Source organism: Phyllostomus hastatus, unplaced genomic scaffold (assembly GCF_019186645.2).
Source record: "Phyllostomus hastatus isolate PE091 unplaced genomic scaffold, TTU_PhHast_1.1 phas_contig_477, whole genome shotgun sequence".
NCBI lineage: Eukaryota > Metazoa > Chordata > Mammalia > Chiroptera > Phyllostomidae > Phyllostomus > Phyllostomus hastatus.
In genome coordinates, this window is record NW_025333889.1 from 5,673,410 (window position 1) to 5,939,343 (window position 265,934).

The 265,934-nt window shown below is 43.8% G+C and overlaps 3 protein-coding genes and 2 long non-coding RNA genes across 8 annotated transcripts; 1 reads left to right on the plus strand and 4 right to left on the minus strand.

The window, feature by feature from the left end:
* Positions 1 to 14,832: 14,832 nt before the first annotated feature.
* On the minus strand, positions 14,833 to 19,473 carry LOC123823231. The gene is made up of 3 exons (XR_006786500.1): positions 19,092 to 19,473; positions 15,899 to 15,964; positions 14,833 to 15,077 (listed from the first exon to the last, which is right to left on the minus strand). It is a non-coding gene; the product is annotated as an uncharacterized LOC123823231 (long non-coding RNA).
* On the plus strand, positions 16,546 to 31,257 carry LOC123823232. The gene is made up of 3 exons (XR_006786501.1): positions 16,546 to 16,827; positions 20,010 to 20,124; positions 29,272 to 31,257. It is a non-coding gene; the product is annotated as an uncharacterized LOC123823232 (long non-coding RNA).
* A 21,839-nt stretch (positions 31,258 to 53,096) lies between these two features.
* SP100 (SP100 nuclear antigen) lies at positions 53,097 to 130,603 on the minus strand. Its single transcript, XM_045845655.1, has 29 exons — positions 129,904 to 130,603; positions 100,343 to 100,505; positions 99,989 to 100,157; positions 98,269 to 98,352; positions 96,872 to 96,934; positions 93,799 to 93,945; positions 93,081 to 93,164; positions 90,312 to 90,458; positions 89,406 to 89,489; positions 88,286 to 88,387; positions 87,545 to 87,604; positions 86,648 to 86,701; positions 85,838 to 85,930; positions 84,651 to 84,704; positions 83,962 to 84,045; positions 79,989 to 80,102; positions 78,698 to 78,751; positions 74,210 to 74,254; positions 70,737 to 70,808; positions 67,394 to 67,441; positions 65,351 to 65,455; positions 63,189 to 63,331; positions 60,419 to 60,457; positions 59,365 to 59,406; positions 56,865 to 56,980; positions 55,100 to 55,211; positions 54,754 to 54,825; positions 54,160 to 54,303; positions 53,097 to 53,384 (listed from the first exon to the last, which is right to left on the minus strand). Exons 1-29 carry the CDS (start codon positions 129,933 to 129,935, stop codon positions 53,262 to 53,264), a joined length of 2,649 nt encoding a protein of 882 aa, XP_045701611.1. The 5' UTR covers positions 129,936 to 130,603; the 3' UTR covers positions 53,097 to 53,261.
* A 10,587-nt stretch (positions 130,604 to 141,190) lies between these two features.
* LOC123823229 (nuclear body protein SP140-like protein) lies at positions 141,191 to 199,873 on the minus strand. The gene is made up of 17 exons (XM_045845715.1): positions 199,777 to 199,873; positions 184,226 to 184,385; positions 182,921 to 183,089; positions 180,583 to 180,666; positions 179,317 to 179,379; positions 177,823 to 177,966; positions 176,821 to 176,967; positions 176,048 to 176,131; positions 163,474 to 163,527; positions 152,606 to 152,710; positions 150,650 to 150,792; positions 149,448 to 149,495; positions 143,957 to 144,072; positions 143,161 to 143,269; positions 142,774 to 142,854; positions 142,425 to 142,556; positions 141,191 to 141,639 (listed from the first exon to the last, which is right to left on the minus strand). Exons 2-17 carry the CDS (start codon positions 184,382 to 184,384, stop codon positions 141,562 to 141,564), a joined length of 1,716 nt encoding a protein of 571 aa, XP_045701671.1. The 5' UTR covers position 184,385; positions 199,777 to 199,873; the 3' UTR covers positions 141,191 to 141,561.
* Positions 199,874 to 213,873: 14,000 nt separating this feature from the next.
* Positions 213,874 to 253,510, minus strand: LOC123823206 (nuclear autoantigen Sp-100-like). Of its 4 annotated transcripts, none has more exons than XR_006786492.1 (17): positions 253,397 to 253,510; positions 246,644 to 246,794; positions 245,376 to 245,544; positions 243,552 to 243,635; positions 242,254 to 242,316; positions 241,455 to 241,598; positions 240,420 to 240,566; positions 239,656 to 239,739; positions 237,542 to 237,595; positions 229,149 to 229,253; positions 224,108 to 224,250; positions 222,904 to 222,951; positions 217,338 to 217,453; positions 216,528 to 216,636; positions 216,218 to 216,221; positions 215,800 to 215,931; positions 213,874 to 215,072 (listed from the first exon to the last, which is right to left on the minus strand). XR_006786492.1 is itself a non-coding variant. In XM_045845676.1 (17 exons), the coding sequence occupies exons 1-17, from the start codon at positions 253,426 to 253,428 to the stop codon at positions 214,995 to 214,997; spliced, it is 1,734 nt and encodes a 577-aa protein (XP_045701632.1). In that variant the 5' UTR covers positions 253,429 to 253,510; the 3' UTR covers positions 213,874 to 214,994. The 4 variants fall into 4 exon arrangements, 2 of the variants coding, with proteins under 2 accessions (XP_045701632.1, XP_045701630.1); XM_045845676.1 differs by having other exon boundaries at positions 216,144 to 216,221; positions 237,545 to 237,595; XM_045845674.1 differs by having other exon boundaries at positions 216,144 to 216,221.
* Between the last annotated feature and the right edge of the window lie 12,424 nt (positions 253,511 to 265,934).

Sequence of the window (265,934 nt, forward strand, 5' to 3'; positions counted from 1 at the left end):
CGATGTTTCCTTCCCACGTCGAGGTTTCTCTCCCTCTTGTTCCCCCTCCCTTCCTCTCTCTCCAAAAACAAATACATGCAATATTTGTTTTAAATAAGCTGATGTAGGGAGCCAGGAGCTGCTGGGAAAATCTGCCGAATGAATGCCCTCTCGCGTCAGATCTTCCTGCTCTTCGCCGTCCAACGAGCCGCCCCTCTGATCGCCGCCGAGCCAGCTCCGCGCCCGAGCCTGCGGGAGCTCTGTCCCTGTGGAACCCGCGCCCTCCGTCTCCAGGGGTGAGCTTGCGGTTGCCGAGCCCACGCGCCCGCTGGCTCAGTTCCCTCGGTGTGATTCAGTGGACACCTGGTGTCCACCCGCTGCGCACGGGTGTTCCGAAGGCGACCGATACCCCCGCACAGACTCGGTGTCTCCCCTCCTGGGGTTCACAGCCCCGGGGTGGGGGGGACAGATGTCATCACAGAAGTTTGTAAATAAGCACACAGCGACAAGTGGGATAAGCAGTTCTCAGGAAGAGCTGCAGCAGAGAAAGGCCACGCATTCTGTGTGCTTCCCTGCATTTCCCACGCCCCCTTCCAGGGTCGGCTGGCGCCATGCGGTTAATGTTGGCCAAGGACCTCGCGGGGACGTGATGTGGGTCACCTCCAGGGGAAGACTGGAAGAGCTGCTGCGTCTCTCTCAACCCCTGGTGCTGCTTCGATGACCCTGGGCACCGTGCAGATGGCGGGGCTGTGGGAGGGAGGAGGGCTACCCAGCCCACTCTGAACTCCACAGTCGGGGCCGATGAACCTGCTGGGCTTGCCCACGGAGGCCTCGGGCTTGACTTGGGGGCTGTTGGTAATTCCCTTAGCTAATACGGAATCACTTCTGATGAGGGAAAACAGGGCAAGAACTGAGCAGGCGAAGGGCCGGGAAAGGCAGCCTCATCCTTAGAGTGAGGTGTAGGCCGGGGCCCAAAGGAGGGGTGGGAGTCAAGGTGGAGAACAGTGCTGGGTGGAGCCGTCTGGATGGACTGACAGCTTGTGCAAAGGCCCTGTGGTTAGAGGGTGTGTGATGGAGTGGACAATGGGCCAAGGGACAGAAGCAGCTCAGTCACCTGCCACCTGGCTGATCGGAGACAAAGCCTGATGTCCAGGCCACACGCTGCCAAGCCCTCTGGGTTGCCATGGGCTGCAGGAGGGGTCACCTAGGCTTGAAATTTGGTCAACTTTGCCCTCCCACCTCCTCGGCCCCTCCCAGCCGGCTGGTAGCCACCAGGGCAGTGTCTTGCCCATGGTCAGCTCCTCTGCGTTGCCCTGTCTACTGTGCTCATAGGACCAGAGGGCCCTGGGGAGAGATCGGGGCAGGAGTCCTGGGAAGCTCTCACCTAGCATCGCTGGGGACGGAACCAGAATGCAGGGAGAGGAGCCTGAGGGTAGCTGGGCAAGAGGCTCAGCAGCGAGGGGACCGGAGTGAGGACACCAGTGTGGGGAAGAGGCTTGGGGGTGGGGGGCACCGAGGGCCGTGGGGCCCCCTCTCATGAGATGCTGCCGGGCCACACCTGCCTCTTGTGAACAGGTGCTGTAATGCAGCAGGCTGGGCTGTCCAGCTCACGTCTCCGGGGTGCCCCAGGGGCCCCAAGGGGGTGGGGGTGGGGCTGGGCAGCCCCTGGTCCCACTCACACTGGTGCTGTGGTCCCCCCATGCTCCACCTTGTCTGACCGAGGCTGTGTCTGTCATCTCTCCGTCACAGCTCTCCCTGTCACACGCCTGCTCAAAACCCTGCTGACAGCCCCGCTTTGAGCACAGAGGAAACTCGGGTCTGGAGTCCCAGGGCCCCTGAGCTCTGGTCTCTGACCACCTTCCCATCTTGTGCCTTCCTAGCCCTGCCCTCAGCTGGACGGAGCGACTGTCCTGCCCCTCGGTGCCTGAGTCTCAGCCCCTTGGAGCAGTTCTAGATTGCTCTCCTGCACGGAGGACCCGTCGTGGCAGATCTGGTCTCTGCCTCATTGGGGTTCAGTTCCTCTTGCTTCCCTGACTCCGGCTCCAGGCAGCAGTGAGCCCGAGCTCAGGGGTTAAGTCGATCACCGCAGCCCCGTCCTTGGCTCTCTCGCAGCCAGGAGAGGCCACCAGTCCCAGTTCCCTCGAGGAGAAGGAGTGGGGCTCTGCTTCGTGGGGCTGACAGCCTGTTTTCTAGAGACACCAGGGACCTACATGTCTGGTGACACTTCCCTCCTCGCGTGGAGCTTGGTGGCTGGAGCAGGGGCGGCTATCTTTGTACCCTGAGGACATGGACGACAGTGGCCGTCCTTGCTTCAGAGGGCTGTTGAACTCTCACCAGCACCTGTCCCCTGCTGGACTTCCTGTGACGCACGCCCCTTGCTCCTGAGAGCCACCGTGGTCGCTCTCTGTTGCTTGCAGCCGAGTGTCCTTCCGACCTGACCCACCTGCCCAGGAGCCTGGCCTCGGATTTCTTGGCCGTCCTCCACTCCAGGGACTCGTACCTCTTCTCCGCTTCCACGCCGTCTCCCGTTCCCGCCTTAGACCTCGTTGTCCCCTTGAACTCTCCCCTGCCTGAAATATCTGACGGAACCGCGGGCTTTCTGACCCAGACTCGGACTTCCCCCCGGGCGGGCGGACTGGGCAAGGCTGCTGTTCGTTTATAATTGGAGGGTCCGTCTGGACTCTCTTTGGGAAGGGCCAGGATCCGCAGGTCAGCTCTCGCCACCACTTCTTTCCGCTGTTCGCCCTGGGCTGGCCGCGGCTGTAGCCCCTGTGGCCCTGCTGTCCTTGGGTCATCTCACGCAGCCCTGCCCGCCCTCTCTGGTCTCCGGGAGGGGGCACCCCTCCTCGGGGGGAGTCAGCCCCTCCCAAGGGCGCTCGATTCCGTTCCTTCTGGTGCCTCCATGCCTTGCTCTACCTACCCACCCCTGTCTCCCTCTGGTGTCTTCGCCCTCTCCCCTGTACCCTGCTCCTGGGCACATGCCCCAGGTCCCCCCTTCACTCCCCCAAGCCTGTCTTCTCCCCCTGCTGTTCTCTCTCCTTCCCTTTGTCCTGAGCTTGGTAAAAGGGCCACCCTCCCTGGGCAACTCTACCCCCCACCACTCCCCACCCCACCCCACAGCCTTCTGTCCCCACTGCTCCACTGTGATGCGTAAGAAGGCTCTGTGGCTCCCAGCTTACCAGGTAAACTGGGCACATGCCAGTCCTTATCCTTCTGGGCCGCTGTGTTGGCCTTTCATAGCGACCAGCTGCACTCTCCTTCTTCTTCAGACTTCCCACTCCCCTGGCTCCCCAGGCAGCTGCCCCCCTGGGGCTGCTTTCACCCACCAGCCGACTCTCCTGGGACTCCTTGATGGAGACTCGGGCTCTCGAGGTCCCAGTCTTGCTCCCTGGGCCTCGATGCTCAGCACAGCGCTCTTCTCTGTCACCCTCTGTCCCATGTGTCAGCCACGTCAGCATTTCTATCCCCTCTATGCTGCCCATGCTCTGATACATACCGTCAGCCCTGACACCGCGTCTGAGGTAGAGAACGTTTTCTATTTACCTATGGATTGCATCTTGGCTGCTCCACGAGCATCGCCAGGCCGGAACAGCCACCGAGTCCAAGTTCGTCAGGATGACACATGTGCCCTCGGGTCTCGGCTCCTGCTGCTCCCTCAGTCTCCCTCCCTGTCTAGTCATCCCAGCCTGGCGGGACTTCCCGGGGCAGGCCACGGAGCCTCCCACCTCTCCGTCCTGTGATGCGTGCAGCCTGGAATTCCCTTCCGCTCCTTGCTCCTCAGCCGCGTCTTACTCATCTGCAGAGCTGCCCGTGGGCATCTTCCCTCGCTGCCAGGAAGCCTGGCCTGTCCGCTCCCGTCCTCAGGCAGAGCCGCACGCCCCCGCCCCAGGTGCGCTTCTCCCCCTGCGTGCTTCTCACTCCACACATTGTCTCGGACGGCCAGACCCAGCCAGTGTCTGTCTGCCTGTCTGTCTGTCTCTCTACTCCGTCTCTCCATCCCCATGTCACACCGCCTCCGCCCTCTGCCCTCTGCCCTTTGCACTCTTGCTCCACCCGCCCTTGACAGCCAGGGGGGGGGCTTGCTTTGCACGGGCCTCTGACTCCAGATCCTCGCCATCTCCCTGCAGTGGTGCCCACGAGCCACCTCCAAGCAGGAGCAGCACCGTTGGGACTCTGGGACTCGCTTCCGCGTCCCCAGGAGAAAGGGATCGGGCCACCCTGGACCAGAGACGATCCCTGAGCAAATTGGGGTGGGGGTAGGAGAGGGATCTCCCAGGACACAGCGCGCCTCTCTGAACTCTGGCCCGGAAGGAGATGATACCCACCTCCGGTACCACTGATATAAAAAAGTACATCTTGAAAAGAAACTTCTAGAGAAACAGCACTAAAGCTAGTCCCTCTTTCCCATGCCCGGAGTCAGCCTCTGTGAGTGGAGTATGGTTCTTAGAGGCTAGCCAGGCAGGGCTGTCTTGCCATGCATCCTGACCACTAATGCTGCACTGAGATTCACATGTCCACCAAAAATCAGAATCTCCTGTTCATTTCCCCTTCTTTAAGGGCTGGCAGAAGCAGTATCGGCTCGATCCCCACTCGGACTGGGTTCAAGAAGGCCTAAGCAGGCAGGGGTTGCTTGGGCAGTCCTGGCATCCTGTGGAAGTTCCCCCTTGGCTTTCTCGGGCCCTCACTCCTGGGAGACCAGTTGGGTGACCTGGGGAGGGGGAGGCGGGTGTTCGGACACCCAAGTGGTCTCTGGGCTCTCAAGGCCGTGCATGTGGCCGCACTGGTGGAGAGCATCACTCAGTGGGGCACCAGCCAGTCCTGGGGTCCAGAGAGAAACGACCCAATGCTAGTCTTTCGGGAGCATGGGGCCACAGAGACACACACGTAAATGACCTCCCCATGCCTCATAGCCTTTGCTGCTTTGTTTACCTTCATAGAACTGCAAATCTGACGTGCCATGTAGTGTATTTAATTTGTTTTGTCTCCCTTCCACACTTCACCTCTAGAAGGCAGATTTCATAAGGGCAGGGACTTTCTTTCATTTGCTTCTTTCTTTTGTTCCTTGCTGCATCCCCAGGACCTAGGGCAGGTGCACAGTAGGTACTTGGGTGCTGGTGGAAGGGATGGATGAAATCCTAGGAGTGAGGGCTGTGCAGGGCGCTGGAGAAACCTAGTCCATGCTAGAGATTCGGAGACGGCTTTCTGCAGCCAGCGAGCCTAAGCTGTGTGTCTGAGCCTCAGCAGCCAGCTGACCCCAGGTAGGAAGAGGAAAGACTCGAAAGGAAGGACCAGCCTGCTGTGCCCTTGGACTGGCTGCCCTCGGTGCAGAAAGGCTCTGGGTCCCAGGCAGGCAAGTGCTCATTGGGTGAAAGTAGGCCTGAAGTCCCAGGGGTCCCTGTGCTGGGGACTCGGTGTAGGGCCAAGAGGGGGACCATGGTGCGTGCTGGCCTCTCCCAGGATCTGGACAGCCAACCCCTTCTGTAGTCCCTTGCACAAGACCAGGGAGGTGGGGACACATTGGGACAGGTGAGAGGTTTAGGATCTTGGTCAGCAGAGGGGCGGGAAGGGGCCAGGCCCTGGCGACGAGCACCCCAACTGGCGCAGGATCCCGAATGTCAGGGGGACGGTGAATGGGTGGAGACTTCCATCGGACTCCGCACGCTGGCTGTTGTCACTGCTGGGAAAGGGCCCTGCGCAGAAGAAGGTCTCCTTGTTCTCAGTGGGGCCCCACCCTGGGCCTCCCGAGGTCCGAATGCTCACTTTACAGTCTCTTGCTCAGCTGTCGTCTCTGAAAGCCACTCTGGGAGAAGCTGGGTCAGTCCCCAGGCTGAGCCCCACACCCTAAGCTTTCCTGTTGAACCTGGACCCTGAGTCCAGTCACTACCTGTTCTCATGGGTGAGTTTCCCTCCGAGGCCCTTCCTGCCACCGGTCCTCATTTGCGACAGTCTCCTTTCATTAGGGAGGCTCTTAGGATGCTGAAGGTCAAAGGCCCAGGGCCGGGTGTGGGTTGCTTTTGTTCTGGGAGGCTCCTTGACCCCATTCAAATGCACCCACCTGTCCCCAGGTCAGCTCAGTAGAACTGGTGGACAGGGCAGTGACCTTGAACACGGTGGCCGCTGCATCCCAGGAGACCAATGCAGCAACACACCACTGACTCACCCCTCCCCGCTCCCGCCGGGGCAGAAGTCCCCCCTGAGGTCGGCCTGGAGCTGCACTTGGGTCCAGCCACAGTGTTGGGCTTACAACCTCCGCCCGCCTTCCACATACCCCCACCTTTCCCCCAGAGGCTCCCAGTCTAGATTCGCAGCTCCTTCCAAGTCCAGCGCGTGATCGCAGGAACTAAGTGTGACTCAGGCAGAGCTCCGATGTGGGGGGGGGGGCCCTCGCCTCACCAAGATCCCCCTCAGGATGGTGCAGATGTGCCTGCATCTCAGGCGGGCACAGACAGCTTCTCTCCAGAGTCCTGGGTAGGGAGTAGGGGTGAGGTAAGGGGGGTTAGGAGGAGAAAGGGTCCCTCTACTTCCGTCTGCTCGTGCGCGTATCCTACTCACCTCCCGCTAACTGGGATGCCCCTGGACTGCTGTGCACCCCCCTCCCCTGTCCCCGCCTCTGCTCACCGTCTCCTGGACTGGAGGGGCCAGCTCTCACCTTGCCCCCAGAAGGATGGGGGAGAGGACCTTTTGTTAAAAGTTAACTTGGGAGGCAGAGAAGGAGTCATTTAGAATATCTGTTTCAAGGTAATAGTCTGACTTGCAAGGCTATTTTTTTTTCTCTATAGAAGTTGAATAGCCACTAGCTTTTTTTTTTTCCTCTTAATTTAACTTCTGTAATAAATCCTAAAACATCCCCGGGCAGGCCAATGGAGCTCACACTAAGGCGGACACTCAAGGTCTCCTTGTGGACTCTTTCTACGTATGCATCCCTCATGCACGAAGTTCTTGCTCTAAAAAAAAAGTTGGGTTTGGCTGCTGGAGGAAGAGCGGAACTCTCGTCTTTGTTCCCTTCCTCGCAGTTCTGGACAGCGGGCGAGTCAGCCGGGGAAGGACTCCGCAGGGGGCAGCCCTGGGTTCTCTTATCTCGAGTTCCGCCCTCCCGTTCCAGTTCTGGTCTCCTAGGACCCCACGCAGCTGTCCTACATGCTGCAGAAGGATGCGGGGCCTTCGCCGCGGGTCGTCTGCGGTGGGAAACTGTTCTCCGGGGAGGCGATGCCGGGGTCCCAGACGCAACCCCAACGAACAGCGGGGAACGCACTCGCCGCCATTGTCAAGGGCACACGGATCGGTGGGTCTCCATCCTCCGCGGCACGTGGCCACCTGGACCTTTGCTCTCGAGAGGCAGAGACAGGAGGCACGTCTCCACACGCCTGCTGTGTTCGCCGCGTGTTTCTGGAGCTCCCACGGGGTGACATCCAAGAGGGGACCAGGGAGTCCCTCGCTCCGTGGGCCGACGCCCCGAGAAGGAGCAAGCGAAGCTGGCACCTGCAGTAGAACCACCGCAATGCAGGCCGGGCGCTCCTCCCGCCGCCCTCCCCGTTGTGCATGGGACCCCACGCAGCCCCCCTGGCCCGGCTCAGGCTTGTAATTGTGAAAAAGCTGGGACTTGGTTCTTGAGGGGCCCTTTCAGGTCCTGCCTCTGTTTGACTGACTAGTTGTGCTACTTTTGTTCATCTCTCTGAGCCTTGAAGTCCTTACCTACAAACCGAGGAGTACACTAGTACTTCTGCCACGGTGTTTGGTGAAGGGTGGATGCGATGGTGTTTCGAGGGGCTGAGCTCAACACCCACCACCGCAGGAGTCAGGGACCAACTGGCTGTGAGCTCTGAGCTGCAGGGCAAAGAGGAAGAAGGTCTAGGGCTCTGGTCGAGAAATAAGACTAACCCACAGGGAGAAAATAGAGGACAAAGGAAGAGCCAAACTGAGATCCTGCTCACAAATATATCAGGGATTTACATAAGAAAAGCTGGGAGGACTCCGAGCAGCTGTAGCTGGTGACCCGTGGGACCAGAGAGACCGCCTGTGGTGAAGTAAAGGCTGTTCTTGGGAGGCCAAGTGAGGGCAGATTCACGCCGAGCCCCGCACAGGCCCAGGTGACGGGCTCCGAAGACTTCCTATGGCCCCACGGCGGATGGCACTAGGATCTGTGAAGCACCTACTATGTGCCGAGCGTACATTTCCAGAATAGCTCCAGCTTCACAAGACACCGTTTTGGGGAAGTATAAATATACGACCCGGAGACTTACTGTTAAATATATTCCTGGAGGCTTCCTGGGGAGCTGTTTGGCAGAGCTGAAAAGCCCTCTTGTTCCTCTGCGATGAGAACCCGATTTAGAAGTTTTTCAGAACAAATCTAGGCTTGGTTTGGTACGGCTGTCCTCTACACTCCGTCCCTCCCTTATTTTTCCAGTCTTGCAAATCTTCTTTATTTAGAAAAATATATAAGCTACAGCTTTTTTTAAATAAAAAAATTTAAATACCCACCCAAACTGGTGTGTAGGAGAAGAGATCGTCCTTGGAGACGCAGCCGAAGCCTTTAGCGCTGACGTGTCATGACGTCCAGGCTCACTACCAGGTGTCTGTCTCACATGCCAGGAGACAGAGGAGAAGGCCAGACGCGGGGACCACGGTGGGATCTAGACGGAGGGTCTGTGGGTGGCGGGTGTCGTGTTCTCTTCATTTTTCTCCCTGTTTGGAGGGGGTCACATGGAAAGGCGAGGAAGACTCCTTGAACTACAAGAGAAAAAAAATGGGGTGAGAAGAGCCTTCCGTTCCTCTCGGGTGGGTTTTGGCCCCGGCCTGGGCGCTGCCCTCTTCCCGCCGGGACTCGGAGCGTTCTCCTTGCCACCCTTCCGAGTTCTTCACAACGGGCCTTCCTCTGCTAACCTCTGGTGTCTGCTCCGGCCGTGGGGCTGCCTCCCGGCCTCTGGCTGGCTTTGTCCTCAGCCTGCTGGACTTTCTGAGGACCCCCAGACCCTGCCCTGACTGCCATGGCAACAGAGAAGCAGCCCCCAGAGGAGGCTGAGAGGGGTTGGAGGGCCTCTTACCTTTAAGGTTTCTAGATACGGGTTCTTTCAGGGACAGGTTGCAGAAGCCTCGAGAACGCCTGAGTCAGCACCTGGCAGCCCCAAGTCTTGGGTGGGGAGCTGGGGAGCTAGGGCAGAGGACAGGGTCCCTGTCCTTGGTGGTCGTTGCTGGGGGCGGGGGGCAGATGTTGAGCAGGCAGGTCTTGTAGAGGAGCTATGGTTGCCCTGGACTTACTGAGAGATTTATGCCTCGTTGATGGCGTTTCAGGGGCGACTTGGCCCTTTTGACCTTACCGGCTAACTTTAGCCCAAACCTCTCTGTAGCATGGGATGGCAGCGGGTAATGAAGTGCTCACTCATTCATTCACTCGTTCATCCATTCCACCCATACTGCCCGCCCGCTAATTTGGGGCCCTGCGGTGGGGACACAGAGGTCCATTGTGCCTTCAGTTGCCCCAGACGCTGAGGGGTGGCGCTGAGACAGAGGAAGGTGCTCTCTCAGCGCAGAGGGGCGGGGACGCCGTGAGCGAAGGCGCCATCAGATCAGGGCACCTTCTCCGGGTGGAGGAAGATTAGCGGGCCTTGGTCAAGCTGGGGAAACCTAAAATTAGCCCTACCAGCTGGGCCTGGGCTGTGCGGGGCTCCTCCTTTCCCCACTGGCCTCCTCAGGTTTCGGAAAGCATGAGAGTGTGCAGGGACAGCACGCCTTGCCCAGGTCACAGCAGGCAGAGCAGGGCACCCGGGGCCAGGCCAGGCAGGGGCGCAGCCCCCTGGCTGAACGTGGTCTCCCGTGGGGGTGCTCTCCAAGGCTGCAGGGCCTGGCAAGAGGGAAGGGGGTGTCCCTGCCTTTCCCCTCTCCTTGACACTGCTTCCTCTTTCACTTTCCCATTCCCCTTCCAGCTACGCAGGCCCTGGTGTGTGGCCAGGGGCAGGCCGGAGCGCCGTCTGGGCCAGCAAACCAGAGACTGCACAGGGCAAGCCCAACCAGGGGGCAGAGGCCTAGACAGGCAGCTCTCTGGGGCCCTAGCGGAGGAGCCAGGACACCTCATCCTCACCCACTGCGCCCTGTGCCAACCTCCTGTCTGACCTTGCCTGAAATTCCCTCCATTAGTCACTACCGACAAAGAGCGGGTGCTGCTGTGTGAGAGGCTAATCTTGCCTTAGAAGGTGCTGGAGCTGATCTGGGCAGATAAGCGGCAGTGTGTGGCATGGCTTGAGTGGGGGTGGGGGTGGGGGTGAAGGTCCGGGCTGGTGGTGGTGGCAGAAGTGGGGGCTGGGTAGCTGCTGGGCAACCTTTTCGGTGTCTGCACCGCTTTCCCAGGCAGCGCCCCTCCCCACACTGGACACCCACCACGTGATTCCTGCCCCCACCCTCGTTCATTTGTTGAAGTCCCAACCTACAGTACCTTGGAATGTGACTGTGTTTGGAGATCAATTACCTTTTAAAAGGTAATTGTGTTACAAACGAGGCTGGGCTCTAACCCAGTGTGACTGGTGTCTTCATAAGGAGAGGATATGGGGGGGGCGGGGGACACAGACACACACAGAGGGACGACCCCCTGAAGACACCGGGAGAAGACACCATCTGCAAGCACCAAGGAGAGGGGCCGACTTGACCTTGGACTTGGAGCTTGCAGGACTGCGGTGCTTGTGTCGGTGGCCCTGGCCCACGATCACAGTCCCTCTCCCCAGGGTGCCCTGCCTGGCGCCCTGTGTCTTCTCATCTCCCTCCGGTCTGGGGCCTTTTCTCCTGGGGGACCGACTCCAGTTGTCACTGGGCTCTCCAATTTGCCACCCCTGGCCGCAAAGGCTCCTCATCTGCAGCTCCGACGGAAACTTCTGGAGAACGAAGTGCTACGAAGCATCGGCAGGAGGGGCCGGGAAGGCTTCCTAAGAAGGTGTGTGAGGAGAGCGAACCTCTCACACTCTCTCATGAGTGCCCGGCCCTGAGCTAACAGAGGCGACAGCCATTCTTTAGATCCGTCCACACCGTGCACCTCCCCTGCGCCCTACCCTGCACAGCACCACCATCTATGGAAATGTCAACATGGGGTTCCTCCTTTTGCACACCTGCCTTCACCCCCTTTGCAGAGCAGCCCCAGGCTTTGTGTGACCTGGCCTAGGGACCGGGTGGCGTCTGGCACGGCCTGCCTACCAAGACCTCAGTGGGCGGTGCGCTGGCCCCAGGCAGGCTACAGTCACATTCCCTTGAGGCCACACGGGGTGGGCCCACACTTGAAATTGGGGAGATTTTACATACAATTAGAATTTCCGACCTCTCTCAAACTGTTGAAAGAGAGGGCCTCCATGTAGGCTGCCAGCCACCCCAGTTTGCCTGGCATTCTCCCCGTTGCGGCCCTTTCTGCACTGCCAGGCTCCGGAACCTCAAGGCTGTAGGTCTGCATTGTGGCGCCTTGCTGGGGCGCCCCCGCTCCCACCCCGCACAGCCGCCCGACCCCTTTCTTCCTTTGGGTTTGAGTTTCAGACACTGGGCCGTGCCCCCGGGGCACTTACGTTCTTACCTGCAGTGAGTCCCCCAGGAGTTAAGCCAGCTGCTCATCAGCTCACCCCAGGGGCCCTGGGAGGACAGCAGGGAGGCTGGGGGCAGCCCAGGCCCTGGCCCAGCCCTCGGGTGCATAGTGTTGGGGGCCTCTGAGCAGCAGGGACCTCCGTATCCCACAACAGTCAGAAGGGGTGGCCAGAGCTGGTGTGGGGGCCCCAGGTGGGGTGCCTGGGCTGGCACCAGGTATCCATGCTTGCCAAAGACTCCTCCACCCTGAAGGGACACTGAGCATGGGAGATGGACGGACAGCCAAGGAGCCAGGGGTGACCTTGATGTACAAAAGCCACAGGTGTCACCGAACCACCTGGGTTCTCGTGAGAGGAAGTGGAGGCCCCAGTGCAGATGGAGATGCAAATCCGGGCCGGCCCCTCAAAACAGGGTCAGCCTCAAAATTCACTGGAGGGAAGGGCCATAGTGAGCGTGTGTTATTTACCCCCATCGCACAGATAAGGAAACTGAGGGTTGGAGCAGCTCAGTCCCCAAGCCGGCCCCTATGGGAGGCAGCAGAGCCAAAGCCCCACAGCCCGGGCCACCAGCGTGGCTGCTTCCACGAGCTCGCCCAGCCCTCCCCAACCAGGGCCCTGTGGGCCCCGCGGGGGCCTGTCAGCCCCACTCTCCCTGTCTCCTCCACCCTCCTCATCCTCAGCCTGTGCTTTAGGTTGAAGTTCTCACTCTGATTCTCTCTGTTTCCCAAGGTGATTCTATAAAAGAAAGTCTGAGGGTGTGCCCAGTCATTAGTGCAGAGGCTAGTAAGACCATGACCCCAGGGCCCATTCCCGAGGCCCCATATCCATCCATCATCCATCCATCCACCCACCCACCCACCCATCCTGTTTATTCACTCAGCCCGAACTGGTTGAATGCTGGTTCTGGGCGCTGGGGGTATAGCAGTGAGAAAAAGTAAATCTGGCCCCTCCCTCCAGGAGCTTGTAACAGTTTCTGTCAGTGAGCCTCTCTGTGGAGAAGAGAAAGCAGGCTGGGGGTAGTGTCTGTGCACACAGGAGGTCAGAGACAGCCTCTCGGGTTGGTGTTCCCGAGGCCTGGGTGGGGGCGGGGAGGCAGTCGCCTGGCGCTCTGGGGCAGGTTCAGAGGTGAAAGTGCGGCAAATGCACAGGCCCCAAGGCCGGAGCACGTGCCCAGGTGGGGCTGGTGTGGCCCTGAAGTGCACCGGAGTCAGGTGGCAGCCGCGCAGCCAGGAGGGGCCTTCGGCTTCCGTTTGGTAAAGAGGGACGGCTGAGGAAGATGACAGGGAGGGTGTGAGGGGGACGCGGGAGAGGAACAGGCGGGGAGGAGGCCTCCTGGGCTGTGGTGCGACCCACCTGCAGGGTGTCCATGCGGCAGGCGGACCGAGGTGGGGTGAGCTGGGAGGGGCAGGTCCCCCTGAGGTGGGACGCAGAGTTTGCTCTGGGATGTGCTAAACCAGGACACCCATTGGGCATGCAGGTGGAAGCTTCGAGGGGCGGGGAGACACCCCCCACCTCCAGTTCCCGTCTCTGGGCTCATCCCGTCATGCTGCTGTGACGGGGTGGGGTGGGGGGCAGGCGTTTTGTCCCCCTGTTCTGTTTTTGCTTTAACTCTCACATTCACTCGCTCTAGCTCACTGGCTTTGAGCACTCGTAGGATGCTCCAGGTCCCCCGTGTCAACCCTGAGGTGGGGGGTCAGGGTAGGGGGCGGCAGGACCTGAGGCACAGTTGTTCTTAGCACACAGCCAGTGCCCAGGTCCACTTCTCTTCTTCGGCAGAGGGTGTGTGTGTGGGGGGGCACCAAGAAGCAGCGACGAGGGGCAGCTGCCCTCCCCTGCCCCCAAGGTACCCTGCTCAGAGGGCCAGAGAGACTCAAGGCCAAGTGGGTGAGATAGAGAGGAGCAGCAGTCTCTATGGAAACAGAGGCCCCATGGCGCTAGTGCACAGAGGCCCCGTGTGTGTGAGTGAGGCAGGAAACAAATCCACCCACTGCCGGCTGGCCTGCCCCAGGCAGGCCCCCCAGGCCCAGGCTCTGCCTCTTTGTGCTGTGGACCCATGTGCCAGTGTTGGGGCCCTTGCTGCTGCTGGTGGGAGGCTGGGGCGCCTGACTCTGACCTCAGCACTGGCCTCGCTGGGGGTCTGAGCTTCACCCGCTGTTGCTCTACTGAGCTCTGCTGAGAGCAGTGTGCTAGGCACCTTCCCAATGTCTACTTTCCCCTTCATCCTATTAGCAGGGCCCACTTCTGGGGGCAGGGCAATGTGCCCAGCTAAAATACTTCCTAGGATCCTTTGTAGCTCATGTGGCCAAGTTGATCCAGTTCTGCCCCATGAAACACGAGAGGAAGTCCGTGGGTAGACATTGAAAAAGGAACTGAGTCAACTGGCATGTTCATCAGCCCTTTATCTCTGATCGCTGACCTCACCCTTTCCTCTCTCTCCCTTCCCAGAAGACAGTGGGGATGCCTGGAGGTGCAGCAGCCACCTTTCAACCACGAGGATAAAAGGCAGATGCAGAGGGTGCTGGAAGAGGAAGGTGGAAGGAGTCTGGATCTTGGCTGACACCCATAAGCAGAAGCACCAGCCCTTGACTGCCTACACTAAACTTACTTCACTGCATGAGACAGAAAAAATGTCTTCTTTGATTAAGCCCTCATGACTCTAGTTTGCAGTCGAACACAGTCCTAACTGATACACAGCCCATCCTACACAAACTCTGGTAGCTCGTTCTCAGATCTCCGCACCTGCCCCAGCCGGCCTTGGAGCAGCCCCGCCCGTGGACAGCCGTGCCTGCACTGGGACCTCACCACACTTGTCTGAGTGATGATGGCCCAGAGGACTGCAGGGTGTGGAAGCCCAGGCTCAGAGAGGGTGAGTGACCTGCCCCACACCACACAGCCGGTAAACAGCAGAGTCCATTGTCAAAGTCAGATCTCCTGTCTCAGAGGCATCATTTCTCCTCTGACGCTACAGTGGGTGGGGGTTGGCAGAGATGTGGGGGTTCACAACCCTAAGAATCCGATGCGGTTCCCTAGGAATAATACCAATAAATAATAAACCACCTTGATGAAGGCTTTGTCAGATGTGGCCTCGATGTGGCCCACTCTGACCGCCCTATTCAAAATTTCTACCCCTACCTCCAGACTCCCCTTATTTTTCTGTTTTTTTTTTTTGTTTTTGTTTCTCCCATAGAACTGATCACCTTCTAGCACACGGTATAATTATGTCATTGCATGACATGTCTGTCACCCTTGTCTCCACCCCTAGAGTAAGCCCCACACGGACAAGGGTCTTGGTCTCCTCTGTTTATTAACACATGCTAAGAGACTAGGTTACACTGCTGGCGTAGGGAAGGCATTTGTTGAACTCAACTAAATAAGGATGTTTTCTGAGCTCCAGCGGTGATGGGCTGAACGGTGTACTCCCCAAACTGGAATGTTGAAGCTCTAAGTCCCAGCGCCTCAGTACCGCACTTGCAGCTAAGGCTGTTACAGAGGTGATCGCGTTGAAATGAGGTCATTGGGACGGGCCCTAACCTGTTCCGACTGGTGTCTCTATAAGAAGAGATTAGGACACAGACACACACAGAGAGAAGACCACGTGAGGGATGTGTGAAGATACACGTGTGAAGATAAGGGGAGAGAGGCCTCGGAAGAAGTCCACCCTGCTAACACCTTGAGTTCAGACTTCCTGCCCCCAGGACCATGAGACAAAAAAATTTCTGTCGTTGCAGCCACCCATGCCATGGTCCTTTGTGATGACAGCCCTAGCAGATGAAGGCAGCAACTACGCCTGGCTCCGTGGGGAGGGTTTGGTATGGGCTGTCTCGTTTGATCTTAACCACAGGGCTAAGTTACATCTCAGGTGCGGAAACGGAGGCCCAGGAAGCAATGAGGGGGGGCCTGGGAAGGCTGTGTCCTGCGGTGCTAGGCCTCCTGGGGCTGGGGGCTGGGGAGCTTCCGCGGCTGACCCGCCGGAGACGCCGCCTCTTTATCTGGAGCTGCACGGGCAATCGGGGCTGTCCCCGACCCTGCCCACGCACACCCCACCCCCACCTGGTCCTGTGCTGGACTCCTTGCACCCACCCTGCTCCACCAGCAGCTTTGTGCAAGCCCGGGGATGTGAGGCACTGCTCGGCATTCCCCAAAGCCATGTCTCCGTGGCGCAGTCTCAGACGTGGAGGCCAGCGGAGGGAGGAGGAGTCAGACAGCTCTGGGCAGGAAGGATTTCTCCAGTGTCCCTCAGAGCAGTTAGTGCTCGCGCCTTGACCTGGGACCTGCCCGGAGAGACAGATTCTCCGAGACGAGGTGTGAGGAGCCCGCTGGTTCTCCAGCCAGCACTCGCAGTCAGGACAACAGCAGAGACTCATACTTACTGAGATCCCACCGGGTGCCGGGCCTTGTCCCAAGGGCATTATACCCAGCTCCTCCTCTGGGCAGCCCTGCGGGATGGACACTGATATTATCACCATTTTACAGATGGGGAAACTGAGGCTTAGAGAGCTCAAGTGATTTGACCATTTGGCCCCATGCTGGTCCTCTTCACCATTAACAGACCCCGACTGCATACCCTGCCTCCTGGTACCTAGAGTTGGGCTGTCGTTGGGCTGTAGTTGGCTATAGTTGGTTGGGCATGTTCCCCACGCCCCTTGTGCTGGGAGGGAAGGAGGAAGGAAGCTGCCAACCAGCGTGACAAAGATCTGAACTCCTGAATACGTGGTCAGTTCCCTCCCCTGTTCGTTCTCCCTCCCCCACCGGCCGCCTCTCTCCAGGAGCTGAGACTGCCCCCTCTGTCTGAGCTTCTCCCCTTCAAGGCCCCTCCCTGTTCCCCTCAGCCAGGTTCATGGGGGTGGGTGCTCCCTGCCCCCAGTTCTTTGCTGCTGGGAGCTGGTTATGAAACACCCTGCTGGGGCCCCAGCCGAGGAGGGAGAGGAAACTTCTTGGGGCTGGAATGGTCCAGGCCCTTCCTGGAGGAACACGGGCCTGGACACAGTCCGACGCATGGCCTGTGGGCTCTGGGTGGCCAATTGCCTGAGCTCTGCTCTGGGGACCACTTCCCTCTGGCCACCAGGGCCCCCACTTCCTTTCCTCATGAGCGCCAGCGTGGGGCTGTTTCCCCTTTGTGCTGCAAAAACCCCCGAGGAGGCACCGTGGGACCAGCCCCCTGGCTCTGGGAGTCTGGCTGGGAGCCTCTTCCTTCCCCTGCCGGCCTCACAGCCCCAAGGCCCTCTGCAGGACAGAATCCAGATGAAGATGAGCCAGCAGGCCCTTCTCCACGCTCTCCCCAGGCCCACCTCTCCCCTGTGTGAGTGTGGCCAATCCAGGCAGGGGCGGCATGCCCCCCATGTCTGATGTGTCCTCTGTGTGTGTGTGGGCGGTGGGGGTGCAGGTATGTGCGTGAGGGGGAGGGTACACGTGCCCTGAGCACCACCTGCGCCTGTCAGTGAGTCCGCCCCCCTGTCATAGTCCCCAGGTGGCCGGCAGGAAGGTGGTTGGCATAGGAAGAGGCCAGTGATGTCAGTAGGCCGGGCCGCGGAGGCAGGTGGGCCGGGGGGCCTTGGTGGGATGCCAGAGGGCAGGAGGAGGCTGCCCAGGGCCACGCCCACTCACGGGGGGGGGCGGGGAGGAAGTAAGTGGCAGGCCCCCAGCTCCAGAGCCCGCCAACCACAACCAGGCCAAGGCCTCTGGCTGCACACCCGTGGGTCCTCTCGCGCTGTGGCCCGCGGGGCCTGGGCTTGGCACCGGCTGCTGGAGGACGGTTACGTGGAGGGGGTGTCCCTGGTACGGCTCTCCTGGCAGAGCTCTCGCCTCCCACCCACACTTATCCTACTTTGTGGGCTGCTTTCTGGGCTGTTCTGAGGAAAAATTCGTGTGACTGCCTTCCCTGCTGTTCCTCCCCCCACCCCCGCCGACCCGCAGCCCCTCCAAACCCCTATCTGCACTTATCAGACACCCGACACCTTGTTTCCCATTTTCTGAATGACTCTGCAGTTCCAGAAACTGGAGCCTGCTGTGTTCTGAGAAGGTGCTTTCTGTCGCCCCTGGGAGGTGGGTGACACAGACCTCGTGACTGCGGGACACCTCTGGCAACCTGTAGCTGGGAGGGGCAGAATGAGAGGACCCCAGGCCTGAAGTAGATTGGCTCTGCAGGTTGGGGTTACTGACTCCGTGAGGTGCTTTGAGAAAGCTGGGTGGGCAGGGGGTGCACGGGGGCAAGGGGGTGGGGTGGGGGGAGTGGGAAGAGTCTGGGAGGGGAGCCTGAGTGTTGTCCTGCCCCGGGTGGGGGGAGGGGTAGAAGAGAGACGGGGAAACCAGCGGTGGGTGGGCGGGCCCCCAGGGAGGGCAGCAGAGGCCTGGCTGTGGGTGTGGGGGACACACGGGGCCAGGCAGAGCCGGTCTCAGTGGGAGCTGGAGACCGGGGCAGGTTTCCAAGGTGTGGCTGTGGTCCCCGGGACCGTGGCCAAGGCTCTCGGGGGCACACCTGTGACAGCCTCTGAAAGGCCTGCCCTGTGCAGCTGCTGTTTGCGCCACGTCCAGGCTGCTGAGGGATCACTGGAGCTCTGGGAGGAAGCAGGTGACCCGAGTCTCTCCCTGCCAGGCAGGTGTGCAGGTCAGGTGTGCAGGTCACAGAAGGGTCAGAGAGAGGAGGAGGCACTTCTTCTGGAAGAGGTTGAAGGGGACATTGCTTTTCCCGGGGGGCCCCAAGGCTGGGATGGGAACTACACTTAGAGGGGGACTGGTGGCCCCAGAAAGGGTCTTTGTGGGGCATCTATTCCTGTCACCACAGGGCTGTGGCAGAGAACTGTGCTTTGGGCACAAAGGCCACTGAGAGGACACCTGCCCCAGTGTGGGGAACAGAGGCTGCCACTCCCCCACTGCTCCCTTTTGGGGACCCCTGCCCAGCAGAAGGCTGGCTTCTTCCCTTCACGGAGCGGCTCCTTCCAGAGGCCCCACCAGAGCCTGCCGTGGCCAGGAGGGGAAGGTGCGCCAGGCACAGCCCTGTTTCCTCCCCAACAAGAAGCAGAAAGGCCTTTGCGCCCACAGAAGCCACGACAGAGAGTGGGCCCTGGAGTCCTTGGCGCGGGCGGCCCCGAGCTGGGCTGTGTGAGCCACTGACAAGGCGACCGGCAGGGCGGGGGCGGGGCAGAGTGAACATGACAACAGCCAGTAGTAATTAGGGACCAGTAACTGCACTCTGGTCACCGAGGGCATGAAGCAGGACGCTGGGAGGAGTTGGCTCTGTCCTGGCACCGGGCTGGCGCTCGGGCTGTGGGAGCTGCCATCACCATGGAAGTGCGCCTGTCGCAGGCTGCGGAAGGGGCTCTGAGGGCTGAGTGTCAGCCTATTTTGGAGCCGAACTAGATGGCTTTTTGTGCCCTTTCTGCTCCCATCCCTTCCTTAACCCCCTGGGCAGGGCTGGTGCCCAGTGGGCCCAGCCCTCTGTAGCCCCTTGTCCAGAGCGGGGACCCTGGGTGAGGGCCAGGCAGGTCCACTGCCTAGCACCCTCTGCCCCACGAATGCCACCGTGCTGGCCCCGCCCAGCCACAGGGGATTCAGATGGATTCTCACCTTGTCTGTCTGGGTGTTTCCACCAGGGGAGAAACCAGGGGATTACAGTCCGGGACACGAGTTTCTTGGAAACTTGGGGGCTGCCCTGGTGAGAGGCCAGTCACTGCTCGGTGGGGGATCCCAGGGTCGTTGCAGTTACTCAGTGGTGCCCCGGGCACTTTGGAGAGCCTTCCAGATTCCTTACCGATTCCTGGGCAAACAGGCCTTTCCCCTGTGCTGCGCTTGTTGGCTCCCGCTCCCACCGGTCCACCTCTCGGACCTCAGGGTCCAGGCCCCTGGGAGTCTCCACCTGAGGGCCCTGGACTTTGCTTTCTTGGAACCCCTCACCTTTGCACCTGCTCTTTCTCCCTGGAACACCTTTCGGCCTCAAACCTTTTTTTTTTCCTCCTAACTCCTACTCTGCCTGAGTTTTTTCAATGTTTATGTTACTCACTATCTTCTAGTTTCCTTTTCCCTCCCTCCCTCCCTCCTTGCCTTCCTTCCTCCCTCCTTTCTATCCTCCCTCCCTCCCTCTCTCTGGAAATGTTTATTGTGTTTGCTGCACAGGGTCACACCCTGGGGATACCTTCTGTGACTCCCGACCTGGGGAGTCGGCCTGTCATTGTGAGTATCTGTCGGTTTCTCTGTGTTTTATCTTCAGTACCCAGCAGTTCCTGAATTATATTAGGTACTTAATAAAGATTAATGAACATATCTTTAATTGGTAGAGCAGCAAATTCTATTTCAAAGCTAGATTCATGTGTGCGAATCAGAAAAGAGTTTAATAATTCTACAACTCAGCCTCTGTCTCCAGCCCCCTTTCTGCCTCATGGCAGACCCTTCAGCAATTGCAGGAGGTCCACCGTCACTGGGACCTCCCCCCACCACAGCCCAGTGCATGTTTGGCTCATTCTGTTTTCCTCCTCCTCCCTTCTCTAGAAGCATCCACGTTGATGTGCTCCTCTGAAGGGTCCAGACACTGGAGGGAGAGGCGGGTCCTCGGGGGGACGGACCTCAACCTTTGCTGCGATGCATGCTGAGCGCGTCAGAGAAGGTAGAAGGGGACAACCACTGAGTGTATATGTGGGGGGGCTGGTGGCTTCGGTCACATCAAAGAGTCACTTCCCCCTTGCAAAAGGCAAACCTCAAGATCCTATCTAGAGAACCAGGGCCTTACAGGAGAAACGGTGGTGGTGAGTATGCGGTCATGTATCTGCCCACCCCCCACCTCCTTCCTCAAAAGCAGGGAAGGGCCGGAAGAGAGGGCACGCTTGGCTTGGATAAGACACCCCTTTACTGGAAGAGCGCAGCAAAGTCTTTGAATATGCAAAGCAGGTCAGTGGTAGGAAGTAAAGCACGGAATTGCTCTGCATAATAAAGTGGGGGAAATATTTTTGGAGGTGGGGGTGGATCAGAGCATCAGCAAAGGGGGTGAGGGGTGAGTCTGGAGTGACTGCTGGCTGAATGGCCAAGGAACTCTTTAAGAACAGGGACGCCTACTTTGTCACTGTGGTGGGGTGGGCCATCGGTCTTCTCAAACTCTCAGCAAAGGAGGCGGCTCCCAAATTGGAGTGTTCACCCTGGAAATGGGAGGGAAGTTCTTCTATTCTCAAGTTCACCCACCTTGTCCTTAGGGAGGCCCTGGGGGAGGTGGTCACACTGTCCCTGGGTCTTCCATCCTGGTGTGACCAAAGGCAACCAGTGGCCCCAGTGGGGCAGACAGTTCTGGGAGAGGGGTCACGTGGACAAACCTGGGGTGTGGAGGGGGTCTACTCTCCACCCTCCTCTGCGATTTTTATGTATGCCAACCGTCTGTGAGAGAAAAATTGTTCCCAGGCTGGTCTGGGACAGAACTATTTTTGTGTGATGCAATCAACGACTTCCTTCTCAGGAGGGACCAGCATTCTTGACAAAACGCATAGACACGTTTCTGATGAGCTTTGATGGGATTACGACCAGCGGGGAACCAGTGTCGGGCCCACCCAGCCGCCCCGTACAAAAGAGCGGCGGACGTGTGTGTGTTCATGTGGGGAGCTGTGGAAATGCCTCCTTCCCTGCTCCTCCCACAAAGAGAGGACAAAAATGCTCTAAAGTAACAGCCAGATACATGGTGGAGGGAGTCCACTTGAGTCTAAGCTGGGCCTCCGACGGAAGCGGACTCATCGTGGCCTGCAAGGTCAGACGGGCCTTAGGAGGGGGCTGGGCGCCAGGCACGTGGCCCTTGGTCCCCTGGTTCCCACACCGGATGGCTCCCCTGTGCCCCTCGAAGGCCGTGCAGCTCCAATAAGGTTTGGAAGAGGAGAGCTCAGCTGGCAAGTCAGGCATTGCTGTTGCCACCGTTTGATTTCGAGAATCTGCCTCGGGCCAGAAAAGCCTGGGAGGCAGTTAGGGCAGAAAAGCTCAGGAGGCAGTTCCTGCACGCCGGGCGCGCTAACACAGGCCTTCTTTTCAACAGCACTTTTTTCAACCACCCACCGTCAAAACGCACGCACCTCACCCTCCGCGTTTTCTCTAATTACGAGGGCTCCTTTGAAGCCCTGAGAAGGGCCTGGCTTCCTTCCTCCCTGCCACAGCTTCCTGACTGTCCTTGGGGGCCTCCTCCCCAGACTGCCCCACATTTAAACCGGCGTGGGTGCTCTGTTTTCAGCAAAGCCGGGGCCACTGGAGTTGGTGGTAGGAGAAAAGAGTTAAGTCACCTTTCCAGCCCGTGGCTGTCCCTGCCCAGCCTCTCCCTGCCCCCAGCACAGGCACTGCGACGCCTGCCTCTCTGCTGATTATGAGAGAGCTCATGGCTGTTAGATCTGCTTGAATGAGCTCTTTTGTCCCCGAGAGTTTTCCCATGTCAAACATTTAGTCCGCTGTGTTATGGGTCAGTGAGCGGGGAGATAAGTCTGCATTCTGAAATGACCTTGTGGACACGTGACATCCACCCGAAAGGCAACCGGACCGCATCTGTCCCACGGCCCCAACTTGCAAGACCCTCTCTTGAAGAAAAAAAAATCATTACTTCATGTTTTTACATCCTAAAGAAATACATTTTCTTTGTAAAAACTCAAATACTATGGAAACATAATACTTTGGAAGATGCAAGTGTCTCGTACATCTGCAACAGGCCCCCTCCCCCAGTGCCAGGGGCTACTGTTAATACGGTGCTTTGGGGGGGATAGCGCTCAGATTTTTTCTCTGCGCTACTAACACAGGTGACATTATTGTCATCACTCTTATCGCTGTTACCATAAATATTGTTTGCAACTTGCTTTTCAAACAAAGCATATCTTGCACTGGTTTCAGTATTAGGATCTCATTTTTTAAGCAATTGTACAGTGTTCGTTGTGTATGAGGTCTGTCCGGAAGGTATCCATCCATGTAATATGAAAAACGGGGACATTTACTGAAGAATGTACAAGACACAAGAAACACTGTACACAGGACAATGATGCCTCAGTCCCCTTCAAAGTAGGCACCTTGGGACCTCACACAGCTCACCTTCCTAATCACCATCAGCTGCCCCATCATATTTTCTTGAATCTCATTGATGGTCTGGAATCTCTTCCCTTTCAAAGGTGATTTTCGGTTTGGAAAAAGCCAGAAGTCACAGGGTGCCAAATCTGGGTTGTAGTGGGGCTGAGTCACCTGAGTGATTATAGGTTTTGCCAAAACACTCTGCATGAGACGTGATGCATGAGCAGGGGCACGTTGTCGTGATGAAGATGCCAACCACCAGTTGCCTGCAGCTGCGGCCTTCTGAATCATCCGAACAGTTATCACGGAGGAATGTTCAAGCTTAACACAAAATTTGATGCAGATTCGTCGCTCTACTCGCTCGGTCATTTTGAACGTGACAGTCACACAGTGCACATGCTCACTCCATGGTGTCTATGGCCCCCACCGACTAGTACAGTGAAGTCGTCATTGTTCACCCATGTGCATTCCAGTCCACTCTCCCTGGCTGCCAGGTCACATCGATGTCGCACAAACCATTCTCATTATATTAACAATGGCTGGACCTCCTCCAGACAGACCTAGTATATGAATAATCGTTTAGTAATGAACTTCCTGTTTGTAGATACTTGGAATTCAGCTCCTTTCAACACTTTTTTTCCTTTATATAAATAATACTGCAATGCATATCCTTACACATATGCTTTTGTGTACGTGTGAGTGTTGCTGTGAGTGCAGAAACAGAGATGCCGGGTCGGGGATACAGACACTTACCATTTGGCAGGCATTGCCAAACCGACTGAACCAAGCACCGTTACGCTTCAGCCTGTGGATTTCTTAAAGGCAGAAAAGGCCACTGGGCACAAGAAGTGGCTGTTCATCTTGACTATACCCAGGAGGGTGTTTCCCAGCCTGCCTACAAGACTCAAGGCACCTTCGCAACACAAGGACGAACCGAGGAGAAGACAGAGGCCATAGACTGTTGGTCTGGAAAGCACAGGAGTCACCAGTTGGGGGAGTTCCAGGAAAGGAGGGGCCCGAATGACACGCGCATTGATGAAATGTCTGTCTACTGTCCCACCGTCTTTTGGAAACAGCATATCCCCCTGGGAGAACACTCTTCCCTCTCCCCAACTCCAACTGTTGGGTTCTAGTGGGAGCCACCTACCTATGATACCCTTTCCCTGCGTAGGCAAGGGCCAGTAAACACAGCCTCCAGCTGATCAGAAGCCTTCCCCAGCACTTTCTGAAGGGAAGTGAGGGGAGAGAGGTTTCGTTCCAGATGAGAAGGTTGGAAATGGGTGCGTCCAGAGCGGGCCAGGGCTGTGATTTCTGTACTAAGGGTTTCTGAGAAACCCTTTTGGAGACACTACAGCTGACTTCTAAGTAGACACAGAGACAAAAGGCAAGGACAGCCCAGCCCCAGTGGTGCCTGAGGCCTGATTCTTGCCATTCCCAAGGCCCAAGGGCCTTCCCATACTTCCCATACATGGTCCCTTCCCATACTTTTGATATGGGCCAGAAGGTGAGTTTTGCCTCTTTTTGACCTTTGCAGAGAAGGAATCATACAATTTGTATTCGTTTGTTGTAGTTTCTTCAATGCAACACTATATTAGATTCATCCATGTTGCAGACAGCAATCGATTTTCCCTTTCATGTCACTGTAGTATCCCAATGATTCTGAATATGTACCCATGAGCAGAATTGTTGGGTCATGTGGTAACTCTGTGTGAACGTTTTGAGGAACTGCCAAACTGTTTCCCACAGCGATTGCACCATTAAAGTTCCCACCAGCAGAGTGTGCGGGTTCCAGTTTCTCCACATCCACACCAGTACTTGCTCTTGTCTGCCTTTAGGACCACAGTCACCCTAGGGGGCACCAAATGGCATTCCATGGTGGATTCGCTTTGCTTTTCCCTGACGGCTGATACGGTCGAGCATCTTTTCATGTGCTTGTTGGCCATTCGTAGTTCTTCTCTGGAGAAAAGTCTATTTCCCATTTTGAACTGGGCTGTCTTTCATGGATGAGTTGTCAGCGTTCTTCAAATATTTTGGATATTAGACCTTCATCGCAGGAATGACTTGCAGATGTTTTCTGCCAGTCTAGGGTTCAGCTGGGTTTTCAGAAGGTCACTGGTTGCTGTCTGGGTAGCAGATGGTGGGCGTGGGGAGCGCTGGCACCGCGAGAACAGAGAGGCAAACCCAGCCGCCCAGACAGGAGGGGATGGTGGTCGAAACCAATGTGGGCTCTCAAGGGTATAAGGCAGAGCCTTGTGTTGGCTCCCAAATCTCTGTCTGGTTTGGGCCTTAGCATTGCCTTTGGCTGTTTCTGGGCCGGACCTGTTTGTCTGCCCAGGTTTGCTCACCCCTGCCTTGTTTCAGTTTATGTCCATCTCCCGTTTCCCCTTCCATTTTCTTATAGATTAATTTCATCTTACAGAATTGTAGGCAGTTTTGTGCATCCCCCCACTTCTCCTTTGTACGGATCCCCAAAGCATGGGACGATAAAGAGGTGGTAGACAGGGAGACGGGTGAACAGACTCCTGGCTTCCGTGGACTCACAGAAGCTAGCTCCCAGCCCTCCTCATGCCTGCCTTTCCCCAGCTCTCTGGCTCTGATTTCTGGTCCGCTTCCTGGATCTCCAGTTGCCCATGATGCACTGGGAGCCAGGTGAGTGACTCAGAAGGATGTAATAGGGAGCTTCGGGGGCCAGGGCCTAGATCCCTGGAAACACAGACACTCCATTCTTGTTTAGCCTGTGGGGCTGCACCTTCTGAATCTGCTTGTCGCTGAGCTTTCGAGCCACGGGTGCCCCACTCTCCCCTCTGGGAGTTAAGAGTCAGGGCTACCAAGCCTGCTGGATACAAAGTCTGTATATAGAATACACTGAATTTTTGTGCACTGGAAACGAATTAATATAAATAAAAACTCAGAGTAGTATCATGTAGAACAACCAGGGTTGGGGGTAGGGCGAGGCAAAAGAGGAGTCCAGCGTGCAACACTTAAGAAAGCACCCATTCACTCTGCGCTTCTCTTAACTCACTCTAGTCCTGGCTATGAGAAGCTATCAGAAAATATCAAATAGCAAGGAATACGTCTGATAAAAGATGTTAAGATTTCTACAGTGAAAACACTGGACATAGTTACTGGGAAAATTTAAAGAAAGCCCAAACAAGTGATAATCTCTACATGATTTACGGGTTGAAAGACTACATATTGTTATGAACTAAATGTCATTTCTTCTTAAGTTAACCTATACATCCAGGGCAACTCCAGTGAAGACTCCAGTGGGTCATTTTGTGGTAACTGAGAAGAGGATCCTGAAATCTGTATGGAGGTGCAAGTGATTTAGAATCGTCAAGGCGATTCTGGAGCAGAACGAAGCGGGAGGACTTGTACCTCCTGATTTCTAGATTTACTCTAAAGCTGCGGTGAGAAAGACAGCCTGGCAGCAGCAGAAGAATAGACAAGTGGACAGATGGAACAGACAAAAGCGTCAAGAAACTGTCCTCAAGTCAGTCAGGAACAATCCCCCCCACCCCCATAAAGGATGTAGGTCAATTGAGCATTCGTATGGAAAGATTAACCTTGACCCCTACTTCACACAGTATACGTTAATTAGCTTGAGACAAATCATTCCAAACGTGAAAGTTAAGTCACTAAGCATGATGGGAGGGAATATCTTGGCTTTAGTGGTGGCCCTGTGACTGCATGAATGTGTTAGAAGCTGGTCTACTTTGTGACAATCCATCCAGCTATATATTTGTTTTATGCCCTTTAATATAAAAGTTATACTTCACAACAAAATTTATCTAAAAAGCATAACAGCCCTGACTGGTGGCTCAGTGTGTTTGGCATTGGCCCGCAGAGCTAAAGGTCGCCGGTTTGATTCCGGGTCAGGGCATGTGCCTGGGCTTCAGGTTCAGTCCCTGGTCAGGGCACGTGCAGGAGGCAACCGATCGATGCTTCTCTCTCACATGGCTGTTTCTCTTCCTCTCTTCCTCCCTCTATTCCCCTTTCTCTGTAAATAAATCATAATAATTAATGCAAAACAAAAGTGTCAGAACTGTACATGAAAATGATTGAATTTTACTGTATGTAAATTACACTTTCACCAGAAAATATAAAAACAAACTAATAAGGCTATTGGGCTGTTGGGAGCTAGCTACCCTGACACGGATCAGCTACCGACCCCCCTCTACGAACGGTGCCCCACACAACCTGTGCCCCACTGTGCAATGCATTCCAGCCCAAGGGCACCACGGGAGGAAGTGGAAAGTTCAGTAGGCAGGAAGAAGCCAGAAGAGTCGTGATGGGTATCAGACTCTATTTAGATTTAGTTTCAAGATGTGATGAGCACACAGAAGGGGACGGAAAGCCCCGCTGCCTCCAGTCCCCAGGTTTCGGGCAGAAAACTGGTGTGACTAAAAACCAGAATGCCAGTGCGATTCCTGTATTGAATGGACATGCAGGAAGGAACCGACGTTTCTCCTAATGCCAGTTCCAACCTGCTCTGTGAAATCCACTGATCTCTTCCTGCTGTTTTGGTTTGGGTCTCCCCAGAAACAGACCCTGAGACATGAATGTGAGCACAAGCAATTTGTATGGAGGCAATTCCAGTTCACACAGGTAGGGGGTGAGGAAGTGAGATGGGGAATGTGAGCCAATATCCCAAGAGACCCCAAACACTAGTTCGAAAGAACCTAGGCACGCCTGTGTTCATTGCCGCATTATTTACAACAGCCACGCTGTGGAAGCAGCCCAAGTGCCTTTCCATCGACGAGTGGATAAAAAATCTGGGCTACATATACAGAGTGGAATACTACTCGGCCATAATGAAAGAACGAAACCTTACCATCTACAACAGCACAGACAGCCCTCGAGGGTATTATGCTCAGTGAAACAGTCAGTCAGAGAAAGACGAACACCATATGATTGCACTTATATGTGGAATCTAAAGAACAAACCAAACCAAGCAGAGGGACTCACAGACACAGAGAACAGACCGACAGTTGCCAGCGGAGGGGGGCTGTGGATGGACGGGGGAAAAACGTGAAGGGGTGGGAAGTACACATTGGCAGCCACAGGACAGTGACAAAGATGTACAGGACAGCACGGGAACACAGTAAAACCGTGACAACTGTGTTTGGGGCCGGGTGGCTACTTGAAAGCAGGGACCACTCTGCAAAGTACCTGGTCTTCTCACCACTATCCTGCACACCTGAATTCCATATAGAATAATACTGAATGTAAATTGGAATGGAAAAATTAAAAACAAAACATATGTTAAGAAGAAAAGTGAGTTTTCAGGCAGCACAGAGCCACCCGCATGGGCAGCCAGGACGCTGTGGTACTTGCCCCACACACGGCCTTCTGTGACTCGGGCATGGAGGGCTGCTTCCCCGCACTGGAGCTCGGCAGCACGTTCCTTTGCCTTGCTCGAGGCTGGGCGCCCTCCCTGGCCTGATAAAAGCCTTAGCCAGAGTCGCAGGTACCCTCAAAACAGGCCTCCGCAGGGCCTCAGTGCTGAGGGCATGGGCGCTGCAGCGTGGGCTGAACCGGCCTCGGCTTCGGTTGCGGGAGGGCTGGGCATTTCGGGCTCCTGCAGTCACAAGAAAAAGACTCCTTTTAGCAACCAGAAAAAGTCTCATCGGCCCCAATACGTGATACGCTGTTGCACTGAAATCCTCTCCCCGTCTGCCACTGGGGCCTGCCCTAGACTGGGGACCAGCGGGAGAACCGTCTGATTGATTTTCTTTCCGTTTCAGTCTTTTTCCTCCTTTACTGCTGGCTCTCTTGGGTCTCCGCAGGGCTAGACTGGTCAGGGGAGGGGAGGGAATAAGGGGCAGGAAAGGCTTTGCTTGACCGATTGCATTCTAATTTGGGCCCGGTGTTCTCTGCACGGGGCAGAAGCTCAGTTGCTGCGTTCTTTTCCCTGGGAACCAGTTCGGAGCGGCTTCTCAGGGGTTCTGCCATTGCTGGGTTTCTGGCGCCTACAGCCGCCTTGAAGCGGGCAATGACTCCCCCTGCTGGCCAACCGGTGACCAGCACAGGGCTCCCCTTTCTGCATTGATCCCTTCCCCTGCGGGACTTCCACGCGGTTCTCTGGGGCAGAGCCTCCCTCAAGAAGATCTGTCCGGCTCCCTTGAGCAAGCCCGCTTCTGGCCAAAGGGAGATGCATATCCGTTCTTGTCCCACGCGACTCTGGAAGTCGGCCATTCCCACTATAGGCATATCGTTTCCTGAGGTTCCCAGGTTCCTACAACCCACAGCCTACAGGTTCTCTGGCTGTGGTAGCAGCCCCGAGTCCTTCATGTCTAGTCTCCAAGGGATTCTCTTCAAGCCCCTCTCAGGGGCTCGAGATGGTGCAGACTGCCTTGCGACACCAGCTTGCCAGCCAGGAAGCTTTGGGTCATCCGTGCTGCTCTGGCCCTCCGGAAGTGTTGTAGGAAAGACGTGAGCCACGTGAGGCTGCATGGACTCACGGAGAGGTGAAAGTCACAGAGACAGAACGGGGACAAAGTGGGGGCGCTGTGGGCTCACCGAAAAGCCAGAGAAAGGGGGGCCTTGGAGACAGGTTTCAGGGGGTGAGCCTGGGACGAGCTGCCGCTGCCCACCGCTCCCCTGGTTGCAAGTTTTGTGGGGACATTTGGAGTTTAGGAGACAGGGACCAAAAGTACGTGTGCCGGAGGAAAAGTAGAAATTTTAGGGGAGGTGCTAGGGGAGGACCTCAATAACGTGTATTCATCAGCTTTTCCAGGTGTGCCCTCCAGTATGCTGATCCATCAAAATGAGCGGACAGAGGGGTCAGGGCCATTCACAGAACGCCACCAAAGAGGGACCGGGACCAAGGCGGGTCTGCCTCTGCACGGTCTGGAGTGTGTAAACCACGTGGTCCTAGGTGCCCTTGGTTAGGGAACCGAAGACGTTGTGTTTTATTATCAGACTGTAAATTGCTGGACCCGTTTGTTCGGCTGTCTCAGTTTCCCCATTCCACTTGCCATGGAATTCTCCTAGCTTCTTACTGTTCTGCTTCATGTCCACTGTTCCTGTGCATCTAGGTTAATGCACCTTCTAAATACCAGAAGTAGCCAGCCCTCAAGAGAGTGCATAATCTTATGAACTATCCAACCCCCGCCTTGCTTTCTCCCATCTTGAGGTACGTTCCCTCCTTAATGTCAAAGGCAGAAAAGAAGCTGCAAACGGTTACTCTCCAGAGCATCTGAGGCATTGCTCCCTGGCACATGAGTCAGTTTGGCTCAGGTAAATGCCTATAGACATTCTCTCCGGGTTGGGACACTCCTTACACCGACAGCAGCATCCGAGAGGCTGAGGACCCTGTGCTCCCACTGCCTTTGCCCTGTGCTGTGATTCTCCACGGCCGTGCTGGCCACACGGCTCAGACCTGCGAAGTGCACAAGGTACTTAATGCCCTTGGCATTGAGAGGTCATGTCTGACATTCTTTTTTAATGGTAGATTACCTTTTTTTTAACCCAAAGTATAAAGACAGAATCATATTTCAGAAGTCTCACTGCTGTGTGAGCTGGCAAGGACATGGCTTGAAGCCTCTAAAGGTGGTGGCAGCAGAGAACAGCAGTGGTGGTGGGGGAGCAACAGGCGCAAGGGAGAAGGCGGCGGAGAAGCGAATAAGGACCGTGCAGTGGCACTGATGGGGCAACTACTGGGCGCTCAGCAGAGGGAAGTCCAATGGGGGCCACAGGGACAAGCTGAGGTTAAAGGGAGGCAAGGAAGAGCTGGGACAGAGCGAATGATCCTGGGGAGGAAGAGACAGGGGTCTGTGCTGGCTAGTTCCCAGCCCCCGGGAGCTGGCTGGGCTGCAAGCTGGAGGACTGGGATATAATCTGACCAGATACGCCCCCACGGACAACCCAAGCAGGGCGGATGTGGGTGAGCTCAGGGCGCTGTCACCACCTCCTTGCTCCAACAGACTCGCCCTGTCGGGCCAGTTCGGAAGCACCTGGCAGTTTCTCCGAGTTCCCAGCAGGATGGGGCCCCAGAGGCCCACTCCCTCGGGAGCAGGCCATTTGCTGGCATTTTCTCCCTCCCCTGTCCCAACGTGTGTCCTAGACCACCTCTCAGATCAATGCCCTGTCCCCAAGTCCTTGCCTCACTCCTGAGTAGGGGATGCAAAACCTTACCACCTCAGGGGTCACACTGGGGCTCTTTAGCAACAGGTTAACTAGACAGGAACGCAGGTTGTTAACTCATGCAGTGCATGGCATGGGGGAGCAGCCTCAGCGACAGGGGACGTGCAGCTGGTGGCTTAGAATCCTGGCTTCTCAGCACCTTCAACAAAGAACAAAATTCTGCAGAGAATAGACAGGCCCAAGGAGAGCAGTTTCCAGCTCCTGAAGGGGGCGTACCTTCTGAGGGAAGGTAAATAGAAGGCGGCTGGAGACCGACGGAAGGAGGTTTGTTTGCAGATTCCTCCGGTGCAGTTACGAGCCTGGGCTGATATGAGTCTGTCTCCAGTACAAGAAGAATTTATGTCCTGTCTTTAGGCAGACAAGGGGAGGGCAGACAGAACTTCTCCCGTGTCTGCTGCCGCTTAATGACCTTCGCTCAGAATCGTTGTTGTGCCGAAGAGGTGTAGGCGTTCAGGATGAGTCACCTAAATTATGCCTCCGTGACATGTGGGTAATTCTGAGTTCAAGACGACGGAGACCCTGTGGGCTCAAGACCCTCCTCCCTCCAATCCCCTTAACTACCGAGAAGAATTTAAATTAGGGGCCTCGCCCATAATTATAGTTATTATCAGAAATGACTTTTTAGGACCTATTAGGGCAGGGCCTACTACTAACTGCTAAATGTTTGCTCTTCTTATGGCTCTGCAGTGTCCTTCCTTCCTGCCCTCTGAGGTCCCAAGGCAACGGCCCTCCCCTGTGTCAGATGTCACCCAGGCCTTGTGGGTGGAGAAGGGGTTCCGTGGAAGGTCACCTCGCACGGTGGTCTGATTGTACATTCCTGCCTGGGCAGGTCCTGGTTGGTAGTCATGCCCCGGGCACAGTCCTTCTTTAGTAGAAACGTTTATCTTCGCCTTGATTTCAAACACAGCCACCACCCCTTCCTGCACACGGTCATTCCTGGAAGCATTCACTTCAGTCCGTCGAGGTCTCGATCCCAGGTGCATCCTCTCTTTGGTTCAGATACGTTGTTTATAATGTTCTACAGGTTTGGGCATCCTTACATCGACATTCATGTTCTCCTTCTGTCTCAGAACCTCTCCTGTGTGTGGGGTCTCTGTCTCATGCATGTGATTAAACTTGCTGATTTTCTCTTGCTACTCTGTCTCATGCAGATTTAATTTAGCAGACCGGCTGAAGGAACCTAGGATGGCAGAGGGCGGTTTCTTCCTCCCCCACAGTCGGGGCCGTGAGCAGGACCCCTCACCAGCGGAGCCCTGCTCCCCGGAAGCTGCTCCCTAGAAGGACCCTGGGACCACTCACTTGAGCCGGCAAAGATGGGCATTTTTTAACAAAAAATGTTATTTATTCATTTTTAGAGAGAGGGGACCAGAGGGAGGGAGAGAAACATCAATCGGTTGCCTCTCACATGCCTCCAACTGGAGACCTGGCCCGCAACCTGGGCCTGTGCGTGACGGGGAATGAACCAGCGGCCTTTCGGTTCGCAGAACCACGCCCAGTCCCCTGAGCTGCACCAGTCAGGGCACGATGGGCATTTCCGAAGAGTCAGACTCTCACATCTCCACCTGCAGAGTGCACTCGAGGCAGAGTGGGGAGAGTCCTTTTTAAAAAAGTTTGGATTATGTGGGTGAAAGGGGGGCTCTGTAAAGAAGCTGATGGAAAGTCCAGGGGCAGAGAGTGGTCTCCCAGGGTGATCTGATCATAGATGTCTATCTGGATAGGTCAGGGTGGGTAGTGGTGCCCCAGGCACATCACTTTTCAGCAAAAGGTTTGTCTTTGCCTTAAACAAGCCCTGTCCATTGTTCTTGCGCATCTAGGTTAACGTGCATTGCAAATGCGCCAGTAATCCTCTTTTTGAAGCTTCAGGAGATCATGACTAATTTCAAAGCTGGCTTTTTTCTAATCGTTGGTGCAGAAGGTGAAGTTAGAAGTATCAAAGGATCCTCCTTTCAGCCATCTTAGTGCAAATGGGAGGCTGCCTGTCTCAGCACTTGTCGCCCCGAGGCACAACTTCCCGTGATGTTCTTTAGGTCTCTAGGCTCTGCACAAACTTCCAGGGAAAACCAGCCTGTGTGTGCACGTCTCCGGGCGACCCAAAGGCAGTGGACATCCCAGTAGGACCGCTTCATGCCCTAGAGGAAAGTTTTCCTCCAGAGACCCCTCAAAGATTCTCAGTCATCTAAAAGTGCCCGAGCAAGGGCCGGGGGAGCTCACCGATGCCACCGGAACCACGACGGTCTCCAAGGCACGGCCCCCCTGCCCTTCTCACAGACCTCCCCCCCTCCCCCCGCACCCCACCCGTGGGACGCCCACTGGCTTCTCAGGATTGGTCCCAGGACCTCACAGCACGGCTCCCAGAGCCCGTCTCCACCGCTCGGGACCGGGGATCTGCAGCCTCTGTCGTCACCGCGTCGGCTGTTCTGGGTCCTTTTTTCTTTCGGAGCCAAACAGATTCATTCTGTCTCTCGTTCAACCAGCAAGGATTTGTTCAGACTTTCAGTCGGCAATCCAAGCAAACTGAAACGAAAAGTAGCCATCCATTTTTCTTGTCCTTTCCTCAGGGATTTTCTTATCCAGGGTGAGGTGGGGAGCCGGTGCGGCACGCTGGGCCCAGGCTGGTACCTGGGACCAGGTGCAGGCCCAGGTCTGGGTCTGGGTTCACAAGGTGGTCCTGGGTGGGTGGACGCCACCCAGTAAATGTTGGTGGTTTTGTTTTCCTCTGTCTGTCTGGTACCTCTCCTTTTGTCTTGTTATGTCCTGACAGCTTGGTCTTTATGATCAAAACCCACAGATGTTCCTAATAGAGGCTGTAGTTAAGTGAGTTAGAGTTGATGAAATTAAGATAAAGGCCTATTTTAATAGGCTTTTCCCAAAGTGATTACCTTTCTTCGGCCTGATTACATTTGGAATAGACATTGTGTCTCACTGGGGGACGGTCCCTTGACTAATATTGCAAACAAGACAACCTGAATCCACCCTTCAAGTAATGTTAGTTAGATATGCTAGATAAAAAACTGAGTCACTTCATTGAAAGATAAAGGGCACCTAAGACAGAAGACTCTGAAACTGACCTTCCCCTTCCAGGTGATTGTCCTGTGATGTCTCTCACTCCTTGGTCCCAGGCCAACCGAAGGGCGAAGGGCGACAGGATTTCTTAAACCCAAGGAGAATTCTGCCTCCTCCCCAAAGGAAATAAGACCACATATCCAGAGCGTAAGAAGCAAATTAGGGACTGTGTAGTTAGACAGGTAGGTCAGCCCGAGATAGCATCGAGTTACAACCCAGGTTTCAGAGCAGTGGTTCCAATCTCACAAATCTTATCAAACCAGAAACGAAGCTCTGGAAGCAGTTCAAAGCCCTTCTCCCATCGTTATCATCTCCAATTCCTAATACTAGAAAAAAAAGAAGAAGAAGAAGATAAGGATTACTTTGAAAGTACAAATTGCTTCTCTGGCTCCAAGGACAAATACAAATCTTAATCGTCTCTTCACAAATATTCATATGAAAAGGCCTTAACCATCTGAGTGGATAACCTTCCACTCCGGGTAAAGAGCCACTTTACCTGTCTCATGGCAGCATTTTTGAAGTGAAGGCCAGGAGATCTGTTTGTGTCTGTATGTTCATGTGTGGGGGGTATTTTCTACCCCCAGATGACAAAGCCATTTGTTAAAAAGCTCTACTCAATTGACTTAAACAAATGCATGTAAAAAATTCTCAAAACTATGGCAGAAACTAACCTAAATGCTTTTCAGGACCATGTGATCTGGGAAAATGTTTGATATTAAAGCTGGTTTGAGAATGGTTTGGTTAAATTGGAATGTCTTTAGAGTTATGAAAATGAAATACAATGCCTTTATTCTACCTGATTTTATTGGTGAAATAAATTCTTGTTATCTGCGTTGCAAAATCTGTGAGCAGAAAAAAAATACCTCCAGATAATAACTGACTTTTACTGTCTTGTGAAATTTTTGAAAATTTTAGAAAGTAATCTAAATATAATTGTTAAGAACTAATGAATTAAGTAGATATAAGTGGGATAAGAGTTTTTTAGGCAGACTCTTCAGCAAATTACATTTTATGATATTGTTGCAGAACAGACGGGGGGTGAATGATATACTATTACCAAAAGGACCCCTCCTTTTCCTCTGGGGGTTCCCCACCCCTGTACTAGGCTCACTTTGCCTGCTGCCAGAGGAAACATGTCTCTCAATGCCAGAGATTGGTGAAAAGGAAAGGAATTATTTATTTAAAAGTTATACAGACTTAGAGTAATGTCTTCATTAAAATACTAGAGTTTTTTAGAATACGCACAAATGCACACAGTCCTTCCTTCTCCCCTCTGCCCAGTCCGGGGTACCGTATCTCAGGGAAAGAAGTAGAAGTCTGTGATTCAGGCTCCCGGCACCATCAGCTGTGTCTGCCACGATCTCCAGTTAATCCAAAGCCATGTGGCACCTTCTCATGGCCCACCAGCAAGAGTCCTTTCACACCTTTTCTTCCAGGCAAAGTCTCTCCTGCTGCCTAAGCCATGTGGCAAAAGGGAACACCCTGGAGCTGTGTGGTCTTAACTCTCGCCCAAGCTGCGTGGCGATTCCCATCATGGCTGCCGCACCTAGGTTTAAATCCCCACGCCAATTTTCCTCTGCAGCCCCATTTCTGACTCCTCCCACAATCAGTGACACCCGCCAGCATCCCTGTATTCTTCCAGCTTCACTGGGCTGCCATAGTAAGTCCGGGCAGGCGTGGCCCCATGGCATGGAGCCAACCATCTCCAAGTTCTCACATAGGTGTGATAACCAGGGGGCGTTGCCTCCCAGCTACATCCTGGGTGGAAGTCACTCCCATCCCCCTGGCTCAAAGCATGGCCACAGCTACTTAACATATCCATGAAACCAGTTAAAGGCTATAGATATGTTAAGTGACCATGCCAGAGGTTAGCTGCAAAGCTGTTGCTGTGCAAAACAGCTCTCAATGGCCTTGCTCCTTGTGTCCCATCCCCCAGCTCAGACTAGTGGGGGTGAGGGCATCATATATATATATTTAATATTTCCTAGACACCTTGAGTTCTGGACCCCATTACAAATCCCTATTTGGGGGCCCCCCCTCGGTTGCTTCCTGTTACAATATGCATACTTAAAAACAGTTTCCCAAATCTTTTGCCAATCTGAAAATTTAAAGTTTTGCTAAGTTAAATTAAATTGTAGACATTTATTAAATACCTGGATCTTTTCTAATAAGAAGAAATGAAATATTAATTATTAAATGCAAGTTTATTTACTTTTGTTTCTCTAATGCAGAAAAACTAAAAAGATAAATTTGGATCTATTGGCAACCATATTTTATACCATGCTGAGAAACTGTCTATGAAAAAGCATTTGCTTGTAGCAATTATAACTAGTACTTATAAATTTGGTAAGGTAAAAGACAGTTCATAATTGTTTACTTCTTAGTTCTTACTAGAATGTAAGGTTTTTAAAGGTTAAAAACTCTAATATATTCTACTGAGAATAATAAAAGGGGACAACTGTCTGTAAGGAGAGGTGGGTGTGTTTTTAGCTAAGACGAGGTAAGAGGAATGAAGATGCATTTTTGCTAAGGAAAGTGAGAGCGATTTTGTTTCAACCAGAACTTCCGGTTCCAAAGGGCAGACCAAGGGCGCACAGAGGGGGAGAGAACATTTTTACCTCTGGCGATCGAGCTGACTGCCAATGAATTGTTACTATAAGGGATTAATCTCTAGTATCAATGGTGTGCTTGTGTAAAGCTAAAACTCGATTTTCTTTTATCTGCTAAAAGGTTTTTCTTTTCTAGTGATCTGCTGAGAAAGCTATGATTTGGTGTTTTGGCAAAATACTTCTTGTGCGTGTTTTATATTGTCTTAATCAGGTCCTTGATTACTTAAGAAAACTGAATCTCCTTAATAGTAAGAACTAGGTTTTGCTAACAATTATGTGTTTGCCTTTGCAATCTTTTATTGTTACTCTGGTAAAATCAATAATTAAGTATTTTATAGTGACCTGGCCCTATTTAATCAAATGTCCAAACCTTTTGAGATATTTTGACAAACTTCCACAATATTCAAATTATGAATAGAGTCTTTTCTTGACCTGGAAGTAACTCTGGAACACCTCAAAATATTTTGTTTTCTCTCCTTACAAAAGAGAAATCCAAAACTAACTAGGCTTATGAGGTGTGTTCAATTGCATGGGAGAACCGTCAAATCCCTGGAGGCTGTCTGGAGCTGACACACTTCTAGGGGGTGCACAGGGTGGGGCAAAAGTGGTCTTGCAGTTTTTCCTACGGGAAACGATACAACAACTAGTAACTGATGACACAAGAATGGGCTGGGAATTTTGTGTGCTCCGGACTGTGAATCCACTTCTGCCCCACCCTGTCCTGTGCGGGTAAACAACGGCTGCAAATTACATTAATAGCTGGGGCAGAGGGAAACCCAAGATGGCCATTTGTTTCTTCCCAGCTCCCTGACAATCCCCCCTCCTTTTTTTTTGCACCCCTCCATCCACCAGAGCGCATTTAAGCTAGAATCCGTTCAGCCGCCGCTTACTGTGGGTTATCAGCACGCTCTGGTTGCTGCAGGCCTGCTTTCTGGATGGGTGGGAGCCTTCCTCGGCCACGAGGCGGGTGCCTCACGGAGACACAGAAACTGGCGGAGGATGTGTTTCCCGCGTGGGGTGTGCCTCCCACCATCCCAGTGGTCGGGGCGCCCCTCGCACGGACCAAGTCACAGGAGCCCCGATGAGTGGCGGCCCTGCCAACTTCTGGGGACTGTCACCCACGAGGTCGAGAGAAGTAATGAAAGAAAGCTGGGTTAGAGGCAGAGGAGAGAGTTCTCAGGCCCCGAGCCTGGGAGCAGCTGCCCATCTGCCCTGCTGCCCAGGGCTCCCGCTGGCAGTGTTAGTGCTATGCTCCTTTCTTTTCTTCCCCATCAGCTGCTTCTTTAGAAACTCAGTGTGTTCCTCCAACTCAACTCTTCTCAGGTCCCTCAGACTAAGCTTGGAGACCATATTCCATAGCCAAACGCTCATTAATGCATTCCCTTACCCCAAAGGATATCTCTCCATTCCGTGTCTAGCGTCTTGGAGCATTGCGGCACACCAGGAGAAACGCTGCGTGCTTTCTTTTTACAATGGGCCGGGTTAAATTTGCGGGCAGCGTTGCTATTCTGGCCCCTGCCTCCTCACGCCTCCCCAACAACCTTACACGTCTTAGAAGGCAAAAACGACTCCGGTGAAGTTATTTTCTCCTTCACTGTAACACAGGCGTTTTCTCACAGGAAGAAAAAGTTGCCCACGGGCAGAGGAAGATGATCGCAAAGCCATCCCTGCGGATCAGACTGAAATGATTCTCCAGTTTTGACTACATGTCTGTGTCTCTGGTCGACAGGGCTGTCTTAGAAATTACCCCGAGCCTTCCCTAACTCAAGATTTCAGAATGACAACAAAAGAATTAATGGACACAGCGAGGCTGAGCAGGGCTCTGGGAATCGCTGCATCTGTGGTCCCACGTGGATTTCTCCTCGGTTCCGTTCGGGTCAGCGGGTTCTCTGTGCATCCTACCTGATTACCATCCTGCTGGTTCGGCCCGGTGTAGTAGCTGCTTCCTTCCACTGGGGGCTCCAGTACTCAGTGGCAGGAAAGTCTCAGCCTCTGTGCCCGCAGGGGCTCCAAAGGGGCGGGGAGATGAAGACTGCTTTGCTCCCGTGTGCTCTGCGAAAACACCTGTTATTTATAAATTTGAAAATGATTTCTCCCTATTTACTCCTTTTTTGAAAACCGTAACATAAATGTTCACCTCTCCACGGACTGCTTTGGTCCCCTTTGGGGTCCGCTGGGCAGCGAGGGCCTCGTGACACACAGGTGAGGAAGGTACAACCTAGTGACACTGAACATGGGGTGGGGAGGTGGGACGTGGTGCTCCACGGTCGACACTCTTCAAAAAGCCATTTGGAAAGGGTGCTGATAAAACTCGTTTGACAGTCACGGTGCTTGCCCAAGAAAAACATGCACGGTGCATAAAGAGTTCTCAGTGTTCGTGCACGGCAGGAACATAGTAAGGATTCCTTGGTTCCTTGGGATTTCACACTTGAGGATTTGCACCATGAAGTTTTTTGTTGACGGGGCTGCTTTCTCCTCACAAGGCAGGGGGCGCTGGCACTGTTGCGTCTGCTCCCGATGCCTGCTCGCCCTTGGGGGGCGCTCTATGCAGGCGTTATTTCCTGGGGCCACAGCCGTCAGGCCGTCTTGGTTCTGGTTGTCGGCCCGACAACGGCCAGCCGCCTCGTTCTCTGTACGGGACCCTGGCGACCACACAAAGTTCGGGTTCTGTCTGCCAGCTGCACGGTTCGCAGAGACAGCTCCCACGGGCAGGGAGGGCCTTCGTTCCGTGCCCTCTGGTGGGGAGCCACTCCAGCACGCGTCTCTTCCAGGGCAACGGTCAGCCACTGGGCATTCACTCAGGCTAGAAAATAAGCCTGCGGGGTGGTGCCCTCCCCACGGCGGTGGCCACTTACAACAGCCCACCTCAGGTCTCCCCTTAGAGGGCTGCTGTCTGCTGTGGGCACGCTCCCCTTAACGCCCAGCTCGCCCTTCTCTGTTCAAGCCACCCTTCTGGAAGCGCTCGCAGAGTGGAGAATCTGCAGGGCAAGCCAGTGGACGCCAGCAGGCCCTGTGCTCTCGGGAGGCTGTCCGGGCGGGTGTCCAGGTGCCAGCTCACTGCTCTGCAAGATCGGATACCCGCTGCCCCGCTGCGGGAGTCCGCTCAGGGGAGCTCACCTCCGCAGAGCACGCCAGCCTGTGGGGACATCCGGAGGGCAGGATGCCGTGTAGTGGGGGGGTGGGGGGCACCTAGGCCCAATGACGGTCTCAGGCACTCAGGAAGACGGACAGCTCAGAAAGGGGGTAGAAAGAGTCAAGGACACAGGGCTTCCCTCACAATTTGAACGGAAACTCCTCTGTCTAGGTCGTAACTCCCTTCTGGGGCATGCGAACTGCCAAACGGGAAAACCATCTCATGTGCCAATCGTTTATGTTACTTCATCCTTATTTAGAAGGAAAAATTGTACTTCAATCTTGATTTGGAACTATTTGGTTAGAGGGTTGAGAAGTGAGTTCTATTTCCCGCCCCTGCCCCCCCCCCAACCCCTAGACACACAACAGGATGAACTCGGAGGGGAAAAGATGCAAAACACCTCGACAGCGGACTGTGCAATAGCAACATCCGGCCACTGGAGGGCAGTGTAGACCATCGTAACCCGGAGAGAAGACGGCGTTACCTGGAGAAGCAGACGTTAAAATGCAAATTTAAAATGAAGTTTCACCTGCTAAAATTAGAATACAAAATCACGGGGTAGTCGCGGCTTTTCTTTCATTCTGCTCTGTGTGCTCCTAATGAGAACGGGCCCCTACCGAAGGTGGTTGGAGCCGGTTCCTTGGAGGACCACCTGCCATCAGGTCGCTGATGGTGTGGTCTGCGGGGGTGGGGGGGGGTGGGGGGCGAGCAAGAGGCGGGGGATGGGGGTGGACGGCCCTCGAAGGGGCTCGGGGCAGTGGCTATTTACCCACTGGGTCAAAAACATGTTCATACTTTCGTAACGCATATGCCTTTTAGAGAGAGTCCTGGCTTAGGCCGGCCCACGAGGCTGGAAAGTGGCTGGGCGCCCGGCCAACTGACACGGTGCCAGCCGCTGACTTCCAGTAAGGGCGCTTGTGCAAGAAGGAGGGGGCCCTCCCGGTTTCCCGGCCCCTGTTTACCGGGTCAGCCGCCCTCGGGCCTGACCTTTGTAAAGTCCCCCTGTTCCAGCGGCTCAGCCAGCGTCCTGGGAAGGGACTGGGCCGCGTCGCGATTCCTTCCCGTAAAGGAAAAGCGAGGAGCCAGGGACGCGAGTTTCTCTTCCTTCTCAATCTCTTCCCTTGGGTTTTCTGCGGACACCCGTTCCGTGTAGCAGCCAAGCCCCGTTCTCGCCGGGTGCGGCCGGGTCGAGGCAGCGGGGAAGCGGAACCCGGGGAGCCTGGCTTCAAAGCGGGCAGCCAGGGCTCTTGGCCCCCGCGTCTTTGCGCTCGGCAAAGGAAGAAGAAGCGCAGATGTGGCCCTGAGAAGCTTCCGATGTTTGTCACCACCCCAGGTTCCCACACGCTCTCACTCTCCACGAAGCTGAGAATTCCCCACCCCCGCCCCCACCATTTACCCTTCTGTTCCCAATTATGCTCAGCTCTCCAGAAAGCATTACGGGACAGCTCAGTTGGAATAATGAACAAAGATCTGCAAATAAAGAGCCCCTCCCATGATTGTTTTAAAAATCGTGGTAGAATATATATACCAGTATCATTTTAGTCGTTTGTAAGTGGACGATTCAGTGGTGTTAAATAGAGTCGTGAGGCTATGTAAACCTCACCACTATTAACAAACCTTTTTTGGCATTTCCAATATAGACTTCGTACCCATTCAACAATAGCTCCCAGTTCACTCCAATCCCCACCTGCCCTCCTCTGCTCCCCCAGCCCCCAAGACCTTGGTAATCTATACTGCACTTTCTGTTTCTATGAATTTGCCTATTCTAAGGACGTCATATAAGTGGAATCACACATTTGTCCTGTGTCTTGCTTATTTCATTTAGCAAAATGTTTGCTAGGTTCATCCATGTCATGGCATATATTAAAATTTTATTCCTTTCATGGGTGAATAATGTTCCATTGTATGAATACACATTTTTTTATGCATTCATGTGCATAAACAAAAATCACTGAAAAAATCTATAATGTAAGAACAGTGGATTACCTCTCCCCTTGGTAACCTAGCCCCATGTTAATTTATGTTTAACATCCTGGATTAAAACTTTCATGCTTAAGCCCTGGCTGGCGTAGCTCTGTGGATTGAGCGTGGGCTGGGAACCAAAGTGTCGCAGGTTCGATTCCCAGCCAGGGTACATGCCTGGGTTGCAGGCCACAGCCCCCAGCAACCACACATTGATGTTCCTCTCTCTCTCTCTCTCTATCTCCCTCCCTTCCCTCTCTAAAAATAAATAAATAAAATCTTTTAAAAAAATTTCATGCTTTATGCTTTTCCTGGGAAGCTTCTTTTAAATTGGGTAAACATCCTGCAAGGTTGAGAGTGACAGGACACGAAGACATCACTAAGGACACTTGTGCCCTAACGGAAGCCCTTCTCATCTGTGGGGCACCCTGGAGTGTGTGTGGCAGGACTGGAGGGTAACCGTGATGGGGCTGGACTGAAACTGATACGCTTTGCAAATGCACAGCAACTTACGCAGGGTAACCAAATTACATAAAATTAAAATAATTAAAAGAATTGGGACAGTATTCCATGATAACACCCACGCATCTCAAATGAAATGCCCAGGGAAGATTGTGCCATTATAAATCAGATTTCGGCCTGGTTGCCGTCTCCGCCAGAGTGTTTAAATTTTATTAGGTGGTTCTGGAGCCTCGGGATTCAGGTAGATTGGATTAGTGGGTCCTCCTGCGGGCACAGAGGAGGAAGCCGTCCCTTCAGCGTGGGGCTGTGCTTTGTGCTGTTTGCAACGAGGGCAGGACCACCTCGCTGCCTCCTGAAGCCTTATGGGGACTGTTCACACCTGGGGTTGCTGTGCGGTCCGCAGAGTTACTCTGAGATCCATTCAGGACGAGAGTGCACAAGTCAAGAGGAAGGGCCCATTGTGATTTTAGGCAGTTGGTCAAGTATTTTAGAAGTTCTAAAATGGTACGTGAAAAATGGTCATCTACACTGAGAAAGTGGAATAGGTGTTCTATGCAATTACTTCCTTGATGTCTGTTTAACTTCTAAAACTATCACTTTATATAATTTTTCCCATTGCACTTTTTAAGAGGAATCTCAGGAAGCCCGTGGAAACTTGGCTCCTATAGGGAGAGTGGTGTATCACCTTCTCTGCCACCTTGAGAAGACCTCTGATAGGTCGCTTCTACATACCCTGTGCAGTGGGACTCATCTGAAGGAGAATCCTGATTTGATCGAGGTTCAGGGAAACTTTGAAAATGGTAGTTGATTTTCTGCCCTTCCTTGTGGGGCCCAAGTCTACTTTTAATACATTGGTTCCCTCAGTCACTCCTTTCCCAAGCATTTGGGGAAGGTTTACCGGGTCCCGAGGCCTGCGCCAGGCAGTGTGAACACTGACATGCTCTCTGATTTCGTCACTAAAATGATCTGCCAAATGACTACGGCGCCAGGGCCTCATTTGTGTTTACTTATGCCCTTTTCCCCTCTGGGAATATCTAGCCCCTTTTTGAAGAAAACCCTTCCATTCTTGCCTAAGGTTTGTACAGTTTGTAGACACATTCCATTTACAGAATTTATGTCGAGACGGATTTCATTCCTCTCTGATCATCTTGTTGGGTGATTAACTACTTCTGTAACTTTTCTGCTTGCTCCACCATCGTTAAAACCCTATAAGCTCATTACCCGAGGAACCTCAGTGGTTGTTGTTTTGTTTTGTCTTTGTTTTTCTCTTCACTGTCCCAGGGAAAGGGACAAGCCACACCACACTAAGTCAGGAGCCACTGAGATTCGGTGACCCCAGGGCCAGAAGTTCTCCCACTCAGGGGCATGGATTCACGGGGGTCTTACATGTGTAATTATGAGGTGGTGTCCCTGATCTCTTACCTGCAGCCTCTAATAAATTGTCCTCTTTTTGGTGATATAAGTCAAACCTGGGAAAGTGACAGAGAAGAGACGTACAAAATGCCCAGCACCCAGCCACGTTGTGAACAAGGTGATTATGACAAGGCACATACTTGGTTTCTGCTTAGTGAGAGGACAAGTAGGCCAAGGAACCCAGAGGAGACCGTGGTGCTGGGGAAGGGACACCAGAGGAACATGGGGGCAGGGAGACGAGCGTCGCTTTGAATCAATTCCAAAGTGACCTGACTCTGTATGGAGTTCAAGGGTAGTAGCAAGAGGTGGCAGAGAGACTCTGACCAGTAACCTGGGGGATGGAATAAGAATCTGAGTGCGAATCAGGAGTTTCCATGGGAGACCATCAGCGAGAGTCTGCGATGGGCTAAGAACTCTGGGCCCAAGCTTAGCATCAAAGAGGAGACACCTGATGATGGAAGAGAGGACTGGTTTAAATGTGGGGTGTGTTATTTAAGAGCAGGAATATCCAAGAAGAAAGACAGTCATATAGAAAAAGGAGAGGAGGTGGCAGACATGTGGGGCGAGGGGTGTGGGTGCTTTAAGAGAGAGAGGAAGAAGGAGGGGACATACGAGGGCAGAAAAGGGTCAAAAACACAACACAAACACTATTACGAAAAGAACACTTGACCGAACATCTGGCAGCTGTGGGCTGCGTGTTCACAGCTGCGTTTAGAGGTCAGTGTCCCTGATGTGCCCATTATGCAGAAAAGAAAACCGACCTCTGGCGAGACCACGTGTGGCCTGGGGTCAAAGGAGCAGGACGAACCCAGACATTCTGCACCCAGAGCCTGTGTCCCTTTTTCTTTTTTAAATGGAGGTAAAATTTACGTAACATAAAATTAGCTGTTTAAAAATAGACATTATTGTGCAACCATAACCTTTATCTAGTTCCAAAACAGTCTGAGCCCCTGGAAAGGAAATCCCACCTCCTCAGAGCCATCACTTCCCATTCCCCTCTTCCCAGAAGACTCTGATACAACTAAAAAGTGTATCTTTTAGTTTCTGTGGGTTGAGTGGGGATGGAACAGGAGTGGGGCCTGGCATGCAGGCTGGGGGAGGTGCAGGGAAGAGAGCGGGGAAGGAAAACAGATGTTAAAGACTGAGCTACAGAGGATCCTAGAAAGCAGAGAGACAGAAACATGGGACAGGAGAAGCCAGGGACCTGGGGCCTATGGCGTCCAGGACGCAGAGATACCTCCCAAGGTGAGAAGCAGCAATGCCCGGAGACTGGATCCCGGTAGAAAACCGAGAAGGGGAGAGGAGGAGGAGAAGGTCTAACAAGGTGGAAAGGGGCAGAGCGTTTGAGGTGGGGTTCTTGGAGCAGGAGTGTTTCTTCACCAGGAGGAGTTGACTTTAGTTTCAACCTCGGGGCTCCGTATGGCCACACATTTATGTTTCTCCTGGCCACTGGCTCTGGTCTCTTCTTTCCTTTGATGTCTCTTTAGTGCCCAGTAAATCCAAAGCTCTTGGAATAAAAAAGGAGAAAAAGTTAGAAGAGTTGCCCAGCCTGCTGCTGAAGGGTGGACAAGGTAACTGTGATTGGATCCTGCATGTTAAATAACCAGCCACCTGGTTAGGTCACGCAGAGGGAGGAGGGGCCACGCGCACGCGCACACAGGTCCAGTGACTGGCTACTTTCTAAGGTGTGAAGGAGGCAAAGCAGGCTGAGGCATGTGAGAGGCTTAGGGTACACATTTTTTTTAAATTAAGGAGGTGGTTTTATTCAGGCTATTGCAATACGGAGAACATTCATTAATGAGGAACATCTCAAAGAAAAGGAAGAGAGGCAGGTAAATAAGGGAGTCATCTTGGAGTCTTGTGGGCGTCATGAGGAAGGATGGAGAGGAGACTTCTTGCAGAACCTCTGAGGAGAGTGTGTTCCTCTGTGGTTAGCTGGTTTGTCATTTCTGAATGTCAGAAGGATGGGGAGACTTCTTAACCTCACTCTGAGGTTGCCCAGGGCTCCCGTCAAGTTCAGCCTCGTCAGTCTCCCCTGTTGTTTGTCGCTGAACAGCTCAGAGGTGAGCATCAACCGCCCAGCAGGGTGACGCAGGGCCCAAGAGACGGTCTCTCCAGGGTTCTTGCCGGTGTTGCTCCTGTAAAACTGTTGATCCACCTGTTGAGAGGAGGTGGCAAAGCTCAGTTGTTTTAGGGCCCTGGAGATGAGACATCTTAAAAGAAGGATGCTTAAAATAGGGAAATAATAGTACAAAAGTTGTATTAAAGTAAAGAGCCAGGAGTGGAACCTTGAATGAACCAGTCCAGCGGACACCAGAGGTCAGCAGTGGAAGACTGCGTTGCCCCACTTCATGAGTTCCTTGTTTTATGTTTGTTTGTTGTGGTATCGGGTCTTCAAACCTCAGTGTAATTTATACTTGTAGAACCTCCTTGAGTTCCTTGAAACTAAGATGTCTATGTTCTTGGTGATGCCATGCATAGTCTTGGCTACCTCTCATCCAAGGGCGTGCGTGACCCATCCTGTCGGACTTCCTTAGTGGTCCAGCAGCAGCTTCCCAGGGAGAATTCCAACCCTGTGCCTGGTCTGCTGCAGGGCTCATTCCTTCAAGGTCAATGCCGAGTCACCAGGCTTCAGCTCACAGGGCTTCTTCGGATTCTGAGGGAAAGGCCACCTGCAAAGCAACCTCAAGCCTGATAGGGATCTGAGCACTCAAGTCTGTAGTTCTTGGTGATGCTGAGTCAGGGGAGTGGAAGATAAATTTGAAGCAATAGAGTGGAGGGTTATAGTTGGATTAAAGAAAATGGTAAGGATGGGAAATTTGTAAGCCAGGTAGGTACCAGGCGTGTTTCCCATTGGCTCCAGACAGTCAGCCTTAGTTCCTTAAAAGTATCAGGTCATTTCTCATTGAATGAGCGTCATCCCCAAATATGGTGTTTCAGGCAAAGCCTGGGGTTTGTAACCAATGTTTCTAATGACATCCTCCACTGCCTTAGTGTTGGAACCCAGTCTTCCTAAGGTACAAGGTTTAAAGAGACCTTCACCTGCACAAACCTAAGAGTAAGTGCCTCCTTAAACATGGCAACTTAGGTCTTTTGGCTGCCTCACCCTAGCCCTGACCTGGAGGCAAGAGAGAAAAGAAAGCTGAGCTCCTCGGTGGAGGAAGGTACTCTGGGTAGAAAATGCGAGGAGAATGAGTGTAGACAAGGAAGTTAGAGTGGGCCACTGAGTCACGAGTAATTGGAGTGGGTCTAGTTTTACCTAGAGGGACGTGAGACCCAAACTTTTCTAGGCTGGTGGAGGGTTGGCAGTGAGATAATTTTGTATCTTATTCACCAGAAGTTGTCATAGGAACGTGCGAGTAATATGTGTGACTGTCAGGCTGGCAAGTAAGAGAGACGATGGTGGGAGAACTTTAGCGGGCAGAGGCAGCCTGAAGGGGCTCTGGTGTCATGGCCAAGAGCAAAAGAAGAGACTTACAGCGATGGAGGGGCAAGGACAGTACATAGGAGGACACCGATGCGAAGAGTAGAGGCAGAAGGTCCAGGTAAACCTTAGAGAAGCAGAGACCGAGGGGTGGAAGTGAGAGGGACGGCAGAGCGGAGATCAATGGACAGTTCTAGCAAGGGACAGTGACAAAAATTATAGGCAGAGAGAAACACGGGGGGGAGAGGAAATGCCGAGAAAAGAGAAAGTAGGGGAGAGGCACAGAGGGACCGTGAAGACGGAGTGAGGGCGAGTGTGAAAACGGTAGAGGTCGGAGGGACAGGGAGGGAGGAGACATTGACATGTTTAGAATTTGAGGGAGGGTCCCTGGACAGAAGCTTCTGGTACAGGGCGTTGTCCACTTTAACAGAGAGTTTTCAGGGTAAAGTGTCCCCATTTTTCAAAGTGACATTTGTAACCTGTTCGGACTAAAGAAGCCTCTCTCCAGATTGGCTCACCCACCTGTGGCTCCTGTCAACACTTACAGCCAACGGACCCCAAATACACGTGGCCAGACCAGGTCTGTCTCCTCGGCTTTTTCATCTAAGAGCCCAGAGGACATCTCCCGGGGATATCTTTCTGGAACCTCGGATTTAGCGCTTCCCAAACTGGTCTCACTCACCATCTTCTTCCCCGAAAGCAGAACCACGGAACCACGTTTGTTCGCCTTCTTCTTCGCCAGCTTCCCTCTTCAGTAACGCCGGTGCCAGCACCAGTCTGCTCAGGCAGGGAACGTGGGGGGTACTCCTCCCACGTCCTCCTCTCCCTCGTACCCCTCACACCCCGTCAGCCACCCGGCCCTGAGACTTGACCTTGGCAGTGTTTTCAACCTGACCATTTCTCCTTGCCAATGCTGTGATGCTAATCAGTTCTCTGACAACTTTCCCTTGAACCTCAGCCAACGGAGGTTATGGAAGTGTGGGTGTATTTATGCCACTCTCCTATCTAACCCCTGCGATGTCGATCCTCTTAAGTCGATCCTCTTCCTGCGGCTTCTAATGCCTCCTATTCCTCTAGCCTCTGTTCTTGCACTCCGAGTCTCGGTCATGCTGACTGCTTTCACTTGTTTGAACTGCCTTTGCCCCGTGCTCTGACCTCCATCTGGGACTGTTTTCCTTCTCCTCACCCTCTCTCTAATCTGGCTTCCTCCTGGTTACACGACACTCCCCCCAGAAAGCCATGTTCTGTTTCTTGGCTGGGACTGGGCCCTCTGTCCGTATGCCCCCAGAGCACGTTGTTGGACTGGCTGGGGAATGGTGCTCACACTTCGTTATCGTGGTTTGGTTAATATGGTTTGGTTAACGTGGTTTTGTTAAGGTGGTTTGGTTCTGCCGTCCCTGGTAGACTGTGATTTCGAGGCAGGGACCGATCTGTCCTGTTCTTGCTGTGTCTTCTGGCCTGAACACGGTGTCTGGCCCCTAGTAAGAGCTCAGTGAATACTTATCAGGAAATGCCCTGACTGGTGGGGCTCGGTGGGCTGGGCGTTGTCCTGCAAGGGGAAAGTTGCTGGTTCAATTCTGGGTCAGGGCACAGGCTTGGGTTGCAGGTTTGGTCCCAGGTCCGGGCGCATAGGAGAGGCAACTGATCCATGTTTTTACCCCTTCCTTTCTCCCTCCCGTCTCCTCTCTCTAAAAAGTAAATAGATAAAATCTTTAAAAAAAAGATATTTGTCAGGAAACAGAAGTGCTCATAATTCTGTGCTCTGAAGGCGGAACACATGTTTTGGCAAACATTACATTACTGATGTATTTATTTGGAAAATTTTATAAAATGGTTCTAAAAATCTCACATATGTATACATGTAATAAGCCACTTTTGTGGAAAAGAACATAAATTGGGAATAGACACAAAATTCAGCTGAGATTGTTATCAGTTAGCGAGTGAGGATAGCCAGTAAAGGGGAAGAGCAAAACCAGAAGGCAGAAGCCAAGGTAAAAAGAAAAGCGCCGGAGAAACAGAGAAGGAAAGACACGGATGCGGAGCTGCAGCGGAGGAGTGAGCCTCCCAAGTGGCACGGGGAGAGAGGGAGGAGAGGGAGCCACGAGGCTGTTTGAGGGCACAGAGGAGATTCTCCACGAATCCTTATGTATTCTAGGGGCACAATGCTCCACATCCGAAAATCTAGTGCAGCCTTGTGCTGTGGGTCTGGTGTCTCGTCGCCCCAAAATGAACGAGGGAGGCCAGCGAGCAAGGCCAGCACGTGACTGAGCACCTGACATAATCAGGAAGGCTGGCTGAGGGAGTCTGTTGTGCGATGACACTCAGTGTGTCACAGCAGAGGTGCCCGGAGGTGGCCCAGGGAGCACAGGGTGGGCTCAGGAGAGGGAGGCCCTGGTGCTCCATGCAGGAAGCTTCTAGCTCACAGGGGGAAGTGGAGGGGAAGAGGACAAATACTGTGAGACCTGGGAGGGGAGGAATGCTTAAGACGGGCCAATAGCAACAGAGCACAAGGAGACAGAAGACAGTCCTGAAGTGCTGGAGGGAGGAAATGCAGAGATCAGGAGAGCAGAGAGGGAGGCGCCACAAGAAGGAGGAGCAGAGGCAGAGGAATGGGGACGGAGACAGTTGGGAGGGGAAGAAGAGAGGGAGCAGTGAGGAAATGGAGAGCAAAGCAGGCAAAGCTGGCCACTGTGGTCATGTGTCCTTACCCCAGGGACCTGTGGCTGGCTGAAGCTCCAGCTACCTGGAGGCTGCAGGGAGACTGGACTGTCTAGAGCAGGGACTTTCCTGCTTAGAAGTTCTGCAAGCCACTGGGCCTTTCCTGACATCCCTTTACTGGGGGTTTTCCTGCCGGCTTTTAGGTTTTGTTCCTTTGTGCAGGGAGCAGCAACGAGTCTAGTGTGGAGGAAGCGCCTCAGGAAGGCCAGAGCTCAGCATCAGGATATGGGCCAGGTGAAGAGGGTGAGGGCAGCCAGCCTAGGACGTGTCTGGATGAAACAGGCAGAATCAAATGTTCCCCAAAATTGCTCCATGGAGTCAAGCCCTACCAGAACTATGGCAGTCACAAAACCATGGTCCAGGGAACTACCTTGATATCTTTTAGGTTTGTTTTTCAGATCCAAACCACAAATCACAGAGATAAACTCACTCACTGCCTGGTTGGGAAAGTCCCTTCCAGCATCCCATAATAAGTCTTGCCCAATCCCAGAATGCTTTGCTTCACTGATGTATACCTGGTATTGGAACAAATATTGTTCCAAAAAAGGAAAAAGCCTGCTAAACTCCACCCTGACTGGCGAACCAGTGACTTCGTGTTCCCAAGCAATAGAAAACCCCTAAGCCCTGCACTTGGGATGCAGAACCTGAGGCCCTATCCCAGTGCTCTTGCCTCCTGCCGAGCCTCAATAAATCTGCCTTTACTTTTATCAGTGCCCCTGGTCTAAATTCTTTTACATCAGGAGACAAGAACCCAGACTCAACAGTAACAGGGATTTAGAGTTCCTGTCTCTTGATGCATTTTCCTGTGAGTGCGCCCCCCAGCCAAGGGTCCACATAACGCTGGGAACCTGCTCTTGGGAAATGTGGAAGGCAAGGCACTGGACATGGAGCATGCGTGTTTATGTACTGACACCAGAGTAGAAACAAGATAGCATGCCTATAGTGGTATAGCGCAGATATGTATTTGGCTTTTGCCTCTAGTCCCTGGCATAGAGCTCCCCAAACCCTTAGAATGTCCCGAGGGATAATAGTGACTTTCAAAAACCAACCACGTGATTAGAGGATCTGACCTTTCAGCTCCACCCCTTGACATCTGGGGAGAAAAGAGAGGTAAAAAGATTAAGTTTGATCTGATGCGGACCCTGGCTCGTGGGGTCCACGTCATTATGGATGAAAATGAGACATTCACACGGATTACCGAATCCGGTAGAAGAAAAGGGACATCATGGCTTTTCTCTCAAGGGGAGCAGAAAAGCCTTGGCCCTCACTCCAATGAGCTTTTATTGTCTTACTGGGCACTTTACAAGAAGGTCCTCATTAACTATGCACAGGCTTGCTTTAGGTGGTTACCTTATACCGAAAACAAAGGAGAGGATGCTGCTAATCACATCACAGAAGAGGGGTATTTGCAAATGAAAAGGCAAAAGTAGTTGAACCGGTTACACTCATCCTCGAAAGGTTTAGCATGGTTTTCAGGAAGTTGCTTTGCAGTAAATGTCCTTAATTCAGGTTGAGGGAGTTTTAGCAAAAAACAAGACTCATAGCGGCCTAAGTACAATGCAGGCCTGATTCCCCACAGGAGAACCTATCTGTGGGTGTGGGTCCTGTGCATCCCCCAGTGGGAACTGGACCCACGCCACACAGAGCGGCCTCCCACATGATCACCGCATTTGACGCAGATAAGCATTTAACCAACTATGCTTATGTATTGCAGCCTTGGTGAAAGTCCCTAAATAACAGGGCTCAGGAGCCTTGGAGTTGGCGAATATGTTGACATGCTGGAGAGGGCACGGAAGGAAGGTCTGGGCTGTGGCCCCTCCAAACCTTGTCCTCTGCACCTCTTTTCTTTGGCTGCTCCAGAGTTTTACTCTTTATAATGAAACAGTAATTGTAAATTGAGCACGTCCTTAAATTCCGTGAGTCTTTCTAGCAAATTATTGAACCTAAGGGAAGGTGCTCTGGGAACCTCACATTTGTAGTGTGCTGGTGAAGCAGGAGACAGCATAGGAAGGACTCTGAGGCTGCAATACTGTCACTGGCCAGCATCTAGCACCCTGGTTGCCAGGAAACACCTTTTACCAATTAAGTAGAATAAATAGTAAACCGAGGCAGGGAGGAGGAAGGAGACAAGTCTCACATGCTAACTCAGCAGTCCTGAGCCTGTTCTGATAATATTGCCAGATGTTTCAATATCACATGAAACACTATATTAGCAAGAAAGAAGAAAAGTCCTTGAAATTCTATGTAACATTTCCACTATCTGGGAAAGAAAGCCTTGAAATTGTGCTTTCATCCCAAGCTCTGAATGGGGGAGAGGGTCCCTGGTGCCCAAGAAAGAGCTCATAAATAACTTTGGAAAGTGCCCCAATTTTAATTAACTGCCTCGTGTCACGTATTTGTTTTATGTCAGGATGACCAAATGGAGTCTGGAGCAAGATAAGAATTCGGGCGGACAGACCCCCATTCATCCCTAAATTTGGGTAGCACATTCCCCAAGGAAAGCTGGCGCCACATTTACCCATTAATCAATATGTAACTTTTTTTGCTCCTATCCAACCAACTATGTAAGTCCTGAGAACAAAGGACTCACTCTCTCTCAGGGGATCAGGATTCTCCCCCCCTCCCCCTCTCTCTCGGGGGCTCAGGGGGCTCTCGGCTCTCGGGCCACAGGGCCTCTGGCCACCTGCCTTAGGCTGCCCAGGGGCTTGCCACCCTGGTCTTCAGCCGCTCTTGCTTTTCTCACCCTGCTTTGCTCTGAAACTTTCCCTTTCACCCCCTACTCTACCCAGTCCTGGTCTCTGTCATGGGAGCAGACCACTAATAAACTGATTACATACTACTAGGTTTGCTGATACATAATTCTTTACATGCGTCAGCAAGAAGAACCAGGTCTCTCCTGTCAACACTGGGGACGAATGCAGGTAGCTTGGGGACCCCATCTGTGGAAGGGGGTCTGAAGTGGGGAGCTGAACCCTTGACCTGTAGGGTCTGTGGTAATTCCGGGCAGTTAGGGTCAGAAGTGCATTGTTGGCTATTCAGTGTTTGAACCTTTATAAATTGTGAATTGTTAATCAGCTATATTGTTAAATTCTCCCAGGGGCAGCTTAAGGTCAATTAGGTTGTTAAGACATTAGGCAATAAGGCAGAAGGATGACTATACATCCTGATTTGTAATTTACTCTTAATTAGGGCCAGCCTTGGTGAGGTTACATGTTAATTTATAGATTTTTGTCTAGTAGAGATGCAAATGATTTGTTTGGTAGAAAGATAATCTCCCAAGATTATGATTTTTTTTGGCTTGTAGGACATTAACTGGTTTTGGCTCTAATGTAGGAAACTTATTTCGGCCAGCCTGACATTCCTGGCTAACTTTGCAAACCTCCTGCTGTTTTCAGTTCTGTGTTAGTGGGTCACACACACTGCAATAAATAAGGAAAAAAGGAAAAGAGGAAAAAAGAAAGAAAGGGATGTTTTATGTGGGGAGGAGGAAGGAAGAGAAAATGTTCCTTAAGAACATAACATATAAGTCAAATAAATGGAAGCACGTGATATGATCCTTTATAGAAAGACTCCAGATTTCCGATTGTACATTTCACTCCCAATTATCCAATAAGAGCACTGGACAAGGCAATTTTAGATTTTATTTACAAAAATAAATGAGCAGGAATGGCAACAAAAAAGTGCGAGATGAGAAGGGTGACATGATGTTCGCACAGCAGCAGACGGCCTGGGACCCCGGGCACCTGGCCGCACCCTGCGGGAGGCTCTGGAGACGGAAGCAAAAAAAACGGACGGCCTTACAGAATGATGGGCTCGGGCTGAGAGCTGTTCTGGCTGATTTTCTGAACTGCAAAAATGTTTTTGAAATCATCCTCGAATTTGGCCTCTAGTTGAAGTCCCAGCCTGATGAACTTATGTTCCTGAAAAAGAAAAGACAAAAATAGTAAGAGACATGGCCAACGAGGCTTAGACTCCCAAGGTTTCAGATAACCCGGATCTTTGGTTTACACTACCCCCAAAGGTTAAGTGAGACTTTATCCAGTGAAGAACAGCTTAATCGTTCCTCTTTATCTAGAAGACAGAGAAGCAAAAATAGTGCTCCACTGCAGCGCAATTCTTTGTCAGAAATTGGCTGATCGACTTAATTTGACAAAATCCAAGTTATTTGAATTCTGAGCACAGCACGCATTACTTGCGGCGATATGATAGTATGGAACCACCTACGGCAAATTCACGGTGCCTTCCTTCCTTCTTCATTCTCACCCCTTTGTTATTTAATTCTTGTTAACTTTTTGATACTGCATTAGGGGATTTGCATGTAAAGAAATCCAAGAATCTGAAATCTGAGAAAGCTGGTGTGGTGTCTTCCTTTAGCGAAGAGAAAATGCTGGTTGCCTTTGAAAAGCGCTCTGCTGGGGAAGGGCCCGGGTCTGTGGTCTGCCGCTGTCCGTGGGAGGAGATCGGCTGTCTGGCAATGAGCGGGCTCTGAGGTCCTAAGGCAATGACTTGCCATCACACCTCTGGTTTGTTATTATTTTCGCCTCTGTAGACCACAGGGCTGTTAGGATCCTTCCAGAATTTTCACTTGTGTAGGCTGGCTGCACAATGCAAGCGTACATTGTCTGTGATCCAAGACGATGAAAAGCAAAGTGTCTTCATTGAAAAAAAAAAAGGGATGCAGGGACAGCCACTTACCCTGTAAAACGTCCTGTGGTTCCGAAAGATGAGGCGCATGTCCTGCACAAACCCCTTCACTTGGCCGTATAAATTCCAAGTCAGCTTTCTCCTGATCTTGTCTAACCACATGTACTTCTGCAGGCCCCGAGGTGCCTGTTTACTCTGTGGGTAGAAATGCCACAGGGCAGGCTGTGAGCGTGGGTCCGAGTCTACTTTCTACAGACTCTGCGCTGCTGTGGACTAGGTGTTCCTGTTCCACTCCCCAAACTGGTGTGTTGAAATCCCAACCCCCAATGTGACGGTGTTAGGAGGTGGGACCTTTGGGAGGTGATTAGGTCATGAGGGTAGTCATGAGTGGGATCAGTGCCCTTTGTAAGGGGACCCCAGAGAGCTCTCTCCCTGTGTCCACCGTCTGAGGACACAACACAGCATTGGCATTCTGCAACATGGAAGAGGGCCCTTGCCAGAATCTGACCATGCTGGTGCCCAGATCTTGGACTTCCAGCAACAAGGCGTCCATCAACAAGGCAATGATAATGACAACTTATACCCATTGCATTCACGTCACAAATTTGACCAATGCCAGTTTTGGGCTGTGTAGCTGTTACTTACATAGTATGGTTTTGAGGCAAAAAAGGAACTTTCTGGACAGGAATAGACCTTCAAGAGGAGGAATTCACATTTCTGCAAAAGATAGAGGAGGTCTTAAGTGAAAAGCAGCTTGGAGAGAATGAACTCTTACGCATGTTCAGACAGAGTGCCCCTGTGGAAACACAGAATGGGCATTTCCTTTGGAATGCGGATTTTGGTGTTAGATCGTGTGAGCAAGGCGCGGCGAGGGACAGCAGCTTGCCTCCGGGCACCGTTCCTCCAGCCCCTCCCTGTGAGACCCGGCTTCTCCTCCCAGCTGCACAGAAGGGGGGAGGGAGGGAGGCTGCAGCTTCTCACTGCAACTCACCAACTTCTCTTCGCTCAGCATCTGCCTCTCCAGGACCTCTGACTCCTGATGACATGGTTGATTTTCTGGGCCATTTGCCCCCATCTGGCAGAAGATGCAACTCCATGGGGTCCTGAGAGGCAGGACTTAAAATGAGCAGAGGAAGGTTCTCTGTGAAGCAGCCACTGTTCCTCCAGCCATTAAAGTCCTCTGTTCAAGGAGGACTATTGGTTGCCACCTTGCAGCCAACTTCTGCCTTGGAGGCTCCTCCATGCTCAAGTCCCATCTGGGCTCAATTGCCAAAGACACCCCTCCCGTAAGTAGTCTACTGAGTTAGGTGCCATGGCGGGCAATGGACTCTCGCTCGTCTCCTAACTGAGGTTTCTCATCTGAGCCACTGTGAGTATGGTAATGAGCCCTGTCTGCCTCGGTGCGGTGTGGGAAATCAGTACCGAGTCTCGGGCCTCGACCAAGCAGCAGGTCATAGGAAAAGTCAGGGAAACAGCTCTTGCCTCTCAACTTCGCTGCGTGAGCACAGGGCACAGGCCGCGGGCATCCTCCTCCCGGGCAAAGCCATGTCTACGCCCAGGACCTGTGCTGCAGAGCCGTCCTGGGAAGGAAACCTTCCAGGGAGTGCCAGGTATTCTATTTGCCACTGGAGTCCTCTCAACGGCACCGGGCCGTCTGTGCTGGGAGGCTCTCAGTAACCAGGTGGATACAATGGTTCATTTTAGAGATGTCATTTAGCTTCTCTCCTGGCCATCCCAGTCCTCTCTCAAGAGGCCCATTACAAATTAAGATATACAAGCTGTCAGCTATAAAAACAGTCGTGGGGGTGTAAAGTACAGCATAGGGAGTATCGTCAATAACATTGTAATGATTAGGTATGGTGTCAGGTGGGTACTAGACTTACTGGGGGCATCAGTAGGTAAGTTATATACATGTTTAATTACTATGTTGTACCCCTGAAACTAATCTAATGTTGCATGTCAACTATAAATGAAGAAATAGAAGCCTATTACAAAGTTCCCGTGGGGCGGGGATGGGGACTGTTTGTGGGTTCGCCCAAAAGCGGATCTCTCTTCCGGCTCTGCGAAGTGCCTGACTGCGGGGGTTTATGCCAGGTCACTGGGGTGGCACCGCTCCCTGGGAGCTATCGTCGAGCAGGTGGGTTACGTTAGATTCCTCCCACGACGGAGGACGATGCTCTGTCCTCATGGGGACACACGCATTCCTGGTAGACATCCCCTGCCCACATCACCACTTACAGATGCTGTATCAGTCTCCCTGCGAGCCCACGGGCCATCACCTCTGACCAAGGAGACGTTTTACAGCTAAGGAAATGGAGCAGTGGACTCACTCTCAGAATTCAGGAATTTCATCCTGGACCCCGTCACCCAGGGTCAGCTGGGCATGGCCTTCTGAGGACTCATCACAGCCCTCACCTTGCCAAGCGTGTGATGTTCCCAGGGCAGGTGACACATGCTTTCAACCAGCAGCTACCATCTGGTGTCAGAACCCCATCCAAGTGCGTGGGCTGGGGAACAGAGCCGGGCAGGTGGCAGTGACCCCTCTTTCTGTGATAGTTATTAGCTACTTGAGGAGTTTTTACTTCCCATGAATCTACTGCTGCCAGCACGGTGAAACAGCTCTGATACTTAAGGACCCTGCTCCCTCTGCATTAAGACACCTACAACCTGAGACAAACCTGGCGGGCTGAGTGTGCACGCTTGGGAAGAGCTGTACCACAAGAAGGAAGGGCGAGAGGGAACCGGGTCTCACTAACCTGTCAGGATCAATACGACGGATGTGGCATTTGCTATGAAAGGACCTCGGACAAGTATCACAGCAGAAGAGCTTTCCTCTTCTACGACACACCTCACATTCGTTGGAGTTTTCCGGCTAGAAGGGGAGAGAATGTAGACAGCACCGGGCTCGGGGAGACTCAGGAGGGTCGAGAGGTTGAGATACTAGAACACACAGACTTTGCTTGTACCAAGGGGACACTGGTAAATTTCTCTCCACGAAATATTAAGGGTCGACACCGAGCAGAGATTTGAGAAGAAAGCATTCTGGTCTGTAGTCAAGTTCAGGAGGAGGTGGTTGTGTTAGAGTGGGACAGTTTTCCGTGTGAAGACAGAGATTCGGCCAGCAACAAAAAAGGATGAGTTAAAGATAACCTGAGAAATGGATGCTGCTGCTGGACAAACCTGGCTCAGGAATATAGTGTCTTATCTAGTTATCTAGACGGCATCATCTGAAGGGACTCATCACAGAGTGATGTACTGAGAATTTAATGTGATGGAATACACTTCTGAGATACCAGTGCACCCTGCTTTTTTTTAAAAAAATTTTTATTTATTTATTTTTAGAGAGGGGAGGGAAGGAGAAAGAGAGAGAGAGAAACATCAATGTGCGGTTGCTGGGGGCCGTGGCCTGCAACCCAGGCATGTGCCCTGACTGGGAATCGAACCTGCGATGCTTTGGTTCGCAGCCCGCGCTCAATCCACTGAGCTATGTCAGCCAGGGCACTCTGCTTTTTTTGAAAGGCCATGGGCACAGATGACCAGGCGAGAGTCAGGGAAGACAGAGGTCTTCCGCTCTGGGAGCCTGGGGATGGTGCGCTGTGACTCAGCTTCGTCTGCAAGGTGTGGAGGCTCCGGTTCTGAATGGCCAGGGAGTGTGGCAACCATTGGGTCCATGGATGACCTGGTGCTGTGTCCTGTGTAAGGAGGATGGCGGAGCCCACAGAGTCGGCTGATGCTGGGTCCTCCACCAATCTTAATATCTGGGGCTTTCAGCCAGATTTGATTTCCTTTAGTGAAGTCAAAAATTTGACTGTTTGCATCTAAGTATTGTGGAATGAAAAAGTGCATATTAAAATGGTGGAATTTAGAGACCCAAATAAGAATCGATCAAGGAAAGAGCCCTTCGGAGGCTGAGAGAAATCAGTTGCTTTTTAAAAAATGTGTGTGTGACAATCTCTGTGGCCATAACATGTGAATCTCTGCATACTAAAGTTTCTATACCTGGCCCCGGCTGGGTGGCTTAGTTGGTTGGAGTGTCATCCTCTCAACCGAAAGGCCACGGGTTTGATCCCTGGCCAGGGCCCCTATCTAGGTTGTGGGTTCAGTTCCCAGATGGGGTGCACACTGGAGGCAATGGTCAATGTTTCTCTCTTGTATCTCCCTCTCCTTCTCTCCCTTCCCCACTCTCTAAAATCAATAAGCATATCCTCAGGTAAGCATAAAAGTAATGACAAAATGAAACTTCTGTGTCTGAGGGTCATGTGTCTGTGATGGAGATGGAGACATGTCCGGAAGCATTTGGCTCCTCTTCTGGGACCCCCTGAGCAGAAAGAGAGTAGTTGGAGGAGAACGGTGTGGTGGGGAAATGTTTCACCCAGGGAAATGCTACTGCACCTAGACGAAAATCTCCTGTCTACACCAGGCATTAGAAGGAGGAGTTCTGTGACAATCTAGGTACAAAATAATGCACAGACTTGGGGACCGGCCCACCCGGAGATGGGTGGCTGAGATGCGGGTGGGTGGTGAGGAGGTGGGAGGTGACAGGGAGGGCCGTTCCCCTTCTTCCTTCTAGAAACACCGTGCTTCGTCCTGTGACACTCCGCTCCCTTGGAGTTGTCCCCCTTACACTCTGCCCCTTTCTTCGAAGCTTCCTCACTTAGAATGTGGGCGTTCCTTGGGGCTCTGTCTTACACCCCCCGCCCCTGTCACTACTCCCATGACCACGCCTACCATATTTAGACTTAGACTTTAAAACCTGTGTCTCCCGTCTCCTCCTGAGCCCCTCAACATCCACACCCTGCTTTCCACCAGCTCCAGGTAGACCTTCTTCATCGGGTCCAAAACCCACCCTGTCCCCAAGCACCCTGTTCTCGTCTCTCTGTCTGGAATCTGCTGCCCCTTCAGCCCCCCCTCACCAAGCACCCACCCCACCATTCGCCCAGGAGCCTGGCAGCAAACATAGATTCTGCCCTTTCCCACACCCAGACTTAGACTTAAAGCTCTGTCCCTCGTAGCAATGGGGAGGCAGGAAGGTTTCCTCCGAACCACAGAAAGGAGGCTTTCACACTGGAGACCCCCAACCCCAGAACCATCGATCCGACGGGGGTGGTGCATCTGCTGTTCACTGCTCATCACACACAGCAACAGGTTCCGACGGAGTGTGGGCGCACTTCAGGGAAAGGCGGCAACGGCGCAGATAATGGACTGAGGGAAAGGGCCTGGATCATTCTGGGGTTACAGGCGGGAGTCCGTACTTACATATGGGTCAATGAAGTCATTGCTGTGAGACTCTGGTATTGTCTACAGAAAGCAGAGAAAAGAGTGAATGACAATAGTGAACATGAGTTTTCATTAACCAAACGTTGGAACAGACTTTTTATGTAAAGGATTCATGCCCCAGCCCTCCCTTTGTTTTGCATCATCTTTTATGGTGATGGAGAACATATCTAACTGGAGAACAACAAAATCCCCCAACAAACTGTGTGTCAGTGATAGTTTGGCCCAATGCATGTCACGTTCTTTGGCTCTCAGGCCCCAGCTGGCTTTCGTGAAGCCGTATGGAGAGGGACTCTGGCCCTGGTCGTCCCAGATGGAGCTGGAGCTGCAATGAGAGACTCAGACTGAGGACTCATGCCCTGCAGCCCCAGTGACACAGGGCCCAGAGTCCTGGGAGCCATGCCAATGTCCCTGTGACTCCACTGCCTTCCACCACTCTCCTGGCACAGCCCTAAGGATAGAATGGGCACAAGGTCCCAGTTCTGCACCTCTTCTGTGGAAGGTGAGCACCTTTCCACTGTCTCCCGAATTGCAAGAGCTGCATTGACCTGGGATATCTGTGAAATAACTTGACTTCCTTCTAGTCTGGAACAATGACTACCCCAGCTTTTACCTCCAGCCTGGAGCAGAGAGGCCATAGATAACACACCCAGTGGATCCAAGGCAGAATGACCCGAGAAGTGGCCGTGTGACTGCCTGTCTCTCAGGGTGCTCTAGAACCCCCACCCTCCCCATGAGTTATTCTCTCAGGTTAGACAGTGATGTTGAAATAATCACATAAGGTCAGTTCTGTCTCAGGATCTAGTTTAAAGGGCTGTTCTCAACTCTATGTGTAATGTTTTAGTGCTTAAAGAAGTCCTGGCCTCGTACACTGTAATGTGTGAAAGCAGCAACTGCAAAAACACCACATTATAGAATCAAGTTTCATCAGAGTTAGTGAGATTAGTGAATTTAGAAACTGTAAAATATGGCCACAGAAATGGAAAATCAACAGCATGATGGATGAGACACTGGCTGAAAGTCATATGATAATCACCTTTTTTCTTGTCCTTGGGGGGTCTGGTAGAAATCCTTTCTGAAAGAGAAAAGATTATTACAACATGTGTCCACTTTGTACTTTTGTACTTTTTCCACTGTTTCGAGCTTGGTGTCTCTGGCCACGCCCCAAGTATGTCCCATCATCAACAAGACACATTCAAGGTGTCTTCACGGGAAATAACTTCCCTCCCCCAATCTGTAACACGCTGCCCTCTGTTATCGAGGCTCAGCCTTAAAAACTGCTCCCTCTCTCTTGCTCCCCTTATGAAGCCTTTCCAAGTTTTCTTTACGACCTCTTCTGTCACTTCCTCTCCATTCCTTTGCAAGGACCTCTCTAGTTTGTGTCTTTATACCCCACACACGTCAGCTGCTCCACTGGCACACACTTGGTAAGGGACAGGTATCGGGTGTCAGGCCCCACCAGTGGCCTTGGGCACACACAGGTGTCCGGACTTTTGAGGAGAGAAGTGGGAGGAGCTGGCAGGCCATGGGTGAGGACAACCAAGCATAAACCATGCTCTCACAGAGTATTTTGGGTTCCGGAGATGAGTGAGTGTGGTAGGTTGAATAACGGTCCCCGAAGATGTTAGTGTCCTAATCCTCAGGCCTGTGCATGTTAATTGACCCGTGAAGAGCAACTGCCTCTTTACAGAGGTAACTAAATGAAGGATCTTGAAATGAGAAGATTCTTCTGATTATCTGGGTGGGGCCAACGCGATCACAAGGGGCTTCCTGAGAGGGGGCGGGAGGGTCAGAGTGTCAGGGGACGGGATGAGAGAGCAAGAGGCTGATTTGTGGAGGGCACCATGGACTAAGGGATGTGGGTGGCTTCCAGTGGGTGATAAAAGCCAGGGATACATTGCACCTGGAATGCTCCCTGCTGACACCTTGACTCGAGCCTACCGAAACTGACTTCAGACTTCCCCGGCCTCCAGGACTGTGAGGTAATAGGTTCATATTGTTGGAAGCCCTACGTTGGTGGGCAGCTGTTACGGCAGCGATGGGGGACAAACACAGCGAGTGTGAAGGACTTCAGAGAACGTGCTGCTGGAGCTTGGCCTTGCAGGTTGAGTGGAGGTGCGTCAGACAGAAAGGCTGTGAGGGTCACTGAAGGTTTCCATGGCTTCAAGTACTCCACCCTCTAATCCATACTGCATTCTCTGATCAGATCAATATTTCTCAAGCATCATTTCAACTATGTCAGTCAGTCCCTAACTCAAACCTCCCATGATCTCCCCTCTGATTAAAGAAGGGTTCGTTCTCTATAGGGAACCAGTCTGCCTGGCAATGGCGAATGTAGCCCAGTCCTATTGGAAAGCCCATAGGCGCGTGTTGGCATGCAGGCCACCAAACCCACCGATCGGCTTTCCCGTGGGAAACCAGGCCTGCATTATGCCTAGGCTGCTTTGAGGCTTGCTCTTGCTAAAACTCCCTCACCCTGAGTTGAAACAGCAAATGCTTACTTCACGTATCTTTAAAGTAACTTCCTGAAGTCTGTGCTAATTCTCCCAAGGACTAAAGTGTAACCAGGCCAATTACTGTTATTGTTCCCTTGCATCTGCAACATTTTGTCCTTGTTAATCTGTAGGAAGTAATCAGAAACATCCTTTCCTTTGTTATCTGTAAAAAGTAATTACCTAAAGCAAACCCGAGCATAATGAATGAGAACCTTCTTTGATGTATGCTATTAGAAAGCCAATAAAAGCTTGTCGAGGCCAAGGTCGAGGTGCTCTCCCTTTGAGAGAGTGACCAGGCCATCCCTTTTTCTCCACAGGACTTCGGTGGTCCTTGTGAATTTGTTCACTGCATCCACAACACACGGACCCCGTGGGCCGGGGTCCGCATCAGTCCTCCTTCCCCTGGCCTCAGGACCTCTATAGCTAGCCCACCCTGTGTACCGAGCCTCATTACCCGCAACATCTCGATAAGTTGTGGGAAGGATTCGCATGCCATCCTTTTTATGTGAAATGTGTTGTACCTACAGCTCTCCTTGTCAGAACTATGCTTCTTTTAAGACCCAGCTCAGTGCAAACTGTCCCATCAAACTGTCCTCAACCTCAAAGTCAGAAGGAACTTCCCCTCCCCGAGACCCTGCGTCTCCTCCTGCCAGTGCCTCCCCATTAGCAGTCCTGTGGTTAGGAATGTGCAGCCTCCCTCCTTGTTAGGGACTGGGGCTCGAACCTGGTACTTTAGATGTAGCTCAATAAACGTTGCTGAGCAAAGGGCTCTTCCTGAGCACTAGAGGGGAGCGAGGAAGGGCCATCTGGGGCAAGGGATACAAACAGTCACAAGGCAGACGCTCATGTGTGGCAGAGACCCGGCCCGCCTTGTCCACATCAGGGGGCTGGCACGAGGACCGAAAGTGGCATTTCAGAATGCCACTTACGTATACTCTCAAGAATGAATTTCAGTTGGCCATCAAAAGAAACAACATTAAAATACGACGAGTAATCTGTAACCCAGGAAGCACCCATATTGGTGCATTATTTTCAGATAATCCAGTTCTGCTATGCTCCTTTAAACAACCACTCGTGACAGAGTCAAGGCCACAACTTACTGCCCGCCTTCCAGGGGGCTAGAGTTCTTGCGCTTCGAGGATTAAGCTGTAATAAAAGCCAGCCGAGGTAACACCCGAGTGGGGTGTTAGTAATGACATCATTATGACCTGCGCAAGGGAGGTCACGATGGTTTTCCAGACACGGGTGGAACTCGGAGTTGGTGGATGGCGACACTGCATCCTTAATTTCAGCCCCCTGCCACTAGGGTACCTGAATCAGGAGCTTCAGGGGCCAGCCGCCGCAGCGCACACTCAGCCTCCAGTTCTTGGATTTTTCGTGGTTCCCTTCAATTTCGAATTCCTTGAGGGTGAGCTGCTTCCCATCCGTCAACTCTATACACTTCGCTGAGATGCCTGTGAGGCCGAGCAAGACAAGCTGAGCTCCCTTCGTTGCCCGGAAGTGCCCCCCACCGAAAACCCCAGAACTCGGCCTCCCACCACGTGGTTTAGGGGCCACCTATTTTGGGCTTGGAACCAGTAACACAGGAGAGCCGAGTTCCCACTCAGGGGCCCCACGGGCACCGGAAATGCGAGGGCGGAAGGGGACTTCCTGCTGTGTGTGCACATTTCTTTGTGGGATGAGAAGGGCACTAATTATTACCAGCATTTACTTTCAAAAAGCACTTAACTACCGTATTTTGCTATGCATAATGCACTCCCTTGTATAATGCACTCCCTTGTCTAATGCGCACCCATGATTTTGGCCCAAACTTTTAAGAAAAAAAAACCTTTCCTTTTAAGTTTTAAATTTAATTAATTATTTATTTATATTTAGATAGTTGTTTTTGTATTATAAAGGAATTTTAGCATTTATTTGTGAACATATCATGGCACAAGAAATGTTATGTAACAAATAATTACAAAACACAAGAACAGATGCAAGGTATTTCAGGTACTACGCTTGTATAATGCAGAGCTTTTTTTTTTTTTCTTCAAAAATTTGGGCAAAAATGTACACATTATACACAGCAAAATATGGCACATTCAAAAGAGAAACAAATGAACTGAATGAATGGCTCTAAAGAAGAATGACCTAGATCCTTTCCCTTCCTCTGTCTGAGACCCTCGACTGAGCCAGGCTCAGTGTGGGGGGTGGGGGGCAGATGAGGGCACCCACGTGGCCATGTGGCAGCTGTCTCCTCGGCCACGTCTGCCTCGTCTCGTACAATGTTGACTGTCCAGCTAACGGCAACCAGCGATTTCTCACCTTTTGGACTCATGGTTATTTTATGTGGAAAGTAATTACAGAAACGTTATGTGGCGGGAAAAGTGAACTCACTCACATGCATTATAGTCGTAGGGCACACACTTATACTTGTTGGCGCCAGACACGGCAGGTGGACATTTGTGCTCTACTTCAGCAATTATAATTTGCAAGTTAGCCCATTTTTTTCTCATAATAATATGACGAGGGAAGTTCTATTATTATTATTCCTGTTTTGTAGGAGGAAGTTTAGGGTGGGAGACAATGGCTCGGTCCAGGTGAAACAGACACTCCTGGTATAGCTGGCACTTGGAGCCAGGTCTCCTGATCCTAAATCCTGTGCGCCTTCCGGTTAGCACAGGTGGTACAGGCGTTACAGGGACCCGGGCTGTGAGGTTGTTGTTGGGTTTCTCAGTTGTGTATATTCCCCCCACCCCGATACTGAAGCCCTTGCTGTTTGTTATATTGGGCGCTGGATGGGTGTCCTGGGGACCTTTTCTATGGAAGAAAAGGGAGACAGCCCGGTAGGCTAATATGCATGAATTTGAAAAGGGTGGGGATGCCATCTTTCCTCCAGCCTGTCTGGGATACGGCGCAGAAAAGACCTAACAGAGCGGACCCAAGACTTTAGGAATGCCTGCTTCTGAGGCCAGCCCTTGGCTGGCATCTGAGAACCTGGACTTCAGGAGAGGTCCCACCCTTCCCATACGGCTTATGCTGAACACCTGCGTTTCTTCTGGGCATCTGGAATTTTGGCAGGTGACAGGTAAAGTATACCTGTGTCGCTAACTCCTGATAAAAACTCTGGGCTCCTGGGCTCAGAGCAGCTTCCCTGATGGACAACATCTCACACGTGTTAGAACTGGTGGCTGGAGAATTAAGTGTGACTTGCGTGACTCCACTGGGAGAGGACTCTCGGAGACTGACACCTGGTTTCCTTTCGTCTTTGTTAAGGGGTCTTTTTGACTTTGCTGCCTTTGCTTTGTATCGATTTAATAAATTGTAGCAATGAGTTTGACTATATGTTAGGTTCTGTGAGGGCTCTTAGTGAGTCAGTGAGTCTGGGGATGGGCTTGGAGACCCCGGTGCAGGTGTCTAGCCCTTGAACAATACAATGACCACATGGGGATAGTTTCCAGGTGAACAGCATGGAAGACCAGGAAACTCACCTTGTTTCATCATCTCCTTACACAAAATCCCCTTCGCCTGACCACAGGTCACCGGAAGTTTAGGAGGTTGAAAATCCATATTTGTATCTCTGGGAATTCTTGGAACTGTAAGAAAGCATTATTATTATTACTTTTTTCATTCCATCTTATACAACTGTGCCCTCTTTCTCCTCATCCATTGTGAGATCCTTCTTTTACAGATTAAAACCTATTGGAGGGATCACCCCACGAACTAGGCCTTTCTTTTATGGCTGGTGAGACACATAAAGATAACGTCATCCTGTATTCCTGTTCTCTGAAATCCTGCGTAAAAGCCTCGTGTGGAAGGGCCTGAGTTCCCAAGCTTATTGGCCACAATTACCTGGGGCGCAATGATTTTTCCCTTGGTTTTGAGGAAGATGTCTAGTCAGTCATATTACTGACTTGCAGTTAAGTGGATGGAGAAAACCCCCTCCCGGCTTTTAGCTGTGTCTCCTCGGCGGAGGCACCCACTGGGAGCTCAGAGAGCAGGGTGACACCGGAGCACCTAGTGTCGTCGGGGGAAATCAGGCTCTTCCCTCACAGGACTGCGAGGAAAGCATTCCGAGGACCTGCACATGGGAGACTGTGGTGTGGCAGGATGGTTCATTCGTGGGGAAGGCTGCCCCTGCGTCCTCTCTCTGTTCATCCCGTCCTGGAAAATGTCCTGTTTTGCCTTCACTAAGGCCAAAACAATAGCCAAGGCCCAGAGTTTCTGTTTCACGCTAAAGCGTAGTCCCTCGGAGCCCATGCAGTTGCTGCAGGCCTGAGTAGCTGCTAGAGCCGCGTGGTTGTGTGCTCCCAAGTGAGAGAGCAAGCAAATGTGGGCAAATGAAGGTGTGTGTGTGTGTGGGAGAGAGACAGATAGGGAGATTATTTTTGTTTCCCTGGGATTATATTAGCCATGGTTTGGGACTAACTAGGAGCTTTTTAAAAATAACCAATCAACTTCTCAAGCTTTCATGGGCTTTTTGATGGGTCCAGCCCCTAGTTAGACGGACAAGCCTCCGTGGTCATGCACCTGTCCCTGGACCCTCCTCAGTCTGGTATCAGAGGGGGAAAGGAGCAAGGAGTGTTAGACCCCCAGGGTGAGCAATGCTGTAATCCCTGGAGCGTGAAGGTGTAGCTTCCTGGTGAAGCAAGCAGGCTCATGCTCCCCTGTTTATTAAACTCAATGCTCCCTTGGCTTTCTTTCTTATGAACAACTAATTAACTGGCTATGGTGACACTAGCAAGAGCAGTGTCTGCGTTCCCTCCTTGCTCTGCCTTGTTTCACTTCCCCTTCGTGTGAACTTGGTGGTTTTCACTCTGTGACACCCAGGGCAGGGTGCTCTAGAAGACACTGCAAGTTGGTCAGGAAGAAGGCCTCTGTACATCCTTTGGGTGGGGCACTAGGTTCTGATTCTGCAGTTGCTGAAAGTCTCAACATGAACTTCAGTAACAGCAGCACCTGCTCCTGTCCTCCTGGCTAACACTGAGGGCACCCATGGAGATACATGCTGGGGCTCCTGTCCAGCATGGGCAGGGGTGGGCTGGCCCTGGCCCTGGCCCTCTCAGAGTCATTTCTGTCAGAGCTGGGGATGGCCCGGGAGGCCACTCACCCATTTACAGAGGAAGAAATTAAGGCAAAAGACGAAAGGACCAGCAAAAATCACATCATCAAAGGTATGTTAGGATTCAGGACACAAGTCTTGTATTACCACCCAGGGTCCCCATTGGTGGGCAAATGGGGTGTCCCTACGTGGTCAGGAGATAAACAGCACATGAGTCACACCCTTTTATCAATGCAGCGAAGGGAGCCTTGTGCTCCCTCACAGATCAATTGATCAGCATCAGTGAAGTGGTGTTATCAGCGTCCTGTCATGTTGTTGACATTGACCAAGGCTGATGACCACCCTAAGGTTTGTGACTGGCTCTGTAAGCTAATTCAGAAATTGATCGGTTGCTTAGAAAACAGAGTATAAAGTTAAAATTTAGATGCTTAATTAATAAAAGTGTATTAATCAATTAATCACTTCTTTTTACCTCTTTTTCTGCATCTTTTCAAAGGTCCAGGGTTGATTGCTTTTTTCCCTGAGGGGAAAAAAGAAAATAACATAAATGTCTCCTGTTTATGAAATTGCATTGCAAATAATAGTATTGTGGGAAAATACCATTCAAGTAAAAACTCTGCAGGAGCCTGTCTAGTCCTTCGATAAAACTATAGAATGCCTGATCAGGATTCAGAAACTGTTTTCTGTAAGGGGCCAGATAGTAACTATATTTAAGGCCTATAATTACTCAATGCTGCTGTTGTATTGTGAAATCCTTCCTAGGTAATACATAAATAAAAAGAGGTGGCTGTGGATGTGTCCCAATAAAACTTTATAAAACAATGGGCTGGATTTACTCTATGGGCCAGGATTAGCTGAACCCAGGCCTAGACTTAGTTACAAGGATGATACTTAACTGAGGTTCATTCTAAATTTCTTTTTCTAATATCTCCAAATTGTTCCAGATAACTTTGCATTATGTACTACGTTTTATGTATTTCCCGAGCAACAGGCTGAGAAGAATGATGAGGTTGGACACTTGCTTTGCGCCAGAACCATTCTTAGACCTTAGTTGTATTAACTCACTTCATTGTTGGAACAAATGTTCCAAATAAGAACTAACACTACCTTCATTCACTAGGTGAGGAAATAAATGTAAATGTGTAGAGATAGATATTCAAATTAAATAAGGTACCGGAGATTTCCTTTGATAGAGAGACAGAGATACAAGGCAGTAATATAAGGTCTCAAGGACAGATCTCATGGTGAACTCTACCAATAAGATAGCTGCCACAAGCCTAATCTTGCAAGTAGATTTTTATACTAATTATGGGGAAAAAATGAGAAGAGACTTAAAAACTAACCCGATGAAAGGGAACGTATAGAAATGGATGCCCAGGTTCTAAAGGTTGTAGGGATAAAGATAACAAAATATCTCGGAAGATTAGAGTACACCTCTGACTATAACCTGAGTCCGTTCATCACTAGCTATTACTGGCAAACACACATTCTCTTCGTCTTAGTTTCTCCCTGTTTAAATAAATCCTTCTGGGTCTATTGAGTGAGCTAGGCTCCCCTTCCATGAAAACCTTCAGGTTTACAGACAACTTCAGGGTAAACAAATAGGTGCTCAATGTTCTCCAGCCAGTTTTCAGCATGAAAAAATGTGGGTGGAACACAGAGTCCTATGTGTCAAGGTGCTGAGGAGCTTTGCTTTGCAATGGTTCTTTGTGTGTTAGCATGTTCCAGCACCTTGTTGTCATCCAACGTCTAGGAAGTAAGATGTCTGGACAAAGTAAGGTTTCACTTTTCTTGGGTCTACTATCTTAATAACACTAACCCCCACATTAACCCTTGTAAATAATAATGTAGCCAGAAAAATTAAAATCAATATAAAATAATTTTCTTAATAGTTAGGTCTACTCATTATGAGCAAAAAAGTGTTATCAGGTTGCCTCAGAGTAGCAGCGGAAGCCTCAACACCCAAGAACAATACAATAGGAGCCTAGTACACCTATACCTTAAAGAAAGGGGCAAGTCTAGCCATGCTGCAGAGAACATGGTAGGGTACAGTGAGGCTGGTTCTGCCAGCATAAGCCTTCCCTACCACCAGGCCTAGAGAGGAAGCTACATTTCCTTGGAGAGAATTGTCAGACACCTCTCTTTAATCCAAGAGAGAAGGTGTTAAAAGACCCCCCACAGAAGATGGACTTCTGTCCTTGGGGACGTCAAGGTAGGAGAGACTGTTAGGTTCAACTCTAAGAAATGTGAAGGTGAAGGTCATGACTAGAGTGTGCTGCCATGGGAGAAAGGCTGAGCTGGGAGCCAGCAAGGGAATCAATAAAGAAGCATGATTTCCATGGCTCAGTTGGGGCTCTGTGGATGGGAACTGGACCCGGTGTTCTTGAGAAATACTCTGGCCAAGAGAACCACCTGGAGTGATGAGGTAACTGCAGCAAAGTGCAGACCTCTCAGAAGGTCCATCCAATGTCTTAATTCCCAAGCAAGTTGGCCACCATTTAACTACTGGGAGATGGTAACATATACTGAGTCTACTACACTAGGAGAAAATTTCTAGCCAAATTTCCTCTCCTTCCTCCTCCTCTGACAGTTTTGTGGCCAGAAAGAGTTTTGGACTATAATTTGTCTATAATTTGACAACTCTATCTGTAGGTTTGAGATGGGGACTGGCTGAGTGGGCAGCAGGATCACAATGGGGCAGCCTAACAGGAGATTGTTCTGCCTTACCTGCTTCCCTCATTTCTCCTTTGTATTAGCCTTCTGACTGAAAGGGAAGCTCACTGGGGTTCTAGAGTCGTCTCCATATTGCACAAGGAGGAGGCTTTGCATCTTAGATTCTATACATGGTGGGGGTAGAGTGTGACAAAGGACCGAAAATCTGTCTACTCCGTAGAAACAGATGTAAAAGTTTAAAAGTGAACTGCAGAACGAGCTGCTATTCCTGCCCCTCTAACCAGCACTGAAGTTTAGGGGAATCCATTAAAGGCATTTCTTCAGTTCCCTGTTCACCATGCAGAAGAGAGAACCGTCCACAGTGCGGTGGGAGATCTGCAGGATGTTGAAGCTGTATATGAGGCTGGGACAGGTCTTGGAGGTCAGTCAGCTTCTTTATTATCACTTATTACCTCATTTTATTTTACTTTACTGATGAGTAAGAAGAGGTGAAGTACACAATTACCTCAAGGTGGTGGGACATGAAGAAAGACAGCTGTATGACTTGTGAGTTACGCAGTGGTTTATGGTTACTACAGTTGGCCTTTGACCAACTTGGGCATTAGGGGTGCAGATGCCCACCCACCCAGTCAAAAATCTGGGTGTAACTTCTGACTCTACAGTCAGCCTTCGCATATGCCGATGCAACGAGCTTTGAATAGAAGATAGTATTTTCCATCTGCAATTGGGAATCCGTGGTTGGGAAAGCAAAAATAATTTTCAATCTGTATTTGGTTGACTCTCCAGATGTGAAACCTAAAAAAAAAACCTTACTATAAATGTACAGGGGCAATTCAAACCTGTGTTGTGCAAGGGTCAGCTGTGTTTCCAGCCTAAAAGTTATCGGGTCAGCAGGGGCAGCCCTGCTCTGGCCCCTGGGACCTGGGTCTTGGTTGTAGATTCATCACCAATGTACTTGTTTGCAGTGTTATCGTCCTTCAATCCCTGATGCATTTTGGAATGGACTAAATCTGACATATTTCTCAAGTTAGTACAGTTACATAAAGTGGTTAGGGAAATAGGTTTGTTACTAAAAGCAAAGAGTAAAGCAGAAGAACTTAGCTGTTCAGTTATTGAAATGTATCCATCTTTAAGAACTTTACTTTTTGGTTTGTTTCTTATCCTTGAGACTCTGGAATTCAGAGCTTGGATTCTATGTGTGCTTCTGTTTTCCACTGAAAAAAATACAAAAAAGCAATTGCTGTGAGAAGTTGCATTGTGTATAATATTGCTTTAAAAATTCCATTTTAATATAACTTTTCAAGAGGCTAATACAGAAAGAAAAAAAATAACCCATAGTCTTATACTTATCAAACCTTAGATGTTTAATATAGGTTCATCTTAGATTTCATTTTCTTTACCCTCACATTAATCTTCATTCATTTATAACCACATTCATTAAAAATAGTTTAAGACACAGTCCCATTTGTACCTGAAGGAATGCTGAGAAGAATAATGAGAGTTAGTAGTTAAGTGTTTATGATGTGCCAGACATGAACATAAGATCCTTACGTCTACTAATATAATTAGGAGATAGAAACTTTTACTATCCCCATTACCAATGAAGAAATGGAAGCATCCAGAAATAATATTAAAATAATTAAGTATAGCAATGTAGATTCCCTTTGGTTGAAAGGCAGAAATCAAAGGCAGCAATGCAAGAATTTAGATTGTCTAGAGGGTCCTGATGATGAGCTACCCAGATGAAGTGCTGGCCATTATCTTAGCCTGGAATGAAGGATTTTGGGCTGAAAATACAGTGAAAGTGACAGCATGGATTTGGACAAAAAATTAGGATATAAGAAACTAATCAACTGAATATTATCCAAGGAGAATTTGTTCAAAAAAGTTTAAAGTGTTAAGAAAATGTACAAATAAGGGAAATACTCCTCATTTGAAAAAAAGGCTTTCAAATCTTAGAAAGCCTTAAAGTTAGAGATATCAGAGAAGAGTTGATTGAAACCCTCTCTCAGGTGAGCACACTCCCACACTGAGCAGGTGATGAAGTGTGGGTGGAAAGATGGTGAGGCACGTACAGGCAGATCTCCTGAGCACCATGTTCATGAAGGACCATGAAGGCAGGAAGAAGTGTGCTGTCTCTCTCTCCCTCTCCCTCTCCCTCTCTCTCTCTCCCTCTCTCTCTTCGGTTCTATGGTGGGACTGCAATTTGGGCTTGTTCAGCAGTAGACATCTTTGTGTCCCTCTGTGTCTTTCTCTGGTACTATTGGGTTCACCTTTCATTGAACTTGTTGAGTCCATATAAATTAAAGGTATAAAACTAAACTAGCTCAGCTTACCAGAGATCTCTTTCTCGGAAAACTGGGGGCTTAAGACCTACTACTAATATACAGCTACTGGGCTTTTATTTAAAATTGTTCTGTCTCACTACCCAGTTGTTCCTCCCGGTTTATCTGCACACAAATGTGGGACCGCCTGCTCCGCCAGCTGCTGCCTTGTCTGTTCTGCCAGTTGCCACCTCACCCAACCCCAGTCCTCCAGTTGCTGCCTTGCCACGAGTCCTCTCCATCCCGGCTGCCCATCTCTGCCCCTCCTACCGGTCTGGATGAATATTTCTTCTTTAACTCCTTGGTTGTCAGACTTCCATACAGTTTGATTTCCTGGCATTCTGGGTATTTTTGCTTTTAAATTTGTTGTTGTCCTTCTTTTGGTTGTGCGAGGAGGCAAAGTGTATCTACCTACACCTCCATCTTGGCTAGAAGTCAGCTCAGGCTTTTTAATGTTGAATGAAAATATATCACTGCTGCTGAAAGGGGCTAGCACAGCTCTGGGGCTTATCTAAGATCAGCCTGGGACAGGAAAAAGTTATTTGAGAGAGTATATTTCAAAAGGAAGCAGGAGAAGAAGCAAATGTGATGTCTGCTTAGACTACCAAGTCCAACTATTTTAATAAAGCAGTAAGAAAAAGAGGTTTCACAGACGCTCAGAGGAGAAAAATCTTAGTCCTGGGTAAATATAACTGGGGAAATAATCCAGATGGTAAAGATAAGCACAGAGGTAAAATGATAGAGATACTAGGAATTTATGTATATATATATATATATATTTGTGTTACATTTAAGTGTTTATATTCATATTATTTACACAAAGACATTTATATATTTGTATATTTAATATACAGGATCTGGCAGAAGTAAGGACTGCTTGAGTGGGGTTCATAGGGTAATAATATGGGTGTAATAATTTTGTTTTAATTTGAATATTTCATCTACAATGTCATATGTTGTGCTTGAATGTGATATTGTTATATTATAGAATTACATGCTTATGATTTTGTAATAAAAAAGGGGGTGTTATTTGTGCTGGACCCTGTATAATATATTACACATGTAAAACAAAGTGATAGAAAAACTCAGAGGAAATGAAAAGGAAACAAAATCTATGCAAATATGTTTTAACTCCAGAGGAAAAAAATCCTGCCACCTGCACAGTGCCAGGTAAACTTAGTAGCAGTATTTTATATGATATGATGCAAGGGAATGAATAAAAGAAATTAAAAAAAAGCATACAAAAGACACATAAGTAGAATTGGAGAGGGAAGGGACAACAAAGAGAAGCAAAGAAGAGGAAGAAAAGGAGGGATGCGCTGGAGAATGAACAACTGCGGAACCTGGTCCTGAGACTGGAGAGTCATTCATGATTTTTACCCTTTGCTGCACCCAGTGTACTGTATGCCCTGGCTACGTATGGCTTCAATAATTGCACTTCCCAGGCTTAGATCTGATGTGATACCAGGACTCTGTCTCCTGTCTACTTGATTCAAGTTCTTTCTGCCCGTTTCTCCTGGTTCTGTCGAGGGCTGTGTTCATTAGTTACAAGAGACCTTTCTAATGCTGTTTCCTGCTTCCTAGTTTCCCACACAGGGCTGGCTTGTCTCTGGCCACGCACCTCTGGGCCGCATTCAGCTTCCAGCTCATTTTCTTGCCAAAGGGTCTCAGGTTGATAAGAAGGCCAATGGGGAGTTTCACTTTTCCTTCTTATTTGAGGAGATCAGTGACTTTGAATGAAAACATGGAGGATAAGCAGGCAGACAGCTATTTGTTACCCACAATCATTCTTTCTTTCTTTCATAGGAATAGAGTTGCAGATAGACTCATGGCTGCCTGACTAGAGATTATATTTCTCAGCCTCACTTACAAATAGCTCTGGCTCTGCGACTAAGTTTGACTAATGGGATAGGGGATACGAGCAGAAAACTCTGGGCCTTTCCATGAAAAGAAATAGATGGGTGCTCTCCCTTCTAATTTCTCCTCTGCCCACTGGTGGGGAGGCAACGGCAGCCAGGTCAGCTTTCTTGGACTCGGAGAGGGAAACCATATGTTGAGAAAGGCAGGTTCTTCCTACCATTCTGGGCTGTTAGGTGGAAAAGAAACGAATGATGTGATTTAAGCCACAGTATTTTAGGTTCTCTCTGTTACAAGGATTCAGCCTGTAGGCTAAGCAATTCATTAGTTATGAAACCCACAGAAGATTCCGGGGCTGTGGCAAAGAGAGGGCCCAGCAGAAAGGTCAGGTCTGCAGTAAGCTCACACGTGTGAATCCCCACATTTATTCTTACCTCTTAGAAAACTCTTAGTTTTATCTATGTGTTTTCTCTTTTCTCCTTTAAACAGAAAAGAAAATAATCACTTAGGATTATAAACAGAGATTTACAAGCTTTATACATCAGCAATCTTCGAGTATCTTATTTTTGTCTTCATTCAAATTTTTGCGGGGCTAAATTCCCAGCTACCAAGACTCCTCTTTGTTGTCACCACACTGAAAACAACAGTAGAAACAAAAACACCCCACCAGTCCACTACTGGTAGCTACACAGTACCAGTCATGGACAGTGTGCCTTTATTAGTACATATTCACATGAGGTTTTCTCATTCACAATAAGGAAAATATAAAGAGCAGCTGAAGTCAGGCAGAAGCTGACAGCAAATGAGAAGTGCCAGGGGGAATAAGGAGCAACAGATCTCAGACACCCTGTGATTCACGGGCTTGCTTTGAATGCTGGCAGAGGCTGGCTCATGAGGTTGAAGGAAAGAAGCCATCTCTTCAACATCAAAGTGGAAGGTAAAGCCACAAGTGCTGATTCAGAAGCTGCAGGAAGTTATCTGAAGATCTAGCGAAGATATATAATGAAGGTGGCTACATTAAACAACAGGTTTTCGATGTAGGAAAAAACAGCTCTACACTGACAGAAGATTCCATGTAGGGCTTTCACAGCTAGAGAAGAGAAGTTAGTGCAGGCTTTGCAGAAGGGGTGCCAACCTTTTGGCATCTCTGGGCCACAATGGAAGAAGATAGGTTGTCTTGGGCCACACATTAAATCCATTGCAACATGTAATCATAAAAATAATCTCATAATGTTTAAAGTAAATTTATGATTTTGTGTTGGGCTGCCTTCATAGCCATCCAGGGCTGCATGTGGTCTGTGGGCTGCAGGTTGGACACCCCTGCAGCTTCAAAGGATAGGTTGACTCTCCTGTGAGAGACTAATGCAGCTATGACTTTAGGCTGAAGCCATTACTCATTCTGAAAGTGCCAGTGCCTTTAAGAATTATGCTAAATCTACTCAGCCTGTGCTCTATAGATGCAACAACATAGCCTGGATGGCAGCACTTCTGTTTACAACACGGTTTACTGAATACTTAAAGCCCACCGTTGAGGCCTACTGCTCAGAAAAAAGGATTCCATTTAAAATATCACTGCCCATTGACAGTGCACTTAGTCACCCAAGAACTTGGGTGAAGATACACAATGACATTAATGTTGCTTTCATGCCTGCTAAGGTAATATCCATTTTACAGCCCATGGGTCAAGGAGTAATTTTTGACTTTCAGTTTTATTATTTAAGAAATACGTTTCATAAGAATATAGCTGTCATGGATAGCTATTCTTCTGACGTATCTGAGAAAAGTAAATGGAAGGTCTTCTGGAAAGGATTCACCATTATAGATGCCATGAAGAACATTCCTGATTCATAGGAAGAGGTCAACATACCGACATTCACTAGAATTTGGAAGAAGTTGACTCCACCTATCCTGGATGACTTTGAGGGTTCAAGAGCTTAGTGAAGACGGCAACTGCAGATGCGGTGGAAATAGCAAGAGAACTGGAAATGGAATCAGAGCCTGAAGATGTGATTGAATTGCTGCAATCTCATGATAACCTGTAACAAATGAGGAGCTGCTTCTCTTGGATGAGTGGTTTCGTGAGATGGAATCTACACACAGTGAAGAAGCTGTGAGGATTGTTGAATTACAACAAAAGGTTTAGAATGTTACATAAAATTAGTTGATAAGACAGTGGCAAGGCTTGAGACCATTGAATCCAATTTTGAAAGAAATTCTACTGTGGGTAAAATGCTATCAAACAATATCACATGCCTCAGAGAAATCATTTGTGAAAGAGAGTCACAATAAATGCAGCAAACTTCATTGTTGACCCATTTTAAAAAATTGCTGCAGTCACCCAGACCTTCAGCAACCACCACCCTTATCAGTCAGAGGCCACTGGCACTGAGGCAAGACCTTCTGCCAGTTAAAAGATTGTGACTCCCTGAAGGCTCAGAGAATGGTTAGCACTTTTTAGTGATGAAATATTCTTTAATTAGGATATGTACATTGTTTTTCTGGATAATGCTATTGCACACTTTAAATAGACTACACTATAGTCTAAACATCTTTTACATGCATCGGGAAACAAAGGAATTAGCGTGACTCACTTTATTGCAATTCTGCTTCATTACAGTGGTCTGGAACCAAATTTGCAATATTTCTGATGTATGCTTGCAGTACATTTTTTCTTAACTGATTTAGCAAACTGTGTACGTTTTGCCATGTGGCCACTGAAGTCTCTGTTTAGTTAGTCAGCTAGTGATTGGAAAGAAATTTCCTTAAATACCTAGAACTGATATCTCTCCTAGTCTTTGTCAGCGGGGCTCTGTGCAAGTGTTGGTGCATGCCTTCAACACACAGCCGGGCAGTTTACAGCTCTGCCTTATCTCTCCTTTCCTGCTTGCACAGAGCCTCAAGGCTAGCCCAGGGTGGAGCTCAGGGCTTTCTCAGGCCTTTCCTGAGTGTGACTAGATCTGGGTATGTATACTTTCCTAGAAACATGGGGGGCCATCCAGATGGTCAGAAATACATTGGAGTTTTATATATAGATGTATATCTTCAATATATTGCATGTAATATATGTTTATATGCATATTATTTTATTTATATACACATCATATATATTTAATGAAATGCATGAAATATTTCATATTTAATGTAGGAAATATATAAATATTTCACACAATATATTTATATAGAATTTATAATCATATTTATTATGTTTTATAAATAAATAGATACATAAATATACTTATAGATATGATTTAACAGTGTTGGACTGAGAAAGTTCATAAGAAGATAAGTCTTATAAAATATGGAGCTGTGTCTACTTGTAATTATCACCAATTTGTTCTGCTCTCTGTTAATATAAATTTGTCCATGGCAGAATTATTTCAAGGGGTCTTGTAATACTCCCTCAAATCAGAAATTATTCCTACTTCTCATGAAACCAATGTCCTAAGACAGTTAATTCTGACTGGTTGTCTTGATAATTTTTGGGACTGGCCATACTATTTTAAGTGATGCCTGGATCTCTAAACTGTATACATGCTTGTAAGATTTCATATTAAATCAGAAAAAAAATCCTTAGCATTCTGATTTCCTCATATAAGTAGGCAATAAAATGATCATAAATTTTCTATTAAAATAAAGATTTTGAGAGTCTTGTTTCATTTAAATTCCCTCCAGCTCTTCTGTAATGGGAAAACAAGACATTCATAATAAGAAACAAATTTGTACAAAATATAATTAAAAAAAAGAACATGAAACTTCTTAGTGGAAGAACATTAAATAGCATATGAATAAATGGGTAGAAATCTCTGTCTTCTCCAAATTAAACTGCGATCCAATTCATTTCTGTGCAAAGGTCCCAATGAACTTGAGAAGGAGATGAGGGAAATCTCTTTGAGTTGATTCTAAAATTCATCCCTAATGAGTCATCAGGATGGTGGTACCTCTGAGATCAACTTTCTTTTCTGTAGAACCTTCCATTCCAAAACAAACACTAGTAGATAGACAGGTAAAGGCATGCTGTGATCAAAGAGGTATTCCAACCATGATGTAGTAATGGAGGGAATATTTTAATGATTCCCACTTCACATGTACACAAAGAAGCAAAACTCAGGGATTATAGATGTAGACATTAAAAATGATCAGATACTTCAAATATATAAGTATCAAGTATAGAATAATATTTTAAAACTCTTCAGCTAGACATGGCTTTTGTAAATATGATAGGGAACCTAAGAATTAGAGAGAAAGAGGTGACAATTTGACTATCTATACATTTATAATTTCTCCAGGACAAAAGATTACATTAAGAAATAAAAAATAAAAACAACAATTTGGACAACATACTAGCAACATATATAACCATACATAAGAATTTCTAAAAAAAAGTTTCTCTATATGTGCAGCATCACAAGAAGACAAGCATCGTAACAGGAAGCATGGACACAGCATTCTGTGACAGAGTTCTATGAAAAACAACAAATGACCAAAACAAATAAAAAATGCTCAACCACACTGAAAATGAAAGTAGTGCATGTTAAAGCAGCCTTAAATAAGACTCTTTGTAACTCTTAAAATATTAAATGTTTTTATTGTCTAGGTGTGATATATTAATTTTAAAAAGCAAAAAAAGGAAAAGTATACATACAATTAACCTAGTTAGATAAATAAAACTATATTCCAAAATGTACTCATCCATGCATAGAAAAACTCTGGAGAGATATACACCAATGTTTATAAGCCACAAATACTTTAAAATCAGAATAAAAACCAACACAAAGATATGAGCATTTTGAAAAACATAGTTACTTTAAAAGGCACTTCTTTTGGTCTTATGAAAGGCATGGAAAATAGTTATAATAAAACTTAGCATTAAAAAATAGTTAATCTGTGACATAAAAATCAAATAAATTCTTATTCACTCTTACTTCTTTTTCCACTGTGTTTTTCCAAAGTAGAATTTCTTCCAATATCCATGATATCTGGAAAGTAACAGGTTGTGGTCAGATAAAAATAGCTCACATATAAAAGTTACAAATCTTATGACAATTCACATTGTGGAAGGCTTGAGTTTATAATGATGTCTAATTATCTAAATAATATTAAACAGCCCTAGCTGGGTAGTTCAGTTGGTAGAGTGTCATCCTGATACCCCAAGGTTGTGGGTTTGATCCCCAGCCAGGGCACCTATAAGAATCGACCAATGAATGCATACGTAAGTGGAACAACAAATTGATGTCTCTCCCTCTCTCTGTCTCAAAAAAAAATTAAATGAATCCGATACATATTGATATCTAAAGTCTTTATTTCTCTGAGGCTTTGAAAAAACTCTTCATTACTTATGTGCGTCAGTGATCCTGACTCATGAAACAGGTAGGTGGTAAAAGTTATCCTGTTTTAGATCCCGCTTTATCCTGTTTTAGGCTTTAGATTGCTTAGTGACAATTAAATATCATCTTATTTGAAAAGTTAATGAGAAACCACTATACAGTGTCTTTCTAAAACAATAAAATATTATTTTACATCTGGCTTCAGAGGCTTTGAATAAGAGATTTTGGATGTTTGCTAGGAGACCAAACTGTAAGTTCTGCCTCCTCTACTAACTTAGCATCCATCAGTAGATGCTGCAGGGCAGCCTTCAAAACTGTATGTTGAGCTTAAGAATAGTTATTTGAGGTCTTGTTCCTGGCAGGTAGCAGCACCATTTATTTGCCTTTTGAGGTCCTTTCAGGGTTGTGACACTGCTATCTTCCAACAGAAGAACACCTGGATTTCTTTGCTGCATGAACAAAGGTGGAAGTCACTATATAAATCCAAAAATTGATATGCTCATGTAGTACACAAGATACTGCCGTTTTTTAATCAGTGTATTTCTACTACACCATCCACATAAAATCAACAGGATCCATTCTGTTAAACATGACTATAATCATGATCTCCTGCCTTCCTGCTGTTTCCAAAAGGGTTAGGTCAAGCAAATGTGGAAAACGAGATTCTGACATGGACTGGATCCCTTGTTTTCTGATTTCAGACTCCTGATTTCAGACTCCTGACACCCTGCAGCCTGGGTCGTGTGACTCCCACCTTCATAACTGATGTAGTCCCTGTTGGTGAACTGCTTCATGTGGTCCTTGAACCCTGACCATCTATCACTGATGTCCTAAGTGTCTGTGGTATCTGCTGAATCACCTCTACCCCAAGACCCTTGGGTAGCTTTACCCATATCAGATGCTTGGCTATTTTCAGTCCTTGTTTCTTGGCCTCTTGGCACACCTTTTGATACACACATGACACAGGGACACTTCTCATTTCCAAGTCCTCGGAGCTCTGCTCCTATGTTGTGATTTGTAAAAAATTTTAATTTGCAATTTTATTTTGTACCCCATACCCTTCAATATCCTTCCCCCCAACCCGTACTTCAAAACATGGCTCAGCCTCTGAAATCTCCTTGTTGTTGCTCCTCATCATCTCTGTCCCTTCCTTTCAAACTGTTTTTTCTCTATTATCTTTTTCTCTTTGCCCTGACCTGCAATCTTTGTTTCTCTAATTTTCCTTTATGTGCTTCTCCCATCTATCCCTTAATGGCATTTTTAACAAAAATTTGTATTTATTTATATGTGATGCTATTTTTCCAGAAATACTGTTACATTTATAAGTCCATACATATGTATATATAATTATTAATTTTTGTAATATTTCATATAAATACTCTAAAGTTTTGCCAGACTAATTTCTAAATGTTGGAATTCAGAGAGTGACTGATTCTTTCCATTCACTCATGTTCTAGGTGCTGAGATGGACGCTGATGCCCAATGTAGGGTGAATGAATGTTGATAACAATGTAAGGCATAATGAAGTGTCAATGCTTGCAGAGCAACTATGACATTGACACATAAACAAGTGAATACATTGAAACTTGGATGTTAGAACACAGATTGCACAGAATACTCTGGAGTGGGGATAAGGGAGGAAGAACTAGCTTCGTTTGTGATGAGGCATCTCTTCCAAAGGATGTGTCATGGAAGGAGGAGTTAGCCAGATCAGGGAGGAAAGGGACCAAGACAATAGCCCTAAATGGATGGAGAAGCATGGGCAAAGGTCTACATTCCACAAACGTGAGGAGTTTCAGGTGCCTGAATGTGCAATAGAAAAGTTAATGGCAACAATGATGATGGAGAAAGAGGCAGGATCCTTGAGGTAGGTAGCTTTGAGGGCCACAAAGAGAAATAACTTAATCCTAAAGGAAAGTAAAGGACATTGGATTTTATGTAGGAAAGCAGCACGGATATATTTGAGAAAGATCAGCTTAGCTCAGTCACTTAGAATACATCTGGTGGGACCAAGATTAGGAGCAGGAGGACAAGTAGCAGCTTGTAGCTCTAGTTCCAGTGAGAAGGAAGGTAGATATTGATTAGTGACAGCATGGCAATGGACAGGGTGGAGGCACTTGAAAGGAAGAATTCATCGAGTTAGGTTACAGAAGGCTGTGTTGATTCAGGAGATGGTGATGTCACTGACGACTCTGAGAATATGAACTTGAAAGAATAGGCAAATTAATAGTGTGTTCTAGAGCTAGAGAACAGGAAGCAGTTGCTGGTTTTAGGGAAAAAATGATGTGCTCAGTTTCAGAAGTGTTGAGTTTCATATTGAAAGGCATTTAAGTAGAGAAGGCTAGGGCCTTCAGGACCTTGACCAGAGGTCTTTCTGAAACTTGGATGAGTGAGTTTAGAAGTTTCGAAGACAGGGCTGGCCTGGAGTTGTATGTTTAGGAACCAATTAAGTTGTGGATGCTGATCGAAGCCTTAAGAGTGGATGAAATGCCTGGTGAGGTCTCTAGTAATCTGGGGGAGTTCCAGGGGCCATTTTGATACCTGGGGACACCTTACTCTGAAAACTCATTGCTCGTGTGAATCACCCCACGTGCACATGTTGCTTTGGCCTTATGGTCATCTCAGATCCCACAATTTCTGCATCTCCCTCCTCTCTCCCTTTGACACTGGCCCTTCTTCTCTACCATTTTTCTCTCATATTATAACCCTTTCTCTACATAGGTCTTATTGTGCCTTATCTAATTCCTCTCCATTTATCACCCACTCTAAGTACCTCATTCCCATCTATTTTTCTATGCTTCTATCTCTGAATCTGGTTTTATTATTGAAGTACTCCTCTTTCCACAGTCAGTTCCCTTCTCTCAATCTTCTCTTGATCTTCTGGCTGTTTTTAGAATTGCAACCTTTGTCTCTATATTTTCTTCACTATGTTTGACTTCATCTCACAGATTTCTACTTTCATTGCCACTGTATGCCTGATTTTTTGACATTGACCGCACTGTTGACTGCTATTGCTTTAGCTAGTTCCCGATGAGCTTTCTACGTTGCAGGTCTGTCAGTCAGTCTCGGACTTTATTACCATATTTCTACTGAACTTCTGAGACATACCTTGAAAATCATTCCTCTCCCCCCACAGAAGCCCCCTCTGGTGATATTTGGATTTCATGTTCACTTAGAAAAACTTGAAGCCTCCTTAGGTTTCTTTTTATTTGGTGAACCCCAGCCTATCTTTTCTACTCTTCCTCCTCAGTAATCTACCCAGTGTCACCCCCATTCAGGAGTCCTGTCCTTCTTTCTCTTTGGCTTCCTCAAATCAGTTGATGTGATCTTACTCTGTGCCCAGGTCTGTCTGCAAACGAGTGTGTGCTCACACACAGCAATGATTTTGGGGAGAGGTAGGTAAAAGAAGAAAGAGCTTTTCCTCTGTGCAGACAGAGAAACAAAGGTAACTGATAAGCAGTATCACAGATGGTTTCCCCACATGCTCACTGGCCGGCGTCTCATCTGACTCTCTTCCTATATTCATATGAAGAGCTTTGAGTTCACAGGACACTGAAGGGAAGTAAGAAAATGACACACAACAGATGGAGACCAGGAAGCACACTTCAATGTGGTCATGCTGAATTATATTCACACCTCAGATGAGCAAAGGAAAAGTACACCTACTCCAATGACTATACCTCACACACAGCACATAGTTGTCGTCTCTCTTTCTACCTAGTCATGCCTCATTCTCCTCTCATTTCTCAGTTTTCTGTGCATTGTCTGACTTACACGTTTTCTAGCTCCATCATGTTGATTCTGTGAGCTTCTCTGTCCCTGATGTCTGTTTCTCTTTTTTTAAAATCAACAATGCTGTTAATCTGGGCTCATTTTTTAGTTCTCCATCTATTCTTTTTAGCTTATTATTCTAGGTGGTTTATATATCATATAGCTGGCTCTATTCCTACCTCTTTGTTTCTTTATGATTTTCATTTCACCTTTCCATCAAGATATATATATATATATTTCAGCATCCATACCAATATTGATTGTTATATACCTACCTATATATACATATATGTGTGTGTATATATATAGATATATACTCACAAACACCCATATTTATTTATTTATTTATTTATTTATTTATTTAATGTTGTTAAATAAGTTTTCTTGTATCAGACACCCATACATTCCCCTGTGAATTGCCCCTTCTACCTCCTGAGATCCCTTGTACCTCCACTTTGGACTTTGATCATGTTACATACAAACCCACCCTTTGTAAACATTATAAAACTTGTACATCAATTTCCTCACCCCCAAAAAGGGGCTATCAAGAGTTAGCCTGCCTAGATCTTAAGGATTTTGTGATGACAGAGTGAGATCTTGTTTGCCAAAGTACTTTAAAATAACATGATGTAATCCAATTACAATATGATAGAAAACTATACTAAAGTTTGAGAGTGATCTGAAACTTTTATTTCTGTCTATAATTACATAGCAGAACCAGTTCTCTATTGCGATTTTACAATTGAAAATGATATTGGTGTTAATCAATACATTACTATTCAATGTCTAAGATCTTAATCTAAGCAGGCATGAGAGTAAATATTAAAAAAGATGTCATCATTTTGGTACTTATTTCTTTTACAACAGAGATACATAATACATACATTTAGTCGATGGGACTCATCTCATTAAACATGAATTTATAGTAATTTCCTGCCTCCTTCCATTTCCTAGAACACTGAAAGGAGTTCCCAGGAATAACTGGGCACAATGTCTTCAAGGTGCTCAGAATAAAAATGCATCTGGAAACAGTTTTTAATTGAGATTCCTGACATTCGCAGGCCAAGGCTTGGCATCTTAATCTTCTTTACCTGACCAACTTCTTCGGGCTGAGTGAAAAGTTTCCTGAGGCTGTTCTTCACTGTTCAGTTTTGGAGAGTCACCAGTGCTGATCCCTGCAGAAAGAAAAAAATTCAGTAGCAGTCTCCCTCTGCATCGTAGGAACCAACTCAGCACAGAACCCACAGGAACTGGACAAGGGAGGCTTGTGTAGCAGGGGTAAGAATGTTGTTACTGCGGGCCCACCCTGGGGCTCCATCAGACCTGTTGGTCGAGGTGGCTCCAGGAACCATCCCCAAGGACAGGGGACAACTTTGTTATGGAAGGCGCTCCCTTTTGTCATCGTGTCTTACACCTTTTCCACTTGTCTGCACCTACTTCTTCTGCCTCTACTCTGTTTCTTATCCAGGGGAACAGTGGAAGCAGTATTTTCAAGATGTCAAATCTTCCATCAGCTGGGCCCTCAAAGATCATATGGAGCAGAGCACCCCTCCACCCCCGACCCACTTTATCCTTTATGTGAGTGAAGAATAAAGTTGGATTGCTCTTGTGTCATTGAACTTTTATACCAATTAGCCAGCCCACCCAATGGAAAACGTATAATGTGTATCATCTAAAATCCCAACAAATTACTTTTTTAAGGGCTATAACGGAAACATTGACTGAAGCTTTTGTAGCAAAGAAAGCTACTTGTTTCATCAAGAGTTTTAATTGTTCTTACGTCTTTTCTTATTGCTCATCTCGCAAGTAGACTGGTTTCCAAAATCCAGAAAATCTAGGAGGTAAAGGAAAACACAATCAGTAATCTGTAACAAAAGCAGTTATATCGTATGACTCCTCTCACTGTAGAAGAATTTGGAACATGAAGATGTGGTGATGATTATTTCTGCCTCTGCCCATCTACAGGAAAAAGATCATTATAAAATGAAGTGAAGACCCACGATCCTTTAGCCCATATGCAGAATCAAAGAAGTTTTGAAAACCGACATTTTTCATAGATTTGCAGATAACAAATTTGGCAGTGAATCTGGACGTAGCTGCCATGAGTCTATGTGAACTTTTTAATTTATCGCACTTGTGAATTCTCTCAATTTGCTAAAGGAATATTAATATCTCGTAGTATATTATAAAACTGGATTTTGCCCCAGAAGCTATTGAGGTGTTTTGTAATATATAGGATATAAACTGCAGTGTCTTTTTAAAATAGTAAAATATTATGTTACCTCTGGCTTCAGAGGCTTTGAATGAAAGGTTTTGGGTGTTTGCTAGGAGCCCAAGCTGTATGTTCTACTTCTTCCACTAACTCAGCATGTGTGATCTACCAAAGATTGTTGTATGTTTATTTATGGGAGTTACCCCATCTGTGGAATGAGGGGAGAAACAGTCATCTGACCTACCTTGTAGGTTGCTGTAAATGTAAAATAATATATATATTTTTTGTAAAACCATTTCGGAATATCGCTTTATAGGCAAATGTCACACTGGGGGTCATCTGTCAAAGGCTATAAATGAAATTTTATGGTAATAACCAGAAGCTCTTCCTTCTGTCGATAATGCGAGAGTATGACCAAAGTCTATGGAGGTTTGAAGAGGGTGGTGACGACGCTGACCCATAGTTGGCTGTCCCACTTTCTCTGCTCTCTGCAGAACAGGCGGGGGGTAGATGGACATCACTATGCGATCCACTGCCCTGCGGGATGACATGTCTCTGAGCACGCAGTAAGGCACACTGCCTCCAACTAGGGGCATCTTGTTAAGACTGAACTATGTTTCCTTTCTTTGCAGTGTTCACAGTGGCCACATGAAATCAAGGCAGGACTGGGCTCCCGGGCCCTGTGGTGTGCTCAGAGGAACAGGAGCTCTGATCTCAGACTCCTGATGCCAGGACCCAGCGATGGCCGTCCTTACCCTCCTCCTCAGAATCACTTTTCAGTGCAGGGCTGCACGCTCCGGGGGGCGCCTCATCCGCACTGGACTCCGAAAACCTTTCATGACTTCTCCCTGCAGAAGGAGCAGATGTCCCTTGAAGGTCTCAGTGTATGACAAAGAAACCCACAACAACAATCACAACAATCACAACCACAACTACAACAACAAAAATGTGGGGAGCTCTGAAAACCCAGGGCTAGAATGTCCCTCCCTCAGACCTCCATGATCTACTTTTTGTATTCATGGGACCCGCAGGTCAGTGTTTTATCACTCACTGTCCCCTGAGCCTGGGGCGGAGGTATTTCATCCCTGGTGGGCATCTCTGCTTCCTCTTGGCCCTCTGTTTTCTTTTCCTAGATTCTCTTTCTCCTTTTTTTTTGTCTTTTTATGGATCTGTTGTTGTTTTTGTATCTGCATTCACACTTATTTTTAGCTCTGCTCCTCTTCCAGAGCTGCCTCGGAAGTCTGGTATCAAAGAAGGCAGATCTCCCGCTTGGCTGCTTCCCAGAGTAACTTTGTGAAATAGAGCCGCACCCTTCCACCGTCTCGTACTCCTAGGAATGTCTACTTGAGAACAATCAGAATTCTATTGTGTTTGAGTCTTTGACCTCTTTGTGTTTGTATGTTATAGCCATTAGCTTAATTTTATACAAAAGTTAAAATCCACACTGGCTAAAATTAAAGCAAATTTATATTTTACTTTGAAGGACTTTAAAAAAAAGTCGGAATGGCTAATTTTTAGAAAAGACTGTTCATTTATAACTATGAAGAGTTCTTAGGTGCTCTTACCACTTTTCCAAAGACTTTTCCTGCATGTAGTTAATTTTCTGAAATTCACGGGCCCTGAAAAGCAGGAGGGAAGAAACATCTCTTTGTACATAACAGTCTTACAAATTCTATATTAAATCACACAGCAGATAGGGTTTGTGATCATCTCAATCCTGAGATGAGCATTTTCCCTTTTCTCTCAACTGAACCCAGTTCTGGTGCCCAGGGTCATAATACTGGGCTCCTGCTCAGCTCTCCCATTTATTCCCCATGTGAATTTGTAAATGACCTTCAAACATTACTATCTCCAGTGTCCTCATCTATAATGCTGGGATAACCTAGGTACCCTATTTCCCTGTTAAGGTTTTTGTGAAAACAAAATAGACCTTTATTCATAAAAGCCCTGTGAACAACCACAATGTAAACTCATGGTTTGACTATGGTTTGAGTCTAAGAGTAGTTGGGCTGAAGCTATTTCTCTGTTAATGATTAAATAGCAGCACAAATTATTCTTTGAAGACTTTTGAAGTTGGAGACTAATGACAATATTGCCAGCAAATACAGAAATACTGTGCTTACTATGCTCTGTAGAATACAAAGCAAGTTGCTGGGAAATAAGTATATTATTTCAACTCTTTAGTATTAATAGATAAGATAGCGTATAGTAAAAAGTATAATTTTACTAGAATATTTTTGCTACATTTTCAACATATTAATTGATTGTGCTCATCAAGTTAAACAATAGTTATAATGCCATTTCCCCATAGAGGTAGAGAAGTGAAATGCAGAAAATGATGACCTAGAAGTAAATGAATCCATCTACATGGGGAAAATCAGAATGAGATTCATCAGGAAACAGAGCTCTGGGTTTAGACTCTAGATATTTTTGATACAGGAATGCAATTCTAACACTCTTACGTGGTGCAGTCTTGGTTGCTGAGCAGGTGGCTTCTTGGATGTCTTCTTCTTCACTTGATTCTAAGGAGTCAAGGAGTCAAGGTTATTGATCATTGCACAAAGGAATAGCATTCTTTAGGTGCCTCAGTGTGTGACCACGGAAACAATTCAGCAGGAAATTCCCTAATAAAACTTGGCAAAATCTTGAAAGCCCATGTGTATCACAGTCTGCACATAGACCACCTGGTCTGTTCTTCTAAGTCACCTGCCTTGCAGGTTAGCGATGTTCCATTTCCTGTCTCCAGAGCAGAGACAAGCCACTGCTCTGTTTGAAACTTACCTCTCTACACTTCTCCCTCTTCCTCCTCTTACCCTTTCTATTGTCATTTCACGCTTCCTTCATCTGCTGTATCTCATGTGGGGAGACCTTGAAGATCTTGTGTTGAAGGTAGAGGGCCTCCTCTCCACACTCTGGTGCCCTTTGAACTGTTTACAAGGCTGAGAAATAATCTTCTCTTGTGTCTGAGACATAGACCTATCTTGAGACCACCTTTTAGAGCAGTTTGTTTACGCTAAGACAAAAATTAGAGGGCACAGTCTTGAAAAACTGAAGTAAGTTTACATTTTACTTTGAAAGGTCTAGGAGAGCAATTAGAATAAACATATTATTTAAAATATTGGTCTTTGCCCTGGCTGGGTGGCTCAGGAACATCATCCCATGAACCAAAAGCTATGGGTTTGGTCCCTGGTCAGGGCACATACCTAGATTGTAGGTTTGATTCCCAGCTGGGGTGAATGCAGGAGGCAACTGATCGATGTTTCTCACATGGGTGTTTCTGTCTTTCTCTCTATTCCTTCCTCTCTCTGTAGAATCAATAAAAATATCCTTGGGTGAGGATTAAAAATAAAAATAATAAAAAATAAAATAATATATTTGACTTTGGAACAGGAAGATCAGGTAAAAATTTTATTTATTCTTAGGTCTTTTCCTAGCATGTTTTCATAAATAGGCACGTTTCTAGTATCTTCTGAGAGAGTAGGAAGGGAAAACCAGTCACCATTCTGTATACTGGAGAGCTGCAGAGCTTACAACAACTCATGTTGCGCACAGGATCGAGGAAACAACATTTTGTTAACTGTTTTGAGCTCTAGTTTTGCAAAGGAAATAATGCAGAATCTGGGACATTAATCTTTGTCTTTCCCTTTATCTCCATGAGACTTTGTAAATGATCATGAAAGACTTATGTGATCCTGTTTTGTTATCTAGAAACAAAGATAACAATATCCAACTTGCTTACCCCTCAGGGTTGTTGTAAAGAAAACAGTAAGATACTGTTTGCAAAAGTCCTTTGAAAAATTACTACATATATCATGACTTGCTGCAGAATTCTGTTAAGTCTTTATTTCTGTTAACACTAGAGGGCTGGATGAATTGTCTTCAGACATGTCTCAAATTTTGTGGCCAGATGACAGTATGACCTTCCAATAAAGAGATATTAGGTTTCTGTTCTCTATAGAAATTATTGTAGAAATCTAACACTTTACAGGCATAGCAACTAATTAGTTAAAAAAACACTTATCACTTCACTAGCATATTCTTACTACACAATCAATATAAGGTATGTATGTCTACTAACAAGACCCATCAATGCTCATATTTGATGAGACATCATACTCAAAAAATGTTTATATGTTTATTTAATAATTATGTATATACTTATTTATTGTCTTCCTATATTTCCCAAAAAAGTCAAGTAAAATAAGTGCAGAGAATGGGATTCCAGGATAAACCAGGTCTATTGTGCAGAATGAGCTCAGAACAGATGCTTCAGGTTCCTGCAGCCCAAGCCTTGAGCTCCTTACCAGGTTCCCTTCTCCTTACCAGGTTCCCTTGTCACTGCTGAGGTGGAAGCTTCCGGGGGCTCGTCTCCATCACTGATTTCTGTGGAGTCGTCACTGCTGATCACTGCACAGAGGACAAAACCCCTCAGGATCTCATGGTGGCCCAAGGAGCCCACAGACAGAAAGCCCCGTAACAAGAGCACTAGGAAGACCTAGAAACTAAGTTAACTCAAGTCCCCCTGGTCTGTGCCCTAAGGTGTGTGGCCTGTAGGGTGCTCCAGGTCCTACACAGAAGGTGTGAGATTCAGGCACAGAGGGCAGCTGTGCCCATCCTGGAGCTCTTCTCACCCCCACAGTCACCCTGTGTCCCACCTCCACCCTCACTCTACTTCTGACCCCCACCCCCATTCTACTTCAACTCATATCTTCATTCTACCTCTTACCTCCACCCCCAGTCTACCTGTTACCTCCGCGTTCATTGTACCTCTTCTTTCATTCTCTATTTACTTTTTCACTTTCCTCTCGGCTCAGCCCATTTCCCCTAATTAAGCCTGTCTTTGTGGCCATGGTATCACTTTATGTGTATCACGTCTCTCTTCATGAGTTTCTTTCTCCTTCTCCTCTGAGAAATATGTTGGCTCTCTAATTTTCTTGCTTAACATCTTATTTTCTCTCTTATTCGTCTTCTACCACCATACTTGACTTCCTTGCTTTAGAAATAGTCTCTCAGACATCAATAACTATTCATGCAATTTCTGTCTTTTGGTATTTTCCCAGTTCCCGGGAACCCTCTTCTGCTAAACTCACAGCTAAGGTGCTGGTTCCCGCCTCTCCTGCCTCCATGCTGCAAGGTCCCCTGGATCTCTTTGGTGGACCCTGGGGACATGTCCCAGGCCCTTACCCAGTACCTGGGATTCCCATCACACATTCTTTCAGTCAGTCTTACCTATTATGTCCAACGCCGGCTTGCAGCGAGCCCTTGTTTGGGTTTGCTTTTCATGTTCTGAATCAAAAAATGGCTTTTCCTTCTTTATATCCACCAGATATACAGAGCAGGAATTTAGTTTGATTCTCTGATCGGGTAACTCCGCTCCTGGACCAAATTGCAAGAAATGAAGAATTTCATTTGTCTCCCAAAAGGGAGTGAGGGCCCACACTAGAGTTAAGCCCTTCTCCCTGTAATCCCACTGCAGGGAGAGCTCCCCCACCCTCTCCTTTCCTGCTGCTCAGCTCTGGCCTTCCTTTGTGTCTCTCTGAACTCTGTGTTTTTTAGTTTTTGCTTTCTTTTTCACATACTCTTGTTCTTCTTTGATGATAATTTTTTTGGCTTTTTCAAAAATAAAAATTGTATTTGCACGAAAACATACATGGATACAAATGGGTAAATCATAAATTTTGAATTATTACAGAGAAAGCATAGCTGAGTAACCACCACTTTGGTTAAGAAATAGAAGATTACTATCACCCAGAAGCCTCTTAGTGAGGCCTGCCACTAGCGGCCCCCACCAATCTGGCTCATTTTGATCATCACTTTGACTTTTAACATCATAGATGATTAAGGTTGCCAGTTCTGAACTTTATATAAATTTGTATAAATTGAATCATGTCTTCTCTCTGTGTATCATTTGGTTGTGGGCATTTGGCTTATTTTCTCAACATTATGTGTTGTCTGTGTTTATTTTGTATTTACAGTTGCCTGTATTTATTTTGCATGTTTATTTTCACAGGTATATGGTATTCCATTATAGAAATTATCCATTAAAGAATAAAATCAGCCCTGACCAGTGTGGTTTAGTGGGTGAGGTGTCATCCCATAAAGCAAAGTGTTGCTGTTTCAATGCTGGGTCAGGGCACATGCCTGGGTGCAGGTTTGGTCCCTGGCCAGGGCACGTATGAGAGGCAACCTATCGATGTCTCTCTCACATCGATGTTTCTCTCCCTCTCTTTCTCCTTCCCTTCACCTCTCTCTAAAAAATAAATAAATAAAATCTGAAAAAACCACTGAATGATTACACCAAACTGTTTTCCAAAGTATCTGCAAAGGCAGAGATTAGTCATGCAAGTTTGTTTGCAGGGAAGGTGCATGAAGGGTGGGAAGACGCAGCTGTGGTGGGTGTCCTTTGGTCCCCACAGCGCAGGCTGGGCCTGCTGCTGAGGCCACAAGACCATATTGGGTTTAAACAGCAGGGCCACCTGACCTGGTTTGAATTTTTGGAAGGCCCACTAAGCTGAGGTGCAGAGAAAGGACTGAGGGGAGCAAGAGAGAAGAAGGAGCTCAGCAGCAGACAGTTCCTCTACTGAAGTGAGAAGTGCTGGGGCTCTGGGTTAGAGTGAGTGTGCTGCGGATGGAGAAAAAGGGACAGGTTGGAGATATTTTGAAGTTGAAATGGACAGAAGTGGCAAATAAAATCATGGTTGTTTTAATCCACTAAATTTTGGGGCTCTTCCTTACTCAGCAGGAGATAACTGATACAGCCTTCACATAGAGACGTCCATGAGATCTTCCTGCAAAGATCTTCAGGCACTTGGTTGAATGAGCCTAGGTGACAGGTCTGGGCTGGAGATGTGCGGTTAGAGGTCAACAGACCATAAATGGTGACTGAAGCCATAGAGAGGATGAGATGCCTGGGAAGGGGCCTATTTTTATCTTAGAGGGTCCTGGGAACATCTTGATCACTGTGGACACCTTACCTTCTCGATGGTGTTAGGAACAGACCCTTGCACCTTCTTTCCTGTGACTATTTCCTCAAATCAGACAGTGCTTTGTCCTCTTTCTCTATACCTGGTCCACTCTACCAGTTGTTCATTCATTGTCCTTTACTCATCCTCAACACAGGCCTCCCAAATTTTTCTATTTACTGGTATTCCTTTCTTTCTGTATCTTTCTCTCTTCAGACTCATTTCCCACACACTTTTTATCAGTTTCCCCCAGCAGGGTCTAGGGTGATTCAAAGGTGGCACCCAGGACACAAGGTGTCGAGAGTGAGATCCTCCTTATCTGTGTCCCAGGGTCACCCTACCTACCCTAGACCTGACCCTGCCATCCCCTACCTGATATTTTAGTTTATCCTAACTTATGTTTTCCACTTTTTCCCATTCTATCCTGCTCCTTAATTAGTAATGTGCCCTGTGTACACCTCTTCTGTATCAGTTTTGTCTTTCCATGCATTTTCCTGATCTCAGGCATTCAAATCATCACCCAAATTCTTCCCCTGTGCCTTTGTTCCCTGCGTCATATCCTTCCATTTGCCACTTTATTTCTAAAAGTCCTCCACCTGGGCTTCCTTACTTGAAAATCTAACCAGAAGCATCACTCATGACTTCCATGTTTCAGTTATAACTTCTAAAAATGAAGTGCAACTTATTTCTTTTCACCAACTCCACCATACGGCCCTGTTTGGATTCCATGTCAATTTATGTGAACTCTATCTCACTCTTGTATTTTGTTGTTCGGTATCTCCCAGTCTGCCTCCTCCATAGTCTTTCTCTTTGCCTTCTCCTGTAGGGACACACCTCCACTGGAAAAATGAGCTCTCTTTCTCCCTGACCTCTTCCTCCTGTTAAAAGCAGCCAGAGGCTATGCATAGGCTGTGTGTCCTGGGTGGTGTTAAGCTGGGTGGGAAAGGTGGTTAGTATGGGAGAACAAAGGAAAGCTTTTGTACTCGTAGAAAAACAAAGATACACTTAGATCATTAGTAAGGTAGGTAATAATTACCTTCTTCATTATGGGGCAATGGGCTGGGCGTCTCACTTCTTGCATCTCCATTATTCCCTTCGATGGGTACTTGTTCACAGAATTCTGAAATAAAAAAACACGGCAGCTGAGGTCCACAGAGCTTTGCTCTGCCCTGTCACCACCATTTTTAAAGATTCTATTTATTTTTAGAGAGGGAAGGGAGGGAGATAGAGAGAGAGAAACATCAATGTGAGGTTGCTGGGGGTTATGGCCTGCAACCTAGGCATGTACTCTGGCTGGGAATCGAACCTGCGACAGTTTGGTTCGCAGCCCGTGCTCAATCCACTGAGCTACACCAGCTAGGGCTTGCCCTGTTACCATTTTGTTGAACCTCACCAGCTTCTCTTTTCTTTTCCCATTCCTGCTTATAGCCCGACTGCATATACTGCCCCTTCATTCAGTGCAAGTGATTGTGCTTCATTGATTCCACGGCCAATCTCTCCCTGACCTTTGTTTCTGTCGCTCCTCCCCAGTGAGGTTCTGCTGCTCTTCAATCTTTGTCTCCTAGTTATTTCTGTCTTTCTTTATCCAGGTCTCTCTTAGGAATACAGCAGGCTCCATTTCTGCATTCTGTGTCTCTGTGTGATTTCCCTCTCTTTGTTAATACATGTCTCCTTGAATTGTGCCTTCATTCTCTGCCACCAGCAAGTACCCCTTGCCCCCTCCACACTCATCAGACCCAGCCACCCAGTCTTACCTGCTGGCTCAGACTCTTGGACACCTTGTTCATTTGCTTGTCGGTTTTCGGGTGCATTGTTGCTATTGGTTGTACCTTTTCTCCTCGCATTTATCTGTTCTGTTTCAGAGGGGTGCTCTGAGAGTCCATTTTCAGGTGGAGCTGTACCTAGACCACGTTTTGATTCACAGATATTTCATTTGCTCTCTGTATCAATCAGGGTCCAACAGGAAAATACAAAGCCCTCTAAGCTTTCAGAGCAGAGGGAATTTAATCCAGGGGATTAGTTATACAGTTGATGGAAGAGGTGAGATGTCCAAATGGAAGAATGCAGCAACCCGAAGAATGGTGAACAGGAAGCTATGCCAGGGACCAAGGGTGAGGTCATGTGCCAAGGTTACTGGGTAGGTAGAAGCTGGACCATGGCTGCCTGCTTGGTGGGAGGTAGAGTCATGGGAGATGCAGCTACTGCCAGAACTGAGGCCCATGAAAGTGACAGCAAAATACCTGGCTTCTCAATTGCTTCCACTCTCCAGTCTCTTGCTAGGGTCTCCCAGGTTAGGAACCCAGCAGGAAGCAGTAGCAAGTGAGCTGGCAAGCAAGTCTGCAGGGGCCTGTGGCCAGAGATAGAGGGCAGAGCAGAGCAGGGAATGATAAAGAATGAATCTCTGAGTAAACCACCCAGCACCTGTGCACCCCTTCCCCACAGCGAACCCCTTCTGTGCACTATTGATTCCATTGATCTATCCCCTTCTGTCCCTACCAACCTCAGTAATTTATGAATGGACACATAATTTTTTTCAGTACAGTTTGGATCTTTTATTTAGTGCTATTTTCTAAGCAAAGCGATTTATGTGAAGTCTAATTTAAATATTAATTCCCACAATTTTAGCATAGGACTTGTGCCATGGTACATGTTTTGTGCCACAGCCACAGTTCCTTTGGGCCTTCTCTTGGTGGGGTTGGGGAGGTGGTTGAGACACAGCCTTCTTCCCTGTGCATGTCACAGTCAACCATTTCTGCTGGGTCAGACTCTTGGATACCCTTATTGGTGGTTTGTTTGCGTCATTTGGAATGCAGGGTGAAATTTCTCTATGTTCATTGTTCACCCTCACTGAGATGCTCTGGGATCTCATTCCCAGGTAAGTTTGCCCCAGGGTCACATAGTGTGTTACAATGTCATTACCTCCTCCACCTACACCCTCCTATACACACAGACACAGACACGCTCACATCGAATCCCTGCTCTGCTCATTACCTGTCACAGTCCCTTCCTCTCACCCCTCCCTGTTCCCAGCGGCTGCACTGGTAGGTACATGGCTAATAAGGATTCATAATTCAACTTTAAAATTTTAAAATTTTAAAATTCAACTTTTTGAGTAAATGTGACTTCCTAAAAGTATATCTATGCTTTCAATCACTCTGGAATTTTTTCTTTTATTAAAAATGTACTATTTTTTTTTAAATTTTTTTGAAGATTTTACTTATTTTTTTTTAAAGATTTTATTTGTTTATTTTTAGAGGGGAAGGGAGGAAGATAGAGAGAGAGAGAAACATCAATGTGAGGTTGCTGGGGGTTATGGCCTGCAACCCAGGCATGTACCCTGGCTGGGAATCGAACCTGGGACACTTTGGTTCCCAGTCCGTGCTCAATCCACTGAGCTATGCCAGCCAGGGCCCCCAAAATGTACTACTTTTGAACCTCCTTTCTTAAATAACACATTCCACGGAAGCTACAGATTATGCCTTCCATGGTGCAGGAAGTTCCCTGAGCCTCCTCCATGTCACTCATTTCCATAGGAGGGGCAAGGGATAAAGACATGAGTTTATCATCGCCTAGTGTGCTTTCAGGTGGGGAACCTGTGGTCCTCAGTTTATTTTCCTCAGCCTGAGGTTGGTATGGTTTTAATCATGGCTCCATAGCCTGGGGGATAATTAAATCCACCATGGACATCTGTGAGAAAAGAAAATCCCACAGTTTACTGAAGTGGTTAATAGCTTAGACTCTGGACCAGACAAATAATGATAAATATTAAACACAGTAATATTAACAAGTGCGAGGAGCACTGGTGAAGACCCAAGCATGACTGTGAATGCTTACATGACATAACTTGTTAAAAATCCATCCCTCACCCTGTGAAGTGGGTACTGTTTTCATCTCCACTTTATAGATGACGACACTGAGGGACAAAGATGGGGTCACATCTCCGGACCACAGGGCAGAATTTGAAGCCAGGGGTGGGTCAGCAGCCCTCCTCCTCTGACAGTGCCCTGTGGCGAGGTTCAATCCCTATTGTCAGTGTCTGAATTTGCAGAAGCAGCCCAAGTCTCTACACTGATTCTTTGTTCTCTGAAAAACCCAGATGACGTACCATCATTTTAAGTGTTTGAGAAGATTACATAAAATACTGTCTGTATTACTGTAAAAGGGATATTGTGACTGATTAGAAAATTAACTTTCTATGATCAATGTCTTAAATTTTATTAATGTCTTAACATTATTAAGAGTATTAGAGATTAAGGGAAGGTCTAGGGTTGTAAGTGGTAATTATGGGTCGCTAAAGTACCAAGGTGTTTTCCTAGAGTCTGGTCAGGTGTTTGGTGGGCAGCTCCTGGCCTGCTGCCCTGGAGATGATGGGAGGCGGGTTGCACGGGATTCACATGGTGTCCATTGTCCTGTGTGAGGGACCCAACAGGTGAGAGACCCTGGCTCAGGAGGAACACGTATCACCCTTACCCCACCCCTCTCTCTGCAGTGCTGGCCACCACTGGATGTGATGTTAAGCAAGGCTGTAGCCAGAGTCAAGCGAGACAGAGGCAGAAGACTGTGAAGCCAGGTGCATGGGCAACGGGTCCAGGCCCTGGTTGTTGGGAGCTGGCAGCATGTGCATTTAAGGAGCATGGAAGGACCAGCCCTCCCAGCAACCAGGAAAATGAAGGCTCTTTTATATAACTCTTTGGGAAAACTGCGGATGCAAAGGATGGCCCTTCTGGGCAATCAGTACTAAAAAGAAGCAGCCCTTGTCCCACCACTGCCCATGCCAGCATGGGGCAAGAACAGCAAATGATCACAAAACAGTTACTAGGAACGCACCATTGTAATTTGAGCGATGTGGGCTGTTCCAGGACAGTCTTGGATATGGGTTCCCACTGGGTCCTAGGGAGAAGAAATTAGAAATTCATTTCAGAAACTAAAGTTTATTTCAGAAATGCTATTCTCTGCTAATCCCTAATTAATCCTTATAAAGTAGGACTTGAAGATCCCCTCCCCTCAGGTGTCAATACAGAGACTACAGGGACCTGGAGGATCCCACCTGACTCTTACCATCAGACCCAAGTACCTCTTTGGGACAAGAGGGCCTTGGCCATTTCTTCTCACTGAGTGTCCTCCATGAGCACCTGGAGTAAACAGCACTGGTGTTTCTTGGTACCCATGGCCATAACCAGTTTTTGTCCCCAGAGTTGACCCTGACTGGTGGCCTTCCTGTAGTTCCTACAAAGTCCTGGTGCCTCATCCTCCCTCCCTTCACACCACACCACACCCTGCCTCTGCATGCCTGTTTCTCTGCCTTGTTGGCCTTTCATGAGGTTCTCTGTCTGATTCTCCTGCACTTATCCCAGATCCTTGTATTCTTCTTTCTGTATGTATCTCTCTTCATATATTTCTCTGTTTTTCTTTCATGCTTCTGTCTTTTCCATGAACGTATCTGGGTGTGTACAGGATTACGAACACAGGCTCTGGGTTCAGAGTCTGGGTCCATCCTGCTCATTTGACCCCAGGCCAATGACACACATGGTCTCTCTAGACTTCAGCCTCCTAACTGCAGAATGAGTGTGAAAGTAAGACTAACCTCTGATGGCAGGTGTGAGCACTAAGCCCACAACTGCCAGATTAAATGTTCAATCAAGTGAGCTCTTAATAATATGGTTGTTTTATTGTGTCCAGTACCCTCTTCTCCTGCCTTTCATTTCCCCTTTTTCTTCTTTGTCTCAAAGCACCTACATCTTCTTTTTGACATCTTACCACTTCCCCTCCTCTCTCCCCATATGACTGCCCATCTCCTTGAATACTTCTGCTCTTGAACAGCCTCCCCCATATTTAAATCAGTCCTGTTTTCTGTCATCATCAAGGATCTCTTGTGTGATGCTGACCCTGCACCCACAGTTCTTAGCCCTTCACAGTTTCAATCTGCTACAGGGTCTTTATAAATCACAATTACTTCCAGGTCAACCTTCTTGTTAAACCTGGTTTCCTGACTCATTGGGTTCCTGTTCCTTTGTCCTGATGATTGGGCCTATGGTCTCTTGTCAGAGCTGCTCCTCTGGGATCAGCCTGTGGTTTGCCACTCATGTGAACACCCCTCCCTGCCTTCTCTGAGTTCCTCAGCAGTTCTTCCCTGATTCCTCAAATCCACTTGGGACTCAGGGCCCATCTGCGTTTCTCCTTTCCTCTTAGCAGATGAGAATCAGTCTTTATCTGGCTGCAATCACCTTGTTCAAGGCTCAATGGGGTGTTAAGGTTCTCCACAGTCTCTTCTCCATCACTCTCTTGGTAACAAAGTTTCTCGTGGATTGCTGAGAAAATGGAGAGAGAAGACCATCAGTGAATTTCATCAATGAACAGGGACATCACCTCAAATTTACATGCTTAGGAATTTCTGGACCTTTGATCTCTCATAGCTGAGTGGGTTCCCATCCTCATGGTAAAGTTCCCCATCATTGATAGACAGAAAAAAGAACCCCCAACAAGCAATACTTTACATTTCTCACACAGAAAGGAGCCACTCAAATGTCAGAATAAAGGAACTGTGAAAACATTGTGAACCTGTTAACTCATGTGAAAAAAATTCATATGGCTGGGAAAGCGTATATCAAAATCAGTACTGGAAGTGAAATGTGTTTTCTGAACTGCTCAAACTGTAATGAAGAAATAGAGGGAGACTTCAGTAGATGAACTAGGGTCCTAGAGAGATCCACATGTATAAAAGAAAAAGCCCAACAGCTCTAAAGATGGGCCTGAAGAAGAGAAGGATTGGACTTAATTGGGTCAGGGAGGATGAGTGTCTCCCCAAGAGACAGACCAGAAGACACTGGTGGAAGTAGACAGACCTGGTGCCGGGGGCACAGATTCCAGGAACAAAGGAAGGACACCGAAGCTGCGAGCAGGAGGCGGATAGTTCATCCTTGGAGGATGTCCCTAGATGCCTGGACCAGGGCCACAGAAGGCTGCCAGTGAGGAGAGAAGAGAGCACCAGCCCAGGGCCTCTGCATGGAGGTGACCCAGAAAATGTAAGGAGGAAGAAAATAAACCAAGAAGTCTGTGTGTGTGTGTCCATGGAAAGTCCAGGAAGGATGAGACTCTGGAAGGAGGTAAAGGCTACCCAGGCCATTGATGAAAGCTCCTCCTGGGACCATGCCCATTGGTTAGTTGACGGACAAGATCGTGGGAAGCATGGGTGCTTTGTCATCCCAGGAATAAACCCATTTCTCTTTCTTTAAGAGCAAATTTGACTTTGGGTTAATTTTGTGGCTCATTACTTTGGAAACCTGATGAAAATGGCCTCTCCTCTGTGTTACTAGGCCAACGTTGGGTTTAGTGTGAAAAATGACCAGTGACTATAGGTAGATAAATTGCGTGTGTACTAGGAGGGACTAGATGTAAACTATAAGCCATTTTTGGTCTTCCTCCAATGTGGTGACTCTTGGAACTAACTCAGCTGTCCCTTGTGGTGTCTCTGTAAGTCATGACTACAGAGTTGTTACATGAGACATTGACTCCCCTGGGTATGGTGTGGCTAAATCAGGGTAAATCTTGCACTAATACCTAAGCTGTCACTCAAGGCAAGCAGTATTCAAGTTGGTGGACGGCTGTGTGGGCCACTGCAAGTGGTCCCAGAGAAAAGCAACAACTGATGATGCCTTATTGGGATGTTGTATTCCTTGTGACTTGTCCTTCCTCGCACACCTGATGCCACTGTGGCTGTGGTTGTCCTGTGTGACTCTAAAGGCCTAGTTAAGAAGACCTCGGGGTGGGTGTTACACTATAGTTATTATACCCTAGGCCTTGAGAAGGATCATGATATGTCCGTTTTCTTAACTGGCATGTCCCCGCTGCCCACCACTGTGTGTGACCCATGGTAGGAAATAAATATATGCTTGTCAAAACAAGATTATCCTTGTGTATCAAGAGGTAGGTAATAAACCTAAATACCGTTTTCAAAGCTTTTGTAAATGTTGTTTAATTCAGGGTATTCCTGTTTGTTGACGTCGGTGAACAATGCTTCCAGAATTGGCAGGTCAAATTTGTTCTCCAGATACCTGAGAACATTGTACACCACTTTCTGTACAGGGACCAGGTTTCGACAAGATTCTTGACAATCCTGAAGAAATAAAAACGAAGAAACTATAAACATAGTCTTCCAAGTTATGGAAGAGCCGTTGAAAATGATTTTATTGTTAATTTTTTACAATTTCCTTACATAGATATTTTCCTCATGCAAAGTTTTAGAATTTCTGTTTATTTGTATGGCTACAAAGTGACTGTTACATAATAAACCTTACTTACTTCATACATTTTTTCGGTGATAATTTCACGGTCACGAAGTACCTCAAGGAAAGGAAATTCTTTTTTTATTGCAGTTGCAATCTCAGTCTTATGTCTTTTGAAGTGCTTGTAAACAGTTTCATAGATCAGGTTTTCATCTCTACTCTGGTCTTCTGTGGACATCCTAGGGAGGAAGGACATGGTATGGAAAAGATCATCAAGATTTTGAGATGCTTGTGGAGGCTGCAGGATTTTATACATTAAGGGCAGGCTGTGAAGAACCAACATAGGTAAAGTTATTGGTCTTGAGTAGAGAGAAAAATAAATGAAATTAAAACAATAAAAAAAGATTTAAAGGAAGAAAGAATATAAAGGTGGAAATTGAGAAAGACTTAAACACAAAACTGAGAAAACTCCAGTTCAGTCTGTCCCAGTCAAAGCCATTGTAAAGCTATCTTTACATAGCTGAAATTTTTTTAATTAAAAATTTTAAATCTGTACAAAATTATGGAGTAAACAGATCATCCACAGAGAAATAAAACATCGTATAAAACAAGGAATAACAATAGAATCTAACCTTGAGCATGCATCTTACTTAACAACAAATAGAAGATAAATCTCAAATTTAAAAACAAGGTGTCCCCTCTCTGACCAATAGCAGTTAAGAGACATAACATCCTGCATTATAAAATTAGTTCATAAATGACAAGGTGTAGCTTGAAAAAGATATGGTATAATATAAATTGAGTATTTCACAAGAATAGCAATAATTTCTTCTGGGGCTTTTGCTTTGTGTTAATATAAATCTATTTGTGCTTTGTTATATATGGTGAATCTTTCCATGCACCTGAACTTCAGAAATCGCTGTTGTTTCTGGTGAAACTAATTGTAAACATGAGTCTAATTCTGGTTCTTAGTTGATAATTTTATTACTATCATAATACTGTTTTAATCCACATGTTGTATTCCTAAATGTTATGAAGACACATACAATTATTTTTCATCAAACCAGAAAATAATTATTGGCACTTTCCAGTCCCCCATAAGTATCAGGGAATAATAATGTCACGTAACTGTGTCCAATTCCTGCAAGAAAAAGTTTCTGGTTAAGGATGGAAGGTAAAGAGAAACTTTTGTTTTCTCTTTTATTAGGAACCCCACTAAAATGGTAATAAAGGAACTGGGTTCCCCATGACAAAGGGAATGACGGGCACAACGAGTAGGTGAGAGATTTTAACCAAAATCTGTAGGACAACGTGTGGTCAGAGGAGCAGTAATGGCTATTGTAGGTGGAGGATCCTCCCAGTGGTCAGGAAAACAACGATACGCCCTGTGGACCCTTAAGATCACTGAGTGTTGCCAGGGAGACACTGTGCTGAAAACTGACTTGTGTGAAACACAAGAACAGTGACAGGACAGTGACCCTCTACTCCACAGCCCACAAGCTGGCCACCAGGACCCCTGCAGCCCCAGAGACAAGACATTGCTGTCTTCCTGTCACCATATGTTACTGTCGCTTGTTACTGGATTTCATGTATGGAATAATACATCATGTATGCTTATTATGTATCTGACTTCTTCTGCTCATCCTCCATGTTTTTGAGTGATTAGAAGTTTGCTCCTTTTTATTGTAGAGAGTATTCCATGGTGTGTTTCTATCACAATCTGTTTATTCATTGTCCTGTTGGTGAACATTTGGATTGATTTCAGTCTGGGACTAGTGTAAATAAAGCTGCTGTTCTTTTTGTGGCAAGATGTTTTCATTTGTCTCGGGGAAACAGCTAAGATTGGACTTGCTGGGTCATTGTGTAAGAGTGTGTTTAAGCATTACAGAATCTGCCAAATTGTTTTTCAAAGTCCTTAATATAGCCTTTCTAATTTCAGCCATTCTAATGTTTGATGTGGTATCTCAAATAGCTTTGATTTGTATTTTTTTATAAAGCATGCAGTGATTTTTAAAAAATATTTTATTTATTCAGATTTTTAGAGAGAAGGGAAGGGAAGGAGAAAGAAAGGGAGAGAAACATCAGTGTGTGGTTGCCCTTCACATGCCCCCAACTGGGGACCTGGCCCACACCCCAGGCATATGCTCTGACTGGGAATCGAACTGGTGACCCTTTGGTTCGCAGACCTCAGCTCAATCCACTGAGCTACACTAGACAGGGCTGATTTGTACTTCTTAATGACTGATGATACTGATCACATTTTCACATGTTTATTGGTTATTCATCTATCTTATTTTGTGAAGTGTCTGTTCAAGCCTTTGGCCCATTTAGATTCCTGTGTTGTCTTTTACTACTTATTGTTGTGTAGGAGTTTGTTATATATTGTGGAAAGAAGTGTTTAGTTTGATTTATGTACTGGAGACATTTTTCTCTCAGTTTGCCTTTGATTTTCTTAACTGTCTTTATTTTTTATTGTTTTATTTTACTTTTAATTAAATTTACTGGAGTGACATGGGTTAATAAAATTATATAGGTTTTACCCTGGCTGGCATAGCTCAGTGGATTGAGCGCGGGCTGCGAACCAAAGTGTCGCAGGTTCGATTCCCAGTCAGGGTACATGCCTGGGTTGCAGGCCATGACCCCCAGCAACTGCACATTGATGTCTCTCTCTCTCTCTCTCTTTCTCCCTCCCTTCCCTCTCTAAAAATAAATAAATAAAATCTTAACAAAAATTATATAGGTTTTAGGTGTACAATTCTATAACATTGTCCGTGAGTTTTATTTTTATTTTTTGCTTAACCCCTTCACCTTTTTTCACCCAGCCCCACAACCTCCTCCCTTCTGACAGCTGTCAGTCTGTTTTCTATCTATGTATGAGTCTGTGTCTAGTTTTTTTTGTTAGCTTATGTTGTTCATTAGATTTACACAATGGAATACTACTTGGCTGTAAAAAGAAGGGTATCTTACCTTTTGTGACAGCATAAACGGACCTGGAGAGAAGTATGCTAAGTGAAATAAGCCCGTCAGAGAAAGAGAAGTATCATATGATTTCACTCATATGTGAAATCTAATGAAAAAAATAAATTAGCTATATCTTTTGATGAAGAAAACATTTTAATTTTGATGAAGCCAAATCTATTTCTTTATGGTTAATAACTTTAGTGTACTGAGAAATCTTTGCCTACCCAAATTTAATGAAAATATTTAAAAAGCCATTTCCATATAAGCATGGGTATTTTTCTGGACTTTCTGTTCTGTGCCATTGATCTACCATTGTTTTAGGACTATAAGATGCACCGGACCACAAGACACACCTAGGTTTTAGAGGAGGAAAATAGGGAAAAAAATTTTGAAGCAAAAAACGTGGTGAAATATTTAACAACCTGTGATCCTGCTCCACTGCCGCCCCCTCCCCCACAGCGAGCCAGGCAAGCTGCATTCTGACTGCCAGACGCACCCCCTTTCCTCCCACATTGGGCGGGGGAGTGCATCTTATAGTCTGAAAACTATGGTATTTGTCTACCTTTAAGTCGATAGCATATTGGCTTGAATACTATAGGTAATAGGACGTCTGGGAGTCAATCAGGAAGATTATTCTGGCTTTTCTAAACATTTTGGTTTTCCACATACCTTTTATTATTTTTTTATTCAACAAGTATTTATTGAGGGCACCGTTGTCTTATTTTCAATATTATTTTGCGTTGGTTTCAGGTATGCAGCACAGTGGTTAGAGAAGCATACACTTCACAGAGTATTCCCCCCAGTATTTCCACCTGGCCCCACATCTTTGAAAATCAGTTTGTCAGTTTTTATAAGAAAAGCCTTTTGGATTTTTATAGCCCTTTGTATTCAACCAACAGATAAATTTGGTAAGAACTGACATCTTAACAATATTAAGCTCCAATCTGTTTACATTTTGTAAGTTCCCCATTTATTTAGTTTTTCTTAATTTTGCCTAGAAGTATTTATAGTTTTTAGTATAGAAGTCATGCATATCTTTTCTTAAACTTATTCCTTACACTTAAAGTATTGAGCTGAGTGGTAAAGAAAACTTAAGTTAAATAATTTCTTTAGATATAAAAAATTGGAACGATACGGTTTCAAATTCAACACTAAGAATACAGAAATACGGATTGAAAAATGATTTTGAACATTTGAAAGTAACCACTGGTTGAATGAAATCAGACTTTAGAAAACCTTTGAAAGACTAAAAAAAATAAAAAGAAACAGTTTGCATTTTTAGAGAGGAAAAAAAACAAGGAAAAACAAGGAAAGCAATAGGACTCTAAAAGTTAAACCAGATAAAAGCAATATGAAACATATGTGATTTAAAATACTAAATGAAAATTAAAAAATGATAATATTGGAAGGCATAGGATCAAAAATTGGATCCAAGAAGAGACATAAGAAAGACAAAGTGACACAAAATTCGCTAAAATTAAAGATAGGTAAGTGATTGTGGGGGGGGTGGAGATAGAGGAGGGTATAGAGTGGATAAATGATAATGGAAAAAAAATTAAAAAAAAAAATAAATAAATAAAAGATAGGTAAGTAAAGTTACTCAAATGTGAACAAGACAAATAACAGGAATGTTCATTTCCACATCCAAGCAAATTGAAGAAACAAATAATGGGACAAATGTTTTATAGATAGCAAAAAACAATTCACTTCCAGTTTTTGAGTCTTCACATATACAAAAAAATAATGATCAAAATATACAGATGATGGAGGAATGAGAAAGAATGATTTTATTATTTAATTTTAAGATCTAATAAAATGAACCACCATTTTTCAATGTCCTTGCAATGTATATCAATATGGATAATAATCTTGGCCACAAAAATGTCTTAGTTATAAGCAGCAGAAGCTAAACAGGTTGCATGTTAAAGGAAATAAACCACCCACAGATTTTGTAAAATAAAACAAAAAGTATGGTGTTGGGTCAAAGATGAAATAAAACCTATTGTTAGAGGTTATTTCCAAAAAAAAAAAGGAAAAATAATGAAATGAGAAAGAGTAATAATGGTTCAACATTAGGAAATCTCTTTATGTAACTCATCACATCAAGAAACAAAAGGAAAACAGTTGTAAATACATCACTAAATGGCAGTAAAAGGGAATTTAATAAGACCCCAGAGCTATTTTATAAAAACTATATAAAATAGGTGCTAATACAACATAAAGTCTCCCAAAATAACAAATATTACAGTTAACATTGAAATAATAAAGTCGTCTAAACAGAAAAAAAAGACAAGGATGCCTATCATTATCATAATTATATATATATATATATATATATATATATATATATATATACACATATGTATTTATATACACATAAATTATTTTTTTTATACATACGTATTATATACGTATGTATATATATACATACGTATATATATGTATTTAGAAGTTTTAGCTAATGCAATAGGATAAAAAATGAAGTAATTGGGGTAAATAATAAAATAAGATACATTATATGTCTTATGATTATATACATAGAAATCCAAAGGACCTAAGTAAAGTCTATAAAAACTAGAAAAAAAATTTACCAACATGCATGAGTAAAAAAAATAAGTATATGAACTTACAGACTTTATTTGGAACAACATAAACTGAGAATAAATAAAAATAATTAGACACAATAGCAAATACATACTTATAAACATCTGAAAGGCATGGACCTATATGAAGAAAACTATTGAAGGAAATTAAATATGATCTAAATAAATAGAGATGTACAAGGTGCCCCCAATTAGAAAAACAGAAATTTAAAAACATCAATTCTTTTTTACATTTATTTTACTTTATTTTATTTTATTATTTTATTTTATTTTAAATTGTTGTTCAAGTACAGTTTTCTGTCTTTTACTCCCATCCCAGCCCACTCCCCCAAGCCCTCTCCACCTCCCTCCCATTTCCACCCACCCCTAGTTGTTGTCCAGGTGTCCTTTATACTTGTTCCTGCAAACCCTTCCCCTTTTCCCCTGAAATTCCCTCCTCTCTCCGCTCTGGTCACTGTCAGCCTGTTCTCTATTTCAGTGTCTTTGGTTATATTTTGCTTGTTTGTTGTTTTGTTGTTTAGGCGCTTGTTCTGATATTATTATATAAATGTGGAGCACTTGCAACTTGTAATATACTGGATAAAGTAATATAAAAACTTATATGAGAAACAATATGAATCCAGCCAAGAAAAATGTAAAAAGAAAGTAGGTAGAGGGGGATTTAATAGATTTAAATGTAAAAAAGTACCCAATGCAGTGTTAAAAGACAGTGTAGAAAAATATTTTCAACACATATGACTAAAGATTAGTATATCTGATAGACAAAGACTCAAACCTATTGATAAAATATGACATATAATCCCAAAGAAAATGGAACTGAAGAGTCACTTAGGGAAAAGAAAATTAAAGTGTGCATTAAACATATGTATACATAACAACTAACACATCAAAGAGAAACTATTTCTCACCCACTAGATTGGCAAACACAATTTTCTAAGTGACAGTTCAGCGTGGGAGGAGATTCAGAGAAGCAGACATTCTGGTGTGAGCCTGAACTGATAAAGCCTTTAAAGAAAAGACCTGGCAATATCTACTAAATTTTAAGATACACTCCATATTGGTCCAGCAGTCACCCCACTTTGGGAACCTAGCCTATGGAAACAAAAACACCAGTTTGCAACTTACAGAAATTAGAGCTCCAGAACTTTTGCCGGTGCCCCATTTCCCCCTCAGAAGAAAAACAAGTTCTTTCAGTATTCAAGTGGCCCGAAATAGTCCAGCTCTTCTCCCCTGTCCCCTAGCTCACTTCCTCTGCTGTTCCTGACTGTACCAGGCACACGCGAGCACTAGAGACTTGGTGCTGGCTGTCTCCCCTGCATAGAATGCTCTTTGCCCAGATACCCGTCTAGTGAACTAACTGCCTCATCTCCTTAAGGTCTTTGTTCCTTGTCACCTTCTCAATGGGAGCTGCTTCGGCCAACTTACTTGAAATCAAAACCATAGCCCCTTCACCCTGCCCATATACTCCCAAACACCTAATCTGGCTCTCTTTTTTCCATGTCCTTTCTACTTCCTACCTAATATACTAAATTAATTACTTATATATTTTATTTAGTGTTCATTGTCCTATTCATTGTGTATCTTCTTTCAAAAATATATATGCCAAAAGCACAGGGATTGTGGCTTTTTGTACCTTGATGTTTTTGAGTACCTGATACACAAAAAGTGACAATAAATATTTGTTTGTTAGATGCCCATAAGTATATAAGTTTTTACTGAAGCTTTTCTTTCTAGCAAAATACAACAGTAACAACATAACACTGACCCCCAAACCTGAAAACAGGCTGATGGTTCATTCAGCTAAATGGTTGAATAAATTATGGTAAATCCATAGTTCTGGAGATATAGTTACTTACTTCTAGCATTTAGATAGAAGGGCATAGCTTTATTGATGAATGAAAACATCAATTTCATATTAATATATTATGATCCTATTTTTATACAAATCAAAGTAATAAAAGTCTTATATTTTTGTGTAGATCTGGGAACAAATGTTGGGAGAGGGAAGGAATGCTATACCCCAGGCTGTTAATGAAGAATGTCAGGATTTTACCCAGGTCCTTTCAGATCCTTCCTTTATCATTTTTGGTAACATCAGAGGAAATAGAAATAATAGGGTCAAAATAACAACATTTTAGAGTAAATATATTTAGTAATCCTATAGCTTATGAGATAACATTGTTTCTATAAAACAATTAACTGGGAAATCTAGAAATTTAAAATTTGAGTTTTCTAAATAAAAAATAAAGGTAGGAAAAAGAATAAAATACTGAAGAATAACATTAACAAATGGGGTGCAAATCTTATATGCCAAAACCTTTAAAACATTGCTAAGAAAAATTAAAAGATCTAAATAAAAAGAAACATCTCATATGCATGGATCAGAAGACTTACTATATTTAAGATGGCAATTTCCCCCTAATTAATGTACGGATCCAATGCAGTTGTTATAGAAATCCTGGCAGGACTTTTTGCAGAAATTGGAAAGCTGGTCTCAAATTTTATGTGGAAATGCACAGGACCCAGAATAGCCAAAACAATCTTGAAAAACCAAGTTAGAAAACTTACACTTTCTGATTTCAACACTTATTATAAAGCTACATTAATCGACACATTTATAATACTGGCATAAAATAGATAAATGGATCAATGGAACAGAATTGAGAGTGAAGTAATAAGCCATTATGTTATTGGTCAATGTTTTTTTCACAGAAGTGCCAAGACAATTCGATGAGAAAAAGATAGTCTTTCAATCAATGGTAAAAGGATATTTAGATATCAACATGCAAAAAATTCATTTATACCTTTACCTCACACCATATACCAACATCAACTCGTGTGAGAGCAGGGCCAGCCCACGGGCCTGTATCTATATGGTCATACAAGGCCCTATGTTTGCTTTAATGCTCTGCTTTCACAGTTTTGAAATTCTTAATTCTCCCCACTTTGACTTTTACGAAGTTCTACAAATTGTGTCGCATCCTGCATCAGAGTGAAAATGATAAAAACTTTCCAAAGAATATATAGGACATAGTCTTTGTGACTCCGGGTTAGACAAAAAGGTAGCTACAACACCAAAAGCATTGTCCATGAGTAGATAAATTGATAAATTGGAATTTAACAAAATTTAAATCTTTTGTGCTTCAAAAGACACCATAAAGAACATAAAAAACTAGTCCCAGTCTGGGAGAAAAATATTAGCCAATCATATTTCTAATTAACAACTTGTATATAGGTATGTAAAGAATTCTTACAACTCATTAGACAAGCAACCTGATTAAAAGATGAGCTAATGATTTTAATAGTTATTTCTCCAAAGAGATATATGGAGGGTAATAAACATGTGAAAAGAGGCTTAATGTCATTAGTCTTTAGGGAAAAAGCAAATTAAAAATAAAACATGAGATTCCAATGCATTCCCCCTGGATTGGCTACAATCAAAGACATAAAACAATAAGTATTAGAAAGATCATGGGAAAACTGGAACCTTTATACATGCTAATGGGAATGTAACATGGTCCCTTGAAAACACTATAAGATAATTTCTTAAACATAATGTTAACATATGACCCAATGATTTCACTTCTAGATATATACCTAGAAATGAAAATGTTATGCTCATATAAAGGTTTCTATGCAAATATTCATGGCAGCATTTATCCTAATAGCCAAAAATCCAAAAGTTTTTATCAACAGGTGAATGGATAAGTAAAATGTGGTGGATTCGTATAATGGAGTACTGTTTAGCAATAAAAAGGAATGAAGTACTGATACCTGCTACAACACAAAAGAACCTCAAAAATATTATTCTCAGTAAGAGAAACTAGATGCAAAAGACCACATGATGTATATCAACCTTCCAGGAAAATGAAATCTGAGAAGAAAGTAGAGTAATGATAAAGCAGACGTGGGGCTGGAGAATAGAACAGGGATCGACTACAAATAGCTGTGAATGAACTTTATGGGGTAGTGAAAATGTTCTAAACGTGGATTGTGGTGATGGTTGCAGAACTCTATAAGTTTACTAAAAGTCATTGAAATGTACAATTAAAAAATGTGAATTAAAAAATTTTTCTTATTGTTGTTCAAGTACAGTTGTCTCAATTTCTCCCCCCACACTTCCCCCAACCCCAGCCATCCCCACTTCCCACACTTGATCCCACCCTCCCTTTGGTTTTGTCCATGAGTCCTTTATAGATGTTTCTGAAAAACCTTCTCTCTTTTCCTCCCATTATTCCTTCCCACCTCTGGTTACTGTCAGTTTGTTCTTAATTTCAATGTCTCTGGTTATATTTTGTTTGCTTGTTTGTTTTGTAGATTGGGTTCCACTTATAGGTAAGATCATATGGTATTTGTCTTTCACCACCTGGCTTATTTCACTGAGCAAAATGCTTTCCAGTTCCATCCATGCTGTTGCAAAGGGTAGGATGGAATGCTACACAGCAGAAAGAAAGAAAAATGGGTGAATTTTATAAGTATAAAGTATACATCACTAAAATATTAAAGAACAAAGGTAGGCATGTTAATTGCTGAATAGATTCAGTTGAAGAAAAGTTAGCTATATTTCTTTCTGAAATTCAAGAAAAAAGAGGAAAAATATGAAAAAAATTAAAATATGCTGTATAATCTAATGCTTCAACATTCTACCAATGGAAATTCCAGAAGAAGGGAAATAAATGTTAATGAAATAAACTAACATAAAACATAGAAATAGGTATATTGGATAAGAAACAAAGTTTAGCTATACACATTCTGTTTATAAGGGACATATAAAAAATAAAACAGTTCAACAAGATTGAAAATAAAGGGATTGACAAAGGCACACAAAACAAATGCGAAGTTAAGAATGCTATGCAGCAGAACTAACACGAGGAACAAATATTAATAGAATTTAGGTTGAAAAGTATTACAATGGAATACTATATAGCAGAAAGAAAGAAGGAGCTCCTACCCTTTGCAATAGCATGGATGGAGCTGGAGAGCCTTATGCTAAGTGAAATAAGCCAGGTGGTGAAAGACAAATACCATATGATCTCACCTATAAGTGGCACCTAATCAAAAAAAACAAACAAGTGAGCAAAATAGAACCAGATGCATGGAAACAAAGAACAGTCTGACAGTGACGAGAGGGGAGTGGGATAATGGGGGAAAGGAGGGGGAGGGGTCATCAAGGAACATGTGTAAAGGACCCACGGACAAAGACAATGGGGGTGGGAGGAGCGGAGATTGAAAGTGGAAGGTGAGGGTTGGGTAGGGCAGGGGAGAGCAATGGGGTGGGGGAAATGGGGACAACTGTAATTGAACAACACTAAAAATTTTCAAAAAAGAATGCAGAAGGTTATTTCATACTGGTAAGATATACACTCTACCAGTCTATATGGCAGAAGTAATGGTCTATAAAAAATCTTTAAAATACTAAAGGTAAATATTTTGAAGCTATGTAGTGTCAGAGCTGGAGTTCAGAACACCCCCTTCGCAGCCTTCCCACCCACCCCCTCAACTGACTGGCATTGGATAGCACAGCATTAATCTGCATTATGCTGCCTTCCGAACACGAAGAAGCCTCAAAAACAACACTCATTAGGCTACAAAAGGAATAACAAAAATTCACAAATGAAACAGATCTTAAAGAAAACATTTTCTAACTGTGTGTGATAAGATCATCATAAACAACAGGAGAAAGAAAGAGTTCCCCAACCCATCCACTGAGAAGTTTTCAAAGCTGCTTCCAAATCCAAATAAAAATAAGGAACAAATAAAAATAAAAATTACAGATGATTAAGAAATAAATACCAATGAAAACATTACATATAAAAACAATAAATAATATACACAAAGTGGCACAGAGGTAAATATGCATGACTTAAAATGAATTTATTGGAAAACAAGAAACATTAAAAATAAAATTGTTTTAAATCAAGCTATTAAAAAAAGAAATCAAGGCTATCCTTCCAAGGAAGTAGAAGATAAGAATTATAAGAGAAAAAATATAGTATACATATACTAAAGAAAAGCAGGATATAATTAAATCTCAAACAAAAAATAAGATTAATGAATCACTACAATTAAAAGGTGGTTCTTTGAAGAGAGCAACAAAATGGAAAGTTTGATCAAGAGAACAAAAGAAATGATGTAAATGAACAATGCTAACAATAATAAAAAGAATGTATCTCCAGTTAAGCAACATATTAAAACTTTATAAAAGAAATCCTTGCATAATTTCAATCAATAAATATGACAGTCTAGAAAAACTGATTACTTTTTAGGGAAATATGAATGTTTAAAACTGAGAGTCAACAGAAGCACTAAATAAAACTAAAAGTAATAGAATAAATGTATAATGCCCTCCCAGACAGGCCCTAACCCCTCCCCCTGACCACACCCACACACAAAGGTATCAGTTTCAAAGTTTTATGGACAATTCCCAGCAATTCTTCAAGGAAAAGAAAATGTGCAAATTAAATACACTTCCCATTCATTAAAGCAACTTTAAATCACTCCAAATCATCATGACACCACTATATTTCTGCTTTCAAAACCAGGTACATAGAAAGTAAATGCAAATTGTACATCAATGTTGCTTTTAAACACATGAGGTTAAATCCTCTAGTGAAATATTAGTGAGTCAAGTCCACGAGTGAATGAAAGAGTCATGTGATATGATGGAGGACCTCAAGAATTCTTGGAAGGTCTCATTAGAAAATCTATTTATGCTTTTGGTTAAACCTGGCAGATTGAACTCATCCATGTTTATCTGTGTTCCCTCTGAAACTCCACAAAATCACCTGCCAGAGAGTTCCACTGCAGAAAACAGCAAGGATGAAAGAAAAGGAGAGGAAAGAACATCAAAACCAGATGTCAAACAAGCATTTTGGAAGATTGGATATTCACAGATAAGAGGTAGCCCACTTCACAGAGTGGAGGAATAAGAAACCTAAGGGGGCCCCTATCTTATACCACATACAAAAATCAACTCAAAATGGATTAAAGACTTAAATGTAAGACCTGAAACTGTAATGTATAACATTGGCACTATAGTTAATAACACCGTATTGTACATTTGGAAATTGCTAAGAGAGTAGATCTTAAAAGTTTTCATTGTTGGGAACCGTCCTGCCTGGTATCAGAAGCTGTAACCCCCGCCAAGGCTAAGGCTGAGAAACTGGCCTTGGACCGTAAGCCAGCAAGGAGACAAAAGCTTATCTCCCTGGAAGGAGCGCTGCTTCTGCTGCTTCATTCATAACTGAACCCCAAAGCTTGGTCGGTTAGCCAATGATGGGTAAGATTCCCCAAGGGGGGAATGACCTAAGACAGGCATGATCACATGGGAGGCCCCCAAGAAAGGACTTTGGGGGCTACAACAAAAGGGGGTGATGGACCCTCACTCCTCGGCTTTGACAAAGCCTGAGTTCTCATCATCTGCGAGAAAATCTCCTTATCTCTTGGTTGCCTTAGTTCCCTTGCTCCACCTAAGCCTGAAACAATGACAGGGTGGTGCAGCTTGGTGCTGAAAAGGGTGGATTCCCCGGGTAATCAGGCCTAAGAAAGAATATGTAAATTACTCTGAAACCTGCTTTGTTTAGAATGCTCTCAGTTGAATGAGAAGGGTCCAAGGAAGAAGTAAGTTTGTTCCTCAAAGTTTTACAGCTCTTTGACCCTGACTCAAAATAGGCCCTCAGACTTCCTTTTTATCTATTGTTTGATCCTTACTTCCTAGCAATGAGTAATGAGCTTTTACCTGAACTCTTATTAAAAAGAAATGAATAAAAAACCTCTCTGGAGGGGGAATGGGACACTCTCCCCACCAGGGAGGGTGGCCAAGCGGCGTGCTCCCCACGTGAGGAGTGGCCATGGCGCCCTCCAGGAGAGAGGGTGGCCAGGGCGCTCCCCACGTGAGGAGTGGCCCTGCTGTTCCTATTCCCCCACAGGACCTGGTTGTCTCTGTGTATGTTTTTCTCGCGTGTTGACGAACATCCGCAGCCAAGATGGATATTGCTGGCCGGTATCCTCCACATTTCATCAGAGGAAAAGTATTTTTGTGATTATGTATGCTGATAGGTGATAACCAGGCTTATTATGGTGATCATTTTGCAATATACACAAATATTGAATCATTATGTTGTACACCTGAAACTGATATAATGTTATATATCTATTATATCTAAATTTTAAAAATCTATACATTAAAAAAACCTAAATATACTCCTGTAAGATCCAGGGATTGTGCTCCTTGGTGTACACCACAAAGAACTGAGAGATTATGTCTGTACAAATGCCTGCCCATGAATGTTTATAGCATCTTTATTCAGAATTGCCCAGACATGGAAGCAACCAAGATGGCCTCTAAATGATAAACTGATAATCTGTGGTAGGTTAAGACAATGAAATATTATTCAGTGTCAAAAAGAAATAAGTTATCAAGCCATGAAAAGACAGAGAAGAACCTTAAATACATGTTACTAAATGAAAGAAGCCAAACTGAAAGGTTGCGTGGTGTTTGATTGCAACTCTACAACATTCTAGAAAAGGCAAAACTATGGAGACAATAAAAAGATCAGTGGTTGCTAGGGGTTAGGAGGAGGGATGACTAGGCAGAGTTCAGAAAATTTTTAGAGCAGAAAAACCACTCTGTATGATACTGTAAGGGTGGAAACTTGTCATTATACATTTGTCCATACCCACAGAATGTACAACAAGAGTGAACCTTAATATAATCCGTAAACTTTGGGTGATAATGATGTGTCATTGTAGGTTCATAATGTTGTCAATGTTGACAATGGAGTAGGCTGTGCATGTTTGGGGGAGAGGATATACTGGAAGTCTCTGCTTCCTACTCAAGTTTGCTGTGAACCTAAACTGCTCTAAAAAGTTGTTTATTTTAAATATACTTAAAAAACCCAACCTGAATTTGTAAAACGTTTTGATGTTGCTCTTGGCAATAATTTCTTGGATTTGACACCAAATGCACCGGCAACAAAACTGAAAACAAACCAGTGGGACAACGTCAAACTAAAAAGCTCTGCACAGTAAAGAAACCATTGACAGAGCTAAAAGGTATCCTATGGAATAAGAGAAAACATTTGCAAACCATTTATCTGATGAGAAGTTAATATCCAAAATATATAATATCTCCTACAACTCAACAACTACAACAATAACACCACCAACAAAAACAAAACAAACCCTCAATTAAAACAAAAATGTGCATAGGACTTGAATACACATTTTCCCAAGAAGACATACAAACTGCTGCCAAGTACATGAAAAGGTGCTCAACATCCCTAATCATGAGAAAAATGCAGATTGAAACCACTGTGAAATGTCACCTCACAGTTGTTAGAATGGCCCTTATTAAAAGAAAAAGAACTAATGTGAGCAAGTATGTGGAGAAATTGGAACCCTTGTACCCTGTTAGAGGAAAAAAGTGGTACAGCACTATGAAAAACAGTATAAAGATTTCTCAAAACATTCCCACTTTGAGATATTTAATTATATGTATTAAAATCAGGCTTTGGAAGAGATATCTGTATCTCCGTGTTCACCCCAGCATTATCCACAATTGCCAAAGTATGGAAACAACCCAAATGTTCACTGGCAGATGAAAGGATAATGAAATTGTAGATTACATTTACAATGGAATATTATTTAACCTTGAAAAAGAAGGCAATTCTCCGCCCAAGATGGAGGCATAGGTAGACACACCAGGCATCCTCGCACAACCAAAAGAAGATCAACAAAAATTTTAAAACAAAAAACAACCAGAACTGACAGAAAATTGAGCTGTATGGAAGTCCGACAACCAAGGAGTTAAAGTAGACACATTCATCCAGACAGGTAGGAGGGGTGGAGACAGGCAGCCGGGTGAAGAGGACTCATGGCAAAGTGGCAGCGGGCAGACCCAGCGAGGCGGTGGATTGTGGAGGGGAGCCGCACACAAGGCAGCTGGTGGACTGGGCAGTCCCATATTCATGTGCAGATAAACCAGGTGAAGCTGGCTAGTGGGACAGACCCCATAACCCAGGGTTCCAGCTCGGGGAAATAAATCCTCAAACCATTGATTGAAAACACCTGTGGAGGTTGAGGTGCTGGGAGAAACTCCCAGCCTCACAGGAGAGTTCATTGGAGAGACCCACAGGGTCCTAGAACATACACAAGCCCACCCACATGGGAATCAGCACCAGAAGGGCCCAGTTTGCTTGGAGGAAGTGGTAGAAGGGACTGAGATCTGGCAGAGAGCAGAGTAAGCGCCATTGTTCCCTCTCAGACCACTTTCGCACATACAGTGTCACAACCCAGTGACTGAGTTGACCTGCCCAAGTGAACACCTAAGACTCCACCCCTCACTACCTAACAGATGTGTCAAGACAAAAAAAAGTGGCCCAAACAAAAGAACAGATAAAAGCTCCAGAAAAAATACAACTAAGCGATGAACAGCCAATCTATCAGATGCACGGTTCAAAACACTGGTAATCAGGTTGCTCACAGAATTGGCTGAATTTGGTCACAAATTAGATGAAAAAATGAAGGCTACGCTAAGTGAAATAAAGGAAAATGTACAGGGAACCAACAGTGATGGGAAGGAAACTGGACGCAAATCAATGGAGTGGACTAGAAGGAATAAAAAAACATCCAATCAGAAAAAAATGAAGCAATAAGAATTCAAAAAAATGAGGAGAGGTTTAGGAACCTTCAGGACATCTTTAAATGTTCCAACATCCAAATTATAGGGATACCAGAAGGGGAAGAGGAAGAGCAACAAGTGCAAAAGTTATTTGAACAAATCATAAAGGAGAACTTCCCCAATCTGGCAAAGGAAATAGACTTCCAGGAAGTCCAGGAAGCTCAGAGAGTCCCAAAGAAGTTGGATTCAAGAAGGAACACACCAAGGCACATTGTAATTACATTACCCAAGATAAAAATGAAGGAGAGAATCCTAGAATCAGCAAGAGAAAAGGAGGCAGTTACCTACAAAGGAGTTCCCATAAGACTGTCAGCTGATTTCTCAAAAGAGACCTTACAGGCAAGAAGGGGATGGAAAGAAGTATGCCAAGTTATGAAAAGCAAGGGCTACATCCAAGATTGCTCTATCCAGCAAAGTTTTCATTTAGAATGGGAGGGCAGATAAAGAGCTTCTCAGATAAGGTTAAGTTAAAGGAGTTCATCATCACCAAGCCCTTATTATATGAAATGTTAAATGTTACTTATCTAAGAAAAAGATAAAAAATATGTACAGTAAAATGACAGCAAACTCACAACTATTAACAACTATTAACACCTACAACAAAACACAAACTGCCCTGGCTGGCATAGCTCAGTGGATTGAGTGCAGGCTGTGAACCAAAGTGTCGCAGGTTCGATTCCCAGTCAGGGCACATGCCTGGGTTGCAGGCCATGACCCCCAGCAACCCACATTGATGTTTCTCTCTCTCTCTTTCTCCCTTCCTTCCCTCTCTAAAAATAAATAAATAAAATCTTAAAAAAAACACAGGCAAACTAAGCAAACAACTAGAATAGGAGCAGAACCACAGAAATGTAAATCACATGGAGGGATATCAACAGGGGAGTGGGAGGGGGAAAGAGGGGGAAAAGGTACAGAGAATAAGTAGCATAGATGGTAAGTAGAAAGTAGTCAGGGGAAAGGTAAGAATAGTATGGGAAATATAAAAGCCAAAGAACTTATATGTATGACATATGGACATGAACTAAAGGGGGGGGTGTGGGTGGGTGGGTGGGAGAGGGTGTGCAGGGTGGAAGGGAGTGAAGGGGGGGAAATGGGACAACTGTAATAGCATAATCATAAAATACATTAAAAAAGAAGGCAATCCTCCCATTTGCAACAACATGAATGAACTAGAGAATATTATGCTCAGTGAAGTAAAGCAGTCTCAGAAAGATATATATTACATGATTCTACTTACATGAGCTATCTAAGACAGTCACAGTCACGGAAGCAGAGAATAGAATGGTGGTTGCCACGAATGGAGGAAAGGGAGATGGGAAATTGTTTTTCAGTGAGTATAAAGTTTCAGTTATAAAAGATGAATAAGTTCTGGAGATCTACTGTAAAACATAGTACCCATAGTTAACAAACATGAAAAAGCTTTTCGAGATGATAGATATGTTTAGTACCTTGGTTGTGGTGATGGCATCATGAATGTGTGGAGATATCCAAATCCATGAGGACATATACATTAAGTATGTACAAAGTTTGTATTTCAATTATAACTCAATACATTTATAAAAATGAATATTTTATATATTTTTAAAATGTATAAAATATATATAATGTATATTTAATATGCATTACACACATATATTTATTTATAAATGTATATTTAAAAGTGTATATTTATAAAAATATACATTTTTATAAACGTATATTTAAAAGAAACAATTATTTACACAGGGGGAAAGCAGCAAGAGGCAAGTGAAAGGGTTCGGGAGTCAGAAGCACCATTACTTCAGAAGACAGGTTGGGAGGAGAAAAGCGAAAGCTGGCGTAATGAGGCTCACCAGTCTTCTAGAGGACCCATTCATTACACGGAGCCCTAACTGGTTGTTCAAGTCTCATTCCTAAATGTGGATGGACACCCGGGGGTTGCCTGCTGGAATCTTGGAGAGCAAACAAAATGTGGGTCAGGAGCTGGGAAAAAAATTAATTCTTTAAAGAACCTTGGAAGAAATTAATTCCAAGATGGAATTAAAAAATTATCATCCTTACTCTGATAGCTAGCGATATTAAGCATCTTTTCATGTGTCTCTGGATCCTCTGTGTGTCCACCTTGGAGAAGTATCTGTTCAAGTCCTTTGCCCATTTTTCAATTGGGTTGCTTGTCTTCTTAGAGTGGAGTCCTGTAAGTTCTTCACTGCTGGGACTATATCCTAAGAACCCTGAAACACCAATCCAAAAGAACCTATGCACCCAAATGTTCATAGCAGCACAATTCACAATAGCCAAGTGCTGGAAGCAACCTAGGTGCCCATCAGTACATGAATGGATCAAAAAACTATGGTACATTTACACAATGGGATTCTATGCAGCAGAAAGAAAGAAGGAGCTCCTACCCTTTGCAACAGCTTGGATGGAGCTGGAAACCATTATGCTAAGTAAAACAAGGCAGGCAGTGAAAGACAAATACCATATGATCTCACCTTTGACAGGAACCTAATCAACAAAACAAAGAAACAAGCAAAATATAACCTAAGACACTGAAATGGAGAACAGGCTGACAGTGACCAGAGGGGAGAGGGGAGGGAATTTCAGGGGAAAAGCAGAAGGGTGTACAGGAACAAGTAGAAAGACACAGGGACAAAAACTACGGGGGTGGAAATGGGAGAGAGGTGGGGAGGGATGGGTGGGTGGGCTGGGATGGGAGTAAAGGACAGAAAACTGTACTTGAACAACAATTAAAATAAAAAAAGTATCATCCTCAGCAATAGAAATAAAATATTAGATTCATTAAACAAAGGGGGATTTCTTGTCACCTTGGTGACTCCTCTTCTTTTCCCTAACGTAGTGGACTGGCTCAGGCCGACCTCCAACCTCTTCCCCACCTGTGCTCCTTCCCTTGTAATCTTGTTGAGTCCCATGGCTTTGAATACCAGCCACACAGGGACAATTTCCAGTGGGCTCTCTACCTTATATCCCTTCCTTGGATTCCAGGTGTGCATTCAACCATCTCCACTTGGGTGACCCTGGCAGGCTTTTCACACTTAACCGGGTAAGAACCTATCACTGACCTTTAAATCACATCCTGAAAACGTCTCCTTCTTCAGTTTTTCCAAATATAGGATTTAATAAATACGTGTAACACTTACTAAATGCTAAACACTATTCCAAGCAATTACGTAACTCAGTGAATTCTGTCGGCACTTATGTGCTCTTATGATCATTGTTACAGATGAAGAAATTGAGGCACAGAGATGTTAAGGAATTTTCCCCAGGTCACGTAACTATTCCCATAAAAGAACAGAATGAAGCACCAGGGTCCAGGCCCTTTAATCACCACCCAGTGTTTCTATCTAGGCAAATGATCAGTTTCTTTGATTAAAATTTTTGGAGTCTTCTATGATGCCTTTTCTCTCGCATTTATTCCATGTTCATTTGTCCTTGGCCCCACCACAGACCTGTACCCAGTATCACACTCCTGTTCCGTATGTCTATTGCACCAACCTGCTCCCGGTCACCACCGTCTCTTGCCTCAGCTGTTACAATAGCTACTAACTTTTTCACCCTCTTTCACTTTTGTCATACTGCAGCTGTTCTCCAAACACCAAATAAGCAGGAGAAATACTTTAAAACCAATAACAGATCATTTCACTCTACCGAAAACCCTCCAAGGTCTCCCCACTTTATTTTGAATGCAATCTAAAGACTTGACCATAATCTATGAGAAAACACCTGACCTGTATCTCCAGCCTCCTTTCCTACCATCCCCCTTCTAGATCACCGCCCTGGGGCACCCTAACCTCCTTGCTTTCTTTGGACTTTCTAAACAGGTTCCTTCTCCTGCCCTTTCATTGGCTGTGCTCTCTGCTGAGCACATTTCTTCAAGAGTTTGTGTGGTGCTTTTCCTTAATTGATTCAGGATTCGCATCAAGTGATAGCCCCTTGGGAAGCCCTCCCAGGGCATCCTGTCTAGAACAGCACTCACTCTCATGGCACTCTGTCCCTGGACCCCATATGGGCTTTCTTTTCCTAGGCTTACCACTTCCTGCCATTGTCATGTATTTATTTATTCTTCTGTTTGGTTCACTTGTCTCACCATTATATTCTGGCACCTAATTAAGGGCTGGACACATGGTATTGGGAAATATTTGAGAATGAATGAAGTATTAGATTAATATATAGGAAAATATGGTTAGAATTCTAAGCATATAAAAAGCATTTTTAAAAAAGACACAGGAGGATAACACTGGCATCCTGGAGTATGTACATTTTCTGTATGTAATTTCTGAGCAAGGTGGAAAAGTAGACTAGGCTAAAGATTAACCTATATAATTGATGTATCAAAAAAACTCACCAGAACAGCCAGCTAACTCCCATAGAGGAAGACACTGTGGCTGGTTCTGTGGCAGCCACAGCGGGGAACCCTGGATGGATAGCTGTTGTCAGAAGGTTGGGAAAGACCGAGTTGAAATCTCTCCCTCACTGATGGCAGACCTTCATGAAGCCTCGATAAAAGGAGCACAGACAGGTCAAAACCCGCTGAAGAAAAATCTGATGCCTTCACTCTTTGATTTTGACAGATCCTAAAAAAGATCATAGAGACTGAAATGTTGATGAGTGAAGTGAAGAGAGAAGCTGCCTTTTCGCTTGCTGAGGCCAAGTTCACGGCAGGGGACTTCAGCACCACCATGACCCAGAATGTAAATAAAGCCCAAGTGGAGATATGTGTGTAGAAAGATTATGTAGCAGGGGTTACTTTGCTAGTGTTTGAATATTACCACGAGAGAACTGATCATTATGAATTGACTGATTTAGCCAGAGGGAAGGAACAATTGACTGAATTAATGAGAAATTACACCAAAACAGTGGAACTGCTGGTGGAACTGGCCTCACTGCAGACTTCCTTTGGGACTTGGGACGAAACTATTAAGATAACCAACAGGTGTGTCAATGCCATTGAATGTGTCATCACTCCCTGGATTGAACATACCCTTGCTTGTATCATCGCAGAGCTGGATGAGAGTGAGAAGAGTTATACAGGTTAAAGAAATTACAGGAGAAGAAAAAGATCCTCAAGGAAAAGTCTGAGAAGGAACTTGGAGCTATGGAGGGCAGCTGGAGAGGTGATGGAGCCTGCCGATCTTCTGGCTGAGGAGAAGGAGGAGGGTCTTCTGTATGAATAATCTTTCTTGCTCTGGTTCTTTCAGAAGCCGGATATGGCACCATTTTAGTTCACAGTGTGTAGGTTTGGGTTGTCTGTTTATTTTTTGGTGTAAGAATTTTACTGGTAGTAAAATTTCCCTGGATGTTCATTTATGGGATTACCTTTGCAGAATCCTAATTTAGCAACCACTTATCATGGATGAGATTTAGAGAACCCGCCCAGGAACTTGTAGAATTTATTCTGCAGAAGAGTCACCCTACTCCATCTACATCTGTTCTACAAGTGATAGGCTTACAAAGCATATTAGGAAATTCCCCTTAGGAACAGGCAGTGGTCTCAGGCTGACACAAATAGGCCATCCATTGCAGAAATACCCTTCGTCCTTACCCGCTCAAATATGTTGGTGCTGCTGTGTGTGTGAGACAGCTGCAGCCGTCCCTGTGTTACTGTGGTACTTCTCTCCTCAAACTTCATGGAAGCCTTCCCTTACTTTACTTTGTGCAACAGATCTCTATTCCGTCTCTCATGGAGCAGTTTTGCCAATTTGATTGTGACCATGGTATAAACAGTAATATGTTTTAAAAAAATCATCAGAGGGTGAAATGGAATGGTTTGAGGCAGGCCAGAAGTCCAATCGAGAACAATTAGAGTTGCTAGATAGAATACAAAACAAACAAACAACAAAAGCCCCTGACCCCAACTATTTGGACAGGGATTAGAGAGTTACAAAGCAACATAGGACAACTTGGGGAGCTGAGGGGCTATAGTTTTCCTTTTCTGGGGAGCATTTGCTTATTCTGGGAGCAGGGGCTGAGATTCTGGGCCAAGACCAACGAATGCTGCTCTGAGCAGAGAAAACATACATGAGCTTGTTCAGGTCATGTGGGGCTGGAGACTTGAAGGGCCCCCATGCACAGCCAGTCCCCCGTCCCAAGATATTGGGTAAAGTTGTTCAGATCAGGAGGCTGGAGAAACTGTGTCAAAAATCTCTGAAAGCAGAGCAGAAGTACCTGCAGGCCCACCATGCAAAAATGGCAATGACAATTATTGTGTGATGAGGTCCAGAGAACCTAAAGGGAGAAAGATGAAAGCCCTGAAGGAAGTGCTGATCTGGCTGCAAGACATGCAGTCCCTTTGCCCCTGAGAGCACTTGTCAGTTCTGGACACAGCTAGCTGCTGAGAGTCTGGACTTGGTGGGGGACAGAACACTGTGGTCAGAGGACAAAGAAGTAACAGAAGTTTTGATGCCACATGTGGTTGAAGGACAAAATTAAAGACTTCAGGAAATAAAAAAACTTGGTTGGCTTTCTCCTCAAGAACTTTTCTCAGTTTTAAAGCTGCATGAAGCAAGAGGCCAAAAACATGACAAAGCCTTGGAAAAGCAGGAAGCTTGGATGCAGTCTCTCTGTGGAAAGCCCTGGATGTCCGCATCTGGGATCAGGGCAAACCAGGGGTATATTAAATCTTATTGAAAATTCAAGCCCTGGCTGGCGTAGCTCAGTGGATTGAGCACGGCCTGCGAACCAAAATGTCACTGGTTCGATTCCCAGTCAGGGCACATGCCTGGGTTGCAGGTCATGACCCCCAGCAACTGCACATTGATGTTTCTCTCTCTCTCTCTTTCTCCCTCCCTTCCCTGTCTAAAAAATAAATAAATAAAATCTTAAAAAAAAGAAAAAAAAGAAAATTCAAACCCATTTTGACTCTTTATCTGCACATCAGGGGAAAGGGGGGCCACTCTCTTGAGGAGATAACACCTGGAGGCTCTGTGTCTTGAGTGCACCCCGTTTCTCATTCAACCAAAAATTAATATATATGTCAAAAGACAGAATTATAGGACAAAACCAAGAAAAAAAAAGGTAATGGAAGCAGATGGTCCATCGATTGGAGTTAGCACACACACACAAAAACTATGATTAAAATGCACAAGAAAATATATACATAGACAGTAAATAAAGAAAATTAAACAATTCCACCAGAGAATTGGGACCCACCAATAATAATCTAATGGATATTTTAAACCTAAAAAATATAATTTCTTAAATTAAACTCAGTGAAAGGATTTAGCAGAAGATTGGGTACAGAAAAAAAGATAAAATTAGTGAACTGGCAAGTAAGAAGACACAGATCAATAGTGGATATCCAACTAAAGAACAGAAATTAAAAAAATGGAAATACCCAGAAAAGCATATAAGAAATATGTGAGAAATGGCTAAAGGATCTCATTTGGGGAGGGCAGAAGAAATGTTTGAGGAGATAATGGCTAAGAATTTTCCAAAATGGATAAAAGACATCAACTCACAAATTCAAGAAAGTCTGAAAACCCCAATGAGATAATTGCAAAACAAAAACAACAAAAACCATAAAAAAGGCAATAAAATCTAGACTCATTATAGTATAACTGCTAAGAGAAAAATATTAGAATCAGGGAAAAACTTCATGAGTCACAACCAAACCTCAAGCCATAACGTTGAAAGATGACAATCAATCATTCAACCAATCAATGGCCATAAACTTCTGATGCAGTGAGGCAGGATTAAAAAAATTCCCAATACCCTTCAACTCCCATATGTAATAGCTTTCTGTTGAAGAAACTGAAAAGTTTGAAAAGGCATTGAAATGTTACTAATCATTGAAGAGGTGAACACACTGTAAGGATTTATTATGCAAAAGTGAAGGGGAAGAAGAAACTAGGGATTAGGGGAACACAGAAGCTACTTTTGACTTCAGGGCATTTGCTGATCCCAGAAAACCAGATCCTCAGGTTTGACAACACTAATGTGTGGCAGGAACAGGAATGAAGTCTAGAGTCTACGGGGTGGAGAGGCTAACAGGGGGTCCAGACCCTGCCCATCAGTCCCACCTGATGGAGAATAAAGGAGAGAAGACCGCTCTGGCCTGGAGTGCAAACTTGGGAACCCACTCTGGGACCCCAGCCTTGTGCCCTCAGGGACCTGCATGTGCCAAACAGAAATCCTTTCTAAAAGCCTAAGTTTCACTGCAGGCTTAAATCTTGCTCACAAGTAATTTTTTTTCAAATGCAATTGATATGGAATAAAAAAAAACAAACCCTCCCCTCCCCCCAAAACAAACAAACAAAAAAACCTCACCTTGGCTGGCGTAGCTCAGTGGATTGAGCGCGGGCTGCGAACCAAAGCATCTCAGGCTGGATTCCCAGTCAGGGCACATGCCTGGGTTGCAGGCCCTGGCCCCCAGCCACCACACATTGATGTTTCTCTCTCTCTCTCTCTCTCTCTCTCTCCCTCCCTTCCCTCTCTAAAAATAAATAAATAAAATCTTAAAAAGAGAACCAAACACTGATATTAAACAAAAAAAACCCCAAACCTCAGCACAATATATGCAACATAACCTTTGTGAATAGAGTGTGGAAAGGGAAAACCAGTAATTGTACAGTGGAGAATCCTGCAAACACCACTTTAACTCAATGCTCAAGGACAACAGCCCAGGTGATGAGTCGGGCTGACGTCTCCCCTGATGTGATGTGTCAAGAAGGGCGCTTCTCCTCCGGGGATTTTTTTCATAAAACCCATTACCCCAGTCTAATTATGAGAAAAACATAAAGATGGACCTAAGGTGGAAGACATTCTACAAAATGCCTGACCCGTATTTTCAAATTGTCAAGGTCATGAAAAACAAGGAAAGGCTGAGAAACTGTCACAGACCAGATAGAACAGGTGACAAGATGACTGAGGGCAGCGTGGTACCTTAGAGGCAATCCTGGTACAGAATAAGGACTTCAGTGGGAGATGGGTGAAATTTAAAAAGCCTGTGGTTTACAATGAAGTATCACCTCACACCTGTCAGAATGAGTATCATTAATCAATGAACAAACACAAGTGTTGGCAAAGATGTGGAGAAAAGGGAACCCTCATGCACTGTTGGTGGGAACACAGGCCGGTGCAGCCAGCGTGGAGAACAGTATGGAGGTTCTGCAAAAAAATTAAAAATGGAACTTCCTCATGACCCAACAATTCCACTTCTGGGTATTTAACCGAAGAAACCCAAAACAGTAACTCAGAAGAATATGTGGGCCCCTATGCTCATTGCAGCGTTATGTACAATAGCCAGGATGTGGAAGCAACCCAAGTGCCCATCAGTAGATGAGTGGATGAAACAACTGTGATACATGTATGCCCTGGAGTATCACTCGGTCATGAAAAGGAATGAAATCTTGCCATCTGTGACAGCACGGACCTGGAAGGTATGCTAAGAGAAATAAGTCAGTCAGAGAAAGACAAATACCACAGGATTTCACTTATCTATGGAATCTAAAGAAAAATAAAGAAACAAAACAGAAACCGATTCACAAGTACAGAGGACAGGTTGAGGTTGCCAGAGAGGAGGGGTGTTGGGGGACTGAGTGGAACAGGTGGAGGGATTGGGAAGCACAGACTGGTAGCTACAAGACAGTCGTGGGGATGTAAAGTACAGCATGAGAAGCACAGTCAATAATACTGTCATAACTATGTACGGTGCCAGTTGGGTACTGGAAATGTCGGGGGAATACTTTGTAAAGTATATGATTGTCTAATCACTGTGCTATACATCTGAAGCTAATATAAAATAATACTGAATGTAAACTGTAATTTAAAAAATTAAAAAAAACATTCACTCATTTATTTTTAGAGAGAGGGGAAGGAAGGGAGAAAATGAGGGAGAGAAACACTGACGTGAGAGAGAAACATCAGTTGGTCGCCTCTTGCACACCGTGCCCAGCCAACTGAGCCACACCAGTTAGGGGGTAATTAAAACATTTTAAAAAATCACGATTAGAAAAAACAAACAAAAAAGTCTGTGGTTTAATTGACACTGATGTAACAATGTTGGTTTTTCAGTTTTGGAATATGTACCACAGTAGTGTAAAAGGTTAACACCACAGAAAATGAAACTGAATGTGTAGTATACGAAAACTTGTGTAGTGTCTTTGCAATTTTTCTGTGAATATAAAAACAGTAGTTTATTTAAAAAATCTTTGTAAGTGAGAACAGCAGAAAAAGTAGGAAACAGGGATAGGAATACCTCATACATTGAAAATATCAGATGCCAACTGTAAAAACCTCTTTAATCTGTATAAGTTTTCCTATTAAAAAAGAAAACCTACAACAAATAGCTTCCATAATTGTACAATGAAAAAAGCTTTCTCTTTGGGATTAAGTTTAAGACACAGGTGATTACTATCATTACTCGTGTTCACCATAATCCTGGCAATTCTGGCCAACACAATAAGGCCAGAAAAAGAAATAATAAGTGTAAAGATTAGATTTGTTGAAACAGAACTGTCATTATGAATACATTATGTAAATTAATATATCTACATATATATATCCATATGTCACCAGAATTAAAAAGAATTTGGCAAAGTTTTAATTTATTTTTATATCTTAGTAGCTAGAAGCAGCTAGAAAGTTCATTTTAAATTATGTAGATTTAATAGCCTAATAGTATCATAATATCAAGTATCCATGAACTTATCTAGCAGAAGTATATGACCTCTAAGGGAAAAAAATTTTATCCAAAAATATCTTAAATTAATAGTATACATATACCATATTAATAAGAGAGAAGACACAATATTATAAAGATGTCAATTCTCTTCTGATTGATCCATCGATTCATTACAATCCTAAAAAATACATCCCAACAGGATTTTGAGAGGCTGGTTTGGACATGCAAAGGGCCAGGGCACTCTGAAGCAGGGGAGAGATGGGAAGGTGCGCTCTGCCCGACGTCAAAGTTCCTCTGAAGCCGCCACCACTGTGACAGTGAGTGCGGCACAGGAGGGGCTCTCCCGGCCAGTGGCGGGGGAGAGAGCGCGCGGAGCAGACCTCGCCCAGGTGGCCCTGGGGAATGAAAGGGCAGCGGAGCAGAACGGAGGGCAGAAGGGTGGTTACCCAAACATGGCGCCTCAGAAACACTGGCCAGAAGAGTGGTAAGTCCTTCCAACTGTACATTAGATGCCAAGAAATCCAGTCTCAGGTAAGACAGGAGATGTGAAAAAGAATTCACCCAGATGAGGATGGTGCAAAGGTCAAAATGAGTGAGGTGGGCTGTGCAACCACGGCAGGCAGGAGGAAAGGAAGTGCAGGAACACAGACACCAACCTGCAGGCGGGGTCAACCTGTGGGAAAAACCCAGGGAATGAAGAAAATGTCCCCAAAGCACTTAATGTCACAGAAACACCTGCATAAATAAAGCAACAGTGCTCAGATGGGCTGATTTAGTAACAAAACGTGGTTTAAAGTTCAGTTTGCAGAGCTGTGGAAGGAAATTATGATCCCCTCCTTCAAAAATAAACACAATCAACTGTATAAAAAGTTAACGAGAAACCAAAAAAAATGACACAAAATTACATAACTTGCATAGAAGAAAGGTTTGAGACAACCATCATGAACAGGAAGTAAAAAGCTAGAGAGATGATGTACCAGGGCCAGCTAAATCTGTGAAGGTGAAATAGATTGAGTCTTCCAGTGGAAGAAGAGTTTTGCCCCCAAATTAAAAAAGAATATGTTTTTGAAGACACTGGAAAAGAAGCCTTCCCTGAAATAAAAGTAGAATTGAATCTGCCACCCTTTGAACACAGGAACTCTGATTAAAGACAGAGCACATGGAATTCATCAGTAACTTTTAGCATTGCCTTTATTTATTTGTAACAAACAGGGTGCATCTATCTTATAAAATCAGTACTGTAAGTTTTTACTCTACATTTGAAAGCTTTCATAAGATAGAAGTCACCACAAACAACATTTAAGAAAAGGAAACTCTGTTTATAACTTTCAGAATATTTAGCCAGCTCTTTTATCATCAAAGAAAGGACACTCACACCAACTGATAACATTGGCCAAAAATAAACCAATTCACAGAAGAGGCAATTTAAATGGATAATGGACACGAAAACCTATTCAATCCCCAAGTAATCAGAGAATGCAAATTAACTAAATAAATCTGTTTATGTAGCACCTTTGCAAAAATGGGTGTTGGGAAGTGAGTTCATCACATTCACTATCGTTAAGAGAATATATTGGTTAGGCTACTTAGAAAAGCAGCCTGGCAGAATCTATAAACAAGTCAGTATTAGTATTCTTTGCCTCAATGATTCGATTTTTTTGGTTATTAACACAAGAAAAATTCACATATATATGCAAAAAATAGAAAAATATATAAATGACCTAAGTGCCTGTCAATGGAAGAGAATGGTTTAAAAAATTATGTTATATTGATTCCATGGAGTAGTATGCAGCTGTTAAAAAGAATGAGGGAGATTAATACATTTATTAAAGTGAAAAGATTTCTGATATATTTGCTGTTCAAATAAGTGCAAATGCCAAATGGCATATACAATATAATCCCATTTGTTGAAAAGTGAGACACAAAGCATGTATTTAGGAAAATAAGTTACGTCTGTTAAACATACAGAAAAAGGCGAGGAAGGCTGTGCCCACAGCAGTGCACAGGACCAGGACGGAGCTGCAGGGGGCGGGGTGGCGCTTCTTCCCTCCACACACCGTTGGAAACTTCATGAGCAAGAATATAAAATATAATTCTGTTGTATTAAAAAAGTAAACATTTCTGACCCATTACTGGAAAAAAAGATAAGATCTCTGGCTTTTTCCTGGTCAGAAGTATAAGCCACTCCAGAGCAGAAAATCAAAGTACAAATGAAAACACTTGGATTGCTCTGGTGTTTGGAGGCTTGGTCCCCCGCTTTCTCTAGATCAAGACCCCTGGAGGAAGAAGCCAGACCCCCAAACAGACGCGGCAATAGGCCCAGTGCTGACCTGTCCCCAGGTCAGGTATGAGACCAAGGCACCCACTGTTTGAAAACAAGCCATGTGTTTACCCTGCGTTTTCTAAGTTCTAACGCACCCTCTTTGAAATGACGCAGGTGAAGGTGGAGGGGGCCTGAGGCAAACAAGAGGGTTCAAAAGTTATGAGAAAACAACAAATTGCTGCCTCAAAGCATTAAGAAGCACAGCCGAGTCCAGACGGGCAATCAGCTGAGCAGCAGGGGGCCGTGGCCGCTGCGCTCACACCAGCGGCTGTCCCTCTGCAGGTGAGAGGTCCGATTTCCTCATCGTATATTTCTGCATTTTGTTACACTGCACGTGAGTGTACGTGTGAAGCAGGACTAAGCCAGTGGTTTAGACGGAGTGTCTAATGACGGGCACCAAAGCAGCAGCAGAGCCGGAGAGAAAGTTAAAGGAAGGGAGAAAGACACTGACCTGGTGCAGAGGTTGCTGCCCCCACTGGCCATGATCCTGCCCTGGGCCCTGCTTGGGCCTGGAGCCTGGTCTTCCATCCCTCCTGTGTCCCCAGCCCGGTTCCAGTGTCGCTGCCCAGCCATGAGCAGGAAGTGTGTAACGGGCTCACCCAGACAGGGCTCCACCCAAAAGGGGAAAATAGAAGTGAAAGTAACTTTCCGAGAGTTGTCAGACATGTCTCCCTCCTCCTGCAGTCAGACGTGGTTCTCAGCCATCAGGACATGTGGCAGCAGGAATGGAAGACGAGGAGGGACAGTCAGGACTTGGAGGGCCAGGGGTGGGGGACGCCCAGCCATGAACAGGATCAGCTTCCAGGAGTCCCCTTGTTTGTGCAAAGACACCAAAAACAAGGAAGTAGCCCGAGCTACAGGAGGAGCTGAAAACCTGGAAAGCAGGAGCAGTGACTGAGGAGGGGACCTGAGGAGTCACAGGCAGCAGGAAGCAGCAGCAGCAGCAACAGCAGCCACTGGGCCAGAGGATGAAGCCCCGAGGCACCCCTGGATGCAGGAGTGGAGAGGGAGGGGCACCTGGGCTCCAACAGGGAACACCCAGGCCATGCACCAGTGTCCCCTTCTAGGAGGTGGCCCATCAACCAGCAGGGCTCCTGGTCCCCCTGCCCTCCCTTCTTGTGGAGACACTTTTAGGCTGGGAGTTCTGTGAAAGGTGAGTCTGCTCCCTGGTGGGTCTCCCTGGGCCTCATCTTGCTAGAGGGGCCTAGGCTCTGTGCTCCTCCAAGTTCAAGTGCACAGGGAGAGCAGACTGTGTGTGTGTGTGTGTGTGTGTGTGTATTTGATTGGAGGAGCATGAGGTCTTGTGGCTAAGCCCAGTTCTGAAGGGCAGGTTTAGGAATTTTGGGGGGGGGTGCACACATCTGAACCATGTTTTCTGACTCAGCTTTTATCAGGATGAAAGCTGGTATTTTGATTCCCTTTTGTCTCAACTTTTTGTCTGTTAGTTGGTTTGGAACTCAGGCTGTGGACAGACATGTGTTTGGGGGCCCACCAGCACCTTACAGGGGTCAAGCACTTGGATGTATGTCTTGCTTCTTGAGTTCTTGTCCTTTTGTGTCCCAGGTGAGTAAAGAGGATGGCAGTCATACCCCCTGCAGTTGCACAGTTGTGTAGTCTTCATGGCACTTGGTGACAATATTTCACCTTTTAGGGACTGGGCGAGGTGGACCCCCTCTCCCACTTAGTAGAACCTCAGGGACTGGGCTCAGCAGTGGGACATCTGTGGACTCCTGAGTCTTCCTACAAAGTTTGTAAGCATCCAGGTGGATCACTGGAGATGAGATTTGATGATTTCTATAGAAAAGGCAGTGAGTGCTTGGAAAAGGGGGTGGGAAGAGGAGAAGGAATGGGTTCAGGGGTGAGGTTTATAGGGGGCGAGAAAGAGAAGGGGGCCACTGGGGACACAGAAAGTCTATCTGGGCCACACTCAAGGGTCTACAGGCTCCCCATGAGAAACGCCCCTGAGGAAGCCCCCGGTCCCTGTGCAGCCCAAGGAGGAAGGAGCTGGCCCAGGGCTGCATGGCCGGTCCCAGCCCGTCGTTGCCACCATCACCCACAGCCCTTCATTGGGAGCCCTGGGCTCCACTTCAGGGGAGGTTAGCAACCAGCATCTGCATGCACAGCGGAACGAGGACTGATTTGCCTGGTATCCTGGTTACTGCTGGACAGCATCCCACTCCCTGTGCCCTCTGAAACCAGCTCATGCCTCTCTCCCATGACCGTCCAGCCCCAGACACACCGTGTGGACACAAACCAAGGGACTGCCATCACGCTTCTCATTTTAGCACCCAAGTGTCCCCATTACCATGGGCTGGGTAGCCCTTTCCTCCCCAGCGTGGCTCCAGCCACGTCCGTACTTCCCTCTAAGTGGGCCAGTGTGGTATCACTGTCTCCTTAGAACTAGGTTTTGCTGCGTGTTCGGAGAAACTGAAACTAGCAGTCCCTTTCCTCTGAAGACTGAGTCTATCCAAACCCCTGTGAATTAGCAATAACAGCACTATTATTTCCATCTAAATAAAGGTGAAATGATGTAAGGATTGGGTTCTGAGATAATTTTGATATTTGGCAGGTCACAAGCAAAAAAATGAGCTTATGACCTGAACAGAGAAGTGTGGGTTCAAAATTGACAGCGGTCCTGAAATTGTGGGCCCTATTATCCCCTGGCAGCTCCTTTCTGTCCCGGGAGCCCCAAGGTGACCCTGCCTTCTCCACCTCCCTGGAGATAGGACAGCTCAAACCTGCTCCTCCATGGCCTGAGGGGAGACTTCCTAGGGTGCACACCTGAGAATCATTCTGAGGTCCCTCCCAGGCATATTGATTTTACTCCAAGGTGAGCAATTTAAAGCAATTACAATTGCTAAACAAGTTTCAAAAATGAATGGCATAGCATAAATGTTTAAGAGAAAATGTGAGACCACAGACCAGTTGTGGGCTGCATGCAGACTTCAGGCAATACCTGACACTCCCCAGCCCCCACCTCCCTGGGGGATCGTGTTCACCGTCCTCCAACATTAGGGTTCTCTGCCTCCTGTGGGACTGGAATCTGAATGTCTCAGCTTCACCGGCTACTACTGACTTAGATGTCCAACTGCTTGATGGAAAAATAAAGGTTGACCTTTTATGGGGTTCACTGTTTTTTTAAAAATCTTAAATTGTTCAATTACAGTTGTCCCCATTTCCCCCCACTCCATTACTCTCCCTGCCCTACCCGCCCCCCATGTTTAATATTCTGGGCATCCTGGTGGAATCTCCTAAGTGTTTCATAAGGGAGTCCCCATTGGCACCTGCTGCCGTCACTGGCAGGCCCGGGACCAGGCAGTTCCGAGTCAGACTTGCCCCATAAGAAAAAAGCAGGTCTGTAGGTGTCAGGCGTGGGCTCAGGAAGGGGGAGGAATGTTTCTTGGGCTGGGCACCGCAGGAAACGGGTGTACCAGGGAAGGAGGCGGTTGAATTAACAGGGACGCCTTTGCAGAGTCCTCACTCCTAATATTTCTGCAACACCCCCCTCCACCTTTTCATCCCTTCCTAATTGTGGTGACCTGGAATGGCTCCCCGGGCTGTCCTGCACCTCGGGATGGCCATGGGATGCATGGGTAGCAAGAGAAGATGTAGGCTTGGTGGCTCGTTCTGATCATCTCCACTCAGCCCACAGAAGGACCCCACTGGGTGGTGGCCTTCGCTTACTTTGGCTTGTAAGTGGGTGCTTCTGTGGAGCGGAGCATCCGAGCTGGGGACCTCAGAGTTGCCGAAGAGAACGGAAACAGTGCAGATGGCAAGCGCAGCTTCGTGAAGACTCAGGGGTTGTGAGACAGGAGGTGGGGTGTCATAAGGAGGAGCCACCATGGGAAAAGATAATTGAATTGTCCCTGCATAGAAGGACTCAGAGGGATACAGGCACAGAGGGACTCAGATAGGACTCCGCAGCCCCAGTGCATTTCTAGTGTAAACAGTAATATAAACAGAGCCGCTTTAGAACGGAGCCGCAGCTTTCAGGCCAGAGGCACTGCCTTGCGTACCTGATGCCTCAAAGCTTGGGATGTTAAGGCAGGGCAAAGTGACCTTTGAACTGGGCGAAGCACACTTGCGTCCCAGTGAACTGTTTGGAAGGATAACAGTAAAGCATTATTATGACTACTGGACTGAAAATTAAAAACATTGTTTAGCCCCGGCTGGTGTGGCTCAGTGGACTGAGGGCCGGCCTGCAAAGCAAAGGGTTGGTGTTTCGATTCCCAGTCAGGGCACATGCCTGGATTGTGGGTCAGGTCCCCAGTAGGGGGTGCATGAGAGGCAACCACATATTGATGTTTCTTTCCCTCTCTTTCTCCCTCCTTTCTCCTCTAAAAATAAAGAAGTAAAACCTGTAACAAAACATTGTTTAGAATTAACATCACTATGTTATGTTATCTGCACCACTAGAAATGCCTGTGTTTTACTGATGTAATGGTTCCTCTTCTCTTTCTCATAAATACCTACTGTGTCTCCTAATCAGAACATTATTTGGGGTTCTGCCTGAATTAATGATTCCCGAATAGCTATTCTTAGTGATTTCAATAAATGTTTGGTGGCTGCCACTCAAAAAAGTCTTTCTATTTTAGGTTATCACTAGCAAGGCCAAGGCACCCCTGCTGACCATTGTCCGGAGTGACGGACAGCGGAGGAGTGGAGCCTACTTTACCCACAAGAGCTCTTGCAGGACACTGTGGTGGCTGGGAGACAGCTGAGATGAAACACTCTCAGCACTCCGAGAGTGCTTGTCCCCAGGGCAAAGTCCTGCACAATGGACAAGGTGGGCCTTCCTGGACCGTCAGCTATAACAGCTCTGGCCCAGAGGAAACCCCAATATGAGCTCTCCCTCACAGCTAAGTCCTGCACCTGCCCCCTGCCTGGTGCCCATGTTTCTCATGTTACACAAGCTGTGCCCAGGAGGCCCGCAGGCATCTCGGAGGGTGCCAGCACACTAGCACAGGACAGCTATGTGGGCCTGGCCAGGTCATGAAGTGACCCTAGGTGCCCATAAATGTGACCCTGGAGCTCCTCCAGGCTCTGCTGGACAACATACGTCTCACCTTGGAATGAGGCTTGTTAGGCGCAGGTGGCCTCCGGGGTCACGGTGTGCAGTAGCTTAACGGACAGGACCACGACCAGCACGGCTGGGCTGGTTTCTCAGACAGTTACACTGAAGTCGAAAACCCTCCCATCCTATTTTATTTGGGGGCATAAAGGGAATAGAAGGAAAGTTCCTGGTGGTCAGATGCCATTTCCTCAGGTACTAACCATTTGAGAACGGCCAGTGGGTTGTCTAGTGGATGACACCCTCCCTCCCACAGAGAAGGAAGACCTGTCTGCCCTCCGCATGCACGCCATCTGTATACATGCCATCTGTAGCCTATGAAACTCCCTCCCCTGGGATGTTTTGCTGACTATGGAGCCATGGTGAGTGAGGGGTTCACATTCCCAAGGGCCTGGATTCCAGGCTGAGCTGTACTGACCACAGTGATTCCCTTGAGCTGTGCCTACACAAACCAAATACTGGCTGCTGGGGTGCTTGGGCAGGGTGGGCCTGGAGCCACCACTTACCATCAGGCAATGGTACAATGCAGTGTTACGGAGCAGACTGGGGCCCGTCCACGTGGCGCCCTGGTGAACGACCCAACAATTAAAGCCGGCAGAAACAGGTCTTGATTTACAAGAGTCCAACCTGGACAGAGCTTAGACCACCTTAGCCTCGGAGCCCTCCTTCCCCGTGAGACCCAGCACTTCTCATGCTCCCCGCCGGAGTACAGGGCAAGGCATCCTCATGTTCTTATCTTAAGCCGGCTGTGCAAACGGTTCTCCAGCCCCTCTGGAAGGTACCCAAGTTGCCATGCTCACACAGCAGCTGTCTCCTTCAGGGTGTGCGGTACGTTGTCACCAGCCTCCATGTAATTGTCCAGAAAAGGCGCAAGTCCTGAGAGTCCAGGTAAAACCCAGGTAGGTGCAGCAGGTCAGGATCTTGCAAGGAAGTCCTTTGCAGCTCTGCAGTCAGCTGGAGCAGGCACGGTCACGTCGGCAGCATCTCCTTTCTTATTGGACCAGACCACCTGGCCTCTTTCCTCACTATAAACTATACAGCGGCTTGCTTCTCCCTTCTCACTGCCCTCTTTCAAGCTGCATGCAAAAATCCCTTCCTACAGATAGCATGCCTTCTCCCTCACTACTACTTGCCCCAAGGCCACGAGAGAAAATCGCTGCTGCGCTGGAGTTTAAATCCTCATTCTGCAGCTCCTCCAAAACCCCAGTTCCAACTCTTCCCACAGTGGCTTACATCGGCCCATCCCCTGTACGTTCTGCCTTTCTCCGGCTGCCATTGTTACTCTAGGCAGGAGTGGCCCCGAGATGCACAGTGAACCGCCCCTTGCTTCTAAGACAGCTGCGGTAACCCAGGAACCGCCTCCCGGCTTAACGCATGCGCGGTAGCTCCCAGGCTAAGTCACAAGCCAGGCTACATCCAGAAAGTTACGCCCACTTCCCTTGCTTCAAGCCTGCTGCTACAGGTTTTAGCAAAACTAAGAAGCTAGCCGAGTTGCCATAGTTATGCAAAATCTCCCAATGGCTGTGCTGCTTCTTCCATCCCCCAAACCAGGTTAGAGGGGGTTTTCTCCCTTTTGGGGGGAACCTCTAGCTCAATACTCCATTTTAATAGGAGCCCAGGGTGTCATATTTCCTGAATAAGCAAAAGTAAACAGAACCAGCCAGCTCCTGTACACACTCCCGGCTGCACGCAGTGGCACAGGCTTGGCCAAAACTTCTGAGAGCAGACAGGTCCACAGGCCCGCAGGGTGCATCTTCCATGGTCCTAGCCACCATTCTCAGAGACCCTGAGGAGTGGTCACAGACACCAGACAAGACAGGAAGGAGCTGGCGCCGTGTCTTTACACAGCAAAGACCTGCGCTCCTGAGACTGGGGTTCTGAACCTTCCTCCCTATCCAGACACAGGCAACTGTGGCTGAACCCTTGGGGGTGGGGGATATGAGATGTGGTACTACCTACCTCCCGCCCGCCCCCGCCAGCGACTCTGGCAGAGTGCAATTAAAGGTGTCAGACAAGGGATTCAGCGGAGCCGCCAGCCCTGTCCCTGAGCACTTCCCACCCTGGTTCCCAGCTAAGGTATGGGCGAGGTTGCCACTGTATAAACATAGAATGCACTGCTTGGTATGAACCAGCGTGGGCTCTCTGCCTCTCACACTGTGGACTCAGGGGAACACATGAATGCACATTTCAGGCGAGAAATTCTAGTTTTAGTGGAATTTAGAAACAAGTGGTTTCATGTCAGATGAAAAATTTCAGACCAGCAGATCCGAGCAGACGTGCCAGCGGGCAGTCTGACAAGTTTCCGATGAACTACATTGTTCTGCACAACCCCTGTTTTATTGTTTTGTTTCGGGGAAGCAGCAGAAAGTATCCTGGGGCTGAGTCTGTCTTTGCCAGTAATTTATTTAACACAGGTTTCCTGTGGGAATTTCCCAAGCCAATAGCATACAGGATCCTATCTTTTAATAAGCAAAATAAAGGAACAACATACTCCAAACACATGACAGATTAACCCTGCTATTCGAGGCACGGGGAGATGAAGGAGTAAAGTTCCAATTTAATATGAGGCGTACCTTTTTGTATCAGGAGGCACTCAGGTGAGCTGGCCACTAACCAAATAGCTGATGTCTAGCAGCCAGCACAAAGGAAAAAGCCCCCTGTTGCTACAACGTGTTGCCGGGAAACAAAGACTCCAGTGTTGGTAGGCGGGCTGATCTTGGTCACGGGCTCTCTGGCACTGTTTATCTCGACTCTCTGCCAAGAGTGCATGGAGAATGCCCCAAGGGTTTGGGGGGAGTTTTTAGGATTGTGAAGCGTTGCCTCATCGGAACTGAAAATCTCAGAGTCCTCACAAACTCGCATCATAAATAGTCTCAATGTCCCCTCTCCAGAATTGCCTTTCCACATGTTCTTACTGATACGTGCTCGGAAGGGACCCTCAGCTACTGGGCTGCTGACTGCTTATCACCGACAATCGATGCAGAATGACGGCATCCTGGTATGACTTCCCTCATTCCTACGTCAAAGTAACTTTATTTGTCTTTGTCATAAACGAGTGGATCAGAACAACTTCACTTCAGTAATAAACCAATGGATTTGAATCCTATTAAACCAATACACAGCAACTGCTATGTCCAGGCTGTGACTCGATTTACTATCTATGCAGCCAACTGAGGAATCTCACAAGAATCTGAGCAGAATCGGCTCACTGTTTACATGGCCCATTTCAGATTTCACATCGTCTCCTCTGCTGCTCAGACCCCGGTTCAGGCTCCCTTCAGTCAGTCCCAGGCATGTGCCGGAAACTTGGAAGGGGTTTATGCACAGAACCTGAGGTCCTTCTCTGTGGATTTCTCTTTCTGGGATTTCCCCCACTCGCCAGAAAGCCTGGTGGCTCTGGGCTTCTTCCCTGGCCCTGCTAATCAGAGAGAAGGCGGGCTTCCTACCAGACTTTAGGCACCCCATGCCAGCCTCTGAGAACCACGCAATAATAAACAGAAAACATTTCACTCTGGCTGCTTCCTTCAGAGTCCCCAGCTTTTGTTCACTTTACAGAAGTCTCAGGCTGTTGTTCTTTGAATATTGCTCAGAGTTTCTAGCTGTAATCTGCAAGAGGCTGGTTGGGTAAGGGCTCACTGCTATGGATTACAAGCAGAACTCTCCATCAGCCTGGTAGCAGCAGACCACCCTGCACACTCGCAGGCCCAGCCCTGCCTGGCTTCTGGAGATGCCAGTGGGCCCAGTGCCCCTGAGCCCCTGCCCACCAAGCAGGAGAGATGCTGCTGTGCAGAGCATCTGAGGCACATATTTGTTAGGAGAGACGCAACCAGGCTAGATACACTTCGTAGTTCTGTGCTCACGGGAGCACAGACTCATGCCTACTCAGACTGGGCTTGTTTATAATCTACATAAAAGAGCAAATGATGTGCCTGGAGAAAAAACATGGTTTATTCTAGAATTTCAGTTGGAGTGAATACTTTACAAGCCACCCATAATGATGAGACATGTAAGTTGTTGCTGAGAAGCCTGAGTATGTGTTCTTTGCTCAAGGAAGAGGTTGAATGATGATTACTAAATTTGGTTTTTGTTTTAATGGTTTATTCGCAGTCCCTGCACTCTGACGTGGGCCCTTGTGAAGCCACCCAGGGACAGCACCCCATCCGGTTTACCGGAGACAATCAGAGAACACCAGCACTTGTTCTTGTTGATGTGTTTATGGTGGCCATTCTGACAGGGGGGAAGTGGTATCTCCCTGTGGTTTTAATTGGCATCTCTCTGATGGCTAGTGATGCTGAGCATCCTTTCACATGTCTCTGGGGCTTCTGTATGTCCTCCTTGGAGAAGCGTCTGTTCAGGTCCCTGGTACATTTTTAACTGGATTATTTTTGTTCCTTGCATGTAGTCATTTGAAGTCTTTATATATTTTGGATATCAAATCCTTGCCTGAGGTATCATTGGCAAATATGTTTTCCCATACGGTTGGTTCCCTTTTCATTTGCTGATATTTTCTTTAGCCATGCAGAAGCTTTTTAATTTGATGTAGTGCCATATGTTTATTCTTTCCTTTATGTCCCTTGCTCTAGGGGACATATTGGTGAAAATATTGCTGCGTGGAATATCTGAGACTTTCCTGCCTATGTTCTCCTCTAGATGTCCATACTACCCATAGCAATTTATAGATTCAACACAATCCGTATTAAAATGCCAATAGCATATTTCACAGATATAGAACAAACATTTCAAAAATCTGTATGGTACCATAACTGACCTCAAATAGCCTCAGCAATTTTGAGAAAGAAGAACTAAGTAGGAGGGATCACAATACCTGATGTCAAACTATATTACAAGGCCACTGTAATCAAAACAGTCTGGTATGAGCATAAGAACAGACACAAACATCAATGGAACAGAGTAGAGAGACCCGAAATAAACCCATGTGTGTTTGGTCAATTAATATTTGACAAAGGGGTCAGGAGCATAAAATGGAGTAAAAATATCCTCTTCAACACATGGCGTTGGGAGATATGGAAAGTTACATGCAAAAAAATGAAACTCAACCACCAACTTAGGCCATGCCCAAAAATAAACTCAAGATGGATAAAAGGCTTAAATAGAAGTCGTGTCACCATGAAGAGTCCTGGTCGTCATTCTAAGCTTGCTGCTCATTGCGGAGATTACCCGCATTGCTCTGACAATTTAGTGCGGCCACATAGCTTCATTTACTCTGGAGTCCTATCATTTCCTTTGCTGCGAGGGAACCCAGCTCTGCACACCACTCCTACATTATCTCAGCCCACAGAGGGCAGTCCCGCCTGCGCACCTCAAGGATGAAGGTGCCTTAACAGGGCGTTCCTTATGCCTGTTAAGGTGGTGTCTCTGAGGCCTCCTGAGGGTGCAGCCACCTGCTGGATGGGTTTTCCTGCTGTAGAGAGTAAGGCTGTGCCATTTTCCTAATGCTTTTGGGTCTTCCCCATTTTGTCGGACTTGGCGAGTCTGGTATTTCTTCTTTCACTTCATCTGGTATGCTCTGTGCTTTATAGGGATCCTCTAGGAGCCACCCAGAATCACTGACTTTGGAGCTTGCCAGGCTAACTGAACTCTGTGGCCCAGGAGAGTGTGCCTGTATCAGCAGCCTCCACTGCCCACCAGTGCTATGTTCTAACATTGTCTTTCCAGGATCCATTCCCACACAGATCTCCTAGTTCCTGCTGGTACATGTGGCCAGTCCTGCAGCTCTGTTGGGGTAAACTATCTCATCAGCTAGCAGCCTTATCTCTTATATTCCTAGTTTTGTGATGCTGAGATAACTCTGTACAGTCTTAATTGGGGTAAGATGGCGGGTAGGGCAGGGGTCTGCCTACCCACAGGGACAGAGGACTGATTTGCAGGCCTGTGGGTTCAGAAAGATCTAGAGTTCAGAGTTCTCACTGCATCTACCTAGAAAATTCCATTCTGAGTTTCAGGATGTCTCCCTTCCCTTCCCTTCCCTTCCCTTCCCTTCCCTTTCTTTCCCTTCTCTCCCTCCCTTCCTCCCTCCCTCCTTCCCTCCCTCTCTCCTTCCCTCCCTCCCTTCCTTCCTCACAAAAAAACCTCACAATGTTTTAAGTAAATTTACGATTTTGTGTTGGACCTCATTCACAGCCATCCCGGGCTGCACATGGCCTGCGGGCTGCAGCTTGGACACCCACTGATAGAAGTTTCATTCTCTTTCAGGGCCTTGCCTGTGACTCAAGAGGCCACCCTGAGCTTAGATCCAGCCTTCTCTGAATTTCTGCCATTCATTAAATTAGGCCTGTGCCAGGCTTTCCTCACTGTTGCCTTCCAGGTGCAGGTGGTAATTAATACACATAATGCCTGTCATGTACTCAGTTTTTTAATACATTAGTGATGCTTAGAAATAGCCACCAAATTATAGAGTTCTTATAGATACTATGCCTTCATTTGTTAATGCTAGCCAATCGCATCAGTATATCTCTTCCCCCACACCTCCTTCCATGTCCTGCGGGTGAATGTTTTTGCAGCTGCACTGCTCGAACACCCCAGGTACTATCACTATTCTGCCTTTAATCATCTGGCTAGGCAGCGATCCAGCTCAGAACTCCATGCCTAGGGCTGGCTTGCTAAGACCATTATGTTAAGGTGGGTTCCATAAAAGCAAAGTCTGAGATAAAGTCTCTTAAATAAGTGGTTTATTTTGAGAATGCTCTCAGAAGGAGGAGGGTAAGGGAAGCGGGATACCGTGGAGGGGGAAGCTAAGCAAGGACACGCCCACAGCTGGACAATAGCTCTAGCTTGAGTCCCTGGGGGCGTGGAAACACAATCACTGTACATGGTTGGTTCAACTTGGGGGGTGGGGACCAACCCCCCAGGCCAAAGAGGTGTAATGTTCAGGTGGCTAGGGCTCCACTTGCCCAAGGCAATACCCTGGGGAAAGGTGGCATTGGCAGCCAACCCTCATCGCAGCAGGGGGATAAGAAATCTGCCTGAAAGTGGGACTTTTCAGGGTCCCAACAGCACCCACTACACCAGTGAACTGTTCTAATTAGTTTCCTGAATAGTGAAGACCTCTTTGAAATTCTTCTTAAATTCTTCCTCTGTTAGCTCTGAGTTGTTGCACTGGGGAAAAAAAAACAGAGAAATAATGACACTCATTATCACTGTCATCAGCAATTGAAATGATGCCTTGCAACTGAAATGATCAGGACTCTTGTCTGAAACACTGAAGTTACATTAACCAGGTTAAGTTTAAAAACACATGCAGCTAAGGGCAACTTTTGTTTCCTAAGAGCTTGATTAATTTTTGAGGACTAGAGAGAAAATGGGAAATCACTATCACACTTGAGGACTCTTACTTCTGAGGTTTGGGTTGTTTCTTTTAGTGAGAGTTACAAAACTAATCTAAGATCTTAATAGAAATCAAATATCACAGATGTCTAAGTACAACCAGTGACCTTTCTTTCGCATTGTCACTTCTGTTCCCCTCTGGTGACCCCTGTTAACTATGTGGTCCATTCCCATGCAAAAGACTCTGCAATTTGGGATTTCTTAGAGGTCTGATTGAGTACATTTGGGGAGAGATAAGACCAACAACATGACTTTAGGATGCAATCTCCTTAGGTTTGGAGCAGGGAGGATGTCATTGTTCTCAATGGGCACTTGTCACCATTGCAGAGAATGAGCTCTGGGGAACGTAAATTGGGTTGCAGGGACACCTCTTGGCTCACTGTTACTTTGTCTGGTGAGCTTAAGTCCTGAGTTTAAAAAGTCACTCACTTCCTGAACCATTGCTTGTACAGGCTCATCATGAAAGATGAGGGACACGACAATTTCTCCGCACCAGGAAATGAGAGCAGAGCAACTCACGGCAAGAACATGCAATGGAAACGGGGAGAACCACCTACCTTGGGGTCCTGGAACAGGGTGTGCATGGCCTGCACAAAATCTTCCACTTTGGTGTAGTCTCCCTCATTTAGACTCTTCTTGACTTTGTCCAACATCCTAAGTCTCTCTAGGCATTGAGAAGCCTTTTCAACCTAGTGAAAAATATATCGACAGGAGATTTGCTGACACAGTTCACTGTCTGCCTTCTGTGGTTTCCCATCAAATCCAACAGAAATGCAAGGTGAAGGTAAAGGCAGCTCATGTTCTCCTCCCAGGGGCTTCCCATCATAAACCCCACAAGAGTCCGTGGGGTCAAGGTCAGGGTAATATCACGAAGGCCTGTAATCATGGCTGGCTGTTGTTACTCACATAATTTTCATTTTCAGGAATTTTCAGGAAAATGCCATTCTCTAAAGGGCCATATAACTTTAAGAGGAGGAATGCACATTTCTGCAAAAGAAGGAGGTTGGGAATGAAAAGCAGCTTGGGGAGAAGGGGCACGTAGCCATGCCCAGATACACGCGCGCCCACTCTAGTCCTCCAGAAGTGTCCCCAAACTGGTACTGCTTTTGGACACGAACATGTCATGGCTGAGTTTTTTTTTTTTCCCCTGCAAAGTGGTCCTGGGGAGGTTTCAGTGTGGCTGAGGGGCGGGCAGAGGAGCAGGCACCATTGTGCACCCTCCCCCTCATCCTGCGACCGACTGACTTCCCACACGTCGACAGAAAGGAGGCTTGGGGTTGGAATCCAACTCACCAACTTCTCCTGAGGCTCCATCTGTCTCTCCAGGACCTCAGATTCCCTGTAATGCTGCTGGCTTTTTGGTAGACTGTCTATTGTACAGGAGGTACAACGCCAACCGTTCCTGAGATGCCAGATATAAGTGAGAAAGGGCAAAGCCAAGAAACAGACACCATCCCTATGGCTGCCCCTGTTTCCCTTTCGGGAATGGCAGGTAGGCACAGCCGGGGAGTGAAGGGGACACCTTCCAGGGTCTCCAAGATTCTCATGTGATGACCCTCCTCCCATAGGGGGTAGCCATGGGGGGTGATTGGGTGGAGGGTGGTGTCAGGGTGGGTGGTGAGCTCTCTTCTCCCTGACTGAGCTGCTGGGAGCACAAGGAGCTGCTGTACACGCGGCCTGAGTGCCGGAGACTGGACCTTAACCCATGGGCATTTCCAGCCTTGATCAGCTTGTTGAGAACATGGCAAAATGAGGAACATTGTCCATGTTTCCTGCCTTTTTGAATAAAGCAGAACACAAACAGCTGGCATTTCTAGGAGTCTGTGCTTGGAGAGTTCTGGAAAGGACAGCAGCAGTATGAAGGCAAGGGACCCATCCAACAGCCTCAGCCTCTCAGACGAGAGAGGAGAACATTCCCCTCCCGCTGCCGGCATGTTTTAGCAGCTCCCAGGATCGTACTGCTGAACTTGTGCATCCGGCCCCACTCTGTCCCCATCGGGACTCAAGGAGGAACCCCCCACGGGGGGTGTGCACGGCAGGAGGAAGGGTCCCTAAAGGAGACAGGGGGCTGCATCTCCATCTCACAAACCTCTTAGTGTCCACAGGTGGGAGGTGACAGTTCTCATGAAAGAAGTTCCGACATTTTTCACAGGGGAAGAGCTTTGCTCCATCCTGGCAGATCTTGCATTTGTCTGAGTTTCCCCCCTAGAAGGTAAAACAATGTCCACATCTCCACGGGCCCTTGATGACCAGTGCTGTGGGAATCTAGGACTCGTGGCCTCTGTGCAAACGGCAAGGATTCTTATGTGTTTCTCTGAGCTGTGAGGGGACAGCATGGAGGGGGCGTTCCAGAAGAGGGATTCTTGTTCTGCAGTGAAGTGCAGGAGGAGGGGCCTGTGGGACCAGACCAAAGTGGTTTTTCCTATAAAACCAGAGATTCCAACACAGAAAGGCAAGCAACGAAACAAGAAGATGATTTCATAGGAATCATTTTATGAACCTGCAGATAGGACACGGTTTTGAAAAAAGTGGTAAATCCCTTTGCGTACACTTCAATGTCTGAATCATGGAAAGGTGGTATGTTGGGAAATTAATAAGATGGAATAAACCTCTAAGAAAACACTGATACTGTTTTGTTGGCTGAACGTTCCCCATGAGTTGAAGGGCCTGGTAGGGGTCCTGGACTGTGGGTTCTGTGCCTAGAGGGCCCTTGGCTGTGTAACGGTGCCTTTGGGTTGGAAAGACCATGGGCACAGATGGCCAAGTGGTGCCACGGCACATGGAGCTCTTTGAATCCGGAATCCCGAGGAAGATGCCCCGTGATTCAGCTGCACATGTGAGGTGTGGAAGCTCCATCTCTGAGTGGCCAGGGAGTGTGGCAATTGCTGTGTTGTATAAACCATGTGGAGGTACCCCACCAACCACCCCCCGCCGCTGCCACCAATGCACTCAACTGAAACTGGATCGTTACCAGTCTCAATATGTGGCCTTTAACTACTGACAGACCTAGGTAGGCCTAGAAGGAGTGGAAAAATCCCCAGGCAGGAAAGTACACCATGGGAAACTAACCTGGGAAAATGCCTGCCTGGGAAAATGCCTGCTAACCTTACCCAGGGCAAACAGATGCCCAGCGAAGATTGGGGTCTGGGGTGGGCCTATCCAGTGTAACAAGATGCAGCTTTAACCTGAGCCTGACAAGATGTATCAAGAACAATGGCCAGCAGAAACGGCACCCAGCAGTCAGCTCTAGCCAATCAGACTCTGAAACCCTAACCAGTTACCCTTCGCGTGTTTTTGTGCTTAAAAACTCTGCCCTAAGAACAACCAAGCAAGTCTTAACCTCCCATGGCTGGCTCCACTTTCTCCACTTTCCCCTGCAAGTCCCAACCTCCCTTGGTTGGCTGCACGTTCCCTCTTATTCCCCATTGATAAACCCTGCTCCCTGGCTCTCTGCTTCCGTCTGGTTTCTTGAGGGACTCCGACCTGAAAACCACATTTCATTTTATTTGGAGAAGATAAAATTTGACAGTATTTGCATCCAAGTCTTGTAGCAGAACTCCTACCCATTCAACCCAAATAAATTTGTAGAGCAGATACGAAGATACACTGTGTTCTATACAAACACGTGTATTTATTATAAACAAAAACACTGATCTGTGACTGAGCCCTTTGTTAGTGAAGAAAACACAGTGTAAGGACTAATGTTAAAGCTCAGTGTCAGGTGCTGCTGTGACACCTGGTAACACTGAGATGGCCTTGGACAGCCTATCTGCACGTGCCTCTCCCCAGCTTGCTCCCCTGAATAAGGTTTCATAGCTAAATAACAGTCTTCGTCAAGGGACCACCACTGACCTTGCTCATCCTAGAATATCAGGTTTCAGTTCCCTGCCAGTCATGGAATCTTTCACACAAAGCAGACACAGCCTCCTACAGAAATCAGGGACCCTGGCACCCTCCTGTCCCCTGGCTGTCCACTCGGTTACTGAGAGCAACCTCGGTGATGCTTGCAGGGGACTCTGCCCTCTTTCCTGGGACTGGGTTGTGTGTGGTGAATAAACACCTGTCAATCCATCCTCCAGTGACAGAGGCCATGGCGTGCCATCCCCCCAACAGTCTGGTGGGTATCCCTCCCTCATCAGTGGGATGAAGAAATGATGATTAAAACCGAAAACCACTTTTTAAAAAAATGAAAATCAGCACTTACATATGAATGAGAAAATTGTAGAAACTCTATCTCCCCCTGGTTGCTCTCCTGGTTCTGTCTTCTTAGAGAATCCAGACAGTTTGAGAACCACTTGAAGGTTTTTCTTCCCAGAAAGATAGAAACATCCTATCTATCCCATGGTCTATTGGAGAAATTCCTTCCCTCCTGTGACCATCTGAGGTGACACAAATGAAGTGTACTTGGGGACTGGCCCCCACATTGATGAGTGCTGGGTGGAGGGAAGTGGGCTGTTGAGGACCAGGAGGAGGCAGGGATGACAGCATCCACCCTTGTCTACTGTGACTCCTTCTGCTTTTCCAAACACATGCATTCTGTGCCATCTTTCTCCTGGGGTTACTTCCTCAGACTCAGTGCTATATCCCTTTCCCTTTCCATCCTTGTGCTCCTCCAACATTTAGACAGAATCCCTCAGGTTTCCATCTTGGCCATTCAGTTGGCCCCAGATGGTCAAATCACTCTCAGAGCTGCAGTTCCATTGCTGTGTCTCCAGCTCCCAGCTGTCCAGCCTGTCTCCTGCCTTTGTGCACATCCCTGTTCTTACCCAGCACCTCCTCCTGGGTCCTTGGATCACACCCCAAATTCATGCAGTCAAAACTGAATGTATTCTCCTGTCCCCACACCCACTACATGTTCTTTCTGGAAGCTTCCATTTCATAAAATGTACACCTTCCATGGCAAACCTGAGAATCCATCATGGGTCTATACTCTTGTTCATATCTCAAATCCAGTCAATCCCCTGTCTTCTTAGCGTAAAATTTAAGCTTCCTTTGCTAGTTCCATTGTTCCTTTAGGGTCCCCTGCATACAGGGATGCTGAGACCCCAATGAATGGTTCCACCTTAATACATAAAGAAAAGGGGTCTGTTTCTCACAGTCTGTATTATATCTTGATTAAAGACACACAAAGATCAGAAGTCATGATTCAGAGTGGTTAAATAGAAATTTTGTCTGGAGTTAGATTTGGGCAATATTATTTTTCAAGGGTCTTCAGGTGATTCCAGTACAGTCTAAATTGAGATTTAGACGGAAACAGTGTGGTTATTAATGCCTGAGGATATTATATGTCATTGTTCAATTGGCCTATAATATCTATCCTAAGAAATATTATTATTAGCAAGGGTACTCTTGCCGGAACAGTTGCCTTCGCCTCTCCATGGACCTCCGGCTGTTCGTGATATGACAGGATCCTCTGGGTCTCCATCTGTTGTACAGGACCCATGCAAATGTCCTAGATAGAACTCCAACCCCTCCTGCAGCTCTTCTAAGCCACCACCCTAATGATAAAAATGAATCCAAGGTCCTCCATACTCCAATTCTCCTTCCAGAAGGTCACGCTCCTCTCCATTCATCCAAATCCCAAGATGGCACCTGGCTGACTTTTCACAGGACTCTGGCCACTGTGCAGTACACTTGCAGTGCTTTTGTGCCTTCAGTAGAATGACTTGGCCTCCTTTCCTTCAGGCAGCCTCAGCTTTTATCTCCACCCAGGGCAGAGAGGTCACAGACTAGTGTGATCCACTGGAAAGTGACCTGAGAAATGGTCATGTCACTGTCTGCCTCTAGGGTATCCTAGAATCCTCTGCTTCCAATAATGCTTCCATGGTAGATGATGAAGTTGAAACAATCCTTGAGGTCAGGGATATTATTTCAATCTTCTTTATGGATATTGAGCATTTCTTATGCACTCAATAATTGTATGTTTAATGAGTAAATACATGAGTATTGTTTCACTTAGGAAAAGAGATTACTTGCTATTTTTTTAGCAAATATTAGCGTACAAAAATAAATGTTCCATCTCAGTATTTCAGATTATTTGACAAACAGCAGCTGTCGCCAGAAAGTATAAGTGGCCCTCATCAGGAAACAAGAAGCTGTCATGTGGTGTCAAGAGTGACACTGACATTTCCAGAAACCAGGGTCTCCATCAACAAGAGAAGTTCTGAGAGGTACAGAGGACCCACTGAGGTAGTAATGTGTCCTGAGATCTGCCACTTGGGGTCACTTTGATTCTTGATCAATAAAACCAAATACACAAAATGTATGGGAAATTGAACCTTGTTGATGCAAACTGTTGCACCCATGGATAAGGATAGAATCTGGGGGTTGGAAGTTGCTAGCTCTTTCAGGTAATCCAGATAAGGTAACTCTATACCCATGGAGAATGGTAGAGACTTTAAAGTAGTCACTGACTAGGTCCAACAGTAATTTCTCTTTACTAAACCCTGTGGTTTACTAAACCCTGTGGTTTAGTAAAGAGAAATGTCCCAATATCTGGGTGTTCAAAAGACCCAGAACATCAGATAATGTCCAGGCCTGGACCTCACATTCCCAGTGTTAGATGAAGTCCCAGTGGCCAGCTCTGTGTAAGCTAATGTAGAATTCTGTGAGTGTCCTGGGTGGCCATTTCTACCTGAAGTGTGTGAGAATGGCACCTCACACCTTCCCCTCCTTCTCAAGTTCTCATTTATACCCAATGTTGTAAAAACTACCCCTTTGTCTGGAATCTGCACTCATATTATGTGTGTGTTTGTTGCCTCCATAGCCTTCTTCCGCAGAAGGAGAAACCACTTTCACAGACAGAAAGGAGGCCTGCTCAGCCCGTGAGGTGGAGCCAAAGGGGTGGCATCAAAATAAACAATTTTCCAGGTCAGCTTCTCACCTAAGCTACATCCACCTCCCAAGAGCTCCCTCCCCAACAGCAACATCCTCATGAAAAATTTGCCAATAATTTCTGCTTGAGAAGGAATTTTGTTTGCCTGTGTGTATGTTTTATTGAAGGATGAATGTGTAAAAATCAGAAAAGAAATACATTTTTAGTTTCCCTCGTGAAGTAGTATATGGTTTCCTGTATGTCTCAAGAGAGACTATCTTCTAGACGGGTTCCTCTGGATGATGGGAAGCAAACTTCTTTTTCATTAGATTTCATTAAAGTTAGAAAATAGTAACCTTTATCAAAAAAATCTGGGATGGACTTGAAGATGACCCTGGGACCTTATTAAGAAATCTTTTTATGCATTCCATCGTCATGTTTGCTTTTACAGCTTGACACCCTGACCGCATCTGCATCTGTAGCTGAAACTCAGCAATGAGATTTATTTGGTGGCTCCTTATCATCCCCATCTTGCACGGTCTACAGTTCACAGACAACCTTGCACACAACCTACTGTTCAGTGGAACAACTCTGAGGGCATGCAAAATAAATGAATAAAATAAAATGAAACAGAATAAAATAAAAAAAAAGGCAAGGGAGGGGAGTAGAAGAAACTTAATGATAATCCTACAATTGAGAAACCATAAAAAATGCAGTATATATAAAATCAGTTATGTAATAGGAAATTATGTAAAGTAATACTCACCTTTTTGCTCCTGCCACATGTTGTTGGAGGTGTAGGTACTTTGTCTTCCTGAAAGATAAAAATATCTGAGTGTATGGATAGCCTGTATTTATGTACTGTGAACCTGGCATTCCAACATCCTCGTTAATATTTCTTCTTAGATATCACACTGTCAGCTCACTGAGAAACCATCTCCCTCTTCTCACCTATACTTATTCTAGACTTCATCAGCAGTACCCAGAAAAGCATCTGTAGAATGGGTTTCCTTGCTTTGTGCTTTTTCCCCCTAAGTTTTGAGAGATTCTTCCTTCATAATCTGTGACACCTCTCCCCTCCTTTCCATTCCCACCAACACCACTCACACCTGCCTCCTCACACCAGGCCTATTCAACTGACACACACGTGTCCCACACCTGCAGGGTGTCACACACTCTGGACAATGTTGGACACACAGTCATGGACAAACCCTAGAGGGGTCTAGAGAGACAAAAAGAATGCATGGAAGGATAAGAATAAAACAGTATCAGAAGGGCCTCAATAGTGAGTTCAGGGGGCCCAGGGAAGGGGTGGCCAGGGCAGGTCAGTCAGGGAACATTCAGACAGGAGTGACATGGGAGCTGAGCCTTGCAGGTTGACTGTAGATTTCTTGGGCTGAAAGACATTGAAGTCATTTCAGGGCCCCACATTGTCTGAGATACTGTTTAAATATGTCATGTCACACCTCAGGAGACTCCCTGGTTCTGCACTGTCTATGTTACGACTTTAAACTCCTCAGTTTGGCATTAATCAAATCCCTCTGCAAACAGCCCTAATTGACAGATGATGCTGAATCACACAAAATCCATCTACCTCAACTCACAGAATCACAGTAATTGTGCTTCTGGTGTTTACACCACTCTTTCTCTGGAGTGTGTTCTGCCTACTTGTTTGACTGCAGACAGTCCTCTTTCTTTCAGTACCTAAAGCTGTCTGCAAGCACCTGGGTCAGAGTGACCTTTCCCTCCTCCAAGCCCCTGCAGCCACCCTGACAGCGCCCCTGTGACAAGCGGACATGCTGTCTTGTACTGAGGTGTGAGTGTGGGGTACCTCTTCCTGGGAGAAAGTTACAGGCAGGGGCCTTTGGGCTCTAGCCACAGCTCAGCATATATTGGGTGAACACATAGCGGCCTCATCTTTGACCACAACAAAGGAAGTCACACCTCCTGCCCCTGTCACTGAAATACCTCCATCAGCCGTTTTAGGGTTTTTCCACCGCACGTCAGGCTGGTCTTCCAGTTACTTGCTTTTTCGTAGCCTCCTCTGACTTCAAATTCCCTGGGGGTGAGCCAGTTTCCATCTGCAGTTCTTATGCACTTCCTTGTGGCTCCTGTAAGACCAGGGTACATTGATCCTGACCCCTCTTTGTCCTCAGAGCTCAGAGGTTAGCCTCCCACCACTTTGGATCTGATGTCACCCAATCTGGGTTCAAGATCAATAGCAGGAGAGTCTGGCCTCCCCTTCCATATTTCAGAATGCCCAAACCCAGCCTGAAAATCCCCTCCAAAGAAATGTCCTGCTTTGAATAAAATCTCAAGTGCGGGCCCTGTCATTCACAATGGCTCTAAGCAATTTTCTCTGAGTTTAATGGCGTTATATTGAGCAGATGTTTCTCCATCCTGAAATTATGGGTAGCTGACATTAAAATAATTGTGAAATATTAATCAGAGGAAATTTTAACTTATATGTAAAAGGTAGTCATACATTTAGCAACATTATTCATTAGAGAAAAAGAAATAAAAATTACATCATACCCCTAAGATGGCCATAATAAAACAGACAGACAATCACAGTGTTGCTGAGAACGCAAAGAAATTGGAGCCCTCAGATTTTCCTGGTGGGAATATAAACTGGTGCAATACTGTAGAATACAGTCTGGGTTTTCCTCTATAAATTAAACATAGAATTACCATATAATCCTGCAATTCCACTCCAGAGTATATACCAAAAAAAATTATAAAAGTATGTTCACTAAAAAAATTTACACAAAACAACATTATTCATGATAGCTAAAAAATGAGAAAATCAAACTGGTAGGTAAATGCAATATTGTATATCCATACCATGGACTAGCATATTATGTGACAATGAAAAAGAATGAAGTATAATACACGGTACGACATGTAACCTTGAGTACTTCATGCTGAGTGAAAGAACCATCACAGAAAGGCACATGTTGTATGAGTCAGTTAATAGGAAATGCTTAAATTAGACCAATTTATAGATCAGAACACAGATTGTTCATTGCTTAGGGTGGGTGAAGAGCTGGGGTGGGAATGGGCACTGACAGCTAAGTCATATGGGGTTTCCTTTAGTGGGGACAAAATGTTCTAAAATCAGATTGTGATGATGGTTTTATAATGTTGTGAAAGAACAAAACCGACAAATGCTCAACAGTGAATTCTACAATTTAAGTGGTGAATTGTCTATATATGAGTTATATCTCAGGGAAGCTGTTTTAAAGAATAGTTATGCTGCAAATATTTATTTATACTAATGTTTCACATGGCCATATTAAGAATAATCTGATAGGAAGTTCAACATAATGGAACATTATAGAAAAGCTTTATAATGTTAAAATCACAAAATATTTTATATTCATGTATAAATTCATTCTCAAAGTCACACCAGGAGGCAGGACATTATTATCCATTTCTTAGAAGGGACATTTCAGCCTCAGGAAGGTCCCAGTCTTCACACTGTCACTCTCAGCAGAGCTGAGGCTGGGATCAGGTTTCCTGACTCTAAACTCTGTGGTCTCCTCACTATATCTAACACCCTGTCCTGGTGGTGATTACCCAGATGGGATACAGGATGTGAACGTGGAGGCTGAGGGCCTCTTCCCTGTTATATCTGATTCAAAGTAAAATAAAAAGTACAGTATTTTCCACCCAGAGACTGACAATCTTGCACTTCTCTTTGGTTCTTGGGGCATCCTCATGGGCACTTGCACATGGGGGTGAGTACTTACTATGCACCACTGCTTACAGTGTAAAATATTATCTTAGGGATCCCTTCCTTTTTTCTTTCAAGCCACAGTGGGGCCTCAGTTCCTTGAATGACGGGAAATTCACATGGGTAATTCTATCACTTAATGTGGTTCCTTTATAGGGTTGCAACTTAAAGTAAACCTTGGAACTTACCTTGTTCAAATTTCCTCTTAATTAACAGCCCCCTCATCTCCCCACATATCACAGGAAGTATTTCAGCCTCCATATCCACATTGTCTTCTTTGTGCTTTCCTGACTCTGGAAGAGAAGATTTTTTCATTCGGTCTCATTTCACAACCACACATGTACAACTTTCTCCCGTGTTGAGGTCATTTCTATAAAGTCACAGGGGTACTTGAACAACTTTATTCCACAAATCTCCAGAGTTTCAGAGCCTTTCTTTCAGTGGAATTTTTGATACTTAATGGCAGAATGTCTACCTTCATTATATCTCTCAATGCCCCCACAACCAGCATGCTTTAGCAAGCAGAGACACCAGGCGTCAGCACAACTGTCTTAGCTCCTCATGCACTCAGTCCCCTGATTCTTATGGGGCAGTGACACATGCATCTGCTGCCCTGGTAGAAGGGAGCTCTGCAGCTGGGCTATTTCCCTGCACTTAGGTCGCTGGAGACAAAGTTTGAGACTACCTGCCTCTTCCTGTGTGAGCTCTGACTCAGGAGCAGAGGGGACAGTGATGGTGTGACCTGATGGAGATGGTGTCTGCCTGCTGTTTGTGTTCACTGCTTTGCCTCACTTCTCCCCCACATCAGCCTTCTCCAAAGTTGAAAGGGGAGCTCAGGAAGCTCTAAAACAATCCTCAAATTGCATGACTGGCTGGACCATTTGCTGTCTGACAATGATGTGCGCTTTTTCAGAAGCTACATTCAATGCTCTGATCATCTAAGTGCACACACTTCTCCTCTATTAAGATTCTTTGTCACTGAAGGCAGCTGTCCCCAAGGAAGGCAGAAAGTGACCAGCTTCTTTCTGCATTGTGATCGGGACAAAAGTGGTGGGGGATCAATGGCGTTATAGAGACAAACTCTGAAAATTCTGGATTTGGTTCTGACCCTTGATGGCAATGACTCCTCATTCTTTCCCCAACCACCCTGGAGGGCACCTCCTTCAGGGTCCCAGAAAGTTTCAGCCAGTGGAACGGTACAAAGGTTTTGTGGCAGTAAAAGAAGAGCAAAGATCCAGGCACCGGAGGAGGAAACACCTAGGAGGTATGGAGGTAGAGAGGCATTAATGATATCTGTCTTCCACAGCTGCCCTGAGTCCTTCTTCCAGAAGGAAACCACTGGGTCCAGGTCTTCCAACACTTGGATGCTGAGTCTGCCACTCAGCATCAGATATGAAGAAACAGAGGCTAGTGCCAGCATCTGAAATCCCATGCAGAGTGTCTCTGGACAATGTCCCCACACTAAATCTCAGTTGTTCAGTGGTTGGGTACAGGTGCAGGGACCAAATGCCATCTGAACATCATGGCCAAAGAGGTCAGATTGGAGAGACTGTCCTGTCCCCACCTCTTTCCCAACCCCATCAGCAATGAACAGACCTTTCCAAACCCTGGCTGCTACATTCCCCCTAGGAACCTCAACAACTGTAAATGCCTCTCTTTCAGGGCCACCGTGTGTGTCCTTGGGATTGTACCTCTTGTGTGAAAGCCAAGCCTTCACTTGCCTCTCCTGCAGACGTGGTGACTTGCACTGTACGGGTAATCATGGAAGGCTTCAAACAATTATGGTTTAGGAAATTTGTTAAATACTGAAGGAGACCAATGGAATGAATTTGGTCCTAGCCTCCAGTGGTCCCAGTAATCGTCACGGTTGGTAGAGTGCTGTCCTCATGGGGAGACTGCCAGGATCTGCTGTGCACGGTCAGTTTGTTGGGAGGCAACTCTCCATGGGTTGCCACATGCCCCAGAGTATCTTTTCAAGGATGTGTGAAGAGCAAACGGTTTTAGAAGCCAGAGGTAATGTAGCCCTCCAGGTCAGAAGGCAAATTTGTTTCCTGACCAGTATAAAACAGAGAATATCGCCCTCCTTAGAAATATCCCAGGATAATAAAGTTTCCCTTCTCTCCTCAGAGGAGGGTTTTTTAAGTTCCAGGGTGATGGTCACATTCCGTCTCTTGATAAAGATTTGGGTTTTACAGGTAAGTAACTTAAACAGAATCAATAGAATGATATACTTAATACACAACTCATTGTAAATCTTATCTCAGAAGACAAAGAAAATAAATACAGATACTGAAGTCTAGTTAATAATATGCACACTAAAGTGTTCGGAAGGAAGCGTTCTATTGTCTGCAACTTGAAAATGTTTCAGACTTGAGGATGGTTAGTGGATGGGTGGGGAAATGGATAGATGGACAGAAATGTGACAAAGCAAAAATAGTACATGTTAATTGTGAATCTTTGTTTAGTGTAAAAATTTCCCAAGTTTTCAGTAGCCTTAAAATTTTCATAATTCAATAGTTGGAAAAAGACATTTTGGCAAGAAAACAGGCTTATTAACTAAAAAATGACTGCTAAAATACAAGGAGAATGTCAGCCACACGACAGAGTGTAGAAGACAATGCAATAATCATATTAGTACATTGAGGAAAAATAGATGTTGACTTAGAATTTTTAATTTTGATAAAAATCCTTTCAAAATAATGGACAATCAACAACTGTAAATGCCTCTCTTTCAGGGAGGCATTTTTTCAGCTTAGACACCCTCACTAAAATAATCAACGATTTATTCATGTAGACTAAAGAAGAAACCAAACAAGAAAATAATGATGAGTGCATAAAATGATGAAAAATTAATTTAAGTAAATAGTGACTGAAAATCAATAATAATTTCAAAATGTGCAATTAAACATTAATAACAAAATGTTAAACTACAATAGCTTAATGATGAAGATGGTATGTTTAATTTTAGGGAATCCATGGTAAAATCCTTGCCATCTTTTGAGATTAGGGCATGTTAGAGAGATTACAGAAATTTTATCTCCAATTTCTACACAAATAGAGAAGAAAGATGGAATGTAAATTCTTTCTCAATCAAGCAGAAAGTAGGAAAGAGACACAGAAACACAAAGAAAGAGTGGTTAACAAGAATATAGATTTATAAGTTCACATATATCAGGGATCATAATAAAAGTAATAAATAAAACTTAACTATTGAAAGATTAGGATTATCAGAGAAGACTTCAAAAAGCTGTGTCATTATAAGAAGCATAAACCAAAGCCACATAGGAAGGCTTAATGGAAATGGGTGAAAAATAAAACACAAAAGTTAATGTAACAGTATTAGCACCCTGAAAAAGAGATTTGAATGTAAAAAGCATTAAGAAGAACGAAGAGGAACACTCTACCTATAAAGAAACAAATCCATTAAGTTATAACAACCATAAAAAAATGTCAAAGTATTTATGGTAAAATAACAAAACAAGAAGGAATTGGCAAATACTCAGTCATTTGGAAAATTTAACACATCTCTATATACACACCTGATGCATCAAATACAACATAAGCTACCATAGATTCAGTAGATTCAAACAGTGGTTTTGATAAAAAAAAAAGGTGTATATAGGGAGAAGCCAGGACCCAACAAGGAGTTCAAACTGTATATAAAATACTTACAAATATTGGTCACACACCAGATTCCAAAAAAACTTCCAACAAATTTTTAAGAGCTAATGAAGTCAATTCTTCATATTGTGTTCTAGATATCCATTTTCAATTCCTAATTTACTACCAGAATATCTGCATTCTTGGAGATGTCATAGTCCAGACAAAATACCATAGTCCATAACTGCACTAATAGCTGACCGGACCACCAGTTCAAGATTTGATGAGTGAGATGTGGGACGAGAGGAGCTCTAGAAAAGCTTCTCATAAAAGAGACAGACCTCTGAGGGAAGGAGTATTTTTGCTGTTCACCACTTCTATTATGGATGGCCTAGAGCATGGCATGGTGGCTGGAGCTCAGCAGGCACCTTGGACAATGACGTGATCGTTAAAGTGAATAAACTGAAAGACAGAAGAAGCTTCCAAATATAAAGTGCCTACATAGCTAAAAGTATTTGGGAAAAGAAAAACAAAATTATAGGTCTTTGTACCTGATTTCTGGACTAATGGTAAAGCTACAGTAATCAAGATTGTCTAGTATTGATGTAAGGATAGATATAGATAAATAGAACAGAAAAAGAATTACAGAGATTCACCCCACATCATGTGGCCAACTGACTTTCAGAAAGGATGTAGAAGCAATTAATTCAATGTAGAAAGGATAGTTTTTTTCAACAAATGATGCTGGGACAATTGGATATCCATATGCAAAAAAAAGCTCTTACCTAACATTGTATGCAAAATTAACTTGGATGACAGATCTAAATGAAAGCACTAAACCATGAAACTTCTTGAAGAAAACATAGGATTTTGAATTAGGCAAAGATTTCTTAACTAGAAACCAAAAACTGCAGATTATAAAAGAAAAAACTGTTAAATTGGATTTCATCAAAGATTTAACATTTTGTTCTTCAATAGATAGTGTTTATAAAATGAAAATGTAAGCCAGAGACTGTAAGACAGCCATCGAAGGACTTGAAACAAGAATAGATAAATAATTCTTTCACCTAACAAAATAAAGAGATAACCCAATTAAATAAGGGTAAAAGATTTCAACAGACACTTTCACAAACGAGATCTGTGGATGATGGCCAGTAAATTAAAAGATGTTCAGAACAATAAATTGTTAAGGAAATAAAAAAAAAACCTTACAAGAAAAACATTACAGATACATTAAAAGTGGCTAAAATAAAAAAAGTAACAATACCAAGTACTGGTGAGTATGCAGAGCAATGGGAACTTTATACATTTCTAGTGGAAATGTAAAAAGGCTTATCATTCTGAAAAATACTTTGGCAGATTCACAAAGTGTCGAACATGTACTTATGTTCATATCCACCAGTAGTATGACTCCCAGGATTTATTAAGAAAAGTTAATAACATATCTACCTAGATATTTGTATGAACAAGTTCCTAGCAGTTTTTTTGTGATAGCTTTAGACTGGAAATAGCTCAATACCTATGAACAAGTGAATAGATAAACAAACTTCTATATAGTCATACAATGAAATACTTCTCAGAAATAGAAATGAAGTAACTACTGATACAGCAATATCAATGTGTCTCAAAAGCATGTTAAATGAAAAAGAACATATATAAATAAACTACACATTGTATGAACTCACTTCCAAAAAAAAAAAACAACCAAGAGATCAGCTGTTGTCAAGGGCCAGAGGGTGTGAAGAGGGACACTGGTGGCCCTTTGTGGATAATGATAATGTCTTGTGCCATGATCATGGTGGTGTTGCCATGAAGACCCACATTTGTTAAAGTGATGACTTCTATTGCATATAAATTGTATCTCAGCAAATCTGACAAGAAAAAATAAGAATATGCACAATGTATATAAAGGAAACCATAAAATTTTGTTGAAGAACAAAAAAGGTGACTTGAACAGATGCATAGGTCATTCTCCTTGAAAATGTTTCAATTCTCCCCAGATTAATCTTTAAATTTATTGTACTTTTATTTTTTTAATTTTCAGAGTTTATTTTTAATTCTATTTTATTGATTACACTATTATAGCTCTCCCAATATTTCCTTCTTTGCCCCTCTCCCCCCAACACTCCCTACTCCCTCAGGCAATCCCATACCACTGTTCACATCCATGAGTCATGTGTATAGGTTCTTCGGCTACTCCATTTCCTGTACTGTACTTTACACCTCCATGGCTATTTTGTAACTACCTATTTGTACTTCTTAATCCCCTCATTCCTTCACCTGTTCCCACACACCCTCCTCCCACCTGGCAATCATCAAAATGCTCTCCATATCCATGATTCTATCTCTGCTCTTCTCATTTGCTTATTTATTGCCATTTTATTGTTCATAGTTTTGATATTTTTAAAAATAAGTCCCTTTAACATTTCATATTATAATGGTTTGGTGATGATGAACTTCTTTAGTTTTTTCTCCCCTGGGAAGCTCTTCATCTGTCTTTTTATTCTAAATTATAACTTTCCTGGGTAGAGCATTCTTGGCTGTAGGTCCCTGTTTCCCATGACTTTGAATATTTCTTGCCAAACCCTTCTAGCCTGTCAAGTTTCTTTCAGGAAATCAGCTAACAGTCTTATGAGAATTCCACTGTAGGTAACTAACTGCTTTTCTCTTGCTGCCTTTAAGATTTTCTCTTTAACTTTTGACATTTTAAATATGATATGTCTTGGAATGGGCCTCTTTGCATCCACATTGTTTAGGACTCTCTGTGCTTCCTGGTCTTGCATGCCCATTTACTTCACCAAGTAAGGAAGTTTTCTTTCATTATTTTTTCAAATAGATTTCTAATTTCTTGCTCTGTCTCTTCTTTTTCTGGCACCCCTATGATGCAAGTGTTGGAATGCTTGAAGTTGTCTTAGAGGCTACTTATCCTTGTTTTTTTTGGATTTTTTTTCTTCTTGTTCCAACTGGTTGTTTTTTGCTTCCTTATATTCCAAATCGTTGATTTGATTCTCAGCTTCTGCCACTCTACTCTTGATTTCCTGTAAGTTGTTCTTTATTTTAATTAGTGTATCTTTCATTTCTGACTGGATCTTTTTTGAAGTCCTCATTAAGTTCCTTGAGCATCCTTACAACAAATGTTTTGAACTCTGCACTTGATAGATTGCTTATCTCCATTTTGTTATAGTTTTTTTTATGGAGTTTTGTTCTGTTCTTTCATTTGGGCCACATTTCTTTGTTTCCTCATTTTGGCTGCCTCCCTGTGTTTGTTTCTTTGTATTAGGTGGAGCTGCTTTACTCCATGTCTTGGTAGTGTGGCCTAATATAGTAGGTGTCCTATAGGGTCCAGTGGTATAGCCTCCCCTGTCACCCAAGCTGAGTACTCCAGGTGCACCCTTCATGTGGGCTGAGTAAACCCTCCTCTTGTAGTTGAGCCTTGATTGCTGTTGGCAGTTAAATGGGAACTATTTACCTAGGCCAGTCAGCTACAAAGACTGGCTATGACCAATGACCACCAATGCCTGTCCTCTGTGAAGGATCAGCTGTGCATGGGTAGGTGGTGGTGCTCTGACATGGTCTGTAGTTGTCTACTGGATACTCAGGCTCTGGGGTTTCCCAGGTGGTGCAGGCCAAAGTCAGCTCCCACCTGTGGTCTGCCTTGGGTCACCCTGCATGAGCTATAAAGCAATTTTAGATAGCTATTACTTGTGCTGGGCTTGGAGATTCCCAGGTGAAGCCAAGTTATCCTTCCAGTGCTGGGTCTGGGTCCATTTAGCAAGAAATATGGGGTCTGGAGGCTCACTGAGGCCAGTTGTTGCTTGTTTGAGAGGATTTAGGAAGTTATGAATCATGAGCCAAGACCAGCCATTCATATGGAAAAGTCACTCTTAACAGGTTGGGTGGGCTGTAAATTCGGTGGGACAGAATCTCAGGGTATCTCCAGGGTGGGGAAAACAGTGTCAGCCAGGTTGATGGAGTCTCAGATATGGCACTTGCCTGCTGGCTTTTGCTCTGTGGGGGGAGAGTTCAGAAAGGGGACAATGGCCTCTGCTTGCCTCTCTGGGGGAATGCTGTCCCCCAGCTCTTGCCTTGATGTCAGGTACTTCAGTTCCTCTCTATATGCCACTAGTGTCTTTCAAGCTGCTAACCTGGAGTGAGTCTGATTAAGTCTGTGTGTGGGATCTTTAAGAAGGACTGCTTGGGACTGCAGTTTCTTCCACCGACTCAATCCCCACTAATTTTGGCAGCCAGAAGTTATGGGGACTTTTATCTTCCTGACACTGGAACCCTGGCCTGGGGAGCCTGCTGTAGGCCTGTGACTCTTTGCTCCCGAGATATCCCTCCTAAATTTTTATCCACCACATGTGGATGTGGGATCAGCCCATTCCATGTCTCTGCCCCTCCTACAAGTCTGGATGGATGTGGCTTCTTTAATTCTGTAGTTGTCAGACTTACATTTAACTCAGTTTCTGATGGTTCTGAGTGATGGTTGTTCTATGTTTTCGTTGCAGTTTTGATGTGGTTGGGCAAGCACCTGAGCCATGTTTACCCATGCTGCCATCTTGTTGTACTTTTAAATTCCCGGAGGAATTGGGGTGGTTTTAAGAGAAAATCTTGATTATGTTTTAAAGCCACAGAAGATCAGTGTCACTGAACTTCTGAAATCTCAATATTTTTCTTGCAATGTATCTTTTCTTTTTTGCAACAGAAAACATAACAAGTAGGAAAAGCAGATTTTACTTTGAATCTTTGTACTTAAACCAATTTGGTACTGAATTATAAGCAGACCAGTTTTTCAGAGTAGAACACTATTCACAGGTCCATGAATATAAGGAAAGGCACATGAAGGGACATTTCAATTCATGAAAAAAAGTGTTGGGGTAATTCTTGTAACTACTATCTCATATCATACATGAAGTGGTGAATCCTATGTGAGTTACAGATTTAAAAATTAAAAAGTATTAAGTACATAAGATATTATAAAAGCAAATATGAAATACTTTTAAAATCTTGAGATGAAAAATATTTTTGTAAGCTTTATAAAACCTAGAAACCATAAAGAAAAATTTTGACATGTTTAAAATTTTATAAAATTATAAAATTTCTTTAGGACAGAGTATAATATTACAAACTACCTGGCTGGTGTAGCTCAGTGGATTGAGTGCGGGCCTGTGAACTAAAGGATTGAGGTTTGATTCAATTCCCAGTCAGGGTACATGCCTGGGTTGCAGGCCAGTTCCCAGCAGAGGATGCACAAAAGGCAACCATACATTGATATTTTTCTCCCTCTCTCCTTCCCTTTCCTTCTAAAGATAAATAAATAAAATCTTTTAAAAAATATTACAAACTAAAATATATCAACAAATGAGGCAAAATATTAACAAACATAAGTAAAATGTAACCTATGTAATATATTAGCATACCTATTCTTGTTCAGCATGGTTTTGAAAAAAATGACCAACATAACAGCAACACTGGTAAGGCATATCCAGGCATTTGTAGAAGAAGAAAAACAAATAATTAATAACCAATGAAAAATGCTCAAATACACTAAAATTATAGTAATGCAAATTAAAACAGGAATGAACATTTTTTATATTTAAATTGGGAAAATGTCAAATGTTTATAATGTCTAGTACATAATGTACTGAATTAAAGTAAAACAAATAACATGTGAATAGTTTTACTTAGATATGTCATGCAATTGATATTGTGTTACAACGTCTGAAGTCTGCCCTCAGTTTTTGGCTCATCGTCCCCTTGTCTTCCTCTGTAAAGACAGTCACATCACAGCTCTCTGATCGTTCTTCCATAGGCACATGTTCCTCCGCACAGCAGGACAGCTTTTCTGATTTTTAAAGGCCTACCTAATTTGATTGGGGCACCCAGGCCACCCAGATTATCCAGGGTAACTTTCCATCTCAAGATAATTTACTTAATCACATTTTCAAAGCCTCCTTCTCCATGTAAAGAAACAGGTTCCAGGTTCCAGGGATTACACATGGACGGCTCTGTTTCTGTTGGCATGAAATAGTCAAGAACCAAATAGGTCTCCCAGGTATGTCATGGGGATCTGCTCCATTAGACAAAAGGCTCCTCCACGGATCTTTCCTACGTAATCACGTACCTAGTTTTGGCTCCTGCTGAGATGGCTGAAGGGATCTGAGTCACACACAGAATCTCATCAAAGCACCTTTCTGTGACTGAATACTCCGGCTTTTTACTACTTCTGAGGTTCTAGCAAAAAGTTGTACAGCCACACTCTTAGTCATTCTCTAGAGCACACTTGCCTGATAGTGAATCTTCTAATTTTACCATCTTTTTCAACCAGAATAGGCTCAGATTTCTCCAAATTACCACGTCTTGATTTATTTTGCCTCACAATCTCACCCTCAGTTTATCTCTTTTCTCTCACATTTTACTGTAAGCAGCAAAAACAAACCAGCTGCATCATCATCATCACCTAGAAATCTTCTTAGTGTATATCCAGAAAGTTCTTTCCACATATCTACAGAAAAGGATTTGGTTATAATTTTTGTCACTGTATAATGAGAATCTTCTTCCTCTAGTTTTCTAAAACATGTTCTTATTTACTTCTGAGCCCTCGGCGGTCACACCTTTAAACCTCCATATTTGTGCTGATCAGGATGATTTTGTATTTTCTGAGACAATGACGGTTGTTGTTCTCATGTTCACCCCCCTTTCTGAGTCCTCACCAGGTCTTCAGCACCCACATCCTACACACTGCTCAATCGAGGATTTTTTAACCATTCAAGTTAAAATTCTTCCAGTCTCTTCTCTCTGCCCATAGTCGCTGCCACATTTTTAGGAATACTTTGTAGCCATAACCCCATTTTAAGAACCAAAGTCTCTATTATTTCCATATTGCTGCCATAAGAATTTACTATAAATATGCCTTAAAACAACACAATTTATCATCTTACAATAATATCAGTTAGAATTCTGAAATAACCTCACTGGGGATAAAATCCAGTTTTTAGCAGAGCTTCATTCCTTTCTGGAGGCTGTAGGGGACAATCTGCTTCCTTGATTTTTCCTGCTTCTTAAGGTCCCCCACATTCCCTCGTCCCCCCTCCATCTGCAGAGCCAGTGATATTGCACCTCTCCGACTGTTCCTCCAGAGTCACTTCTTCCTCTCTCCACAGCCAAGAAAGGCTCTCCACTTTTAAAGGCCTATGGGAGTGTACTGGGGCCATCCAGGTAATCCAGGATAATCTCCCCCATCTCAAGGTCCCTAGTTTAATCACATCTGTAAAATCCATTTGCCATGTGAGATAACAGATTACAGGTTCCAGGGATTAGGACACAGACATCTTTGAGGAGCCATCATTCTACCAACCACAACATTGGAAATTAACAATAACAACAACAACAACAACAACATACTGACATTGTAAATCATTTCTCACATCAAAAGCAAGTAAAATCTTATTCTTACTTCTTTTCCTCTTGGTCTTTTCTGAAGTAGAGCTGGTTTCAGAATCGACAGTACCTACAAAATAACAGGTGGTGGTGAGAAAACAGAAATGAATACATAAAATTTACATTTTTTGGATAATTAAAACTGCAGGAAGCTGGAGTTTATACGGGTGTTTGATTTACTGTTTCTCTTTTATTTATTTATTTTAATTTTTTTGAGAATTTTTTCATTGTAGAGTTACTGAAAACCTACTAAAATTGAAGTATGACTTCAGCATCGGCCCTGGGTCTTTTTGAAAAAGTAGCATTTTGAAAAATACTTTTACATACTTTGTACTCAGAGGTAGGAACCAGTATCAAATCCTGCTGAGATCTTATGATGATTATGAGGAAATTTGTGCAAAAGTTTGTACAAAATCGCTGTATAAACCTAAATCACTGTATAAACCTGTGACATGCTGGAAGACAGACTTCCATCAAAAATATGTCATGGGTTGCTGGATTCAAAGATGGATGCAGAAAAGGCAGAAGCTACACTTAATTCCTCCCAGCCCCAATCAACCTGAATAACCAAGCTGAACTGAAATATCATAACCAAAGATTTATAGAAGTCACACAGTGATTGGTAAGAAGGGCAGAGATGTGGAAAGGGCTAGACTCTGCATCCAGGCCCACTGCAGCAGCCAGAGGGATATTGTGGCTGCAAAACTCTTTTTCCCTAGGAGCATGAGGTCTCAACCCCACACAGGGATCCCCAACCCAGGGCAAGACAAATGGTAAGAGGAACCTGCATAGCATCTGGTGGTGAAAATCAGTGGGGATGCAGTCCACCTGGGAGACCCAGACACCGCTCTTTCAGGGATGAGCACTCCACTTATTACAGCACCAGCCTGCAGAGTGCAATGCCTGACTGCTGATGAATCCAATCTGCTGTGCTTGGGTCCTGCAGAGGGGTCTGCTGCCTACAGTCAGCATTGATTTTTGTGGTCCTCTTTTCCTGGGAAGATTCTTGGTGGAAATCCAGACAATGACCAACCTGTGCAGTTTTGGAAAGAGGGCTCATTTCCTCCTCCTTGAGCACACAACTGACACCACCTCCTACAGCATGTTGAATGACTTGGATGGTGCCATCCTGCTGAGTTCAGTCATGCAAGGGGACCAGAGAGCTTCAGAGCTGGGACTTTTAGACTGTGTCTCCTGGGAAGCTTTTGTCCAGGAACCAAATGAGTTGAGGATAGGGTGTGTGGCCCCATCACAGGGTTGGGGGAGAGCCACTTATATCTCCTGTGTGAAGTCAGCTGGTACTACACAAGGATGGGCAAGAAGTGCCCATTCTACAGGCTTGTGGGCACCACTCCTAATGGGAGACTGTTTGGATCAGCCCTGTCAAGTCCCAGATCACCTGCTCCTCAGTTCTGGGAGGGGAAGGGAGAGTGGCTGGGGCTTCAAAGGGTAAGTCCTTGGCCACTGTCTGGGACAAGGACAAAGTACTTAGTCCACTTTGTGGTTGGGCTGGCAACACCCTCACTGAGATAATCTTTCAATCTGTTGCCCTGATTCTGGGGCAGCTTAGCTTGCTCCTACAGAGGGGATGGTTGGTTGTACCCAATCTAAGCCTGCAGCAAGCCCCTCCAAGAGAAACTAGAGTTGGAGACTCTGGCAGAGACTGAGTGTTTTGGCTCTGGAGTAGTGGTCACTTTCCCCTTATTGAGTGCCTGACTGTGTGATCCTCAAGCAGGTGACCCCCTAGCCCTATCCTCCTAGCCTTGGTTGCTATTAACTACTGAGCTCATTACCTGTGAAAGAGTTGGTGCTCAGCCTGGGGCAACATTACAGTCTTTCTTCAGAAGGCTCTGGAGAAAGACCAGGCTACTTCAGGGGGAGGTGGAGTACCTGAGAGGTAAAGGCAAACCTCAGGGAACCTTAGTCCTTCTACATATCTACCCTCAGCTCTATGTTGGGGGAAGCTGATCCTTTTACACAGATTGGCCCCTCCCTTGCACACCCAGGTCCAGCAGACACAGCCACAAACAATAAACAGTGTAGTAGCTCCAGACAGGTAGCCCAAGGTCACTTACACACAAATATCTAAAATTGACCTGTACCTGAACCTTGCCCAAGGGGACCCAGAACCAGTGCAGCCCATTATGAGCTTTGGACCATGCCAGAGCTTGATCCAAGTGGCCACACAAGTGGCACACACAAGGAGATTCTGGAAGGCAACAGACTTTGCTGGGAACAACTGCTCCTCAGGGGCAGTCCTTGCACAGCATCCCCTACATGGTATTCAAGCCTTACCTTTACAGTCAGCCAGCCTGAAGGTATAACTCTACACACAAGAGGACCAACATTATTCAAGATCAACAATTGTACAACAGGATGGTGTGCATAACCCACAAAAAACATTCCTGGAGCATGGAACTCATGTAATCAGGAAGAGTATGACACAGCTCAATAAGACACCTCCATTATAAAGCCATCATAACAAGTTTGGAAGTCATAGTAGATATTCCTAAAACACAGAGCCAAAATGGGGAGACAATGAAATATGCTACAAGTGAAAGTAAAGACAAATCCCCAGAAAAAAAGAGTTAAATGAAATGGAAGCAAACAAAATACCGGATGCAGAGTTTAGAGCAATGGTTAAAGATCTTCAAGGACATTAGGGAAGAATAAATGATTTTGGTGAGAACTTAAACAAAGAGATAGTAAGCATTAGAAAGGAAATATAAACCATAAAAAAGAAGCAGTCAGAAATGAAGACTACAATATCTGAAATGAATACACTAGAAGGAACCAACAGCAGCTTAGATGAAGTAGAGGACAGAACCAGTGATTTAGAGGACAAGATAACAATAAGCATCCAAACAGTGCATTAAAAAGAAAATAAAATTTAAAAAAATGAGGAAAGGCTAACATCAAGCATAACGACATCCACATCATTGAGATACCAGAAGGAGAAAAGAGTGAGGAAGAAATAGAGAACCTGTTGAAGAAATAATGGCTGAAATCTTCCCTAACTTTGTGAAGAAAAAGTAACACAAATTCAGAAAGTACAGAGAGTACTGTTCAGATTAAACCAAAGAGGCCCACACCAAGACACATCATAATTAAAATGCCAAAGGTTAAAGACAAAGAGAGAATCTTAAAGGCCGCAAGAGAGAGACAGTTAGTTTTAGCTATCTACAAGGGAGTTCCTATAAGGCTTCTAGCTGACTTCTCAACATAAACACTTCAGGCCAAAAAAGATTGGCGTGAAATAATCAAAATAATGGAAAGCAAGGACCTGCAACAAAGACTACTCTGTCCAGCAAGGCTATCATTTAAAATTGAAGGTGAAATACAGAGCTTCCAAGACAGAAAAAGCCTAAAAGTAATTCATTATTACCAAATTAATATAGCAAGAGATGTTAAAAGGCCTTCTATAAGAAGGAATAGAAAGAAAGGAACATAGGTATAAAGAATAAAATGGCAATATGTAAGTACTTAACAATAATAACCTTAAATGTAAATGGATTAAATGCTCCAATCAAAAGACATAGAGTAGCTGAATGGATGAGAAAACTTGGCCCATATACATGCTGTCTACAAGAGACCCACCTCAGAACAAAAGATACACACAGACTGAAAATGTAGGGTTGGATCCCATTCAAATGGAAGCAAAAAACATTCCAAAATGGGGTAGCAATACTTACATCTGAAAAAGTAGACTTTAAAATAAAGGCCATAACAATAGACAAAGAAGGTCACTATGTAGCTCTAAAGGGATTGATCCAACTAGAAGATATAACCCTTGTAAACATATATGCAGCCAACATAGGAGCAACTAAATATATAAAGAAAATCTTGGAAGACATTAATGGAGAGATCACAGCAATACAATCTTAGTATGGGGCTTTAGCACCTCACTGTTATCAACTGATAGATGTGCCATACAAAAAAAAAAAGCCCTCAACAGGGCAACAACAACCTTAAACATCACACTGGATTGAATAGATTTAAGTGATATTTACAGAACACTTTATCCCAAAGCAGCAGAATATACATTCTTCTGAAGTACATATGGAATAGTCTCAAAGATAGACCACACAGTGGGACACAAAATAAATCTTAACAAATTCAAGAAAATTGAAATCATATCAAGCATCTTCTCTGACCACAGTGGTATGAAGCTAGAAATCAACTACAACTACAGCTACAACCCTCCCCCCCCCACCCCTCACAAACATTCAAACACATGGAGGTTAAAGCACATGTTATTAAATGATGAATGGGTTAACAATGAGATCAAAGAAGAAAGCTGTCCTGGGAGGGAAGTTCAGAGAACTATAGGTCTACCTCAAGAAGCAAGAAAGATCTCAAATAAACAATCTAATCCTGTACCTAAAAGAACTAGGAAGAGAACAACAAAGTCCAGAGTAAGCAGAAGAAAAGAAATAATAGCAATCAGAGCAAAAATAAAGAACATAAAGACAAAAAAACAAAAACAAAACAAAAGATCAATGAAACCACAAGCAGGATCTCTGAAAAAATAAACAAGATTGATGAGCCTTTAACCAGGCTCATCAAGAAAAACAGAGAGAGGACCCAAAGAAGAAAATTCAGAAATAATAGAGGAGAAGTGACAACTGACACCATATTGTCAGAAAATACTATGAACAACTATATGCCAATAAATTGGACAATCTGAGTGAAATGGGTAAATTCTTAGAAACATATAATCTTCCAAAATTAAATGAAGAAGAATCAGAAAACCTGAATAGACTGTTTACAATGAATGAAATTGAAGCAGTAATCAAAACGCTCCCAGCAAATAAAAGTTCTGGACCAGATGGCTTCATAAGTGAATTTTGCCAAACATTCAAGGAACTAACACCTATCCTTCTCAAACTATTACAAAAACTTCAAGAGAAGGAAAGACTTCCAAGCTCTTTTTAATAAGGCTAACATCACCCCAATTCCAAAATTAAATATAGACACTTTGTAGGCCAATATTCTTGATGAACATAGACACTAAAACCCTCAACTAAATATTAGCAAACCAAATCCTTGGGACTTATTCCAGGGATGCAAAGTTGGTATAATACTTGCAAATCAATAAATGTAATACATCACATAAACAAAATGAAGGGGAAAAATCACATGATGACAAGAAAAGATGCAGAAAAAGATTCAATAAAATCCAGCACCTATTTATGATGAAAACTCTCAGTAGAGTGGGAATAAGGAGATTATACTTCAACATGTTAAAGGCCATATATGACAAAACCACAGATGATATCATACTTAATGTGCAAAGACCACAAGTATTTTCTGTAAGATCATGGACATGACTGGGATGTCTGCTTTCACCACTTATTCTACATAGTACTGTAAGTCCAGCCACAGAATCAGACAAGAGAAAGAAATAAAATGCAGCTAAATTAGAAAGAAAGAAGTAAAATGGTCATTATTTGAAGATGACATATTATACATAGAAAACACTAAAGATTCCATCATAAAACTCTAGATCTAACAAACAAATTCAGAAAAGTAGCAGGATACAAAATCAATATTCAGAAATAGGTGGTATTTTTATATGCCAATATTGAATTATTAGAAAGAGAAATGAAAAAAACATTGCCATTTACTATCTCAACCAAAGGTACCTAGGAAAAATTGAACCGAGGAGGTGAAAGACCAGTGCTCAGACAGTTATAGAACACTGAAGAAAGAAATTGAGAAAGATACAAATAAGCGGAAGCATATACCATGTTTATGGATTGGAAGAATTAATGTCATTAAAATGTCCACACTACCCAAAGCAATCTATAGATTCAATGCAATTCCTATTTAAATACCAATGGCATATTTCACAAGTTTAGAACAAATATTTCAAAAACTTATATGGAACCAAAAAAGATCTCAAATAGCCCAAGCATTCTTGACAAAGTTGGAAGTATCATGACACCTGATATCAAACTATACTACAAGCCTCTTGTAATAAAAACAGCCTAGTGCTGGCATAGGAAAAGGCATATAGATCAATGGAACAGAACAGAGAGCCTGGGAATAAACCCACACTTTTATGGTCAATTAATATTTGACAAAGGAGGTATGAGCATGCAATGGAGTAAAGACAGTCTCTTCAATAAATGGCACTGGGAAAATTAGACTAGTGCATGCAAAAAAAGTGAAACTAGACCATCAACTTACACTATACACAGGAATAAACTCAGAATGCATAAAAGACTTAAATGTAAGTCGCAAAACCACAAAAATCTCAGGATAAAATGTAAGCAGTAAAATCTCAGACATCTTTCATTGCAGTATTTTTGACAATGTATCACCTTAAGCAAGGGAAACAAAGGAAGAAGTAAACAAATGAGACTACAACAATCTCAAAAGCTTCTGCACAACAAAAGAAACCATCAACAAAATGAACAGGGAACCCACTGCATGAGAGAACATATTCGCCAATGGTACATCAGAGAAGGAGTTAATTTTCAAAATACAGAGCAATGGTCCCCAACCTTTTTGGCTCCAGTGACTGGTTTCATGGAAGACTATTTTTCTATGACCAGGGTGGGGGTGGGAGGGGAGCTGAAACTCAGGTGGTAATGAAGCTTTGCTCGCTCGCCTGCCCACTGCGACAGGTGGCAGAGCTCAGGTGGTAAAGGTAGTGAGAGCTTCACTCCCTCACCAGCGGCTCACCTCCTGCTGTGCAGCCAGGCTTCTAACAGGCTACGGACTGATACTGGTTTGTGGTCCAGGGGTTGGGGACCCCCGATATAAAGAACTTATACAATGCAACACCAGGAAGACAACAATCCAATTTTAAAGACCCTTCTCCAAAGAGGACATACAAATGGCCTATAGACATAAGAAATAATGCTCAGTGTCACTAATCATCAGAGAGATGCAAGTTAAAACCACAAGGAGATATCACCTCACACCAGTCAGAATGGCCATCATTAGTAAATCAACAAACAAATGCTGGTGAGGATGTGGAGAAAGGGGAACCCTTGTCCACTATTGGTGGGAATGCAGACCGGTGCAGCCACTGTGGGAAACAGTATGAGGTTTCCTCAAAAAATTAAAAATGAAACTGCCTTTTGACCCAATGATCCCACATCTGGGAGTATAGTCTAAGAATCCTGAAACAGTAATTCAAAAGAATATATACATCCTTATGTTCACTGCATTGTTATTTATTACAGCCAAGAAGAGTGGATAAAAAAAGCTGTGATACATTTATACAATGGAATACTATGTGGATGTAAAAAAGAAGGAAATTTTACCTTTTGAGATAGCATGGATGGACTGGGAAATCATGCTAAGCGAAACAAGCCACAGATACCAAATATCATAAGGAAGACAAATACCATAGAATCTCACTTACATGTGGAATTTCATGAACAAAATACACTGATGAACAAAACAGAAACAGAAGCATGGATACATGGAACAGATTGGCAGCTGTCAGAGGGGTGGGGTTGGGGGGACTGGATGAAAGAAAGTGAAGGGATTAGCCAAAGAACATACATACATAACACACAGACAGACAACAGAATGGCGGGAAGCAGAGAAAAAGGAGGGTAGAGGACAGGTGGGGGTGGGCAAAGGGGTGGGGGGTGGAAATGAGGAGGGAAAGAAACTTTCCTTGGGGCGCTGGGCACACGATGCAGTGCGCAGATGATGTTTTATCGAGTTGTACACTTGAAACCTATATGGTTTTGTGAACCAATGGTGCTCCAATAAATTCAATTAAAAATAATAAATAAAATATTGAAAATACAGTACTGCTTTATATCACAATAAAATGTGCTGGGTTAAGAATAGCTGATTTGATGCATTTCTTCTAAACAGTGTAGTCCAGAATCAAATGTTTTTTTGAGGCCACACAAAAGTGGCACTATTTTTTTTTAGCCCTGGCTGGGTTGCTCAGTTGGTTGGAGCATGGTCCCATACACCAAAAGATCATGGGTTCAATTCCCACTCAGGGAACATACTGTACTTAAGTTGTGGGTATGATACCCAGTCAGGGTCTCGTATGGGAGGCAACTGATTGATGGTTTTCTCCCATGTCATTTCCCTTTCTCTCTCTCCCTTCCTCTTTCTGAAAATCAATTTAAAAAATATATCCTTGGGCAAGGATTTAATAAAAAATGACACTATTACCCAGAAGCAAAATTTTACTTGGCTTTCATAGATTCCACAGAATATTGGGTGTGATAAGAATGTAAATTATTATACAGAAATGATGCCTGGATGCAGAAGAATTAAAACAGAAAATTAATATGAAGTGAACCAGATGATATCTGCTATGAACAACTAATGCAGATTCTGGACCAGACCTGTATAATCAACACCTTCATATTTCTTTTTTCCTTACCTTAGTTCCTTCTTGTCTCACAAGTGATATGAGGCCAAGCACTCATCATAATAGTTATTGTTTCCTTTTTACCCTTAATTTCTATCTGGAAAGGTAACATTGGGCATCATCTTTTTTTTTTTTTTTATTCTCACCCAAGAATATTTTTTCATTGTTTTTTAGAGAAAGATGTTGGGAACTGCCCTGCCCGGTTTCAGAAACTGTGACTCCTCATGGCTAAGGCTGAGTAAAAAGACCTTGGGACCATAAGCCATTAAGGAGACAAAGCTTGTCTTTCTTGTAGGGGTGCCGCCTCTGCCCCTTTCACTTCACCTGCTTGACCCCGGGCAGATGACTGGTTAGCCAATGATGGATAAGATTCTGCAAAGGAGGGGTGACCTAAGACATTTATAGTTGAAAAGGGCCCTCAGGAAGGACTTGGGGGGGTATAGAAAAATGGGGTGATGGACCCCTGCCCCTCAGCTTTAACATAGCCTGAGTCCTCATTCTGTCTGCAAGAAGTCTCCTAATCTCTTGGCTGCCTTATTCCCCTGCCTGACTTAAGCCTGAAACAATGCCGGAGGTGGGTGCAGCCCTATGCTGGAAAGGGCAGGTTCCCCAGGGCAATCAGGCCTAAGAAAGAATGCATAAAATCCTGTACAATCTACTTTGCTAATACCCTCAGTTTAAATGATAAGGGTCCTAGCATGAAAGGAGTTTGTTTCCCCACAGTTTTGTGGCCCTTTAGCTATTTGATCCTGACTCAAAATAAGCCCTCATAGTTCTTTGAATGTTGTCTATTGTTTGATCATTACTGCCTGACAATGATTGATGAGCTTTCTGTATACTCCCTGTATTCCTGTGCAAATAAACCCAACAAAAGCCCACTGAGGAATAGGTCCTGAGAGAGAGAGATCACTTGCCTTTTAGAATGCACCCACACTGGGAATTGTACTCCCAGTACAATTGGGTATGTGCCCTGAACTGGAATTGAACCCACTACCTTTTGATCTACAGGATGTCTGCTCCAACAAACTGAGTCACACAGGCCAGGGCTGGGTATCACCTTTCAACCTACTTCACAGGTCAAAACATAAAACTGGTTACACACACAGTCGAGGATGTTGAGTGTTTGGTGATGTCAGCCCCATCAAAGGTTTAGAAGAATATTGTTTCCTTGACAGGAATTGCAGTGATTACTCCAGCAATGGTCAACCAGAAAAATGTTTAAATTTCCTTACATGAGTTACATTAGACAATACAATTGTCTTTGACCATATCTTAGCTGAACAAGTTGAGGTTTGCTCTGTTTTAATACCTTTTGTTGCACTTGGACAAAAGACCTCTGATAAAATAAAAATGAAACTAGATAAAATCTAGGCATAAGCCAAATAGTTAAATGCAGCACCCACTGTTACCACATGACCCTTTATTTTCAGCTGACTGCTTGCAGAGACGTTATGAAGACCCCACTCTAATCATGGTCGTCCAACATTTTTGAAATAATCACTGAGGCCTAAGAGACTTTGTATGAGAAACCTCAGCAACTGCAGATGTTTCCCTTTAAAGAAACATGACAGTAAAGCTTTCCTCTGCTCCAGTGCTCTTGTTGCTCAAACGTGGCCCCTAAAAAAAGAGAAACCCACTTTCCTTCCCGCGTGGGACATGATGTCCTGGGAATGAGCCTTCCTGGTGACGAGGGACCAACAAAGGCATAACATCCCCCAAATGAGCCACCTACCAACGGAGAACTGATGCTGATGTTTTCAATAACTGATCACTGCTTTCTGATAATTAATCAGTGATGCTCTGAAGGAAAGCTCTTGATCCAAAGAGAAAAGTTGGAAAATTATAAAGAAATGGAGCCACTTTAAAATGAAGTAACAGCTGCCATCCCAGAACTGCATTTCACCTCTCATGCCGGAAGCATTCGCACTGTTAAAACAGGAAAATAATCTTGGCACTGAGCCCAAAGCAACACAGTGTCCCAAGGAACACAATGTCTCCTTGGTGTCCTTGTTTTCAAGAATAACAAGAAAGCAGCTTTTATGACTACTGGATTTAGGACTACTGGACTGATAACTACCTGACTAAAATATTTAAAACATTGCATAGAATTAGCATCACGATGTTAGTTTATATTGACCAATAGAAATTCCTTCCTTCTGTTGATGTAATTATTTCCCTGTCCTTTCTCATAAATACCCCTGGATCCTGTGTCCTAACCAGAACACTGTTTGGGCTTTTGCATCAACGAGTGCTTTCCTGAACAGCTATTCTTTTGACCTCAAATAAATGCTTGTTGCCTCTCACTTTGAAGGGCCTTTTATTTTTAGGTAAAGACTATCCTAGAAGTAATAGGATCAAGACATATGGAGAATGCTCAGAAGAATATTCATGAGGAAAACAAAGTTGTACATTTTGATGATGGACACCTGTCATGCAGGACTGCAACCTTAACATTCATATCCTGTGCAAATTAGCACGGTGAGCACTTGATTCTAAAGTCAAGGATATTGATCACTGCATAAATTAATAAGATGTTTTATGTGACTCCGTGAGTGGAAAAAAAAAAAAACCAGTCCCTCAGGAAATTCACTAATGAGAAAACTTGGGAAAAGAGAACCAGAGGCATAGAATCATGGAATGCACTGACAGAGGCAAGAGGGGAGGGGGGAGGGGGCGAGGGTTTGAAAGAAGGCCAAGGGGTTAGTCAAGGAACATATATGAGGAGCCATGGACACGGACAATGGGATGGGGACTGACTATGGAAGTTGGGTGGAGCGGGGCAAAGGGGGAAACAATGGAAACAACTGTAAAAGCTAAAACTAAAATAAAAAGTAAAAAAAAACAAACCCATCTTGAACACCCATGCAAATCATGACGTGCATCCAGGCCACCTGGTCTGTCCCACTAAGTCACCTGCTTTGTGGATTAGTGATGCTCCATTTCCTGACCCCAGAGCGGAGACAATTCACTGCTCTGTTTGCACCTCACCTCCCTGCACTCCTCCCTCTTCCTCCTCCTATTGCCGTCTCACACTTCCTTTGTCTGCTGTTTCTCGTGTGGGGAGACGCTGGGAGTCTTGTGTTCAAGGTAGAGAGCCTTCTCTCCCCCACCCGTGTCCCTTGGGCTGTTTGCAAAGCTAAGGAGTGATCTCTTATGTCTGAGCCTTAGACCTACTACACACCGCCTTTTAGAGCAGTTTGCCTACACTAAGATACAAGTCAGAATGTGCGCTCTCTAAGAACTGAAGCAAACTTATATTTTACATGGATATTTACATATATTTACATATATTTTACATAGTGAGGTATTACAATAAACATGTGATTTACAATATTGTACTTCTGGAACCTGAAGACCAGGTAACATTTCCTAGCGTGTTTTCCTAAATGGCATGCTTCCAGTATCCTCTGTGAAAGTCAGGGAAAACCAGCCGCCAGCCTGTTTACCAGAGAGCTGCAGAGTTGATGACCACTCACGCTGCCCAAGGATGAGGGAAACCATATTTTGGTAACCGTTTCAAAGTGCAGTTTGACAAAGGAAATAATCCAGGAAGCTATTATCTCCATGAGACTTTGAAACATTTATGTGATTGTGTTTCCTCATCTAGAAACAAGGGTAACAATGTCCATTCTGCATAACCCTCAGGGTGGCTGTAAAGGAAAAAGTAAGACACTACTTGCAAAGGTGCTTTGAAAAATTCACTATATATGTTATGACTTGCTGAAGAACTCTGTCAAAAACAAAAAAACGGTTTAAAACACTTTATCCATTTCTGCTAACACTAGATGAACGAGTTGCCTTTGACAATATTCAAAACTTGTGATCAGATGACAAGATGGCCTCCCAATAAAAAATATTTAGCATTCTCTTTTCTTTAGAAATAATGGTATAAATTTAACACTTAATAGTCATATCAGTTAGTTAATTTTAAAACAAGCTCATTACTTTGCTGGCTAGTAATTTTACTATATATATATATATAATCAATATATAGATGCATATATAAATAGGACCCATCTATAAATAGTCTCGCCATCAAAAAAAATATATATACATATAATGATTTCTTATTGTCTGGTACTTCCCAAAGTGGACAAGTAAAATGCAGAGAATGGGATTCAAGGATAAAGTGGATCCATGGTGCAGGATGAACTCACAATAGATGCCTCAGGAGACAGTAGCTGTTAGTTCAGGTTCCTGCAGCCCAAGCCTTGAACTCCCACCTCCTTACCCAATTTCCTTTTCAGTGCTGAGGTGGACGCTTCTCGGGGCTCTTCTCTGTTTCTGTGTTCCAGGGAGTCCACGCTGCTGATCTCTGCACAGAGGACAAATCCCTGAGAGTTTCAGGGAGGCACCAAGGAGCCCATGGACAGGAAACCCCGTAATGAGAGCACTAGGAAGACCTAGAAACTAAGTTGACTCAAGTCCCCCTGGTTTGTGCCCCAACATGTGTGGCCTGCAGGTTGCTCCAGGTCCTACACAGAAGGTGTGAGATTCAGGCACGGAGGGCTGCTGTGCCTGTTCTGCAGCAATGCTTACCCCACAGTCACCCTGTCTCCCACCTCCACCCACACTCTACCTCTTCTTTCAGTCTCAGTTTAATTCTTCACGTCCCTATTGGCTCAAACAATTTCCACTAATTACGCCTGGTGATGGCATGTCTTTATAACTCTCCTTGTCTTCACGTGTTCCGTTTTCTCTCCTCCAATGCATATCTTGGTTTTTGGATTTTCTCCCTTTTCTTTAACTCCTACATCCATCACTTTCCTCTCCTGCATAAAAATACCTTCTCTGATATCAGTACTTAAACTGACCATTTCTGCTTTTGGAGTTTTGCAATAACAGGGAACATTTCTCTGCTAAACTTGTTGCATAAGTGCTGGTCCCCGCCCCTTCCTACCTCTAACCAAGGCCGCCAGGACTGCCTCCATGGGCTTTATGATGTTTCCCAGACCCTCAACTAGTACCATGATTCACATCAAACACTCTTTCAGTCAGCCTTACCTATTATGTCAGACTCCTGGTTACAACCACTCTTTGCTCGGGCTTCCCATTCACCTCCTGAATTAAAAAATGACTTTTCCTTCATTATGTCCACTGGCACTATAGGGCAGGAATTCACTGGGATTCCATGATTGTGTAGCTCTGCTCCTAGACAAAATTGCCATAAAGAATTTCATTTGTCTCCTGAAAGGGAGTGAGGACCCACACTACAATTAAGCCCTTCTCCCTGTAATCCCACTGCAGGGAGAGCTCCCCCACCTCTCCTTTCCTGCTGCTATGCTCTGCCCTTCCTTTGTGCCTCTCTGAACTCTGGGGTTTTTGTTTTTTATTTTTGTTTCTATTTTTCAGAGGAGAGGCCTATTTTTATCTGAGAAGGTTCCTGGGCCATTCTCATCACCATGGCTTACTTCTCAATGGTGTTAGGAGCAGTCTCTTGTGCTTTCTTTGTGGTGACGGGCTCCTCCAGTCAGACCAAGCTTGGTTCTCTCTCTCCCAGTTCTTCATTCACGGTTCTTTACTCTTTCTTGACATAGTGCTCTTGGTGTCTCCCTATTTTTTCTATTTATTGATATTTATTTCCCTGTACATCTTTCTATTTATACTCATTCTCTACATTTATTTTTATCGTTGTGCACCAGGGCCCAGCAGGGTCCAGGGTGAAGCAAAGTAGTTGTCCACAGCACAGGAGGTGCTGAGAGTGAGATCCTCTTCACACAAGCTTTTGGGTCCCTGTGTCACCCTCCACCTGACCCTGCTGTGCGCTATGTGAGCCTTCAGTTTATCCATTCTCTGTAATGTTTCCTACTTTCTCCTATTGCATTTCTTAATTATTTCCATGACCTGTGAATGCCCTTTCTATACCAATTTTGTCTTTATATTTTTTCCATCTTAAATATTCTCATCATTACTGAAGTTCTACCCTTGTGACTGTATCCACCACACTGAGTCCCTCTGCCTGCCCGTTTCCCTCCACACTCATCCAGCCCAAACACTCAGTCTTACCTGCTGGCTCAGACACCCGGGCACATTGTTCATTTGCTTGTCGGCTTTCTAGGGCATCGTTGTTGTTACTGGTTGTACCTGTTTCCATTGCAATGATCTCTTCTATTTCAGACAGATTCTCGGAGAGTTCTTTATCATGTGGAGCTGTATATAGACAATGTTTTGATGCATAGGTATTTTATTTGCTTCCTGCATCAATCAGGGTTCAGTAGGCAAATGCCAAGATCTCTAAGCTTTTAGAGAAGAGGCAGTTTAATCCAGGGGATTGGTTCCACAGTTAATGGAAAAGCTGAGAAGCCCAAATAGAAGAGTGCAGCAACCCAAAAAATGGTCAATAGGGAGCTATGCGAGGGAACTAGGGTGAGGTTATGTGCCAAGTTCACCGGGTAGGTAGAAGCCGGACTATGGCTGGCCAGTTTTATGGGAAGTGGTGTCATGGGAGAGATGCAGCTACTGCCAGCACTGAGGCCTGAGAAAGTGCCAACAAATACCTGGCCTCTCCCTTGCTCCCACTCTCCAGTCTCTAGCTCATGCCTCCCAGGACAGGAACCGAACACAAAACAGTACAAGGGAGCTGGCAAGCAGTCCACAGGGGCCAGTGGGCACAGATGGATAAGGAGTGAACCCCCGAGTAAACCACCCAGGACCAGTGCACCCACTTCCCCTTAGTGAACCTCCTCGGCTCATTGTCAACTCCACTGACCCATCCTACTCTGTTCCCACCGACCCCAATAGTGTATGAATGGATAAACACTATTTTCAGTGGAGCTTGAAGTTTTTCATTTCACCTATCAATATTGATTGCTGTATGTTGAATGTTTTATGTTTTTAAATGTTAAATTTTTGACTAAACATGATCTCCTAAAAGTATTATGGTACTTTCAAAAATTATTCTGAAAGGATTTTTTTTCTTTTATAAAAATATATTGCTAACTTAGAACATCCTTTCTTCAACAACACATCCTAGCAGAGGCTACATAATAATGCCTTGTATGCTGTTGTAGAGCAGCTCCAGGCCTGCTGCCCCAGAGATGAGGGCAGAGGATTTGCACGGGATTCACATGGTGCCCGTGGTCCTGTGTGAGGGACCCAGCAGGTGAGAGACCCTGGCTCAGGAGGAACACCCATCACCCCTAACCCAGCCCTCTACTGTAGTGCTGGCTACCGCTGGATGTGATGTTAAGCAAGGCTGCAGCATAGCCAAGCAAGACAGAGGCAGAAGAAGACTGTGAAGCCAGGTGCATGGGCAATAGGTCCAGGCGCTGGTTGTCGGGAGCTGGCAGCATGTGCATTTAAGGAGCATGGAAGGACCAGCCCACCCAGCAACCAGGAAAATGGGGACTGTGTTACCTAAATCTTTGGGGAAACTGCAGATACAAAGAGTGACTCTTATGGGCCATTAGTACGAAAAAGAAACTGCCCTCACCCCACACAGCACATGCCAGCATGGGGCAAGAAGAGCAAAATATCACAAAATAGTTACTAGGAACACACCATTGTGATCTGAGGGATGTGGGCTGTTCCAGGGCAGGCTTGGATATGGGTTCTCACCAGGTCCTAGGGGGAAGAAATTAGAAGTTTATTTCAGAAACTGAAGTATGGGTGGGGCTGTACTCCCTGAATCCCATTTTAATTCTTATAAAGTAGTATTTCAAGATCCGCTCCCCTCATGTATCAATTCAGAGCCCACCTGGAACTGGAGGACCCCACCCCACTGTTACCATCAGCTGCACCCCTGGCCTCAGTCAGGGCATCTCACTGAGATAATTCATGAGACACGTGGTAACTGGGGATGGCTTTTCATGTCACCCCCCGCCACAATGAACCTGTTTTTGTTGTGAGAGCTGCCTTGACTTCTTACAAAGTCTGTTGGCTCATCCCCACATCAGTTCACACCACACCCTCCCTCTGCATGTCTGTTTCTCTGCCTCGCTGGCCTTTCATGAGGCTCAGTGTCTCAGCTTCCTGCACTTGTTCCAGCTCCTGTATGTTTCTTTCTGCATATGTTTCTCTCTCCCTCCCTCTCTCTCTCTCTCTCTCTTTTTGTCTAGGTTTCTGTCTTTTCCATGAGGTTATCTGGGTGTGCACAGGTTTAGGAACACAGACTTGCCTATTTGACCCCAAGCCAATTGCACACCTGCTCTTTCTAGATTTCAGCCTGCTTTTCTACAAATGTGCCGATGGTGACACTGTCCCCCAAGGGCAGCTGTGAGCACTATGTTCCGTAAGTGAGCTCTTAATAATACGGCTGTTTTATTGTGTCCTTTATCCCTTCTCTTGCTTTTCGTTTCCCTTCCTTCTTTCTCTCAAGGTACAACCAACCCCTCCTCCACATCTTACCACTTCCCTTCCTCTCTCCCCATATGACCGCCCAACTCCTTGAATATTCCTGCTCCTAAACAGCCTCCCCCATATTTACATCAGTCCTGTTTTCTGTCATCATTAAGGATCTCCTCTGAGATGTTGACTTTGTGTCCACAGTTCTTAGCCTTTCACAGCTTCACACTGATCTTCTCTTCCAGGGTCTTTCTAAATCACAATTCTTCCAGGTCAGTATTCTCATTAAATCTGGTTTCCTGCTTCATTGGGTTCCTCTTTCTTTGTTCTGGTTGTTGGGTCCATGGTGTCTCGTCCCAGCTGCTCCTCAGGGATCAACCGCTGGTCGGACTCTCATACGAACACCCCTCCCTGCCTTCTCCAAGCTCCCCAGCAGTTCTCCCCTGAGTCCCGAAATCCAAACAGAGCTCAAGTGCCCCCTACCTTGTTCAAATCTTGATTGGGTATCAGGCCTCTCCTCATTTTCTTGTGCATAATTTTCTGGAAAAAGTTTTTTGTCTGGTATCTCTGAAGAAAGGACAAAAACAAGAAGACAATTAGAAATCTCCATCAAGGATAGTGACATCACCTTAAATTACATGTGTAAGAATTTCCAGCCCTTGGGTCACTCAGTGCTTAGTGGGTCCCAATGCCGATTGTGAAGTTCCCCTGGGACAGAAAAGAGAATCCTCCAGCAAAGAAGGCTTTGTGCTTCCCACACAGAAAGGAACCACTTGAATGTCAGGACAAAGAAACTGTGGGTCCCTGGCCAGTGTGGGTCAGTTGGTTGGGCCAACAAACAGAAAGGTCCCTTGTTTGATTCACCACTGGGGTACATACTGAAGGCAGCAAATCGATGGTCCTTTCTGACATCAATATTTCTTTCTCTTCTTTCTCCCTCCCTCACCCTTTCTTTAGAATTCAGAAATAAAAATTAAATTAAAAAATGATGTTTTGGAAACATTGTGAACTTGTTACTTGTGAAAAAATTCAGCTGGCCAAGAAAGTGTACATTAACATAAATAATGTTGTTTATTTTGAAATGTGTTTGCTGAAGTGTTTAAATGTAAGGGAGAAACAGAGGGATTTCCTTTGGAGGAGAACAGAGATCTTACAGCGGTTCACATGTACACAAAAGGAAAAGCCCAAAAGGTTTAAAAATGTTACAGGACAAGAGAAGGTTTCGGCTTGATTAAATCAGGGAGGACGAGTGCTTCCCACAGAGACAAATCAGAGGACATGGGAGCAACTAGACGTCCCAGGGGGTCTCAGATCCCAGGACAAAGGAAGGACAGTGTCTGAAGCTACAAGCAGGGAGCGAGTACTGGAGGACACCCCAAGAGGCCTCATCAGGGACCTGGGAGGCAGCCAAAGAGGGGAGAACGTGGCAACAGCCCAGGGCCCCTGCATGGAGGTGACCCAGCGAACACTGGAGGAAGGACATAAACCCAAAATTCCTGGGGTAGGTCTCTGCGGGGAGGCCAGAGTGGAGCCTGAGGGAGCAGTGAGCCCATATGCCTTAGGGCTGGTGGCAGGGGCATCTCCTGGGGCAGTAAACCTGTACTTATAAACCTGTCCTATCTTCTTCCTGTGTGGCAAATAACATCAAATTCCTTAGGTTTAGAAACCAGACCTTCCAAAATCTCTTTTCAAACTCGCCTCTCTTGACTCAGCTCCCACAGTCTGCTTCTCGCTCTGACATGGTCTGATCTGTGCTGGTTCCGCAGACACACGGGACCTTTCCCGTTCTGCCTGTCCCTGCATCAGCTGCACTGCTCAGTGCACCCAGTCCTCTTCCTGCGGATTCTCCATCGCTACTTGGGGATCTTTGTGCGACAAAACTCCTTTAGGATAAAAAAATTTTCTAGGCAAGTCAATCAAAAATTTTTGGAGAATGTTTTGTTTAGCGAGGACCAATAAAAAAGTATAAAATCACGCCTTCTCAGGGAAGAAGGAGAGAATCAAACCTGCAGTTTTTGTGTAATATCAAAATAACCCCACCTCTGGCAGAGCAATTGCTTTTGTGATTATTTGATTGTTGATCACATGTGTAGCAGGGAATGTGTTACTAAAACCATCTGTTCTTCTTCAAGGGCAAACTGAAGTTAATTTTCATGCTTATTGCTCTGGCAACCTGGTGAAAGTGGCCTCTCTTCTGTGTTACTAGGCCAACACTGAGCTTAGAGTTAAAAATGAGCAGTGGCAGTAGGTAGGTAAATTGCGTGTGTACTAGCAGGGACTAAATGCAAACTCTAAGCCATTTTTGGTCTTTCTCCAATGCGGTGGCCCTTGTAAGTTGGCTCTTCTCTCGTGGGGTCGTGGAAAGTTATGACTACAGAGTTGTTACACAAGATACTCACTTGCATGGACATGGTGTGGCTAAATCAGGGTGGATCCTGCACCCACAGCTAAGCTGCCACTCGAGGCAGGTAGGAGTCAACCGGGTGGACTGCTGTGTGGACTGCTGCACAGGGTCCCACAGGAGAGCGGCAACAGATGCTGTCTATTGGGATGTTGTGTTTCTTGTCATTTGTCCTTCTAAGTAAGTCTGATGCCACTGGTTGTCCTGTGAGTCTAAATGCTTCATTAAGCAGAACCCAGATGGGCATTATACTGTATCCATTATATTATAAGCTTTGAGAAGCTCACAGTATGTTTGTTTTCTTGACTGTCATATCCCCACTGCCCAGCACTGTGTGTGACACATGGTAGAGGCTCAATGTATACCTGTGGGAAGAAATTGGCCCTGGACATCAAAAAAGTAGGTAATAAACCTAATTACCATTTTTGAAGATTTCATAAATATGCTTTAAATCAGGGTTTCTTTTCAAGGTGAACTCGTCGAACAATATTTTCAGAAGGGATGGTTCAAATTTCCTCTGCACTTCAGTGAGAACATTGTATACGACTTCTTCAACGTTTTGACCTTTTTTAAAAGTTTCTTTAGACACCTTAAACATAGTGAACGAGGAAATATAAACACAGACTTCCAAGTTATAGAAGAGCCCTAGAAAGTAAATTTGTTGTAATATATTACAGCTTTTCTGCATAGGTATCTTCCCACGTATACTTTTATAAGTATACATTTATATACATTTGTATATGCTGTATGGCTACTAAGTGGAACAACTAAATCCTTCCTTCTTGAAAATCCCCATTTGTGAATCTGATCTCCTCACTCTCATTTACATTAGATGGAGGGAAGAGCAATTTTGAACAAAGATGGTTCAGAGTTAAATGACGTGTAGCTCTTGCAGAGCCTGGCCAAATGTTTCAACAATAGACTTAGCAGGTGATGGACTGATGTTCTATTGACTGGACAACCCTTGTCCCTTTCCCAGGACCGACTCTGCCTGGAAAGGCTCAGGGAAGCCAGGTGGGGATTTTCCTCTTCCTGTGAACTTTGCCATAAAGTAAACATATTCACAGGGAAAGAGAAGACTTGCATCTCTGTATCTCCACCTATGCCTTTCACAAAAGTTAACCTAAATTCCAAGACTTCAGAAATACCAACAGAAAAGAAAAAAAAAGGAAAGGAAACGGAAAACTTTTGGAGAAAAAATAGCAAGAATTTACTTTCAAATTTGCCCTAACAAGACATTCATTCTCTGGGGATTTTAGTGTTCTCACATATAAGTATTTAAATGATGCTCATTGAAATGAAATATTTTGTCAATTATTATTCCATTAAATAAAATCTTTAAACTTATTCATCTATTCATTAAAATTACTTTTAATTCCTGGTTTATGCTATATTGTATGTATAACTCCTACAAGGCATTGTACACCTGTGGAGCCCACCCACTTCAGATCCAGCCTACCCCAGGGCTATTCACCCAACTGTAGGGGGCGCACGGAGGCACATGGGGCAATGTTCCCTCGGTTAACAGCAGGACTGTTTCCAGTAGTGCCTGCTTCTCTTCTCCCTTCTGACCTGGTAGGAATACTTACAGCAGTACATGAGAAGGTCCACTCACAGGAGACTCCTCAGTAGTCTCATGGTGTCTGACACTTGACTCCAAAATATCAAAGCAAAACTCAGTTTACGGCTGATGTACCAGCCTGTGACAAAGTAAACCTCACTTACATCATACATTTCACTGGTGATGAAGTCATGGTCATGGAGAAGTTCAAAGAAAGGAAATGAATCTTTTATCTTATGTGAAATCGCCACCTTGTGCTTTTTGAAGAGCTTCCGTGCTTTGTTCTCTATGCTGTTGTCTGTGTCCTGGGCTTCTGCAGACATACTAGGGAGAGGGGATACCATGATAAAACGATCATCAATATTTTGGTATGCTGTAACATTTTATATATGAAAGACAGGCTGTGAAGAACCAAGCTATATAAAATAAATGGTCCTGAGCAGAGATTAGAACAAATGAATTGAAGCAATAGACAAAGCTATAATAAAGTGAAACATGGCGGATTAGAAAGACATACACAGTACTGAAAAATTCCAGCCTGTCCTGATGAAAAACCATTGTAAAGTTATTGTCTCCTAAACACATTTAGAATTTTTTATGAAAATGTTGTAATTTGTGCAAAAGTGAGATGCAGTAAACAGATCATTCACAGAGGAATACAAAACAATTGAGTAAAAGTGGAATCTCAGTGTAAAAATGCATCTTAATTAACAACTAAAAAAACATAAATCTCAAAAAGATAAAAACAAGGTGTTCCCTCTCTGACCTACATCAGGTAAGAGAGATACCATACTGAATTATAAAGCTAATTTATAAATGATATGATGTTGTACATAATGATATGATAAGGCATAAACTGGTATTTCACATGAATATCAATCATTTCTCCTGGGACTTCTGCTTTGTGCCAATATCTATCTGTCTGTGCTATTGTTGTATTTAATGAATTGTTTTAGTCACCTGAATTTCAGAATGGCTGCTGTTTTCTGTGAAATTAGTTGTCAACCTGAGTCTGTAATTCTGCTTCTTAGTTGATCATTTTATTGCTCTGGTAATAATCTTTTAATAGACATTTTGCATTTCTAAATGTGATGAAGCCTTATACGCTTCCTTTTTCAAATCAGAAAAAAATTATTGGCTCTTCCTAGCACGCACCATGCATCAGGAAATAAAATTGTCACATCATTGTGTTAATTCTGTAAAAAACAAATTTCTGGTTCCAGATTGTGAATTGAAGATGAGCTTTTGTCTTCTGTCATATTAAAAATGCCACTAAAATGATAATTAAAATTGGTTTCACAATGAGGAAGAGAATGGCAGGGGGCAGTGACAAATGAGAAATTTCAACAACAAAAATGTCAGAGGAGCATTAGTTGCTATTGTGGGTGAAGGGCGCTGCCAGCCGTCAGGAGGCAACCCTGTGCCCTGTGCAATCTTGAAAGCAGTGGAGACTGAAAGGGAGACATGATGCTGAAAGCTAACATGTTATTTGAAAAATGAAGAACAGGATGATGCACTCTTCACCCCTCAGCCTTCATCCTGACCAGCTGGAGCCAGGCAACCTCTCTGTGGCAAACATTAGTGTCCTTTCTGTCACCATATGTTACTGTTACCTGTTACTAGATCACTGTAGTAACATCATGTGTGCTTTTGTGTCTGACTTCTCTTGCTCATCTTCTATGCTGTCATGTGAATGGAAGTTTTCACCTCTCGTTGTTCAGTGGTATTCCATTGTGAGTGCCTACCAGAATTTGTTTAGTCATTTTCTGGCTAATGGACGTCTGAGGTGATTCCAGTTTAGTATGGGTATGAATAAAACTGCTGTTCTTTTTTTTTTTTAAGATTTTATTTATTTATTTTTAGAGAGGGAAGGGAGGGAGGGAGGAAGGGAGAGAGAGAGAGAGAGAGGGAGAGAGAGAGAGAGACATCAATGTGCGGTTGCTGGGGGTTATGGCCTGCAACCTAGGAATGTACCCTGGCTGGGAATCGAACCTGGGACACTTTGGTTCCCAGTCCACGCTAAAACTGCTGTTCTTGTACAAATCTTTCTGTAGTACGTTTTTGTTTCTCTTGGGTAAATAACTAGGAGTGGAATTGCTGGTTCATCGTGTAGGAGTACATTTAACTGTTTTCATACATGTGAAACTGTTTTTCAAAGTTTATTAGAAATATCTTTTCTACTTTAGTCATTTCAGTGTGCTCTGTGGTATCTCACAGTTTTTTGAAAAAAATTTCATTGTTGTTCAAGCACAACTGTCTCCATTTTCCTTGCTGCCATTTTCCCTCACTCTACCCACCTCCACCTCCCACCCTCAGTCCTACTCTTCTTTGGCTTTTGACTATATTTATTTAATGACTGATGATGTTGGAAACAATTTCATATGCTCATTGGAAATTCATGTGCCTTTTTATGTGAAGTTTTTGTTCAGGTCTATGGCCCTATATATAGACCTGTGTATATTATTGAGTTGTCTTATACTTAAAGATGTGTATAAGCCCTGGCTGGCGTAGCTCAGTGGATTGAGTGCGGGCTGCGAACCAAAGTGTCGCAGGTTCGATTCCCAGTCAGGGTACATGCCTGGGTTGCAGGCCATGACCCCCAGCAACCACACATTGATGTTTCTCTCTCTCTCTATCTCCCTCCTTTCCCTCTCTAAAAATAAATAAAATCTTTAAAAAAAGATGTGTAGAAGTTTGCTCTATATTTTAGATATAAGCATTTATTTAAAATAGTTGTGGTGAACCTTTTTTCCCAATCTGTGCTTTGCTTTTCATTTTTTTTAACTCTGTCTTATGATGAGGAGAAATTTTAATGGTGATAAAGTTCAATCTGTCCATTCTTTCTCTTTTGTGATAAACGACTTTAGTATACTATCTAAGATATCTTTGCCTACTCAAAGTTTATAAGTGTATTCAAAAGCCAACATGTCTAAATCTGGATTTTCTCTTCTGTACCATCGATCTATTTGTCTGTCCTTGTCAGTGAAACTTTGGCTTGATAACTATAGATTATAGAAGTCTATAATGGGAGGGGAGTGGGGAGGGCTGGGTGGGTGGACTGGATTGGGAGTAAAAGGGAGAAAACTGTACTTGAACAATGATTAAAATAAAAAAAGAAGTCTTGAATTCAGTTGGAAAGAGATAGTCTTGAGTTTTTTGGATCTTTTGCTTTTCCACATATCTTTAGAATCAATTTGTCAATTTTGTCCAGACAGGTCTTTTGGATATTTATTGTGTTTGTATTTAATCTATAGATAAATTTGCTAAGAATTGATATCTTAACTACATTCAGTTCCAATTTGTTAACATAATAACACCATTTATGAAATTTTCCTTCATTTCACTTGCCAGTGTTTATAGTTTTCAGCCCAGATGTCATGTATATCTTTTCTTAAACTTATTCTTTTTGATACTCTTTATTTTTTTCTTTTTTTAATCCTTACCCAAGGACATTTTTTATTTCTTTTTGGAAAGAGAGAAAAGGAGAGGAAAGAAAGAACCAGAGAGAGCATGACAGAGAGAGAAGGAAAGGGAGGGAGAAATACTGATGTGAGAGAGAGACATCAATTGGTTGCCTTCTCCTATGTACCCCAACTGGAGCTCAAACCTGCAACCTCTTTGTGACCTGACTGGGAATTGAACCTGCAATCTTTTGGTCTGCAAGACAACACTCCCAAAAAGTGAGCCAAACCAGCCAGAGTTAGATGCTAATTTAAATGGTACTGATTTTTTAATTGTTGGTTACTATTGTAGAAAAGTGGCATTGCTTTAAAAAATATTAACCATGTATCCATAACCTTTCTAATTCACCTGTGAATTTTTGTAAAGTATTACAGATTTACCTTGGATTTTACAGAAAAAAAAATCTAGACATTATAAAAACTCCTTTGATTTTTGATTTCCAACAATTATTTAAACTTCTTATTGCTATGGTTAGGAGTTTAACTTCATTGTTGAAGAGAAGTTGTGAGATCTGACTTCCTGGTCTTGTTTCCAATCTTTGAAAAAAACTCATTATCACTATTAAGTATAAGTTTTGTTCAACATTTTTGTGTATATATTTAAATGAGACTGAGGGAGTTTCTAGCTATTGCTAGTTTGTGGAAATTTTACCAGAAATGGATGTTCAATTTTATCAGATGTATCCACGGAGATATTTATATGGTTTTCCTTCTTTAGTATTTAATAGTAAATTTCATAGACCTATTTCTGCAGCCTCTTATTAAGCTACAATATACATGACAATTCCACAGACTTTTGAGGAAATTCTTCAATGTCAGAATGAAAGAATAAAAAAAAAATTAAAAAGTTACTGTGAAAAATGGGAGACTTCTTCCCAAAGTAATATTTTTAGAGTGACATGAGAATTTATATTGCACAACATGATGCTAAGAAAATAGAGCTACTATGGAAAGATGTAGAGGTCTTACATATATTTTAAACGATTTTAGAAATATAAATTATTTTAATGGTTTTAAAATAAAACTGAGGAAATATCCCACAAAACTGGGTAAAGAGATTAAAATGGAATAAAAGTAATCTTGAGAGAAAGTATAAGAAGACAAGCCTTAACACCCAATGTAATAGCCATGTATCTGCTGGACAGAGAAAATGGAGAGGAGGAACATATCAAAGGAATCCTTTAAGGAGACACCACAGAGTAGAATTTTTTGAAAGGGCACAGTTGGGTATTTTACACAAATGAATTTCAAAAGAACCTCCAAGGTACACTGTTATGAAATAACACCTGAAAAACAAAGAGAAAGACATAAACTTCTGGGAAGAACCGAGAAACTGGAGCCTATGGAGGAGTGACGGAGCAGAGCTGAGACGTCTCTCCCACAGCAGTGGCTGTAGAGCCAGGCTTTCAGATCTCAGAGTGGATCAGGTCACCTTCACACATGGGGGGCTGAGAGATTTTACTTATGAAATTACACTTTTGATGTTTTTTCTAAACTTTTATTATTTTCTTTTTTTTCTCACTAAAGTCTGTCCTTTATTTTATTGCCTTAGTTTTCCCTTACAACCCTCTTCCTGTTGCAGGATCCCACCCCAGACAGCTTGTCACATTGGCTGGGCAGGTCTCCTCAGGCTCGTCTGCCTGGGGCTGTTTCTCAGACTGTCCTTGCCTTTGTGACTTTGACAATTCTGAGTGCTGGTCAGGTATTTTGTAGAATTCCTCCCAGCGGGGCTTTGTCTGACGTCATGATTACCCTGGGGTTATGGATTTTGAGGACGACATCGTAGAATGCCGAATGCTGTGTCATTCTCAGCATTTCTTTCTTTTTTTTTTAATCATTGTTCAAGTACAGTTTTCTCCCTTTTACTCCCATTCCAGCCCACCCACCCAACCCTTCCCACTTCCCTCCCATTACCACCCTCCCCCTAGCTTTTGTCCATGTGTCCTTTAAATTTGTTCCTGTAAACCCTTCCCATTCTCCCCTGAAATTCCCTCTTCTCTCCTCTCTGGTCACTGTCAGCCTGTCCTCTATTTCAGTGTCTTTGGTTATATTTTGCTTGTTTCTTTGTTTTGTTGTTTAGGTTCCTGTTAAAGGTGAGAACATATGGTATTTGTCTTTCACTGCCTGGCTTATTTCGCTTAGCATAATGCTTTCCAGCTCCATCCATGCTGTTACAAAGGGTAGGAGCTCCTTCTTTCTTTCTGCTGCATAGAATTCCATTGTGTAAATATACCATAGTTTTTTGATCCATTCATTTACTGATGGGCATCTGGGTTGCTTCTGGCACTTGGCTATTTTAATTGTGCTGCTATGAACATCGGGGTGCAAAGGTTCTTTAGTATTGGTGTTTTAGTGTTCTTAGGATATAGTCCCAGCAGTGGAATCGCAGGGCCAAAAGAAGAGTAAAGTAGGAGGGACCGCAATACCTGACACTAAACTATACTACAGGGCCACTGTAATCAAAACAGCCTGGTACTGGTATAAAAACAGGCACATGGACCAATGGAACAGAACAGAGAGCCCAGAAATAAACCCAAGTCTCTACGGTCAATTAATATTTGACAAAGGAGGCAGCAACATAAAATGAAGTAAAAATAGCCTCTTCAACAAATGGTGTTGGGAGAACTGGACAGCTACATGCAAAAAAAAAAATGAAACTCGAGCACCAACTTACACCTTATACAAAAATAAATTGAAGGTGGGTAAAAGACTTAAATATAAACCGTGACACCATTAAAGTCCTAGAGGAGAACGTAGGTAGGAAAATCTCAGGTATTTCATGCAGAAACTTTTTTACTGACATGTCCCCTAGAGCAAGGGACATAAAGGAAAGAATAAATAAATGGGACCTCATCAAAATAAAAAGCTTCTGCACAGCTAAGGAAAACAGTATCAAAATAAAAAGAGAACCAACTGTATGGGAAAACATATTTGCCAATGATACCTCAGACAAGGGTTTAATCTCCAAAATATATAAAGAACTTACATGACTCATTATTTTCTTTATACACATATACATAAACATTTATAGATTTTTACTTATTTATTTATTTAAACTTTTAAAAATTGTTGTTCAAGTACAGTTGTCTCCATTTCTCCACCTCAGTATGTCCCCCTGAACCTGGCCATTCTCACTTCCTACCATTGATCCTACCCTCCTTTGGGTTTTGTCCATGTGTCCTTTACAGTTTTTATAATAAAAATTTGCAAGTGCTTTTAAATTTTTCTGCAATCACTATTTTACTTGTGGCTTGTTTTCTACCTAGCAGGTTTCCCCTTCCTTTCCATCTCTATCAGTGTCCCCACCTCTGCCACATAACCCATTTAAATTACTTTGCATGGATTCTTCCCTAAATGTCCATAAACATGTAATTTCATCTACCCTTATCTATATCCTAGCCATACTTCCAAAATGTTTTGTCATCCTATAATATTATGACATTATATAATTTTTCCTGCATCATGCATATTTTCTGCAATATACACCCTTTTCTGCATCACATTTGTTTCATACAGTAACATCTTGAAAAATTTTCTAAGTTATCTAGTATGGTTTTAGATTTTGTATATGTTTGTTTCATGAATGTATGATATTCAGCAGCATCCTTATAATTTTATGAAAATACATTAGGATAAAGTCCAGAAAACCAGCAAAGCAAACCAGTAGTAAGGAAGATGTAAAAATCAAAACACAGTGAATCTAATTCAGGAGACAGTAGAAAGAAGTGCAAGATGGCAGCCTGGCTGCGGACCGAACAGCTCAGATTGGAGCAAGTGATGATTACAGCACATAGACAGGTGTAACGAGTAACTGCAATGTCAGGAGGAAGGGGAGGAAAACACTGGGAAGAGTCTGTTATAAGGTACAAGCACTACAGGTAGAGTGGTGTAAAATGCATATTGAGTTACTAGGTAAACACTAAAAACATTTAAATAGAAGTAAATTGATATGTTAATAGATGGGATAAATACAATCATGTAACATGCTAAATTAAAACCAGAGATGGTATAAAAAAGGGGTGGGAAGGAAGAAAGACCAAATACAATGAATAGAGAACTGTTACAAACATGATAGATATTAACTCAATTTATTAATAATTACTTTCAATGTGCATGGTCTTAATATTCCTATTCAAAAACAGAGATTATGTATGAAAGAAGTGAAGGGATCAGGCAAAGAACATACAAGCACAACCCATAGACACAGACAACAGTGGGGTGATGGCCAGAGGAAAAGGGAAGCAGGGGCTGGATGGAGGTAGGCAAAGAGGAGGAAATGTGGAAATCAGTATTAGCATCACCAATGAAAATAAAGATTATTAAACAGGTTATCAAAGTGACTGAAAAAATTAAAAATAACCTATACCTTGTCAACAAAATAAACCTTTAAATATAAAGATTCATGTTAAGAATGGAGAAAAAGCTATGATGGTTACACTAATCAAGAGATGGAGTAACTACATTATTTTCACACGAGAAAATTCAGAACAAGAAAAATTACGAAGGAGCAAGAAGGCATTCCATATGAAACAGGGGTCTGTTTTCCAAGAAGACTTTACAACACTTAACATGCATTTAACTAAACACACACCATCAGATTATAGAAGGTAACAATAGAAAGAGCTACCAGTAGAAATAAATAAATCTACAACTAGAGTTTGATGCTTTCAATACCCTCTTTTAATAATTTATAGACTTAGCAGGCAGAGAATTAATAAAAATATATTTGATCTGATCATCATTATCAATCAAATTGATCTATTTGACATGTATGGAATATTCCATTTCACAACACTGAATACACATATTCCTCATAATAACAGGGAAAACTCACCTTCACCAAGACAGATGATATTCTGGGCCATAAAGCTCACCTTAAAAAGTGTAAAAGAATGGAAATCATAAAGAGTATGTGCTCAGACAACAAAAAAACTAAGCTGGAAATCAATATCAGAGAGATAAATGGAAAATCCTTAAATATTTGAAGATAAAAAATACTTCTAAATAACATACGGGTCAAAGAAGAAGTCTCAAGAGAAATTTTAAAGTTATTTGAACTAAATGAAAATGAACATGCAATTTATCAAAATTTGATGATACAGAAAAAGCAGTAATTAGTGGGAAATACATTCTACTAAACACGTATGTTCAAAAAGAATAAAGATCTAAAATTAAAAAATCTAAGTTTCTCACATGGGAAAGCAGTAATACAAGAGCACGAAGAGAGAAATTTAAACCTGAAATGGAAGAAATGGAGTAAAATAAAAATTTAATAAGGAAATAATCAGTGAAATTGGAAATAGAAAAAAATAGAGAAAACCCACAATACCTAATGCTGTTTCTTGGAAAAGATCGATAAAACTAAAACTTTAACACAGGCTAATTAAGAAAAACAGAGAAAAGAAACAAAATACCAATATTCAAAGCCTAAGTAGGATAATTACAACTGATCTCATGGAAATTAAAAGCATTTGAAAGAATATTGTGACAAATCTATGAGTATGATTTTGGTAATTTCAATAAAATGGGCCAAATTCTTGACAGATAAAAACTACAAAAACTCACACAAGTTCAAATAGATCATTTGAATAAGCTTATATCTATGTTTTTAAAAAATAAATGAGTAATTAACACTTTAATTTTTTTTTTTGTTAACCTTTCTGGCCCACCTATGTGGCAGGGCAAACTTTTATATTTATTTATTTATTTATAATATATTTTATTGATTATGCTATTACATCTGTCCCATTTTCTCCCCTTTACTCCCTTCCACGCTGCACACCCTCTCCCACCTACATCCCCCCCCTTTAGTTCATGTCCGTGTGTCATAAGTTCTTTAGCTTCTACATTTCCCATACTATTCTTGCCCTCCCCCTGTCTATTTTCTACCTACCATCTATGCTACTTATTCTCTGTATCTTCCCCCCTCTCTCCTCCTCCCACTCCCTTGTTGATAACCCTCCATGTAATCTCCATTTCTGTGGTTCTGCTCCTGTTCTAGTTGTTTGCTTAGTTTGTCTGTTTTTGTTGTAGGTGTAGTTGTTAATAATTGTGTTTGCTGTCATTTTACTCTACATGTTTTTCATCTTCTTTTTCATAGATAAGTCCCTTTAACATTTCATAAAATAAGGGCTTGGTAATGATGAACTCCTTTAACTTGACCTTATCTAAGAAGCACTTTATCTGCCCTTCCATTCTAAATGAAAGCTTTGCTGGATAGAGCAATCTTGGATGTAGGTCCTTACCTTTCATGACTTGGAATAGTTCTTTCCAGCCACTTCTTGCCTGTAAGGTCTCTTTTGAGAAATCAGCTGACAGTCTTATGGGAATTCCTTTGTAGGTTACTGTCTCCTTGTCTCTTGTTGCTTCTAGGATTCTTTCCTTCATTTTTACCTTGGCTAATGTAATTATGATGTGCCTTGGTGTGTTTCTTCTTGAGTCCAACTTCTTTGGGACTCTCTGAGCTTCCTGGACTTCCCGGAAGTCTATTTCCTTTGCCAGATTGGGGAAGTTCTCCTTTATGATTTGTTCAAATAACTTTTGCACTTGTTGCTCTTCCTCTTCCCCTTCTGGTACCTCTATAATTTGGATATTGGAACATTTAAAGGTGTCCTGGAAGTTCCTAGGCCTCTCCTCACTTTTTTGAATTCTTGTTTCTTCCTTCTTTTCTGTTTGGTTGTTTCTTCTTTCTGGTCCACACCATTGATTTGAGTCCCAGTTTCCTTCCCTTCACTATTGGTTCCCTGTGCATTTTCCTTCATTTCACTTTCACCTTCATTTTTTCATCTAATTTGCAACTAAATTCAACCAATTCTTTGAGCATCCTGATCACCAGTGCTTTGGACTGTGCATCTGATAGGCTGGCTATCTCTTCATCACTTAGTTGTATTTGTTCTGAAGCTTTGATATGTTCTTTTGTTTGGGCCATATTTTTTTGGTTTTCACACTCCTGTTATGTAGTGAGAGGCAGAGCCTTAGGTATTCATCAGGGTGGGGTAACCCAGGTTGCTGAGTTGTGATGCTGTACGTGGGGGTGGGGTCCAAGAGGAAACAATGGTGCTTGCTCCACTCTTTGCTGGATTTCAGCCCCTTCCGCTGCTTCCTGCAAGCAAACTGGGCCCTTCTGGTGCTGATTTCTGTGTGGGTGGGCTTGTGTACATTCTAGGACCCTGTGGATCTCTCCAACGAACTCTCTTGTGAGGCTGGGAGTCTCTCCAGGCACCTCAACTCCCACAGGTGTTTTCAATCAGTGGTTTGAGGCTTTATTTCCCTGAGTTAGAGCCCTGGGTTGTGCGTTATATCTCACTCCCCAGTTTTGCCTGTTTTTTCTGTGCATGAATGTGGGATCACCTGGTCTGCCAGCCACCTTGCAAGCCATGCCCATCCACAATCTGCCACCTTGCTGGGTTTGCCCACTGTCACCTTGTGCCTGGGGTCTGCCAGCCACTGCTTTTTTTGATGCGACCCCTCTTGGCCTGGCCACCTGACTCAACCCCTCCTACCAGTCTGGCTGAATGTGCCTATTTTAACTCCTTGGTTTTCGGACTTCCATTCAGTTCAATGTTCTGTCAGTACTTGTTGTTTTTCTGTTTCTAAAATTTTGTTGTCCTTATTTTGGTTGTGGGAGGAGGCACAGTGTGTCTGCCTATGCCTCCATCTTGGCTGGAAGTTCCAACACTTTAATTTTGAAAAATGTAAGCATCAGGCTCAGATAGTTTCACTGGTGAACATACTAAATATTGAACTAAGAAATTATACCAGTTCTTCAAGCTTTGCCCAGAAAATAGAAGCAGAGGGAACACTTTTAACTCATCTCATGAGTCCAGCAATACTGCAACACCAAAAATAGAGAAAGGTCGACTACTAACCCATAACTCACATGAATAGAAATGCAAAATTCTTCACCAATACATTAGCAAATTCCATACAACACTCTATAGAAAAATTATACTCATGATCACATGGAATTTACTCTAGATATGTAAGGCTGGTTTAATATCCCAAATCAATCAAAGTAATACACCATATCAAATGGCTGAAGAAGAAAAATAGAGTGATCATGTCAACTGATGCAGAAAGTTCATTTGACAAAATCCACTTCCACTCATGTAAAAACCCCTAGCAACCTGGACACAAAAAGGAACTTCCTCAACTGGAGAAGGAACATCTACAAGAAGCCTGTAGCTAACTAACATGAGACTTACTGCTGAGAAACTGCACCCTTTCTCCCTAAGATCAGGAAAAGGAAAGATGTTCCCTTTTACAAGTCCTAGTCACTATTATACTGGAATGCATACTAGAAAATGACAAGGAAATTAAAACTGTAGAGTGTGGAAGAAATAAAACTGTCTTTGCAGGTGACATAACCGTCTATGCACAAAATCCCAAAGAATTCACCAAAATATCTATTGAAGTAATAAGTAAATACAGCATGGACAAAGTATGCAAAATAATATAAAAATTGTAATAGCTTTGGTACACACCATCATTGAAAAATTGCAATTCACTATTAAATTAGACAATACCATTAATAACAGCACCAAAATATAAAAAACCTAGGTTTGTACTTAAAAAAATGTGTAAAGAATCTGTAGGCAGAAAGATAATCTAGAAAAAGAAGAATTTTATTTTGTAAAACAAAAGCTATTTCAGTGTAAGATTTCAAAGTATATTAACAAACTTATGTGTTGAGCTGAGTGTTAAAGAAAAATTAGAGTTAAATGACTTGTTTTAAATGTCGGAAACTTGAATAATATGGTTTCAAATTCAAAACTAACAATTTAAAAAATATAGATTAAAAATCATTTAAGAGACTTCTGGCCAAGATGGATGTATAGATAGATATACTGTGCCTCCTTGCACAACCAAAACAAGGGCAACAACAAATTTAAAAATAAAAGAACAACCATTACTGACAGAAAATAGAAATGTATTGAAGTCTGACAACCAAGGAGTGAAAGAAGGAATTCATCCAGACTGGTAGGAGGGCCTGAGATGGGAAGCTGGGCAGAGAGGACGTGTGGCAAGGCAGGGGCTGGAGGACCAGGACAGGCAGGGTGGCGGCTGGCAGACCAAGCAGTCCAACATTTGCGTATGCATAAACCAGGAGGAACTGGTGAGTGAGACAGATCATGCAACCCAGGGTTCCAGTGCAGGGAAATAAAGCCTCAAAACCTCTGACTGAAAAAACCTGTGGGGGTTGAGGCGGCAGGAGAAACTCCCAGCCTCACAGGAGAGTTTGTTGGAGAGACACACAGCGTCCTGGAACATACACAAACCCACTCACTCAGGAATCAGCACTAAAAGGGCCCAATTTGATTGTGGGCAGCAGGGGAAGTGACTGAAAGCCAGCAGAGATCTGAGCAAACAGCATCATTCCCTCTGGGACCCCTCCCCCACAGACAGTGCCACAATGTAGCGACCTGGGTTGCTCAGCTCTGATGAATACCTAAGGCTCCACCCATTACTACGAAACAGGCATGCTGAGACCAAAAAAAAAAAAAAATGGCCCAAGTGAAAGAACAGATCAAAGCTCCAGAAAAACTACAACTAAGCAAAGAAGAGATAGCCAACCTAGAAGATGCACAGTTCAAGACACTGGTAATCAGGATGCTCACAGAAATGGTGGAGTATGGTTGCAAACTAGAGGAAGAAGTGAAGACTATGAAAAGGGAAATAAAGGAAAATGTACAGGGAACCAACAGTGACGGGAAGGAAACCGGGACTCAAATCGACTGTTTTGGACCAGAAGGAAGAAAGAAACATTCAACCAGAACAGAATGAAGAAACAGGAACTCAAAAAAGATAAGGAGAGGCTTAGGAACCTCTGAGACAACTTCAAACATTCCAACATCTGAATCATAGGGGTGCCAGAAGGAGAAGAGGAAGACCAAGAAATCAAAAACTTATTTGAAACAATAATGTAAGAGAGCTTCCCCAATCTGGCCAAGGAAATAGATTTCCAGGAAGTCTAGGAAGCTCACAGAGTCCCAAAGAAGTTGGACCCAATGAAGCACACACCAAGACACATCATAATTACATTGCCCAAGTTTAGAGATAAGGAGAGAATATTGAAAGCAGCAGGAGAAAAGTAGACCATTACCTACAAAGAAGTTACCCATAAGAATAAGACTATCAGCTGATTTCTCAAAGGAAACCTTACAGACAAGAAGGGGCTGGAAAGAAGTATTCAAAATTGTGAAAGGCAAGGACCTACATCCCAGATTATTCTATCCAGCAAAGCTATCATTTAGAATGGAAGGGCAGATACAGCGCTTCCCAGATAAGGTCAAGTTAAAGGAGTTCATCATCATCAAGCCCTTATTCTATGAAATGTTAAAGGGACTTATCTAAGAAAAAGAAGGTAAAAAATATGAACAGTAAAATGACAACAAACTCACAACGATCAACAACCAAACCTAAACACAAGAACAAAAACAAACTAAGCAAACAACTAGAACAGGAACAGGACCACAGAAATGGAAATCACATGGAAGTTTATCAGGGGGAAGGGGAGGGGAGGAATGGAGAAAAAGTTATAGGGAATAAGTAGCATAAATGGTAGGTAGAAAACAGGGGGAGGTTAAGAACAGTATAGGAAATGTAGGAGCCAAAGAACTTATATGTGTGACCCATGGACATGAACTAAAGGGGGGGATGCAAGTGGGAGAGGGTGTGCAGGGTGGAGGGGAACAAAGGGGAGAAAAAAATGGGACAACTGTAATAGCATAATCAATAAAATATACTTAAATATAATGAAAAAAATAAAAAATAAATAAGTAAAAATAAATTTCAGAGTATGTAGCAGACTGTCCCATATGATTAAAGGAAGAACAATCTCCTCAACATTGGCAAAAAATAAACTGGCAATTCATAGAAGAGGCAATTTAAATGACCAATAGACATGAAGACCTGTTGAAGCTCCCATGCAATCAAAGAATGCGAATTAACAGGCTACATACAGTCGTAGGAGAATATTATAGTGGTTCGGCCACAAGGAAGGCAATTTGGTAGGATCTATAAACCATTAAATATTAGGACCCTTAGCCTCAACAATTTTATTTTTTTGATTTTGACACAAGACAAATACTTGTATATATGCAAAACATAACTATATAATTGATATTATTGCATATTTTTCATAATATGAACAATTAAAAACAACACAAATGGTTTCAATGGAACATAATTTAAAAATTATGGTGCATTGACTCCAAGAAGTAGTATGCAATGTTAATAAAATGAGGGAGATGCAATATTTAGTCACTTGAAAAAAAACCTCTAATAAGTTTAATATTAAAGTTTAAAAAATGTAAAATACAGAATGGTGTATCCAATATAATTTCATTCATTAAAAAAAGATACAAATTATGCATTTAGGAGAACAAGTCATGTGTGTAAATGCATAGAACAGACATGAAAGGCTGTGCCCACAACACTCAGCAGGACCAGGACTGGAAGCTGCAGGGGTGCGTGGTGAAAAGGACTTTCCCCTCTATATACATGCTATTTGAATATTTATGACCAGCAATGTATAATGCATTTCTTTTGTATTAAAAAATCGAACAATTAAGCATATTAAGTAGTGTTATTTCTGACCCATTACTAAAGGTCGGGTTTCTAGCTTTTTCCTTGTCAGAGGTAGAATCCACCCAGAGCAGAAAATCAAAGTACAAATGAAAACGTCAGCCTGCCCTGGGTTTTGGCATGTTGGTCCTTCCTCTTCCTTTGATGTCCTTAGATCAAGATCCCCAGAGGAAGAATCAGACCCACAACCAGAGATGGGAATAGGCTGGGTGCTGACCCGTTCCCAGGTCAGGTCTGAGGACAAGGCACCCAGATTTGAAAAGTCAGATGCTTACCCTGAATTTTGTATTTTCTAAAGTACTCTCTTTGAAATGACCCAGGTGAAGGTAGAGGGGCCCTAGGGGAACAAGAGGGTTCAGAGGTCATGAGAAAATAACAATTCACTGCCTCAACACCTCAGGAAGCACAACTCAGTCCAGATGGCTCTCCAGTGGAGCAGCAGGTGTAACACAAGAGTCCTGTGGGCCACTGCACTCACACCAGAGGCTGCCCCTCTGCAGTTTAAAGAGTCAATTTTCTCATCACACATTCCTGCGTCTCATTACACTGCACGTGAGTGTTCTTGTGAAGCTGGACTAAAGTCAAGGTTTCTATGAGTGTCTAATGACAAGCACTAAAGCAGCAGCACTGCCAGAGAGAAAGTTAAAGGAAGGAAGACAGAGACTAACCTGGTGCAGAGGTTGCTGTCCCCAGGGACCTTCGTCTTGCCTTTGGCTCTGCCTGGGCCTCTGATCCCTAGTGTCCCCGACCTGGTTTCAGCTTGGTTTCAGCCTGGTTAGCACTGAACAGGAAGTCCGTAACTTACTCGCTCTGAGAAGGCTCCACCCAAAAGGGAAATGAAAAGTGAAAATAACTTCTGGAGTGTTGTCAGACATGTCTCCCTCCTCCTGCAGCCCGACATGGCTCTGAGCGATCGAGATCGATAGGGACATGGTGCAGCAGGAGTGGAGGACACGGGGCGGGGGGCGGGCAGATAGTCAGGGACTGGAGGGGTGGGGGAAGAGGACACACAGCAATAAGCAGCCCTGCCCTCCAGGAGTTCTCTTGTTTGTGCAAAGATACAAAAACATCAGTGAATCCCACTGTTCTCACAGCCCTAACTTTCTGAGAGGGTGCAGGGGAACAGAGTAAGGTCTCCGTGTTCAGACACAGGGCTGGAGAAGCAAGATTCTTAGAGTGATGGTTTTCACGTTTGTTCCCTGAGTCCAACTCCCTCCAGCTGGGACTAAGGGTTGTGGCCAATTTACGTGTAAGATACAGGGGAAGTTTCTAACCTCTCTCCATATATGTTCTTTCTTTCCTCCCAAAAAGCCAGTATCAATCTGCACAGATTCCATAGACTGTTTCTTTTCCCAGAGTGCAGGATCTCAGTGTGTCCCATGTGTTGCACACATGGGGGATCTCTCCTTCCCCTGATTCCCTCCCTCACTGGTCATTGGGGGTAGAAAATTAGTAAGCTGAGCCTTTGCTAGGCACAGCTGTCCTCTGCTTCTGGCCTCCATGGTTCAGGGGGCCCATGGTTCAAGGTCTGACACAGACACCACCAGTCTTTCCAGTGTTCCCCCTCCCCTCACTTTCCTCTCTCCCACAGCAGGCAGACTGGGCCCCCTGGTCTGGGTGTTGGCATAAATGTGCCCACTTTGCCCTGAGTTGGCTTAGAGTCACCAAGATGTCTACATGAATGACAGTTGCCTGGGTGGGAAACCCACAGTGGCCGGGCCCATGGGCGGACACTCCCAAACTGGGGATGCCTTGGCCGAAGGGAATGGGATGCTTGTTGGGCCGGGATAAGCTGGCGTGCACCCTACTCTGCCAACAGCAGTGGTTTCTGTGGGATTCTGAGACCTCTGTGCAGAAAGCAAAGATTTTTGATCCAGAAAACAATGTCAGACCCACCTGCACTAGGACCCAGGTAAGACCATCTTTGCAAGCAGGTGGACTCCCTAACAATCCTGCTGGACTGATGTGAAGGGAAGAAGCCAGTGCTTGAGGCATTTTCCCTGGTGGCAAGGAGTGAGGACAACAGGGACCACTCCTGTTTTCAGGGAAGTCGCCTGAGCCAGGGGACCTGGAGACCTGGAGACCTGAGAAGCACGAGAGGCAGCAACTGAGGGGGGACACGGGGCAGAGAACTCAGGGCGGGGATAGGTTTCCTTAGCTTCACCAGGAGCAGCTTCCAATCAGACGTCAGTAGTGGGCTGAGTCTCCAGCCTGGGAGACCCTGTGGGGACAGAGGCTTGTCCCTGACATGAGGAAGGGAATCCACATCTGAGAATTCACTGGCAGGAGGAAGAAAGCAGCAGCAACAGCAGCCACTGGGCTGAGGATGGAGACCCGAGGCACCTCTGTGGATGTGGGCGTGGAGAGGGAGGGGCACCTGGACCTAAGTAGAAATACTCAGGCCCTGCACTGATATCCTCTTCTAGGAGGTGGCCCATCAACTAGCAGGACTCCTGGTCCCCCTGCCCTCCCTTCTTTCTGGAGAGACTCTCAGGCTGGGAGTCCTGTGAAAGGTGACTCTCCTCCCTGGTGTGTCTCCCTGGGTTTATCCTGTGGGAGAGGCCAGGGCTCTCTGCTCCTCTAAGCTCAAGTGCACAGGGACAGTGGTCTGTATGGTGTGGTGTGTGTGTGTATTACATGGTTGATTGTAGCAGCCTGAGGTTTTGTGGATAAATCTAATCCTGGGGTTCAGATTTAGGGATTATTTTTGGCACACATCTAAGCCATATCTCCATCCAGCTTTTACCAAGAAGAAAGATGGTATTTTGATCTTGATCTGTCTCACCTTTTGGCCTGTCAGTTGGTTTGGAACTCAGGTCTGAAGGCTTAGGGAGAGTTTATAGACAAAATTTGAGGAGCTGCTGTGACATGCTTCTTTCTGGGATTACCCACTTGTCCCCCAGAAAGACTGGCTGCCTGACTTTGCTGCCCAGGAAGAACGTGGACTTTCTACCAAAGTGCTGACCACCCCACAAGCCTGTGGCTGCTCTCAGAGCCTGCCACATTCCAGATAGTAAACTGGAAACATTGTGTGTTGGTTGCTTGTGAGATTTGACTTTACGTCAGACTTGTACTGTCTTTGTTCACTTTCTTGAGTCTCAGGCATCATTCTCCAAATATTGCCCAGGGTTTCCAGCTGTTTTTTCCAAGAGGATGGCTCATTAGGAACTCACTCCTACAGATCAGAAGCAAAAGGCTTCGTCCTTGCATGTAAGCAGCAGAGCAGCCCTGCCCACTCCCAGGCCCAGCCCTGTTCTGGCTTCTGGAGACACCAGTGGGCCCAGTGCCCCTGAGCCCCTGCCCACCAAGCAGGAGAGATGCTGCTGTGCAGAGCATCAGAGGCACGTATTTGTTAGGAGAGACACAAGCCAGGCTAGATACACTTTGTACTTCTGTGCTCATGAGAGCACAAACACACAACTATTTAGAGTGGGCTCGTTTCATAAGCAAAATAAAACAGCAAATAATATGCCTGGAGAAAAAACATGGTTTATTCTAGAATTTCAGTTGGCGTTAATACTTTCTTCATTAGTGTTTTTGTATGAACACTTGTCCCAAGTTTCCCCCATTGCTCTGCCCTGCCCTGCCCCTCCCACTTCCAGCTCTCACTGTCAATCCCCACCCTGTTGTCCATGGATCATTTATACATCTTCATTGACTAGTCCCTTCCCCATCTTGTCCACCTTGTTCCCCTCTCCCCTCCCTTCTGGTCGCCGTCAGTCTGTTCCCTGCTTCCATGCCTCTGGTTCTATTTTGCTTCTTTGTTTTGTGTTGGGAATTGCCCTGACTGGTATCAGAAGCTGAAACCCCCACCTAGGCTAAGGCTAAGAGAACGCCCTTGGAACCGTAAGCCAGCAAGGAGACAAAAGCTTATCTCCCTGGCAGGAATGCTGCTTCTGCTGCTTTACTCATGACTGAACCCCAAAAAGCTTGGTCGGTTAGCCAAAGACGGGTAAGATTCCCCAAGGGGGGAACGACCTAAGACAGGCACGATCACTTTGGGAGGCCCCCCAAAAGAAGGACTTGGGGGGCTGCAGCAAAAGGGGGTGATGGACCCTTGCTCCTCGGCTTTGACATAGCCTGAGTTCTCAGCGTCTGGGAGAAAACCACCTTGTCTCTTGGTTGCCTTAGTTCCCTTGCTCCACCTAAGCCTGAAACAGTGACAGGGTGGTGCAGCTCTGTACTGAGAAGTGCGGATTCCCCAGGGTGATCAGGCCTAAGAAAGAACATGTAAATTACTGTGAAACCTCCTTTGTTTAGAATGCTCTCAGTTGAATGAGAAGGGTCTTAGGAGGAAGTTATTTTGTTCCTCAGTCTTACAGCTCTTTGACCCCCCAACTCAATAGACCGGCAGAGTTCTTTGTTTTCTATGGTTCCTTACTTCCCCCTAATGAGTACTGTACTTTACCTGAATTATTATGCAAAATGAGCCCAATAAAAGCAGGTATGGACTGTAAATCGGCGTGCTCCCCACTAGGGGGGGTGGCCATTTCGTCCCTACTTCCCCACAGAAACTAGTCTGTCTCTGTGCATGTATCGTTTTTTCTCGCGTGTTTATTGTCGAGCCATGCACAGCGTTCCGTGGTCACTGCTGGCCGGTGACCCACGCAACAGTTTTGTTCACTAGGTTCTACTTATAGATGAGGTGGAATGATATTTGTCTTTCTCCACCTGGATTATTTCACTTAGCATAATATTCCCCAGTTTCATTCATACCATTGCAAGAGGTAGGAGCTCCTTCTTTCTTTCTGCTGCATAGTATTCCATTGTGTAAATATACCACCATTTTTGGTTTATTCATCTACTGATGGGCACTTAGGCTGTTTCCAGCACATGGCTATCGTAAATAACACTGCTATAAAGAAAAAGGTCATAGGTTCTTTTCAATCAGTGTTTCAGGATTCTTAGGACATAATCCCAACAGTGGAATTACTGGGTCAAAAGGCAGTTCCAGAATTTTCTTCCTTTGTCATATATGTTTTATTGCAATAAAAGAAATAGATGAAAAAAAGGCAGTTCCATTTTCAGCTTTTTGAGGAAATTCCATACTGTTTTCCACAGTGGCAGTACCAGTCTGCATTCCCACCAGCAGTGTATTAGGGTTTCTTTTCTCCACATCCTCTCCAACACTTGTTTGTTTATTTGTTTGTGGTGGCCATTCTGTCTGGTGTGAGTTGGAATCTCACTGTGGTTTTAATTGGCATCTCCCTGATGGCTAGAGATGCTGAGCATCCTTTCATACATCTCTGGGTTCTCTGTATGTCCTCCTTGGACAAGTGTCTGTTCAGGTCCTTTGCCCATTTTTTAATTGGATTATTTGTCTTCCTGGTGTTGGATCATGTCAGTTTTTAATGTATTTTGGAGATCATATCCTTGTCTAAGGTATCATTGGCAAATATGTTTTCCTGTATGGTTGGTTCCCTTTTCAATTTGCTGATGTTTTCTTTAGCCATGCAGAAGCTTTTTAACTTTGATTTAGTCCCATTTGTTCATTCTTTCTTTTATTTCCCTTGCCCTTAAGGATATATTGGCGAAAATATTGCTGTGTGGGGTATCTGAAATTTTACTATGTTTTCCTCTAGGACTTTTTTGGTTTCATGGTTTATGTTTAAGTCTTTTATCCATTTTGAGTTTATTCTGGTTTTTAGGGTAAATTGGTGGTCTAGTTGCATTTTTTTGCATGTATCATCCCAGTTCCCTCAATTTGTTGAAGAGGCTACTTTTAGTCCATTTTATACTCTTGACCCCTTTGTCAAATATTGACTATAGAGGCATTAGTTTATTTTTGGGCTCTTTATTCTTCAATTGATCTATACATCTGTTCTTATGCCTATATCAGACTGTTTTGATAAAATGGCTTTGTAATATAGTTTGATATCAGGTATTATGATCCCTCCTACTCTGTTCTTCTTTCTCAAGATTGCTGATGCTATTTGAGGTAATTTTTGGGTCCATATACATTTTTGAAATATTTGTTCTAAACCTGTGAAATATGTCATTGGTATTTTAAGAGGGATTGCATCAAATCTACAGATTGCTTTGGGTAGTATAGACATTTTAATGATGTAAATTTCTCCGATCTATGAACATGGTATATGCTTCCACTTATTTGTGTCTTCCTTAATTTCTTTCTTCAGCATTGTGTAGTTTTCTGAGTATAGGTCTTTTACTTCTTCGGATAAGTTTATTCCTAGATACTTTATTTTTCTTGTTGCTATAATAAATAGAGTTTTTCCCCTAGATTCTCTTTTTGATATTTCACTGTTGGTGTATAAACATGCTTTCAATTTCTGAATATTGACTTTGTGTCTCACTATTTTGCCAAATTCACTTATTAGGTTGAGTAATTTTTTGGTGAAGTCTGTACATTTTCTAAATACACTATCATGTCATTTGCAAACAATGACAGTTTTACTTTCTCATTTCCAATTTGGATGCCTTCTATTTCTTTTTCTTGTCTGATACCTGTGGCTAGAACTTTCAATACTATGTTGCATAGAAGTGTTGAAAGTAGATATCCTTGTCTTGTGCCTGATCTTAGGGGGAAAGCTTTTAGATTTTGCCTGTTGAGTAAGATATTGGTTGTAAGTTTCTCATATATAGCCTTTCTTATGTTGAGTTATGCTCCTGCTATTCCCACTTTGCTGAGTGTTTTTATCATAAATGGGTGCTGTACTTTATCAAATACTTTTTCAGCAACTATTGTTATGATCATGTACTTTTTGTCTTTCCTTTTGTTTATGTGGTGTATTATGTTTATTGATTTGTGAATATTATACCATCTTTGCATCCCTGGGATAAATCACACTTGATCATGGTGTATGATCATTTTAATGTATTGCTGGACGCGGTTCACCAATATTTGTTGAGGATTTTAGCATCTATGCACATCAGTGTTATTGGCCTGTAGTTTCCTTTCTTTGTTGTGTGTTTACCTGGTTTTGGAATTAGGGTAATGCTGGCCTCACAAAAGGAGTTATGGAGTCTTCCTTCTTCTTGGAATTTTTGGAATAGTTTGAGAAGAATAGGGGTTTGCTCTTCCTTAAATGTTTGTTAAAATTCACCCATGAAGCCATCTGGTCCAGGGCTTTAGTATGCTGGGAGTTTTTTTTATTCCTGTTTCAATTTCACTAGCTGTTAATGGTCTATTCAGGCTTTTTGCTTCTCTTGGTTCAGGTTTGGAAGACTATATGTTTCCAGACATTTGTTTATTTAGCCCAGGTTGTTGAATTTCTTGGCATATATTGCTCATAGTAATTTCTTACAATCCTTTATATTTCTGAGGTATAAGTTGTAAATTCTCCTCTGTACTTTACGATTTTATTTATTTGGGTCCCTTCTCTTTTTTTCTTCTTTAATTTTCTTGATGAGTCTGGTTAAAGGCTTATCGATTTTGTTTTTCTTTTCAAGGAACCAGCTCCTGGATTTATTGATTCTTTGAATTGTTCCTTTAGTCTCTATGTCATTTAATTCCTCTCTGATCTTGATTATTTCCTTCCTTACTCTGGGATTAATTTGTTGTCATTCCTCTAGTTCTTATAGATAGAGGGTTAGGTTGTTTATCTGAAATGTTTCTATCTTTTTTAGGTAGGCCTGTATTGCTATGAGCTTCTCTTTTGGGACTGCCTTTGCTGTGTCCCATAGGTTTTGGCCTGTTTTGTGTTCATTTTCATTTGTTTCCAGAAACTTTTTGATTTCTTCCTTGATCTCATTCTTAAATCATTCATTGTTTAATAGAATTTCATTCAATGTCCATGAATTTGAGTGTTTTTCAGTTCTTTTCCTTCAGGTTGGTTTCTAGTTTCAATCCCTTGTGGTCTAAGAAGATGCTTGATATGATGTAGGGAATCGGTTTGTTTTAAGTCTGGCAAATGTGACTTATCTCTGAATGGAAAACCTACAGAAGCAAAGTGGTAGACAGGAGCCAGACCCTCACACCAGGTTTTCCCATGGGAATCAGGCCTAGAAAATGCTACAGACTGTTATGGCTTGCTCCTGCTAAAAGTCCCTCACCCTGTTCTGAAACAGTAGATTTTTATTGTCTATCTTCAAGGTAATTTCCAAAGCCTGTGTGAATTTTCCCAAGGATGGAGCTAATCATCTCACTGCCTTTCCCTTCTGCATTTGTTATTTTCATTTCCTTGATTGTACATAAAATGTAGGCAACAATATTCTATGTAATAGATAATAAATCCTTCTTTTATGTAAGACCCAAGAAAAACAATAAAAGCCTGTCCAGGTAAGGGTCAGTGTGCTCTCCCCTTGAGAGAATGGCCAAGGTGCTCTTCCCTTGAGAGAGTGGCCAAGGAGTTCTCCCTTTGCGAGAAGTGGCTGCAGGACCCTCATCTTAAGAGAGTACCAAAACTTCCCTTTTTCTCCACAGGACTGCTATAGTCTGTGCATTTGTTTTCATCTTTAGTCACAACATGTAGACTCTGCTGGCCAGAGTCTGCCACAATGTGATTTCAATTTTCTTGAATTTGTTGAGACTTTTTTTGTTGTCCTATCATGTGGTCTATCTTTGAAAATGTTCCATGTGCATTTCAAAAGAATGTATATTTTGCTTCTTTGGGATGAAAATCTATATATCAGTGAAGTCCATTTGATTTAGGGCATTGTTTAATGCTGCAATATCCTTGTTGATATTTTGTTTGGAAGATCTATCCATTTTTGACAATGGGGTGTTAAAATCCCCTACTATAATTGTGTTGCTGTCTATATCTTTCTTGAAGCCTTCCAAGATATTCCTTATATATTTGGGTGCTCCTATGTTGAGTGCATATATGTTTATAATGTTTATGTCTTCTTGATGGATTCTTCCCTTGAGTATATGAAATGTCCTTTTGGGTCTCTTTTTATAGTTTTGTTTTGAGTCTATTTTGTCTGACATGATTATTGCTAACCAGGCATTTTTCCTGTCCATTTGCTTGTAATATTTGTTTCTAGCCCTTTACTTTCAGTCTGTGTAGGTCTTTTGTTCTGAGGTGGGTCTCTTGTAGGCAGCATATGTGTGGGTCTTGTTTTCTTATCCATTCAGCTACCCTATATCTTTTGATTGGAGCATGTAATCCATTTACATTTAAGGTTATTATTGATAGGTACTTATTTTACTCCCACTGCCATTTTACCCACTCTGTACCTGTGTTCCTCTCTTTCTCACTCTTTTTCTTTCTCTTCTTAAAGCGGTCCCTTTAGCATATCTTGCACTGCTGTTTTGGTGGAGGTGTATTCTTTCAGCCTCTTTTGTCTGGGAAACTCCTTATTTCACCTTCCATTTTAATTGAGAGCCTTGGTGGGTAGAGTAGTCTTGGTTACAGGCCTTTGCTTTTTGTTACTTGGAATATTTCTTGCTCTGTTGTAGTGTTTCTGTTGGGAAGTCAGCTGCTAGGCTTTTGGGGGCTCCCTTGTATGTTCATTATTGTTTCTCCCTTAATGTCTTTAAGATGCTCTCTTTGTCTTTGAATTTTGCCATTTTAATTATGACATGTCTTGGAGTTGGCCTCTTTGGGTTCCTCTTGATTGGGACCCTCTGTGCTTCCTGGACTTGTGTGACTTTATCTCTCATCAAAGTAGGGATTTTTTCAAACAGGTTTTCTATTCCTTGCTCCTCTTCTCCTGTTATCCCTACTAAATAGATACTATTACATTTCATGTTGTCCTGCAGTTCACTTAACCCCTCTTTGTTCTTTTTGAGTCTTCTTTCCTTTTTTTGCTCTTTCCAGGAGTTTTTTTCTACCTTGTCCTCCAGCTCACTGATTTGATCCTCTGTTCCATCCAGCCTGCTTTTGATCCTTCTACAGAGTTCTTCAATTCAGAAACTGTATTCTTCATTTCCTCTTGGCTCTTGCTGATAGTTTCTATGTCCTTTTTCATGCTCATATAGTTTGTAGTAATTTCCTCATAGTTTCCCTGTAGTTTTTGGTAATTTTCAATGAACTCATTGAGCTTCCTTATAACCACAGTTTTGAACTCAGTATCTGATAGTTGACTTGCCTCTATTTCATTTAGCACTCTTTCTGAGGATTCCTCCCTTCCTTTAGATTGGGGGTTGTTTCTTGTCTTCCGATTATTTGTGAGACTCTTTTTGTTTGCTTCTGCTTCTTAAACTGATCTGTTCTAACTCCCTGAGTTTGTGGTGTGAACTTTATGGTAGGAGACCTGTGAGATTCAGTAGTGCAGTATCCTTGATCTCCTGAACTTGATGATCTTGGGATGCCCTTTATGTCGTTTATGTTGGCTCTCTGGATGTAACTGGGTTTTGGTTGTTGAGGGGTCATTCTTTGGTGAGTCCTTCCCTCCAGCTGGTTGGTTGAGGGTCACTCCACCCACCACATCTTGAATACTGTTGTGCAGGTGCAGACAAGTTGTGCTGAAGCTGATGCTTCTGCCTGTCCGATGTTATAAGTCTTCTCTCTCAGTATTGCTCAGTTGTTTGTTCCAGGTGATTTCTGCACAATTTAGTTGTATTACAGATTGATCCTGGGAAGAGGTGAGTGGCTTCCATTCACTCCTCCACCATGTTGCTGGTCTGATTTTAATTTTTTTACTCTTTCTTACTTTGTTCCTCGCTTTCTTTCTTACTATCTTCCTGTGCAATTTTATGACTTGTGGCCATATACTTAGTGTCCTCTATGATAATCTCTTGTGTATGTACTAAAGGATCATTATTTATGGTTAGCATAAGACTTACATAAAATATCTTATATCCATAATTTTATTTTAAGCTGATGAAAACTTAAATTTGACAATATAAAGAAAATTTACACTTTTATTTCTCCCACTTTGTTTATGATTATTGATGTCAGAATTTATAAATTTTTTAAAATCCTCACTTGAGGGTATGCCCATTAAATCTAGAAATAGAGGAAGGGAGAGATATAGGGAGGGAGATAAACATCAATGTGAGAGAGAAATATGAATCTGTTTCTCATTTGCACCAAGACTGGGACCAAACCTGCAACATAAGCATGTTCCCTGACAGGAAATAAAACTTGTGACATTATGGTTTATGGGATGATATTCCAACCAACTGAGCTGTACTGACCAAGGCTACATTTTTTAAATATTGTATACTGAATGATGAGTGATTATACAATAGTGTTGGATACTTTTTAAAAAAGATTTATTTATTTATTTTTAGAGAAAGGAGGGAGGGAGAGAGAGAGAGAGAGGGGGAGAGAGAGAGAGAGAGAGAGAGAGAGAGAGAGAGAGAGAGAGAGAGAGAGACATGAATGTGCGGTTGCTGGGGACCATGGCCTGCATCCCTGGCATGTGCCTTGGCTGGGAATCGAATCTGTGATACTTTGGTTCGCAGCCCACACTCAATCCACTGAGCTACACCAGCCAGGGCATGTTAGATACTTTTAATACATGTGTGTTTAGCTTTTAAAGTGCAGTTGTAGTGAATTATGTAACACCATTACAGTGTCAGAGAATCTGATTTTAGCTGTATACTTACAAGTACAGGGAGTTTTACTTATTCTTATGTTTTTTTTTAAAGATATTTGTTTATTTTTAGAGGGGAAGGGAGGGAGATAGACAGAGAGAGAGAGAGAAACATCAATGTGTGGTTGCTGGGGGTTATGGCCTGCAACCCAGGCATGTACCCTGGCTGGGAATCAAACCTGGGACACTTTGGTTCCCAGTCCGCGCTCAATCCACTGAGCTATGCCAGCCAGGGCTATTATTCCTATATTTTTATGATATTAATTAACATCCTTGGATTTTAGCTTCATGTAGGCCCTTTAACATGACTTATAATGCAGGTCTACTGGTGATGAACACCGTCAATTTCAGTTTGTTTCAGAAAGTGTATTTCTCCCTCATTTCCAAAGGACAGCTTTGCTGGGTACTATTCTTGGTTAGTAGATATTTCTTGAATATGTTGAATATATTATTCCTCTTCTCCTGCCCAAATAATTTCTGTTAACATGTCCAGGCCATAAGTTCCTTTGGTGAAGAACTTAGGGAATTACTACTGTGTGCACTTGCACACTCCTTTGTCATAAGAACTGCCATAATTTTCATCAACACCTTGGGCAAGGGAATGTTGTATTTTCTTTGAGGTAACACCTCAATCACCTGATCATCTTTCTTTAATGCCTTTTGGCAATATATATGAAGCAATATCCCCTTGGCTGCTCTGTCTTCCTTCAAGAACATCATCTGGTATTAGCTATTTCCTCAGACATGTATGGGTCGGGGTCCCTCATTGTCATTCTAAGCTTGCTTCCCACCACAGAGATTACTCATCTTGCTCTGACAGCTAAATGCTGCCATGTAGCTTCAATTACTCTGGAATCCTATCATTTCATTTGCTACTAGGGAATCCAGCTGTGTCCATCATTCCTACATTATTTCGACCTGCAGAGGACTGTTTGAGTGAGCATCTCAAGAATACAGGTGCCCTGTCAGCAGTGCATTCCTTATGCCTGTTAAGGTGGTGTATGAGGCCTTCTGAGGATGCAGCCACCTGCTGGATGGGTTTTCCAGCTATAGAGAGTAAAGCTGTGCCATTTTCCTAATGCTTTTGGATCTTTCCCATTTTGCTGGACTTGGCAAGTCTGGTATTTCTTCTTTCACTTCATCTAGTATGCTCTGTGCTTTATAGCAAGTGACTAGGAGCCACCCAGAATCATTGCCTTTAGAAGTTGCCAGACTGGTTAAGCTCTGTGGCCCAGGAGAGTGTGTCTGTATCAGCAGATCCACTCCCACACAAATCTCCTAGCACCTGCTGGTATATGTGGCCAGTCTTGAAGCTCTGTTGGAGTAAACTGTCTCTTCTAGCAGTGTTATCTAGCATATTTCTAGTTTGATCATGGTGAGAAAACTCTGCATAGTCTGAATTCAGGCAAGATGTGGGGTAGGGCATGGGTCTGTATACCATTAAGGACAAAGGACCATTTTACAGGCCTATGGGTTCAGAATGATGTAGACTTCAGAGTTCTCAGGTGCATCTATCTAGGACATCCCAGTCTGAGTTCCAGGGCTTCATGGTTTCTTTACCAGGGCCTTGACTTTGACTCAAAGGCCACCTGAGCTTAGATCCAGTCTTCTCTGAAGTTCTGCCATTCTTAAAATTAGGGGCTGTGCTAGGCCTTCCTTACTATCTGTCTTCCAGCTGTATGTAATAATTAATATATGTATATATATATTCAATTTAACACATTAGTGGAACTTAGAAATAGCCACCAAATTATATAGTTGTTATGGTTACTATTTCTCCCTTTGTGTATGCTAAACAATTGTATCAGGTCGTAAAACTATTCCCCTATATATCACTCAGTTTCATGAAGGTGAATATGTTTGTAACTACACTGCTTCAGCACCCTAGGTACTATCAATATTATTCATGTAATCATTTGGCTAGACTCCGATCCAAACTCAGAACCCCATGCTTAGAGCTGGCTGGCTAAGACCATTGTGTGCCAGGTTTCCCCAGAACAAAGCTGGTATAAAGTCTCTCTTTTTTTTAAATATATTTTATTGATTGTGCTATATTACAGTTGTCCCATTCCCCCCTTTCACTCCGCTCCACCCTGTACACCCTCTCCCACCTACATTCCCTGCTTTAGTTCATGTCCATGTGTCATAAGTCCTTTAGCTTCTACATTTCCCATTCTATTCTTGCCCTCCTCCTGTCTATTTTCTACCTACCATCTATGCTACTTATTCCCTGTACCTTTTCCCTCCTCTCTCCTCCTCCCACTCCCCTGTTGACAACCCTCCATGTGATCTCCCTTTCTGTGGTTCTGTTCCTGTTCTAGTTGTTTGCTTAGTTTCTTTTGGTTTTCATTTTAGGTGTGGTTGTTAATAATTGTGAGTTTGCTGTCATTTTACTATACATGTTTTTTTTTTAAAATCTTCTTTTCTTAGATAAGTCCCTTTAACATTTCATAAAATAAGGGCATGGTAATGATGAACTCCTTTAACTTGACCTTATCTGAGAAGCACTTGATCTGCCCTTCCATTCTAAATGAAAGCTTTGCTGGATAGAGCAATGTTGGATGTAGGTCCTTACCTTTCATGACTTGGAATAGTTCTTTCCAGCCCCTTCTTGCCTGTAAGGTCTCTTTTGAGAAATCAGCTGACAGTCTTATGGGAATTCCTTTGTAGGTTACTGTCTCCTTGTCTCTTGCTGCTTCTAGGATTCTCTCCTTCATTTTTACCTTGGCTAATGTAATTATGATGTGCCTTGGTGTGTTCCGTCTTGGCTCCAACTTCTTTAGTACTATCTGAGCTTCCTGGACTTCCTGGAAGTCTATTTCCTTTGTCAGAATGGGGAAGTTCTCCTTTATTATTTGTTCAAATATGTTTTCAATTTCTGACTCTTCCTCTTCTCCTTCTGGCACCCCTATAATTTGGAAGTTGAAACGTTTAAAGATATCCTGGAGGTTCCTAAGCTTCTCCTCATTTGTTTGAATTTTTATTTCTCCATTCTTTCCTGTTTGGTTGTCTCTTTCTTCCTTCTGGTCCATTCTATTTTTTTTGAGTCCCAGTTTCCTTCCCATCACTATTGGTTTCCTGTGCATTTTTCTTCCTTTCTCTTATTGTAGCCTGCATATGTTCATCTAATTTGTGACCAAAATCAACCAGGTCTGTGAGCATCCTGATTACCAGTGTTTTGAACTAGGCATCTGATAGGTTAGGTATCTCTTGGTCACTTAAAAGGATGAGTTCTGGGGCTTTGATTTGTTCTTCTGTTTGAGCCATCTTTTTTTTTTTTTTTTGGTCTGGTCACACCTGTTACAGTAAGGGGCGGAGCCTTAGGTGTTCACCAGGGCAGGGCACCCCAGTTGCTGGGTCGTGACATTGTATGTGGGGGCAGGGTTGAGAGGGAACAATGGTGGTTGCTCCATTCTCCATGGGACCTCAGTCCCCTCTGCTGTTTCCCCCAAGTGAACTGGGCTCCTCTGGTGCCAATTCCTATGTGGGTGGGCTTGTGCACGCAGTGGGACCCTCCAAGGACCTCCCTCATCAGGATGGGTGTCTCTCCGTGCTCCTCAATTCCCACAGATGTCCTCAATCAGTGTCCTGAGGCTCTATTTCCCAGCGCTGTGATCCTGGGTTGCTCGCCCTGCCTTGTTTTATTATCGCACTGGGTCTGCTGGTTGCCGGTTGCCACCCCTGGCCTGGGGTCTGCCAGTTGCTGCCTGTGCACTCAGGGTCCACCTGCTGTGGTCCTGTATGCCCTGGATGCCTTACATGTTCCCGGATGTCTTACATGCCGGTCCCACTGCTCTCTGTTCTCTGTGCCGCGACTCAACCTGTGCCCGGCTGCTCATCTCCGCCCCTCCTACCAGTCTGGATACATGGATCTAATTCAACTTCTTGGTTGTCCAACTTCCATTCAGATCAATTTTCTATCATTTCTGGATGTTATTCTGTTTTTAAATTGTTGTTGTTCCTATCTTGGTTGTGCGTGGAGGTACAGTGTGTCCACCTATGCCTCCATCTTGTCCGGAAGTCAGTATAAAGTCTCTTAAATAAGTGATTTATTGTGAGAATTCTCTGAGGAGGAGGAGGGTAAGAGGAGCAGGGGTATCCCTTACTTTCCCCTTCATGGAGGGGAAAATGAAGCAAGGACATGCTCACAGCTGGGCAATAGCTCTAGCTTGAGTCCCTGGGGACATGGGAACATAACTCACTGTGTATCATTGGTGTAACCTTGGGGCTGGGAACAAAACCCCAGGTTAAAAAGATATAATGATTAGGTGAATCTGGCCTGAAGCAATATACTAAGGAGAGGTGGCATCAGCAGCCAATCCTAACAGAAGCAGGGTTTCTGTTGCAGAGTTGATAGCAGGGTTCTCTGTTGCAGAGAAAATCCAGCTTGATAGCAGGATATTCAGAGTTCCAACAGCATCTACTGCACCAGTGAACTGTTCTAATTTGTGTCCCGAATAGCAAAGATTTCTTTGAAGTCCTTCATGAATTCTTCCTTTTTTAAGTATAAATATATTTGCTGGAAAAAACACATAAAAATAATGGCACTTATTATCCCTGTCATTAGACACCTTGCAATTGAAAATGATCAGAACTCTTAACAGGGTTAAGTTTACAAACACATGCAGCTAAGAGAAATTTTTGTTTCCTAAGAGCTTGGTTACTTCTTGTTGATTAGACAGAAATGGGAAATCATTACTACTTTTGAGGACTGGTACTCCTTAGGGTTTGGGTTGTTTCTTTTGGTGAGAGAAAAGTAACAATCAAATATCAGATATTTGAGTACCATCAGTGATCTTCCTTTCATGTTGCCATTTCTATTCCCCTTTGGTCACCGCTGTTAACTATATGGTGATCACATGCAAAGGACTTTGCAAGTTGAGATTTCTTAGAGGTCTAATTGAGTATATTTGGGGACAGATAAGAGGAACAATGTGGCTTTAGGATGCAGTCTCCTTTGTAGGTGTGGAGCAAGAAGGATGTGACTATTTTCAGTGGGCTCCTGTCCTCTTTACTAAAGCTCTCAAGGTCCTGGGTTCTGGGTGCAAGGCCACCTTCTGATTTGTTGTTTCTCTCCCAGGTGAGCTTAAATCTTTAGTGTAAAAAACCACTCACTTCCTGAACTCTTGCTTGTAACAAGCTCATCACAAAAAATGAGGGAAACTCTGAAAAATCCCGAGTCCCAGAAAATTAGAGCAGAAGGACTCATGGAAAGAAAATGCAACAAAAGCATGAGAACCACTTGCCTTGGGATCCCAAAAGAAATTCTCCATGGCCCACACAAAATCTTCAACTTGAGGGTAGTTTCCTTTAATTAGTTTTTTCTTGATTATGTCCAACTTCCTAAGTTTCCCTACACATTGAGAAGCCTTTCTCACCTGGTGAAAAACATCAATAGAAGAGTTACTGACATAATGCAATGCCTGTCTTCAGTGGTTTCCCATCTAATCCAGCAGAAATTCAAGGTGAAGATAAAGGCAGCTCGTGCTCTCCCTCCCAGAGGTTTCAGATCACAAACCCCATGAGAGCCCATGTCAGGGTCAGGTAACATCATGGCAGCCTGTATTGATGATTTTTTCATGTTACTTACATAATTTTCACGTGGAATACTTGGAAAAACATTATTTTCTAAATGGTAATAGACCTTTAAGAGGAGGAACTCACATTTCTGCAAAAGAAAGAGGCAGTGAATGACAAACAGCTTGGAGAGAATGAGCCCATAGGCATGTCCAGACACACACATATGACCACACCAGTCTTCTGGAAGTTTCCCCAAACTGGTATTGCTCTTGGATACTAACAGGTAATGACTGTCTTTTTTTTTCCTTGCAAATAGTTTCTGGTGAGTTTTTAGTATGGCTGAAACACGATCAGAAGATGAGGAATCATTTGGCACCCTCCCCTTCATCCTGTGACTGTTCGACTTCTCATGTGTGAGCAGAAAGGAGAAGGCTTGGGGTCACATTCAACTCACCAACTTCTCCTCAGGCCCCATCAGCTTCACCAGGATCTCAGATTTTCTGTAATGCTGCTGACATCCTGAAGAGTTTCCTATTCTGCAGAAGGTACAATTCCAACTCTTCCTGAAATGTCAGATATAAGTGAGAAAAGACAAAGCCCAGAAACAGGCACCATCACTACAGCTGCCACTGTTCACCTTTCAGGTGAATGGCAGGTAGACATCCAGTGGGGAAGAAGGGTGCCCCTTCCCTGGTCTCCACTATTCTCATTGATGACTTTCCTCCCATAGAGGGTAGCTGCAGGGGGTGAGTGGGTAGAGGGTGGTGTCAGGGTGAGTGATAGGATCTCTTCTCCCCATCTAAACAGCTGGGAGCACAGGTACCCTGACTACCAGGCGTGAGTGTCAGAGATGGGACTGTAACTTAACCCATAGGGACCTGAGGCCTTCATCATCCATTTGGAAATGTGGGAAAATAAGGAAACCAGGTCATGTTTCTTTCCTTTTCTGAATAAGCGTAGAATACAAACAATCAGCATCACCACTCTTGTGAACAGGAGTCTATGCTGGGAAAGTTCTGGAAAGGACAGTAGCAGTGTGTTGACAAAAGACACAGCCACAGGCCTCAGCCTCCCAGAGGAGAGAGGAGAACATTAATCTCTCGCTGCCAATGTCTTTCAATTGCTCCCAGGATCATACTGCTGGACCCTGTACCTCCAGCCCCACTCTGTCCCCATCAGGACACAAGGAGGAACCCCACAGGGGGAGTGTGCATGGCAGGAGGATTTTTCTATAAAAGGAGACAGGGGGCTGCATCTCACAAACCTCTTAGTGTCCACAGGTGGGAGGTGACAGTCCCCATGAAAGAATCTGTAACAAGTACCACACCTGAAGAGCTTTCCTCCATCCAGGCAGATCACACATTTGTCTGAGTTTCCCTCCTAGAAGGTAAAACAATGTCCATATCCTCATGGGCCCCTGATGACCAGGGTTGTGGAAACCTGGGACTTGTGGCATTTGTGGGAACATGCAGGGACTCTTACGTGTTTCTCTGATCTGTGAAAGGACAGCATAGAGTAGTGGTTTCAGAAGAAGGATTCATGGCCTATAGTGAAGTTCAGGGGCAGGGCCTGTGTGACCAGACTGGAGAAGTTTTTCCTATAAAACCAGAGATCCTAACACAGAAAGACAGGCAACAAAACAAGAGGATGATTTCATGGGAATCTCAATCATCTTATTACCTTGTAGAAAAATCAAGTTTCTGAAACAAAGTGATAAATCCTTATGCCTACACTTCAATGCCTGAACTGAATCATGGAAAGGTGGTATGTTGGGAAATTAATAAGATGGAATAAACTTCCTATTTTCTTGGCTGTAGGCTCCCCCTGAGTTGAAGGGCCTGGTAGGGGTTTCTGCACTATGGATTCTGGTGACACTGTCTTTGGGTTGGAAAGACCATGGACACAAATGACCATGTCTTGCCAGGGAAGATGGAGCTCTTTGATTCTGGAAGCCCGAGGAAGATCCCCCATGACTCAGCGTGGCATGTATGATATGGAGCCTCCATCTCTGAGTGTCCAGGGAGTGGGGCAAGTGCTTTGTGCTGTAAACAGAGTGGGGAGCTCTCTCCCAACCCATGCACAATCAACTGAAACTGGATTTCTTACCAGTCTCACTATGTGTCCTTTCAACCAGATTTAATTTCACTTGGAGAAGATAAAATTTGATAATATTTTCATCCAATTCTTGACTGTTATTCATTAAACCCAAATAAATTTATACGGCAGATATGAAGATGCCCTGTGTTATATATAAACATGTGTATTCATAACAAAAAACTGGCCTGTGACAGCTTTTTGTTAATGAAGAAAACATGGTGTAAGGACTAATATTGAAGTTCTGTCTTAGGTGCTGCTGTGACATCAAGTAAAATTGAGACAGCCTTGAACAACCTATCTGTATATTCCCCTCCCTATTCTGATCCCCTGGATAAGGTCTCTCAGTCAACAATTCTCCTAGTCCAGGGACCACTACTGACCTTCCCCATCCTGGAATGTCAGTTTTCAGTTCTCTGTCAGCCCATGGAATATTTCACACTGGCTAGCCACAACCTCCCATGGAATCCAGGCACCACCTCATCCTCCCCAGCCCCTGGTTGTCCACTCAGTTCCTGAAGGCAACCTTGGTGAGTGAGATCTGCTGGGCTGGCTCTGCTCTCCTTCCTCAGTCTGGGAGTAGATGTGTCTAATAACACCGGTCAATCCATCTGTCTAGTGACAGATGGCATTACTTGCAACCACAAAACAGTAGTGGGCATCTTTCCCTCATGAATAAGGCAAAGAAGAAGTGATTAGAACAGAAAACCACTTAAAAATGAAAATTAGCATTTAAATGTGAATGAGGAAATATCAGGAACTATATCAGCCACTGGTTGTTTTCCTGGTTCTGCTTTCTGAGAGAATCAAGATGTTTGAGAACCACTTGAGGGTTGTTCTATTTCAGAGAGAAACATCCTGTCTATCTTATTGTTTATTGGAGAAATTCCTCCCCTCTTGCAACCATCTGAGGTGACAAAAATGAGATTGGCCTGGGAACTCTCCCACCCTCACATCGATGAGTGCTGGGTAGGAGGGAAGTGGGTCACTGAGGAGCAGGAGGAGGCAGGGATGACAACATCCACCTTTCTCTACTGTGACCCCTTCTGCTTTCTCCAAACATGTGTGGTCTATGCCATCTCTCTCTTGGAGTTACTCCCTCAGACTCACTGATGCATCACTTTACCTTCAGTCCTTTTCCTCCAACATTTAGACAGAATCCCTCAGGTTTCCATCTTGGCCAAATCACTTTCAAAGCTGCAGTTCCATTGCTGTGTCTCCAGGTCCCCAATGTCCAGCCTGTCTCCTGACTTTGCACACATCCCTGTGCTCACACAACACCTTCTCCCGGGCCCTAAATCATACCCTAAAGTCATCCAGTCAAAACTGAATGTATTCTCCCATCTCCATACCCACTACATGTTCTTTCTTGGTGTTTCCATTTCATGAAACATACACCTTCCACGGAAAACTTGAGAATCTGCCCTGGGTCTATATTCTTGCTCATACCCCAAATCCAATCTATCCCCACTTCTCACAGTAAAATTTAAGCTTATTTGTTAAATCCATTGTTCCTTTAGGGTCCACTGCATACAGGGATGTGGAGACCCTATGAATGGTTCCAATTTAATACATAAAAAGGGGTCTGTTTCCCAAAGTCTGGAGTACATTTCTAATAACAACACACAAAGATCAGAAACACCATTCTTGAAGCCAGTGGGGAGAATAATTTGTAACACAGCTATGTTATTTCTCTTAATGTAGAAAGTAATAAAGGAGGAAAAGTCACTAAGAATTATTTTGAATCTTGTCCTGGGATTTTGGTGCAAATCTTACCAGAATCAGAAGACAGGTCATTTCTTTTATATCCATATATGAGAAAATACAAGTGCTATGGGACATCTTACCAGGAGTTCCCATTCAGTGTTCTGGGAGAATCCTGAATCACATGTCCAAAGGGGACTGAGACTGCTCCAGGATGGAGGCCTGGGAACAGTTTCTTTCTCCTCACTCTAGGGACTGACAGATTACCATCATCACTCTCCAGAAGGTGGCTACCCTTTTCCCAGAAGAACAAGGAAATAATAAAGTAAACAGTGCATAAAAATCTTGCATCCATATATTTTAAACAAGACAGGCTCTTATTTTTTTGGCTCTTTGTTTGTTAGTGCAGCTGCACATTTGAATGGTCTGAGGAGAGCATATAAAGTAATAATGTCCTGGTTCCAGTGTCAGAGATTCTGATCAATTGTTCTGAGAGGGGCATAAGCATTGGCATTTTCCTTAAATCATAGAATGAGTAACTTGTATATCAAAATTACCTGGAGACTGTTTAACCATTCTAATGTTCAAGTCATTATTCAGGGTGGTTAAATCAAAATTTTGTGTAGAGTGGCATTAAAGCAATGTTATTTTCCAAGGGTCTTCAGGTGTTTCCAGTACAGCCAAAATTCAGATTTAGCTTGAGCCAGTGCAGTTATTAATACATGAGGATCTTATGATTCATTGTTGATGTGCCTGTAATATCTATCCCAGCAAAGATTATTATTACCAGGAGTGAGAGTACTCTTCCTGGAACAGTTGCCTTCTCTTCCTCATGGACTCTTGGCTACTGGTAGTATGACAGGACCCTGTGGATCTTCGTTATCAATCAAGGTCTTAAGAATCATGCACGTGTCCCAAAGAAGAAGTCCAGCATCTCCAGCAGCTCTTCTAAGCCACCACACTAATGATAAAATGAATCCTAGGTCCTCTCTACTCCAATTCTTCTTCCAGAAGGTCAGCCCCCTTTCCATTCATCTAAATCTCAAGATGGCACCTGGCTGACTTTTCACAGGAAACTGACCACTGTGTACTACACTTGCGGTGCTTTTGTACCTTCAGTGGAATGACTTGGCCTCCTTCCTTTCAGGCAGCCTCAGCTTTTATCTCCACCCAGGGCAGAGAGGACATAGACTAGTGTGGTCCACTGGCAAGTGACCTGAGAATTGTCATGTCATTGCCTGCCTCTCAGGACCCCTAGAATCCCTGCTTCCCAATAGTTATTCTTCCATGGTAGACAATGAAGTTGGAAAAATCCTTTTAGGTCTGGGATATTATGTCAACCTTCTTTATGGACATTGAGCATTTCTATGCACTTGATAATTGTATGTTTAATGAGTAAATAAATGAATATTGTTCACTTCGAAAAAGAGATTTAGCAAATTTTAGCATATAATAAATGGTTGTTCTGGCTGAGTACTTCAGATTATATGACAATACACAGCAGCTGTCACCAGAAAGTATAAGTGGCCCTCATCAGGAGACAGGAAGCTGTCATGTGGTATCAAGATTGACAGTGAAGTTTCCTGGAACCTGGGGCTCCATCAACAAGAGAAGTTTTGGAAGATACAGAGGATCCACCAAGCTATCCTGAAATCTGCCACTGTGAGTCACTTTGGTTCTTGATCAAAAGACACAAAATATACGGAAAATTGAACCTGCTTGATGCGAAGTGCTACACCCATGGATAAGGATAGAACCTGGGGGCTGGAAGTTGCTAGCTCCTTCAGGTAATCCAGATAAGGGAACTCTGCACCCATGGAGAATGGTAGAGACTTTAAAGTAGTCACTGACAAGATCCAACAGTAATTTCTCTTTACTAATCCCTGTGGGTAAAATGTCCCAATGTCTGGGTGTTTAAAAGACCCAGAACATCAGGTAATGTAAAGGCCTGGACCTCACATTCCCAGTGTTAGATGAATTCCCAGTGACCAGCTCTGTGTAAGTTAATGTAGAATTCACATTCTGTGAATGTCCTGGGTGGCCATTTCTACCTGAAGTGTGTGAGAATGACACCTTGCACCTTCCCCTCCTTCTCAAATTCTCATTCATTCTCGAATTTCAAAAAACTACCACTTTATCCTGAATCTATGCTGTTCATTATATATGTATTTATTGCCTCCACAGCCTTCATCCACAGAGGGAGAAACCACTTTCACAGATAGAAAGGAGGCCTGCACAGACCTTGAGGTGGAGCCAAAGAGGGTATCAAAGTAAACAATTTTCCAGGTCAGCCCCTCATGTAGGCTACATCCCTCTCCCAAGAGCTCTGTCCCCAAAATTTTCCCCATGAATATTTTTCCAATAATTTCTGCTTCAGAAATAATTCTGTACATCTGTGTGTATATTTTATTGAAGGATGGAAGAAGATGTAAAAAATCAGAAGAGAAATATGCCCTTAGTTTCCTCTCTCATGAAGTAGCATATAGTTTCATATCTGTCCCAGGATACACTGTCTACTAGAGGGGTTCATCTGGATGATGGGGAGCAAACGTTACCCTATCAGATTTCATTAAAGTTAGAAAATAGTAAGGTTTACAAAAACAAACAAAGAAACCAAAAAACCTGGGATTGAGTTGAAGATAATTCTGTTGTCTTATTAAGAAATGTTTTTATGTATTTCCTAATTATGTTTGCTTTTATAACTTTGATAACTTTACAACATCTGCATCTATAGCTTAACTCAGCTATGAGATCTATTTTGATGGCTCCTTATCAGTCCCATCTGAAATGGTTTACAGCTCACAGATAACCCGGCATACAACCTAAGGTTCAATGGAGCAACTCTGAACCCATGCAAAATAAAGAAATACATACACACGTACATACATAGGCACATACATACATACATACATACATACATAAAGGCACAGGAGAGGAGAAGAACAATGTTAATTAAATAACCGGGAAACCATAAAAATGATGCATTACATATACCAGCTATATAATAAGAACCTGTAGAAAGTCATAATCACCTTTTTTCCCTTGCAAAATGTTTTTGGAGGAGGAAGTAGAAGTCGAAGCTGAAAGATAAAAAGATCCAAGTTGATGCTTAGGCTGTGTTTAATTCTGTGGGTCTGACATTACAACCTCCTCATAAATATTTCTACTCAAACTTCCCACTGTCAGCTCAAAGCAAGGTGTCTAAAGGAGAAATCATCTCTCTCCTCATCTGTTCTCCTAGATTCATCAGTGGAACCCAGGCATTCATCTTTAGAAATATTTTCCTTGCTCTTGTGTTTTTTTTTCCTAAGTTTTCAGAGATTTTTCTTCACAAGTTCTTTGACATCTCTCACCCCCTCACCATTCCCACCAGTGCCACTCACACCTGCCTCCTCACACCAGGCCTATTCAACCAACACACATGTCCCACTTCTACAGTATGTCAGACACCTGGACAGTGCTGGGCAGACAAAGAAGGGCACACTCGGGAGGGGTCTAGAGAGATGAAAGGAATGCGTGGAAGGATAAGAATAAAACATTGTGAGAAGGGCCTTAATAGTGGGTTCAGGGGGCCTAGGAAAGGGATGACCAGGGCAGGTCATTCAGGGAATATTTACAGAAGACTGACAACTAAGCTGAACGTTAAAGGGTGAGTATAAATTTCTAGGGCTGAAAGACAGTGAAGTCATTTAAAATCCCCACATAGTCTGAGATACTGTTTTAATATGTCATTTCACACCTCAGGAGACTCCCTGGTTCTGCACTGTATATGTTATCAGTTTAAACTCCTTAGCCTGACATTAAATCCTTCTGCAAATATCCCAAATCAATGGATTGTGCTGTTTCATACACAGTCCATCTACCTCAACCTATGGAGTCATGTTTATTCATGGTTCTGGTTTTTACACAATTTTTCTCTAGAGTGTCTTTTGCTACTTGTTTGACTGCAGACAGCCTTCTTTCTTTCAGTACCTAAAGTTGTCTGCCAGCACCTGGGTCAGAGTGACCTTTCCTTCCTCCAAGCTCCTACATCCACCCCGGCAGAGCCCCTTTGAAAAACTGATGTGCTACCTTGTACTGAGGTATGAGTGTAGGGAGCTTTCCCCTGGGGAAAGTTTAAAACCAGGGGTCTTTGGGCTCTAGCTACCACTCAGCATACACTGGGTGAGCAAATAGTGACCACATCCTTAACCACAACAAGGAAAGTCACACCTCCTGCCCCTGTCACTGAAATACCTCCATCAGCTGTTTTAGGGTTTTTCCACTGCAGGTCAGGCTGGTCTTCCAGTTACTTGCTTTTTCGTAGCCTCCTCTGACTTCAAATTCCCTGGGAGTGAACCAGTTTCCATCTTCAGTTCTTATGCACTTCCTTGTGGCTCCTGTAAGACCAGGGTACGTTGATGCTGACACCTCTTTGTCCTCAGAGCTCAGAGGTTGGCCTCCCACCACTTTGGAACTGATGTCACCCAATCTGGGTTCAAGATCAAAAGCAGGAGAGTCTGACCTCCCCTTTCATGCTGCAGAACCCCCAAACCTAGTCTGTAAGTTCCCTCCAAGGAGACTTGCTGCTTTGAATTAAAATCTCAAGTGGGGGCCCTGTTGTTCACAGTAACTTAAGGCAACATCCCTGTTACAACACTTTTCTTTGAGTTTACCGTCATCATTGAGCAGATATTTTCCTTCCTTGAAATTTTGGGTAGTTGATTTTAAAGTAATTATGAAATATTAATCAGCAGAAAATTTAACTTTTTAAAAAGATTTTATTTATTTATTTCTAGAGAGGAAAAGGAGGAAGAAAGAGAGAGAGAGAGAAACATCAATGTGTGGTTGCTGGAGGTCATGGCCTGCAACCCAGGCATGTAGCCTGACTGGGAATCGAACCTGCGACACCTTGGTTCGCAGCCTGTGCTCAATCCACTGAACTACGCCAGCCAGGGTGAGACAATTTAACTTATATGTGAAAGATAGTTATATACTTAACAACATTATCATTAGATAAAAGGAAATCAAATCCACAATGAGATACTACATTATAAGCACTAGGATAGTCATAATGAAAAATACAGAAAAAAACAAGTGTTGGTGAGAATGCAGAGAAATTGGAGCCCTCAGATTTTAGTGATGGGAATATTAACTGGTACAGTGCTGTAGAAAATAGTTTGTTTGTTTTTCTCTCTCAAATGCAAGAAGAGAGAAGACTCTCAAGCTTTTTTTTATGAAGCCAGTATTATCCTAATTCCAAAACCAGATAAAGACACAACAAAGAAAGAAAACTACAGGCTGCTGGTGAACACAGATGCTAAAATCCTCAACAAAATATTAGCACACCAGATCCAGCAATACATTACAAAGATCATACACCATGATCAAATGGGATTCATCCAATGGATACAATGATGGTACAATATACACACATCAATAAACGTAATGTATCACTTAAACAATATGAAAGAGACATGATTACATTGCAGATATTTGAAAAGCATTTGATAAACTACAACATCCATTTATGATGTTAAAAACACTCAGCAAAGTAGGAATAGTGGGAGCATACTTCAACATAATAAAGGCCAAATATGAAAACCTATAGTCAACATCATACTCAATGGGCAAAAACTAAAACTTTTCCCCTTAAGATTAGGCACCAGACATGGGTATCTGCTTTCAATACTTCCATTCAATATAGTATTGGAAGTTCTACCCACAGCTATTAGACAAGACAAAGAAATAAAAGGCATCTAAATTGGAAAGGAGGAAGCAAAACTATCACTGTTTGCAGATGATATGATAGTGTATACAGAAACCCTATAGAATCCGCCAAAAAATTACTTAACCTATTAAATGAATTTGGCAAAATGGCAGGATACAAAGTCAACATTCATACATCAAAGGTATTTTTGTACCCCAACAATGAAATATCAGAAAAACAAATTAGAAAAAATCGCATTTATGATAGGAACAAGAAAATAGAATACATAAGAATAAACTTAACCAAGGAAATAAAAGTTCTGTATTCAGAAAACTACAGAATGCTGAAAAAAAAAATTAAGGAAGACACAAATGAATGGAAGCATATACCGTGTTCATGGATTGCAAGAATTAACATCATTAAATTGTCTATACTACCTAAATCAATCTATAGATTCAGTGCAAATCGCTATCAAAATACCAGTGACATATTTCACAGATATAGGACAAATATTTCAAAAGTGTATATGGAACTGAAAATGACCCCATATAGACTCAGCAATTTTGAGCAAGAAGAACAAAAAAGGAGGGATCAGAATACATAATATCAAACTATCTTACAAGGCCACTGTAATCAATACAGTCTGGTACTAATATAAGAAAAGACACATAGATCATTGGAACAGAATAGAGAGCCCAGAAATAAAGCCATGTCTCTATGGTAAGTTAATATTTGACAAAGTGGGTGGGAACATAAAACGGAGTGAAAACAGCCTCTTCAATAAATGGTGTTGGGAGATCTGGACAAATATGTACAAAAAAAATGAAACTAGACTACTAACTTATCCCATACACCAAAATAAACTCAAGATAAGATAGATAAAAGAATTAAATATAAATTATGATACCATAAAAGTCCTAGAGGAAAACACAGGCAGGACAATGTCAGATATACCATGCAGCAATATTTTCACTGATATATCCTGTAAGGCAAAGGATATAAAGGAAAGAATAAACAAATGAGACTACATCAAACTAAAGCTTCTGCACCGCTAAAAAAAATCGACAAAGTGGAAAGGGAACCAACCATATGAAAAAACATATTTGCCAATGATACCTCAGACAAGGGTTTGATCTGCAAAATATATAAAGAACTGACATGATTTCACACCAGGAAGACAAATAATGCAATTACGAAATGGGCAAAGGACCTGAATTTCTCCAAGGAGGACATACAGAGGGCCCAGAGACATATGAAAGGATGCTCAGCATCACTAGTTATCATAGAGATGCAAACTAAAACCACAATGAGATACCATTTCACACTAGTCAGAATGTCCATCACAAACAAATCAACAAACAAGTGCTGGTGAGGTTGTGGAGAAAAGGAAACCCAGGTACCACACTGTTGGGGGGAATGCAGATTAGTGCACCACTGTTTAAAGCAGTATGAAATTTCCTAAAAAAACTGAAGATAGAACTGCCTTCCCATCCAGTGATACTACTGCTGTGATTATATCCTAAGAACCCTGAAACACTAATGAAAAAGAACCTATACACCCCAATGTTCATAGCAGTGTTATTTATAATAGCCAAGTACTGGAAACAGTCTAACTGCCCATCAGTAAATTAGTGGATCAAAAAAGGTGGTACATTTACACAATGAAATATGCAGCAGCAGAGAGAAAGAAGAAACTCCTGCCCTTTGCAACAGCATGGATGGAGCTGGAGAGCATTACGTTAAGTGAAATAAGCCAGGTGGTGAAAAGACAAACACCATATGATCTCACCCATATGTGGGCCCTAATCAACAAAAGTAGGAAATGAGCAAAATAGAACCAAAGACTTGGAAATAAGGAATAAACTGACAGTGATAAGTGGGGTGGGGGAGGCAGATGATGGGGAAAAAAGAGGAATAGACAAGCAAAGGAACATGAACAGAAGATTCATGGATGCAGAGAATGGGAGGGAATTAACTGTGGGTATGGGGGGCATGGGGTAAGGGAAAGAAATAGGGAAAAAGGCAGGACAACTATAACTGAACAACCTTAAATTAAAAAAAAATCTTTCCTAATGGTGTGGCTCAGTGGTAGAGTACTGGCCTGCAAATCAAAAGGTTGCCGGTTCAATAGATAAGTCAAGGCATATGCCTGGATTTCAGGCCAGGTCCCCAGTAGGGGGCATACAAGAGGCAACCACACATTGATGTTTCTCTCCCTGCCTTTCTCCCTCCTTTTTCTTCTCTCTAAAAATAAACAAATAAAGTCTTAAACACACAAACACACATATATAATCTTAAACACACATATATAATTTTTCTAAATAATAAAAAATATAGTTTGTTTTTTTCCTCAATAAATTAAACATAGAATCACATATAATCCTGCAATTCCACTCCAGTGTATATATCAAAAAGAATTTTAAAAACATGTCCACAAAAACTTTACACAAAACAGTATTATCCATGAGAAACAAACTGAAAGATAAATGCAATTTATATATGCATACCATGACTTAATATATTATAAGACAATAAAATGAATGAAGTAAAATACATGGTACTATATGTATGAACCTTGAAAACATCACATTGAGTGAAGGAACCAGTCACAGAAAGGCAGGTATTATATGAATTGATTGATTTAAAATGCTTAAATAAACCCACTTATAAATCAGAAAGTAAATTAGTGGTTGCATTGGATGGGTGATGGCCTAAGGTAAAAATGTTCTTTAACAGCTAAGAGACATCCGGTTTTCTTTAGTGGAGGTCAGAGTGTTCTAAAATTAGATTGTGATGATAGTTTTATAATCTTGTGAGTGAACAAAACAAACAAACAAAAAACTCAACATTGAACTCTACACTCTAAACAGTGAATTGTATATTTGAGTTATATCTCAGTGAACCTGTTCAAAAAATACTTAAGATGAAACATTTATTTATATTAGTGTTCTTATAGCTGTATTAAAATAATCTGATATGAAGTTCATCATATAGATAATAATTAAAAAGGTTTTTAACGTTAAAATCAAAACCACTTTATATTCATATGTAAATGCACTCTCAAAGTACAGGAGGAGGCCAGACTTGTAATTATTATCCATTTCTTAGATGGGAAGTTTCAGGCTCAGGAAGGTCCCAGTCTTCACACTGTCACTCTCAGCAGAGCTGAGGCTGGGATCAGGTTTTCTGACTCTAAACTCTGTGATCTCACTACATCTAACAGCCTCTTCTAGTAGTGATTACCCAGATGGGATACAGGATGTAAACATGGAGGCTGAGGGCCTCTTCCCTGTTATATTTGATTCAAAGTAAAAAAAAAATGCAGTATTTTGAACCCTGAGACAGACATTCCTGTACTTCTCTTTGTTTCTTTGGGCATCCTCATGGGCACTTCCATGAGGGGGGAGTACTGCATATGCTCCACTGCTTAAAGTGTAAAAATATTATCTTAGGGGTCCTTCCTTCTTCTTTCAAGCCATAGTGGGGCCTCAGTTCCTTGAATGACAGGAAATTCACATGGGTCATTCCATTACTTCATGTGGTTCCTTCACAGAGGGGTTGCAAATTAAAGTAAACCTTGAGACCTACCTCGTTCCAATTTCCTCCTAATTAACAGCCCCTTCATCTCCCCACAGGCCACACGAAGTATTTGAGCACGAAAATTCACAAACACACCTGGCTGCTGTCTTGCCCCTGAAAGAGAAAAATTTCCATTTTGTCTCATTTCACAATTGCACAAGGACAACTCCCCTGCCCTGCTCAAGTCATTTCTGCAAAGTCATACAGTTGGAAAACTTTATTCCACAAATCTCCAGAGTTTCAGAGCCATTCTTTCAGTGACATTGTTGGTACATAACCACAGAAAGTCTACCTGCATTACACCTCTCAAACCCTGCACAATCAGAATGCTTTAACAGAGACACCAGGCGTCAGCACAACTGTCTTAGCTCCCCATGTAGTCAGCCCCCTGATTCTTATGGGGCAGTGACTCATGCATCTGCTGTCCTGGTAAAGGAAGCTCTGCAGCTGTGCTATTTTCCTGAACTAAGGTCACTGGAGGCAAAGTCCAAGACTGTACCTACCTCTTCCTGTGTGAGCTCTGACTCAGGAGCAGGGAAGACAAAGATGGAGTGACCTAGTGGAGATGATGTCTGCTTCCTGTTTGTGTTCACTGCTTTGCCTCATTTCTCCCCCACATTAGCCTTCTCCAGAGCTGAAAGGGGAGCCCACAAAGCTGTAGCCAATCTGGAAATTGCATGGCTGGCCAGATCATTTGTAGTCTGATAATTGTGTGCCCTTTATCAAAAGATATACCCAGTGCTCTTGATCATCTAAGCCTATGACCTCATCTCCTCCTGTCCACACACTTCCCTGTTACGGCTCTTTGGACATTGAGTGCAGCTGTCCCAAAGGAAGGCAGAAATAAATCAGCTCCTTCCTGCATGGTGATTAGGACAAAGTGGGAGGCAGATTAATGGTGTTACAGAGACCAATTCTGAAAATGCTGGATTCTGTTTTGATCCTTGCTGGTAATGCCTCATCCTTTCCCCAAACAATGCAGAAGGTGCAGTCATTGGAGTACCCAGATGATTCAGATTTAATTTTGGTGATCTTTTAAAGAAATGCCTTCACCCTTCTTGTGTCTGACCCTTCTGGGTGAAATATCTGAGTGAGTAATAGTATACACAGGTTTTGTAACAGTGAAAGAATAACAAAGATCCAGGAACCTGAGGAGGAAACATCTAGGAAGTAGGGGAGGTAGAGAGGCATTAATGATATCTGTCATTCAGAGCTGCCCTGAGTCCTCCTTAGAGAATGAAACCACCTGGTCCAGGTCTTTCATCACAGGGATGCTGAGTCTGCCACTCAGCACCTGATCCAAGGAAACAGGGGCTGGTGTCAGCATCTGAAATCCCATGCAGAATGTCTCTGGGCAATGTCCCCACACAGATTCTTAGTCATTCAGTGGAGGGTTGTGAAAAGAACAAATGTGACCTGGCTGGTGTCATGAACATAGGAGGCAGATTGGATAGACTGTCTTCAGGCAGTGACCTTCCCTCCATCCTGCCACATCAAAGACTAGAAACAATGAACAGAAGCAAAAACTCATTAAGACCTATAGCTGGCCAGTGGCCCAGACTAGAGGACATGCCTGTCCCCCCACCTGCCAACTGATGTATATACACATCCTGATAGACCTCGACAGTGGTGAATACTTCCCTTTCAGGACACTGTGTTCACTTGTCTCTCTCATGCAAACATGGTGACTTGCACCATAGGAGTGATCACAGGATCCTAAAGCAATTGTGGTAGAAGGAATTTGGTAAAAGCTGCAGGAAACAACTGAATGGATTGGGGCTCAGCCTCTCTTGGTGATATTAATCAGAGTGGCTGGTGGAGTGGTGTCCTCCTAGGAACACTGCCAGACTCTGCTGGGTGGGGCGAACCTGTTGGGAGGTCATTTTCTGTGGCATTTCCATGTGCCTCATGGTATCTTTTCAAGGAATTTTGATTAAGAAACAGTATTGCAAGCTAAAGTTAGTGTTGTTACCTGATCAATATAAAATAGAGAACACCTCACCCCTGAAATATTTCGGGATAGTTGATTGTCCCTCCTCTCCCCAGGGGAGAGCTCCTTATGTTCCAGGGTGATGGTCATGTTCTGCATCTTCATAAAGATTGGATTTTACAAGGAGAATACTTTAGGCATAGCTCTTAATATTTGTGTATCTCATTATAAATTTCATGTCAAGAGATGAAGAAAAACACTGCAAACTATTGCAGTCTAGTTGATACTATGCATGCTGAAGGGATTGGAGAGAAATGTACTGATGCCTGTAGATGGAAATGTTTCAAACCTGAGGGATGGATAGGGAAATGGATAGATGGACAGAAATGTGATAAAGCAAGAACAGTGAGTGTTAATTTTGCATTGATGGGAAAATATTTTGATGTTTATGGTAAAATATTTCAGGTTTTTAGTAGCCTTAACATTTTCATACTTTGATAGTTGAAAAATAATGTTTTGGCAAGAAAAGAAGCTATTAACCAAAAGGCGACAGTTAAAAATCCAAAAAAGCATTCATCAGCCACACAGCAGATTCTAAAAGACCAGTCAGTAATCATATTGGCATACTGAGGAAAAATTTTTGTTTAAAAATTCTTTCAAATTGAAGGCAAACTTGCACATACAGCACTGGCAGGTTTGCCACATAGACAACCCATTAATATAACCAGGTATTAATTCCACTAGACACAAAGTAAAACCAAAGGAATGAAACAATGATAAGTGTATATAAAAATGAAAACATCATTTAAATAAATATTGACGCCAAAAGATAATAGTTTCAAAATTTAAAATTAAAAGAAAATAACAAAGTGTTAAATAACAATAGCTTAATGATGGAGATGGGATGTTCAATTTGAGAGAATTCATGCTGAGATCCTTGGCATCATTTGAGATTAGGGCATAGTTAAAAAGATTACAGAAATCTTATCTCCATTTGCCAAAGCAGCAGAGAAAAAAGGTGGAATATGGAACTGTACCTCTCAATCAATCAGTATGCAGGAAAAAGACATAAAAACATACAAATGGAATGGATAGCAAGAAAATACAATACATAAGTCCACACATAATAGGAATCATAATAAAAGCAATAAATAAACTTAACTATTAAAAGATTATAATTATCAGAAAAGATTACAAAACACTAAATGTCATTATAAAAAACATAAACCGTAGAGGAAGACTTAATAAAAGTGAACATAAAACATAAAACAAATGTAATAATATTAGCACCCTGAGTAAAGGTTTCAAAGCAAAAAGCATTAAGAGGCATAAAGAAAAACACTGTAGTTGTAAAAGAAAAAAAATTATCTAAGTTGTAACAGTCAGGAATAGCCTCAAAGTATTTTAGGTAAAAACACAGAACAAGAAGGACTTTTCAAATACATAATCAAGTAGGAGAATTTAATACATCTGTATATGACATGATGGAACACATACAACCTAATTTACTGTGTATCCAGGAGGTTTAAACAACAAAGCTTTGCTTCATGAAGAGATTGTTTATGGGAAAAGCCAGATCCCCCAAATAGTTCAAATGCACATTATTTTAAAGAGACATAAAATATTTATAAATATTGATCATGAATTAGATTCCAAGGGACTTTCATCAGATTTTAAAGAATTAATGAAGTCAATTTTTATATTGTGTTCCAGATATCCATTTTTAATTCTCAATGTACTAACAGAATATTTGCATTTATCTGAAGTGAAGAATACACTAGAAGGAATCAACAGCAGGTTAGATAACACAGAGGAATGAGTCAGTGATTTAGAGGACAAAAATAACAGGAAGCACCCAAACAGAGTATCAAAAAAGAAAAAAGAATTAAATTAAATGAGCAAAGTTTAAGAAACTTCTGGAACACATCAAGTGTAACAACATCTGCATCATAAGGGCATCAGAAAGAGAAGAGAGTGAGCAAGGGGTAGAGAACCTGTTTGAAGAAATAATGGCTGAAAACTTCCCCAGTCTGGTGAAGGAAAAAGTCACACAAGTTCAGGAAGCACAGAGAGTACCAACCAAGATGAACCCCCCAAAAAACCCACACCAAGACACATTATAATTAAAATGCCAACAATTAAAGACAAAGAGAAAACCTTAGAGGCAGCAAGAGTGCTAGTTTTAATGAACTACAAGGGAGTTCCCAAAAGGCTGTCAGTTGACTTCTCAACAGAAACACTTTAGGCCAGAAGGCATTGGCATGAAGTATACAAAATGATGAAATGCAAGGACCTGCAACCAACACTACTCTATCCAGCAAGGCTATTATGTAAATTTAAAGGCAAAATAAAGAGCTTCCCACACAAAAAAAGGTTAAGGAATTCATTACCAACAAATAACAATTGCAAAAAATGTTATAGGGCCTGCTATAAGAACAAGAAATAGAGACATAAGTATTTGAAAAAATGGAAATGTATAAGTACCTATCATTAATAGCCATAAAAGTAAATGGGTTAAATGCTTCAATCAAAAGACATAGCGTAGCTGAATGAATAAGAAAACATCATGTAGACAGTATATATACATATATATATATACTGACATGTGGTCTCTCTCTGAGAATGTTCCATGGGCACTTGAGAAGAATATATATTCTAATGCTTTGGAATGAAATGTTCTGCAAATATAAATTAAATCCATGAGATCCAGTGTGTCTGGATATATACATGGACACACACACACACGCACACACACACACACACACATATACTGTCTACAAGAGGCCCACCTAGCAACAAAAGATTCACACAGGCTGAAGTGAAGGGATGGAGAAAAAATATTCCACATAAATGGAAACAAATAATCAAATAAAAAATCTAGGGTAGCATTACTATATCTAACAAAATAAACTTCAAAACAAAGGCCATAACAAGAGTCAGGAAAGATGACTTCATAATATCAAAGAATTTGAGTCAACAAGAGGAAATAACCATTGTAAACATACATGCACCCAATATAGAAGCACCTAAATATATAAAGAAAATCTTGGTGGACATTAAGGAGAGATTGGTAGCAATACACTCACTGTAGGGGATTTTAACACCCCACTGCACCAATGGATAGATCTTCCAGACAAAAAAATCAACAAGGAACAGTGGCCTTAAACGACACACTGGATCTCATGGATTTAATTTATATTCGCAGAACATTTCATTCCAAAGCATTAGAATATATATTCTTCTCAAGTGCCCATGGAACATTCTCAGAGATAGACCACATGTCAGGAAACAAAATAAGTGTCTAAGAAAATTGAAATCATATCAAGCGTCTTCTCTGACCATGATGCTATGAAACTAGAAATCAACTACAATAAAAAAACTGAAAAACACATGAAGCTAAATAGTATGTTATTAAACAATGAATGGCTTACCATTGAGATCAAGCAAGCAATCAAGACTACCTGAAAACAAATGAGAATGTAACACAACAACCCAGAGTCTATGGGGCACATTGAAAGCAGTCTGAAAGGGGAGTTTATAGCATTACAGGCCTATCTCAAGAAGCAAGAAAATTCTCACATAAACAACCTAATCCTCTCAATAAAACTACTAGAAAAACCACAACAAACAAAGCCCAGAGTAAGTAGAAGGAAGGAAATAATAAAGATCAGGGCAGAAATAAATGACACAGAGACTAAAAACAATACAAAAGATTAGTGAAACCAACAGTTGACTTTTTGAAAAGACAAACTAAAGAGACAGAGAGAGGACTCAAATAAAGTCAGAAACAAAAGAGAAGTAACACCTGACACCATGGAAATATAAAGGATTGCAAAAAAAAAATACTATGAAAAACTGTATACCTTCAAATTGGATAGCCTTCATGAAATGGATAAATTCCTAGAAACATGTAATCTTCCAAAACTGTATCAGGAAGAATCAGAAAACCTGAACAGACTGATTACAACAAATGAAATTGAAGCAGTAATCAAAAAACTCCCAGCAAATACAAGTTCCAAACCAGATGGCTTCACAGGCAAATTTTACCAAAAATTCACAAAAGAACTAATACCCATCCTTCTCAAACTATTCCAAAAATTTCAAGAGGAAAGAAGACTTCCCAGCTCTTTTTATGATGCCAGCATTATCCTAATTCCAAAAGCAGATAAAGAAACTACAAGAAAGAAAATTATAGGCTGATATCCCAGATGAACATAGATGCTAAAATCCTCAATAAACCCTAAATAGAGTGGCTCAGTTGGTTGAGCATTGTCCCACAAAGCCGAAGATTGCTATTTTGATTCCCAGTCAGAGTCCATGCCTGAGTTGTACATTTCCTGGCTGTGGCACATACAAGAGGCAACCCATTGATGTTTCTCTCTTGCATTGATTGGTCTCCCCAGCCCTTTCTCCCCCTTTCTCCCCTTCTCTAAATGTAAATAAGTGAAATCTTAAAAAAACTCTTCTCAAAAGATTCACAAACCAGATCAAACAATACATGAAAAAGATCATACATCATGATCAAGTGGGATTTATTGAGGGGATGCAAGATTGGTACATATTTGCAAATCAATAAATGTGACATATCACATAAACAAGATAAAGGATAAAAACCATATGATGGTATCAATAGATGCAGAAAAAGCATTCAATAAAGTCCATTTATGATTAAACCCCTTTTATGATAAAACTTCCCGCAAAGTGGGAATAGAGGGATCATGCCTCAAGATAATAAAGGCCATATATAAAAACCTACAGCCAACATCATACTCAATGGATAAAAACTGAAAACATTTCCCTGATCAGGAACAAGACAGGGATGTCCACTTCTACCACTCTTATTCAATACGTTACTGGAAGTCCTAGTCACAGCAATCAGACAAGAAGAAATAAAAGACATCCAAATTGGAAAGGAGGAAGTAAAACTGTTATTACTTGCAGATGACATGATAATGTAAATAGAATACCCTAACGACTCCACTAAAAATCTACTAGATCTAATAAATGAATTTGGAAAAGTAACAGGATACAAAATTAATATTCAGAAATCAGTGGCATTTTTATATGCCAAAAATGAAGTACCAGAAACAGAAATTATGGTAAGAAGATAATCCCATTTACTACTGAAACAAAGGAAATAAGGTACCTAGGAATATACTTAACCAAGGAGGTAAAGGCCTGCACTTGGAAAACTACAGGACACTGAAGAAAGGAAGATGGTGCCATTACAATGGAGAAGCATGTGAGGATGATGAGCCTCATCCTAGTGGTGGTGCTTAGTGTCAGACTTCTTCACTTGGCCAGTGAGTAACACTCACTGCTGGCATTTTATACACAGTAGTGAATGTGGGAAGGACTATAATCATTATGTGCTCATTACTTGCCCCTGTTTTATTTTAATATTCAACTATAGTAGTGTTTTAAAAGTTAAATGAAGGATAAACCAAAAACAAGCTGTGGTATATTTACACAATGGAATACTACATGGCTGTAAAAAGGAAGAAAATCGTACCTATCGGGACAGCATAGATGGACGTAGTGATTATTATGCTAATTGAAATAAGCCTGTTAGAAAAAAGACAAATACCATATGATCTCACTTATATGTAGAATCTACTGAACAAAATTAACTGAAAAACAAAATAGAAACAGAAGCAGGGATACATGGAATGGACTGATAGCTGTCAGATGGGAGAGGGGATAAAGGGACTGGGTGGAAGAAGGGGAAGGGATTACCCAACGAACACATATACATAACACATGGACACACACAACAGTGTGGTGATGGTCAGAGGGAAGGAGGATGGGCGCTGGATGGAAGTGGATAAAGGTGGGAAATGGGGACATCTGTAATAGTGTCAACAATAAAAATAGTTAAAAAAAGAAACAGATTGCAGGTTTCAGGAATTACACATGGACAGCTCTGTATCTGTTGATATAAAATTCTCAAGAACGTTATAGTTCTCCCATGAATGTCACAGGGATTTGTACCATTAGAGCAAAGTTTCTTCCACAGATCTTCCCTATAAAATCATATAACTATTTTGGGGTTTCACAATCTGCTTCCTTGATTTTTCCTGCTTCTTAAGGTCACCCATACTCTCTAGTGCCTCCTCCATTTGCAGAGCCAGTGATATTGCACCTCTCTGACCATTCTTACATAATCACTTCTTCCTCTCTCAACAGCCAAGAAAGGCTTTCCACTTTTTAAGGGCTATTGAGTATATTGGAGCCACCTAGGTAATCCAGGAAAATCTCCCTAATCTCAATGTCCCTAGTTTAATTATATCTGTGAAGTCCACTCGCCAGGTAAGGTAACAGATTACAGGTTCCAGGGATTAGGACATAGACATCTTTGAGGAGACATAATTCTACCTACCACAATATTGTAAAAAAATAATAATGATGAAACTCTGGTGTTTAAAATCTCATTTATCACATTGAAAGTAAGTAAAGTTTTATTCACTCTTACTTCTTCTTCTCTTAGGTTTTTGTAAAGCAGAGTTGTTTCCAAGATCCATGAAACCTAGAAAATAACAGGCAGTGGTGAGAAAACAGAAATGAACAAATAGAAGTTACAGATCTTAGGATGATTGTTACTGAAGGTGACCTAGTATACGAGTATAAGGATGTTTGATTTCTTGTTTCTCTCTTTCTTCTAAAGGATCAAAATACCTACTGAAATGAGACATAGGAGTCTGGAATGGGCCCTGGGTCTTGCTTTATTTCTCAATATGACTTTGAAATATACCTTAAATACCTCTGTTATACCTTAAACTTCAGTTTATGCAGGGACTGTAACAGATATTCATCTTGTCCAGGTCTTAAGATTTTTGTGAGATGTCAGTGCCCCCTCAGCTGGGTCCCCCAAAAGTGACACAACTACTTTATCTTTCATTGCATACAAATGCACTTGTGCCGTTGACCTTTTATACCAATCAGCAGCTCACCGAACGCATAATGTTTATTGTGTATCATCTAAAAGCCCAACAAATTACTATTTTTATTTAAAGGAAAAAACAAGAATACTTGAATAAAGTTTTTGTAACAGAGAAAGTTATTAGTTATCTTTGCTCTTAGGTTTTTTCTGATTGCCTATTCCCTAAATAGGCATTTTTTAAATGTCCACAGGATTTGGAAGCAAAGGAAAACACAGCCAATATTCTATAACTGAAGGAGTGGTAAATCTTATGACTCTTCACATTGTTGAAGGATTTGGAATATAAAGATATGGTGATGATCATTTCTGTCTCTTCTCATCTGAAGGAGTGAGATTGCTACAAAATGAAGCAAAGACTCACAATTCTTTATCCCATATGCAGGACCAAAGAAGTCTTGAAAACCAATATTTTTTTCATAGGTTTGCAGCTAATTCACTTGGCAGGGAAGCTGGACTTGGCTGCCATGAGTCCATGTAGAATCTATAACTTATCACACTTGGTCTGAATTCACAGAATTTGTTGCAGAAACATTAATGTATTTGAGAATAAGATTTTGCCCCACGCACTGTTAGGGTCTTTTGTAACAAACAGGATATAAACCACAGTGCACTTCTAAAATAATAAAACATTATTATTTTACGTGTGGCTTCAGAGGTTTTGAGTAAGAAGTATTATGTGCAACATTAGTCTTTTATAATATCAAGAGCAGATAACATTTTTATTTGTTTTTAGATCTTGTTTTAAGGTGTTTTCCTAAGTAGACGTATTTCCAATATCCACTGAGAAAGTGAGAAGGGAAAACCAATCTCTGATTTGTGCACTAAAGAGCTACAGATCTTACGATTACGCATGCTGCACACAGGATTGAGGAAACCACATTTTGGTAACTGTTTTGAGCTCCAGTTTTGCAATGGAAATAATACAGCATCCAGGATGCTAGTTTTATCTTTCCCTTTTTCTCCATGAGACTTTGTGGAAGACCTTGAAACATTTATGTGTTTGTGTTTGCTCATCTAGAAACAAGAGTAACACTGTCCACCCTGCTTACCCCTCAGGGTTGCTGTAAAGGAAAAAGTAAGACACTATGTGCAAAGATCCTTTGAAAAGTTACTATATGTTCATAACTTGCTGAAGAACTCTGTCAAAAACAATACTTTGGGTGTCAAAATACCTCATCTATTATCAACGCCTTATCTGCTCACACTAGATAACTGAAGGAACTGGCCCTTGACACTGTTCAAAGTTTGTGACCTGATGACAATATGACCTTCCAATAAAGAAACACTTAGCTTTCCTTTCTCTCCAGAAACCACTATAAAAATCCAAACCAACACTTTATAGTCATAGATTTAGTTTTCAAACAAATTCATTACTTTGCTAGTCTATTTCTACTATATAATCAATAGTTAGATGATAGGTTGATTAAGAAGACCTATAAATTAATAGACCTCATCTTCAAAAATGTAAATACAATAGTCTTATTACCTTGCACATTCCCAAAGGTCAAGTAAAATAAGTGCAGAAAAAGGGATTCCAGAATAAACTGTATCCCTGGTGCAGAATGAACTCAGAATAGATGCTTCAGGAAAGACTATCTGTTAATTCAAGTTCCTGCAGCCCAAGCCTTGAGCTCCCACCTCCTTACCTGGTTTTCTTTTCAGTGCTGAGGTGGAAGCTTCAGGAGGCTCTTCTCTGTTTCTGCATTCTGCAGACTCATCACTGCTGATCTCTGTACAGAGGAGCAAACTCCTTAGGGTCTCAAGGATCCCACAGACAGGAAACCCTTAAGACAGCACTAGGAGGACCTAGAAGGTAACTGAGATTACCATGGTCTGTGCTCTACTGTGTGTGACCTGCAGGTTGCTCCAGGTCCTATACAGGCGGTGGTGAGGTTCAGGCACAGAGGGCAGCTGTGCCCATCCTGGAGCTCTTCTTGCCCCACAGTCACCCTGTCTCCTACCTCCACCCTCATTCCACCTCTAACCTTTGCTCTCTATTACTTACCCACCCCATTCTACTTCTTTCTTTCATTCTTATTTTAATTCTCCATTTCCCTCTTGCTTCAGTCTATTTTTTCTAATTATACCTGTTTCTGACAGTGATATCTCTTCATACCTCTTCCTTTTATTTTTATCTCTTTTCACGAATATCTTGGCTCTCTGAATTATTTCCCTTGAATATAGAAAAATATTCTCTGATATCAATACTTAAATTAACCATTTCTTTTTTACATATTTTTCCAATTACTGGGGACATTTTTCTCCTGAGCTAGCTGGATAAGGTGCTGGTCCCCTCCACTTCCTACCTCTAACCCAGGCCACTAGGACAGTCTCCATGGGCCCGATGATGTGCCTGAGACCCCCACCTGGTACGGAGATTCACATCGCACATTCTTTCAGTCAGCCTTACCTATTATGTCAGACTCCTGGTTACCACCACTCCTTGCTTGTGCTTTCCATTCACTTCCTGAATTAAAAAATGGCGTTTCCTTCATTGTGTCCTTCAGATGTAAACAGAAGGGATTCACTGGGATTCCATGGTGGGGTAGCTCCACTCCTGGACCAAATGAAATAAATGAAGAATTTCATTTGTCTCCCCAAAGGAAGTATGCACCCTCCCTACAATTAAGCCCTTCTCCCTGTAATCTCACTGCAGGGAGAGCTCCCCCACCCTCTCCTTTCCTGCTGCTCAGCTCTGGCCTTCCTTTGGGCCTCTGTTAACTTGGGTTTTTAATTTCAAAAACCCTCTGTTAACTTGGGTTTTAGTTTGTTTTAACTTTTCAAAGTAGCAGCCTATTTTTGTCTGAGAGGGTTCCAGGGCCACTTTGATCACTGTGGACACCTCGCCTTCCCAGTGGTGTGAGGAGCAGCCCCCTGTGACTTCTTTGTGGTGACTGTCTCCTCCAATCAGACAATGCTTGGTCCTCTCTCTGCCAGTTCTTCATGCACTGTCCATTACTCATTTCAACAGTTTTCTTTGCACCCCCCTCCCCATTTTGTATTTATTGATATTCATTTCCATGTTTTTTCTCTCTTCAGATTACTTCTTTATATTTTTATCATTGTTCACCAGGGCCAGCAGGATCTAAGATGAAGCAGAGGAGGGGCCCGAGACACAACACAACAGGTCCTGAGGGTGAACCCTTCCTTATGTGTATCCCAGGGTCTTTGTGTCTCACCCTAGACCTGGCCCTGCTGCCCCACCTGATTTTTCAGCTTATCCATTCTCAGCTATGTTGCCTACTTTCTCTTATTCTATTTCAGTCTCTTAATTAGTTTTGTGACCCATGAATGCCTCTTCCATATCAACATTGTCTTTATATTTTTTTCATTTCTAGTATTCAAATCATCACCACAGTCTCTCCTGTGCCTTTATTCACAATGTGGAGTCCCTCCACCTGCCAGTTCCCCTCTACACTCATCCATCCCAGCCACTCAGTCTTACCTGCTGGCTCAGACACCTGGGCACATTGTTCATTTGCTTGTTGGCTTTCCAGTGCATCATTGTCATTGATTATATTTGTTTTCATTTTTATGTCTTTCGTTTTAGTGAGGTGCTCTGGGAGCCTATTGTCAGGTGGAGCTGTACCTATGAATCAGGGATAAATCACAGATATTTTGCTTGCCTTCTACATCAGTCAGGGTCCAGCAGGAAAAGAGAAATCATTCTCTCCTTGTAGAGCAGAAGGAATTTAATCCAGACAATTATAGTTATACAGCTGATGGAAGAGCTGAGAAAATCAAATGGAAGAGTGGGGAAACCCAAAAATAATAAATAGAAAGCTATGATAGGGACTGGAGATGATGGAAGAATATTTGCATGGGAGACCCATAGAACTATGTAAAGGATTCAGCAAATGAGGGACTATTCCCCCAAGGAACACAGTCATCACTGCTGACCTCTTTCCTGCAGGACAGGCCACCTCAGGATGGAAAATCATCAGCTCAGGCCACAGCTTATTTCAAGCAAGACAGATGCAGAGGCCATGAAGCCAGGTACATGGACAACAGATCCCAGAGCTGTCAATAGTTGGCAGCAAGCACATGTGAGAAGGAGAGGATCAACCCTCCCAGGCAACTCAGTGTATGAAGACTCTGTTTTCTAAATCTTTGGAGACAACACACATGACAAGATGGACAATTCTGAGCACTCTGTACTAAAAAGTAGCAGCCCTCCCACCACAGCCTATTGCAGAAAGGGACAAGAACAGCAAAGGATCACAGAACAGCCAGAAGGAACAGACCTTTGTAATTGGACTGATCTGGGAAGAGCCAGGACAGGCATGGGTATGAGTTTTCACCAGTTCCTGAAGGAAGAGATTAGAACCTTATTTCAGAATTGAAGTGTGGGCTATGCAATTCTCCTCCAGTCCCATGTTAATCTTTAAAGTGTAGTACTTGACAACCCCTTCCCCCAGGAATCAATGTAGACCTGCACCCCCGGCCTCAGTCAGGCCATCTCACTATGTCATCCATGAGCCACTCAGTAACTAGTGATTGTTTGCCTTCTCAACCACAGCCACAGGGAACTTGTTTTAGTCTCCAGAGCTACCCCAGACTGGTGGTCTTACTGGACTCCCCACCCCACCTCACATGCACCCTCCCTGCAGGTCTGTTCACTCTGATTTGTGGGCCTTTTCATCAGAGTTCAGCAACTGATTTTCCTTCACTTCCTCTACCTCTTGGTATTCTTCTTTTTGTATCTTCCTCTCTGCATATATTTCCCTATTTTTGTCTCAAGTATCTGTCCTTTCCATGAGTTTATCTGGGAGTATACGGGGTTTAGAACATGGGCTCTGGGATCAGAAGGCCTGGGTTCATCCTGCTCATTTGACCCCAAGCCAACTGCGTACATGGTCTCTCTGGATTTTTTTCTGCAAATGGGCACATGGTGATACTTCCACCCAAGGGTAGCAGTGAGCACTAAACTTACAACTGCCAGAGTAAATGTTCACTGAATAAGCTTTCAATAATATGGTTGTTTCATTGTGTCCTTTCCCCCTCTCCCACCTTTCCTTTCTCTTCTTTCTCTCTCTCAAAATAGCCCTATTCCCTTCTCCACAACTTCTCATTTCTTCTTTTCTCTTTCTCTATGATTGCTTGTCTCCTTCAATGTTCCTACTCTTATACAACATCCCTGACAGTTAAATCAGCTGCTTAATCTGCCATTACTAAATATGTCTGCTTTTGATGTTGACTTTGGGCCTTTAGTTCCTAACCCTTTGTAGCTTCACATTGATCTTCTCCTACATGGGACTTTTTAAATAATAATTACTTCCAGGTCAGAGCTGTCTTTAAGTCTCATTTCCTGACACACTGGGTTCCTGCTTCTTTGTCTTGGTTATTGAGCCCATCGTCTCTTGTTACAACTACTCCTCAGAAGTTGGCCTCTGTTCAGATGCTCATACAAACACTCTTCCCTGCATTTTCCATTTTCATCAGGCGTTCTCTCCTGATTCCCAAAATCCACTCAGAGCTCAGGTCTCACTTCCCTTTCTCTTTTCTTCTTAGCAGAAGAGAAACAGTTTTTATTTGCAATCACCTCGTTCAAGGCTTAGTTGGATAATAGGGTTCTCTGTACTCTCTTCTTTCACACTTGCTTGGTCACAAATTTCCTTTAGGATCACTGAACAGAGAGAGAAAAGAAGTCAGAGATCTGTCTCACAGCTCAGGGACATCATTTCAAATGTGTATATTTAGGAATTTTCAGCCACCTGGTCACTCAGAATTCACTGAGTCCCAGTCCTCATGGTCAAGTTCCACACCATACTTGGTACAGAAAAGAGAACCCTCCAAAAGGGAGCCCTTATGTTACCCACACAGAAAGGAACCACTTGAGTGTCAGGATAAGAGTCATGGAAAACATCATGGGCTTGTTATTTATGTAAAAGAAATGCACAAATGGCTGGAAAAGCCTGTGTCAAATAAAAAATGGAAGTGAAGTGTGTTTTCTGACCTCTTCAAACTATAAGGAAAATATGGAAATTTACTTGGGAGAAGGACAAAGATCCTGTGAGTGACTGCATGTATAAAAGTGAAAGCACAGAAACTTAAAATAAATAGGTGGTCAAGTGAAGGGTGGAGTTTACTGGGTCGGGAGGATGAGCACTTCCCAAAGAGACAGCAGAGGACACAGGAAGAACTAGAAAGACCTCCAGGGGACCCAGATCCCAGGAGACTCTCTGAAGCTGCCAGGAGGGAGTGAATATTGTGGCCCTGGAGGACATCTCAAGAGGTCTGTACCAGGGCCTGGGAGGCTGCCAAAAAGGTGAGACCCGTGCACCAGCCAAGTGCTTTTCCCAGATCATCTGCACTACTCAGTGCACATAATTCTTTTTCCTGTGGATTCTCCATTGTTATTTGGAGACCTTGGTGGATACTAAACTGCATTGAAATAAATTTTTTTCCGGCAAGTCAAAACAAAAATTATGGGAAGAACAAAATAAAATGAGGGACAATCATTAAAAAATTATTGGCTGGACAGTTTGAACCACAAATTCAGACTACAGTTAGAAATTATACATTGTGAGTCTCAGGAAAAAGTGGTGAATGAAACACTTTCTTGTGGTATCAAACGCAGTTTGTGGCAGAGAATTTGATTTTGAGATTATTTGATTAGTTTGTCTTACCCCTGGTGGAGAAAGAGCTAATAGAGCCATTATTATCTTTGTTTAAGGGCCAATTTGACCTGGGTTAATTTTCTTGCTCATTGCTCTGGACACCTGATGAAGGTGGTCTTTTTTTTCTGTATTACCAGATCAATAATGGGTTTAGGGTGAAAAATGACCCATAACTGGACTCAGAAAGACTCCATGTAAATTATAAGCTGTAGCTGGTCTTCCTCCAATGTGGTGACTCTTGTCACCACAGTTGTAGGAAGCACCACAACTGTAACTCAGTTGTTTCTAATGGGGTCCCTGAAAGCAATGACTACAGAGTTGTTACATGAGACATTGACTCCCCTGGTCTTGGTGCTGCTAAGCCAGGTGGATCCTGCACCCACTGCTGAGCTGTCAGCTGAGGCAGATAGTAGGGTACTTGATGGTCTTCTATTTGGACACATGAAAAAAGAGCAGCAACTGATGGTGCCTTACTCAGATGCAGTGGTTCTTGTCATTTGTTCTTGGAAGTAAATCTGACGTGACTGTGACTCTGATTGTTTTTGGAGTTTAAATGCTTAGTAAGCAGACCTCCAGGTGTATTTTATACTGTAGTCACTATATCAAAAGCTTCAAGAAGGCTCATGATGTCTGTATTCTTAATTTTTATATCACCTCAGACCAACATCATGTGTGACACATGCTCAAACTATTTGTCAAAAAAAATTTGCCATGGACATTGAAAGGTAGGCTATAAACCTCATTACCATCTCTGAAGCCTTCACAAATGCCATTTAAATCAGGGTAGCTCTTCATCAGGAACTCGCTGAACAAGATTTCCAGAAGTGGCAGGTGACATCTCTCCTCCATGTTATAGAGGATTGCATACACCACTTTTGGTACAGCTGACAGGTTTTCACAAGATTTTTTAGACTCCTTAAAAAATAGTGAATGGGGAAATATGAATACAGAATTTTAAGTTACAGAAGTGCCCTAGAAAGTGATTTCATTTTAATGTATTACAATTCTCCTACATAGGTATCTTCTCATGTACAGTTTTAAAATTTCCCCATATTAGTATAGCTACAAATAAGTAAATCTTTTTTCCTTAAAAATATGCATTTGTGCATCTGATCTTGTCACTCTCATTTATATTAGATGGAAGGAGGAGCAATATGGAGAATGAAAATTGGTTCAAAGTTAAATGATATGTAGCCCTTTCAGAACCTGGCAAAATGTTTTAGGAATTGACTGAGCAGGTGATAGGCTGATGTTCTATTGAGTGAAAAACACTTGTCCCTTATGTAGGACCAACTTGGCTTGGCAAAGCTCAAGGAAGCCAGGTGATCATTTTTCCCTTCCTGTGAGCTTTACTGTAAAGTAGCCTATTCATAGGGAAAGAGAAGATTCACATCTTTGTATCTCCACCTATATCTTTTGCTAAAATTATCTAAATTTCAAGATTCCAGAAATAACAAAGGAAAAGAAAACTGAAAGCTGTTTAAGAGAGAATGGCATGTAACTACTTAGAACTTTGTCCTAACAATGTATTCATTTTTCTGTGGATTTTAATGTTCTCAGATCAAAGCATTTAAATTGATGTTCATTGGAGTAAAATGCTGTGTAAATTATTTTATTAAATCAGTTGATTAAAGTTATTCACCCAGTCATTAAAAATACATTTAATCTCTAGTTTATGCTATATTATACATCTAACACCTACAAGGCATTATATTATACACCTATAGGGCCCTGTATCTGTAGCTTTCAGATACAACCAATCTCCAGTGTTTTTCACCTTGACTCTAAGGGGCACCAAAATGTCCCATTCCTTCAGTCAGGAGCATGACTGCCTCCAATTATGCCTTCTTCTCCTTTTTACCTTATAGGAACACTTGGAAGAGTAGTTGAGAAGACCCCCACTTACAGGAGACCCCTCACTTGTCTCTGTGTGCCCTGACATTTGATTCCAAACTACCAAAACAACTAATGTGGGGCTGGTTTACCAGATTGTGACATAATAAACTTCACTTACATTATACACTTTATTGGTGATGAATCCACGGTCATGAAGGGTCTCGAGGAAAGGAAATGGTGTTTTTATTGCATCTGAAATCTCAACCTTACGTTCTTTGAAGTGTTTGAAGGCAATCTCACACATAAATCTGTTTTGTTTTGCAAACATCCTAGGGGGAAAAGATACTGTGATAAAATAGTAATGAAGATTTTGAAGTGCCGGTGGAGGGTGTAACATTTTATACATGAAGGATAGAATGTGAAGAATCAACATGTATAAAATAAGAGGTTCTGAGTAGAGATCATAAATGGAATTGGTTCAGTCAACAAAGACAGAACAGAAGGAAGCATGGAGGACCAGACAAACGTATATATTATTGAAAATGTCCAGAGTGCTCCAATCAAAGCCACTATAAACATATCTTTTCACAAACATGTCAGGAATGTTTTTATTAAAACCTTCTATTCAACACAGTATTGGAAGTTCTAGCCACAGCAATGAGAAAAGTCAAAGGCATAAAAGGAATATAAATTGGAAAGGAAGAAGTAAAACTCTCATCCTTAGAGGATGACATGATATTATATTAGAAAACCCTAAAAAACTCTACCCCCAAACTATTAGAACCAATGAATGACATCAATAAAGTTGCAGGATACGGAATCAATATACAAAAGTCTGCTGTGTTTCTACACATCAATAAGAAATGATCATAAGAAGAAATTTAGAAAACAATCCCTCTTCCAATTGCATCAATAAGTATAAAATACTTAGGGACAATTTTAACCAAGGAGGTGAAACGCTATTACTATGAAAACAATAAAACATTGAAGATTTCTGGCCAAGATGGAGGCAGTAGGTAGATCCACTGTGCCTCCTTGCACAACCAAAAGAAGGACAACCACAAATTTAAAAACAAAAAACATTCAGAATGGACAGAACAATCAAACTGTATGGAATTCTAACAACAAAGAAGTTATAGAAGAAACATTCATCCAGACCAGTAGAAGGAAAAAGATGGGTGTCTGGGGTGGTGGGTACTTGTGGTAAGGCAGCAGCCAGAAGACCAGGGCAGGTAGGGCTTTGGTTGGTGGACTAGGTGGCCCCACATTTGTGTGTGGATAAACTGGGAGGAACAACTGGGGAGCGAGATAGACCACACCACTCAGGGTTCCAGTGTGGTGAAAAAAAGCCTCAAAATCTCTGACTGAAAAAAACCATTGGGGTTGTGGTGGTGGGAGAAACTCCAGCCTCACAGGAGAGTTCATTGGAGAGACCCACAGGAGCCTAAAATGTGCACAAAACCACCCACTTGGGTATCAACACCAGAAGGGCCCAATTTGCTTGTGGCTATCAGGGGAAGTGACTGAAAGGCGGCAAAGAACTGAGCAAGCAGCATTGTTTCCTCTTGGACCCCTCCCCCACATACAGTGCCACAACATATCCATGTGGGTTGCCCTGCTCTAGTGAATGCCTAAGGCTCTGTTCCTTATTACATAACAGGCCAAGACAAAAAAAAAAAAATGGCCCGAATGAAAGAACAGATCAAAGCTCCAGAAAAAATACAACTAAGCAACAAAGAGATAGCCAACCTATGAGATGCACAGTTCAAAAACACTGCTAATCAGGATGCTCACAGAAATAGTGGAGTATGGTTACAAAATAGAGGAAAAAGTGAAGGCTATGAAAAGTGAAATGAAGGAAAATGTATAGGGAACTAACAATGATGGGAAAGAAACCAGGACTCAATCAACGGTTTAGACCAGAAGGAAGGAATAAATATTCAATGGGAACAGAATGAAGAAACAAGAACTCAAAAAAAAAAAAAATGAGGAGAGCCTTAGGAACCTCTGGGATAACTTTGAACGTTCTAACATCTGAATCATAGGGGTGCCAGAATAAGATGTAGAGCAAGAAATTGAAAACTTATTTGAAAAAATAATGAAAGAGAACTTCCCCAATCTGGCAAAGGAAAGGAAATAGACTTCCAGGAAGTCCAGGAAGCTCAGAGAGTCCCAAAGAAAGTGAACCCAATGAAACACACACTAAGGCACATCATTACCCAAGGTAAAAGATAAGGAGAGAATCTTAGAAGCAGCAAGAGGAAATGGGACAGTTACCTACAAAGGAGTCAAGTGATTTCTCCAAAGAATCCTTACAAGCAAGAAAAGTCTGGAAAGAAGTATTCAAAGTCATGAAAGACAAGGACCTACATCCAAGAATACTCTACCCAGTAAAGTTATCATATAGAATGGAAGGAAAGATAAAATGCTTGCCAAATAAAGACAAGTTAAAGGAGTTCATCATCATCAAGCCCTTATTATATAAAATGTTAAAGGGACTTATCTAAGAAGAAGAAGATCAAAAATATAAACAGTAAAATGACAACAAACTCACAACTATCAGCAAATGAAACTAAAAAACAAAAACAAAAACAAACTGCGGAAACAACTAGAACAGGAACAGAATCAGAGAAATGGAAATCACGTGGAGGGTTATCAGCTGGGAGGGGGAGAGGAGGAATGGGAGAAAAGGTACAGGGAATAAGTAGCATAAATGGTAGGTAGAAAACAGGCAGGGGGAGGTTAAGAATAGTATAGGAAATGAGGAAGCTAAAGAACTTATATGTATTACCCATGGACATGGACTATGGGGTCGGGGAAGAATGCGGGTAGGAGGGGGTGTGCAGGGCAGAGGGGAATAAGGGGGGGAGTGGAATAACTGTAATAGAAAAATCAATAAAATATATTGAAAAATAAAACAATGATAACAAAAATTGAAGAAGATACACATAAGTGGAAAAATATATCATGTTCATGAATTTGAAGGATTAATATTATTAAAGTGTCCTTATTACCTAAAATAATATACAGATTCCATGCAGTCCCTATTAAAACACATTCTTCTCAGAATTAGAACTAATCCTAGAATTTATATGGAACCACAAAACCCCCCAATAACCAAAGAAATCTTGAGAAGAAACAAGGTAGGAAGCATCATGTTACCTGACATTAAACTATACTATAAAGATCTAATAGTAAAAACAGTGTAGAATTGGTAAAAAAAAATTTATTAAAAAAATTTGGAAACACCTAGCCACTATTTTAAGAAAAACTATATGAAATAGATGAAAGCTGACACATTACGAAGTCTCCAAATATGGCAAATATTATAGTAAACAATGAAATGATGAGATTATTCAGTGATGTCTACCATTACAACAATTTACACACATATATGTTTTAGCTGATACAATAGGATAAGAAAAAAAATTCATGGGTGTAAATACTAAAATAAGATATGGCATTATATGATATATGATTACATGTAGAGAAATGATAAGAACCTAATTACATTCCCTAAAGGCTAGAAAAAAAATTTGCCAAGAGGCACGAATTTTTAAAGAAGATACATGAAATGAACAGATTTTATTTGCAACAACATATGTTGAAAAGAAAGAAAACACTACTTCGAACACAATAGTAAATACACATGCATATATTTATAAACATCTAAAAGTTACGAACTATATGAAAGAAACTATAATGTCTTATTGAAGATAATTAAACAAGATCTAAATTAATGGAGATGTAGAAGGTGCCTCTAGTTAGGAAAACATAACAATTTTAAAGTCTCAATCTTTCTGAAATTATTGTAAAAGTCCCCTTCTAGTGCACCTGCAATTTGTAATCCTATTGAAAGTGGATAAGATAATTTAAAAATGCATATGACAGGAAAAATATCTGAGTCAAGCAAAGTATAAGAAACAAGTAAGTAGAAGAAGACTTAATAGGTTTAATGTTAAAAATACAGTAAGATATTAAAAGAATGTAGAAAAATATTTTCAGCACACATGTGTAAGAATTAATATATATGATATACTAAGACTCCAGCCTATTGACAAAATACGACATATTATTCCCCCAAATGGATTTAAACAGTCACCCTAGGAAAATAAAGTTAAAATGTCCATTAAACATATGAATACATATAAACTAAAACATCAATGAGAAACAATTTCTCACCCACTAGATTGGCAAACACAATTTCCTAAGTTACAATGCAGCGTGGGAGAAGATTCAGAGAAGCAGACATTTGTTACTGCTGTGAGCATGAACTGCAATAGCTGGGACTGCATAAAAGTGAACATGAGAACACTTTTTGAAAAACATCTAGGAGAAAGTATTTGTGCTTCGGGTTATAGACATAAAGGTAGCTGTAACATCAAAAGCTAGATCCAGTAAAAAATAACCTGGTAAATTAGTAAAAAATAGTAAATATTTTGTGCTTTGAAAGACACCATTAAAAAATGAAAAATACTAGTCCCAGAGCAGAGAATGAGAACCTAGGCTTGGTCAAGGGCAAGGAGTTCTGCTGGGAGCAAGGAGGACAGGTGAGCTTGCGAGGGTCAGGCAGGGCTGGAGTGAGGGTCCCAACGCACAGTCAGATTCCCCCTTCAGTACACGGTCAAGTTTTTCAGCCAAAAAGCTAAAGAAGCCATGTCAAATGTCCCTGAAAAGCAGAGAGGAATTACCCAAAGGCTCACCATTTGGAGCTGGCCATGACCATGATGATGAGGTCCAGAGAACATCGAGCAGAAAGCTGGGAAGCCACTTCCTCCCAGGAAAGCAGAGCTCAGCTCTGGCCACACCTGGAGGCTGATTACCTGGCCTTTACACAGGTAGAGGGCTACAGCTGGGAGATGAGGAAACTCACAGACTCAGCATTTCAAAAAATTAGTAGTAACAAAAATCCACAAGATCTACTAAAAATTAAGTAGTTGTCATAGAAGCAAACTTGAGACAACTATTATGAACAGGAAATAAAAAGATGATTTATTGGGGACAAATAACGCTGTGAATACTAAAGTTGCATGCAGGGAAGAAGAGTTTTACTCCCCAAAATTAAAAAAAAACATATTTTGTAGATTTTAGAGAAGAAACTTTCCCTGAAGTGAAGGTAGAATTGACTCTGCCACCTCACTAAACAAGAACTCTGGTTAAAGACAGTGTGTGTGGAATTTACCAGTAACTTTCAGCATAGCTTTTGTGTACTTGTGTACACATAGCTTTTGTGTACTTGTATCAAAGTATACTTTTGTGTACACATAGTATGTACTTGTGATAAACAGGGTGCATCTATCTTATAAAATCAATATTATAAGTTTTTACTCTAATTTGAAAACTTTATTAAGATAAAAGTTGCCATAAAAAGTTAAAAGACAAGGAAACATATTGATAAGTCCAGAGTATGTAGCAAACTCTCCCTTGTCATTAAAGGAAGGACAATCATCTCGACTTTTACATTGGCCAAAATGAAACCAACAATTCATAGAAGAGGCAATTTAAATGGACAGTAGATTTGAAAACCTGTTCAACCTCCCATGCAATCAGAGAATGCACATTAACAGGCTGCATCCCTTTATCCAGCACCTGTGTGAAGTCTGGGTGTGAAGAGATGGCTCATCAGCCAGTGGCGGGAGAATACAGTGGTTCAGCCAGAAAGAAGGCAATTTGGTAGGATCTATGAACAAGTGAACATTAGTACCCTTTGCCTGAAGAATTCTACCTTTTGTTTTCTGACACAAGACAAAGACTTCTTTATATGCAAAAACATAAAGAAATATGTAATTGTTATTATCACAGTTTGTTGGTAACAGTGAACAACTGAAAACAACACAAATGTTTTAAATGAAACATAATTTAACAATTATGGAAGACAACTTCATGGAGCAGTATGCAGCTTTAATAAGAATGAGGTAGATTCATATGCTTATTAACATGAAAAATCTCTAATAATTTTATTATTGAAATTTAGAAAATGTAAAATCCAGAATGATATATACAATATAATTTCACTCATTAAAAAATAAGACAGAAATTACGCATTTAGGAAAACAAGTCATGTGTGTAAATGCATAGAAAAGACATAAAAGGCTGTGGCCACAACACTCAGCAGCCCCAGGATGGGAAGAGCAGGGGTGGGTGTTGAATGGGCCAACTTCCCTCTATATACATCTATGTTACTTGAAATTTTATGACCAAAAATGTATAATGTATTTTTGTATTAAATATCAAACAATCAAACTTACTAAGTAATGTAATTCCTGACCCATTAGTAAAGAAAAAGGTAGGATTTCTAGCCTTTTCCTTGTCAGAGATATCCATCCAGAGCAGAAAATCAAAGTACAAATGGAAATCACCAGCCTACACTGGTCTTTGTCATCTTTTTACTTCTGCTTCCTTTTACTTCCTTATTAAGATCCCTGGATGAAGACCCAGACCCCCTGCCTGAGACAGGAATAGATCTGGAGCTGACCCATCCCGAGGTCAGGTAGGAGACCAAGCCACCCAGAGTCGAAAAGTCAGATGTTTATCCTGAATTTTATATTTCCTAAAGTACCATCTTCAAAATGGCCCAGGTGAAGATATAGGAAGACTAAAGGAAACAAGAGGGTTCAGAGGTTATGAGAAAATAACAAATCCCTTTCTCAAAGTGTCAGAAATGACAGCCTAGTCCAGATGTGCCACAGCTAGCAGCAGTTGTGAGACAAGAATCCTGTGGACTGTTTCAGCTGTGCTCACATCAGCAGCTGTCCCTCCGAAGTTTAAGGATGCAATTCCCTCACTACATACTCCCGCATTCCATTACACTGCATGTGAGCGTACATGTAAAGCAGGACTAAGTTCAAGGTTTAGACGAGTGTCTAATGACAGGCACTAAAGCAGCAGCACAGCCAGAGACGAAGTTAAAAGAAGGAAGACAGAGACTGACCTGGTGCTGAGATCACTGCCCCCACTGGCCATGGTCCTGTCCTGGGCCTTGCCAGGACTTCGGATCCTTTCTGAACCCCCAGCCCGGTTTCAGTGTGGCTGTCCAACCCTGAGCAGGAAGCGTGTGAATTGACTCAGCCAAGGAGAGCTCCACCCAAATGGGGAAAATAAAAGTGAAAGTAACTTTTCAAGTGTTGTCTCCTTCCTCCTGCAGCCCCAGGGTAGTTCTCAGCCATCAGGATCTGTAGCAACAGGAATGGAGTTCAAGGAGGGACAGTCAGGACCTGGAGGACCAGGGTGGGGGACTCCAGCAATGAGCAGGACCCCCCATCCCCCCATTAACTCTCTTTATTTGGACCAAGACACAAAAAACATCAGTGAATCCCAATGTTCTTACAGCCTTAACTAAGAGCATGCAGAGGAACAGAGTTAGGTCTCCATGTTCAGATACAGGGCTGGAGAAGCACCATTCTTATAGCGGTGGTTTCCATGGTTTTTCTCTGAGTCAGACTCCCTCTAGCTGGATCTAAGGGTTCTTGCCCAATTAAATTTAAGATACAGAGGAAGGTTCTACCCTCTCTCCACCTCTGTCCTTTCTTTCCCCCCAAAGGGGCAAACATCAATCCAGGAAGATTCCATACACTGATGAGGATATTTCTTTCTCAAAGTGCTGGGTGTCAGTGTGTCCGGATGCTGCACACATGGGGGAAGGGTACAGGATCTCTCTCAAACACTGCTGCACTCCCTCACTGGGTTTAGAAAAATTAGTAAGCTGAGAGGTGCACACCTGCGTCCACCTCTGCTGCCATGGCAGTGCTCCTGCCCTGCTGAGTGGACCAGCTGTGAAGAGGAAGGTGGAGGTGCCCCTCCTCAGAGGATAGCAGCAGGGCTCAGGGAATCAGCAGCCCCCAGAAAGACTTAACCCGGTGGGGGAGCCAAACTACCCTAAAGAGATTTTGAGAGTCCCTAGCACCTAGGACAGCAAAGAGCAAGAAAGTGGTGTGTGAGTTGCCCGTAACTGGTGCACCTCAAGGACAGCACTACTGGTGGACTGAAGACATAGGCCTGGCAGTGAACTGAGGGACTGGGCGGGAGGCTGAGCAACTGTGAAGAGTGTGGCTCAGACCTGACCCCCATCGTGCCACAGGAAGAGAGAAAAGTGAAACCCAACTCCCCTCAGCCTACTGCAGCCAGGAAGACCAGCAGAACTCACTTGGCCAGTTTAAAGTAAGCAGGAGGCTTCTTTCTTCCTTTTTCCTTTCTCTCTCTTTTTTCCCCTACAAGTGAGACAATAAAACCTGGAGCTGTGAAAGGAACAGAGTCAGACCCAAAGAAGGGTCATCCCAACAACTGAGAAACTGAGACAAATTTCACTGTGCTATTCCAGAGAACTTGCAAGTGATTGTTTATTGATATTATTATTTTTTCATTATTTTTACTTCTTTTATTTTATTAGCATTTTAAAAATTTCTCTTCTTTCTGTTTAATTTTCTTTGTTTTGTTTGTTTAATTGCATTGTTTGATTGGTTTTCTTTGTTCCCTCTTTCATAGTGCATTTTTAATTTTCCCTTTTTCACTTCACTTGTGTTATAGTAGCACACTACTATAGGTCATGTACTTCCTATTCTTGTTATTCAGATCACATAGATTCTGTCATATGATTGTTGCTCCATCAGTATTGTAAAAAATTGTCCTTCCATACAAATGTAAATGCTATACAACACCCCTCCTGATCTTAGCTCACTTCACTGTCCTCCAGAACTTTATTACTGTGGTGGTGAACTCTATTCTCTCACACATCACAAACATTTTCTATCCTTTACTCTCACTATATCGCATAATCTGACCTCCCGTAAGCTCACTATTTTCTGGGTCCAACTCACAATCCTTCCCCCCTCCCCTAACAAGAGTCTTATCTTTTTTCCACCTTGTCTAAAAGTGACTAGTTGGGTGAAATATCACAGTTAATGCTATATTTATCCAAAGCATTTCCTATCTCTTCTCTATGGGTTGGTACTTTAAGTCCCTTAGAATACACTCCCACTGTTTTAATCCATTATGCCTTCCCCTTCCAAATGATCACATAAAAGAGTAGGTGGCAGCTGTGAATACCAGTATACCTGTTGCAAGAGAGAACCCACCAAAAAATGAACCACCAACAGATAATAGCAGAAGAACATGAAAGAGTGAGTGGAAGCCACACTAACCTCCACCTAGGACTAATCTGGAGTTACAACTAAACAGTGCAGAAATTACTAAGAACAAACAAATGAACAAGAGTGGGAGAGAAGCCTCAAAACCTAGGATAGACAGAAGAAACAGCTTCGACACAACATGTCCGCACCTGCACAATATAATACAAGACCTGATGGGTGGAATGACCCTTACTTAACCAGCTGGAGGGAAGGACCCACCAAAGAAAGACCCAACAACAATCAAAACCCAAAGACATCCAGGGAGCCAACATAAACAGCCCAGAGCAGCAAGTTCAGGAGGTCAAGGAGACTGCACTACTTAATCTCACAGGCCCATAGGTAGAACCATAGAAGTTCACACCATAAACTCAGGGAGTCAGAACAGATCCATTTAAGAAGCAGAAGCTAATAGGAAGAGTCTCACAAACAATGGGAAGACAAAGAAACAAACCTCCAATGAAAGGAAAAGAGGAAACCTCAGAAAGAATGCCAAATGAAATAGTGACAAGTCAACTATCGGATATTGAGTTCAAAGCAATGGTTATCAGGAAGCTCAACGAGCTCACAGAGAATAAAAACTACAGAGAAACAACAATGAACTCACTACAAACTATATTAACATGAAAAAGGAAATAGAAACTATCAACAAGGGCCAAGAGAAAATGAAGAATACAATTTCTGCATTGAAGAACACAATAGAAGGAATTGAAAGTAGGCTAGATGAAGCAGAGGATCAAATCAGTGAGCTAGATGACAAGGTAGAAAAAAAAACACAGAAAGAGCAAGAAAAGAAAAAGACACTCAGAAAGAATGAAGAGGTGTTAAGGGAACTGCAGGACAACATGAAACATAATAATGTCCATATAATAGGGATATCACAAGGAGAAGAAGAAGAGCAAGGGATAGAAAACCTGTGTGAAAAAGTAATGATGGAAAACTTCCTTAATTTTGATGAGAGAAAAAGTCACACAAATCCAGGAAACACAGAGTCCCAATCAAGAGGAACCCAAAGAGGCCCACTTCAAGACACATCATAACAATGGCAAAATTCCAAGACAGAGAAAATTGAAGGCAGCAAGGGAGAAACAGGAAGTAAAATACAAGACAGCCCTGATAAGACTAACAGCTGACTTCTCAATGGAAACACTCCAAGCCAGAAGGGAATGGCAAGAAATATTCCAAGTAATTAAAACCAGAGGTCTATAACCAAGACTACTTTATCCAGCAAGGCTCTCAATTAAAATGGAAGGCCAAATAAGGACCTTCCCAGACAAAGAAGCCTTAAAGAATATACTTCCTCCAAACCAGCTCTTGAAGAGATGCTAAAAGGTCTGTTTTAAGGACAGGAAGAAAAACAGTGTGTGAGAGAGAAACACAGGTATGAAAAAATGGCAATGAATAAGTACCTATCAATAATAAACTTAAATGTAAATGGATTAAATGTCCAATTGGGATGTCCAAGAGACCCATCTCAGAACAAAAGATCTATACAGACTAAAAGTGAAGGGAAAACAAATATTCCAGGCAAATGGGTAGGGGAAGAAAAAGCTGGGTTAGCAATACTCATCTCAGACAGAATAGACTGCACAAAAAAGTCCAGAAAAAGAGACTCAGAAGGTCACTTCATAATAGTCAAGGGAAGAATACATCAAGAAGACATAAACATTGTAAATATATATGTACCCATCATAGGAGCACCCAAATACATAAAGAAAATCTTGGAGGACTTCAAGAAAGATATTGGCAGCAACACAATTATAGTAGACAATTTTAACACCCTACTATAAAAAATAAATAGATCTTCCAAGCAAAATATCAACAAAGATATTGCAACATTGAACAATGTCCTAGGTCAAATGGGCTTAATTGATATATATATATATATAGAGAGAGAGAGAGAGTATTTCATCCCAAAGAAGCAAAGTACACATTCTTTTCAAATGTACATAGAATATTTTCAAAGATAGACCACATAATACAAAACAAACCTCAACAAATTCAAGAAATTGAAATTATATCAAGCATTTTCTCTGACCACAAGGGACTGAAACTAGAAACCAACCTCAAGGAAAAAAAGAAAAAACACTCAGACTCATGGAGATTGAATAGCATGCTATTAAACAATCAATGGGTCAAGAATGAGATCAAGGAAGAAATAAAAAAGTTTCTGGAAACAAATGAAAATAAATTCACAACAATCCAAAACTTATGGGACACAGTGAAGGCAGTTCTGAGAGGGAAGTTCATAGTGATACAGACCTGTCTAAAAAAGATAGAAACATTTCAAATGAACAACCTAACCCCACATCTACAAGAACTGGAGGAACAACAACAAAGTTAGCCCAGAGCAAGTAGCAGAATTAAATGACGTAGAGACTAAAAGCACAATTCTAAGCGTCAATAAATTCAGGAACCAGTTCTTTAAAAAGATAAACAAAATTGGCAAGCCTTTAATCAGACTCATCAAGAAAAAAAGAGAGAAGACCCAAATAAACGAAATCAGAAATGAAAGAGGAGAGATTACAGCGTATACCACAGAAATACAAAGAACTGTATGAAATTACTACAAAGAACTACATGCCAAGAGATTTGAAAACCTAGGTGAAATGAACAAATATCTAGAAAAATATAATCTAAAACTGAGTGAAGAAGCATAAAGTCTGAACAAACCAATAAGAGCAGATGAAATTGAAGCAGTAATAGTAAAAAAAAACCTCCTAACATACAAAAGCCCCAGACCAGATGGTTTCACAGGAGAATTTTACAAAGCATTTAAGGATGAGCTAACCCCTATTCTTCATAGACTATCCAAAAAGATCAAAGAAGATAGAAGCCTCCCAAGCTCTTTTTATGAAGCCACCATCATCCTAATCCCCAAACCAGGTAAAGAAATAACAAAGAAAAAAAACTTCAGGCCAATATCATTGATGAACATAGATGCTAAAATCCTCAACAAAATATTGACAAACCTCATCCAACAATACATGAAAAAGATCATACACCATGATCAAGTGGGATTCATCCCAGGGATACAAGGATGGTACAATATTCACAAATCAATAAACATAATGCAGGACATAAAAAAATGAAAGACAAAAATCACATGGTGATAACAATAGATGCAGAAAAAGCATTTGCTAAGGTACAGCACCCAATTATGATAAAAACACTCAGCGTGGGAATAGAGGAGTGTTCCACAACATAATAAAGGCCACATGTGAGAGACCTACAGCCAACATCATACTCAATGGCCCAAAACTTAGAATTTTCTCACTAAGATCAGGAATAAGACAGGATGTCTGCTTTCACCACTCTTATTCAACATAGTATTGGCAGTTTTAACCACAGCAATCAGACAGGAAAAAAAAAGGCATCCAAATTGGAAAGGAGGAAACAAAACTGTTATTATTTGCAGATGACATGATAGTGTACATAGAAAACCCTATAGACTCCACCAGAAATCTACTCAATGTAAGAAGTGAATCTGGCAAAACAGTGGGACACAAAGTCAATATTCAGAAATCAAAGGCATTTTTGTATACCAACAATGAAATATCAGAAACAGAAATCAGGAGAAAAATCCCATTTAATATAGGAATTAGAAAAATAAAATACCTAGGAATAAACCTAACCAAGGAGGTAAAAGACCTGTACTCAGAAAACTATACAACACTGAAAAAATAAATTAAGGAAGACACAAACAAATGGAAGCATGTATTGTATTCATGGATTGGAAGAATTAACATAATCAAAATGTCCATACTACACAAAGCAATTTCTAGATTCAAGGCAATTCCCATTAAAGTAACAATGGCATATTTCACAGACACAGAACAAACACTTCAAAAATTTATATGGAACCATAAATGACCCCAAATAGCTGCTGCAATTCTGAGAAAAAAGAACAAAGTAGGAGGGATCACAGTACCTGATATCAAACTGTATTACAAGGCCACTATAATCAAAACAGCCTGGTACTGGCATAAGAACAGGCACATAGATCAATGGAACAGAACAGAGAGCCCAGAAATAAACCCAAGTCTTTATGGTTAATTAATATTTGACAAAGGGGGCAGAAGCATAAATGGAGTAAAAATAGCCTTTTCAACAAATGGAGTTGGGAGATCTGGACAGCTACATGCAAAAAAATGAAACTCAATCACCAACTCACACCATATACAAAAATATATTCAAGGTGCATAAAAACTTAAATATAAGTCATGACACCATGAAAGTGCTAGAGGAAAACATAAACAGGAAAATCTCAGATATTTCACACAGCAATATTTTCACTGATATGTTCCCTACAGCAAGGGACATAAAGGCAAGAACAAACAAATGGGACCTCATCAAATTAAAAAGCTTCTTCATGGCTAAAGAAAACAGCATTAAAATGAAAAGATAACCACTATATGGGAAAACATATTTGCCAATGATACCTCAGACAACGGTTTGATCTCCGATATATAAAGAACTTACGCAACTCCACTCCAGAAAGACAAACGACCCAATTAAAAAATGGGCAAAAGAGTTGAACAGACACTTCTCCAAGGAGGACATACAGAGGCCCCAGAGACATATGAAAAGATGCTCAACATCACTAGCCATCAGAGAGATGCAAATTAAAACCACAATGAGATACCACTCCACACTGGTCAGAATGGCCATCATAAACAAAGCAACAAACAACAAGTGCTGGAGAGGATGTGGAGAAAAGGGAACCCTAGTGCACTGTTGGTGGGCAGGCTGGTGCAGCCACTGTGGAAAGCAGTATGGTATTTCCTCAGAAAACTAAAATGGATCTGCCTTTTGACCTGGCAATTCTGCCGCAGGGATTATATCCTAAAAACTATGAAACACCAATCCAAAGGAACCTATGCACCCCAATGTTCATAGCAGCACAATGTACAATAGCCAAGTGCTGGAAGCAACCAAGATGCCCATCAGTAAATGAATGGATCAAAACCCTATGGTACATTTACACAATGGATATTACACAGCAGAAAGAAAGAAGGAGCTCCTACCCTTTGTGAACAGCATGGATGGAACTGGAGAGCATTATGCTAAGTGAAATAAAACAGGTGGTGAGGGACAAATTTCACACGATCTTACCTTTAATTGGAACCTAGTCAACAAAACAAACAAGCAAGCAAAATATAACCAGAGACACTGAAATTAAGAACAATCTGACAGTAACTGGAGGGGAGGTGGGAGGGAATAATGGGGGAAGGGGGTAAAGGTTTTCAGGAACAACTATAAAGGACACAAGGACAAAAGCAAGGGGGGTGGAAGCAAGGGGGGAAGGTGGGGATGGCTGAGGTTGGAGGGAGTAGTGGGGAGTAAATGCAGGCAACTGTATTTGAACAACAATAAAATAATTTTTAAAAATAAACAAAATCATCAGCAGCATAATTTACAATAGCTAGATGCTGGAAGCAACCAAGATGCCAATCAGTAAATGAATGGATCAAAAGACTAGGGTACATTGACACAATGGAATTCTATGCAGCAGAAAGAAAGGAGCTCCTACCCTTCGCAACAGCTTGGATGGAGCTGGAAAGCATTATGCTAATTGAAATAAGGTAGGCAGTGAAAGACAAATACCATATGATCTCACCTTTAACAGGAACCTAGACAACAAAACAAAGAAACAAGCAAAATATAACCAAAGACACTGAAATAGAGGACAGGCTGACAGTGACCAGAGGAGAGAAAAGAGGGAATTTCAGGGGACAATGGGAAGGGTTCACGGGAACAAATTTAAAGGACACATGGACAAAAACTAGGGGGAGGGTGGTAATGGGAGGGAAGTGGGGAGGGTTGGGAGGGTGGGCGGGATTGGGAGTAAAAGAGAGAAAACTGTACTTGAACAATGATTAAAATAAAATTAAAAAAAATAAACAAAATCAATAAGCAAGTTCTTGCATGAGGATGATAAAAAAGAAAAAGAAAACTTAGTAAGCTGAACCTCTGTTGGGCACTCTTGTTCTCTGCTCCTGGCCTCCATGGTTCATGGGACACAACGAGGTCTGACACAGATGGCACCAGCCTTTTTACCTTGTCCCCTCACACTCTTTCTCCTGTGCCCAGGCAGCCGGCAAACTAGGCCACCCTCATGCTTGGTGTTGGCATAAATTTTCCAGCTTTTCCCTGAGTTTGCTTAGAGTGACCAAGTCACCATGTGAATGAGAGGTGAATAGCAGTCAGCTGGGTGGAAAATCCACAGTGGCCAGCCTCCTGGGTGGATAGTCTTGTACTGAGCCCGTTCTAGCCAAAGAGCTTGGGACACTTTTTGGGGGAGAGAGAAAGCTGGCACAAATCTGAATCTGGGAACAGCAGTGGTATCTGTGGGATTGGGAGGGCTCTGTGCATAAAGAAAAGGTTTTTGATTCAGAAAACAATGTCGTATGAGGCTGAGTTAGGACCCAGACAAGACCATCTTCAGAAGCTGGTAGAGCTCCCTGACAGTCCTGCTGGACTGATGTGAAGGACAGAAGGAAGTACTTGGGCCATTTCCCGGGTGGCAAGGAGCACTGACAACAGGGACCACTCCTGTTTTCAGGGAAATTTCCTGAAGTATGGGGCCTGGAAACCTGGAAAGGAGGAGAGGCAGTGACTGAGGAGGGACACAGGGTAGGGGACTCGTGGAGGGGATGGGCTTCCTTAGCTTCACCAGGAGCAGCTTCCAATCAGACATCAATAGTGGGCTGAATCTGCAGCCTATGACATCCTGTGGGGACAGAGGTTCATCCCGGAGATGGTGTAGGGAGTCTGAACCTGAAAATTCAAGGGCAGGAAGAAGCAAAGTAGCAGCAACAGGGCAACAGTAGCAACTGGGCCAGAGGATGAAGACCTGATGCACTCCTGTGGATGCAGGAATGCAGAGGAAGGGGTACTTGGACCTAAGTGGGAACACTCGGGCCCTGCCTCTATGTCCCCTTCTAAAAGGTGGCCCATCAACCAGCAGGGTTCCTGGTCCCCCTGACTTCTCTTATTTCGGGGCACACTCAGGCTGGGAGTGCTGTGAAAGGTGAGTTTGCTCCCTGGCAGGTCTCCCTGGGCTCACCATGCTGGAGAGACCAGGGCTCCGTGCTCCTCAGAGCTCAAGTGCACAGGGACAGCAGCCTCTGGGGTGGTGTGTGTGCAAGGAGTTGATTGGAGCAGTCAGTGGCCATGTGGGTAAGTCCACTTCTGGGGTTCAGATTTAGGGGTTATTTTTGGCACACATCTAAGCCATGTCCCTTGATTCAGATTTTACCAGGGAGAATGCTGGTATTTTGAGGTTTCTCTATGACCTTCTCCTTTCTGGGATTACCCTCTGGATCCCCAGAAAGACTGGTTGCCTGACTTTGCTGACCAGGAAGAAGGTGGACTTTCTACTAAAATGTTGACCACCCCACAAGCCTGTGGCTGCTCTCAGAGTCCAGTAATAGTACACTAGCAACATCACATGTTTGCTGCTTGTGAGATTTGACTTCCTTGCAGAATTGTCCTGTTTTTGTTCACTTTCTTGAATTTCAAGCTCTTTATTCTCCAAATATTACCCAGGGTTTCCAGCTGTTTTCTGCAAGAGGGTGGCTCATTAGGAACTCACTCCTACAGATCAGAAGCAGAAAGCTTCGTCCTTGCATGTAAGCAGATCTGCTGTGCCCATTCCCACGCTCAGCCTTGTTCTGGTTTCTGGAGATGCCAGTGGGTCCAGTGCCCCTGAGCCTCTGTCCACCAAGGAGGAGAGATGCTGCTGTGCAGAGCATCAGAGGCACATATTTGTTAGGAGAGACACAAGCCAGGCTAGATACACTTTGTACTTCTATGCTCATTGGAGCAGAAACACGGTTTATAAACCATGTTTCTAGAATAAAACATGGTTTATTCTAGAATTTCAGTTGGAGTGAATACTTTACAAACCCCCCATAATGATGACACAGATAAGTTGTTGCTGAGAAGAATTTTAGGATTTATTTTTATTTCTGTGAAATCTGGAATAATGATCCAAATTGATCATGACTCCAAGTCCATTGGAATCAGGATAGGGATTGCATTTCAATGTGTTTGTGAATTTTTCAGCTTTCCTTTTGTTACTGATTTCTTGTTTTATAACATCATGGTAGTAGAATAGGCCCCATGGTGTGGTAAGGTGTGACTTGGGACCCAAATCAAGTAAAATGGCCAACTGAGCTCTCTGACCAGATGGTATGAGGGTCTCTACTCTGCAGAAGGGAAGCACTACTAGTTGGGCTCTCTCTTTAGGGACTGCTATAAGCAGAATTCAGTCCACCAAGGTCTGAGTGCTAGGTGCCATAAGCCCCACCTTTGCTTGAATTTCTTTTATTTTCTTTTTTAAAATATATTTTACTCATTATACCATTACAGTTGTCCCATTTACCCCCCTTTCACTCCCCTCCACCCTACACACTCCCTCCTACCCACATTCCCTCCCTTTAGTTCATGTCTATGGGTCGTACATATAAGTTCTTTGGCTTCTACATTTCCTATACTCTTCTTACACTCTCCCTCTCTATTTTCTCCCTACCATCTATGCTACTTATTCTCTCTACCTTTTCCCCCCTCTCTCCTCCTCCTGCTCTCCTGTTGATAACCCTCCATGTGATCTCCATTTCTGTGTTTTTTGTTCCTGTTCTAGTTGTTTGCTTAGTTTGCTTTTGTTTTTGTTTTAGTTGTGGTTGTTAATGATTGTGAGTTTGCAGTCATTATACTGTTCATATTTTTCTTCTTCTTTTTCTTAGATAAGTCCCTTTAACATTTCATATAATAAGAGCTTGGTGATGGTGAACTCCTTTAACTTGACCTTATCTGAGAAGCACTTTATCTACCCTTCCATTCTAAATGAAAGCTTTGCTGGATAGAGCAATCTGGAATGTAAGTCCTTGCCTTTCATGACTTGGAATACTTCTTTCCAGCCCCTTCTTGCCTGTAAGGTCTCTTTGGAGAAATCAGCTGACAGTCTGATGGGAACTCCTTTGTAGGTTACTGTCTCCTTGTCTCTTGCTGCTTCTAGGATTCTCTCCTTCATTTTAATCTTGGCTAATGTAATCATGATGTGCCTTGATGTGTTCCTCCTTGGGTCCAACTTCTTTGGGACTCTCTGGGTTTCTTGGACTTCCTGGAAGTCTATTTCCCTTTCCAGATTGGGGAAGTTCTCCTTTATTATTTGTTCAAATAACTTTTGCACTTGTTGCTCTTCCTCTTCCCCTTCTGGTACCCCTATAATTCAGATGTTGGAATGTTTCAAGATGTCCTGAAGGTTCCTAAGCCCCTCCTCATTTTTTGAATTCATTTTTCTTCATCCTTTTCCGATTGGATGTTTCTCTCTTCCTTCTGGTCCACACCATTGATCTGAGTTCCAATTTCCTTCCCATCACTATTAGTTCCCTGTACATTTCCCTTTATTTCACTTAATGTAGCCTTCATTTTTTCATCTAATTTGCAACCAAATTCAACCAATTCTGTGAGCATCCTGATTAGCAGTGTTTTGAACTGTGCATCTGATGGGTTGACTATCTCTTTATTGTTTAGTTATATTTTTTCTGGAGCTTTGATCTATTCTTTTTTTGGGGGCCATCTATTTTGTCTCGATGCACCTGTTACATAGTGAGGGGCAGAGCCTGAGGTGTTCACCAGGGTCGGGCAACCCACATCTCTGGGTTTTAATGCTGTATGTGGGGGAGTGATCCAGGAGAAAACAATGGCACTTGCACTGTTCTCTGACGGCTTTCAGTCACTTCCTCCACCACCCATCAGCAAATTGGGCCCTTCTGGTGCTGATTCCTGGGTGGGTGGGTTTGTGCATGTTCTAGGATCCTGTGAGTCTCTCCAACTAACTCTCCCATGAGGCTGGGAGTTTCTCCGACTGCCGCCTCAATCCCCACAGGTATTTTCAGTCAGTGGTTTGAGGCTTTATTTCTCTGCACTGAGACCCTGGGTTTTGGTCTCCAGTTACACCTGGTTTATCTGCACTTGAATGTGGGACCACCTACTCCACCAGCTGTCACCTTGCTGGTCAAATGCAACCTCACCTACCCTGCTCCAAAATCCACTGCCTCACTGGATCCGCCAGCTGCCACCTTGCATGCCCCAGTCTGCCAGCCACTGCCTTGCTGCCAGTCCTCTCTGTCAGGCTGCTGAACTGTGCTCCTCCTACTAGTTCTGGATAAATATGTCTTCTTTAACTCCTTGGATGTTGGACTTCCATACAATTTGATTTTCTGTCAGTTCTGGTTGTTTTTGTTTTTAAATTATTGTTGTCCTTCTTTTGGTTGTGCAAGGAGGTACAGTGTGTGTATCTACACCTTCATCTTGGCCAAAAGTCTTGCTTGAGTTTGT

What these genes read in the sequence shown, in the direction of transcription:
- SP100 (XM_045845655.1), bottom strand. Translation starts at nt 129,935, where the DNA reads ATGGCCAGTGGGGGCAGCAACCTCTGCACCAG. An exon ending in CCCATTGAGCCTTGAACAAG is followed by an intron (nt 96,935 to 98,268) that starts GTGATTGCAGCC and finishes TCTTCTCCCTAG; the next exon opens with GACCCAGTGGGAACCCATAT. An exon ending in GATGAGCAATAAGAAAAGAC is followed by an intron (nt 84,046 to 84,650) that starts GTAAGAACAATT and finishes TTCTTTCTGCAG; the next exon opens with GGATCAGCACTGGTGACTCT.
- LOC123823206 (XM_045845674.1), bottom strand. Translation starts at nt 253,428, where the DNA reads ATGGCCAGTGGGGGCAGTGATCTCAGCACCAG. An exon ending in CCAGGTGTCTGAGCCAGCAG is followed by an intron (nt 240,567 to 241,454) that starts GTAAGACTGAGT and finishes CATTTGGTCCAG; the next exon opens with GAGTGGAGCTACCCCACCAT. An exon ending in GTATTCCACGTGAAAATTAT is followed by an intron (nt 215,932 to 216,143) that starts GTAAGTAACATG and finishes GTTTTTCACCAG; the next exon opens with GTGAGAAAGGCTTCTCAATG.
- LOC123823229 (XM_045845715.1), bottom strand. Translation starts at nt 184,384, where the DNA reads ATGTCTGCAGAAGCCCAGGACACAGACAACAGCATAGAGAACAAAGCA. An exon ending in TCACCAGTGAAATGTATGAT is followed by an intron (nt 183,090 to 184,225) that starts GTAAGTGAGGTT and finishes ACTATGTTTAAG; the next exon opens with GTGTCTAAAGAAACTTTTAA. An exon ending in CCCTAAAACGGCTGATGGAG is followed by an intron (nt 149,496 to 150,649) that starts GTATTTCAGTGA and finishes TTTATCTTTCAG; the next exon opens with GAAGACAAAGTACCTACACC.